Raw genomic sequence first — 288358 nt, 5'->3', positions numbered from 1 at the left:
AATGATCCACCATTGTTAGAGCATAGCAATAGCCAGATCGAGTGGGGGCCAGCTTCACATGGTCCAAGGCAACAATTTGATTCGGCCTCCCTGTACAGATGGGATGCAAAGGGGCTCTTGCATCCCTCCGGGGGTTCTTTATCACGTTGCACACGGAGCACTTGGCACACCATTTCTCGATGTCTCCCCACATCCCAATCCAGTAAAATCTCCTTCTTACGGTGATCTCTGTCTTATGGACCCCGAAGTGTCCGGACTGATCATTATAGGCATTCAGAACCATGGCTGCATCCCTCCTGGGAACCACAATCTGGTGTATGCGGTCTCCTGAGACGGGGTCCAGAGAATTTTGCTAGACCAACCCCTTGTGCAGGAACAGACGATTTCTCTGTCGCCACAGCCGCTTCAATTCAAAGTCTCCGTGGGCCTTGCGCACCCGAGTAGGCACTTTCTTGTGGAGGCAATAGTCGAGGAGGTCCCCGATAACTCTGCTTTCATCCTGAAGTGTCTTCCAGGTGGACAGATCTTCAGAGACTTTGGGAGATTCAGGTCCGTCACCCGCCTCGGCAGTTAGAGCATTCTGGCTCATGTACCTTCGGTAGAAGAGAAGCATTTCTACATCTTCCCACACATCTTCAGTAGGAGGTGCTTCTCCCCCCGGGCCATGCGAGAAAGTACATCCGCATTAACATTGGTTTTTCCGCTGCGGTACTTAATGTTAAAATCATAGTTGGCCAACCGAGAGGCCCAACGCTGTTCAAGAGCTCCCAACTTAGCATTGTTCAAATGGGCCAAGGGGTTGTTATCAGTGTAGACCGTGAAGGGAGTAGCAGCCAGATAGTCTTTAAACTTCTCAGTAATAGCCCAAGCCAGGGCCAGGAGCTCCAGCTTGAAGGAGCTATAGTTAGCATCATTCTTCTCAGCAACTCGAAGATGCCGGCTGGCATAGGCAATCACCCTCTCCTTGCCATCTTGCACTTGAGATAAGACCGCCCCCAGACCTTCAAATCTAGCGTCTGTGTATAAACGGAATGGCAGGCTGTAGTCAGGATACGCCAATATGGGGGGGTTCCGTGAGGAGATACTTCAGGGCTCGAAAGGCATCTTCTTGTTCTTCGGCCCACTGGATGGGAAGCCTCCCATTATAGGTATCCCGGGCAGTCCCTCTCAGTAATTCAGTCAAGGGTCCAGCAATTTGAGCAAAATAGGGGATGAAACGCCGGTAATATCCAGCAAACCCCAGGAAACTTCGGACGTCTCGCACCGTCCTGGGTGTAGGCCACTCTTTCACAGCACTCACTTTGTCTGGATCAGGCTGGACTCCTTGAGCACTGACGACATGTCCTAAGTAGTGCACTTGTGGCTTTAGCAAGTGACATTTGGAAGGTTTAACCTTGAGTCCATGTCGGATAAGGACTTGGTGATCCAGGTGTTCCTGATATGTTCGAGAGTAGACTATTATGTCATCTAAATACAGCAAAACACTCTGGAAGTTAAGGGGCCCCAAGCATCACTCCATTAGGCGTTGGAAAGTAGCTGGTGCATTGCACAGTCCAAAGGGCATACTTTTAAACTCGAAGAGACCCATGGGGGTCACAAATGCGGTCTTCTCTCTGTCCTCTTCTGCCATTGGCACCTGCCAGTAGCCGTTCGTCAGATCCAGTGTGGAAAAGTAGGCAGCAGACCCCAACGCAGTCAAGAATTCTTCAATACGTGGGAGAGGATAGTCATCCTTATGAGTCATGTTGTTCAATTTCTGGTAATCCACGCAAAAGCGGATAGTTCCATCTTTTTTCTTCACCAGGACCAAAGGTGCAGCCCACTGACTCTGGCTTTCCTGGATGACATCGGCCTCTTTCATCTCCACGAGCATTTTCTTTATGGTCTGATACATCCCAGGAGCCACAGGATGATGCCTCTCTTTAATAGGTGGATTGTCTCCGGTGAGAATCCTATGTTTGATCATGGTGGTCCTGCCAAAGTCTGTGGGGAATATGCTGAAAGCTTCCTGATGTTTCTTAGCCACCTGGATGACTCCTTCCACCTGTTCCTTGGGAGTATCTTCGTCTCCTATCTGTAGTTGGTTCCACCAAGGTTCCACAGGATTCTGGTCAGGTCCTCGTTGGACCATCTGTGACTTCAAGGCTACATCTCGGACGTCTAGATGGTGTAGAGTAGCCACTGGGGTATACTTGGGTAGTTGGACCGCAACTTGAGAGAGATTAATAAGTCTCACTGGGACCTGTCACGATGCCGGCTGGCAGGTAGTGGATCCTCTGTGCCAGAGAGGGATTGGCGAGGACCGCGCTAGTGGACCGGTTCTAAGTCACTACTGGTTTTCACCAGAGCCCGCCGCAAAGCGGGATGGTCTTGCTGCGGCGGTAGTGACCAGGTCGTATCCACTAGCAACGGCTCACCTCTCTGACTGCTGATGATGGGCGAGGTACAAGGGAGTAGACAGAAGCAAGGTCGGACGTAGCAGAAGGTCGGGGGCAGGCGGCAAGGTTCGTAGTCAGGGTGGATAGCAGAAGTACTGGTACACAGGCTTTAGACACACAAAACGCTTTCACTAGGCACAAGGGCAACAAGATCCGGCAAGGAAGTGCATGGGAGGAGGTTAGATATAGTCAGGGACCAGGTGGAAGCTAATTAAGCAAATTGGGCCAGGCACCAATCATTGGTGCACTGGCCCTTTAAGTCTCAGGGAGCTGGCGCGCGCGCGCCCTAGAGAGCGGAGCCGCGCGCGCCAGCACATGACAGCAGGGGACGGGAACGGGTAAGTGACCTGGGACGCGATTCGCGAGCGGGCGCGTCCCGCTGTGCGAATCGCGTCCCCAACGGCCATGACAGTGCAGCGCTCCCGGTCAGCGGGACTGACCGGGGAGCTGCAGGGAGAAAGACGCCGTGAGCGCTCCGGGGAGGAGCGGGGACCCGGAGCGCTAGGCGTAACAGGACCTTTTTATTCCGTACGGTTACCAGGCTTCTAGCAGCTCACACCAAGGGACAATCTTCCAGTAGAAAGGGTTCCAAGAGCGCTTGGTAATCTTGATTTTTCCCCCCGGGTCGGGCACGGCACCAAATAACTGTCTCTGTCTGTGGCTGTAGACTAACGGCTCGGATATCTTGAATCCTTACTCGACAGATTTCTCCTTGATGATTTACGAACTTCTGTTCTGCTTGGAGGATTTTGAGGTGGTGTTGTGCAGCTCGCCGGCCTGGGGGTGACAAGTGAGGGAGAGATGTATGCAGTGCACAGACAATATCGTCAAAACAGTGCCTCATAATATTCATGCCTAAAATGAAATCAACTGCCCCCTCATCCCTAACATTTGTGAAAATCACCCCCACTCTTCCTAACACATGTTTTCCCACCTGCACCGTGGGCTCCCAGTAACCATGCCTGGGTACTGGTTTCCCGTTCCCTGCAATTACTCTGAACTCCGCTTCATTTCCGCTTCCACAACCTTTCTGGGCCCCAGTACTTATAGAAAACCCCCTGTGGAATAGGGGATACCTGAGACCCCGTATCTATCAGAGCCTGTAACCGGACAGCTTCAATCATCACCTGTACATGAGGACGAGCAGCTACATACATAGACAGTCCCTTCTTGTCGCTGGTCAATTCTGGACCTTCAACCTCTACTCCTGGGGTGCAGTCCTCGACCCCAGGGGACACCCGTTTAAAGCCCATCTTTGGCTTTTCCAGTGTCCATTCTTGTTACAATAGCTACAGACGGGTCTCTGACTCCCAGATGGTCTCACAGGAGGGATACTAGATGGAGTAACAGGGCGAGGGTCAGCCTTCTTAGGTGGTGGTGTTGCAGATCTAGAAGGACTTGGCCGTACCGCCATTTCTTGAAAGGCCTTGGCTAACGGTTCAATGTCCTGTTTAATGTCTTGTAAGTCAGCTGTCCAAGGACTAGAAGAAGGTGTTGGTGGGGCAGATTGAGAAGTGTCACGATGCCGGCTGGCAGGTAGTGGATCCTCTGTGCCAGAGAGGGATTGGCGTGGACCGTGCTAGAGGATCGGTTCTAAGTCACTACTGGTTTTCACCAGAGCCCGCCGCAAAGCGGGATGGTCTTGCTGCGGCGGTAGTGACCAGGTCGTATCCCCTAGCAACGGCTCAACCTCTCTGGCTGCTGAAGATAGGCGCGGTACAAGGGAGTAGACAGAAGCAAGGTCGGACGTAGCAGAAGGTCGGGGCAGGCAGCAAGGATCGTAGTCAGGGGCAACGGCAGGAGGTCTGGAACACAGGCTAGGAACACACAAGGGAACGCTTTCACTGGCACTAAGGCAACAAGATCCGGCGAGGGAGTGAAGGGGAAGTGAGGTGATATAGGGAAGTGCACAGGTGTAAACACTAATTGGAACCACTGCGCCAATCAGCGGCGCAGTGGCCCTTTAAATCGCAAAGACCCGGCGCGCGCGCGCCCTAGGGAGCGGGGCCGCGCGCGCCGGGACAGAACTGACGGAGAGCGAGTCAGGTACGGGAGCCGGGGTGCGCATCGCGAGCGGGCGCTACCCGCATCGCGAATCGCATCCCGGCCAGAGGCGGTATCGCAGCGCCCCGGGTCCGTGGAACCGACCGGAGCGCTGCAGTGAGAGGAGTGTAGCGAGCGCTCCGGGGAGGAGCGGGGACCCGGAGCGCTCGGCGTAACAGTACCCCCCCCCTTGGGTCTCCCCCTCTTCTTGGAGCCTGAGAACCTGAGGACCAGACTTTTGTCCAGGATATTGTCCTCAGGTTCCCAGGACCTCTCTTCTGGACCACAACCCTCCCAATCCACTAAAAAGAAGGTTTTCCCTCTGACCTTTTTAGATGCTAAAATTTCTTTGACGGAGAAGATGTCCGAGGAGCCGGAGACAGGAGTGGGGGGAACAGATTTGGGAGAGAAACGGTTAATGATAAGTGGTTTAAGAAGAGAAACATGAAAGGCATTAGGAATACGAAGAGAAGGAGGAAGAAGAAGTTTGTAAGAGACAGGATTAATCTGGCGCAAAATCTTGAAAGGACCAAGATAGCGTGGTCCCAACTTATAGCTAGGGACACGGAAGCGGACATATTTGGCGGAGAGCCATACCTTGTCTCCAGGGGAAAAAATGGGAGGAGCTCTTCTTTTCTTATCCGCGAATCTCTTCATGCGTGAAGAAGCCTGTAAGAGAGAATTTTGGGTCTCTCTCCATATGATGGAAAGATCACGAGAAATTTCATCCACAGCGGGCAGACCAGAGGGCAAGGGGGTAGGGAGGGGGGGAAGAGGGTGACGGCCGTACACCACGAAAAACGGGGATTTGGAGGAAGATTCAGAGATTCTGAAATTATACGAGAATTCGGCCCAAGGTAGAAGATCTGCCCAGTCATCCTGGCGGGAGGAAACAAAATGTCGTAAATAGTCACCCAAGATCTGGTTAATTCTTTCTACTTGTCCATTGGATTGAGGATGGTATGCAGAAGAAAAATTTAATTTAATCTTGAGTTGTTTACAGAGGGCCCTCCAGAATTTAGACACAAATTGGACGCCTCTATCCGAGACGATCTGCGTAGGCAACCCGTGAAGACGAAAAATGTGTACAAAAAATTGTTTAGCCAACTGAGGCGCTGAAGGAAGACCAGGAAGAGGGATGAAATGTGCCATTTTGGAGAATCGATCAACGACCACCCAAATAACAGTGTTGCCATGGGATGGGGGTAAGTCAGTAATAAAATCCATACCAATCAGAGACCAAGGTTGTTCGGGAACAGGCAGAGGAAGAAGAAAACCAGCGGGCTTCTGGCGAGGAGTCTTATCCCGGGCACAGATAGTGCAGGCTCGCACAAAGTCCACCACATCAGTCTCTAGAGTCGGCCACCAATAGAAGCGAGAGATGAGTTGCACAGATTTCTTGATGCCCGCATGACCTGCGAGATGGGAGGAGTGACCCCATTTGAGGATTCCGAGGCGTTGGCGTGGAGAAACAAAGGTCTTTCCTGGAGGAGTTTGCCTGATGGAGGCTGGAGAAGTGGAAATCAGGCAGTCAGGAGGAATGATGTGTTGAGGAGAGAGTTCAATTTCAGAAGCATCTGAGGAACGAGAGAGAGCATCGGCCCTAATGTTCTTATCAGCAGGCCGAAAGTGAATTTCAAAATTAAATCGGGCAAAGAACAGAGACCACCTGGCCTGACGAGGATTCAGCCGTTGGGCAGACTCGAGGTATGAGAGGTTCTTGTGATCGGTGTAAATAATAACTGGAAATCTTGATCCCTCCAGCAGATGCCTCCATTCCTCAAGTGCTAATTTAATGGCTAGAAGCTCTCGATCCCCGATGGAGTAGTTCCTCTCCGCCGGAGAGAAGGTCCTAGAAAAAAAACCACAAGTAACAGCATGCCCGGAAGAGTTTTTTTGTAGAAGGACAGCTCCAGCTCCCACTGAGGAGGCATCAACCTCCAATAGGAAGGGTTTAGATGGGTCAGGTCTGGAGAGCACGGGAGCCGAAGAGAAGGCAGACTTGAGTCGTTTAAAGGCGTCTTCCGCTTGAGGAGGCCAAGACTTGGGATCGGCATTTTTTTTGGTTAAAGCCACAATAGGAGCCACAATGGTAGAAAAATGTGGAATAAATTGCCTGTAATAATTGGCGAACCCCAAAAAACGTTGGATGGCACGGAGTCCGGAGGGGCGTGGCCAATCTAAGACGGCAGAGAGTTTATCTGGATCCATTTGTAGTCCCTGGCCAGAGACCAAGTATCCTAGAAAAGGAAGAGATTGGCATTCAAACAGACATTTCTCAATTTTAGCATAGAGTTGATTGTCACGAAGTCTCTGAAGAACCATACGGACATGCTGGCGGTGTTCTTCTAGATTGGCCGAAAAAATTAGGATATCATCAAGATATACAACAACACAGGAGTATAACAGATCACGAAAAATTTCATTAACAAAGTCTTGGAAGACAGCAGGGGCGTTGCACAGGCCAAAGGGCATGACCAGATACTCAAAGTGTCCATCTCTGGTGTTAAATGCTGTTTTCCACTCATCCCCCTCTCTGATGCGGATGAGGTTATAGGCGCCTCTTAAGTCCAATTTAGTAAAGATGTGGGCACCTTGGAGGCGATCAAAGAGTTCAGAGATGAGGGGTAAGGGGTAGCGGTTCTTAACCGTGATTTTATTAAGTCCGCGGTAGTCAATGCAAGGACGTAGAGAGCCATCTTTTTTGGACACAAAGAAAAATCCGGCTCCGGCAGGAGAGGAGGATTTACGGATAAAGCCCTTTTTTAGATTCTCCTGGACGTATTCAGACATGGCAAGAGTCTCTGGGGCAGAGAGAGGATAAATTCTGCCCCGGGGTGGAGTAGTGCCCGGGAGGAGGTCGATAGGACAATCATAAGGCCTGTGAGGAGGTAGAGTCTCCGCTTGTTTTTTGCAGAAAACATCCGCGAAGTCCATATAGGCCTTAGGGAGACCGGTTACTGGAGGAAGCATAGAGTTACGGCAAGGGTTACTGGGAACCGGTTTTAGACAGTCCTTGGAACAAGAGGGCCCCCAACTCTTGATCTCCCCAGTGGACCAATCCAGGGTTGGGGAATGAAGTTGAAGCCAGGGAAGTCCAAGGAGAATTTCCGAGGTGCAATTGGGGAGGACCAAAAGTTCAATCCTCTCGTGATGAGATCCGATGCTCATTAGAAGGGGCTCCGTGCGGAAACGTATGGAACAGTCCAATCTTTCATTGTTTATACAATTGATGTAAAGGGGTCTGGTGAGACTGGTCACTGGGATGTTGAACCTGTTGACGAGAGAGGCCAAAATAAAATTTCCTGCAGATCCAGAGTCCAAGAAGGCCACAGAAGAGAAGGAGAAGGCAGAGGCAGACATCCGCACAGGCACAGTAAGACGTGGAGAAGCAGAGTGGACATCAAGGATTGTCTCACCTTTGTGCGGAGTCAGGGTACGTCTTTCCAGGCGGGGAGGGCGGATAGGACAATCCCTCAGGAAGTGTTCGGTACTAGCACAGTACAGGCAGAGGTTCTCCATGCGGCGTCGTGTCCTCTCTTGAGATGTCAGGCGAGACCGGTCGACCTGCATAGCCTCCACGGCGGGAGGCACAGGAACAGATTGCAGGGAACCAGAGGAGAGAGGAGCCGAGGAGAAGAAACGCCTCGTGCGAACAGAGTCCATATCTTGGCGGAGCTCCTGACGCCTTTCGGAAAAACGCATGTCAATGCGAGTGGCTAGGTGAATAAGTTCATGAAGATTAGCAGGCATTTCTCGTGCGGCCAGAACATCTTTAATGTTGCTGGATAGGCCTTTTTTAAAGGTCGCGCAGAGGACCTCATTGTTCCAGGATAATTCAGAAGCAAGAGTACGGAATTGTACGGCATACTCGCCAACGGAAGAATTACCCTGGACCAGGTTCAACAGGGCAGTCTCAGCAGAAGAGGCTCGGGCAGGTTCCTCAAAGACACTTCGAATTTCCGAGAAGAAGGAGTGTACAGAGGCAGTGACGGGGTCATTGCGGTCCCAGAGCGGTGTGGCCCAAGCCAGGGCTTTTCCAGACAGCAGGCTGACTACGAAAGCCACCTTAGACCTTTCAGTGGGGAACTGGTCCGACATCATCTCCAAGTGTAATGAACATTGGGAAAGGAAGCCACGGCAAAACTTAGAGTCCCCATCAAATTTATCCGGCAAGGATAGTCGTAGTCCAGAAGCGGCCACTCGCTGCGGAGGAGGTACAGGAGCTGGCGGAGGAGATGGTTGCTGGAGCTGTGGTAGTAACTGTTGTAGCATAACAGTCAGTTGAGACAGCTGTTGGCCTTGTTGCGCAATCTGTTGTGACTGCTGGGCGACCACCGTGGTGAGGTCAGCGACAACTGGCAGAGGAACTTCAGCGGGATCCATGGCCGGATCTACTGTCACGATGCCGGCTGGCAGGTAGTGGATCCTCTGTGCCAGAGAGGGATTGGCGTGGACCGTGCTAGAGGATCGGTTCTAAGTCACTACTGGTTTTCACCAGAGCCCGCCGCAAAGCGGGATGGTCTTGCTGCGGCGGTAGTGACCAGGTCGTATCCCCTAGCAACGGCTCAACCTCTCTGGCTGCTGAAGATAGGCGCGGTACAAGGGAGTAGACAGAAGCAAGGTCGGACGTAGCAGAAGGTCGGGGCAGGCAGCAAGGATCGTAGTCAGGGGCAACGGCAGGAGGTCTGGAACACAGGCTAGGAACACACAAGGGAACGCTTTCACTGGCACTAAGGCAACAAGATCCGGCGAGGGAGTGAAGGGGAAGTGAGGTGATATAGGGAAGTGCACAGGTGTAAACACTAATTGGAACCACTGCGCCAATCAGCGGCGCAGTGGCCCTTTAAATCGCAAAGACCCGGCGCGCGCGCGCCCTAGGGAGCGGGGCCGCGCGCGCCGGGACAGAACTGACGGAGAGCGAGTCAGGTACGGGAGCCGGGGTGCGCATCGCGAGCGGGCGCTACCCGCATCGCGAATCGCATCCCGGCCAGAGGCGGTATCGCAGCGCCCCGGGTCCGTGGAACCGACCGGAGCGCTGCAGTGAGAGGAGTGTAGCGAGCGCTCCGGGGAGGAGCGGGGACCCGGAGCGCTCGGCGTAACAAGAAGGGACAGGCGGCTGGGGCACGGGTCCCGGAGATTCAGCAGTCCCGACTCTATTACTTTAACCGCAAGTCTCTTAAAAGCTGGGAAAGCCATGTCGGGATTTTGCACGGCCAGCATCCTATGTTGGGCCTTGTCCCATTTGTTTAGCGCCCCTTCTATAAAGCGGTCCATCAGTACTCGATTGCCTTGATCGGGCGTGATGCCGTCCAACTTCTGTACCGCCTCTAATGCGCTCTGCAAAGCCACTGCATATGCTCGGAGGGTCTCATCTGGCTTCTGGTGTCGTTCATAGAGTAGGAGACTTACCTCCGAGGGAGAATGAGATTTAAACACTTGAGAAAGTCCTTAAAAAATCTGTCCCACTGTGGCCTTATCAGCCGCTGGCCAGGTGCGAAGTTCTTTCAAGGCGGGTCCCTGGAGTTGTCCCAGAAGCAGCTGTACCTGTTGATGAGGGGGAAGTGCATAAAATGCAAAGAGGCTGTAGAATTTTTCTTGAAAGTCTCTTAATGTAAAAGGGTCACCATTGTAGGTGGGAAGCACAGGATTCCCCCAGAAGACAGGTGCAGCGACTGGGGCTCCCAACACAAAGGGAGAGACTGAAGGTGGACTGGTTGGGTCCTGTTCCACCTGTGCTGGAGGTCTTGCTGACATCACAGGCACAGCACGTCCTTGTGAGGTCGAGAGCGTTGGTGAAGACGGCAACATTCTTCTGGCTTGGGGTGGAGACCCCATTGGTGGGGCCACTGGAGCATCGCCCCCTTGCTGTTCAAGCGGGGACTGTGGGGCTGCAGGTTCTGACATCTCTGTATTTAGTATGCTGGCACTTTAAATAGATCTTGGATTTCCTAGGTCCCAAAGAAATACGCAGTTGTTCTTTAATCTGGAACTTGAGAGCGTAGATTTCAAATTTGAGAGCGGTGACCTAAAACTCAACAGCCTTTAATTGAAATTTGAGTGCGTTGATCGGCAGCTGAAGAGACTCTAAGCGGGACTTCAATTCGGCAATCTGATGTCTCAGAATCCCGTACTGTTCCGGTTCCTCACAGCTTCCAGCCCGTTGTTGCACTCTGCGCCTTTTCCAGCACTGAGCTGTCTCTCTTTGTTGGTTTCTGGCACTAGGCTCCGACGAAATGGCCGCGGCGGCACCAAGAGCTTCGGTGGGTGGGGTTTCTGGATCACGTGCGCCGGGATGTCCCGCGCTAACTTGCAGCTCCGCTATACTGTTCGCCTCCCCCCTTACTTTACATGCGCACTTCCTCCACACAGCACCGTGTGCGCAACCCCTTACTCCGGAGCATAAAACATTAATAAAGTTCACTTCTTTGGGGGGAGTCCACTTTCACTAGTGGCAATAGTAGGCACACACCCGAATCCTGTTCGTGATGCCAAAAAGGCTTTGTGGTAGCCCTTGGGGGGTGTATGGTAGTGGTGGTATGGTATCAGTATATGAGGGGTTAATATTAACCCTATAGTTAGTGACGCCAGGCTGAGGGCTGGTATGCTGAGGCTATGCTCCGGCCTATCGCTGCCCCTCCCAGTAACGATAGGTGCATGAAATGACTGAAGGTCAACAAGGAGATTGAACTTGAACTTGAACAACTTTACTTAAGTGCTTGCGATACATCCAAGACACAGTAACAGTCTTGTACAAACAGTCCTTATATTGCTCAGTGACTGACAGTTGTTGCGGACCTTGAGCTATTTAGAAAGTCTCTGAATTTAGGGTAGATATTTGCAGATCCTTCCGGATATAGGGGTTATATTAGGTCCGGTGATGCTGCAGAGTATCTGGAAATTGACACACTCTATATTCTGAATTGCTCAGTCGTCGCCGCAAGGCTTGGGCCTAACTCACTGCGATAGCTGCTGCGCAGATCCTTCTCGTTTGACAGCCCAGGAACAAGAGAGCAATCCTTACTGTTTGGCTGCGCAGGAACAAGAGAGAGCAAAGATGGCCGCCGCTTCCTTATATGGGCAGGGGGCGGGGTGAATCCGATTGGTCTGAACATCTGTCACTCACCATTACAGAGAATAATGGGATTGCTTATGTCACAGGGCCTCCAAAGGTCCTTAAGCAAAATAACATAGTGTTTACCTAGTCACGTGACCCGCAGGTCCTGCAACGCTATGGAACCGGTAATTAACCATTTATTTACATCTATACAACCATATTTACATTAACCTTGAATAAATTATTGGTCTATTAGTTGGAATAGAGGCGACAAGGGGTAGGCTACACAACAGGGATCCCTACGTCCTAGGGACTCTGGCTATGGGGACCCACACATACATAGGTACCGTATAAGATGCAGTACCGGGACACCACAGAGGCACAAACCCGTATCCTGTTTGTGACGCCAAAAAGCTATGTGGTAGCTTGGGGGTGTAGGGTATATGGGGTGTAGCTGTGCGGTACTTTAAGGGTGTCTGTTTTACCCTTTCTACTTGTGGCGCCAGGGTGAGGGCTCCTCTGTAATGCTTGTCCTACTAACACCCGTCCCAAGAGCGATAGGGAGGTATGAAATAAGTGAATGTCCACAACCGGAGAGTTTGCTGAAAACTGTTGGAACTTTTACTGAAGATTTTATGCAGGCTTAATAACTGGAACAGTCTCTTTACAGGCAAAGCCTCTTAGATATTGACAGTGGTTGGGACCTTAAGCTGTTTAGAGTTTAGCTTTAGCGGGGATTTAGTTTATTACTCACGGTTTGATTCAGGCTGAGGGTTGTCTTTGCAACTTGCACAGATATCGCCTTTCCGATGATCCGACACCCAAGAGAGCGATCATTGGCAGCAGCTCCCTTATATGGGCAGTGGCTGGCCTTAAGCTCATTGGTCCAAAACTTCTGTCAATTATCTGTACAAAGGATCATGATCTGACATGTGACCATACCAGGTGACCTCTGAAAGGTCCTAAAGCATAACCCAAAGGAATTAACATAGTCCCTGCGACGCTACCAAGGTAATGATATTGATATACATTATATTAAATATATACATTTAAACATTACAAAATTAGAGAAAGAGGAGGCGACTAGGGGCTGTCCCACCTGGAGGACCCTACCTGAACGTAGTAACTCTGACTTTGGGGACCACCACCTAGGGTACAGTATGCAATACGGTACCGATACACCACACATTGCTAAAAATAAGTGAAAATAAATGTTACGCCTAGCGCTCCGGGTCCCCGCTCCTCCCCGGAGCGCTCACGGCGTCTTTCTCCCTGCAGCTTCCCGGTCAGTCCCGCTGACCGGGAGCGCTGCTCTGCCATGGCCGTTGGGGATGCGATTCGCACAGCGGGACGCGCCCGCTCGCGAATCGCATCCCAGGTCACTTACCCGTTCCCGTCTCCTGCGGTCATGTGCTGGCGCGCGCGGCTCCGCTCTCTAGGGCGCGCGCGCGCCAGCTCCCTGAGACTTAAAGGGCCAGTGCACCAATGATTGGTGCCTGGCCCAATTAGCTTAATTGGTTCCCACCTGTTCCCTGGCTATATCTAGTCTCCTCCCTTGCACTCCCTTGCCGGATCTTGTTGCCCTTGTGCCTAGAGAAAGCGTTTTGTGTGTTTATACCCTGTGTACCAGAACTTCTGCTATTTCCCCTGACTACGAACCTTGCCGCCTGCCCCCGACCTTCTGCTACGTCCGACTTTGCTTCTGCCTACTCCCTTGTACCTCGCCTATCTTCAGCAGCCAGAGAGGTGAGCCGTTGCTAGTGGATACGACCTGGTCACTACCGCCGCAGCAAGACCATCCCGCTTTGCGGCGGGCTCTGGTGAAAACCAGTAGTGTCTTAGAACCGGTCCACTAGCACGGTCCTCGCTATCCCTCTCTGGCACAGAGGATCCACCTCCTGCCAGCCGGCATCGTGACAGTAGATCCGGCCATGGATCCCGCTGAAGTTCCTCTGCCAGCTGCCGCCGACCTCCCTACATTGGTCGCCCGACAAGAGCACCAGCTGTCGTACTTGACCACCATGACACAGCAACTCCAGTCGCAGCTACAGCAGCTCCAGTCACAGCAACAGCAGCAACAGTCACAGCTACAGCAAGTTCAGTCTCAGCTACAGCAGCAACAACCATCTCCTCCGCCAGCTCCTGCACCCCTTCTGCAGCGAGTGGCCACTCCTAGCCTCCGCCTGTCTTTGCCGGACAAATTTAATGGGGACTCTAAGTTTTGCCGTGGCTTTCTTTCCCAATGTTCCCTGCATCTGGAGATGATGTCGGACCTGTTTCCCACTGAAAGGTCTAAGGTGGCTTTCGTAGTCAGCCTTCTGTCCGGAAAAGCCCTGTCATGGGCCACACCGCTCTGGGACCGCAATGACCCCGTCACTGCCTCTGTACACTCCTTCTTCTCGGAAATCCGAAGTGTCTTTGAGGAACCTGCCCGAGCCTCTTCTGCTGAGACTGCCCTGTTGAACCTGGTCCAGGGTAATTCTTCCGTTGGCGAGTATGCCGTACAATTCCGTACTCTTGCTTCAGAATTGTCCTGGAATAATGAGGCTCTCTGCGCGACCTTTAAAAAAGGCCTATCCAGCAACATTAAAGATGTTCTGGCCGCACGAGAGACTCCTGCTAGCCTGCATGAACTCATTCATCTAGCCACTCGCATTGACATGCGTTTTTCTGAGAGGCATCAAGAGCTCCGCCAGGAAAAAGACTTAGATCTCTGGACACCACTCCCACAGTCTCCACTGCAATCTGCGCCTAGGCCTCCCGCCGAGGAGGCCATGCAAGTGGATCGGTCTCGCCTGACCCTGGAAGAGAGGAATCGCCGTAAGGAGGAGAATCTTTGTCTGTACTGTGCCAGTACTGAACATTTTTTGGTGGATTGCCCAATCCGTCCTCCACGCCTGGGAAACGCACGCTCGCACTCAGCTCTCGTGGGTGTGGCGTCTCTTGATGCTAAGTCGGCTTCTCCACGTCTCACGGTGCCTGTTCGGATTTCTACTTCAGCCAGCTCTCCCCTCTCAGCCGTGGCCTGCCTGGACTCTGGAGCTTCTGGGAATTTTGTTCGGGAGTCCTTAGTGAATAAATTCCGCATTCCGGTGACCCGTCTTGTCAAGCCACTCCACATTTCCGCGGTCAACGGAGCCAGGTTGGATTGCACCGTGCGTTACCGCACGGAGCCCCTCCTAATGTGCATCGGACCTCATCACGAGGAAATTAAATTTTTTGTCCTTCCTAATTGCACTTCCGAAATTCTCCTTGGACTACCCTGGCTTCAACACCATTCCCCAACCCTGGATTGGTCCACTGGGGAGATCAAGAGTTGGGGTCCCTCTTGTCCCAAGGACTGCCTTCAACCGGTTCCCAGTAATCCCTGCCGTGACCCTGTGGTTCCTCCTGTATCCGCTCCCCCTAAGGTCATTAAGGACTCTGCCTGCCTCAGGAAATGCCTCTCCCCCCCTCCCAGTCCCATCAGGCAAACCTCTGTGTCCCCTCTTGGCCCTCGTCCTGGTGTCACACTGCCCCGTGCCAGGTCTCGCCCTCTGCCCTCCCTCCCCATTCCTACTCCTGCTGTACTGCCTGCCATTGAGGAAACCATCCATTCCTTCCCGGTGTCCTCATCCCAGGGGAGGCAGTCACCCGACAAAAAAAAGGGGAGACCTAAGGGGGGGGGTACTGTTACGCCTAGCGCTCCGGGTCCCCGCTCCTCCCCGGAGCGCTCACGGCGTCTTTCTCCCTGCAGCTTCCCGGTCAGTCCCGCTGACCGGGAGCGCTGCTCTGCCATGGCCGTTGGGGATGCGATTCGCACAGCGGGACGCGCCCGCTCGCGAATCGCATCCCAGGTCACTTACCCGTTCCCGTCTCCTGCGGTCATGTGCTGGCGCGCGCGGCTCCGCTCTCTAGGGCGCGCGCGCGCCAGCTCCCTGAGACTTAAAGGGCCAGTGCACCAATGATTGGTGCCTGGCCCAATTAGCTTAATTGGTTCCCACCTGTTCCCTGGCTATATCTAGTCTCCTCCCTTGCACTCCCTTGCCGGATCTTGTTGCCCTTGTGCCTAGAGAAAGCGTTTTGTGTGTTTATACCCTGTGTACCAGAACTTCTGCTATTTCCCCTGACTACGAACCTTGCCGCCTGCCCCCGACCTTCTGCTACGTCCGACTTTGCTTCTGCCTACTCCCTTGTACCTCGCCTATCTTCAGCAGCCAGAGAGGTGAGCCGTTGCTAGTGGATACGACCTGGTCACTACCGCCGCAGCAAGACCATCCCGCTTTGCGGCGGGCTCTGGTGAAAACCAGTAGTGTCTTAGAACCGGTCCACTAGCACGGTCCTCGCTATCCCTCTCTGGCACAGAGGATCCACCTCCTGCCAGCCGGCATCGTGACAATAAAAAGTGAATAAAGATCATTCAACCCCTCCCCTAATAAAAGTTTGAATCACCCCCCTTTTCCCATAAAAGAAAAAACTGTGTAAATAAAAATAAACATATGTGGTATTGCCACGTGCGGAAATGTCTGAATTATAAAAATATATAATTAATCAAACTGCACGGTCAATGGCGTACGCGCAAAAAAATTCCAAAATAATCCAAAATAGTGTATTTTTGGTCACTTTTTAAATCATGAAAAAATGAATTAAAAGCGATCAAAAAGTCTGATGAATACAAAGATGGTACCGTTAAGAACTTCAGATCACGGCGCAAAAAATGAGCCCTCATACCGCCCCATTGCAGAAAAATAAAAAAGTTATAGGGGTCAGAAGATGACAATTTTAAACGTATACATTTTCATGCATGTAGTTATGATTTTTTTTAGAAGTACGAAAAAATCCAACCTATATATGTAGGGTATCATTTTAATCATTTGGACCTACAAAATAAAGAGAATGTGTAATTGTTACCGAAAAATGTACTGCGTAGAAAGAGAAGCCCCCAAAATTTATAAAATGGCGTTTTTTTTTTCAATTTTGTCTCACAATGATTTTTTTTCCGTTTCGCCGTAGATTTTTGGGTAAAATGACTGATGTTATTACAAAGTAGAATTGGTGGCGCAAAATATACGGTGTGTAACGGTGGTGGTCGCCCATCATCTGGCACGGAGAAAAGTTTGGTGCCACGATCACGGGGGGTCACCGCAATGTATTCTTTGGATAGGGGATAACATGTCTAGGGGTGGAGTACCCCTTTAAGGGAATTCACTTACTCCCAGTGCTTCCTCCCATGAGGCTGCACTGCACAATAGAGCAACACAACAATGCCAGAGAGTGTGGAGACTACACTATACCAGGCCAGGCACATGCGGACAATGGACATGAAATTTGGGGGTTGGCTATATGAAATAAGGGGATTGGACATGAAATAAAGGGATTTCACCATTTTTTTTATATCACAATCGCATATCAAAATCGCAATATTTTCCTGCATAATCACAATCGCACATTTTTCCCATATCGTGCAACCCTACTCTGGAGTAACCCTTTAATCTTCATTTCAATTATTAACCTAGTGCTTTTCCATCATCACTAATGTTGGGTTTTTCGGGATTTGTTTTATTTGACTATGCTCCAGGGGCTGTAAAGTTAGTGCAGTTCATAATATAGTGTCTCTACCTGTGTTTGATGGTTGATCTCACAATTCTTATGAGATCTTTGTCCCAGTTTTCATTTTCAGCAGCATACAAAATAAGTGATGTCTCAACTTTTTCCAGGTTGCAGTGCGCCCCGAGACATCACATCACTAGTCAGGTGTTGAAAGCAGCCTGTCTGCTTCAATGCATGGAGGGACCGCTGGGTGGGAGGGAGATCATTCTCCACAGGGCTGCAGGGAATTGTAGCTCAGCTGTACTGCAACGGGAACTTCAATAACTGATGTGTAAGAGAAAAAAAGTAACCTCACATTTACATACAAGAAATCCTGGGATTCGTAGTTAGAGGGAAGGAACTCCAACAGGAAATAAAAACAGTTCACAAAAAGAAATCAGCAGCATCCTCGTGTGCTTAAAACACAGTAATTTAGCCCCAAGACAAACACAGATCCTTCCTAAGCATGTCCATTACGGTCTGGCTGGTTAATACTAGTATCACCCTATGGTGGATAACCCTTTTAACTGTTCGAGTCACAGCCCATTTCAAAGAACCTTGTTTTTTTTTGAGCAACCAATTGTACTTTGTAATGACACATTTTATTTTGTATGTATAGCAAGACAAAATTCAACATGATATATTTTTTATACATCCAAGTTGTTAGCTTGTTAGTGCAACTGGAAGTATGCATATGTCCTAGCGATCTCCTGCTCTGCGTGATGTGCTGCAGGAGTTTGACGGCGGGACCCAGCTGTCAATCACAGTCAAGGTCCCACCGCAGCTGCCGAGACCAGGATTTCGCTGAGCTCGGCAGCATTAACCCCATAGAGTCCTGATCACAGAATCTAAGGGTTTGACAGGAGGAAGGGGCTCCCCCTGTCAACCAACGGTGATCCCGCAATGCGATCGTGGGATCCCATTGGTTGCCGGCAACAGGAGGCCAGCTGATGCTGCAATAAAGAAGCACTGCGGCATAGTGTGGTATGCCTCGGGGAGTGTAGGGTAGTTGGGGTGTTGCTGTAGTATATGAGGGGTTAATTTAGCCCTTGTCACTCGTGACGCCAGGGTGGGGGTTAAAACTCTGAGGTAATGTTGGGCCTATCGCCACCCTTCCCAAGAGCGATAGGTGAGTGTAGAATAACGGATTGTCCACAACCGTTGCTGAACTGAAAAACTTGTAGAAACTTTACTGAAGATTTTCTGTACATGCAGTAACGTTAACAGTCCAGATACAGAGCAATGCAGCATGGCAATGACTGACAGTCAGTTGGGACTGGTAAGCTCTCTTTGGAGAAGGAGAATTGGATTGCATAGATCCGCTGGATTTAGAGGTTGGTTTAGGTCCAGTGATCTTGCGAAGATTTCGGGAAATTGTAATAACTCACAATTTGGATTATGGCTGAGGCCGCAAAGCTTTGGCCTAGTGGTTGCCGATGACAGCTGCGCAGATCCTACCTCATCAGCAGCCCACGAAGAAAGAAAAAAAATAATGGCAGCAGCTCCCTTATATGGGCAGGGGCTGAACCATTTTAGATTGGTCCATGTCAGCTGTCACTCACCGTTGCATAGGATTGTGGGTGATCACTTGACTAGAACCACCAAAGGTCCTTTAGCAAACCAAAGAGTTCTGTGAACCAAGTCACATGACCCGCAGATCCTGTGACGCTAACAAGGTAGGCATCTTAATTCTGTGCCTGCAGTGCTACAGGGTTTTTTGTGAATCTATTGCTAATGTTAAAACTAAGTGACACAGCCTCCCATACATGTTTCGTGACACCAGTCACGTCATCAGGGGTGAATGAAGCTTATAGCACGCGGGGGCCCACTATACAGTGTTTTATAATCCTGGCTGGGACCTCCCCCAGCCGTAACCGCCAATTATAGCTCCATATCATATCAAACACACTCAAACCACCTATGGGGCTCACCTTTGTAGACGGTGATTACCTACCTCACATGTGTGCAACGGCGTTCTCCCAGAGTGCACAGTCTCCTTGTGTTCTGTTCCCCAGAAGTCCTGGCGCTGCTGTGCTGTGTACTTCCTGGCATGTCACGTGATATGCAGTCACGTGACTGGTTGTGCCGTCTGCAATGACGTTCTACAATATAATTGGATAGAATATGCTATGACGACTGACATGTTCAAGATGCTTCCTATTGGCTTTAAAACCAGGCTATAGGCTCTAAATTCCTACATTTGCGCATGCGCCCGGACTTGAACATGAAACCAGATCAGCTCCATCAATATGGTCCAAAATTGGCAGCATCAATGTACACAGAGAAAACCAAAAACCGACAGTGCAATATAAAATTACACTATATATCTACATACCGATTCAGTTACAGCATACTTTGTTCATTTTGTTATTTGTTTGTTTTATGCTGTTTATTGTTTTTAGTTTTTTGTAAATTTTTATTATTTTTGGTTGTTTATTGTTTATTTGTTTTGTGTTCCCTTATTGTATTGTCAAGTATGATACTTGATTAAAATATATATTTCCTTTGTTTAGAATACTATATTGCAAAGAAGATTCTAATAACAAATAACCATTCCACAATTGTTATGCTGCTAGGCATATAACATGGAAGGACCAAAAAAGACTATATTATATATAGGACCTCTGTGTTGCACACTCTACTAGAGGCAATAGCTCCTCACTGTTGATATTCCTTAAACGCCCTTATGTTGGTTACTTACGCAGTATAAACTACAATTAGAATGACATAATCCAGGGAACTAGATAAATAACAATATCATATTATATATCTCTATCAAGAGGAGTAAATGTATATAATATAGCGGGTAATAAAGGGCCCCTCAATATGGTTCTCCATTTACCGTCTGTGGTACAATCTATATTTTATTATATCTATGAAAACAATGATTCATCAAGAACAGTTCATAGAAAAACAGAAAAGGAGAAATCTTTATTAAGTCCAAAAGGACTTTTACTCCCTAGATGGAAGATCCATCTCGATTCTTCCTGTAATAGTAGTTTATCGATATTACCCCTACATTGACCCAAAGTTTTTTGGCATATCCCCCAAAATTTTATGTTGAAATTCTGGTCTTTATGTGTGGACCTCATATGTCTCGCTAGAGGCGTGTCACTATTCATACAAACGGTACTAAGGTGCTTGGATATACATCTCTTAAATTCTTTAAGGGTCTTCCCAATATACAACTTTGGGCAGCTGCACTGGGCTGCATATATGATCTTTCTTGTGGAGCAATTGATGTATTGTCTTATTTGATAAATGCGCCCATAAAGTGGATTCTTGAATTCCTTTGCTGTAAGTATAAACTTACAAAATTCACAACGTCCACAGGGAAAGGAGCCTATCATTTTCTGTTAATCCCATGAGAGGAAAAATGTCTCCGAACCAATAAATCCCTGAGATTGGGCCCTCGTCTGAAAGTCACCATTGGTCTTTTGCCCACTACCTTTCGAAGGTCACTGTCAGCCTGGAGAATCGGCCAGAACCTCCGCATAATATTGGTCACCCTCGTGGCATAGCTGTCAAAAGTACCAATGCATCTAATTTCTTTTTGTAAAGACGGCTGTCTTTCAGAGGATAGAAGAGCGCTTCTATCACTCCTATTAGCTCTACAAAAATCCTTTTTGATATGTACCTTCGGGTAACCCCTAACCGTAAATCTCCTGTCCAGTTCTTTACATTCATCTCTAAATGTCATTTCCTCTGAGCAATTTCTTTTTGCTCTCAAAAATTGCCCAACAGGAATACTCTTTTTCAGGGCATTTGGGTGCCAGCTCTGCCAATGCAATAATCCGTTGGTAGAAGTTGGTTTATGAAAAACCTGTGTCTGAATTTTATTGTCCATGTCAATATAAATAGCTAAATCTAAAAAATTAATGTGTCTGCCCCCTATTTCATAAGTGAAGTGCATTCCTATTGTGTTATCATTGAGGGCCTCCATAAATGATGTGAATAAAGTGCTCACCCCATCCCACAAAATCAAAACATCGTCAATAAATCTACCCCAAAACAAAATGTGCTCAGTGAATTCGTGTAACTCCTCAGTGAGTTACTCCTCAGTGTATCCTCCCACCACCCTAAAAACAAATTAGCATAATTTGGTGCACATGTGGACCCCATTGCGGTGCCCTGTGTCTATAAATAAAAAGTGTCATTGAATAAAAAATAATTGTGCGTCAACACAAACAACAATAGATCAGTGACAAATTTAGTGTGCTCCTTAAAGTGAATGCTACTTGTGTCCAAAAACTTTTTGGCTGCTGTAATACCAAGTTCATGTTTTATATTCAGACTCTCGACATCAATGCTCATCAATAAGGGGGTATCAGTGACTGTAATATCTTGGAGTTTTTTAACTTTATCTTTTGTATCTTTGAGATACGAAGGTAATGATGAAACCAACGGTGCGAGAAACTGGTCTACATAGATGCTTGCACCCTGTGTAACATTGTCGTTTCCTGACACAATTGGCTGTCCCTTCAGAGGCCGAGTGTCTTTATGAGTTTTTGGGAGCGAATAAAAAGTCGCTATCGTTGGATGCTCATTGTACATGAACCGAAACTCATCATGAGATATCAAATTCTTATCTCTAGCATCCATTAGAACTTGTTTCAACTCATTCAGAAATTACATTGTAGGATCTGTTCTCAATCTTTGATATTTCTCCGTGTCCTCCAGAAGTGCCATAGTCATCCTGACATACTCCTCCCTGTCCATGATGACTATGTTACTCCCTTTGTCTGAGGGTTTAATTATATCGACCCTCAGACAAAGTTGCTGGATGGCTGCCTGTTCTCCTGATGTCAAATTAGAGTGGACTAAATCATGTCTAGGCCTGATTTTTTCTATTTCTTTAGTGACTAAACTGACAAAGGTGTCAATGTTTCCGTATTGTGAAATGGGCGGAAAGAACTTGGATCTTGGTCTAAGAGGGGTTAATGGACCCACACATCCACTCGCGCCCTGCTCATTTTCAAGCAGAAGATCATGCAGCGCTTCTGTAGCTACCAGTTCATTGGATCTAGATCTCATTATTGGGTCATCATGTTGCTTGTGCCACTTGTGTAATGCTAGCTTTCTGGCATACAAATTTATGTCTTTAACCCAATTGAAAGTATTGAAACTAGGGGTTGGGGGTAAATGACAGCCCCTTCTCAAGGAGCGATATCTCCTCTTCTGACAGATCATACCTGGAAAAATTAAATATACATGGGCCCGTATCCAAACTTGAATCTATATCTGAAAATCTGGCTATATCTTCACTCACATTCTCATAACAGGGTTCTGATTCCCTATAGCTGTTATATTCATATTCGACTGGGTTATTGGCTGTTGCTGTGGAAACTGATTCAGTTGGAGCCCTCCTGTCATTGACTTTCCCATTTGTTGATGTAAGGGCACTGGCACTGTGCCTTGGCCTAAAAAACGAGTCATCGTTGTTTGTGACATCCCACCATGGCCTCCAGGCTTCTGTAAGCTTGTGGCCATGTTTGACTGTTGTAAATTGCCTTGCTGGAGAATGCCAGGCTGTACACCCAACTGCGGCGGTGCAATCTGTGGTGCTGATTGAGAACAGGAGCTCAATTGCCCAGAGCCAGAGACACCAGGTCTCAAAGTATTGTCGCCCCATGATTGTGCTCCTTTGTTTTTAGATTGTGAATACAGTTGTTTTCTAGTTTGTTGGGTATAGTTTTTAGTCCTTCCTCCCTGGTATTTTCTGTTCGCATCCCCTCGGGAACTACCACTATCAGAGAGATATTCCTCTGCACCTGAGGCCTCTGAGCCAGACACTAGTCTGCTATTCTGCTTATTATATGTGGTAAAACTGCCTCTTTTCTTACCCCTGAATGTGTAAGCCTGGCCGTTAGCAAAATCAGTATAATCACGTATATATTTACTATGCTTCTTCTCTTTTATCTTGTTTTTGTATAATTCAATGTTCTTTTGCAATTTACTCTCTTGAACATGTCAGTCGTCATAGCATATTCTATCCAATTATATTGTAGAACGTCATTGCAGACGGCACAACCAGTCACGTGACTACATATAACGTGACAAGCAAGGAAGTACACAGCATAGCGGCGCCGGAACTTCTGAAGACCCGAACACAAGGAGAATCCGCACTCTGTGAGAACGCCGTCGCACACATGTGAGGTAGGTAATCACCTTCTACAAAGTTGAGCCCCATAGGTGCTTTGAGTGTGTTTGATATAATAGGGAGCTACAATTAGCGGTTACGGCTGGGGGAGGTCCCAGCCAGGATTATAAAACACTGTATAGTGGGCTCCCGCGTGCTATAAGCCTCATTCACCCCTGATGACGTGACTGGTGTCACAAAACATGTAGGGGAGGCTGTGTCACTTAGTTTTAACATCAGCAATAGATTCACAAAAATCCCTGTAGCACTGCAGGCACAGGATTATAATATATTCTCAAATGGGAGTTGGTGCACATTCACATTATTGTACTATTTCTGGGTTTTTAACTTGTATTGGTTCTCCATTTGTTTTTATGTTGTCAATATAAAATAATAAAAGTTAAGTTTTATAGGGAGGGTGCACTAATATTGGGGTCTTGCACCCCCACCTGGTATGCTTCCAGGTGTGGGGTTTGGTTGTTGTTTATGTCCTATGCATAGCACTGAACAGTATTAGCAATCAAATGATTGCTATAGATAGTCCCCTATGGGGACATAAAAAGTGTAAAAATAAAGTTGAAAAATGTAAAAAAAAAAAGTAAAAAAAAAGTCATGGGTATCATTTTAATCGTTTAGACCCACAGAATAAAGAACACGTCATTTTTACCGTAAATTGTACAGTGTGAAAACAAAACCCTCCAAGATGTGCAAAATTGAGGTTTTCATTAAAATTTCCTCCCTAAAAAATATTTTTTGAATTCGCTGTACATTTTATGGTAAAATGAGAGGTTTCATTACAATGTACAATTGGGCCCACAAAAATCAAGCCCTTATATGGGTCTGTAGATGGAAATATGAAAGAGTTACGGATTTTAGAAGCTGAGGAGGAAAAAACAAAAATGCAAAAATAAAATTGGCCTGGTCCTTAAGATGAATATGGGCTTGGTCTTTAACCCCTTAATTACGCAGGACGTATATTTACGTCCTGCGCCGGCTCCCGCAATATGAAGCGGGGTCGTGCTGCGACCCCGCATCACATCGCGTCGGTCCCGGCGCTCATCAAAGGCCGGGACCCGTGGCTAATACCACACATCGCCGATGTGTGCAATGTGCGGTATTAACCCTTTAGAAGCAGCAGTCAAAGCTGACCGCCGCTTCTAAAGTGAAAGTAAAACTATCCCGGCTAGTCAGTCGGGCTGTTCGGGACCGACGCGGTGAAATCGCGGCATCCCGAACAGCTTACAGGACACCGGGAGGGCCCTTACCTGCCTCTTCGGTGTCCGATCGACGAATGACTGCTCCGTGCCTGAGATCCAGGCAGGAGCAGTCAAGCGCCGATAACACTGATCACAGGCGTGTTAATACACGCCAGTGATCAGGATGAGAGATTAGTGTGTGCAGTGTTATAGGTCCCTATGGGACCTATAACACTGCAAAAAAAAAAAAAAGTCAAAAGAAAAGTGTTAATAAAGGCCATTTAACCCCTTCCCTAATAAAAGTTTGAATCACCCCTCTTTTCCCATAAAAAAATAAAACAGTGTAAATAAAAAAAAATTAAACATATGTGGTATCGCCGCGTGTGTAAATGTTCGAACTATAAAAATATATCATTAATTAAACCTCACGGTCAATGGCGTACGCGCAAAAAAATTCCAAAGTCCAAAAAAGTGTATTTTTGGTCACTTTTTATTCCATTAAAAAATGAATAAAAAGTGATCAAAAAGTCAGATCAAAACAAAAATCATACTGATAAATACTTCAGATCACGGCACAAAAAATGAGTCCCCATACCACCCTGTACGTGAAAAAATAAAAAAGTTATATGGGTCAGAAGATGACATTTTTAAACGTATAAATTTTCCTGCATGTAGTTATGATTTTTTCCAGAAGTACGACAAAATTAAACCTATATAAGTAGGGTATCATTTTAACCGTATGGACCTACAGAATAATGATAAGGTGTCATTTTTATTGAAATATGCACTGCGTAGAAACGGAAGCTCCGAAAAGTTACAAAATGGCGTTTTTTTTCTTCGATTTTGTCGCACAATGATTTTTTTTTCCGTTTTGCCATGAATTTTTGGGTAAAATGACCAATGTCACTGTAAATTAGAATTGGTGATGCAAAAAATAAGCCATAATATGGATTTTTAGGTGGAAAATTGAAAGGGTTATGATTTTTAAAAGGTAAGGAGGAAAAAACGAAAGCGCAAAAACTGAAAAACCCTGTGTCCTTAAGGGGTTAAGGCCAAAATAGGCTTACCCTTAAGGGGTTAAAATATGTACATAAATGTCAGGGGTGTAGTCACTTATAATTGATACTGTAATTCTAAGTATTGTTAATTAGGATGATATGTATGTATATATATATATATATATATATATATATATATATATATACACACGGTACAGACCAAAAGTTTGGACACACCTTCTCATTCAGAGTTTTCTTTATTTTCATGACTATGAAAATTGTAGATTCACACTGAAGGCATCAAAACTATGAATTAACACATGTGGAATTATATACATAACAAAAGTGTGAAAATATGTCTTATTCTAGGTTCTAGCCACCTTTTGCTTTGATTACTGCTTTGCGCACTCTTGGCATTCTCTTGATGAGCTTCAAGAGGTAGTCACCTGAAATGGTCTTCCAACAGTCTTGAAGGAGTTCCCAGAGATGCTTAGCATTTGTTGGCCCTTTTGCCTTTACTCTGTGGTCCAGCTCACCCCAAACCATCTCGATTGGGTTCAGGTCCCGTGACTGTGGAGGCCAGGTCATCTGGCGCAGCACCCCATCACTCTCCTTCTTGGTCAAATAGCCCTTACACAGCCTGGAGGTGTGTTTGGGGTCATTGTCCTGTTGAAAAAATAAATGATGGTCCAACTAAACGCAAACCGGATGGAATAGCATGCCGCTGCAAGATGCTGTGGTAGCCATGCTGGTTCAGTATGCATTCAATTTTGAATAAATCCCCAACAGTGTCACCAGCAAAGCACCCCCCACCATCACACCTCCTCCTCCACACCAGCACACCTGTGAAGTGAAAACCATTTCAGGTGACTACCCCTTGAAGCTCAACAAGAGAATGCCAAGAGTGTGCAAAGCAGTAATCAAAGCAAAAGGTGGCTACTTTGAAGAACCTAGAATAGGACATATTTTCAGTTGTTTCACACTTTTTTTGTTATGTCTATAATTCCACGTGTTAATTCATAGTTTTAATGCCTTCAATGTGAATCTACAATTTTCATAGTCATGAAAATAAAGTTAACTCTGAATGAGAAGGTGTGTCCAAACTTTTGGTCTGTACTGTGTATATATATATATATATATATATATATATATATATTCAAATATATATATATATATATATATAGAGAGAGAGAGAGAGAGAGAGAGAGAGAGAGAGAGAGAGAGAGAGAGAGAGAGAGAGATGCAAAATCCAACAAAAAATCCAAGTCCAATAAAAAAAAGATATTACAAGATACTGCAACATTTTAGATTTTGCATCTGCGTCACTGGACTAATAGGGCTACTCAAATTTACCATATATATATATATATATATATAGATAGATAGATAGATAGATAGATACCGTATATCCCGGCATATAAGATGACTTTTTAACCCCAAATTTTCTTCTGAAAAGTCAGGGGTCGTCTTATACGCCGGGTATTGAGGTCCGGGATAGGAAAACTTCTGATTATCTGCCCGGGCCGCCTCCTGTGTGTGGCTGCAGGCGGGGGCCGGCCAGAGCAAGTAAAAACTAATACTGTATACTAAAAACCAGGGTGCCTCCACTACAACTCCCAGCACGGCAAAGGCTGTCCAGGCATGCTGGGAGTTGTAGTTTTACAACAGCTGGAGGCCCCCTGGTTTTTAGTATACAGTATTAGTTTTTAGCTGCTCTGGCCGGCCCCCGCCTGCAGCCACACACGGGAGCCGGCCCGGGCAGATAATCATAGGTATTCCTATGTATTCCTTTTCGGGACATAAGGATGTCCGCCGGTCACTTACCATTCCCCGGCGTCCTCCTACGATCCTCCTTCGGTCCTCCTGCGGTCCGGTCCTCCGTCTCTATGGTTGTACGCATGGGACGTCAGTGATGTCACGTGCCTACAATCATAGAGGCAGAGGAGCGCAAGACCAGGAGGACCGCAGGAGGACCTGCGCCGACCGGGGCCTGGTGAGTGACCGGCCGTGCTATCTTAAGTGATCCGGTCACTGTTCCCCGGTCCCGGCACCTACTGCTATGGTCCATAGGCTATAGCAGTAGATGGTGACCCGGGCCGGAGGAGCGGTGATCGGAACACTGTGGGGGCAGACCAGTACAGACATACAGCCTGCAGTCATACACTGTATATGGCTGGAAGCTGTATGCCTGTTGGGGGGAGCTGCCGACCTAATGTGGGGGGGGGGAGCTGCCGACCTAATGTGGGGGGGGAGCTGCCGACCTAATGTGGGGGGGGAGCTGCCGACCTAATGTGGGGGGGGAGCTGCCGACCTAATGTGGGGGGGGGGAGCTGCCGACCTAATGTGGGGGGGAGCTGCCGACCTAATGTGGGGCGGAGCTGCCGACCTAATGTGGGGGGGAGCTGCCGACCTAATGTGGGGGGAGCTGCCGACCTAATGTGGGGGGAACTGACGACCTAATGTGGGGGGGAACTGCCGACCTAATGTGGGGGGGAACTGCCGACCTAATGTGGGGGGGGAACTGCCGACCTAATGTGGGGGGGAACTGCCGACCTAATGTGGGGGGGAACTGCCGACCTAAAGTGGGGGGAAACTGCCGACCTAATGTGGGGGGTGAACTGCCGACCTAATGTGGGGGGGAACTGCCGACCTAATGTGGGGGGGGGGGGGAGCTGCCTACCTAATGTGGGGGGGGGGAGCTGCCGACCTAATGTGGGGGGGAGCTGCCGACCTAATGTGGGGGGGGAGCTGCCGACCTAATGTGGGAGGGGGCTGCCGACCTAATGTGGGGGGAGCTGCCGACCTAATGTGGGGGGAGCTGCCGACCTAATGTGGGGGGGAGCTGCCGACCTAATGTGGGGGGGAGCTGCCGACCTAATGTGGGGGGGAACTGCCGACCTAATGTGGGGGGGAACTGCCGACCTAATGTGGGGGGGAACTGCCGACCTAATGTGGGGGGGAACTGCCGACCTAATGTGGGGGGGAACTGCCGACCTAATGTGGGGGGGAACTGCCGACCTAATGTGGGGGGGAACTGCCGACCTAATGTGGGGGGGAACTGCCGACCTAATGTGGGGGGGAACTGCCGACCTAATGTGGGGGGGAACTGCCGACCTAATGTGGGGGGGAACTGCCGACCTAATGTGGGGGGGGAACTGCCGACCTAATGGGGGGGGGAACTGCCGACCTAATGTGGGGGGGGGAACTGCCGACCTAATGTGAGGGGAACTATACTGCCTACCTAATGTGGGGGGAACTATACTGCCTATCTAATGTGGGGGAACATGATGCCTACCTAATGTGGGGGGGAACTACAAGGTACCATACATCGTGGTAGGAGGGGTAGTCTTATATGGCGATTATATCCCAAACTCTATATTTTAACTGTAAAAGTTGGGGGTCGTCTTATACGCCAAGTCGTCTTATACACAGGCATATATGGTATATAAAATTTCATACAAGCCATGCTATTTCCTATTTTTATAGTAGTTACAGTTATGGTCTTTACTGATTTAATCAGATTTCTTTTCTTTTAGTTATTGAAATGTGCTTTGATGACTAAACTTGGAAGTAAGTTGTTGTTAAAAGATTTGCCCTAAAAGTAGAGTGTTTGAAGATTAATAATTAACCCGACAATTTAGTATCGAACAGAAACTCTTGAAATTCTCAATACGTCAGACCATAGGAAATTAAAGCCTCTGTTTCTTTTAACATTACTCTTAGAGTAATGAATTTATATATCAAAAAATAATCTGCATGTGGATTTGTATCTTGAGCCGGTGTAATTAGCAGGTTATAAAACAGAATGAATATTTCTATAATAACTTTATCAGAATATTTTATTTGGATTAAATCATAGCCTGTATGTCTACGGTTACATTCAAGAATATTTTTTGCTAATTGTGGCACCTTTGGCATTATAAATTTTTTAAAGTCATGGCAACATTAATAATATATTACTATTAGTACAGTATTTAGAAGCCCAAGTCAGGAGAGGAATTTACACATAGAAAAAGTATGATAAAGATCTAAGCCTTCATATTGTTAATCCCAGCTGCTTCTGTGATGTCAATTGCAAACCCCTATTTTTTTAGATTTATAAGGCTGTGCAAACAAACAGTCCAGACAGGACTGTTTGTTTGCACAGCCTTATAAATCTAAAAAAATATATTTTAAAGGGAAACTGACAGGTTGTTTACCTGCACTAAACCCAATATACTGGGTTATAGTGCGGGTCAGCAGCATTAAAATGTGACATGACTTACTTGAATCAATGAAGTATAGCCAACGATAGAGCTCTTTATTCTTGTAGTTGCATTGCGCAGCTCTGCGCAATGAAGGCAGGGAGCCAGCTCACTGCACTCCCCTGCCTCCTCCATATTTCATGCTCTGGCCTGCTCCTGTAATGAATATTCAAAACTATTCTCTATGTTCTCATATCGCTAGGACATGAGAGCCTTCCGATGTCTACTCTCTGCTCAGAGCAGAGCGCATGCTCTCCTTTCCTAGCAACACGAGAGTGAATAGTTTTGAAAATTCATGAGAGGGGTAGAGCCGGTTCCCCGCCTTCATTGTGCAGAACTGAACAATGCAACTACAAGAATAAACACTTCTAACGCTGGCTATAAGCCATCAATACATGTAAGTGAGCCTGCATTTTTATGCCTTTTACCTGCACTATAACCCAGTATATTGGGTTTAGTGCAGGTGAACAGCCTGTCAGTTTCATTTTAAAAATAATTTGGATGACAGGTATACTTCATTTATTGTATGGTGCATGACATGAGGGTAAGGGGCACTTCACTGTTGAGCAAACTATTCCACGCTTTTCCAAAGCCTTATTTTTATTTATTTAACTCATGTCAGCTTTAAAGGGGTAGATTTGTAAATTAGTACAGAAAGAAGGGATGTGCAGCTCACAATTAACTAGCCGCGGTAAGGAGGTTGCACACCTACACCTGGTGTTAGAATTTAGAAAGATGTAATTTAAACAATAACCAACCCCTCAAGACTAGTATCAGTTGCCTGATACATAGATGAACAACAATATATATATATATATATATATATATATATATATATATATATATATATATATATGGTATTTGATGACTGAAGCGTGCTTCAATTATAAGATACAATTTTATTTAAAAATATATAAAAATATCACATATGCAAAGTATCCTCATAGCACAGGGCCCTTGTGCAGAGGGAAACAGATATAGGTAATTATAACATAGTAATATAATAAGACTCAACACCAATATCTAACATTAGTAAGTAAATATATAAAATTAATGTCTCTTTCGGTAATCCGACAACTGATAGTCCAGAAATGATCTAAAGTCCCGTAGATGATATGGGTTCCTGATATATGGATGCAAAATGGATAGATTATAGTTACCAGCCTGCTGCAAGTCCCAATGTATCGTCACTTAAGGATAGATGTGCAGGTCCGCAAATCTCGGGTGGTGAAAGACTCGGGCATGCGTCACCGCGGCGGTCTGCCTGCCACAGACCAGATTGAATGGAAGCCGCTCACGAGATCCTTGCTGTAGATGGAATCAAGCGATGAACAAATGCAGACCTCGTGGTATCCTGATGGCGTGTGACGTCACAGGCGCTCGGCAATGCTGCCTGGAAATTGGACTCAAATAGTGCTGCTGGTTAAGCACAAGGTATTCCAGATTGGACAGAATCCTCCTTACCGAAAAAAAACATTAATTTTCATATTTACTTATTAATGTTAGATATTGGTGTTAAGTCTTATTATATTACTATGTTATAATTACCTATATCTGTTTTCCTCGGCACAAGGGCCCTGTGCTATGAGGATACTTTGCATATGTGATATTTTTATATATTTTTTAATAAAATTGTATCTTATAATTGAAGCATGTTTCAGTCATCAAATACTATATATATATTATTGTTCATCTATGTATCAGGCAACTGATACTAGTCTTGAGGGGTTGGTTATTGTTTAAATTACAGATTTGTAAATGACTTCTATTAAAAAAATCTTTATCCTTCCAGTACTTATAGCTGGTATATATTACATAGTTCTTTTGTTTATGGATTTTTTATTTTTTCTGTCCACAGTGCTCTCTGCTGACACCTCTCTCTGTGTCAGGAACTGTCCAGAACAGGAGCAAATCCCCATAGCAAACATATGATGCTCTGGACAGTTCCTGATACAGACAGAGGTGTCAGCAGAGAGCACTGTGGACAGAAAAAAAAAAGAAATCCAAAAACAAAAGAACTTTCTCTGTAATACACAGCCACTAATAAGTACTGGAAGGATAAAGATTTTTTAAGAGAAGTAATGTACAAATCTAATAGGAAAGAGTTTATCAGCTCACCTGAGCCTCCAGTGCCCGGAAATCCTCAAGGTAAATTGCATGAACAGGTGAAAAAGCCAGCACCGTAAAAGCAAGAATTTTATTGGATTCTTTAAAATTTCATTGGGAAAGGCAAGTAGAGGGAGTACATCAAGCGATATCACAAATGTGATATTCAGGGCCGCCATCAGGGGGGTACAACCCATGCACCTGTATGGGGCCCAGAGCTGCAGGGGGGCCCGGCCGTCCTTGGACCCTTTTTTATTTTTTTTGTCAGTCACAGTCATTACAGTCATAAGTGCAGGGACTGCATGCTAAGTTCAGTGCGTGCAGTCCCTGCAGCAAGGGGTACCTTCGGGACCGGCTGTCTCTTTAAATTTCCACACCGGCAGGAGGTACTACTTGCTTGCTCCGTGCACTGCCGGGGCCGCTGCATAGTAGCGCTGTGGCGGAGGCAGGAGAGTCTCTTTGCTGCCTGCTTGTGACTAAGGAGGTCAAGCGCGCCGCAGCTCCGCTCCGCTAGCGCTAAGGTGAGTGGTGGCAGCGGTGGGAAATGAGCGCACAGTCACTAGAGCCATAATGATAATGTATATTAAGAAATATATATATAATGTGATTTGGTGCTGGGGGGGGCAGGGGAGCAGCAAGAAGACTATATAGTGCGGTGGCACTGTGGCAGGCAGATGAGTTGGGGCCTGCTGCCTGGGAAAAAGATATGACTGAGGCATTAAGGCATAAACTAAATGGGGGCAACAATTAGCAGCAAAAAGGAGCCTACGACAACTATATAGTGGCAAATTGTGCCCCGGCCCATATAGTTGTTGTAAGCCCCTCTTTGCTAATAGTTTTCCCCCCATATAGTTGTAGGCCTCTCTGAGAGGGGCCCAGGCCTACCACAACTATGGGGGCAACTATTAACAGAGGGGCCTACCCAAACTATATGGAGCCCCCTACATAGTTTGGGTAGGCCCCTCTGTTAAAGGAGTAGTCTGTTGAAAAATCACTTATTCCCTATCCAAGCAATCTCCTGCACAGGGCCCTGGCAGTTTGCCTGAAGCGTACGTTTGTACCCCTACGTTTGTACCCCGCATGAAGACGCTGCCGGCACACCCGCTCCATGTATCTCTATGGGGTAAATGGAGGGGGGTGTCGGCCGGTGCATTGCCATAGAATGAAATTTGCCATAGAAGGAAATACTCTGCCTCCATCACATCCTATTGGCTCACACTTGTCACGTGACATATTTAACCGTCACGCATTGACGCGCACAGCAGTCTCAGTTTGGATCTCCTCTCCCTGTGATAGCTAAATCTGCACGGAGCTCACATGGGCTCTGTGGCCTGATTCAATCGGGCCACAGAAGCTCATACATTTACTCAGCTCATACGGCTCATAAATTTACTATTTTATTACATTTACTGTTTTATAGATCTACAGCGCTATTGGGATCGCTATGCCCAGATGTGCTGTCATCAGCGTGCCTCCCCGCGAGCGCTTACTACACCTCACGCTTGCAGCTCTACTCCCCGTCCCCGTTAACTCTTAGGGAGTGGGGAACATACAGTAGAGCATCGGGCACAGGTAAAGTAGTACTGCGCAGGCGCAGCACTACGCAAATAGCATAGGGCTAAAGTTAGTATTGCGCGTGCTCAGTTGTCCTTCCCTACGCAATTTGAATAGGGAGGCCAGCTGGCCATGCGCAGTCTGTATGCATTGCAATAGAATGAGATTTGCCTTCGGATGGCTCCGTGCAGCTTCAGCTATCACAGGGAGAGGAGATCCTCTCCCTGTGATAGCCAAACTGAGACTGCTCTGCGCGTCAATGCGTGACGGTTAAATATGTCACGTGACAAGTGTGAGCCAATAGGATGTGATGGAGGCGGAGCATTTCATTCTATGGCTAATTTCATTCTATGGCAATGCACCGGCGCTCCGTGCAGGGTACGGCATGCCCCCCTTCCTGACAACTGCCGGGACCCCATGCAGGAGATAGTGAGGGGCCCCAGTGCTCGGACCCCCCACAATCTATAACTTTTCCAATATCCTTGGATAGGGCATAAGTTATTTTTTACCAGACAACTCCTTTAAAAGTTGGGAGTAAAACTATTAACAAAGGGACCTACCCCAACTATATAAAGCACATATCCTTAAACCCCTCTACATAGCTTTTATTGCATAACCCCTTAAAGGAGTTGTCCAGTGCTGAAAAACTTATGCCCTATTCTAAGGATAGGTGATAAGTTCCAGATCACAAGGGGTCCAACCGCTGGGGTCACCAGCTATCTCTTGTATGGGGCCCCGGCAGCCCGAGGGAAGGCTCAGCCATAGAGTTGTATTGAGGGGGCATGTCACCCACCTCTTCGTGTGGTGGTCGACACACTCCCTTCCCTCGGGCTGCCGGGGCCCCGTACAGGAGATCGCGGGGGCCCCAGCGGTCGGACCCCGCCCCCCCCCCCCCGCGATCTGAAACTTATCCCCTATCCTAAGGATAGGGGATACGTTTTTCAGCACTGGACTACTCTTTTAACCCCTTAGGGACTCAGCATCTTTTCACCTTAAGGACTCATCAAATTTTCATTTTTGCATTTTACCTTTTTCCTCCTTCCTTTCTAAAAATCATAACTCTTTCAATTTTGCCTTTAGCTGTGTAAGGGGCCCTAAAATTCCTGATGGCAGCCCTGGTGATATTACTACTTGCCTTTCCCAATGAAATTTTAAAGAATACAATGAAATTCTTGCTTTTACGGTGCTGGCTTTTTCACCTATTCATGTAATTTACAAATCTGTTTAACTTTCTGGCACCAGTTGATTAAAAAAAATGTTTTCCACCGGTGTACCCCTTTAAATTCCTGGGTAATATTTATTTTTTCCTGATTAAAGATAGATACTGAAACATGTTCTGTTTTTCTACTCTATATCTGTCTTCTGATTGTACTTTTTGTGATTTTAGTACATTATTATGGGGCTGCCATCTTGCTTGAGTTGTTCTTTATATCATTTAGTAAGATTCTTTACACCTTTTGGAGATAAAATAAACATCTCCAGACCTTTATATTGGACAGGTTTGTAAGCGTGCTCTGTATCCTTTGCAGAGATCATTCTTCGGGGAGGGGGCTAAGCTGCAATTGTCTTCTCAATCTACTTGTGTTTGCCTTCACTGCAATATTGTAGTCATCACTTTTCTTTTTTTTTTATAATAACAATTTTTATTGATTTTTTAAGAGAGAAAACACTACATGTTCTCAGCAAAGGCATACAACATGTAAACGATGATACCTCAAAATATCATACACTAGTCATTTAAATTTCACTCAAGAGGAAACTAAGTAAATAAATAAAAAAAAAGAAAACATTTTGACATCGCTTTCAGCAGCTTCCTCCTTATGATCACAGACAGAACAAGATGTATCAGCTTAGTTGTAGGCATAGTGGTGAGCAGAAAACTGCAAAATTCTGAGATTATTTTTGAGATTATATTATTTTATGTACATAGTAACATTAACAGCTTAAGGACTCAGGGTTTTTCCGTTTTTGAACTTTTGTTTTTTCCTCCTTACATTTAAAAATCAGAACCCTTTCAATTTTGCACCTAAAATTCCATATTACGGCTTATGTTTTGCACCACCAATTCTACTTTGCAGTGACATTAGTCATTTTACCAAAAGATCCACTGGGAAATGGGAAAAAAATCATTGTGCGCCAAAATTTAACAAAAACTGCCATTTTGTAAATTTGGCGGCTTCTGTTTCTACGCTGCGCATTTTCTGTAAAAATTACACCTTTACTTTATTTTATAGGTCCATATGATTAAAATGATACCCTACTTATATAGGTTTGATGTTGTCATACTTCTGGAAAAAATCATAACTACATGCACTGAAATTAATATGTTTAAAATTGTCATCTTTTGACCTCTATAACTATTTTATTTTTCCACGTATGGGGCGGTATGGAGGCTCATTTTTTGCGCCATGATCTGAAGTTTTTAGCGGTACCATTTTTGTATTGATCGTCTTTTTATTTATTTTTTCATGATATAAAAAGTGATCAAAAATACGCTATTTTGGACCTAATATTTTTTTTGCGCATATGCCATTGACCGTGCGGTTTAATTATCGATATTTTTTTTATAGTTCGGACAGTTCCGCACATTTATTTTTATTTACACATTTTTTTTTAAATGGGAACAGGGGAGGGGGTTGATTCTTACTTTTATTGTGGAAGGGGTTGAATGATCTTTATTAACTTTTTTTTTCACACTTTTTTTTTTTGCAATGTTATAGCCCCCTCTAGGGGCTATAACACTGCACACACTGATTTTCTACATAGATCACTGCCATGCATTAGCATGGCAATGATCATTGTTATCAGCGGTCGATTGCTCAAGCCTGGATTTCAGGCTTGGAGCAATCAATCGCCGATCAGACGCACCAAAGGCAGGTAACGGACCCCCTGCTCGCGTTCTAGCTGATCGCGACATCGCGATTTCACCGCGATGGTCCCGATTAGCCCGACTGAGCTGCCGGGAGTGTATTTTTGTTACTTTAGATGTGGTGATCAACTTTGAATGCCGCGTCTAAAGGGTTAATAGTGCGGCACAACGATCGGTGCTGCATGCTATTAGCCCATGGTCCCGGCTTTCATTAGCCACCGGGACCAACCTGTTATAGACTGGGACCGGCCTCAGGGCATACAGGTACGCCCTACGTCCTTAAAAGGTAAAAATTTGAAAACATCACCAAAAACTCTTTTGACATTCCTTTTAAATGGTTAATGCAGCAGTACCTTTTACCACCCCTGCTAATGGTGTTGCGATGCCAGGATGAGCAACAGTAAATTCTGCAGAGTCTTTTGTATTTGCACTAGTATCTTGCCCCATTTAAACAGCTGCTCGGCATGGCTGTCAAGATTCAGATGCTCACTGATCTAACATTGTTGGCTTTATATGAAAATCTTTATAAGGCTGGATAACTTCTTTAAAATAGTTGTTCAGTGGGATAAAATAAACACTGAAGTGTCCTTATGTCAACACACAGGAGATGCCTGTTTAGCCAATTGTTCATCACAATGGTGATCTGCCTCAAATAGTGAGAGCTGAGGGGGCATTCCCTTGTTGTAAAACAGGGACCAGATAGTGCAGATCTGCTGGGATTTAGACACTGTAAGAATGGCAGCAACAAGGGATTGAAAAGTTAAATATTGCTCTTTTTAGTTTTTTCTAATAACACCATCTGCCCCTTTATTTTTATTTATCCCACTAGACAGCCTCATTAAAGGTTATTGAGGGCTTTTTTTCCTCATTTGGGCACAACTGTTCAATCACCAGCCCCTCATGTGTTCTCCTAAATGATCATCTATGCTCAGTTATAATCACATCAATATTTTTATTTTTGCCCAAAATACATTAATTGTAGTATAGAAATACCCCAAAGATGTACATAGCATTTAAGGGGTATTCCAGGAAAAACCTTTTTTTTATATATCAACTGGCTCCAGAAAGTTAAACAGATTTGTAAATTACTTCTATTTAAAAAATCTTAATCCTTTCAGTACTTATGAGCTTCTGAAGTTAAGGTTGTTATTTTCTGTCTAAGTGCTCTTTGATGACACGTGTCTCGGGAACCGCCCAGTTTAGAAGAAAATCCCCATAGCAAACCTCTTCTAAACTGGGCGGTTCCCGAGACACGTGTCATCAGAGAGCACTTAGACAGAAAAGAACAACCTTAACTTCAGAAGCTCATAAGTACTGAAAGGATTAAGATTTTTTAATAGAAGTAATTTACAAATCTGTTTAACTTTTTGGAGCCAGTTGATATATAATATAAAAAAAAGTTTTTTTTTCCTGGATAACCCCTTTAACCCCTTAAGGACTCAGGGTTTTTCCGTTTTTGCACTTTCGTTTTTTCCTCCTTAACTTTTAAAAATCATAACCCTTTCAAGTTTCCACCTAAAAATCCATATTATGGCTTATTTTTTGCGTCGCCAATTCTACTTTGCAGTGACATTAGTCATTTTACCCAAAAATGCACGGCGAAACGGAAAAAAAAATCTTTGTGTGACAAAATCGAAAAAAAAAAACCCATTTTGTAAATTTTGGGGACTTCCGTTTCTACGCAGTGCATATTTCGGTTAAAATTACACCTTATCATTATTCTGTAGGTCCATACGGTTAAAATGATACCCTACTTATATAGGTTTGATTTTTTCGCACTTCTGGAAAAAATCATAACTACATGCAGGAAAATTTATACGTTTAAAAATGTCATCTTCTGACCCCTATAACTTTTTTATTTTTCCACGTACAGGGCGGTATGAGGACTTATTTTTTGGGTCGTGATCTGAAGTTTTTATCGGTATGATTTTTGTTTTGATCGGACTTTTTGATCACTTTTCATTCATTTTTTTAATGGTATAAAAAGTGACCAAAATATGCTTTTTTGGACTTTGGAATTTTTTTGCGCGTACGCCATTGACCGTGCGGTTTAATTAATGATATATTTTTATAGTTCGGACATTTATGCACGTGGCGATACCACATATGTTTATTTATTTATTTTTTTACACTGTTTTATTTTTTTTTATGGGAAAAGGGGGGTGATTCAAACTTTTATTAGGGAAGGGGTTAAATGACCTTTATTAACACTTTTTTTTTGACATTTTTTTTGCAGTGTTATAGGTCCCATAGGGACCTATAACACTGTGCACACTGATCTCCTATGCTGATCACTAGCGTGTATTAACACGCCTGTGATCAGCATTATCGGCGCTTGACTGCTCCTGCCTGGATCTCAGGCACGGAGCAGTCATTCGTCGATCGGATACCGAGGAGGCAGATAAGGGCCCTCCCGGTGTCCGATCAGCTATTCAGGACGCTGCGATTTCACCGCGGCGGTCCCGAACAGCCCGACTGAGCAGCCGGGTCACTTTCAGCTTCACTTTAGAAGCGGCGGTCAGCTTTGACCGCCGCTTCTAAAGGGTTAATATCACACATCGCCGCGATCGGCGATGTGTGGTATTAGCCGCGGGTCCTGGCCGTTGATGAGTGCCGGGACCGAAGCGATATGATGCAGGATCGCGGCGCGATCCTGCTTCATATCGTGGGAGCCGGCGGTGGACGTAAATATACAGCAAAATATAACAGCAAAATTGTCATCTTTTAGATGCCATATTTAACCCCTTAAGGGGGTACTTCAGTGGAAATTATTTTTAATTTTTTTAAATCAATTGGTGCCAGAAATTTTGAGGGGCTTTTTATCCTTACCATTATAAAAAGGAAAAGTTGGGGTCTACACCAGTCTGTTAGTGTAAAAAAAATAAAAAAATGTTACACTAACATGCTGGTGTTGCCCCATACTTTTTATTTTCACAAGAGGTAAAAGGAAAAAAGACCCCCACAATTTGTAACACAATTTCTCCTGAGTACGGAAATACCCCATATGTGGGTGTAAAATGCTCTGCGGACGCACTGCGGATGCACAACAAGGCTCAGGAGTGAGAGCACACCTAAATTTGCAAATTTTCGTTAAAGTTGGATGGGAAAACAAAAAAAAATTTTAAACTAAAATACTGATGTTAACCTAAATGTTTTATTTTCACAAGGGAAATAGAAAAAAAAGCCTCACAAAATTCGTAACCCCATTTATTCTGAGTAAGAACATACCCCATATGTGGATGAAAAATGCTCTGCGGGCTAATTACAATGCTCAGAAGAGAGGGAGCGCCATTGGGCTTTTGGCGTGAAAATTTGTCCGGAATTGAAGGCCACGTGTGTTTACAAAGCTCCCTGTGGTTCCAGAACACTGGACCCCCCCATGTGACCTCATTTTGAAAACTACACCCCTCACGGAATGTTATAAGGGGTACAGTGAGCATTTATGCCCCACAGGTATCTGACAGATTTTTGGAACAGTGGTGGGTGAAAATGAAAAATTAAATTTTTCATTTTCTCAGCCCACTGTTCCAAGGAGCTGTGAAATGCCAGTTTGCTGTAAATGCTCTCACTTATTATATTCTGTGAGGGGTGTAGTTTCCAAAATGGGGTCACATGTGGGGGGTCCACTGTTCTGGCATCACGGGGGGGCTTTGTAAATGCACAAGGCCCCCGACTTCTATTCCAAACAAATTTTCTCTCAAAAAGTCAAATGTGACTCCTTCTCTACTGAGCATTCTAGTATGCCCGCAGTGCACTTGACTGCCACACATGGGGTATTTCCATACTCCGAAGAGATGGGGTTACATATTTTGGTGGACATTTTCACCTATTACCCCTTGTAAAATTTAAAATTTGGGGAAAAAACATCATTTTATTGAAAAAAAATTCATTTACACATCCAACTTGAACAAAAAGTTGTCAAACACCTGTGGGGTGTTAAGGCTCACTTACCCCTTGTTACGTTTCCTGAAGGGTGTAGTTTCCAAAATAGTATGCCATGTTTTTTTTTTTTTTTTTTTTTTTTTGCTGTTCTGGCACCATAGGGTCTTCCTAAATGTGACATGCCCCACAAAATCCATTTCAGAAAAACTCACTCTCCAAAATCTTATTGTCGCTCCTTCCCTTCTGAGCCCTCTAGTGCACCCACAGAACACTTCATATACACATATGAGATATTTCCTTACTGGAGAGAAATTGGGTTACAAATTTTAGGGGAATTTCTCTCCTTTTACCCCTTGTAAAAATTCAAAAACTGGGTCTACAAGAACATGCGAGTGTAAAAATTATTTTGAATTTTCTCCTTCACTTTGCTGCTATTCCTGTGAAACATCTAAAGGGTTAACACACTTCCTGAATGTCATTTTGAATACTTTGAGGGGTGCAATTTTTTTATAATAGAGTAATTTATGGGGTATTTCTAATATGAAGGCCCTTCAAATCCACTTCAAAACTGAACTGGTCCCTGAAAAATTCAGATTTTGAAAATTTTGAGAAAAATTGGAAAATTGCTGCTGAACTTTGAAGCCCTCTGATGTCTTCAAAAAGTAAAAACATGTCAACTTTATGATGCCAACATAAAGTAGACATATTGTACATGTGAATCAATGTATAATTTATTTGAGATGTCCATTTTCCTTATAAGCAGAGAGTTTCAAAGTAAAAAAAATGCTACATTTTAAAATTATTCATCACATTATGCAAGTATCGACAAAATGTTACCACTAACATAAAGTAGAATATGTCATAAAAAAACAATCTTGGAAACAGAATGAAAAGTAAAAGCATCCCAGAGTTATTGTCACGATCCCGGCTGGTAGAGCCGGGGAGAAAAAACGCCTCGTGCGAACAAAGTCCATATCCAGGCGGAGCTCCAGACGCCATCCGGAAAAACGCATGTCAATGCGAGTGGCAAGATGAATGAGTTCATGTAGGTTAGCAGGAGTTTCTCGTGCGGCCAGAACATCTTTAATGTTGCTGGATAGGCCTTTTTTAAAGGTCGCGCAGAGAGCCTCACTATTCCAGGACAACTCGGAAGCAAGAGCACGGAACTGAATGGCGTACTCGCCAACGGAAGAAACACCCTGGGCCAGGTTCAGCAGGGCAGTCTCGGCAGAAGAAGCTCGGCAGGCTCCTCGAAGACACCACGGACCTCAGCGAAGAAGGACTGGACTGTGGCTGTGGCAGGATCATTGCGGTCCCAGAGTGGTGTGGCCCCAGACAAGGCCTTTCCAGAAAGGAGACCACGGCAGAGTCTAGAGTCCTCATCAAATTTGTCCGGCAGGGACAAGCAGGGGTTAGGAGCGGCCGGTTGCTGCGGAGGAGTTGCAGGAGCCGGCGGAGGAGATGGTTGTTGCAGCTGCTGTGTCTGTGACTGAAGTTGCTGTATCTGCGGCAGCAGCTGCTGTATCTGTGACTGAAGTTGCAGTGTCACGGTGGTCAAGTATGCCAGCTGGTGATTTCGTTGGGCAATCTGTCGGGCTTGCTGGGCGACCAGTGTGGGGAGGTCGGCGACAAGTGGCAGAGGAACTTCAGCGGAATCCATGGCCGGATCTACTGTCACGATCCCGGCTGGTAGGAGGTGGATTCTCTGTGCCAGAGAGGGATTGGCGAGGACCGTGCTAGTGGACCGGTTCTAAGTCACTACTGGTTTTCACCAGAGCCCGCCGCAAAGCGGGATGGTCTTGCTGCGGCGGTAGTGACCAGGTCGTATCCACTAGCAACGGCTCAACCTCTCTGACTGCAGAAGATAGGCGCGGTACAAGGGAGTAGACAAAGGCAAGGTCGGACGTAGCAGAAGGTCGGGGCAGGCAGCAAGGATCGTAGTCAGGGGCAACGGCAGGAGGTCTGGAACACAGGCTAGGAACAAACAAGGGAACGCTTTCACTAGGCACAAGGGCAACAAGATCCGGCAAGGGAGTGCAGGGGAAGTGAGGTATAAGTAGGGAGTGCACAGGTGGAAACTAATCAAGGTAATTGGGAAGATTGGACCAGGCACCATCATTGGTGCACTGGCCCTTTAAATCGCAGAGACCCGGCGCGCGCGCGCCCTAGGGAGCGGGGCCGCGCGCGCTGGGACAGGACCGACGGAGAGCGAGTCAGGTACGGGAGCCGGGGTGCGCATCGCGAGCGGGCGCCACCCGCATCGCGAATCGCATCCCGGCTGGAGGCGGTACCGCAGCGCACCCGGTCAGTGGATCTGACCGGGGCGCTGCAGCAACGAGGATGAGGCGAGCGCTCCGGGGAGGAACGGGGACCCGGAGCGCTCGGCGTAACAGTTATTAATGCTTAAAGTGACAGTGGTCAGATGTGCAAAAAATGGCCGGGTCCTTAAAGGGGTACAACACAAAAAGAGAAACACAGCCGCACATCCACCATTTGTAATTTTATCTACTTGCTTCTCAGCATGATTTCAAAATCTAATAGGTTGTTAGTATACATTTTGATCAAAAAGTACAAGCCCACTCGTCACGTCAAGGCCACCTCGTTAGAGTGGGTCCCTAACCTGACACTGGTGTAGCGCCCGGTGGCGACCACTGCCTCCGAGACCCCATGCCCAATGGGGGGAGCAACACAGTGGCCAGGCAGCCCCACTACTGCCCGACCAAGCCCCTGGCTCTGGGCCACTCCACCCCACAGACAAAGCATCCCAGAAACAATGGCCGCCACAGAGAACAACACCAGTATGAAATCTACCAAGTGCTCACTGCTCAGAGGGCTGGGAGAATGGTAGGAGGAAACCCTTATGCAGTTTCCGGCTAATTAAAAATGCCTGGGCCAAATGGGTGGACTGGAGTGCTGGCTATGGAAGAAGTGAGAGACTACAAATGTGCAACAAAGAAGAGAAACACAGCCGCACATCCACCATTTGTATCTACTTGCTTCTCAGCATGATTTCAAAAACTAACAGGTTGTTAGTGTACATTTTGATCAAAAAGTACAAGCCCACTCGCCACGTCAAGGCCACCTCGTAAGAGTGGGTCCCTTACCTGACACTGGCGTAGCACCCGGCACTGAACAAAATGTATACTAACAACCTGTTAGTTTTTGAAATTATGCTGAGAAGCAAGTAGATCAAATTACAAATGGTGAATGAGTGGCTGTGTTTCTCTTTTTGTGTTGCACATTTGTAGTCTCTCCCTTCTTCCTCAGCCAGCACTCCACTCCACCCATTTGGCCCAGGCGTTTTTAATTAGCAGTAAACTGTATAAGGGTTTCCTCCTACCATTCTCTCAGCCCTCTGGCAGTGAGCACATGGTAGATTTCATACTGGTGTGGTTCTCTGTGGCGGCCATTGTTTCTGTGATGCTTTGTCTGTGGGGTGGAGTGGCCCAGAGCCAGGGGCTTGGTCGGGCAGTAGTGGGGCTGCCTGGCCACTGGGTCGCTACCCCCATTGGGCATGGGGTCTCGGAGGCAGTGGTCGCCACCGGGCGCTACATCAGTGTCAGGTTAGGGACCCACTCTAACGAGGTGGCCTTGACGTGGCGAGTGGGTTTGTACTTTTTGATCAAAATGTATACTAACAACCTGTTAGTTTTTAAAATTATGCTGAGAAGCAAGTAGATCAAATTACAAATGGTGGATATGCGGCTGTGTTTCTCTTTTTGTCTTGCACCTTAAAGGGGTACTCCGCTCCCCAGCGTCCGCAAAATTCCACCTCACACCGGAATATTGAGTTCCTGGACACTGTGTGCGGGCTTCCGTGTTAAGGCCCGCCCCCTCGTGACGTCACGGCTGGCCCCATCAATGAAAGTCTAAGGGAAGGGGGGCGTGACGGCCGTCACGCCCTCTCCCATAGACTTTCATTGAGGGGGCGGTACATGACGCCACATGACGGGGCGTGACGTAACGAGGGGGCGGCATGAACACGGAAGCCCGCACACAGCGTTCAGGAACTCAATGTTCCGGACGCTGGGGAGAGGAGTAACCCTTTAAGGTGAAAATGGGCTGGGTCCTTAAGGGGTAAAGCATGCATGGGATAGGCATAAGGATATGTAGAGAATACAGTACCACATGCTATATGCAAACAGTGTTATTGATTATCTTATTTTGGGTTGTGTGATTATTTTGTGTGGTTATTCTCATGCCAACTAACCCTAGCCTTCTTTTTCCATACATTTTTGTGAGAGGGGACTACCCCATAAAGTTCTATTTTACTGCACGTTTGGTGTTTTTTACTGTATACAGCACAATGCCTATATACAGTAAAATATAAAAGGGACATCGGTCTCTCTGGGATGCTGCAGCCCTTTTAGACCCAGTGGTCAGACCCTTATGCAAAGGATAGGCTATAACTATTAAAGTCCTGGAATACCTCTTTATTCTTCAGTGTCACTTTGTAGATTCTATCATGTGTAAAGTCTAAGCAGACTAAAGTAAGCTTTTATGTTTTCTTCACAAAGAACATCCATTATGAATATTAGGATTTGGATTTAACATTGAACCTGAAAGTTCTGAAAGGATTTATATTTGGTAAGTGACATATTCAGCTTTTATCTACCCCATGCTTTGTGGTATTTTGTTCTTTCACGTACCTATTTTACTGTCAACCATCATAAAGAGATTATTAGTAGGAGGATTTCATTATTGTACATTTCTGACATCTTCCCACCTCAAGATTTTTTTAAAGTTGTTTTGTCTATTCTTGTCATTTTCTGATGACAGGAGACATTTAATACATTACTACATCATATGATTTCACAAACAATTCCTTTGAAATACATACTGCATTACTCTACATTGCTCTGTGGGGGTGACGTTCGAGCATTTGAATATTTTTGTTGAGATATTTTTGGACTTTAATATCAATTGCAAGGGATAAACAATTCTATAAAGAAAAAAAATGTATGGACTCTTATTTGGGGGAAAGTTAACAAAACGTGCACCGGTTGTCAACTTTTCCTCTACACAGGTTCTGATATGTAATGTCCCAATACAGAACATGGTCCTGTACTATCCTTAAGCCCTATCAGGTTGAAACCCTCAGTGACCTGGGGGCTCCCATGCAGGGGCTCCCCCTGTTATTTCCAGAATGTTTTGTATACTGCTTAAATGTATAGACAGGATCCTAATGTATAGATGGAGCAGAGGATTTTGAGAGGTTGTCTGTTATGTTATGCAGTCACATGATTTGCTGTCACATGTTCTCCCAGAGAGCACCAGCTTAACCTATCACCTGCAGCTTGACCAATGGGCTTTAGTCCAGCCCCCCCCCCCCACTATGTAAAGGGGCAGCCATTGCAATTGACTCTCTTATGATCTTTGCTGAGGAACAGTTAACACCAGAGATCTCAGTGCAAGTGACCAGCTACCTGGAAGACCACAAAGCTACAGTCATTCCAGTAAGTCTATGTTTGCTGTCACTGCAAGTATTCAAGTCCTGCATATAGTCAAGCCTCAAGATAATTGTCTTAAGTCTACTACAAGTATATTTGGTCCCAGCAAGCTGCAAGGTCTTCTGAGTTCCTGGCCACCTTTCTGGGAATCTGGTCTAGCTGTGAAGATAATACCATCTGTCTTAAACTCAGTAAAGCCTCCGTTAAACCATAACTGGTTGTAGACTCTCCTTTCCTTAACTAGCCATTGGAGATACCATTCGTATGGTTCCGGTACCAAAAACCACTCTGGCATCACGAACACTAGGGGTTAATAACAACTTGCCCCTGGGGTTAATGTCATCTGACCCCACCAACTACACCGTTACACCCGGGGTCCTGCCATACACCAATGGTCCACCACAGATAAATCTATTAACCCTTTAGATCCCATGATCAACACTGATCACAGAACTTATAGCAGTTGTGGTATATCTCAAGACTCATTAGATCCCCTGCAACAGGGGTGCAATCAGCTGTGATGGCACCCGAAGCTCCACTCACCAGCTCTACGGCAGGCTTTGGCTATCTTCTGGCAGCTTTAAAAGCCGATTGCAGATAGTACTGATCATTGCTATGACTATGCATAGTACTAATAACACAATATGGCACTCTTGATCCAGATGGTGGGTGCACGAGTAGGGTCCCAACCCTTACTTAAATGCTACAAATGACTCGGCACTCGAGATAATGCTTAAGTGGGATTTATTTCATACGGAATCCAAGTAGATTTATTTCATACGCAATCCAAGTAGATAACGTTTCGGTCAGGTATTGACCTTCATCAGATCTGAAGGATATACAATCAATGTACTCATGTAAGTGATACAGTAACATAAATCAGAAGGACATATCTAATAGCTGGAACCGAGAAAAATATCTAGAATGTATGATAAGGAAAAGCAATACATTTGTTTATAATGCATAATGAGAACATATAATAATCAAGAAAAGGAGGATACAATATCATGTGACAGATAACGATGTTTACAAAACTAGTACTGAAAATGTGGCAAACAATTGCCAATAGGGTCTGATCTAGTTAAGAGACTCATCATGTCATTCAATCGGATATGACGGAAAAATGGATTTTGGATATGTAGTCCAATCACAGTACATAGCATATGGGAATTGTTAATGCTCATTATGGGGGGGGGGGGGAACCTAAGTATAGGTATCCTGCACAAAATTCATAGGTGGCAGTAGAATAGCTAGTCTAGTGTAGGTGCCATCAATAAAACACATTGAAGCCTCAGTGGTCTGAGTGAGAGAATAAATGGAATACTGAGATACATAAGAATAGACGTAAACATAAACATGATCAGGGGAGGCACCTGAGGCATCATCGGTGGAATAACATATCATCTGAACGAAAATAGAAAAGGCGCAACTACATAAAGCAGTGTAATATATATAACACATGTCAGGGATCAGTGGCAATGTGGAGGACTCACATGGATTGCTGCGGAGTATAGTGCTAGAAGGTGCGGCTAGAACCGCCGTGATATGTGTCCTGTGTAGAGCTATGCATAGTACTGAAGAGTAAAAGCAATCAAAAGATTGCAATAAATAGTCCCCATTAGTGGACTTAAAGAATATAATAACAATGTGATAAAAATGTAATTTAAATAAGCCCCCAAAAAATGAAATCAATCCCTTTTGCCATTTTACAAACAAAGTTTAAATAAATAAATAAAAATTCGGTATCACCGCAGGCAGAAACTATTCAAATATAAGGTAATGATACAGTACAGTGAACTGCATAAACATAAAAAGTGTATTATTTTATTTGCATGAAAGTGCACTGTGTAATAACAAAAGTTGCAAAATTGCTTTTTTTTCAGTTTACCCATAAATAATAGTTTTTTCATTGTGAATGACACAAGAAGATTGTCCAGCACAGCAGCTCACACTTGCTTTATTGTGACGAAAACACAGAATTACATGGCACAGGCGATGCGTTTTGACCAGCAGACCGTTCTTAGTGCCATACATTTTATGGTAAAATGAAAGGTGTCATTACGAAGTACATTGGTTGCACAAAAAACAAGCCCGGCCTGGGGGCAGGGGGTTGAGGGATCCCAGCGGCCGGACCACCCCATCTTCTTCTGCAGTTAGGTATAATCTATACCAAGAGTTTATGTCTTGGGGTAGTAGGAGTCACTATGTACCTGAATACTGAACAAACTCTAAAACTGTTGACACATGCAAGAAGCAATAGAGACGAGTAGCTTGCACTGAGATTTCGGCCACTGGGTAAAGAGGCCGAAAGAAGTGCCTGCCAGAACAAAACGGCCAAAGCCTTGTTACGCCACTGACATCTTGCCTGATGTTCTGTCATGCATCTGCTTGAATCTTTTCTCTTGCTATTATGTTTAAAACTGTTGAGCTTATTGTTTAATATCTGAAGGCTAAACACTGAATGCTGGTTAGGTATGGTAGCTCTGGAGTTAAAAGCAAATATATCCATATGGCATTTATATTTGTGTTTTTTTCCGTTGTATCTACAGGGATGGAAACCCCTAGGGGACCCATGGCGTAATAGTACATCATGGTGCCCTTGGACATTAAAGGGGTATTCCGGGATTTTTTTTTATTTGACTATGCTCAAGGGGAAGCGGAGTTAGTGTAGTTCATAAAATAGTGTCTGTACCTATGTTTCATGGACTGGACTTGTAATTCATGTGTGATTTTTGCCCCAAGGTTTATTTTTAACTGCATACAAAATTACTGTTGTCTCAGGTTTTCTTAGGTTGCAGTGCAGCTTGAAACATTACATCACTAGTCAGGTGATCAGAGAGAGCCTGTCTTTGCTTAAATGGGTGGAGCGAATGTTGGGTGGGAGGAAGATCATTCTGTTTTTGCCACAGCTGGAGACACCCTGGTCAGAATACACTGGCCTATTGCTTTGAAGGCAGCACACCTGTGCTTCAATGGATTGGGTGGCTGATGTGTGGGAGGAAGAAAAGTGACCTCACACTTACAAACAGGAAATCATGGAATTTGTAGTTTAACCCTTTAAGGACTAAGTCCATTTTCACCTTAAGGACCCGGGCATTTTTGCACAGAAATACCCCATAAATGACCTCATTATAAAAACTGCACCCCTCAAAGTATTCAAAATGACATTCAGGAAGTGCCTTAACCCTTAATGTGTTTCCCAGGAATAGCAGCAAAGTAAAGGAGAAAATTCAAAATCTTCATGTTCTTGTAAAAAGGAGAGAAATCACCTTAAAATTTGTAACCCAATTTCTCTCGACTAAAGAAATACCTCATATGTGTATGTCAAGTGCTCTGTGGGTGCACTAGAAGCTCAGAAGGAAGGAGCGACAATGGGATTTTGGAGAGTGAGTGTTTCTAAAATGGTTTTTGGGGGGCATGTCACATTTTGGAAGCCCCTATGATGCCAGAATAGCAAAAAACAAAACATAAGAAAAACCCACATGGCATACTATTTTGGAGACTACACCCCTCAAAGAACGTAACAGGGGGTCCAGTGAGCCTTTATCCCCCACAGGTGTTTGACGATTTTTTGTTAAAGTTGGATGTGTATATGAATTTTTTTTGTTCACTAAAATGCAGTTTTTTTCCCCAAATTTTTAATTTTTACAAGGGGTAATAAGAGAAAATGCCCCCCCCCCCCAAATTTGTAACCCCATCTCTTCTGAGTATGGAAATACCCCTTGTTACGTTCCATGAGGGGTGTAGTTTCCAAAATGGGGTCACATGTGGGTATTTATTGTTTTGCGTTTATGTCAGAACTGCTGTAAAATCAGCCACCCCTGTGCAAATCACCAATTTAGACCTTAAATGTACATAGTGCGCTCTCACTTCTGAGCCATGTTGTGCGCCCGCAGAGCACTTTGCGTCCACATATGGGGTGTTTCCGTACTCAGTAGAAATTGCGTTACAAATTTTGGGGGTCTCTTTTTCCTTTTACCGCTTGTGAAAATTAAAAGTATTGGAGTAACACAATGTAAAACAATGTTAGTGTAAAAAAAAAAATGTTTACACTAACATGCTGGTGTAAACCCCAACTTTTTATTAGGGGTGAAAGGAGAAAAATACCCCCAAAATTTCTAACGCAATTCCTCCCGAGTACAGAAATAACCCATATGTGGCCCTAAACTGTTGCCTTGAAATATGACAGGGCTCTGAAGTGAGAGAGCACCATGTGCATATGGGGTCTAAATTGGGGATTTGCATCCGCCACCAAAATACCCCATACGGCAGTGTTTCCCAAACAGGGTGTCTCCAGCTGTTGCAAAACTCCCAGCATGCCTTGACAGTCAGTGGCTGTCCGGCAATACTGGGAGTTGTTGATTTTCTAAAGCTGGAGGCTCCGTTTTAGAAACAGTGCCGTACGAGACATTTTTTTTTTTATTGGGGGGGGGGGGGGGAGAGGAGGGGTATCTTTGTAGGGGTATGTGTATATGTAGTCTTTTTATTTTGTGTAGGTGTAGTGTAGTGTAGTTGTTTTAAAGTTCATTCACTGGGGCGCGGGTTTACATCGAGTTTCCTGCTGCAAGTTTGAGCTGTGGCAAATTTTCCGCCGCAGCTCAAACTTGCAGCAGGAAAATCACTGCAAACCCCTGCCCATGTGAATGTAGCCTGTACATTCACATAGGGGGGGGGGGGCAGGGGCAAACCTCCATCTCTTGAAAAAGTACAACTCTCAGCATGCCCTTTGGCTGTCCCTGCATTCTGGGAGTTGCAGTTATAGTTGGAGGCCCACTGGTTGTAAAACACAGTTTGTTACTTAACTCAGTATTTTGCAACCAGTGTGCCTACAGCTGTAGCAAAACTACAACTCACAACATGCTGGGAGTTTTGCAACAGCTGGAGGCACGCTGGTTGCGAAACACTGAGTTAGGTAACAAAAACTACAACTCTCAGCATGCATTGACAGCCGAAGGGCATGCTGAGAGCTGTAGTTATGCAACAGCTGGAGGCACACTACTACATTGCCCAGCATGCCCTTTGGCTGTTTGTGCATGCTGGTTGTTGCAGTTATGCAACAACTGGAGGCACACTTTTTCATAGAAAAAAAGTGCCTCCAGCTGTTGCATAACTACAAGCCCCAGCATGCACAAACAGCCAAAGGGCATGCTGGGAGTTGTAGTTTTGCCACCAGCTGTTGCAAAACCACAACTCCCAACATGCCCTTTGGGTGTGCATGCTGAGAGTTGTTGCTTAGCAACAGCAGGAGGCGAACAACTCACCTCCTGCTGTATCCTGCCAACGTCAATGATGACGCTGCTACCGCCGCTTTCTGGAGACCAACGCCGCCGACTCCAGGGACCCTTATGACAGAAAAGAAATTCAAAAAGAAAAGAATTTCCTCTGTTGTATACAGCTAATACAGTTAATAAGTACTGGAAGGATTAAGAATTTTTAATAGAAGTAATTTACAAATCTGTGTACCCCTTTAAGGGAACAAAATCTAACAGGAAATAACTGCAAAAAATAAAAACATTTAAAGGCAAGTAAAAACATTGTTGGTGAAATGTATCCACAGGGACACAACTCAAACAGAACAGAGAAAAAGCATGGGGGGTCCATAAAGCTCCAAAAATTTTGAAAATAAATAAATGCAAAGTGCAAAATGATGTAAAGTGTACATAGTAGATATTCAAACAAAGAAGAATCATGAACCAAAAGGTCCATAGTAAATAACAATTATAGTATACCTAAAAGAGCCAAAAAACAATGTCACAGCGCTGTGGCAGAATTAAGCAGCAGCTGCGCACACTTCATACACACCTGTTCCAGAAGCCAAGACCTTGCGGCTAAGGGCAGACATCAGTGATCTTAGTGATGTCCCTCAATAATCGCCGATCATGGCATCTATAGGCAAGATTTATGTGCCGGTGGGTTTGAGTGTGTTCATCAGATTCCCCCTCAATGGGGAGGGTGCAGCTGTGCTTGGGGAGAAGATGGCTAGAAGAGTGGAGGAGTGTTTAAACAAGGGACTGGAGGGAGGGAACCTACAACATAGAGGCGGAAGATAGTGTAGATAGAGAGGGGGGACTTATTAATGTACCTGAGGGTGGAGGAGAGGGAGGGGTTAGGGAAAAAAACATACACCTTTAAATTGCATGTTGACTAATGCCAGAAGTCTGTCCAATAAAACTGACGAACTGGAGTTAATAATGTCTGAGGAGTATTATGACATAGTGGGTATAGGATGATAGCTGTGACTGGGCGGTCAACATACAGGGTTATAGTCTATTCAGGAAGGATTGGCCAAAACGTAAAGGGGGGAGAATTTGTCTTTATGTGAAATCGAGTCTGAAGGCCGCACTGTGGGAGGATATAAGGAAGGGAAACGATAATGTGGAGTCATTATGGGTAGAAATATATGGAGATTAAAAAAAAATTCTGATAGGGGTTTGCTATAAGCCACCAAACATAATGGAAGAGGCAGAAGATCAATTACTGAGGCAAATAAACAATGCAGCAAATCAGAATGATGTGATAATTATGGGGGACTTTAACTATCCTGATATAAACTGGGAGACTGAGACTTGTGAATCTCATAAAGGAAACAGGTTTCTGACTATAGCTAAAGACAATTATCTGTCCCAAATAGTGCAGGGCCCGACCAGAGGGGGCACTCCACTAGACTTAATATTAATCAACAGACCTGACTGAGTAACTAATGTGCAAGTAGAAGGACACCTAGGAAATAGTGATCAAAATATAATACATTATAACTTGTTCTACAATAAGGGAATCTCTCGAGGGGCCACAAAAACAATGAACTTTAGGAAGGCAAAGTTTGATCAACTCAGAGAAGCCCATAACAATATAAAATGGGATAATGTCCTCAAAAACAAGAATAGTTTCAAGCAGGCAGAAGAAAAGGCGATCCTCCGGGCGCTCACCCGGTAAGGAATAAAGAAACCGATACGGACAGGAAAATAATAAAATATAATCTTTTATTAGGCGCTGTGGACTGCGCGTTTCAAGGGGTGGGACCCCCTCTTCCTCAGGTCCTCTGATTGGTTTAGTGTTAAACACGTCATATTTATAAAGAAAAAAAAAGGCAAAACATATTCGTGGGTACACAGATATCGTAAAAGTTACAAAGAAATAAATAGTAACTTCTGTGATAAACAATAAGATAAAATAAAATAAAGAGATGCATAATCAGATATTGGTAAAATCACAAAATTCTTAAGTTAAAAACAGCTCAGAAGTGTGTGTGTAGCTGGGATGTAAGTGAAGCGAATGACGTTCGCATTCACAGTGTTAATATGCAATCATAGAACAAACGGTGCACTAGGTATTCCTAGGGAGTCTGCGGCAAAGCAAAAAGGCGTACATCCCACATAGCGGCACAGGTGGAGATGAGAGACGGCCGCAAAAGGAATCGCTCATCCTGGATATGAACAAATGGTATGTATCAGATAGTACTTATTAGGAACATTGCTATTCTTGTTAGTAAAGTGGAGTGCCATACCTAATCTGCTCACACGGAAAATATTAATAATAATACCATACAATAAAGAACAGTAAATATCCATAAATAATTAATAGAAAAAAGACAATAATGGTTAATAATTTTAGAAAACTAAATTAAATAAAAATAGAAAATAGATGATACATGATTTGGAAGTACCTGGATCGGAGGGGTGCATTACTGACTTTTTAACAGATCAATTCCTTGGTTTCATTTAGGCCAAACGGTTCCAGTGAGTGCAGAGTATAGATCCAGCACTTTTCCTTCCGGCAAAGGACCTCAAAGCGATTCGATACTGATGCGGGAATGTGTTCCATCGGCATAATTGAAATTATATTTTGTTCTTCATTCTTATGTGATTGAACAATATGCCGGGAGAGCCCATGTTGTAGGAATCCTTTTTTATTATTATTCCGGTGCTGATTTAGGCGTAGATGTAGTTGCTGGGTTGTACGTCCAATGCATTGTTTGCCGCATTTACAGGTTAGCAGGTAGATGATAAATGATGTTTGGTAATTCATGTAAGATTTAATCAAGTATTGTTCTCCAGTATGGGTGCTTGAAAAACTGTAGCTTTGATGTTTAATGGATAGACAGCAAAGACATCTCGGTTTCCCACATTTAAAGACACCCTTCTTTTTTTGAAAGACCGGGGGTGTTTTTTATGTTTTTTTGTACGACTTGGGGCAATGATATTGTGCAGGGATGGAGCTCTGCGGAATGTAATGCCGGGTTTAGAGGGTAGAGACTTCCTTAAATATGGATCAGATTTTAAAATTGTCCAATGTTTGTTTAGAATACTTCAAATAAGTTTATGCCCCCCTGAGTAGGTTGTGACAAAATTGTTTCTATGTTTCTGTTCTTCCCATGGGATGGGTAGTTGATTCTTTTTCCTTGTTTTAATTGGTTCTTCATTAGTCTCTTTTCTTTCCTCTCTCCTCTGTTTCAATAGCTGGTTTATCACACTTATGATGTTCCTCAGTATTACTTGTTTTACTTTCAGGTTGATTATGGGTATCCACTGGGGTGGGTAGACAGTCTTCTTGGGTGAGGGTTTTAACTTGAGAATATGATAAGCATTATTGATAAGTTCTTTGGGGTAGCCTTTTTCCAAAAAATGATTCCTGAGGATTTTGGCCTGCTGTATGAAAATGGATTGTTTGGTACAATTTTTTTTTATTTGTGGGAAGTGGCTATAGGGGATATTAATTTTCCATTTATGGTAGTGACCGCTTAGGAAGGGGATGTAACTATTAGAGTCCACCGGTTTAAATTAAATAGCTGTAACTATTTTAGTGCCAATGTGAGATATGGCCAAATCTAAAAACTCGATGGTGCTGGTGACATTATTAGGGGTTAAAGTTAGACCCCAATCATTTTTATTTGTTTGATGAATTCATCTATTTGTGTAGTAGTCCCATTCCATAAGATAAATAAATTGTCGATATATCTGTGGTAGACAATGGCATGGTCTTTAAAAAGGGGGTTTGAGATAATATATTTATTCTCAAAACACCCCATAAACAGGTTGGCGTATGAGGGGGCCACCCGAGTCCCCATCGGGGATATGTTGTCCCATTAAAAGTAAAAAAAAAAATTTCTAAAATTTATTTAAAACACTGGGGTAAAAAGGATATTTGCTCTGGGGGGATTTTTGGGTCATTTTCTAGGAATGAACGTGCACTAGAAATCCCTAGGTCATGGTCTATATTTGTATAAAGTGCAGTAACATCCATAGTTAATAGTACAATGCGTCTTGCCATAGATGATTTGGGAAGCAAAATCAAATCATCCGAGTTCTTCAAATAGCTAGGGAGTTCTTGTACATAGGGTTGTAGTATTAGGTCAAGATATTGTGAGATATTGCTGGTGGGGCTGATGATCCCCGAAATAATGGGGTGTCCGGGGGTATGAGTTTCGTTCTTATGAACTTTTGGCAAATGGTAATAAAATGGTTTATTTGGATTAGGGATAATTAAAAACTTTTTCTCTTTTAGGGAGATCAGTTTATTTTCGCAGCCGTCCTTGATTGGATCAAAAATAATTTTTTGGAGCTTGGGAAAAGGGTCACCTTGTGTTTTTTCATAATAGATCGGATCGCCCAGGATATTGAACGCTTCTTTTTCATAATCCTGGAAAGATTGAATTAAAATTCCGCCACCCTTGTAAGCGGGTCGAATAATGATTTCTGTGTTATCTTTAAGAGTCTTTAGGGCTTTCTTTTCCTCTTTCATCAGATATCCTTCTTTGGAATGATGTGGTATAGTCTCTGGAAATTCACAGATATCATTACCTACAAGTTCGTGGAATGTTTTAATGTAGTGACCCTGACTCATAGTGGGATAGAAACGAGATTTAGATTTGACATTTGAATGAATACCTGGCAGGGGGTCATCGGTGTACGTAATCTCAGATTTATTATTGAGTAGTAGAAAATGACATTGTAATCCAATCAGAGGACCTGAGGAAGAGGGGGTCCCACCCCTTGAAACGCGTAATCCACAGCGCCTAATAAAGGATTATATTTTATTATTTTCCTGTCCATATTGTTTTCTTTATTCCTTACCGGTTGAGCGCCAGGAGGATCGCCTTTTCTTCTGCCAGCTGCAGTTCCTACTTGAAACTTCTCCGACCGCTCTGAATTACATCAGTGATGGGAACGATCCAGGCTGCACTCCAACCTGACACCCAGGAATTGGGTAATCAAGCTACAATAGATGTTCTGCTCTTAGCATAACTTCCCAAGGCGAGCACCTTTTCTCCTGTTGCTAGTGGCAACCACTGTTCCACCAGAGTAACGGCACATGATTTGCACATTTGTCTGCTTTTCTTTTTCATATATTGCAAGTTTCCATAAACAAGAATACTGACACTAAATGGGAGACTTTTAAAAATATCTTAAAATTCTCACTGTAAGATGTATATACCTTATGGGAAAAAAACAGTCAGGAATAAAAGAAAACCAATATGGATAAATAAAAATGTTAAGGGGGCAATAAATGACAAAAATAAAGCATTTACACTACTAAAACAGGATGGCAGTGAAGAAGCATTAAAAAGCTATAGAGAAAAAAGTAAAATATGGGAAAAACAGATAAAAGCTGCAAAAATAGAGACAGAAAGACTCATTGTCAAAGAGAGTAAAACTAACCCCAAAATGTTCTTTAACTATATAAATAGCAAAAAGGTCAAAAATGAAAGTGTTAGCCCTTTAAAAAATGATGAAGAAGAAATTATAGACGGATATCAGGAAAAAGCAAATATATAAAAAATTCTTCTCCACTGTATTCACCGAGGAAAATGAAATGCCAGGTGAAATACAGTGAGATAAGGTAAATTCCCCAGTACAGGTCACCTGTCTAACCCAGGAAGAAGTACAGTGCCGCCTACAAAAAATCAAAATAGACAGATCACCAGATCCAGTTGCATTCACCCCCGTTCTAAAGGAATTAAGTAATGTACTAGACAGTCCTTTATTTTTAATATTCAGGGGCTCTATAGTAACAGGGACTGTTCCCCAGGACTAGTGCATGGCAAATGTGGTGCCATTATTTAAAAATGGGTCAAAAGGTGACCCAGGGAATTATAGGCCTGTTAGTTTAACCTCCGTTGTATGTAAATTGTTTGAGTGTTTTCTAAGAGATGCAATTTTGGAGTATGTTGATAAAAGAAAAAAAAATTATGAATCCATATCAGCATGGCTTTTTGAGGGATCGGTCCTGTCAAACTAACCTGATCAGCTTTTATGAGGAGGTGAGCTCCAGACTGGACCAGGGGCAGTCGCTGGATGTCACATATCTGGATTTTTCCAAAGTATTTGATACAGTGCCACATAAAAGGTGTGTGCATAAAATGAGAATGCTTGGACTGGGGGAAAATGTGGGCAAGTGAGTAAGTAACTGGCTCAGTGATAGGAAACAGAGGATGGTTGTCACGATGCCGGCTGGCAGGAGGTGGATCCTCTGTGCCAGAGAGGGATTGGCGTGGACCGTGCTAGTGGACCGGTTCTAAGTCACTACTGGTGTTCACCAGAGCCCGCCGCAAAGCGGGATGGACATGCTGCGGCGGTAGTGACCAGGTCGTATCCACTAGCAACGGCTCAACCTCTCTGACTGCTGAAGATAGGCGCGGTACAAGGGAGTAGACAGAAGCAAGGTGGGACGTAGCAGAAGGTCGGGGCAGGCAGCAAGGATCGTAGTCAGGGCCAACGGCAGGAGGTCTGGAACACAGGCTAGGAACACACAAGGGAACGCTTTCACTGGCACAATGGCAACAAGATCCGGCGAGGGAGTGCAGGGGAAGTGAGGTATACATAGGGAGTGCACAGGTGAACACACTGATTAGAACCACTGCGCCAATCAGCGGCGCAGTGGCCCTTTAAATCGCAGAGCCCCGGCGCGCGCGCGCCCTAGGGAGCGGGGCCGCGCGCGCCGGGACAGGACCGACGGAGAGCGAGTCAGGTACGGGAGCCGGGGTGCGCATCGCGAGCGGGCGCCACCCGCATCGCGAATCGCATCCCGGCTGGAGGCGGTATCGCAGCGCACCCGGTCAGTGGATCTGACCGGGGCGCTGCGGGAGCGAGAGTGTAGCGAGCGCTCCGGGGAGGAGCGGGGACCCGGAGCACTAGGCGTAACAGTACCCCCCCCCTTGGGTCTCCCCCTCTTCTTGGAGCCTGAGAACCTGAGGACCAGACTTTTATCTAGGATATTGTCCTCAGGTTCCCAGGATCTCTCTTCAGGACCACAGCCCTCCCAGTCAACCAAAAAGAAGGTTTTTCCTCTGACCTTTTTGGAGGCCAGTATCTCCTTTACAGGAAAGATGTCTGAAGAACCGGAGACAGGAGTGGGAGAGATAAGTTTAGGAGAGAAACGGTTGATGATGAGTGGTTTAAGAAGAGAAACGTGAAAGGCATTAGGAATACGAAGAGAAGGAGGGAGAAGAAGTTTATAAGAGACAGGATTAATCTGGCACAAAATTTTGAAAGGACCAAGATAGCATGGTCCCAATTTGTAGCTGGGAACACGGAAGCGGACATATTTAGCGGAGAGCCATACCTTGTCTCCGGGAGAAAAAATGGGGGGAGCTCTTCTTTTCTTATCAGCAAACTTCTTCATGCGTGATGAAGCCTGTAAGAGAGAATTTTGGGTCTCTTTCCATATGGTGGAAAGATCACGAGTTATTTCATCCACAGCGGGCAAACCAGAGGGCAAGGGAGTAGGGAGGGGGGGAAGAGGGTGACGGCCGTACACCACGAAAAATGGGGATTTGGAAGAAGATTCAGAAACTCTGAAGTTATACGAGAATTCGGCCCATGGTAGAAGATCTGCCCAGTCATCCTGGCGGGAGGAAACAAAATGCCGTAAATAATCACCCAGGACCTGGTTAATTCTTTCTACTTGCCCATTGGATTGAGGATGATAAGCAGAAGAAAAGTTTAATTTAATCTTCAGTTGTTTACAGAGAGCCCTCCAGAATTTTGACACGAATTGGACGCCTCTATCCGAGACGATCTGCGTGGGCAACCCGTGAAGACGAAAAATGTGTACAAAAAAGGAAGACCAGGAAGAGGGATGAAATGTGCCATCTTGGAGAATCGATCAACGACCACCCAAACAACAGTGTTGCCACGGGATGAGGGTAAGTCTGTAATAAAGTCCATACCAATCAGAGACCAAGGTTGTTCGGGAACAGGCAGAGGATGAAGAAGACCAGCGGGCTTCTGGCGAGGAGTCTTATCCCGGGCACAGACAGTGCAGGCCCGCACAAAATCAACAACATCCGTCTCCAGAGTCGGCCACCAATAGAAACGAGAGATGAGTTGCACGGATTTCTTGATGCCCGCATGGCCTGCGAGATGGGAGGAGTGACCCCATTTGAGGATTCCGAGGCGTTGGCGTGGAGTGACGAAGGTCTTCCCTGGAGGAGTTTGCCTGATGGAGGCTGGAGAAGTGGAGATCAGGCAGTCAGGAGGAATGATGTGTTGCGGAGAGAGCTCTACTTCCGAGGCATCCGAGGAACGAGAGAGAGCATCGGCCCTGATGTTCTTATCGGCAGGCCGAAAGTGAATTTCAAAATTAAATCGGGCAAAGAACAGAGACCACCTGGCCTGGCGAGGATTCAGCCGTTGGGCAGACTGGAGATAGGAGAGATTTTTGTGATCGGTGTAAATAATAACTGGAAATCTTGATCCCTCCAGCAGATGCCTCCATTCCTCAAGTGCTAATTTAATGGCTAGTAGCTCTCGATCCCCGATGGAGTAGTTCCTCTCCGCCGGAGAGAAGGTCCTAGAAAAAAAACCACAAGTAACAGCATGCCCGGAAGAATTTTTTTGTAGAAGGACCGCTCCCGCTCCTACTGAGGAGGCATCTACCTCCAATAGGAAGGGTTTAGATGGGTCAGGTCTGGAGAGCACGGGAGCAGAAGAAAAGGCAGACTTGAGCTGTTTAAAGGCGTCTTCCGCTTGAGGAGGCCATGACTTAGGATTGGCATTCTTTTTGGTTAAAGCCACGATAGGAGCCACAATGGTAGAAAAATGTGGAATAAATTGTCTGTAATAATTGGCGAACCCCAAAAAACGTTGGATAGCACGGAGTCCGGAGGGGCGTGGCCAATCTAAGACGGCAGAGAGTTTGTCTGGATCCATTTGTAGTCCCTGGCCAGAGACCAAGTATCCTAGGAAAGGAAGAGATTGACATTCAAACAGACATTTCTCCATTTTGGCATAAAGTTGATTGTCACGAAGTCTCTGAAGAACCATGCGGACATGCTGGCGGTGTTCTTCTAGGTTGGCAGAAAAAATCAGGATATCGTCCAGATACACAACAACACAGGAATATAAGAGATCACGAAAAATTTCATTAACAAAGTCTTGGAAGACGGCAGGGGCGTTGCACAGGCCAAAGGGCATGACCAGATACTCAAAGTGTCCATCTCTAGTGTTAAATGCCGTTTTCCATTCATCCCCCTCTCTGATGCGGATGAGATTATAAGCACCTCTTAAGTCCAGTTTGGTAAAGATGTGGGCACCTTGGAGGCGATCAAAGAGTTCAGAGATAAGAGGTAGAGGGTAGCGGTTCTTTACCGTGATTTTGTTAAGACCGCGGTAGTCAATGCAAGGGCGTAGGGAGCCATCTTTTTTGGACACAAAGAAAATTCCGGCTCCGGCAGGAGAGGAGGATTTGCGGATAAAGCCCATTTTTAAATTTTCCTGGATGTACTCAGACATAGCAAGAGTCTCTGGGGCGGACAGAGGATAAATTCTGCCCCGGGGTGGAGTAGTGCCCGGGAGGAGGTCAATAGGACAGTCATAAGGCCTGTGAGGAGGAAGAGTCTCAGCTTGTTTTTTGCAAAACACATCAGCAAAGTCCATATAGGCCTTAGGGAGACCGGTTACAGGGGGAACCACAGGATCACGGCAGGGAGTACTTGTAACCGGTTTAAGGCAGTCCTTGAAACAATAGGTACCACAACTCTTGATCTCCCCTGTGGACCAATCCAGGGATGGGGAATGGTGTTGTAGCCAGGGTAGTCCGAGGAGAATTTCGGAAGTGCAATTGGAGAGGACCAAAAACTCAATTCTTTCGTGATGAGGTCCGATGCACATTAGGAGGGGTTCCGTGCGGTAACGCACGGCACATTCCAATCTTTCATTGTTAACGCAATTGATGTAAAGGGGTCTGGCGAGACTGGTCACTGGGATGTTGAACCTGTTGATGAGAGAGGCCAAAATAAAGTTTCCTGCAGATCCGGAATCCAAGAAGGCCTTAGTGGAGAAGGAGAAGGTAGAGGCAGATATCCGCACAGGCACAGTAAGACGTGGAGAAGCAGAGTTGACATCAAGGACTGTTTCACCTTTGTGCGGAGTCAGCGTACGTCTTTCCAGGCGGGGAGGACGGATAGGACAATCCTTCAGGAAGTGTTCGGTACCGGCACAGTACAGGCAGAGATTCTCCATGCAGCGGCGCAGTGGCCCTTTAAATCGCAGAGACCCGGCGCGCGCGCGCCCGAGGGAGCGGGGCCGCGCGCGCCGGGACAGGACCGACGGAGAGCGAGTCAGGTACGGGAGCCGGGGTACGCATCGCGAGCGGGCGCCACCCGCATCGCGAATCGCATCCCGGCTGGAGGCGGTATCGCAGCGCACCCGGTCAGTGGATCTGACCGGGGCGCTGCGGGAGAGAGAGTGTAGCGAGCGCTCCGGGGAGGAGCGGGGACCTGGAGCGCTCGGCGTAACAATGGTTATGAATGGTACTTATTCTGATTGGGTGACTGTTACTAGTGGGGTACCACAGGGGTCAGTCTTGGGTCCTGTCCTATTTAATATATCTATTAATGACCTTGTAGAGGGGTTGAATAGTAAAGTAGCAATCAATCTTTGCAGATGATACTAAACTCTGTAAAGTGGTAAACACTAAAGAGGACAGTGCACTGTTACAAATTGATCTGGATAGGTTGGAGGTTTGGGCTGAGAAGTGGCAGATGAGGTTCAACACTGATAAATGTAAGGTAATGCACATGGGGAAGAAAAATCCGGGCTGGTATTATGTATTAAATGGGAGAACACTTGGGACGACTGACGTGGAAAAGGACTTAGGAGTCTTAGTTAATAGTAAATTTATCTATAGTGACCAGTGTCGGGCTGCTGCTGCAAAAGCAAATAAAATCATGGGGTGCATCAATAGGGGCATAGATGCCCACAACAAGGAAATAATTCTACTGCTGTACAAATCCCTAGTCAGACCAGGCAGGGAATACTGTGTACAGTACTGGGCCCCAGTGTACGAGAAAGATATAGTGGAGCTGGAGAGGGTTCAAAGATGGGCAACCAGAGTAATACGGAGAATGGAAGGACTACAGTACCCAGAACGATTATCAGAATTAGGGTTATTTAGTTTAGAAAAAAGAAGGCATTACGGGAGACCTAATAACTATGTATAAATATATCAGGGGGCAGTACAGAGATCTCTCCCATGATCTATTTATACCCAGGACTTACATAGTTACATAGTTAGTATGGTTGAAAAAAGACATACGTCCATCAAGTCCAACCAGGGAACTGAAGGGAAGGGTGTAAGGGGATATGGGAAAGGGATATAGTTTTATAATTCTGCATAAGCATTAATGTTATTTTGTTCCAGGAATGTATCTAACCCTGTTTTAAAGCTGTTAATTGTTCCTGCTATGACCAGTTCCTGAGGTAGACCGTTCCATAAATTCACAGTCCTCACGGTAAAGAAGGCGTGTCGCCCCTTTAGACTAAACCTTTTCTTCTCCAGACGGAGGGAGTGCCCCCTCGTCCTTTGGGGGGGTTAAACCTGGAACAGTTTTTCTCCATATTTTTTGTATGGGCCATTTATATACTTATATACGTTTATCATATCCCCCCTTAAACGTCTCTTCTCAAGACTAAACAATTGTAACTCCTTTAATCGCTCCTCATAGCTAAGATGTTCCATGCCCCATATTAGTTTAGTCGCGCGTCTCTGCACCCTTTCCAACTCCGCAGTGTCCCTTTTATGAACAGGCGACCAAAACTGAACAGCATATTCCAGGTGAGGCCGTACCAATGCTTTATAAAGGGGGAGTATTATGTCCCTGTCCCTTGAGTCCATGCCTCTTTTTATACATGACAATATCCTGCCGGCTTTGGATGCAGCAGCCTGACATTGCATGCTATTCTGTAGTCTGTGATCTACAAGTACACCCAGGTCCTTCTCTACCAGTGACTCTGACAGTTTAATCCCCCCTAAGACATACGATGCATGCAGGTTATTAGTACCCAGATGCATAACTTTACATTTATCCACATTGAACCTCATTTGCCAAGTGGATGCCCAGACACTTAGTCTATCCAAGTCATCCTGTAACTTATGCACATCCTCTATAGACTGTACCGTGCTACAAAGCTTGGTGTCATCTGCAAAGATAGAAACAGAGCTGTTAATACCATCCTCTATATCATTGATAAATAAATTAAACAGCAGCGGGCCCAGTACTGAACCTTGGGGTACACCACTAATAACCGGGGACCAATCAGAGTACGAATCATTGACCACCACTCTCTGGGTACGATCCATGAGCCAGTGTTCAATCCAGTTACAAACTAAAGTTTCCAAACCCAAAGACCTTAACTTACCTGTCAGACGTCTATGAGGGACAGTATCAAGCGCTTTAGCAAAATCCAGAAACACTATATCCACAGCCATTCCTCTGTCAAGGCTTCTACTTACCTCTTCATAAAAGCAAATTAGATTGGTTTGACAACTTCTATTCTTAGTAAACCCATGCTGGCTATCACTTATAATACTATTATCCCCTATGTATTCCTGTATGTAATCCCTTATAAGTCCTTCATACAATTTACCCACAATGCACGTTAGACTTACCGGTCTATAATTGCCAGAGAATCTCTAAATATCATGAACAAGGGTACAGATATTACTGAACTTGCCTCTCTAAGAACTCTTGGGTGTAGTCCATCCGGCCCTGGAGATTTGCTTACATTTACTTTACTTAACTTACCTTGTACCATCTCTACATTAAGCCAGTTCAATACATTATATGATGTGTTACCAGCACTGACCTGGCCAATGTCAGCTCCTTCTTCCATAGTATATACAGAACTAAAGAACCCATTCAGTAGCTCCGCCTTCTCTTGATCGCCCGTGACAACCTCCCCATTATCATTATTAAGGGGTCCTACATGCTCTGTCCTTGGTTTTTTTGTATTTATATATCTAAAAAAATATTAAGGATTAGTTTTGCTTTCTTTGGCCACCTGTCTCTCATTTTGAATTTTTGCTGTTTTTATTACATTTTTACAGATTTTATTAAGCTCCTTGTACTGTTTAAATGTTATAGCTGACCCATCAGATTTGTATTTTTTGAAGGCTATTTTTTTGTTGTTTATTGCTCTTTTAACCTCATTTGTCAGCCATGTAGGATTTAGTTTTAATCGTTTATATATGTATCTATAACAAGGGGGCATCCTCTACATTTAGAGGAAAGATGGTTTCTACACCAGCACAGATGGGGGTTCTTTACTGTAAGAGCAGTGAGACTGGGGAATTCTTTCCCGGAGGAGGTGGTCATGATAAACTCTGTAAAAGAGGTCAGGATGCATTTTTGGAGAATAATAACATCGCTGGTTATGTATGCTAGATTTATAGGGACAGAACGTTGATCCAGGGATTTATTCTTACTGCCATATTTGGAGTCGGGAAGGAATTTTATCTCTAGTATGAGGTGTTTTTTTTTTGCCTTCCTCTGGATCAACTCAGTAGGGACTCATTAGGTATATAGGTTGAACTTTATGGACTCTGGTCTTTTTTCAACCATATGAATTATGTAACTATGTAACTAATCGCAGGGGTCCAATGAGAACACATAGCCGCCAGAGGTCTCTTACCCTCCTCTAGCATGCAGGATGGCTGATCTTCCTGTGCAGCCTGCAGAGTTTCACACATGCAGCCCCCTATACAGAAAAATATAGTAGTTATAGGGGTCAGAATAAGGCAATTTTTAACATACTTATGTTGTAAAAAATTATGTGAACATGGGTATTGTTGTAATCATATTGACATTTTGAACAAAAATTTTTTAAGGCAGAATTGTGGATTTTTTTTTTTTAGGAGGTGGGTGGTTTTTAAAAATTATTTCCTTTTTTCCTTTAGTCCCACAACGGACTTTCACCAATGAACTTCTGATTGCTCATATAACACAGAAATAGGGCACTGTATTATGTACATCAGCATTATGCTGACAGGCAATGTAGTACAGGAATCCAGCTGGAATCCGGCGGTCATGTTGAAAGCCAAATTCCTCTGATCCTGGCTTGGGGTCAGCTAGGCGGCTGCTTCTGTTAAAAGCATCAGTCTGACCTTAGGCCTATTAGTGACTGCTGCAAAAACATGTATGGGCGGTCACTAAGGGGATTTATCTTTTCTCAGGAGAATTGAATATGACAGTAATATCTGACTACAAATACTACCGCTGCTGTGATTTCTATGAGACTTTGGGATGTGAGCCCAATTTCTGCAATGAACAAACATGGATTTTAAATTTAGTTAAGGTCATGTATACACTCTATAAGATTCTTCCACACTTTTATATTCTCAAGATGTTGTATAAGAAGATGAAGAAAGAAGTCAATCTACTTTATTCATAACACATTCCACTGTACCCATTATCCACTTAACTCATATGTAGATTGTTCATAACAGGATTATATGACAGTTAAATGGATAGATTGAACCCAGCAGGTTCTTATCCTCATTACTAAGAATCTGCCGCAGGCAAGCTATGTTATCTATTTCCTAGGACCCTTAGAATAGGTACTCCCCCCTCCCGCTTTTGTCATTCCTGAAAATAGAGCAAGTCCTGTGTGTTCCTTACTATTGTTCCTTAGTAATGCGTTATGGTCACCAGTGCCGGACTGGCCTATCGGGATACCGGGATAATTTCCGGTAGGCCGCTCGTCCTGTCGGCTGGCTGGGCTGGCAGTGCGAGTCAGAGAAGCGGCGTTATACTAGAAGCAAGAGACGGGAGGTAGAGACTAAGGCCTCTCATCTCGGCCGCTCGCTCCCAATTAACGTGCATTGATGGTTCTGGCTCACCTCCACGCTGATGTGCAGTGCGAGCGGCCTCCCCCAGGTCACTAATTGATGTGCTGATAGGGCCGGCCGCCGGCCGCGTAGTGTCGTCACGCTCCGAGACTTTCAGGGAGGACGCTACTACGTTCAGACGCCAGCCTTGTGATTCTCGGAGTGTGACGTCATTACGCGGACGTCCCTGCAGCCTTCAGCTACCTCCTTGGCGGGCTGACTCTGGAGGGCTGAAAAAAAGGTGCAGCAGTGCAGTACTACTGTCACAGAGTAGCGAGTGAGCTGCTGTGAACAGTGACAGTCGGCTGGGAAAAAGCAATACAGGGTAAGTGGGTGGTTATACTAATATAAAATGAAAGAGGGATGGGGTTAATAAAAATGCAATTATTAATAAGGGGTACTCTTGAAATTTTGCAATCTGATGGAGGAGGTTAAAAAAAATCAAGGGGGTACTCTGGAAATAATAAAGGGCAGTTATTTTATACCTGCAGTCTTCTAAGGGAGGGGTTAAAAAAAATAAAACACTACCCTATCTTACCATCCTTCCTCCCTCACCCTCAGTTCAAAATTACAGAACTCCAGTTCCTGCTTTCTGGTTTGGTGAAGTCACACAGCTGGCCATGCATTCAGGGGCCTGGACAGGACATCACTGCGGCCTCTGATTGAATAAACAGCTGTGCCATGTCGCCTCACCAAACCAGAAAGTGCCAGACAACAGGGTTTTACTTTATTCTAACCCTCCCCTGTACATTGTAAATATAAAAAAAAATCACCAGATTACCCCTCACGGCTCTGTTCAGACATAACCAAACCCAATGTGAGTTTCCCACAGCTGTGTATCCCTGTGTGAATGAAAGTGCAAAAATGAAAGCGGAAAAAAAAAACCTGCGTCCTTAGGCTAGGTTTCCACTTATGTACATCTAAAAAAAAAACGCCAGAAAAAACGCCACAGGTTTTTCCTGAGTTTTGGCAGTTTTTCTGGTGTTTTTTCTGGCGTTTTCCCTGGTATGTGAAAACAGCCAAATTTGTCCCCTGTGGCAATTTTTTTCACTGCCTTCTGGGTACCACTCTGTGGGTCGGATGCTGAGTGCCCGGTCCACAGAGTGTAAGGAGGTGAGGAGGGATGTTAAGTATACAGGGGGGCATAGTGTACCCGGGTATACTATACAGGAGCCGGGAATCCCCTCACCAGACTGACAGGACTCCCTGCTCCTATAGCCCCTTTGGGCGGTAAACAGAATATACAACTATCTATAGATAGCTGTATATAGTGTATACCGCCCAAAGGGTTAACCTACACTGACCAGCAGTGTAAGTTAACTCTTTCCTTGCTGGGCTTGCGCATAGCGCACAGCTCAGCAAGGGGTTAAGTGAGCCAGTAATGTGTATACTGTATATACACACTGCAGGCTCACTGTAAGTTCTTGCTGGGCAGTAGATATAAGATGTATACCTACGGCTAAGCGTCCGCTGATCTCCCAGCTCTGTAGCCTTGAGAACAGCTGATCCCGACATTCACATCAGGAGGATCGCAGCGTTGTCAGGAGGAGTGACATCCGCTGGGATCTGTCCCTTACTGCAGGTACTAATACTCCCAACATGGGGATACTTGAGAAAGGGGGCATGTCCTCTGAAATGTCGTAAGGTATCGACGCAAGCTCCAGCCTGTTATCCTTTGTGAGAGGAAGGTCTATGCGCTGAAGGAAGCCCGGACAAGGGCTGAAAATAACCTACAGCCTGGAGAGTGTTGAGCGTGTCCGAAGAAGGTGCACTTTGGGTGATTTGAAATTTTGTAATTTCTATTTCTTTACAAGGATTCAATTTTTCTATACTGTGAAAGTTTTATACAATTTTTCACTAAAGCAAGTTATAAAGCAATCAAGTTGTTGGTGGCGTTTTTTTCATTATTGCTACTTGGATTCCCAGTGAGTTTGAGCCCTCACTATTGAAAAAACGCAGGACACCCGCCCAAGTGTGAATAGGTGACATATCTATGATATATTTGCTGGACTCCCAACATGGAGAACACTCTGCTCCATGCTGGGAGCTGTAGTACCTGCATTAATAGACAGATCACATTGAGTGTTACTCCTCCTGACACCCGTTGCGATCCTCCTGTATAATGTATGGATGAGGGCGGCCGCTCTTCTATGGTCCCCTGCACGCTGTATATATACACATATTCCTATTTCCCAACCATGGAACCATCTGACCAATCACAGCTCTCAGCGGGAAATATGAATATGTGTATATATACGTCAGGGCAGGGGACCATAGAAGAGCTGCCGCCGCATCTATACATTATACAAGAGGATCGCAACGGACCCCGGCGATCTTTCAATTAGTACAGGTAACTACTACTCCTATCATGGAACAGAGTGTTCCATGCTGGGAGTAGTAGTACTACCTAAAAAATTTAGAAAAAATAAAAAGTGAAATATATACACACACTACATTTTTATTATTGTCGGCTACATTTTTAGTGCCCTACCCGCGCACATAAATTGATCCCTGTTTAAAAATTAATTAAAATTTTGTTATAAAAAAGATACATTTTGTTAAATACAATTTTTCCCATCACTACTGTATCTTTTTTATTATTATTTTTTAATGGTACCCTACAAAATTTTCATAAAAAAGGTATCTTCATCACTTTTTGGGATCGCTAAAGTCCAAAAGAGAATAAAAAAACGCCTGAAAAAACACCAAATTTAAAACCCACATGGCGTTTTTCTTGGTGTTTTTTCACTCCCATAGACTTCTATGGGAGAAAAACGCCAAGATTTTCCCGAAAAAACGCCAAAGTCTCGGCAAGAGGTCGTTTTTTAAAAACTGCCAAGGAGCCCAAAAACGCCAAAAGGATAAAAAAAAACGCCAAACTGAAAAACGGCAAGTGGATTTGGCATTTTGCAGTTTACTATTGTCTTGCAGCTAACATCTGGCCGCAGCGTTTTTTCACAAAAAAAACGCCATGCGGCAGAATGGATGTTTTTATTGGCGTTTTTGTCAAAAAAAAAATAATAATAAAAACAAGTGGAAACCTAGCCTTAAGGGGGTTAAAAGGTTTATTTGCACTTTTCATCAACTACTGGTTTATGTTGAGTAACATATATAAAGTAATAGTTTAAAACCATGTCTTCTATTCTTTTAAGTAAAAGTTTTTGGATTATTTTTATTCTGACCCAATTGCATGGGATAATGGTCTACTGTAGTGTTACACAACCACGGTGCCTCCAGCTGTTGTAACTTTTTGCAACAACTGGAGGCACCCTGGTTAGAAAAAAAATGGTCTTCTGAGATATTATGAACAATAGGGGTTCTAAAATAGAGCTATTGTAGGCAAAGTTAATATTCGTGTTTACATACATGTTTTAAAATTAGTATTTGCTGCTTTTATAAACAAGTACATAATTCTGATATGCTGGGCTGGTACGCAATGTGGGGCTGGTATGAAACTTTTTCCAGGGCTGGTTTTTATCCTCAGTCCAGCCCTGATGGTCACATTTTGCTTCACCTAAATTATTAATATGCCGTTTGCACAGTTTTGCGTAGACAATGTTTGCCATAACACAAAGTATTTAAAGGGGTTGTCTAACTCTTTCCCTTGTGCTTTCAGTTAGATGGTATAAAATCTTTCACCTTTTGGGGTTACTGAGGTCATCACGGTTGTTGGATTTGGAAGGTTGGTTTCTGTCTCCTTTCTAAGCAAGGGTGAGGTTCACACAATGGGGTCATCGGTATACAGACCCAAACCGAACATTATCACTTCTAGGGAATATGCAGATAAGACCTTGTGTTTAGTTAAAAGACAGAAGGTGGACTTCCGAATGGAGTGGCCTGGATTAACCAGTCTGTCTAAAGATAGAAACTATTTTGCCCATAGCAACCAATCACAGCTCAGCTTTCATTACTTAACCCCCTAGGGACTCAGCCCATTTTCACCTTAAGGACTCAGCCCTTTTTTTGCAAATCTGACCTCTGTCACTTTATGCATTAATAACTCTGGGATGCTTTTACTTTTCATTCTGATTACGAGAATGTTTTTTCGTGACATATCCTACTTTAACATATTGTTACATTTTCGGCGTTACTTGCATCCTTTCTTGGTGAAAAATCTAAAAATTTCTAACTTTGAAACTCTCTGCTAGTAAGGAAAAGGGACATACCAAATAAATGATATATTGATTCACATATACAATGGGGGGGATTTATCATTGGTTTTACCCTGGTTCTGTGGTGTACATTTGTCTCACAGTTTGTCTCAGATGCTGTTTTGAGACTTTTCATTGCGACTTTTGCTTTAGAAGGTTTTTCTAAAAGAACATACCAAGTCATGACTTCAGTTGAAATCATGCAGTGGTCAGGAATTTATGAAATGCGACTTTTCAGTTTGTCGCATCTTCTGTCGCAACTGCGCTCAGTTAGCCGCAAATCTACACCAGTCTGACTTGGCTTACAAAACTGACTGTTGACAGCATTATTAAAAAGTCACACATTTTGTCGCATGGGATAAAAAGTCACACAAAAAGTCGCAGAGGAATCACCATAAAAATGGTGTACTGAAGTAAGAAATGTGATCAGCACCAGATTTATCACATGCTCTGCACCATGTAGTATATTTATTGCAGGCACACAGTATCCTCCACATGAATTAATGGGGTAAAAAGACGTTCACCTACACCATTCTTGATGAATAACCCCCAACGTGTCTACTTTATGTTGATGTCATACAGTTCAAAACTACAGGAAAACCCTAGCATAAACACATTATAAGGCGCACACCAGATTAAAACAAGTTTTTTTAGTCTTTATTGGTACAAAACATACATAAAGCATACAGTATATCATATAACTGCACATATTTTAAAAACAATTAAAATACAGGGTGGGCAAGACTAACTTTATACCCCTACCCCAACCACGGAGGGGATCCCAAACCAATGGTAATATCCCTCAGGGACACCCAGTACTCCTACAATACAATTATCTCACAATGCCCCTATGCACACAAGGTATAGCCACCGTACATATATACAGTGCAACATGGATTAGATCCACCTAGTAAAGCAAGAAAAAAACACCAAATATGCAAAATTACAAGCCTAAATAGCAAGAGGTATACATCACAATAACCGGAGCGGGTGTCCCCCCAAATAGTCTGCATGCGTTCCGTCACACTTATGTGACTTCCATGTGCCCCTAAGGATGTGACATAAGTGTGAAGCAATTCGTTCCAAACGACCCATCGTTTGTCGAATCCATCGTTTGTTGAGGAATTCCTGCAATGTAAAAAGTGCATTTAATACTCACCTGTCCCCGCTGCTCCGGACAGCGTCCTCACCGCTCCCGATGCTGTCCCGCTGCTCCGGCGTCTTCTTCGGGATCCTCCGGCTTCTTCCGCATCTTCTCTGGTGTCCGGGCCTCGCTTTCTGGTGACGTTATTACATCAGCGACGTAATAACGACGCCGGAAGCCGAGGTCCGGACCCCGGAGAAGATGCAGAAGACGCCGGAGGATCGTGAAGTGGACCCGGAGCAGCGGGGATAGGTAAGTGAACCTGTCCGGGATGCTTAAACTGCTATCCGACAGCAGCTTAAGCATTTTGCGCTGTTGGATAGCAGTTAATGCGATGGCCCCGACATATAAAAGCATTGTATGTCGATGCTGACATCGACATGCGATGGCCTCTGAGAAGCCATCGTATGTCAATTTGATCATATGTCGGGGCCATCGCATGTCGGGGGGTTACTGTACTTGGTGTTTTTTTCTTGACTTTATATAGTTTGTATATAGTTTGGGGAAAATAAAAATTGCAATTTTACTACTGATATGGCAATTATGTTCCCAGAATGATTACCCAGAGCATAGCCAAAAGTAAAAATCATGTCCGCCCCAAACCCTATGCTCTGAATCATCATTCTGGGAATGTGATGTCTGTGGCAGTCCTATTCTGTTACCTCAAATGGTGGGGAGGTGGGGAGAGAGCATTGCGCATTTGAGGCAACTTGCAAACCCCCAATGCTATTGACTCTGTGACCCATTTTTTGGAAAAAAAAAAAAGATATTATCAAGGGTATTGGGAAAGAGGTGATAATTGGGTTTAAAATTTGGAAGACAATGTACTCTGGACTGGTACATTGGAGTAGAATTCTGGGAAATTAAAATGAGGGAAAAGGATGATAAATTTAGTACTCCATGGAAGTGTGATACCCCCTGAAGCAATCCTTAATGCAGAGGCCCGGATGACTGGGGCAAGTGTCACATTGAGTAGTGGTGTCCTTCAGTTTCCCCCTCCTGGGACACACTCTGCATTTTCCTGGGATTGTCCGTTCTTTCCAGTGTGGCGGACCACCTCTGTGCTGCCAGCATACTGGGACAGTACAAAAGAGTTGTACATGGCAAACTGCACGATGTAGACCGCAACTTTTTTTTTACCATACTCGTGTTTTCACTCATGGCAATATATGACTTGAGGACATGATCAGAGAGATCAATTCCCCCTATATACCAATTGTAGTCCAGAATACAATGGGGCTTGAGAATTGGTCCCGTGGTACCTCGCACAGGGACAGGGTTGCTGCCGTTACCACGAATTGTGGTCAGCATAAGGACATCCCTCTTATCCTTATACCTGACCAGCAACAAGTTTTCATGGGTAAGGGCACGGGACTCACCCCGGGGTATAGGTGGAGGGGATGGGTTGGGAGGCCTCTTTGATTCTTCTGCACTGTCCCACAAGCGGACATGGATATCGCGGCGAGGCATGTGAACAGAGGGATACTAGTATAAAAGTTATCCACGTAAAGGTGTAAACCCTTATCTAGCAATGGGTGCATAAGGTCCCAAACGATTTTCCCACTAACAGCCAGAGTGGGGGGACATTCTGGGGGTTAAAGACAGGAATCTCATTCCTCGTACACTGTAAACTTGCAAGTGTAACCTGAGGTACGCAAAGTTTATACATCTTCACATCATACCTCACTTAGTGGGAATATATTGTCAGAAGCTGAGTCTCCCCTTAAAACTGATGAGAGACTCATCAATAGAGACCTTCCTCCCAGGGACATAGGCCTCCAAAAATTTGGTCCCGAAGTGATTGATGAGATGCCTAGTTTTATACATTTATACAGCATCATGCAAACATTTCCGAATTGCATCGAACCGGGGACGGGTCATGGCCATACTGTAGAGTGGGGTCTGGTAGAGGACATCCCCACTCCAGTATTTCCTGACCTTGGGTTTTTTAACTAGGCCCATATGCAGCACGAGGCCCCAAAATGTCCTCATTTCAGCTGCATTGACGGCACACCATCCATTGGGTCTAGCTAAAGAGAATCCTGGGTTTGCGGCAATTAACTTTTGGGCGTACAGGTTTGTCTGGTCAACCATTAGATTGACAAAGTCGTCACGGAAAAAAAACTAAAATAGTCCATTTCAGTGAAACCGACGTTGTCAATCTTGATTCCTGAGTTGCAAACAAACTCAGGAATCACGGGCTCATGGTAGGGGGCACCAGTAAACTTGGCTTGGGGGAATGACTAGTATGAGCGCCAGGGGGACTTGTACTAGCATGGGGCACAGGGTCAGGAGCAGAGCCGCTTTGGTTGCCCATCATCACTAGATGATGAGGAGGGTGAGGATGATAAAAAAAAAAATGTGGCATCTTTTTCGCCCTCACTGGTGCTTTCAGTGTCGGAGGCAAGTAAGGCATATGCCTCCTCCGCTGAAAACACCCTGCGGGCCATTTCCCTACTCTAATGGGGTGTGTGTATGTGTAGGGAAAACTTTATTGGTGTATGTGCTGCCTGTGGTGTGGTGCTTGGCTACCTGCCCGACCCTAACCTGCCCTAACCCTTCTTAACCCACCACCTAACAGAACAAAAATAAAAAAATACTAAATAATACTAAAAACTAAAAAAAGAAAAAGACAGTTTTTTGTTTTTTTTATAAAAGGGACTTCCTGTGCAAAAAAAAAATGTTGTTTACCTAATCAGTGGTGTGCGCAATTAGCGCTTGGTGGCAGCAGGGGGTGCATAAGTCAGTGTGGGGTCTGGCCACTCAGCCCAGAACAGTGGCTGGTGGCACGTACTCAGACCAAGACTCAAAAAACACAAAAAATAAATAAAAAAACACTAAAACTCACCTAAATCACTGTCAGCGGTGAGGGCAGGCCGCACATAGAGGAAGCCTGCTGCTGGTAGCACGGACCACCTAACTGGTGCAAAAAATAAAATAAAAAAGACGGTTATAATGCCTGAAAAAGCACCTGCACCACAAAAAACGGTGGCCGGCCACTCTTTTATACGGAAGAGGGTCGACCACACAGTTAGCAAAAAAAAAAAGGACTGTGCCCCAAAAAAGGCTCTGTAAGGCCCGGGTCACGCAGCTAAAGGTGCTGTGCACACCTGAGGTGAATGCTGCGGAAAGAAAAAAAAATCTTTTTTTTTTTTTTTTTTTTTTTAACCTCCTAAAGCTTTCCCTACCTAACCTGAAGCTGTCCCTACACACTAAAGTGCCTGCTGCCACAGGATGGCAAAGAATGGCACTGGATTGGTTTTTTTTCACTCTGAGGGAGGGAGATGGTAGCACAGGGCTCCGTCCTGCTCCCCAGCATACAAAATGTGGTGGGCAGAGCAAGGCAGCTTGCGTTAATCCCCTCCTCCCCGCCCCTCACTGCCGTGATTGGTGCGGTCGTTCCGACCGCCCAATCACACTGCCACCTCCCAGTACAGTACCCTTGGTGATGTGCCGGGATGCCTCCAGAATGATTTCAGCAGGCATTCCATTTAAATCCCCACCCAGCGAGCATCGGGGACCGGAAAACTGTGGGGTGTACCTGTAAAACCGCAGGATGCCCTTAGTCGTCAAGGGCTCGGGAACAGGGCCGTATGCATACTCCCTGCATCCTCAAGAGGTTAAGGTGCTCTGGTAAAAGAAAGCTGTAACTGGTTGTTATAGGAAAACCAGACAGGGTACATCATTTAAATACCCTACTCCTAGATATATGTACAAAGCACTAAATATAGATGAACACTAGCTATAAACTCAAAGGACCACCCAGCTAAAATAACAGTATAAGATATAAATCCAAGATACCAGGTAAAGATCCAGAGCTCTAGACAGTGGTGTACCTACCAAGGCAGGGTACATCATTGCTGTAGGACCTGGTGGAAGGGGATCCCTACTAAAGGGCTGCTTTCAACTGTGTGTGCGTTTTGAAGCTCACACAGTTGAATGTAAGCTATGCCGACGATAGGATGGAGCTACTGGCAATATGACAAAGCTGGCATCAACAGGACAGGGCTGGCAGCTCAATCCCTTCACTTCAGCCAGGAGCTTCTGATGTGGGCAGCATCTCTGTATGATGCTGCCTGCACAAGGAGCACAGAAAGGAGCTGATGGAGATGGAGAGTGTAAGGGGTGTCTATTACTTTATAAGGGGCACAGAGAGGGCCTAACTACTATATTGGGGGCACAGAGGAGGCCTATTTACTATATAGGGACACATAGGGGGCCTATCTCCTAGATACAAGCACAATGGGGCCTAACTACTATAAAGTGGCACAGATGGGGGCTACTACTATAGTGGGCACAGGGGGTAATTGTGTAATATTGTGTAATCATGTAATATTACACCAGAATCAGCAGGAGGACAGCAGCATGTTTGTAGAAAGAGGAACTGGAGGAAAGGGGAGGGGGTGATTGTTAAAGGAGAAGAGCACCCTCCCAGAGCTTCTGCTAACAACAATAAGCTGCAGCAAGGCTCACTCAATGCTGCAGGCTGCTGTCATATGATCCTTCCCCTGACCATCTGGCAGCTTAGCAGATGTTAGGAGCCCTTTGGGGGAATGGCGGCCCTGGGCAATTTCCCAGTTTGGCCCCATATAGCTCCAGCCCTGCTAACAGAACCACCATGCCTTGAATATAGTGTGTAAATAGGTTGGTGTATAAATATTTTTTCTTGACAGAGCTGGTGGGAAATGGTTGCTGGCAATGCCACATGTGTAAGCCGGCATTCTGTAAGTCCCTTGGAATGCATAAGGCATGCCTTCCTCCAAATCAACGAAGAAAGAGCATGTCATCGCTGCTTAGACCCATTCCTTCAAGGTAACAGTATAGTAAAATCTGAACAGATTTTAGCAGCAAATACAGCTGACAGATTACCTTTAAGAATGGGATTCTTTCCTAAGATAAGGGAGATTGGCTTCTTCCTCATAGGGGTTGTATTAAATCAATACTACAGGATAACAGGTTATAGAGAGTTTTCAACCTTTCTATGTTACTACTATATCTGTACTTTAGTAATTATTTATCTTTTCTCTTCTACACTGTTTCTTTGGGATAAAAGATATTACATTCTGGTCACATGATCTTCCTGGTCAAGCGCCAGCCTATGTCTGGTATTATGTTCTTTACTATTACAAAAATAAGCAGTTCTTATCTCATTGTAGGTTCTTGCTATGTAGTCCTTGTGCTTTCTACCCATGAGCCAGGTCTTTTTATTATATTCTCATCCATGGCCAATGACTTTATTTCATAAAATCCAAAAAGAAAGTATTAGTAGCAATGTTTACCCCCCTTTGGGGGGAATATTAGAAGACTTATGATATTAGATCTTTTTATTTTGTGCTGCAAAGAGTGTTAATTTGGGGCAAATAGCACATCATTTAATACCAGGTATACTTGGTGTTAACTGGAAAACTTTGTGCACCAGAAAGTGGTGCAAAACCTTTAAAAATAGGATGTTAATAGCACATGAAAACCCTAACAAAGCTATACTTGGGCCCCTTTTAAAAAAATTGTCTAACAGGGCACTAAATTGGGGGCTAAATATATGAATATGTGGCGCTAATAGTGTGCGCCACATTTGCTTGAAAAAAATTAGTGCTGAATTCTTTAACTATCCCCCCTTTGTGAATAACAGATTGTAAACCATGCCATGTCCACAAGATAACTTACTACTGTTTTCTCATTTATGTTATTTGTGCACAACAAGTCCCAATGAGTTATGTGAATAGTTGGCTTTCAATTGTTCTACTAGGCCAGCGGTACTCAACTGGCGGACCGCGGCCACCAGTCATCCGGACCTCCGGCCGCTTCAGTGAACCAGCCAGAGGTGGCAGCCTCTGTCCTGGCATTCATATGTATCAGTGTCTTTAAGACTGAGCGCTGCCAGAGTGTGGAAACACTCTGCTCCCTACCCGGCCAATGCTTCTCTTATGATGCAGGCGGTGTGATTAGCACCGCCTGCATCATCTGCTCTGGCCAGGCCTGACAAGAAGAGGCCAGAGCAGCGGAGCAGTGCGGGACCTGAGAAGCAGCAGGACCATCTGTGTCTGGCGTCATAAAAGTGAAAGTAAGGATTTAGGGGTCTTAGGGTTGGGGGGTGGTGGTGTTTGGGCAGAAGGGAATAAATGAGTCTGGGGGAGGGGGGGTTAAAAGTGAAAATATGAATGATGCACTTGTAATTTCTGTAGTAATGATGGGTGACACTGTTCCCCAATCTGTGTAACAAAACTACAACTCCCATAATGCCTGAAGCTTTGCAGGCATGATGGGAGTTGTAGCTTTGCAACAGCTGGAGAGCAACTTAAACCGAGGTGATTTTAGAGTATGCAGCCTATTTTATTTTAATGGGTGTCTGACTTCTGCGACACCCACTGTAAAAAAAAATGGTCTGCATAGTTCAATATGCCTGGGCCTATTTTTGTTCTCAGTCCAACCCTGGAAGTATATGTATTACAGAAATTTCCCAACCTTTATCTCTACAGTGATGGCAGTTGTAGTTTTGCAACAGCTGAAGAGTTCATATGAAGGGGGTGGGCACCTCATTCATTGTTTTAAGGGACACAGAGGTATAATTCGCTTCAGGGAAAGTGGCAGTATAATATTTGGGGCCCCGCATGTGGTAGTTTTATATTCAGAGGCACAGTGTGAGTCAGCATTATAATCAGGGGCACAGTGTATGGCAGTGTTATACCAGGGGCACAGTGTATGGCAGTTAGAGAACATTTAAGACTTATTAAGTACTAATTATGTTCTACAATAGACAGTGCCTATTTCTGGCATGGCACCGTGGCCGCCAGGTGTGAACCAGGTTGTTACGCTATACGCTCCGGGTTCACACGCTGGCCATGAGCGCATGGTCCCCTTACCTTCTCCTGCCGACAGGGCTGGGACTCACATTGCGGGACGCACCCGCATGCGAGCCCCAGTCCATCACTCTTTGGGTGTTTCCCCTGCCTCTGCTTTCACCTCTCTGCTCCGGCGCACGTGTCCCCATCCCTTAGGGTGTGCGCGCGCCGGAGCTTTAAGATTTAAAGGGCCATTAGTGTAATCACCTGTATCTTGTTGATAAATTCCTCCACCCTCCTCAGTTCTCTGCCGGATCTTTGTTGCCTTGTGCCTAGTGAAGGCATTCCATAGTATTGCCTTGCCATGTACCAGATCTCCTGCTCTTGTGACCTTGCTTCTCTGCCGCCTGCCTACTGAACTTCTGCTATGTCTCGACTACGCTACTGTGCCGCCTGCCCTGACCTACAGCTATCCTGACTACGAGTTGTCTCCTCCCTTCTGTGCTTCGCATCTCCTCAGTAGTGTTGCTCGCGAATATTCGCAATGCGAATATTATTCGCGAATATCGCATATTCACGAATTTGCGAATATTCGCAAATATAGCACTATATATTCGTAATTACCAATATTCGTTGTTTTATTTTTTTTTTTACAGTACACATAACAGTGATGATCACTCTCTGCTTGTGTGGTGTAAAGAAGGCTCTAATACTACTGTGAGAAGAGAGTGCGGCAAAAAGAACCCTTAGGACCGGCGCTGCGACTAATAGGAGTGATAATGCTGTAATCCAGGTGATGGAGGAAGCAATGATGAAGTCCAGGTAGTGATAAAGATCCTCAGCAGGATCATTTATTGACAAGAGATAAAAGATTACCAGTTTCGGGAGGAGCCCTCCCTTCCTCAGATCAGGGTACATGATGACATGCAGGGTTTATATAGGGCACAAGATGGTTGCCAGGGTCAATGGGAGTGGTTTACAGGTAAAAGACAATTTTCATATTAATACAAAAAATACTGTTAGGACCTTATAATATCATAAACATATTATATTACATATTCACACATCAGTTATCATATGGAAATAAACAATTAAACATGCAGCAGGACATCCTAGACACTACTGTAGGGTAAGTGACGTTCAACAAACACCACTGAGGCCCCGGAAATGGACACCAGCGGTGTTTGTAAACATCACCACATGTAACAAGATGCGTGTAAACAGAAAGAGATGCAAGCGCGCCTGCCAGGATAACTGACAGAGCGCGATCGCACACAGCGCATTCAGCGAAGTGGCCGGCTGTGTAACCAAGGACGTGTAACCATATACACTGGTCACGTGTGCTAGGAGCGGGGAGCGAGTCACAAAAGCGATCCGCTCACCGCTCGAGCAAGAAGACTCCAGGAGCATCGGAGCTGCTGTACTACAAGGGGAAAGCCATCTGTAAACGTAGGATAGTGCAGGAGTATATGAACGGCATACATATACCAAGAGGCTGACATACAAAACATTAGGATGATAAGGGACATAATTAAGAGCTCATATATAATTATAGGAATAATAAGCATGTCCAATGATATAAGATACAGACGGGGCTTATAAAAAAGGGAGGCATATAAAAAAGGGGGGGGCATATATTAAAAAACCAGGGGGGCACATAAAAGACTATTAAAGGGAACCATGAACCCATGGAGTTGTATATAAAGGGCAAAAAAACATTAAGGTAGTACTATAAAATAATTTATATAGTATACCAGCATATATCTAAAAAATAAATATATGATAAATAAATAAATATGTATAAACCAGAGTTTTTAGCTGCTGAAACCTACATAAACACTAGTACCATAATAAAAAAATAAAATTACACTGAAAATTGTACATAGAATCACCAACCATGCCGAGGTCGCATATTAGGTATCACCAAGCAAACCATGACACTCCAAGTGAGTTAAAGGGAGCTTTCAATAATTTCGTTCAGACCAGGGGGAACTAATGTATGCAATTTATAAATCCAATAATTTTCGCGTCTGCGAAGGGTACTGAACCTTTGTGGATTTTCTCTTGATATGCTTTCAATTGGAGTAATTGAGATGCATCCAAAATTATTATTGTGGCGTTGGGTAACATGTCGGGACACACTATGTAGTAAAAATCCATTAGTAGAGTTATTTCTGTGTTTAGTAATTCTTTCACGGAGACATCTAATAGTTCTACCTACATATTGGATCCCACATTGACACTCTAATAGGTAGACTACATACTGAGTAGAGCAATTTAAAAGTGTTTTGATGGGAAAAATTTCACCAGTATGTTTTGATGTAAAGGTTTTGGCACGATGATTCATGTTAGCACAACACTTACACCTTGGGAGTCCACATTTAAAGGACCCAGTCATAGATAAGAAATTCTCAGTAACAGATTTCTTAGGGATTTTAAGCTGGCTCGGAGCTACAATATTTCGGAGGGTTTTGCCCCTTCTAAAAGTGACACCTGGAATCTTAGGTAGGGTATCACATAAAAACGGGTCATTCATAAGAATGGGCCAATGTCTGCGCAAAATATTCTTGATGTGCCTGTGTTCCTTAGTATAGGTCGTAATAAAATTCGTTGTCCAGTCCTTTTTAGTGTCACTTTTGTCCACATGTTTAGTCAGGCATTCAGCCTGTGACAGGGTACTTGCCCTCTTAAAAGATTATTCCACAATGGCCTTAGGATATTTCTTGGCTTTAAAACGTTTCTTTAAAATAGAGCTTTGTTCCTTAAATCGTTAAAAGTGGAACAGTTGCGTCTGATGCGCTTAAATTGCCCATATGGCACATTTGTAAGCCACTTTTTGTAATGGGAGCTGGTAAAATCAAGGTAGCTATTACTGTCTACCTTTTTAAAAAAACGTTTTGGTGTTAAGTCTACCATGGTCATTGTGGAATACAATCACATCTAAAAATTCAGCTTCATCTTTACATGTTACAACTACTATCAGAAAAAAGAGACTCTATGGTGGAATGTATATCTGACAGGATTGACGCTTGTATTTTTGCACTGTCTAAATTTCAGCACTTACCTGAATACGCTAGGTGGCAGGCAGCACATACTGAAAAAATACAAAAAACTGAAAAAGATATATTACAAAAGAAAATCAATAAACTCAAAAGAGACAGGGATGATTATCGCCTGAATAATGTTAAATACTGGCTCAAACCTGATAAACCCCCGTATAATGGTCATACTCACAATAAAACCACTACTAAACATGTTAGACCCACCAGTACCAGAATTTTCAAACAGTCATATAAACCCAATTCCAGGCCTAATAACAATTTTACTCCAGCTAACCGTAGTAGTCTCTCCGGTCAGACCATTTCTCGTTCTCAACCCAGAAAATACAATACCCATTCCACCCGTGCCTGGTTAGAATCACACCAACATCAATACCCTGTCATTAATAAATCTCCAGCTAGACAAACCACTTCCAACACTGTATCGACTGTCTGTTCTACCCGAACTGTACCATCCGCCATTGTACCCAGCTCACCTCCATCTATACGTCCACCCCAAGAACTCATGGATTTCATTAACACCAGTACCAATCCACTTCATCCACCCACCTCTCACATAGCTAGTCAACCATTACCCCCAGGCCGTTTCTCAGAATCGGAAGAATGCTCCATCCTGGATGATTCTCTTCTTACTATACATGTGAATACTCCACCTTTAGATACTAATCCTGTACTGGTTCATCAATACTATACCCCTCTTGAATATCCCACTACAAATCATGGTCATACGTCCATTCCGCCTGCCCCAATTCTTGACCTATCTGTCCCCTATGGCAATCACAACACCACGTTTTTTTTAGATCTACCCCAGAGGGTACACAAAACACCACCACCACTGCAACCTCATACCACCTTAGAGACAGTGGAGATTGCCCCCCACTAGGAGGAAAAAGAAAAGAGCGAGACGACGGGGGTGCAGGGGAGGTCGAAAAAGAAAGGAAGGAAGACAAACGAAAGAGAAAACACAGGACTCACAAGGACACACAGATTTAGAGACTGTGAAAATTTTCAATCTATCTACATATGTATTGAATGAGACTGATCCCAATATTCTAAAAAGAGGCCTCTCTTTCTGCCCGACTGGTAGCTCCGATAGTTTCAACTTATTTTTGGATCTCAACAATTTTATTAGAAAATTGACGGTTAAGAGGTTTTTTAATATTAAAGGGGAACAGGATGAAGAGGGTATGCTTGTTCCTACTACCAGCATATCCCCGCCCCTCATACCTAGTGGCCCACCACCTATACATACTGATCTTAAACCTAGATCCATGTTTTACCCCCTGCAATCTAGAAAGAACTACCTAGACACGTTTCAGAGTATGGTTTCCAAAGATTTGGAGACATTAACAAAGACTCATACCAGATATACTAATAACGTCTTCAGCTGAGCATCAGCTGGCAAATAATACAGATATTGTTATTCGACCAGCAGATAAGGGAGGTGGGATAGTGGTTTTAGACACTAATGATTATATCAAGGAGGCTATTTGACTACTCTCTGACTCTAAATACTACTCTGTCTTATCCATTGACCCTACTAAGAAATATGCAGACAAATTTAAAACATTGGTAAATGAGGGTTTCGCATCGGGTGTCCTCAACAAACAGGAAAATAACTTTTTGGTGATAGATGAACCAGCTACACCAATATTTTATTACCTACCCAAGGTACATAAAAACATCACCAACCCGCCAGGTCGCCCAATAGTGTCCGGTATAGGTTCAGTCACCTCTAATCTATCGCACTATTTAGATTTGCTGCTACATAAATATGTTTTTAACCTTACATCATATCTTAAAGACACCACTGATTTTATCTCCTCAATTCTACAAGCAGATTGGAAACAAGAATATTTTTTGGTCACGATGGACATTACATCGCTATACACGGTCATAGACCATGACCTAGGGATTGATGCTATCTCAAAATTCCTTAATAACGATCCGGACACTCCCCCCATTCAGCGCGATTTTATTCTGAAAGGTCTTAGATTTGTCTTAACTCATAACTATTTTAAATTTTTAGACCGTTTTTATGCCCAGCATACAGGCACCGCTATTGGGTCTCGAGTTTCGGTCTTAGATTTGTCTTAGCTCATAACTATTTTAAATTTTTAGACCGTTTTTATGCCCAGCATACAGGCACCGCTATGGGGTCTCGAGTTTCTCTAGTTTCGCCAACCTGTTTGTAGGTTTATTTGAGGGGAAAGTTATTTACCCACACCACCTCTTTGAGAACTGTGTTTTCTATAAGCGCTTTATAGACGACATATTTTTTATTTGGAAGGGGACACCTACTGTTTTGGAGGAATTTCTATTAGATCTTAGTAATAATAATTGGGGCCTGAGTTTTACGCATAGTGTTTATAAAGATGAAGCTGAATTTTTAGATGTGATTGTATTCCACAATGACCATGGTAGACTTAACACCAAAACGTTTTTTTAAAAGGTAGACAGTAAAGCTACCTTGATTTTACCAGCTCCCATTACAAAAAGTGGTTTACAAATGTGCCATATGGGCAATTTAAGCGCATCAGACGCAACTGTTCCACTTTTATCGATTGTAACCCCTTAAGGACCGGGGGGTTTTCCGTTTTTGCATTTTCGTTTTTTGCTCCTTGCCTTTAAAAAATCATAACTCTTTCAATTTTGCACCTAAAAATCCATATGATGGCTTATTTTTTGCGCCACCAATTCTACTTTGTAATGACATCAGTCATTTTGCCCAAAAATCTACGGTGAAATGGAAAAAAAATCATTGTGCGACAAAATTGAAAAAAAAAACGCAGTTTTGTAACTTTTGGGGGCTTCCGTTTCTACGTAGTACATTTTTCGGTAAAAATGACACCTTATCTTTATTCTGTAGGTCCATACGATTAAAATTATACCCTACTTATATAGGTTTGATTTTGTCGGACTTCTGGAAAAAATCATAACAACATGCAGGAAAATTAATACGTTTAAAATTGTCATCTTCTGACCCCTATAACTTTTTTATTTTTCCGTGTATGGGGCGGGATGAGGGCTCATTTTTTGCGCAGTGATCTGAAGTTTTTAACAGTACCATGTTTGCATTGATAGGACTTATTGATCGTTTTTAAATGATAGAAAAAGTGACCAAAAATGCACTATTTTGGACTTTGGAATTTTTTTGCGCGCACGCCATTGACCGAGCGGTTTAAGTAATGATATATTTTTATAATTCGGACATTTACGCACGCGGTGATACCACATATGTTTATTTTTATTTACACTGTGTTTTTTTTTATTGGAAAAGGGGGGTGATTCAAACTTTTAATAGGGGAGGAGTTAAATGATCTTTATTCACTTTTTTTTCACTTTTTTTTTGCAGTGTTATAGGTCCCATAGGGACCAATAACACTGCACACACTGATCTTCTATGCTGATCACTGGTTTCTCATAAGAAACCAGTGATCAACGATTCTGCCGCATGACTGCTCAGGCCTGGATCTCAGGCACTGAGCAGTCATTCGGCGATCGGACAGCGAGGAGGCAGGAAGGGGCCCTCCCGCTGTCCTGTCAGCTGTTCAGGATGCCGCGATTAGCCGCGGCTATCCCGAACAGCCCGACTGAGCTAGCCGGCCACTTTCGGTTTCACTTTTAGCTGCGCGGCTCAGCTCTGAGCGCGCGGCTAAAGGGTTAATAGCGTGCGGCGCCGCGATCGGCGCTGCGCGCTATTAGAGGCGGGTCCCGGCTTCACTATGACGCTGGGCCCGCCATGATATGACGCGGGGTTACTGTGTAACCCCGCGTTATATCAGGAGAGCAGGACCAAGGGCGTACCTGTACACCCTTGGTCCTTAAGAGGTTAAGGAACAAAGCTCTATTTTAAAGAAACGTTTTAAAGCCAAGAAATATCCTACAGTACCACCTACTCAGGATATCATGACACAAGATCTCCTGGAACTCATGAACCATATCTCTGAACAGAAGCCACCTCTTCCATCAGGCCGCTTTAACTCAGAAGCTGACACCATCCTGGAGGATTCTCTCCAAGATAATCCAGGGCCTACCTCTCCCTATAGACGCCTGTCAGTCCACCAATTCTTCACTCCTGTCAGCACACCACATTCTAGTGAACATATGAGACTCACTACATCACCAGTATCAGATACATCATTTACCGAAAATACTACGTTTTTTTTTAGGGCTCCCTGCCGTGGTCAAGAACCCTCCACCTCTAATGAAGTACCCCGAACACCCTCCCCTGGAAAAGATCCATCTAGCCCCTCCATTAGGCACAAAAAGAAAACAGGGAGAAAGAGGGGAAGCAGGGGCGGAAGGGCCTCAAGGGAAAGGAAAGAAGCCAAGGTCCAACTACATAAAAAAGAAAACGAACTAAATACGGTTAAGATATTTAACCTGAGCTGCTATGTCTTGGAAGAGGTAGAAGAGAGAGTCCTCAAAAAGGGTCTCTCCTTCTGCCCCACGGCTACTACCAGTGCCTTTGACCTCTTCCTAGATCTTAACCGCTTCATACGCAAACTTACTATTAAAAGGTTCTTTGCCATTAAGGATCTGGGAGGAACTAACACATCACAACCATCTGAGACCCATATTTCCTCCCTAGACCCTCCACCCATTCACACTGAATTACGTCCCCGCTCCAATTTTTACCCTCAGCATGCTAAGGGGAGCTTTATTGACACGTTCTCAGCACTAGTCCAATCTGATTTTGATTTACTCACTTCTGACAAATGTTCATCCAAGTATCCTACTAACCTCACATCCAGGGAGAGGGCAGCCATCAAATCCCTCTCCAGTAATGATTCCATCACTATCCGACCAGCGGATAAGGGAGGGGGCATAGTCATCCTCAACAAACATGACTACATCTTAGAATCACATAGGCTGCTATCTGACCTGAAATACTATAGACCTATTCATTACAACCCCACTAAGGAGTTCCAGACTAAATTCATGGATCTCATAAACGACGGATATACCCAGGGTGTTCTTTCTAAAGCCGAAAAAGATTACATCATTATTAAGGAACCTGCCACACCGTTGTTCTATTATCTGCCCAAAATTCATAAAAATTCCACACATCCCCCTGGTCGCCCCATCATTTCCGGTATCAACTCTATCTCCTCCAATCTTTCCCACTATATTGATCTTCATTTGCAGCCACATGTTGCCAACTTAGCATCCCATCTCAAAGACACTACCAATTTCATCAATACTTTTCTTGAGGTTGAATGGTCCCCTGAATACTTATTTGTCACCATGGACATCACCTCCCTGTATACGGTGATAGAACATGACTTGGGCACTATGGCCGTTGCACATTTCTTACATAACTACTCCAATATGCCATCTGCTCAAATTGACTTCATTCTCAAAGGTCTTCGGTACATATTACAGCACAACTATTTTGAATTTTTGGGCAAGATTTACCTGCAACACACTGGTACAGCCATGGGGTCCCGGGTGGCCCCGAGTTTTGCAAATCTGTTTGTAGGATTGTTTGAAACTAAATTCATCTACCCACATCCGCTTTTCTCCAATTGTATATATTATCGTTGATTCATTGACGATATCTTCCTTGTTTGGAAGGGTAACAAGGATGATCTAAATACTTTTCTTACTGACATTAACAGTAATGACTGGTCACTACAATTTACCCAGTCGATTTATAACAACCATGCTGAATTCCTCGACGTCACTGTCTCCCACAATGAGGGCAAAAAACTATACACCAAAACATATTTCAAACAGGTGGATAGTAATAGTTTTCTTAATTTTAGTAGCTCGCACTACAAAAAATGGCTTTGCAATATCCCCTATGGCCAATTTAAGAGGATACGCAGAAATTGCACTAGGGAGGAGGACTACAACGCCCAGAGCGCTATCCTGAAAGCCCGGTTCAAGGGAAAGGGTTTTCCTGCCCCCCTGATACATTCCTCTTATAAGAAAGTGTCGGCCCTTTCACAAAAAGACTGCTTGGCCCCGAGAAGTGACTCTACTACACCTTCTCAAGATCTGTCCACTAATTTCATCACCACTTATACTCGGGAACATGGAAGCATTAGGAAAGTGCTGATGAAACATTGGGCTATCTTACTCAAAGACCCCTACCTGAACACTCTTCTCCCTCCTAAACCTCCACTTACTTTTCGTAGAAGCCGCACCCTTCAGAGTCTGGTGGCCCCCAGCAAACTCAAGCCGAAACGTATTAACGATACATCACTCAATTTTCTGACCACCACAGGTAACTACAGGTGTGGTCTCCCGAGGTGTAAATGCTGCTCCCATATTACACACAGACGTAAAGAATTCAGTTCCCATTTGACCAAGACTGTATTTCCTGTTAAGACCAGACTGGACTGTGGATCACAGTATGTCATCTATCTACTCCAGTGTCCATGTGGCCTACAGTACGTAGGGAGGACTATTCGCTGCTTCCGTGAGAGACTTAATAAACATCGCAGCAATACAGTGCATGGGTTTGCTCTACACAGTGTGTCTCGACACATGAACGAACACCACTCTGTCAATTTTAATCTGATACAGGCCACTCTTATCGAGCAGATAGCCAAGGATATCTCACAACGATTTGAGACACTTAGAAGGCGAGAGAACTTTTGGCTACATACCCTGAACACTCTCGTCCCGCATGGTCTCAATGAGATGATAGAATGTAATTTTTAATTTTTAATCCCTTATCAGTGTTTTGTACACAATTTAGTAGTTACTTTATCCATGTATATGTACATGTATGTGATATATATATATATGTGCATGTATAGGTTAGTATGTATGTATATATATTGTTCTATTTATGTTCTATTTTTACTACATATGGCCATGCATCCACTTTGCCCCCGCCCCCCCCCCTCCCCCCCCCATATGCTACTGATGGATGGCCATATTTCCCATGTGCCTCTCATGGTTATACATATATATCTATTAGCATTTCAGCACATTATACTGGGGATGTGTATATATATATATATATATGTATATCCCCTGTTTATATCCCCCTTTTTTTGATGAATAATTTTTATATTTTTTTCAATTATATTTATATATTTTTATAATTCTATTCATTCCAATATATTTTCATGGCTCCTACATCCAGCACACTTGTTATATACATTCATACTCTGCCCTTTACATCTAGGGGTCCAGTGATTTATTGGGTTAATTTCCCCACTGGTCCCTACTTTTAATTTAATTTTTATTTAAATTTTAATTTTTATTCCATCTTATTCTCTCTTTTTTTCCCTTGATTTTACTATATTGTATTATTATAATATTATTATATTACATCCCCACCATATCACTACAGTAATAATGCTTCTCCCCACTCTATACTGATACCTGTTGTCAGGGCTGTCCACACTATCATGTATTTTCCCACTGCACCGACCCTATTTGCGCAGGGATGCAGGTTCACACTATGTGCACTTAGCGCTGACCTGACATAGATGCCGGCATCCTTCTCCACACTTACACTGATAGTACCGGGGCACGATCGCTCACTTACCCTGTGTACATTCAGCGCTCGGCACGTCAGTGCTACCATCCTCGGGGTCCTATTGGTTAGCCACTACCATATGCCTCCGCCCCTTGGCAACACGTCCTTCACGCCGGCTCCCTTATTGTCAGTATTCTCCGCTGCGCAGCAGCAGGATGTTGACATCTGGAGACCGGATGTCAACAGTACCATCGCCGTTTTTTTCTTTAATACATTAACTTCATCTTTCACATTTTGTAGTAGTTCTGAGCTCACATATACCATGTACCCTATATGAATATGTTTATTATTATACTTTTATTATTTTATACATCGTTTCTATGTATCTGATGTGATGTCATTGTTTGGCCCCGCCTCCTTTTTGCTTTTTGCCGCCATTTGTTAGTGTATTTAAACTCTATCTGTACCTGTATCATGTACACTGATCTGAGGAAGGGGGTTGCTCCCCCGAAACGCGTCATCTGTGTACTTCATTGTCTTCTTATGCTCTAATAAACCACTCCGGTGTTTTACCAATACCTCTGGTTGGCTTCTACATTACTCTGGAACTAGCAGCGCCTCTGTAAGGGTCATATTTTCCTTCTCTGCCTCCACTTCCATCAGGATCGGATCTTTTCCTTTCCTGGGACCCAGGCTCAGCAGCAGTTCCGATCTTTCCGTCACCCACGGTGTGGGTTATATGCGAATACCTTATTTGCTCAAGGTGAGCGGCCATTACCTAAGGGGCAATTCCTGCCCGTTCACTGTGTTTGTTTTTATCTGTTATTCCTGTCTAGTGGTAACGCACAAGGCGCCTGTGTCGGTCTCTCCGTTTTTCTCTCCCACACTCAAGAAATATCCTAAGGCCATTGTGAAATCATCTTTTAAGAGGGCAAGTACCCTGTCACAGGCTGAATGCCTGACTAAACATGTGGACAAAAGTGACACTAAAAAGGACTGGACAACGAATTTTATTACGACCTATACTAAGGAACACAGGCACATCAAGAATATTTTGCGCAGACATTGGCCCATTCTTATGAATGACCCGTTTTTATGTGATACCCTACCTAAGATTCCAGGTGTCACTTTTAGAAGGGGCAAAACCCTCCGAAATATTGTAGCTCCCAGCCAGCTTAAAATCCCTAAGAAATCTGTTACTGAGAATTTCTTATCTATGACTGGGTCCTTTAAATGTGGACTCCCTAGGTGTAAGTGTTGTGCTAACATGAATCATCGTGCCAAAACCTTTACATCAAAACATACTGGTGAAATTTTTCCCATCAAAACACTTTTAAATTGCTCTACTCAGTATGTAGTCTACCTATTAGAGTGTCAATGTGGGATCCAATATGTAGGTAGAACTATTAGATGTCTCCGTGAAAGAATTACTAAACACAGAAATAACTCTACTAATGGATTTTTACTACATAGTGTGTCCCGACATGTTACCCAACGCCGCAATAATAATTTTGGATGCATCTCAATTACTCCAATTGAAAGCATATCAAGAGAAAATCCACAAAGGTTCAGTACCCTTCGCAGACGTGAAAATTATTGGATTTATAAATTGCATACATTAGTTCCCTCTGGTCTGAACGAAATTATTGAAAGCTCTCTTTAACTCACTTGGAGAGTCATGGTTTGCTTGGTGATACCTAATATGCGACCTCGGCATGGTTGGTGATTCTATGTACAATTTTCAGTGTAATTTTATTGTTTTATTATGGTACTAGTGTTTATGTAGGTTTCAGCAGCTAAAAACTCTGGTTTATACATATTTATTTATTTATCATATATTTATTTTTTAGATATATGCTGGTATACTATTTAAATTATTTTATAGTACTAACTTAATGTTTTTTTGCCCTTTATATACAACTCCATGGGTTCATGGTACCCTTTAATAGTCTTTTATGGGCCCCCCATGCCGCACTCTCTTCTCACCTTTCTACAGGACGACCTGGGTCGATTCCTGCAACCCACTGGCTTGACAGCGTCTCTAGGATTGATGGTACCTTATGTTGCTGGGGTTATATGCCTATTACTACTGTCTTGAGGTGAGCGGCCATCTATAAGCCCCGTGGGGTCATCCCCTTATTCCCCCCACCTCTTACGCACATATATTGGGGTAATACACGAGGCGCCGCCGTTGGTCTTTCTCTTTTCTCTTTTATACAGATTCTAATACTACTGTGTGAGACTGGCGTGCGAATTTTCGCATATGCAAATTTTTATATGCTAATTTTCCCATATGCAAATTTTCGCATATGCGAAAATCAAACGCGAATATTAGGAATATGCTAATTTAGCGAATATATGTGTTACGCCGAGTGCTCGGGGTCCCTGCTCATCCCCGGAGCGCTCGTGGTGTTCTCCTCTCTGCAGTGCCCCGGTCAGACCCACTGACCGGGAACGCTGCACTGACACTGCCGACGGGATGCGATTCGCATAGCGGGACGCGCCCGCTCGCGGATCGCATCCCAATCCACTTACCTGTACCGGTCCCCGGCTGTCACATCCTGGCTCTCTAATATTTAAAGGGCCAGTGCACCACTAATTGGTGCCTGGCCCATTCAGTGTAATTAGCTCCCACCTGCTCCACGCCTTTATAACCTCACTTCCCCTTCCCAGCATTGCCGGATCTTGTTGCCTTGTGCCTAGTGAAAGCATTCCTGTGATTACCTTACCAGTGTTTCCAGACCTTCTGCCGTTTCTTTTGACTACGAACCTTGCCACCTGCCCTGACCTTCTGCTACGTCTGACCTCGCCTCTGTCTAGTCCTTCTGTCCCACGCCTTCTCAGCTGTCAGCGAGGTTGAGCCGTTACCGGTGGATACGACCTGGTTGCTACCGCCGCAGCAAGACCATCCCGCTTTGCGGCGGGCTCTGGTGAATACCAGTAGCAACTTAGACCCGTTCGACGGCAATCCCTCGCTGACACAGAGGATCCACATCCAGCCTGCTGAATCCTAACAATATGATGAATATTCGTCCATATATTCGCGAAATATCGCGCATTCGAATATGGCCTATGCCGCCTGTGTGGTCGAGCCGTGTTGGGGCTAGCGACCTGGGTGTTGCGTGCAGCACCAAGACCATCCTGCTTTCGGCAGGCTCTGGTGAAGACCAGCGGCACCTTAGACTCCGCTCCCTGGCATGGTCCAAGTCATCTGCCACACAGGTCCAGTGGATCCACATACACTGGAGTTCCTGTCTTCAGAAACGTGAGTGTTACAGTAAGATCCGGCCGAGAACTGGAGAAATAATTTGCTGAGGACAATCCTGTCAAAATTTTTGCCTCCAACCTGTTCTGCGTAAAGTTGTTTCTCGTCTTCCACCTTTACCTGGCCTGCCGCCACCTTACCAAGATTTCTTGGATGTCTTCTGCAAGAAACAGGCTGAATCTCTGCCTCCAAATCGTCCTTACGACTGCCCTATTGATCTTCTGCCTGGTACCACTCCTCCTCGTGGGAGGATATATCCTCTTTCAGTTCCTGAGACCAAAGCCATGGCTGAGTATATCCAGGAGAATCTCCAAAAGGGATTTATCTGTAAGTCCTTTTCTCCTGCTGGAGCAGGTTTCTTCTTTGTAGGGAAGAAGGATGGCTCACTCCCTCAATGCATTGACTACAGGGGACTTAACAAAATCACAGTCAAGAACCGTTACCCTCTACTTCTTATCTCAGAACTTTTTGACCGTTTACGTGGTGCCAAGGTCTTCTCCAAGCTGGACTTACGCGGTGCATATAACCTCATTCGTATCCGCAAGGGAGATGAATGGAAAACGGCCTTCAATGCTCGTGACGGACATTTTGAGTATCTTGTTATGCCTTTTGGTCTCTGCAATGATCCAGCCGTTTTCCATTAGTTTGTTAATGATATCTTCCGTGATCTTCTTTACACCTGTGTTGTTGTATACCTTGATGACATCCTGATCTTCTCTTCCAACTTAGAGGAGCACCGTGCTCATGTTCGTCTGGTTCTTCAGAGACTACGGAAGAATCATCTCTACGCCAAATTGGAGAAATGCTTGTTCGAAAAGTCTATTCTTTTTGTCTCTCATCAGGGCTTGCAGATGGATCCAGATAAGTTATCTGCAGTTTTGGATTGGCCTCGTGCCTTGGGCCTACGTGCAATTCAACGCTTTCTGGGATTCACTAAATATTATCGTCAGTTTATCCCACATTTTTCATCCTTGGTTGCTCCTATTGTAGCTCTCACTAAAAAAGCATCCAATCCTAGGTCTTGGCCTCAAGAGGCTGAAGAGGCCTTCTCCCGTTTAAAGTCTGCGTGTGCCTCTGCTCCCGTGCTTACAAGACCTAATCCAGAGAGGCCCTTTGCGTTGGAGGTTGATGCCTCATTTATTGGAGCGGGTGCCGTCCTCACACAGAAAAATGCCAAGGGCAAGACTGTAACTTGTGGGTTCTTCTCCAAGACTTTCTCTCCTGCTGAGAGGAATTACTCCATTGAAGATCATGAACTCCTCGCTATTAAGCTAGCTTTGGAGGAATGGCGATATTTACCGCAAGGTTCTTCTCATCCGGTCAGCATCTACTCCGATCATAAGAATCTTCTAAACCTTCAGTCTGCTCAGCGTTTGAACCCCCGCCAGGCAAGATGGTCGCTGTTCTTTTCCCGTTTCAACTTCTTCATTCACTTCCGTTCTGCAGACAAGAACATCAGGGCTGATGCACTCTCCAGGTCCTCTGACGTAATTGGTTTGGACTCCACGCCTAGGCACATTATTACTCCTGACCGTTTGATTCCTGCCGCTCCTGCCGAGATTCAGCAAGTTCCTCCAGGAAAATCCTTTGTGCCCACCAGATTGAGACGCAAGGTCTTGAAATGGGGTCATTCTTCCTTGACAGCAGGACATCCTGGAATAAGCAAGACCCTACTTCTTATTTCCCGGCACTACTGGTGGCCCCATCTTGAACGTGATGTTTCTGATTTTGTTCGCTCCTGTGTAACTTGTGCCTGTGACAAAACTCCTCAGCAAAGACCTGCAGGACTCTTACAGCCTTTACCCATTCCAGAGACTCCCTGGTCTCATATCGCCATGGATTTCATCACTGATCTGCCACCTTCTCATAATAACACTGTCCTCTGGGTCGTGGTAGATCGGTTTTCAAGGATGGCTCATTTCATTTCTCTACCAGGTCTTCCTTCTGCTCCGCAGCTGGCGAAGTACTTCTTGTTGCATGTCTTTCGTTTACATGGTGTTCCACAACATATAGTTTTGGATCGAGGTGTGCAGTTTGTCTCTAAGTTCTGGGAGCCCTTTGTAACCGTCTGGACATTAATCTGGACTTCTCCTCGGCCTACCACCCTCAGTCCAACGGTCAGGTGGAAAGGGTAAATCAAATCCTTGAGACTTATCTTCGGCATTTTGTTTCAGCTCGCAAAGATGATTGCGTTGACCTTCTCCCCATGGCTGAATTATCATATAATCTTAAGGATTCCGAGTCCACGAGGTCGTCTCCCTATTTTGTTGTCTACGGACTCCATCTCCATCCTTCTCTTTCTCTCCCAGTCTCCTCCGGTGTGCCTGCTGTTGATGAGCTGGTCCGTGACTTCTCCACCATCTGGCAACAGACCTGACAGTCATTGTACCAGGCTTCTTCACGCATGAAGGCGCAAGCGGATAAAGGTAGAAGACCTCCTCCGTCCTTCTCTCCTGGTGACATGGTGTGGCTTTCTTCCAAATACATCTGCTTCAAAATCCCCTGTTACAAGCTCGGTCCCCGCTACCTTGGTCCCTTCCAGATTCTACTAGACTTGTGCACTGGAAAAATTTTCGTTTCGTTTCATTTTTTCTTTTTGGAAATTTTTTTCCGTTCAGTAATATTTTCGGTTTAGATTTTTCGGATACATTCGGTATTCGGTTTTATTTTTCGGATATAGTCGGTATTCGGGTACATTCGGTAAATCTTTTTATTCTTTTTTGGACTTTAGCGAGCCTAAAAAATTATGGAGATTCCTTTTTTATTAAAAATTTTGTAGGGTACCATAAAAAAATAATAATAAAAAAGATACAGTAGTGATGGAAAAAATTGTATCTAAGGAAATGTATCTTTTTTTATTATGAAATGTTTATAAATTTTTAAACAGGGATCATTTTATGTGAGCGGGTAAAGCACTAAAAATGTAGCCGACAATGATAAAAATGTAGTGTGTGCGTGTTTTTCACTTAAATTTTTTTTTTAGGTAGTACTACTACTCCCAGCATGGAACACACTGTTCCATGATGGGAGTAGTAGTTACCTGTACTAATTGACAGATCACCGGGGTCCCTTGCGATCCTCTTGTATAATGTATAGATGCGGCGGCCGCTCTTCTATGGTCCCCTGCACTCACGTATATATGCACATATTCATATTTCCCGCAGAGCTGTGATTGGCCAGATGGTTCCAGCCAATCACAGCTCTCTGTGAGAAATAGGAATATGTGTATCTATACGGCAGTGCAGGGGACCATAGGAGAGCGGCCGCCGCATCCATACATTATACAGGAGGATCACAGAGGGTGTCAGGAGTGATACTCGCGGTGATCTTTCCTTTACTACAAGTACTACTACTCCCAACATGGAGTACACTCTGCTCCAAACTGGGAGCTGTAGTACCTGCATTAATAGACAGATCGCAGCGGGTGTCAGAAGTTACACTCGCTGCGATAAGTCTATTAATGCAGGTACTACAGCTTCCAGCATGGAGCAGAGTTTGCTCCATGTTGGGAGTATTAGTATCTGCAGTAAGGGACAGATCCCAGCGGATGTCACTCCTCCTGACATCCTCTGCGATTGTCCTTATGTGAATGTCGGCATCAGCTGTTCTCAGGGCTACAGAGCCGGGAGAACAGCTGACGCTGAGGCGTAGGTATACATCGTATGTCTACTGCCCAGCAAGAATTTACAGTGAGCCTGCAATGTGTATACAGTATACACATTGCTGGCTCACTTAACCCCTTGCTGAGCTGTGCGCTATGCGCAAGCCCAGCAAGGAAAGAGTTAACTTACACTGCTGGACAGTGTAGGTTAACCCTTTGGGCGATATACACTATATACAGCTATCTTTAGATAGCTGTATATAGTGTATACAGAAAGACGAAGTCCGCTTACTTCCCTCGAGTACCGGGCAGGTCTGTGTAGCTCCGCCCCCTCGTGGGACGTCATTAGGGGGCGGAGCTACAGAAGGGAACAAGACTAGTTAATCTGAAGCTCTGTTCACATTGTCCGTTTTGTATAATGTGAACAGACCCTTCTGGCATTGTCTACCCAGACAGGGAGACTCCAGCTGTTACTAAACTACAACTCCCAGCATGCCCAGATAGCCAAAGGCTGTCTGGGCATGCTGGGAGTTGTAGTTTTGTACCAATTGGTGGCTCCCTGTTTCGGTAGACATTGCATCATGAGTGCTCTCCCCAGCGGACAGAGCCAATAATGTCATAACCAATTTTTTGTGTTTTTTTTCTTCTCGTTTCAGATCCGTGTATGCAGAGGATTACTGCAGATTCAATGGATTACGGGGGATTTTTGTTTTTTCCTTTTAATAAAATGGTTAACCAGGGCTGTGGGGGAGTGTTTTTTTAAATAAAATAATTTTTCCAATGTGTTGTGTTTTTTTTAATTGAATTTTCAGGCTTAGTAGTGGAAGCCGGTCATATTGACTGAATCCATTACTAAGCCAGGGCTTAGCGCTAGCCCCCAAAAACCGCTAGCACTAACCCCCAATTATCACCCCGGTACCCACCACCACAGGGGTGCCGGGAAGAGCTGGTACCAACGGGCCCGGAGCGTCATAAATGGCACTCCTGGGCCTAGGCGGTAACAGGCTGGCATTATTTAGGCTGGGGAGGGCCAGTAACAATGGTCCTTGCCCACCCTGGTAACGTCAGGCTTTTGCTGTTTGGTTGGTATTGTGCTGAGAATGAAAATACGGGGAACCCTATACATTTTTTATTTAAATAAATAAATAAAAAACGCATAGGGTTCCCCGTATTTTCATTCTCTGCACAATACCAACCAAACAGCAACAGCCTGACGTTACCAGGGTTGGCGAGGACCAATGTTACTGGCCCTCCCCAGCCTAAATAATGCCAGCCTGTTACCGCCTAGGCCCAGGAGCGCCATTTTTGACGCACCGGGCCTGTTGGTACCGACTCTTCCCGGCACCCCTGTGGGGGTGGGTACCGGGGTAATAATTGGGGGTTAGCGCTAGCTGTTTTTGGGGCTAACACTAAGCCCTGGCTTAGTAATGGATTCAGTCAATAAGACCAGCTTCCACTACTAAGCCTGAAAATTCAATAAAAAAACACAACACATTGGAAAAATTATTTTATTTAAAAAAACACTCCCCCACAGCCCTCGTTAACCATTTTATTAAAAGAAAAAAAATAATAATCCGCCGTAATCCATCGAATCCACATTAATTCTCTGCATACACGGATCTGAAACGAGAAGAAAAAAAACACCAAAAATTGGTTATGACATTTTTGGCGCTGTCCGCTGGGGAGAGCACCCATGATGCAATGTCTACCGAAACAGGGAGCCACCAATTGGTGCAAAACTACAACTCCCAGCATGCCCAGACAGCCTTTGGCTGTCTGGGCATGCTGGGAGTTGTAGTTTAGCAACAGCTGGAGTCTCCCTGTCTGGGTAGACACTGCCAGAGGGGTCTGTTCACATTTTACAAAACGGACAATGTAAACAGAGCTTCAGATTAACTAGCCTTGTTCCCTTCTGTAGCTCCGCCCCCTACTTACGTCATCACTAGGGGACGGAGCTACACGGACCTGCCCGATACTCAAGGGAAGTAAGCGGACTTCATCTTCTGTATACACTATATACAGCTATCTATAGATAGCTGTATATAGTGTATACCGCCCAAAGGGTTAACCTACACTGTCCAGCAGTGCAAGTTAACTCTTTCCTTGCTGGGCTTGTGCATAGCGCACAGCTCAGCAAGGGGTTAATTGAGCCAGCAATGTGTATACTGTATACACAGTGCAGGCTCACTGTAAGTTCTTGCTGGGCAGTAGATATACGATGTATACCTACAGCTCAGCGTCAGCTGTTCTCCCGGCTCTGTAGCCCTGAGAACAGCTGATCCCGACATTCACATAAGGACGATCGCAGAGAGTGTCAGGAGGAGTGACATCCGTTGGGATCTGTCCCTTATTGCAGGTACTAATACTCCCAACATGGAGCACACTCTGCTCCATGCTGGAAGCTGTAGTACCTGCATTAATAGACATATCGCAGCGAGTGTAACTTCTGACACCCGCTGCGAACTTTCTATTAATGCAGGTACTACAGCTCCCAGCATGCAGCAGAGTGTACTCCATGTTGGGAGTAGTAGTACTTGTAGTAAAGGAAAGATCACTGCAGGTATAACTCCTGACACCCTCTGTGATGCTCCTGTATAATGTATAGATGAAGCGGCCGCTCTCCTATGGTCCCCTGCACGGCCATATATATACACATATTCCTATTTCTCACAGAGAGCTGTGATTGGCTGGAACCATCTGGCCAATCACAGCTCTGCGGGAAAAATGAATATGTGTATATATACGTGAGTGCAGGGGACCATAGAAGAGCATCTATACATTATACAAGAGGATCGCAAGGGACCCCGGTGATCTGTCAATTAGTACAGGTAACTACTACTCCCATCATGGAACAGTGTGTTCCATGCTGGGAGTAGTAGTACTACCTAAAAAATAAAAATAAAGTGAAAAACACGCACACACTACATTTTTATTATTGTCGGCTACATTTTTAGTGCTTTACCCGCTCACATAAATTGATCCCTGTTTAAAAATTAATAAACATTTCATAATAAAAAAAGATTAATTTAGTTAGATACAATTTTTTCCATCACTACTGTATCTTTTTTACTATTTTTTTGTTATTAGAATGAATTCTTTACGTTCGTTTAAGGATAACGAATGCATTCGTTATTTACCGCATGCAATCGGTAAATAACGAATGCATTCGTTATTTTGCTTTTCGTATTATCGTGGCTATTCGGGAATGTTCAAATTATGTTTTTGTGCATTAGGATCGGTCGGAATGCCCGAAAACGGTAAAGTTCGGTAAATTAGACATTCGTGCCGAACCGAATTGCACATGTCTAGATTCTACAAAAGATTAATCCTGTCTCCTACAAACTCCGTCTACCTGCTACCTTACATATTTCCAATTCCTTCCACGTCTCTCTCCTCAAGCCTCTTGTTGTAAACCGGTTTTCTCAGAAGAATCCTCTCCCAAAACCTGTCTCCGGCTCATCTGATGTCTACAAAGTTAAACAGATTCTTTGTGCAAAAACTGTGAGAGGTAAACAATTTTTTTTGGTCGACTGGGAGGGTTACGGTCCTGAGGAGAGATCTTAGGAACCTGAGGAGAATATCCTGGACCGTGACCTTCTCAGGAGTTTCCTCTCTCGTAAAAGGAGGGGGAGACCAAAGGGGGGGGGGGTACTGTTATGCTATGCACTCCGGCCTCACACGCTGGCCATGAGCGCATGGTCTCCTTACCTTCTGCTGCCGACGGGGCTGGGACTCGCATTGCAGGACGCACCCGCATGCGAGCCCCAGTCCGTCACTCTCCGGGTGTTTCCCCTGCCTCTGCTTCCGCCTCTCTGCTCCGGCACGCCTGTCCCTGTCCCTTAGGGCGCGCACTCCGGAACTTTAAGATTTAAAGGGTCATTATGCTCATTAGTGTAACCACCTGTGTCTTGTTGATAAATTCCTCCACCCTCCTCAGTTCTCTGCTGGATCTTTGTTGCCTTGTGCCTAGTGAAAGCGTTCCATAGTATTGCCTTGCCATGTACCAGATCTCCTGCTCTTGTGACATTGACCTTGCTTCTCTGCCGCCTGCCTACTGAACTTCTGCTATGTCCCGACTACGCTACTGTGCCGCCTGCCCTGACCTACAGCTATCCTGACTACGAGTTGTCTCATCCCTTCTGTGCTTCGCATCTCCTCAGCCGTTTGTGTGGTCGAGCCGTGCTGGGGGTGTCGCCTGCAGTTGCAAGACCATCCTGCTTTGCGACAGGCTCTGGAGAAGACTAGCGGCACCTTAGACTCCGCTCCCTGGCACGGTCCGAGTCATCTGCCACACAGGTCCAGCGGATCCACATACACTGTAGTTCCTGTCTTCAGAAACGTCAGTGTTACACAGGTCTTAGGGTTTCGCTCGGACCTTCACCGGATGGCAGACCTGGAAAAGCGGACCCCTACTTAAAATAGTTGAGTACCCCTGTACTAGGCTATTCTCTATAGAGCAAGAGGTGATAGAAAAGTATGCATGCAAGAAACTTAAAAACTTTAATAAAATAAAACTTTATTTTATCACCACATAAAACTAACATTTTTGTACAGTAATTGGATTCTAAAATACATTCCAGTTCTGTCTTGGGAACAATGGGTCACCTTCTATTGTTTCTGTCCTAAGTAAAAAAAAAAAATGTCTAACCCAGTATGACACAATACCCCAAAATGTTATGTGTATTATTCTCAATGTATACCATTGCATCAAAGTACAACTGAGGATTTAAATGATCTGTCTGAAAACTGTCTTGTTACTGACTTTCAAAATATATGTTTTGAGTATACAATGTTCCTTATGAAATTGACAACACAATGTTGGATGTCATTTTAACCTTGTGGAAAGAGTGTTACCATATATGCAACCAGAAGGAGTTTCCTTAAGTTTTAATAGTATGTTAAGAATTCGATCATTAGTCTACAAAAAATAAAAGTGCTGTTTTAAATGGAAGTTGGCGCTCATGACATAATGATGAGTTAAATGGACACAATACCAGGAAAAAATCTTTCCACACAACTTGTGGTTCTTTAAGTGTAGTAAGGAACAGTATAAAAGGCTTAGTTTAGTTTGCCCATTATAACTTTTGGATAGAAAAAACTTTAGGATATAAAGCCCTACTTTTACAGATTTGTTACGCTGTTCTTACCTGTTATAATACACTGCTCAAAACACTTTGCATACACTTTGGCATAACAATATGACATCATGTTTTTATGGGTAGCGCTCCGGTCACTCATTCTGACCGTGAGCACTCCCCTCCTCCTTTCCCCGGCAGCTCCGGGACTCTCTGTGCGGGACGCGCCCGCATGCGGGTCCCAGGCATCTCCTTACCCCACGCTGTCTCCGGCTCCTCTCTGCATGCACCTTAGGGAGCGCGTACGCCGGCGCTATGCGATTTAAAGGGCCAGTGCGCCCTTAATTATCAGTTGCACCTGTACCTCTATTATAAGTATCTGCACCTCCCCCCACTCCTTGCCAGATCTTTGTTTGCCTAGAGCCTCAGAGAAAGCGTTACTGTGTTTGTTCTGCTGTGTTCTGACCCTCTGTTCCGTGACCTGACCTTGCTCCTGTGCCACCTGCCTATTGACCTCCTGCTACGTTCCTGACCACGCACCTGTGCCACCTGCTCTGACCTTCTGCTATCCTGACATCGAGTTGCAATATCCCTTCTGTGCTATGTTACATATCAGCAATCTGTGTGGACGAGTTGTACTAGAGGTAGCGACCTGGGTGCCAGCTGCCACAGTAAGTCCATCCCACTTTGTGGAGGGCTCTGGTTAGACTCCGCTCCCTGGTACGGCTCACGTCATCTTCCACACTGGTACAGCGGATCAACTACTACCGTGAGTGTTACAGTATCCACTACTACCATGAATGTTACACAAGTCAGTTAAACATCAGGGATATCAATCTGTCCAATAAGGAATTATTAGGGTCTGTAAAATAATTTCACCTGCTTTAATGCAATTGAAAGCAATAGCCGGTGCATTGAAGACAACCCCAACAAAGTAAGAGAACCCCCAAAAAGTAAATGGTTTTGAAGGTGGTCACAGTTTCTCTCTGAATAATTCCTGACTAATCATTATCTAGTTATGCATTTTATTGCATTTATGGTTAGCCCATATGCCTGTTTTTATAAAGTTGCAAAATTTTGCGCTCAACAGATGGGCATACTATAAAGTGCTGGGGCATAACATAAAGTCGGCATGGTCTCCCACATCCACCATAGTTACTAAAATTTACAAAACATGTAAAAAAAAGAAAATGGCAGCAGCACACTTGGTCAACAAAATGGAGGCTCTTAGTGCACTTTTTGTTCAAAACGTGTCCCCCCATCCACCACACGGAGGTGGCCTCATATAGGATGGGACCCTAACACAAATATTGAACCTAACACTCATAACACTCACCTTTGCTGGGCATATAGCCTCTGACTGGGTGACATGTTGGATCCACTATCAATCCAAACCATCTCCTGTGAGATGGGGGAGGGGATGCACGGCTACAGAGGAAGCCACTCCCCCCAAATTGCACAGCAAAAACAAAAAAAACAAAAATGTAGCCACCTTAAAACAGACATGAATGTAACAGATATCTACGCCAGCTCCTAGCTGCCATGGATTTTAGTGTGAGGTGCAGAGTGTGCCTCTTAATAAACAAGTTGAGTCATCTTTATGATGAAAACATATAATGTTTAAAAAAAAAAAGATCATGCATGTACATTGTAATTATCTTCAACATCTAACTTATTACATTCAATAACAAATACATGCTGCTTGTTGGTGCATTGCTAACATTCATTTAACCCTTTATTTACTAAGTTAGCATAGCAAAGTATAAAGGAGAAATAAAGTATTTTTGTGTTGCATTTTGAACAATGTATCACTGTAATGGAGCTGGTTGTGGATCCTCTTATCTGTGTGGCTGATGACTCGGACCGTATCGGGGAGTGGAGTCTAAGGTGCAGCTGGTCTTCACCAGAGCCCGCCGCAAGGCAGGATGGGCTTGCTGCGGCAGGCGACACCCAGGTCGCTACCCCTGACACGGCTCAACCACACAGGTAGCTGGGCAAGGCGAGGTACCGAAGGATAAGGCAGTAGCGTAGTCAAACGTAGCAGAAGGTCAAGGCAGGCAGCAAAGTTGCTGAGGCAAATAACTTAGCGAAAGGTCTGGATACACGGGTAAGGCAAACAGGCAATATGGAATGCTTAATCTCAGGCTGGAGGCACTGAAGATCCGGCAGGAAATTGTGGGAGGTGCATGGACTTATAGGATAGTGTCAGGTGTACACAAAAATTATGGGCATACTGGCCCTTTAAATTTTTGAGCTCTGGCGTGCACGCGCCCTAACGGAATTAAGAGAGAGCAGAGACAGCAGGGGAGAGAGGTGAGTGACTGTCAAGATTCGGCAGGCTGGAGGTGGATCCTCTGTGTCAGAGAGGGATTGGCGTGGACCGTGTCGGTGGACCGATTCTAAGTTGCTACTGGTTTCACCAGAGCCCGCTGCAAAGCGGGATGGACTTGCAGCGGCAGTAGCAACCAGGTTGTATCCACCGGCAACGGCTCAACCTCTCTGACTGCTGAGATAGGCGCGGTACAAGGGATTAGAAAAGAGCAGGGTCGGACGTAGCAGAAGGTCAGGGCAGGCAGCAAGGATCGTAGTCAGGGGCAACGGCAAGAGGTCTGGAACACAGGCTAGGAACACTCAAGGAACGCATTCACTGGCACAATGGCAACAAGATCCGGCAAGGAAGTGCAGGAGAAGTGAGGTAATAAAGGGAAGTGCACAGGTGAACACACTAATTAAAACCCATGCGCCAATCAGTGGCGCACTGGCCCTTTAAATCGCAAAGACCCGGCGCGTGCGCACCCTACGGAGCGGGGCAGCGCACGCCAGGGCAGCACAGACGGGGAGCGAGTCTGGTAAGCGGGTCGGGATGCGCACCGCGAGCGGGCGCGTCCCGCATCGCGAATCGCATCCCGGCTGGGGACATTATCGCAGCGCATCCGATCAGTGGGTCTGACCGGGGCGCTGCGAACAGGAGAACGCTGTGAGCGCTCCGGGGAGGAGGGGGGACCCGGAGCGCTCGGCGTAACAGTGACGGTCTGGAATTCGCATGCGGGCATGTCCCGAGATGCGAATCCCAGCCCCACCGGCAGCCGGGGACAATGCGCTCGCGGCCGAAGCAGGTGGCCAGAGCGCGGGACATGACAATCACCATAGACTATGGTCTTACATGAATCATTCTGCTTTGGCAAACATTGTTGGTCAAGTTTTTTTATGACATCTAAATTCTCTTCCTTACATCTCCTATACTTCAGTGCTCATGGAAAACATTTTACATATACAAAAAAAAAATAAATATATATATATATATATATATATATTCATATAAATCCATCGATATGACAGTGTATTATTATAGCTTCATATTCAACTACTCCATTCTTTTATTTTTCTAATAATTCTATACTATTTTTTTTACTTCTACTGTAGTTAAAGACACATATAATTTTAACATTCAAAAGCTTTTTTTTCTTTTCTTTTTTATTAGGAAAAACTACTCTGTACTAAGTAACTAAAGTTTGCAACAAAAGACATTGTATGTTCTCTTTTTAAAAAAAAAAATCCTTTAAGAAGGAGACAATAGGGCTTATTTACTAGTACTCCAACTATGTAAAGAACCAAAAAACTGCATTGGCACTACTATACACATGGAGTCCCACCCAGTCCCAGCTCTTGACCCTCCATATCTCAAAGAATGGTGATGCTCAGCATACATAAGTAGTGAGAGGATAACAATGCATAATTTTCATCCACAAAAAAAAACTAAGTGGGTGGTATTTTTCCACATAGAACCAAACTACTATTTTATTAAAATGGGATCAGCAGTACTGAGTGGTCAATAGCTGTATTGTATTCATTCATGCTTCCTCTTCGCCTCACATCATATTCTCCTGCCACTTCTTAAAGCCTGTATAGGGGGAGATTTATCAGAACCTGTGCAGAGGAAAAGTTGACCAGTTGCCAATAGCAACCAATCAGATCGCTTCTTTTATTTTTTAATAATCAAACCATGAAGCTTTATTGTTGCTCGAGGTCAAAGTACAAATATATCAGTTTAGTATAACCAGTAACAAAGGCCACAACAGCCTTAACTCAAAACAATAATAATAAAGGAAAACAACAAAGAAAGAAAAAAGGAAAAAGGGAAGGGAATGACAAAAATAAATCCATAGGTACTTTTACAGCATAAGGTAGATAATAATGACATAGGGTAATATTGAACTGTTATGTATGAGCAATATAAGACAGAGCTCAAGTAAAACATTTCTGCATATTTAAATGAACATACATATACACAGCCAGACTCCTATAGCATAAGGCCATTCTTTTATTTTTTAAACCAAGGACATATATTTACATCCTTGGCCGGCACCCGCGATATAACGTGGGGTCACGCGGTGACCCCGTGTCATATTGGGTCGGTCCCGGCATGTATCTGAAGCCAGGACCCGGGGCTAATAGCGCGTGGCAGTGATGATGGTACTGTGCGCTATTAACCCTTTAGACACAGTTGAACGCCACGTCTAAAACAAAAGTAAAAGCTTCCTGGCTGCTCAGTGGGGCTGATCAGGACCACCACAGTGAAAATGCGGTGTCCCAATCAGCTAGGAACGCGAGCTGAGGTCCTCTTACCTTCCTCTGGCGCGTCCCTTTGGCGATTGATTGCTCCAAGCCTGAGATGCAGGCTTGAGCAATCGACCGCCGATTACACTGATCAATGCAAAGCTATGGCTTTGCAGTGAATAGTGTAAAAGACCAGTGTGTGCAGTGTTATAGCCCCCTATGGAGCTATATCACTGCAAAAAAAAAAGTGTAAAAAAAAGTTAATGAATGTCATTTAACCCTTTCCCTAATCAAAGTCCAAATCATCCCCCTTTTCCCATAAAAAAACATGTAAATAAAAATAAATATAAACATATGTGGTATCGCCGCATGCATAATTGTCCGAACTATGAAAACATATAATTAATTAAACCGCACAGTCAATGGCTTATGCGCAAAGAATTCCAAAGTCCAAAATAGCGTATTTTTTGTCACTTTTTATACCATGAAAAAATTAATAAAAAGCGATCAAAAAGTCTCATCAATACTGCTAAAATCAATACTGCTAAAAACTTCAGATCACGGTGCAAAAAATTAGCCCTCATACCGCCCCATACGCAGTAAAATAAAAACTTTATAGGGGTCAGAAGATGACAATTTTAAATGTATACATTTTCCTGCATGTAATTAAGATTTTTTCCAGAAGTGCGACAAAATAAAACCTATATAAGTAGGGTATCATTTTAATCGTATGGACCTACAGAATAAAGATAATGTGTCATTTTTACTGAAAAATGTACTGCATAGAAACGGAAGCCCCCAAAATTTACAAAATGGCGTTTTTCTTCAATTTTGTCGCACATTGAATTTTTTTTCCGTTTCGTCGTAGATTTTTAGCTAAAATGACTGATGTCACTGCAAAGTAAAATTGGTGGCACAAAAAATAAGCCATCATATGGATTTTTAGGTGCAAAATTGAAAGGGTTATAATTTTTAAAATGTGAGGAGGAAAAAACGAAAGTGCAAAAATGGAAAAACCCGTAGTCCTTAAGGGGTGAAATCAAAGTGCTCTGATTGGTTGCTATGGACAACTGGTCATTTTTTCTTCTGCAGTTTTTATAAAGCTTCCCTTTAATACTTCATATGCCATAATAAGTATTTAACATGGCATCTCGACGGTTAATAACAGGCATCAGTGTGATTGTTGCTGTCCGCCATTACCGGCGGGACCCACAGCCTATGCAGTAGGTGCAGCTCCTGCGTTCCCTATGTAGTCTGGACTGGACTAAGGGTGTATCTATATGTCCTGGTGCACTTATTTTTGGTGGGATGAGCTGTACTTTTTATTGCTATCATTCATGCTACCTTTTGATATTTTTTATTCCGCTATTTGTACCAAAAATGGCGAATGTTGCACTTTTTTGTATTTTTTTTTTTATGGCGTTCACCATGCGGGATAATTTACATTATAGTCTTATAGTACACGTCATTACAGACGTGGCAATACCTATTATATACATAATTTGTGTTTTTGGTCTTTTTTGGTGATAAAACAGGGCTTTTATTGGGAAAGGGGCATTTTTATAAACATTTTTTACACTTTTTACAGGTTATACTATGCTGCAATACATTTGTACTGCAGCACAGTATGACCCGATCGGCTGCACACAGTACAGCCTGTGTGATCCAGCCTGTGGCTGGATCTCACAGGCTTCTATAGCTGGCATACAGGAGGACCTCCTGCTGCCATAGCAATCATTGGTGACCCGCGATCGTATCGCGGCACCACCATTGGTGAACAGGGGGAGCGGGCTCACGATTGATCACGGCATATATGGGGTTAATGCTGCCGGGACCGGTGCAATCGCGGCCCCGGCAGATGCGGCGGGACTCCGGCTGTGATTGACAGCTGGGCTCCACCGCTGATCTCCTGCACTGCCCGCGACCGTGCAGGAGATCACTGGGACTTATGCATACGTCCCAGCACGTGAACATGTTGGGTGCTGGGACATATGCATACATCCTATAGCGGGAAGGGGTTAACAGAAAAACTTGTCACCTGAATTTAATATTTAGTTGCACAACCTTTTGAGGCAGTGACTGCAAGCCAGCAATTTTTGCACTTGTCCGTATCTTCTGCACTTGTATGCAGGTATCTTGGCCCACTCCTCATAAGATACTGCTCCAGCTATCTCAGGTATGAAGGGTGTCTTCTCCAGTCTTCAGCTCCTTCCACAGATCTTCAATATGATTCAGATCAGGGCTCATAGAAAGTCACTTGTTTGGCCCTTAGCTATTCTTTGGGGCTTTTAGTTGTTTGTTTTGGGTCACTATCCTGTTGGAGAACCCATGACCTGTGACTAAGACCAAGCTTCCTGACACTGGGCAGCACATTTCGCTCCTTGATAATCTTGAGATTTCATTGTACCCTGTACAGATTCAAGACACCCTGTGCCAAATGCAGCAAAGCAGCCTCGAAACATAACCAAGCCTCCTCTATGCCTCTAAGTAAGTACAGTATTCTTTTCTTTGTATGCTTTACTTTTGCATCTTCAACTATAGAGCTGATGTGACTTGATAAAAATGGCCAGTTTTGTCTTATTTGTCCAAAGGACAAGTCACAAAACTTCGGGGAGAATGTCCTTTGGACAGATGAGACACAGCTGAAGCACATTATATGTCAGGGATACAAAATAGGAGCACATTTGAGCTTTTATAAACTTTGAAAGGCAATGTCTTTCAACCATTTTCCCATAGATCCCTAAGAACATAAGAGTGCTAGCAAAACATGTTGAAAGGTTATGTGTATAAATCATTTTAAGCTAAATTATATTTAGTACTGACTATGGCACATGTATAATGACAGTGTGAACTGCGGTTACACATAGAGAACATAACCATAACATAATATATTAAAGCATACCTCTGTGGTTACAGAAGCAGAAAAAAGGATTACATTTTGCAGCCACTTTTAATCCTGTGACCTGCTCTGAAACTATCGCGATCTGGAGACACATTTGCCAGAAGTCTATGTGACTTCTTGCAAATCCATCTCCAAATCGACATTTGTCCAGTTAAATGCTGGTCATTTTTAGCCTCATGCTATGAGAAATGCAGCAATATATTTCCTGGACAACATAGCTATAGGACAATTTTCTTGTATTATAGTACCGTAAACCACCAAATAATAGCCTTACCGTATAAAAATAATACTACAATAAGACGAGCAAATATTATCACCATACATATTTACATCATATTGCTACTGACTAACCAGTATACTTAGGCCAATATTAATACTATACAGCAGATAATAATATATTTAAGGCTCTGCACTTTTTTACCACCCATCACACCTCTATACAATCTCCCCATCTATAATCCCCCAAACGGCAATAATGCCTCCATTGGTAGTTAATAGGTAAGTAGGTTCCCCATTGGGAAGACAGGTTCCCTATTAAGTATGTTTCCCACAGCAGTTAGAAAGCCCCCCGATTAGTCAGGTAGTCCTCCTATTAGGCAGGTATGCCCCCCATTGGGCAGGTAGTTCACCAGGAAGAAGGTAGTCAATTTTTAAGCCAGGTAGTCATTCCATTAGTAGAATAAAAAAGTTTAGCATTCATTGGTTCAGAGTAAAATTCTTCGCTTATTTAGTACAAAAATATAAAAATCCATAATTCCAGCAGTGAAGTGCACAAACGGCTCTTAATCATCTTCTGTTAGTAGGCAGAGGTAGGTGATTTAAATACCTATGGTTAACACCCTCCCTCACCTGCAGCCTCAACCACTTAGGGACCCAGGGCGTACAGATACGCCCTCGCTCCCTGGTACTAAAGGACTCAGGACATACCTGTAAGCCCGGGTGAATTTCGGACCCTGCCGCGCACCGGGCGGGGATGCCTGCTGAAAGCATTCAGCAGGAATCCTGTGACAATTTCCAGGGGGGTACTAGACCCCCCCATGTTGGTGATCGCAGCAAATCGCTGGTGAATTCACACCGGCGATTTGCGGCAATTCCGGTAATACGGGTCATGTGTGACCTGATAACCCAGAGTTAGATGGTGATGGGCGGTGTAGTTTACACCGCCAATAACCTCCTGTAGCTAGGGGGAGGTGGCGATCCTGTCCCCCCCCCCCCCCCCAGGAGCTCTGCTATTGGTTGGATGATCTTCGGACTAATAGCAGCCGGCAGAGGAGGGGCTCTGTCAGCTCTGCTCGCCCACTAAGTTCATTCAGCGGGCAGAGCTGTGAGAAGGTGCCAGGGACCCCCCTCTGTGAAGATCTAAGCCCCTCAGGGCTGGAGAAGTGTCCATTAGTTCAGGGTGAGTTTTTTCTGCAGGGAAAGGTAGGGACAGGTTCATAATAAAATCCCCCCCCCCTGACCCCCTAATAGGTCCACAAGGGTCTGCTGCAGTTTTTTCACCGTGACCCAGGCCTTATTAGGGGTTCAGGGCACTGCATTTGCATTTTTTTCCATATAACGGTGTGTGATTTCTAATCACACACAGTTATATATATAGTTTACACCAATCACACACTACACACTTCAGCGCCTCTTCAGAGTCTCATATCAGTTTTAAGGGGAGACTCATCTTCCACCAGTATATTCCCTTGAAGCGGGCAGGGTATGGCGTGAAACTCTACAAACTTTGTGAGAGTACCTCCGTGTACACTTACAAGTTTAGGGTGTATGAGGGACGAGATTCCCGTATTGAACCCCCAGATTGTTCTCCCACTCTGGGTGTTAGCGGGAAAATCGTTTGGGACCTTGTGTACCCATTGCTGGATAAGGGTTACCACCTTTACGTGGACAACTTTTATACCAGCATCCCTCTGTTCACATCCCTTGCTGCCAGATCCATGTCTGCTCGTGGGACCGTGCGGAAGAACCAGAGAGGCCTCTCTCTAAAGACACCTATGCCCTTACCCATGAAAATCTGTTGCTGGTCAGGTATAAGGATAAGAGGAATGTCCTTATGCTGACCACAATTCATGGTAATGGCAGCTCATCTGTCCCTGTGCGAGGTACCACAACAAAGGTCCTCAAGCCTGATAGTATTCTGGGCTACAATCAGTATATGGGGGGGAATTTATCTCTCTGATCAAATCTTCAAGCCATACGATGCCACGCACAAAACAAGGGTATGGTACAAAAAAGTTGCGGTCTATTTGGTACAGGTTGCCATGCGCAACTCTTTTGTACTGTCCCAGCACACTGGCAACACAGGGACATACTTCCAGTTCCAAGAAGAAGTCCTAAAGGTCCTGATCTTTGCTGACCGGGAAAGAGCAGGCCGGACTTCCCAAGGAACTTAAGTTATAGGTGCCAAGATCCCAGAAAAAATGCTGAGTGTGTAACAAGAGGGGGATACGGAAGGACACCACTACTCAATGTGACACTTGCCCCGATCATTAAAAACTGCTTCAGGGAGAATCACACTTCCATGCAGTACAAAATTTTCCCTTTTCATTTAAATTTCCCATAATTTGACCCCAATGTACCAAGTCCAGAGTACATTCCAAGTTTAAGTTTTAACCCCATAAACCACTAAATTGCCCAAAAAAATGTTTAATAAAACAAAAAATGATAAGACCTCTGGGGGTATTTTTCCAAAAATGGGTCATGGGTCACTGAGTCTCTATACACATATGAGGTATTTCCTTACTCGAGAGAAATTGGGTTACAAATTTTAGGAAGATTTCTCTCCTTTTACCCCTTGTAAAAATTCAAAAACTGGGTCTACAAGAACATGCGATGTGTAAAAAATGAAGATTTTGAATTCTCTGTCATTTTGAATACTTTGAGGGGTGCAGTTTTTATAATGGGGTCATTTATGGGGTATTTCTAATATGAAGGCCCTTCAAATACACTTCAAAACTGAACTGGTCCCTGAAAAATTTCAATTTTGAAAGTTCTGTGAAAAATTGGAAAATTGCTGCTGAACTTTGAAGCCCTCTGATGTCTTCCAAAAGTAAAAACTTGGCAACTTTATGATGCAAATGTAAAGTAGACATATTATATATGTGAATCAATATATAATTTAATTGGAATATCCACTTTTCCTTATAAGCAGAGAGTTTTAAAGTAAAAAAAAAATGCCAAATTTTCTACTTTTTAATCAAATTTTGTAATTTTTCACCAAGAAATTATGCAAGTATCGACGAAAATTAACGACTAACATCAAGTAGAATATGTCATCAAAAAAGCAATCTAGGAATCAGATTGAAAGGTGAAAGCATCCCAGAGTTATTAATGCTTAAAGTGGCAGTGGTCAGCTGTGCAAAAAATGCCCGGGTCCTTAGGTGAAAATGGGCTGGGTCCTTAAGGGATTAAAGGGGTACTCCCCTGGAAATTTTTTTTTTTTTTAAATCAACTAGTGCCCGAAAGATAAACAGATTTGTAAATTACAAAAGTTTCAAAAAGGTGCAGCTCACAACAAAAACTGTGAGGTAATTAAAGCTATAACCGGTCCCCACCGGCGTCAAAGGAAAAATAAAAGTCAAATTTATAGCTTTTACCTCAAGGACCTCATCATCCAAGGTGCATAATGATATATGTGGAAACGTTAATAAATTATATAGAGAACATCATCACTGGCATAAAAAAATTTTGTTCGATAAAATGAGTAAACTACACATACAGAGGCACTAATAGATACCCCACTGGGCCCTAGTGGAGTATGAAATTGTTGAATATATAAATATAGAATGCTAATTGAGCATATATATATATATATATATATATATATATATATATATATACAGTCCGATAGTCCGGCACCTATTTTGGGAGTCCCGTTATGGAGCAGATGATTAAAGTGCACTTAATAAGAATATTGCAGAATCAGACTCCAGGTAGTTGATAGAATATATTATATAAACAATATTGGTTGCATTTCTCACCACCTGCAGCCGCTTGGTTCTCACTGGTGTGGACCGATGTGTTGCGGCTGTTGTGTGCTCTCCCATATGTCCACAGAAAGGTAAGTAGCGATCTCACACTGGGTTCGTAACCCCGATGGCAATTGGGTACGATGCGGTGTTCTCCTCAAATGCCGGGACTTCCACAGTTTGGTGCGGACACCCTTTAACGCGTCTAGGACTTGGCACTATTCATACCATCTGCTGGTACGCATCCAACTACCAGTGTCCGCACCAAACTGTGTAAGTCCCGGCATTTGAGGAGTTAACCCAGGCTTCAGTCTTCCGCCTTGTCTGGCGGCCTCTCACCTCCCACATCTCCCGGATCCCAGATCTCCACGTGGGACGCCGCTCCCATGTATGCTGACACCCCTGCCGGAGTGTTGGCTTTGTTACCATCAGCTACCAGCCGTAGAGTGGTCGCAGGCTATTGCACAGAACACCGCATCGTACCCTACTGCCATCAGGGTTACGAACCCAGTGTGAGATCGCTACTTACCATTCTGTGGACATACAGGAGAGCACACAACAGCCGCAACACATCGGTCCACACCAGTGAGAACCAGGCGGCTGCAGGAGGTGAGAAATGCAACCAATATTGTTTATATAATATATTCTATCAACTACCTGGAGTCTGATTCTGCAATATTCTTATTAAGTGCACTTTAATCATCTGCTCCATAACGGGACTCCCAAAATAGGTGCTGGAGTATTGGACTGTATATATATATATGCTCAATTAGCATTCTATATTTATATATTCAACAATGTGATACTCCACTAGGGCCCAGTGGGGTATCTATTGGTGCCTCTGTATGTGTAGTTTACTCATTTTATCGAATTACATTTTTTTATACCAGTGATGCTGTTTTCTATATAATTTATTAATGTTTCCACATGTATCATTATGCACCTTAGATGGTGAGGTCCTTGATGGTAAAAGCTATAAATTTGACTTAGATTTGTAAAGGACTTCTATTTAAAAATCTTAACCCTTCCAGTATTTGCTCCACAGGAAGTTCTTTTCTTTTTGAATTTCTTTTCTGTCTGACCACAGTGCTCTCTGCTGACACCTCTGTCAATTTTAGGAACTGTCTGGAGCAGGAGCAAATCCTCATAGCAAACCTCTCTACTCTGGACAGTTCCTGACATGGACAGAGGTGTCAGCATAGAGCACTCTGTGAGACAGAAAGAAAATTCAAAAAAGAAAAGAACTTCCTCTGGAACATACAGCAGCTGTACTGGAGGAGTTAAGATTTTTAAATAGAAGTAATTTACAAATTTTTAAACTTTCTGACACCAGCTGATTACATTTTTTTTCCAGTGGAGTACCCCTTCAAGATATTGTTCACAGGTGACCTTAAAAACAACATCCAAGAAAATACAATTCTTTTTATGAATTATATAGAGGACACTATGGGTTGCAGATTAAAAAGTGATACTGTGACACCCCAACATGTTTTGCCACTATGGGGGCTGTCAGTTGTCCTCCTTGATAAAGCCACATAGTCGGGTGTGACAGTATCACTTTTTAATCTGCAACCCCATAGTGTCCTCTATATAATTCATAAAAAGAAAGGTTGATCTACATACTGGTTCTATACCTGCAGTGCACAGCAGGCAAAGGGCATAACATCTAGAGCCATATGAGAGCACTATGATTGGAAGACAATTAATGTCTCATGTATTGGAAATAACAATGGTGTAAACATTAACACCTAATAGGTATTATATTGAGGCCACCAGTGGTTGTTCTAAACCCTTGGAATTTTTAAGAGACACATAGGGGGTTGTGTTTTTAAATGTGTGTTTCTCACCATTTGTCATATATTATTTAGTCTAATCAATAAAAGCTACGTTTTATTTTGGCCACATATGATATAGAGGTCTTGTTAACCCCGGTGGGGTAAAATTGTTGTTATGTTCCGATACCACTAAGCGCTGCGGAATCTGTAAGCGCTATATAAATAAATAATTATTATAATTATTATTATATGTGTTCTGAGGCCAGAATAGAGTAGTCTGTTAAGAGTCCATACTCGATATTGTCGTCTACTGAGCCTGTCAAAAATGCCCTGTTTTTCTGTTTCAAAAACATGTTCAGTTGTGCAAGTGCATTTAGCACGTATTAACTCTCCCACAGAAATGCCTCGCACCGTGTGAATAGGATGATATGATTCAGTACATAAAATGGCATTACCAGCAGTGGATTTACGGTATTGTACATGTAACAACGGAATGAGAGAGGGAATCTCCTTTTAAAGTCAGATGCAAAAAAGATACCTGTAAAGGATGATGTAGATTGGTACAGCCTCTACATGTTACTAGGTTACCTGCAAATAATATTGAGAATTGAAAAGGAAAAAATTCCAGGGACAAAAATGTAATCTGCCTCTTTTCTGGTCAATATTTAAGTGAACACCTTCTTCTATAAGATTCCATAATTTCTCCTTGACAATTTCGGTAGGATCAGACTAAGCAGTGTGAATAAATCAGTATTACCGAGCATGATTTCATTTAAAGAGACATACAGGTGAAACTCTAAAAATTATAATATCCTGCAAAGTTCATTTATTTCAGTAATGCAACTTAAAAGGTGAAACTAATATATGAGAGACTCATTACATGCAAAGCAAGATAGTTCAAGCCGTGATTTGTCATAATTGTGATGATTATGGCTCACAGCTCCTGAAAACCAAAGCCCCCCAAATTACTATGATTTTGGGAGCCATATCATCTGCTGGTGTTGGTCCACTGTGCTTCATTAAGACCAGGGTCAACGCATCCATCTAGTAGGAAATTTTGGAGCACTTCATGCTTCCTTTCCTTTTAAGTTGCATTACTGAAATACAATGGACTTATTGCACGATATTGAAATTTTTTGAGTTTCACTTGAAATTTTTTGTTTCACCTGTATAATGAAGTGTCCAGCAGAACAACAGACCCACCATTGTTTATCACCCTAATCCTGAGGTTTTAATTAGACCTGAGAAAAATAATAGCATCACCTTGGACCTTGGTCAGATTAGGGCGGTGGACTGAGGAATTATCTGGTGCAAGGCAATAAGGTCCTGAGGAACGAAATCTTGAAATTCATCCAGAATCACTGGTTTAGATTGAAATGGATAAAGATACAGATTTTTTTATTTTAATTGACAAATGATCTATATTTTCATCAACATCTTTCAAAGCTTGAACATGTAAACACATTAAATTATAATTCACAATTGGATCCTGTACTGTCAGATATAAGTTATTATTGTCTTGTCTAAATTCCAACAATTGTTCTGATTTGTCTGGTTTATATTCACACTTATCCACATGCAAAAAATGTTTTTAAACCGTTAGTGATCTGGCAAAACGATTTACATATTTCACAGTCTCAAAAACATTAAATCTGTTAGTAGGAACAAAAGATAATCCCTGCGGCAACACTTCAATTTCATCTGCAGTTATATAATAAAAAGAGAGATTAATGACATTATGATCACCTGAGTCCATTACTGTTTCAGGAGCTTGCGGTTCCAGTGGGAATATCTTTTTCCTGTGGCAGGCAGTCCCCCCATTAGCCAGATAGTTCCCCCCCCCCCCCCATTAGCCAGGTATCCCCTCCGTTACACAGATAGTCCCCTCGTTCTGCTGAAATAAGAAAATCAATCTCCCCTCCTCTTCTGCGCAGATCAGCCAGGGAAGAAGTCACGCTTTGCTCCTGGTGTAGGTTGCAGCCTGAAGCTGTCTACAGCCAACACCAACAGGAATAAGCAAGCAAAAAAAGCATTTAATAAAGTGGGAGGTTTGGGTTGCTATGGGCCCCCTGGGATTCTTTGGCCCTGGGCAGCCACCTAAACTATCAACATTAAAATCCACTAGGTGGTTTGGGGCAGGTCCATTTGGCCTGTTACTGGGTCCTTTTGTCTGCCAGGTCCCATATCAATTGCAAACCTTGCTTCAATATTAGGTACCCCACTGTGCGACAGTCCTATTCATCTGCTGAACATTACTACTGGTGTTGCATCACAGTACAGCTGTGCCAGTTTCCATTCACTAGAGAACTGTTGGGTGGCTGAGAGTAGGAGGCTTCCTTTATGTGTAATATGTATATCAGCTACTGGAGAGTTTTGGAAAATGTATTTTTCTGTATTGAAAAATGTAAAGAGTTAATATTTACTGTTTTAAATGTGCAGCTGAATAGTCATTTGATCACATGATCCTTCTAACCAGTTATTTCAGGAGAAAGTGTCCAGTCCAACCTTCCTCTCCTGGGGCATGGGAGGACCTAAACCTGTTACAACTAACTAGCTTTGGCCTGGGTTTTACCAGAGCTCTATATGTGCCCCTTGGCTCTGTTCTTACTTTGGAGACAAAATGGCTTATGTTTGTTACTGCTAAACATTCCTCACACAATACATCCCTGTCTAAATCTACAATCAAGTCGCTATTCCTGAACCCAGTTCTTATCTCTGCTGTAAGGATACATTTTGCTGTATTCCAGTAACTGAGATTGAGAACTTGTTGAACAAGGGCCTCTCTGTTACACTGATATATTTTGGGCCTAAGGGTCAAGTGCTACCTGTCTGCTCTGTTAGGAACACTTCCCTAGATGCTCTTTTCTCAGAGTCAGGTAACAGATTATGACCAAAGAGTGAGTAAAGTGAAGTCTACACTTGGCGCCTTTCACCTAGGTGAACCATCTTGTAATGATCTTCATCTAGTTATTCTGGACAGAGAACTAGAGTGCATATATACCTGCATATACATCTGCGGTATTGTACAATGTACAATGCTAAAAGCACCTAAAAATTCCTAAATTTAGCAAAGCTGCTATAATGTAAAGTATTGAGTGCACAGCCTGTTTAACTGTTTAATGTTGCTGTTCCCTCAAAATGACTCAACCCACAGCAAAAGTGAATAGATCCTTAAAGGGGTACTTCGCTCCTGGACATCTTATCCCCTATCCAAAGGATAGGGGATAAGATGTCAGATCGCCGGGGTCCCGCTGCTGGGGACCCCGGGGATCGCTGCTGCAGCACCCCGCTATCATTACTGCGCAGAGAGAGTTCGCTCTGCACGTAAGGACGGGCAATACAGGGGCCGGAGCATCGTTACGTCCCGGCTCCGCCCCTCATGACATCACGGCCCGCCCCCGTCAATGCAAGTCTATGGGAGGGGGCGTGGTGGTCGTCACGCCCCCCTGCCATAGACTTGCATTAAGGGGACGGGCCGTGATGTCATGAGGGGCGGTGCCATGACATCACGCTGCTCCGGCCCCTGTATCGCCCGTCATTACGCACAGAGCGAACTCTCTCTGTGCAGTAATGATGGCGGGGTGCCGCAGCGGCGATCCCCTGGGTCCCCAGCAGCGGGACCGCGGCGATCTAACATCTTATCCCCTATCCTTTGGATAGGGGATAAGATGCCAGGGGCGGAGTACCCCTTTAAGTGAAAATGTCTAAATTAGCCATTTTCTCTCCCCGTAGTCACGTAGCTCATTATTGTTACAAGGTCTCAGGTGTGAATTGGGAACAGGTGTCTTAAATTTGGTGTAGTCACTCTCACACTGTCTAATACCAGTCACTGGAAGTTCGAAAGGGCACCTCATCGCATAAAACTCTGAAGAGAATTTTTGCTCTATAAAGATGGCTAGGCTATAAGAAGATTGCCAACACCCTGAAACCGAGCTTCAGCACACTTGGACAAGATTATACAGTGGTTTTATAGCACAAGTTCCCCTCAGAACAAGGCTAACCATGATGGACCAAAGAAGTTAGGAAAGCCCGCGAACAGTTTGCTGAAGATAAGCAGACTAAAGACTTGGATTACTGGTACTGTAGTCCGATGAGACCAGGATGAACTTATTTGGGATGCCCCCAATCTATTTCTTTCCCCTGAGAAGGAGAACATATCAAGTCACTTTAGAAAGCCACCCTATACCCTTCCACCTCATCCTCCCCCAGGTTTTCTTCATGTTTCTCCTCACTTGGTCACCATTGGCATTCTGACTGACTATAATGTTTACTTCACCTTACTAGCGAACATATTTATTTGGTTGGTTTCTTTTTTCTTTGCTCAGAAACAAATAAAAAATTGATGTCAGTAAATACCTAATATTAGACATCAATATAGCTTTACTATGTAACTTAGACAAGACAGCTTTTTTAATTCTACTCTGTTATTGTTCTAATTTGTGAAAGAACATAATTTACCTTCTTGAATTAATTTGTTTTAAAAACTAATAAAAACATTTTAAAACAAAACTTATTTGGTTCAGATGGTGTGTGGCGGCAACCAGGTGAGGAGTACAAAGACAAGTGTGTCTTGCCTCCAATAGCTGTGCTGGCATTGGGGAGCTACAGTTCTTTCAGAAAACCATCAATGCCAACATGTACTATGACATACTGAAGGGGAGCATGATACCCTCCCTTGGCTGCAGGCCAGTATTCCAAAATGATAATGAAACCAAACACTCCTCCAAGACGACCACTGCCTTGCTAAAGAAGCTGAGGATAAAGGCGATGGTCTGGCCAAGCAAGTCTCCAGACCTAAACCCTATTGAGCATCTGTGGGGCATCCTTAAATGGAAGATGGGGGAGCGCACGGTCTCTAACATCCACCAGCTCTGTGATGTCATCATGAAGGCCACACAAAATATTGTCACTTTGGGCTCTACTCGGACATTTCCACTTTGGATTGTACTCACTTTGATGGATAAGGTTTAGATATTAATGGCTGTGTGTTGAGTTACTTTGAGGGGACACAACATTAAACAATGTAGCCGAGTGTTATTTTTCAGTCTTGTCTCAAAAAAACTAATAAAATATTTACAAAAACAGTGCTTGTCTATCTCTATCAGTTCCATAGAGTTGAATAGTGCAGCAGGGTGCATACCTATCTGCTGCTCCATTCAATCTGGTTACACGGGACCACCATTTTCATGTTTAGTGGTGGTCCCAATAGTGGAGCCTCTAGAGATGACATTGTAAGGCAACCTCTTTAAGCACTCTTCCTATAGTTACAGACCGGTCCTGAAATATAGATGGCGGAATCAGGTGAGCACAATTTTCTAGAATATCTTTACAGGGCAGCTTTTCTAATTTCACTATTTTTTATGTTTGGTGTCTCTTTAAAGGAGTACTCCGGCGCGCACTTTTTTCCTTTTATCCCGTCCGGGCTGCAAAATAAAAGAAAACACACTTTCTCTTACCTTCCAACGAGTGCCCAAATCTCTGGTACACTCCGGTACAGGTGTTCGGTCCCCGGGCTGTATTCTTCTTACTTCCTGTTAGCCCGGCACGTCACACGGAGCTTCAGCCTATCACCGGCCGCAGCGATGTCCCGCCTCGGCCGGTGATAGGATGAAGCTCCGTGTGACGTGCCGGGCTAACAGGAAGTAAGAAGAATACAGCCCGGGGACCGAACACCTGTACCGGAGTGTACCGGAGCTCCGGGGGCTCGTTGGCAGGTTAGAGAAAGTGTGTTTTCTTTTATTTTGCAGCTCGGATTGGATAAAAGGAAAAAAGTGCGCGCTGGAGTACTCCTTTAATAGCTGAACATTTCTTTCAATGTTAAGGAAAGTCATGAATCATCATCACTGCTGGGGAATAATGAAGAAAACTTTAGAGAATGAAACAGTGTTCTCTTCCTTTAGCATACAGTGTTATTAACTGCAGCACTTAACAGCAAAACCTTAGAAAGCCAAAGAGACAGGGATAACAAATATATGTTTATTTCATTTCTATGTGTAGAAATTGTGTCCTATGAATGTTTTAGCAGCGTGCAATTTGTAGAAAAGGCCATAAATAATATATACATATCTTATTATATAAATGCTAAATATGGGAGACCATTAAAGTGATTTACGTATCTGTAAAAACATAAATCACCTAATACAAAGTTTTACCCATATAGCATTAATGGCTTATCTTGATCACGCAAATGTGTACTACTCATGTTAAAGGATCTTTTTAAGTCATTTTGCAAATAAACATATTAGAATTGCTGCATGAGAGTTTACGCGAGAAGCAAGTCAAGCCATTGCCTTCATCATACTCATTAAATCACATGGGGCTTAGAATCAAAACTGATTTTAAGTCAGCTGCCAGCATTTTTGTGCATGACTTAAAGGGGTTCTGCAAAGGAAAATAAATGTTCTGAAATCAACTGGTGCCAGAAAGTTATACATATTTGTAAATTACTTCTATTTAAAAATCTTCAGCCTTTCTATACTTATCAGCTGCTGTATACTACAGAGGAAGTTCAGTAGTTCTTTCCTTTCTGACCACAGAGCTCAGGAACTGTCCAGAACAGGAGCAAATCCCAATAACGAACCTCTCCTGCTTTGGACAGTTCCTGACACAGACAGAGATTGCAACAGAGAGCACTGTGATCAGACTGGAAAAAACTACACAACTTCCTCTGGAGCATACAGCAGCTGATAAGTACAGGAAGGATTATGGTTTTTTAAATCGACATAATTCACAAATCTGTATAGATTTTTTGCATCAGCTGAATAAATAAAAAAAATGTCTTTCCCCCAGAGTACCCGCCGTTAAATCTAGTTTTGTGCAGAGAGGTTTGTTTTAGTAAATTGCTGTAAAACATTGTTTAGATAAAATTAACCCCTTACCCCATACATGTACATTGCACAGTTCCGCGATCACAGTATCAGCAGCCGGGACCTCACGGATAATGGCCATGAACTCTTCAGATGCCATGATCAATACTGTTCATGGCATCTCTTCAGCGCTTCCATAGAACTGAACGGAGTCCATGCTGTCTCTTGCACGGGCCATCTCTGCTCCTTTCAAAAAGCCAGGGTGCTGTTCAGATAATTGTGGGGGGGGGGGGGGTAACAGCGTCCAGACCCCCCCCCCCCCTCCGATTAGACGCTTATTCCTTATTCTATGGATAGGGGATAAGTTGTCTTAAACTGGATAACCCTTTTAAAAATGCAGCTGTGATGTAGTCCCAGGTGTCAGTATACCCAGCAACTGGAACTGGTATAAAAACATTTTTACTTTATCCATACTAATATGCCTCTTGAATATACAGTGGGGACAAAAACTATTTAGTAAGCCACCAATTGTGCAAGAGAGAGGCCTGTAATTTTTATCATAGGTATATCTCAACTATGAGAGACCTAATGAGAAAAAAAATCCATAAAATCACATTGACTGATTTTTAAAGAATTTATTTGCAAATGATGCTGGAAAATAAGTATTTGGTCAATAACAAAAGTTTATCTCAATAATTTGTTACTTACCCTTTGTTAGCAAAGACAGAGGTAAAACGTTTCTGTAAGTCTTCACAAGGTTTTCACTGTTGCTGGTATTTTGGCCCATTCCTCCATGCAGTTCTCCTCTAGAGCAGTGATGTTTTGGGGCTGTCGCTGGGCAACACAGACTTTCAACTCCCTCCAAAGGTTTTCTATGGGGTTAAGATCTGGAGACTGGCTAGGCCACTCCAGGATTTTGAAATGCTTCTTACGAAGTCACTCCTTCATTGCCCAGGCAGTGTGTTTGGGATCATTGTCATGCTGAAAGACCCAGCATTGTTTCATCTTCAATGCCCTTGCTGATGGAAGGAGGTTTTCACTTAAAATCTCACGATACATGGCCCCAATAATTATTTCCTTTACATGGATCAGTCGTCCTGGTCCCTTTGCTGAAAAACAACCCAAAGCATGATGTTTCCACCCCCATAATTCAAAGTAGGTATGGAGTTCTTTGAATGCCACTCAGCATTCTCCTCCAAACACGACGAGTTGCGTTTTTACCAAAAAGTTCTACTTTTTACCATATGACATTCACCCAATCCTCTTCTGGATCATCCAAATGCTCTCTAGCAAACTTCAGATGGGACCGGACATGTACTGGCTTAAGCAGCAGACCACGTCTGGCACCGCATGATTTGAGTTCCTGGCGGCGTAGTGTGTTACTGATGGTTGCCTTTGTTAATTTGGTCCCAGCTCTCTGCAGGTTATTCACTAGGTCCTGTGGTTCTGGGATTTTTGCTCACCGTTCCTGTGATCATTTTGACACCATGGGGTGAGATCTTGCATTGAGCCCAACATCGAGGGAGATTATCAGTGATCTTGTATGTCTTCTATTTTCTAATAGTTGCTCCCACAGTTTATTTCTTCACACCAAGCTGTTCACCTATTACAGATTTAGTCTTCCCAGCCTGGTGCAGGTCTACAATTTTGTTACTTGTGTCCTTCGACAGCTCTTTGGTCTTGGCCATAGTGGAGTTTGCAGTGTGACTGTTTGAGGTTGTGGACAGGTGTCTTTTATACTGATAACAAGTTCAAACAGGTGCCATTAATACAGGTAGCGAGTGGAGGACAGAGGAGACTCTTAACCCCTTAAGGACCAGGCCATTTTACACCTCAGGACCAGAGCGTTTTTTGCACATCTGACCACTGTCACTTTAAACATTAATAACTCTGGGATGCTTTTAGTTATCATTCTGATTCCGAGATTGTTTTTTCGTGACATATTCTACTTTAACATAGCGGTAAAATTTTATGGTAACTTGCATCCTTTCTTGGTGAAAAATCCCAAAATTTGATGAAAAATTAGAAAAATTTGCATTTTTCTAACTTTGAAGCTCTCTGCTTGTAAGGAAAATGGATATTCCAAATAAAAAAAATTTTGATTCACATATACAATATGTATACTTTATGTTTGCATCATAAAATTTATGAGTTTTTACTTTTGGAAGACACCAGAGGGCTTCAAAGTTCAGCAGCAATTTTCCAATTTTTCACAAAATTTTCAAACTCACTATTTTTCAGGGACCAGTTCAGGTTTGAAGTGGATTTGAAGGGTCTTCCCATTAGAAATACCCCACAAATGACCCCATTATAAAAACTTCACCCCCCAAAGTATTCAAAATGACATTCAGTCAGCGTTTTAACCCTTTAGGTGTTTCACAGGAATAGCAACAAAGTGAAGGAGAAAATTCACAATCTTCATTTTTTACACTCGCATGTTCTTGTAGACCCAATTTTTTTATTTTTACAAGGGGTAAAAGGAGAAAATGTATACTTGTATTTGTAGCCCAATTTCTCTCGAGTAAGCACATACCTCATATGTCTATGTAAAGTGTTCGGCGGGCGCAGTAGAGGGCTCAGAAGCGAAGGAACGACAAGGGGATTTTGGAGAGTACGTTTTTCTGAAATGGTTTTTGGGGGGCATGTTGCATTTAGGAAGCCCCTATGGTGCCAGAACAGCAAAAAACCCTCACATGGCATACCATTTTGGAAACTAGACCCCTTAAGGAACGTAACAAGAAATTAAGTGAGCCTTAATACCCCACAGGTGTTTCACGACTTTTGCATATGTAAAAAAAAAATTTTTTTTTTCACTAAAATGTGTGTTTCCCCCCAAATTTCACATTTTTGCAAGGGTTAATAGCAGAAAAGACCCCCCAAAATTTGTAACCCCATCTCTTCTGAGTATGGAAATACCCCATGTGTGGACGTCAAGTGCTCTGCTGGCGCACTACAATGCTCAGAAGAGAAGGAGCGCCGTTGAGCTTTTGGGAAAAAAAATTGTTTGGAATGGAAGTCAGGGGCCATGTGCGTTTACAAAGCCCCCCGTGGTGCCAGAACAGTGGAACCCCCCACATGTGACCCTATTTTGGAAACTACACCCCTCACAGAATTTAATAAGGGGTGCAGTGAGTATTTACACCCCACTGGCGTTTGACAGATCTTTGGAACAGTGGGCTGTGCAAATGAAAAATAAAATTTTTCATTTTCACGGACCACTGTTCCAAAAATCTGTCAAACACCTGTGGGGCGTAAATGCTCACTGTACCCCTTATTACATTCCATGAGGGGTGTAGTTTCCAAAATGGGGTCACATGTGGGTATTTTTTTGGGGGGGTTTATGTCAGAACCGCTGTAAATTCAGCCACCCCTGTGCAAATCACCAATTTAGACCTCAAATGTACATGGTGCGCTCTCACTCCTGAGCCTTGTTATGTGCCCGCAGAGCATTTTACACCCACATATGGGGTATGTCCGTACTCAGGAGAAATTGCGTTACAAATTTTGGGTGTCTTTTTTTTCCTTTTAACGCTTGTGAAAATAAAAAGTAAATGGCAACACCGGCATGTTAGTGTAATTTTTTTTATTTTTTTACACTAACAAGCTGGTGTAGCCCCAACTTTTCCTTTTCCTAAGGGGTAAAAGGAGAAAAAGCCCCCCAAAATTAGTAGTGCAATTTCTCCCGAATACGGAGATACCCCATATGTGGCCCTAAACTGTTGCCTTGAAATACGACAGGGCTCCAAAGTGAGAGAGCGCCATGCGCATTTGAGGACTAAATTAGGGATTGCACAGGGGTGGACATAGGGGTATTATACGCCAGTGATTCCCAAACAGGGTGCCTCCAGCTGTTGCTAAATTCCCAGCATGCCTGGACAGTCAGTGGCTGTCCGGAAATGCTGGGAGTTGTTGTTTTGCAACAGCTGGAGGCTCCGTTTTGGAAACACTGCCATACAATACGTTTTTCATTTTTATTGGGGGGACAGTGTAAGGGGGTGTATATGTAGTGTTTTACTCTTTATTAGGTGTTAGTGTAGTGTAGTGTTTTTAGGGTACATTCACACTGGCGGGTTACGGTGAGTTTCTCGCTAGAAGTTTGAGCTACGGCGAAAAATTTGCCGCAGCCCAAACTTGAAGCAGGAAACTTACTGTAAGCCTGCCCGTGTGAATGTACCCTGTACGTTCACATGGGGGGGGGGGGGCAAACCTCCAGCTGTTTCAAAACTACAACTCCCAGCATGTACTGACAGACCGTGCATGCTGGGAGTTGTACTTTTGCAACAGCTGGAGGCACACTGGTTGGAAAACCTTCAGTTAGGTTCTGTTACCTAACTCAGTATTTTCTAACCAGTGTGCCTCCAGCTGTTGCAAAACTACAACTCCCAGCATGTACTGATCGCCGAAGGGCATGCTGGGAGATGTAGTTATGCAATAGCTGGAGGTACGCAACTACAACTCCCAGCATGCCGAGACAGCTGATTGCTGTTTGGACATGCTGGGATTTGCAGTTTTGCATCTGGAGGGCTACAGTTTTAGAGACCACTGCAAAGTGATCTCCAAACTGTGGACCTCCAGCTGTTGCAAAACTACAATTCCCAGCATGCCCTGACAGCAAACAGTTGTTTGAGCATGCTAGGAGTTGTAGTTTTGCAAGATCTGGAGGGCTACAGTTTAGGGACCACTATATAGTGGTCTCAAACTGTAGCCCTCCAGCTGTTGCAAAACTACATATTCCAGCATGCCCAAACAGCAGTCTGGGCATGCTGGGAGTTGTAGTTTTACAACATCTGGAGGGCTACAGTTAGAGACCACTGTATAATGGTCTCAAACTGTACCCTCCAGATGTTGCTAGGCAACTCACCGGCTTCCGTCGGATCCAGCCGCACGTCATCGCCGCCCGCCGATCTCCGTCGCCTGCAGCCTCCGACGCCCGCCCGGATCGGTAAGTGGATCTTCGGCGCCGGTCCCCGTCGTTTCCCCGTCCTGCCCCGCCTATTGTGGGAGGGCAGGACGGGGAAAACGAAAGTAAACCCCCCCGCCCCCGATCTGCTATTGGTGGTCGCGTCTAGACCACCAATAGCAGGGATAGGAGGGGTGGCACCCGTGCCACCTCACTCCTATCGCTTCAGGGGGATCGTGGGTGTCTTAGACACCCGCGATCCCCCTTACATTCCGGGTCACCGGGTCACTATAGACCCGTAATGACCCGGAATCGCGCAAATCGCAAGTGTGAATTCACTTGCGATTTGCCGCGATCGCCGACATGGGGGGGTCTGATGACCCCCCTGGGCATTTGCACGGGATGCCTGCTGAATGATTTCAGCAGCCATCCCGCTCCGATCCCCGCCCGGCGCACGGCGGGGACTAAAACTGCCCATGACGTAAATGTACGTCCCTGGTCCTTAAGACCCAGGGTGACGGGACGTACCGTTACGTCATGGGTCCTGTAGGGGTTAAAGAAGACGTTACAGGTCTGTGAGAGCCAGAAATCTTGTTTGTTTGGTTGTAGGTGAACAAATACTTATTTTCCACCATCATTTTTGCAAATAAATTTTTAAAAAATGTGATTTTGTGGATTTTTTTTTCTCAATATGTCTCTCATAGTTGAGGTATACCTATGATGAGAATTACAGGCCTTTCTTATCTTTTTAAGTGGGAGAACTTGCACAATTGGTGGCTGACTAAGTACTTTTTTGCCCCACTGTATAAAGACACACTGAATATTTCCTTACATGCTTCAGAAACTTCAGGAACTTATATGATATAGCGTTTTTATATTCCTGTTCACAAACGTTATTACATTGCCATCCTACCAGATACTCATATTAAGAAGCCTTCATCCTGAAACCTACATATGCCAAGTCCATCACATGACTTTGTGCAATTGTAAAGTAAAAAACTTTCTAGATGGAAGAGCATGTGGTATTACATATTTGGACAGTGAAAACTGAGGTGTATGTAAACATAGGGAGCATAAAAAAAAAAAAAAGCCACGAGAGCAGATATGTTTTTATGGCATTGCACGTTTAAATGCGACAACAGTATTCAATTATACAATGTTCTATATGATTTAAAAACTTGAATACATATCTGCAGTGCAAAGTTTAATGCAAGTATTTGTATCATTAAACTGAACAGTTCTTGGAAATCGATTTCTAAAGACCTGATGCAAAAACAAGCAGAACACCCTGACTTGTAAAATATGAATTTTCAATGTATGACATGGTCATTTGTTGTCTGTACCCCGAAGGATTCAATACGTTATTGATATCTTGGTGTTTTGTTTCCAAGAGCACACAGTGGTCGCATTGATTTCTGGGTAATAAACTGCACAATTACGATTTTTTTACATGGATAAAGAAACATTGTGTGCCAGAAACTGATGAGGTTATCATACCCACTTGTAAGGTATAAAGCTTCTACTCTAAATGTAATCTAGAACAGATTGGATGCAACAGCTGAGTATGGTATTTTCCAGGTTATTAAATCTATGCAATATAATATCAACAATACATAACAGTTGATGACTACAGCAGCAGATAAGAACCATGCAAATAACTAAAATTGATTTAAAACAGACATTACATTATAAGGATTCTTCAATGGAGTGTCATGGACAGGTCATTTTCTGTTAAAAGGACCCGGGATGATAAAAATAAAATAAAAACATGTGCTTACCTGACTCCAATCCCCATTCAATGCCATTTCAAAGATTCTTGCTGCCCTTTCTTTTTTCTTTGAACACTTAAGAAATGTCAAAGAACAGGAAGCACTTGGCTGCAAAGAGCGGCGCAGTTAGAGTGGCAATAAAACCCCTGTCTTTTAGCTGTTATCTCCCTGGCCTGTAAGTGACCGCAGATTTCAGGTCTGGGTAAAATCCAAATTACATTGTAACCATGCTAAGTCCTTCAGAGGGTAAGCTGATATGTTATACAGCTGACACCTACCTAATAGAGCCGGACTTCAGAGACACAACTAATGAAGTTGAAAAAACAACAAACTTTCCCATTATCACATACCAAAATTAAACACTTACAGTATCTTTATCAATCAAAGTCGACAAAGAATTCACACTGGCAGAATGTCATATGTCAAAAGTCGTATGTGCCCCAAAATGGTAAAAATAAAAACTACAGCTAACCCCACAGGAAAAAAAATCCTCACATTGGTCCAGTGACTCAATGTTAGAGATGAGCGAATCAAAGCTGACGAACCCGAATTCCTTACGAATTTCATGAAATATTTGATTCACAGCGAATGTGAATGTCTTCATGATTCTATTGCGTGAATCACTTCATTCTACTCCATTTACTGCGGTCCAGGCTACAGGGCATCTAAAATGGCGGATCCACATGTCAGTACATGGGGCAAGGAATGCTGGGAAGGCGGGAAGGCAAGGCGGGAAGGGAAGTAGGCGGGATGACCCTGAATCACATGCAGGAAGCAGCCTATCAGCAGTCAGTCACCCCTGTGAGGTCACAGCCCTATATATTCGGCTCGTCATATAATTCATTACACTGCATAGAGATAGGACGGACATCGCTGTGTGTGTGTTACACAGAAAAGCTTGTTGCAGCATCGTTTCACCTCTTAGTCACCTCAGCCTTCTGCTGGTTATACTAGTCTGTAGACGGTATAATCCATACCCAGCCGTCCATTCCTAATAGTATTTGAGAGAGAGTCTTTTTGCAATTTTGTGTTCAGTACACAGTAACTGTGTGCTCCAGCATTGTTGTGCATTGCTGGTGCTGTGGGCAAATAGCTATTTTTTTTTTAGCTGTGTCAAGGGCTAGGGTATTCTGTGAAAGTCCAGGCAAAAGTAATCACCAGTTGGTGTTTTACTAAAATACGTTTTTTTAAGCGGACTGTTGTGCATTTTTCTGCCTACCACAAGTGCATACCACATACCTACATCTAAGTGGTGTACTATTTTGTACCTGTTAATCTGTCAAGGGCCTAGATACTGTGAAAGTCCAGGCAAAAGTACTCACTGGCTGGTGTTTATACTCAGATACTTTTTTAAGTGTACTGTAGCAAATTTTTCTGCCCTCATAAGTGCATACCACATACCTACATCTAAGTAGTGTACTATTTTGTACCTGTTAATCTGTCAAGGGCCTAGATACTGTGAAAGTCCAGACAAAAGTAATCACCAGCTGGTGTTTTACTAAAATAAGTTTTTTTAAGCGTACTGTAGCGCATTTTTCTGCCCTCATAAGTGCATACCACATTAGTACATCTAAGTAGTGTACTATTTTGTACCTGTTAATATGTCAAGGGCCTAGATACTGTGGAAGTCCAGGTAAAAGTAATCACCGGCTGGTGTTTTACTCCAATACGTTTTTTAAGCGTACTGAAGCGTACTGCATTTTTCTGCCCTCTTTGTTCCACAACAAATAGTCTGCTGGTTATACTAGTCTGTAGATGGTATAATAAATACCCAGCAGTCCATTCCTAATAGTCTGTGAGAGAGTGCAATTTTGGGTTTATTACATAGCAACTGTGTGCTGCAGCACAGTTGTGTACTGCTGGTGTGCAAAAATCCGTATTTTTTGTTGTTGTTGGGGGCTAGCTAATGTCATTGTTTACATTAACCACAGTTGTGAAACCACATTGTGATCCATAGGTGCAGGTCCTCCACTCCAATGGAGGTGCACAACTGCACTTGGAGTTGAGCACCTTGTATCACCTTAGATCACATCAATGTAAGTGTTTGTTTAAAGTCAGTCATGTTTAACGCATCCACATACACATTTATCTGGTGTCAGGATGCCACCGTGGTACTTGCGACCATTTGCAGGCATCCTCCATTGTATGCAATTTTTGCTGGGGATCGCCCTTAGCAACAGTTTACAAGTGCAGGACCTCCGCCCCAGCAAAGGGGCACAACTGCACTTGGGGTTGAGTTTTCCTTCTATAACCATGTTCATGCAAATATAAGCCGCTATGTCTTTGCTTAAGGCTTATACTAATGCACTCTTTTATCTTGCTGGGTAGCATTAGAGTTTCACCTGTGAGGCCTGCTATAAATGAACCAACCAGGGTGGGGCTTGTAGCTTGTCTACTCCCTCCCATTGTATGTGTGCTTAGATTCACACTGGAGGTGACTGAGGAACAATCTGCAAGTCGGGTCTATGGCTGCCGTATATCGGTTCCTGGTTTTATTTATCTGGCCAGGTAGGTTAGTTGACAGGACCCGCACCATCTGAGAAACCTTGGCATGGTGTGCGGGCTCAAGTGTGTCCTTCATATAAGGATATACTGGCTAATGTCTCAGTTTTACATCAGTTTTGAGGGTTAGCTAATGTCATTGTTTACATTAACCACAGTTGTGAAACCCCATTGTGATCCATAGGTGCAGGTCCTCCACTCCAACGTAGGTGCACAACTGCACTTGGAGTTGAGCACCTTGTATCACCTTAGATCACATCAATGTAAGTGTTTGAACACAAAACCCCCCAAACTTTTTCAAAGTGCATGTCTTCTTAAACTAACTATTTCACTTTTTAATCGCTGCTCAACAGATGACAAGGGTGCTGACTTAATTTTTTGCTAAAGAGCTGAAAAGTGTCAATTCAGTTTTCTAATACAAGACAGCAAACACATAACAATTATTTAAATCACAAAATCTTTCAATTATAAATAACAATTACATAACAACACAATCATATATTATGACTCCTAGCAAACAAATATATAAAAGAGTTATAAACACTTTAAACAAGTGCCCTGAGAAAACTCTTGTATAATAAATATACTTTAGATATTATAATGCAAAAGCATACAAAAAAGTTAGCACAGTTAAGAAATATGACAAAAACTACAAATGTCAATGGCATAAATAGTACTACTGCAAGTAGTCAATTGCACATTTTTTTCAAAAATTCAGATATTGAATCAAGAGATCATTGCCTTGTTTCATCTTTTCATCTTGTTTCATCTTTCATCATGTTTTCTTCATTATTATTACCAAGAACTCCATGGCCAGCCTCTATAAGAGTATGGATTTGGCCCTGGATTCTAATTTGAAGAGGATGGCTCTGCATAATTGTATGGCAAATTGGCACCAAAGGGGCCAGAAACTGAATACATCTGTGCTTGAATCTGTCCATTGAAATCAGAGTAAGGCTGGTTTGTATTATAGGAATTTGGCACTGCAAATACAGATGACTGATTATAAGGATTGGTTGACTGTGTATTGTAGGGAACATGTGGGTATCCTTGAGTTACTTTCCCAGCATTATTGCCATGTTGATACCAGTAATAAAAAGAACATTGCCAAGGACTAGCAGAAACTGTGGATACCGACCACCGGCTGTTGGAATTGACTGACTATTCCAGGTGGTAGATTTACCATTTTGAAATTCCTCAGTTTCAGTAGGCTTTAAGTCGTTCATTCTTTGTTGTGGTTCTTTAGTTGTAGAATTAAGTTGTATAATGTTTTCCTGTTCCTCCGATGAGCTAATGTCACTGGAACACACAATACTCATATTATCATCTAATGAAGGATCCTTTTCTTCAGAGAACGTATGTATCATTTTCCTATTTGTGGTATTCTGACATTTTCTTATTCTAAAGGAATTTTGGAATCTGGCACAGGTAAAAATAAGTATTTTTAAGCATACTGTAGCACATTTTTCAGCCCTCATAAGTGCATACCTACATCTAAGTAGTGTTCTATTTTGTACCTGTTAATCTGTCAAGGGCCTATATACTGTGAAATGACAGCCAACATTACACACCTACTGCTGTTCTAGACAAAAACTGTTTTAAGCGTAGTGAAGCGTATTGTACTCCCCTCATATACTCAATAAGTATGTCAGGCAGAGTAGTGAAATATCAATTTCCAAATCCTCAATTTCAATTTCAAAATCCTCAATTTCAATTTCAAAATCTTAAATTTAAAAATCTTAAATTTCAATGGTCTCCTCATGTTTCAGCCACCTCCAGGCTGTGCCATTCTGCCACAAAATAGTCTCCTCATACTTCAGCCACCTCTAGGCTGTGCCATTCAGCCACTATATGGTCTCCTCATGATTCAGCCACCTCCAGTTTGTGTCTTTCAGCCAATATATGGTTTACTGATGCTGCTGGGCCTGGGCCTAAACATTTTTTATGGTAGCACTAACTACCATAAATATTCAATTTAAATTTCAAAATTCATCTTGTAATCTTAGGGATTGTGAAGCCCTAGTGTCTACTCATGCTGCTGCAAACTCCAGGCTGTGCCATTCAGACACTCTATGGTCCCCTCATGCGTCTGCCAACTCCAGGCTGTGCCATTCAGACACTATATGGTCTCTGCATACTGATGCCACTTCCAGGCTCTGTCATTGTGCCGCCATGTGACATGTGACTCCTTGTTAAATTTAGCCCTTTGTACCCACACACCAGGGCCAGGGGCACTAAAACATAGGAGTTAAAATTTTAATTTCAAAATCCTCAATTTCAATTTTAAAAAATCCTACATTTTAATTTAAAAATCTTAAATTTCAATGGTTTCCTTGCGTTTCTGCCAACTCCAGGCTGTGCCATTCAGACAGTATATGGTTTCCTCATTCTTCAGCCACCGCTAGGCTGTGCCATTTAGTCACTATAGGGTATCTTCATGCTTCAGCCAACTCCAGGCTGTGCCATTCAGACATTATATGGTCTCCTCATTCTTCAGCCAACTCCAGGCTGTGCCATTCAGACATTTTATGGTCTCCCCATGTTGCCACAAACTCCAGGCAGTCATTCAGCCACTATATAGTCTCCTCATACTGATGCCACCTCCAGGCTTTGTCATTGTGTCGCCATGTGACATGTGAATCCTTGTTCGATTTGGTCCTTTGTACAAACACGCCAGGGCCCGGGACACTAAAGCTTGGGAGTTAAAATCTCAATGTCAAAATCCTCAATTTCAATTTCAAAATCTCAAATTTCAGTTTAAAAATCTTAAATTTCAAAGGTCTGCTCACGCCTCTGCCAACTTCAGTCTGTGCCATTCAGACAGAGTATGGTCTCCTCATGTTTCAGCCACCTCTAGGCTGTGCCATTTAGCCACTATAGGGTCTTCTCATGATTCAGCCACCTCCAGGCTGTGTCATTCCGCCAATATATGGTTTACTGATGCTGCTGGGCCTGGGCCTAAGAATCTTTATGGTAGAACTAGCTACTCATGCTGCTGCCAGCTCCAGGCTGTGTCATTCAGCAACTATATGGTTTAGTGATGCTGCTGGGACATTACCTTAAGAGATTTATGGTAGTACTAGATACCATACATCTTCAATTTAAATTTCAAAATTCATCTTTTAATCTTAGAGATTGTGAGGCCCTATTGCCTTCTCATGCTGCCAACACCTCCACACTGTGTCATTCAGCCACTATATGGTCTCCTAATGCTCCCAACACCTCCACGCTATATCATTCAGCCACTATATGGTCTCCTCATGCTGCCAACACCACCACGCTGTGTCATTCAGCCACTATATGGTCTCCTCATGCTGCCACCACCTCCATGCTGTGTCATTCAGCCACTATATGGTCTCCTCATACTGATGCCACCTCTAGGCTCCGTCATTGTGCCGCTCTGCGGCAGTGATTCTAATAGTGATGCCTGTAATCTGCATGTCATACTGAATAACAGTATTATCTCACTACCCCAGCACACTCCAGTTGCGTGTTAGAACAAAGCAAAGTATTCTACACCCCTACTGAGGCTCTCTGTGGGCCAGAAGTAGCCATTTTTAATATAAATTCACCACAAATAAATTCTGATCGAACCAAATTTTTTCAGAAAATTCGTCGAATCAGCCGAATGGAATTTTTCAAAAGTTCACTCATCTCTACTCAATATATATGTTGAAGTTTTCTTAATAACCTGCTTTATTACTGATAGTTTTAATGCTCTTATTTATATTTTTTTATTATTATTATTCCTAGTGGCCCTTTACTTATACACAGCAGCCATTCTATACAAGGGGAACAGTATTGTGTGCAGAAGGGGCAATTTTGAAGGTACATTTTAATTCCCATTGAACAATGCAGTAACCTGGACTTAATGATCATAGCTGTGCCCTGATGAAATAGAGCTGAAATGCTTTCTGGGTCTCCTGCCTATTTCTACTTCCTGATCACCCTAAACACAGACATGACTGACTGCTACGGGCACTAAACAGTGACTAAATGGGTTATCCAGGATTAGACAAGCAGAGCTGATTTCAACAGCACCACAAATCAAGATAAATTCAGCTTCCTGTGTAGCAAATACTTCCTGTCCTACTCCCTCCCTGCCTGCTATCCTCATTGAAACAAGAGTGTAAGCTGGACTGGCAAACTTTTAAGCTGTTGTACATGGCATTCATTTAAAGCAGTAGTCCAGCAGGGATAGGGGGATCCCCTTTGGATAGGGGATAAGATGTCTAGACGCGGGGTACCGCTTAAAGGATTTCTCTGGCTTTGCAAAGAGAGGAGGCGATTTTGGTCCCGATTTATCAAACTATGTGAGAGAAAAAATAGAGTGATTTTCCCACAGCAACCAATCACAGCTCAGCTTTCACTTTACCAGAGCTCGTTAGCCGAGCTGTGTGATAAATCTGGTTCTTAATCCCTAATGAGGCTGAACTATTCTTTTGCTAGGCTGCAGCAACAAGAAGCTTAAACAGCTGAGACTCATAAATTCACACTGTCAGTTCACACTGCATGCAGTTTCAGTGTATGTTCTTATTGCAATGAGGCGAAAGCAATTAGTCCAATAATACAATTGAGATGTTTTTATGTAGAATTTTCTCTGTATTTTAAACGTTTTACTCCAATTTAACAGCTTCTGCTGCAATTTTCAAAACATGTGGTTAAAATGACACGTTCTTTAAGTTATTTTGCAGAATTGTAGTAAAATAACACCTTTTTGCCAAAATTCTGTGAAAAATCATGTCAAAAACATTAAAAATGCAGCAAAATGTGCAGTATGTGAACACATTGGGAGAGGGGGTTATATTCAAAACTCTTTACTTTTTTTTTCATGGTCACTGCACCTGAACTCACATTTCAGCCCTAGAAATGTTTCAATTCTACAGTTATCGCGTGTCTGGGCACTAGTAATCATGGAATATTACATAAGATGCTTCTGTCAGAATTCTCCAGGATGTAAAATTTGTCGCCAAAATCACCAATTTTGGTGCCAAATTTTACATCCTGGAAAGCTCTGCAATTTTGGCACAAAAAAAAATATGACGGCAGCAAAAAACAATTGGAGGCAAATGTGTAAATTTTTGGTGCAAAAAAAAAAATTGCCACGAAAATAAACTCACATATTTTCATATTTTTAAAGCAGCACAAGAGACCTTTGAAAATGTGAGGAGAAAAAAAAATTTGATTATTTTAGCTGAAACAGAAATTACAGTAGTTTTTGAATATCTCTACCAATCTAAGGGAAAGTGTATATGTACTCTATATCCTAATCCTATAGATATAGCAGATGGAGCTGAGAGGGGAGAAATCTGAGAGCTAGCATGAGGGATCAGGTAGGTGATGATGCCATCCTATAGTTCACAGGAAGTCATACCCAGAACTGACATCTTTCTCTGACACATTAAGCACTGGAATGTTTGTTAAGTCAGACTGGTGATCACATGACCAAGTTACAGTAATGAAACACATGGATGCAGCTGCACTGGAATAGAACAAATGGTGCTGTAGGTCTAGTATTCTAAACTATACTTATGAAATGTGCAGTGCATCTGCAGACATCTATGTAGAGGTCTGCACACTTCGGTGAGGTTGTGGAAAAAATTACACATTTCTGGCCTTTTCTGGGTTAGGAGACGGAATGAAATGATGTAAAAACTCCAGGTAGTGATGAACAGCGTTCTTTTATTGCAGTAAATAAGTGGTTGACAATGCGTTTCAAGGGGGTCTGCACCCCTCTTCCTCAGGTCACACACACGGGTAGTTATATACATGTCAAATTTGCAAAAAGCCTGCAAGTGCACCTGGTTTGTGGGCAAGTCGGGTGTTGTCACGGTAGGCTTGTGCTTCAGTAGAAAGTAAACAAAGAGCATGTGCATTTTACATAAACATACAGTAAGTTTGCATTGTATCTGTGCTGACAGTGTTCGTCATACGGGACAGCTGCCGGCATAGTAGTGTGTGGCAGTGGGTCAGGAGTAATCCCGTGCCGTGCGCTGACATAGAGTACTCTGGTCCGGGGACTGCTGTTAGTGCGTGCTTGCGCTGAGCACTGACAGCTACTGTGTCACATATAGTTGCTGTTACACCGAAACCCCCAGAGGGATTCGAAAAGTCAGAAGACCAGGGACCACCAGCCGCACAGTAGCCAGTACATCATGGATTTTTTCGCCACTAGAATTTCTGATCATGACAGACTCATCGCTGAGCTCACCGATCACCAAACATAGCCACATGAGATTGAATAACAGGTGGCTAGGACTCAGGACAGTACTATGATATGATGAAAAAACTGTTTAATGAACTAGAAGATTTGCTCCACGACGAAGTAAGACACAGTATTGATAGAGACTTTCTAAACATCTATATAAATTAAGATATTGCCCCAAAGGGCCTAAGGCTAACTATGGACCCCATCTTTCAAATTGACGACACATATGTACAGGAGTGGGACCTTTTGCTGAACAAATGCTCCAATCTGCTTATGGAGCCTATCAAGGCAAAACGCACCCTCCTGCATAAACAACTGCTTGACAAAATACAATGCTAGAACTAGAAGGGTTTAACACGTCCAAAGACTTCCATATCCTGAATCGCAACATCTCCACCAGGGTAGCTAAAACAAAAAAATTCTCAAAAAAGCAGGGAAACTCAACCTGGACAGGGATGATAGGAACGGGGGGGAACTACAGGTGCTGGAATAAAAAAAAAACATCTAGAGTGGGACACACCCAAGACGGCACCCCATTCCCAGCCCCACATTCCCCCAAACCCAAAACAACCAGAACACCAGCCTTCCATATTCCCCCCAAACATCACAATCATCACCCTAAGCCATCATATAATGGCACTAGAGTATGGCAGAACACCAACAATTATATACCCAGAAGTCAAAGAAGGAACCACCCGACCACACCAAAGAAAGCCACAAAAGCCTACAAGAAAGCTCCAGCCACCCCTGCATACCAACCCAAGGACAAGGCTGAAGCGACTGGAGTAAACTACACAACACCAAGCAACAACAAACCAAGCACTGGAACGGACCATGACATTGGTATGTGTATAAAAGACATACGTAACACAATTGATTGCATAAAAAAAACAAATACAGGCTAAAAGATAAAACCTTATCTGATATAGAATCACTAACACCAGCAGCACTGCACCTATCGCCATCACCAACAAGAGTGGAACCCAGGCCGCCAGGAGCACAGAGTCATACCCATTGGGATATGCATGAATCTATCCTCACCGTGCACAGTGCAATTGATGATTCTCCAGAAAACCACCATGGAGAAACAGTAAAGGGGGATTTAATTATCTTTGATAATTCCATGTAAGGCAACATAGCATCAGTACCATTCCTTAAACACTTGATTCCTGGTAGCACATGGGCAGCTCACCTAACTGAAACCACTAGAGACAAAGAACCACACACAAGTGAGCCTTTTTTAGACAAAGGTACTCACCAACAAATAAAGACGATTACGGACTATTTCCCACCAAATGATCACAAAAAAGAAAACACGAAGGGGAAAAAGAGGGGGAGACCCCGAAAAAAGATATTAAAAAAGAATACATCACAAAAAAGAAACAACATGGACTCCACTATCAAAATATTTAATTTATCCACCCACATCTTGAACACAAATGAACGTTCATTCCTACAGAAGGACCTATCTTTTTGCCCACACTACAATCCAGCCAAGTTTGATCTTATTTTAGATCTACATAATTTTACTCGTTGCCTGACCCTACAGTGCCATTTCTCACTGCCAAACAACCAGAAAAAATGGCATGAAAATGTGGAATTTACAACATCAGGGAAACACCCTAGCATCACTAGCAAATCCAAATTCTATCCCACTAAGAGCCAAGGGCACAAACTCAAGACTTTTCATGAGCTTGTAGCAGATGAACTAAAAATGCTACCTGACAGGTTTCCCCAGAAACCCCACAAAGGACATCTTACGACTGGAGAGAAACAGGCTCTGAAAGAACTGAAGGACAACGGAGAAATTGTTATCAGACCAGCCAGCAAAGGTGGAAGCCTGGTCATTCAAAATTATGAGGACTACCACCATGAAGCCTGCAAAATCCTGGAGGACAAAAACTACTACACAGTAGTGAAAGACGACACATTCCCAGCATTACAAAAAGAAATCCAGTCCACACTAAACAATGGTCTCAGCAAAAACATTATTACCAAACAAGAAAAGAAATTTATGTTGATCCCTAATCTGTCAATACCCTACTACTACCACCTCCCGAAGATACATAAAGATTCCACTTGCCTGCCAGGGAGACCCATCATCTCTGGAATCAACAGCAGCTCCTGTAATCTATCACAATACCTCCACTTCCTATTACAGGAATATGTTTGTATGTACAAAATCTCCACAGTTACCTCAAAAACTCAGACCAACTTATATAGTTTCTGAGATCCATACCATGGGAAGAAGGTATGACCCTCGTCACGATGGATGTAACGGCACTGTACACCAACATACACCATGATCTTGGGATTCAGTGCACCAGGGATTACTTGGAAAAAGACCTGGACATACCTCCAGAGCAAGCGGTTTTCCTCATAACATGCTTAGAACTAGTGCTCAAGAATAACTTCTTCCCCTACAATGAACAAATGTTCCACCAGATACGCAGGACCTCTATGGGGACGAAGGTAGCTCCGGCATATGCTTATCTTTTTATGGAGCGATTCGAGGACACCCACTTTACAAACAACCCCCTGTTCAGAAATCATGCCATGCTCTACAAGAGGTACATAGATGACCTGTTCATCCTATGGCGGGGCCCCAAGGGGACGATAGACCAGCTGGTGGAAAAAATGAATGCATATAATTGGGGGATCACACTGACCTCAAATTTCTCCTCTGAAAAAATTGAATTCCTCGACCTTAAAATCACCCACAAAAAAGGAGCAATAATCACATCCACATACTTCAAATCTGTAGATTCCAACAGCTATATCTCCTTTCAGAGTGGCCACTATAAAATGTGGCAATAAAACACCCCATTTGGACAGTATAAAAGAGGGAGGAAAAATTGCACTAAAGATGAAACTTTTTTCATTCAAGCCAAAACCCTGGAAGAGTGGTTCCATGCCAAAGGATACCCCAAACCCCTGATGAAGAATGCATATTGCAGAGTAAAGGACCTGGCCCAAGACGACTGCCTGGACAAAAACTATGCTTCGTCCCATATCAATAACATAAATTAAACCACAACCCCCCCCCCCTCACCCCACCCCCCCAAAAAAAAACCTTCGGCTCAAATTTTGTGACAATATATTAGACAGGACAACACGCCATAAGAAACATCTTGCAAAAACATTGGAATATCCTTCTATCGGACCCATACTTGAAAGACACCATCCCCAAAATGCCAGGAATCACATTCCGGAGAGTTCACACTTTAAGGGGGATGATTGCCCAAAGCAGACTAAAACAACACTCCAGGATACATGACCTTGAATCCACTGCGAAGAAAGGGTCCTATAAATGCAATGCATCAAGGTGCATGTGCTGCCAGACGATCCAGCACAGTGAAACATCATTCAAGAGCACTAGCACAGGCAAATCTTTGCCTATAAAAAAAACATCTGGCATGCCAATCAAGATATATCATATACCTGATCGAGTGCGAGTGCAAAAAACAGTATGTGGGAAGAACCACACAACCTTTGCATATAAGGCTTAACCAACACCGGGCAAATATCAGAAATGCAATCAATTACATGGCCTCTCACGCCACTGTAGTAGGCTTCACCCTGGGAACCTCAATCCTATTTCCATCATCCCAATTGATCAGATACCCAGACATCTCACAAATAGATTTGAAGCATTGACAAAGAAAGAAATGTTTTGGAGCTACAACCTGGGAACTCTGCAACCACAAGGTCTTAATGAAATGACGGAACTCATCCATTGATCCCATGCCACCTCACACCAAGAATACAACCGCCCTGGTCACCCCCCCCCCGCTCTGCCACCCACCTTGTGCACGACCCCATTTGTCTCTCACACTGGCACCACACCAGATCCTTCTCCTCCCAGGGATTACCACCCCATCACCCATCCACATTTTCACATAGACAGTATGTACCCTGTCTCCCACCATAGGGTGCCTGCGAATTTTGTGTCTTTGCGAAATAATTATTGCCTAAATATTGACTGTGGAGACTGCTGTCATCTGCTAAAACCTTTTTATGCACTACCAATTTCTGGTTTATTGTGGTACAGCACTTTGATTGATGGGCTGTTGCAGAAGCCTGCAAGTATTATTGCTGCTGCCATATGCCGCTTTTTGCAGCTCATGAGAAAGAACTATTGCCTAAATATTGACTGTGGACACTGCTACTATCTGCTAAATACCATTTTGCTTTCAATGTACTGTTGTACACCCATTTCTGGTTTATAATGGTGCAGCACTGTGATTGATGGGCTGCTACAGCAGCCTGCAAGTACTATCACCACTACCATATGCTGCACCACTGTTACCAGCGTGCGCTATACCCATTAGAACGTAGTAGATCCACCACGATCCACCCGTTATAATTTTAGCCCCCTTCAGCATCTCACCTTTGCCCCCGCACGGAGCATTCACCCAGTGGACCTTAGCCAAGCCATTTAAATCCATAAAGACTCCCAGATTTCTCCACTATGTGACCGCATCCACCCAGGGCACTGGAGTAGTCGCATATGTACAGTGGTCCCGAGCCGGGACACTGCAGATGCTGCGTACGCACGAGGACTCACCCTCTGCGCAAGCGCAGCATGTCAGTGGTCCCAGGCCGAATCAACACTGAAGCTGTCAGCGCTCCGCTTTGTGCAAGCGCACACTGACAGCGGTCCCGAACCAGGGGACTGCAGATGCTGCCAGCGCACGGCATGGGGTTACTCCCGATCCCCATGACAGTTGTCCCAAGCCTAATCAGCACAGTAGGTAGCTGTCAGAACTTAGTGCTTAGTGCAAGCACACACTAACAGCGGTCCCCGAAACCAGGGCACTGCATGTCAGCGCACGGCACGTGATTACTCCTGATGCCCTGCGCTCACTGCCATACACTTCTATGCCGGCAGCTGTCCCCTATGATGGACACTGCAAACTTACTGTATGTTTATGTAAAATGCACATGCTCTTTGTTTACCTTCTACCGACGCACACGCCTACCGTAACGTCACCCAATCTGCCCACAAACCGGGTGCACTCGCGGGCTTTTTGCTAATTTGACATGTATATAACTACCCGTGTGTGCATGTGTCCCCCTCCCTGACCTGAGGAAGAGGGGTGCAGACCCCCTCGAAACGCGTTGTCAACTACTTATTTGCTGCAATAAAAGAATGCTGTTCATCACTACCTGGAGTTTTGGCATCATTTCAGCAAGCGCCAGAAAAGTGTAATTTTTTTACAACCTCACCGAAGTGTGCAGACCTCTACATTGCAAGACCGCCCCAGGACGCTTGGCACGGACAGACACAGGCTGCTGCTTCCTTCCTACTTAAGGCTGACTACGTTGTTGCACCTGGGGCCCAACACATCAAGGTGAGCAGTTATATTACACACACCTTTTTATACCTGCCGCTATGAAATAAAGGCACAGGGTGCACTGGTGCATGTCCCATTTCTATTTCCACATATAGTTTCTGCAGACATGTAGGAGCAGTCGGACAGATAGATAAGCATGGCTGCTACATTGAGGATAGATTAAAGAGATCCCTTGAAGAGAAGACTGATCAGTAATGTTACAGTAATGAAGATAAATAAGAGTAACAAGGAGAGTTTGGGCTGTTTCCACAATGAGCTCCTTCTGCTTCGAATGTACATTAAATACTTTGCGTGATTTCCAAATTGTAAAGCTATCCGTAGGGGTACAGATATAAAAAAAGACACAAAGGATTTTTAGATTCTTCGTTCTATAGCACATGTGTTCTGCAAATTCTGTATCCGCAAGCATATACCACATTAAGGTTATAAATTATATAATGCTGTATTATTTATGTACTTATACACAGTGGCATCCCTCTTTTTGGGGGTGACCCAAAATTCATTGCAGTTTTCATATTCTGGCCATATTGGCATAAAATGGTATAAAATATGCACACTTAATAACTAATTTTCTGGCGTAAATCCAGGATGAAAACACTGCACCAGATGTATCATCACAGAAGAAATCACATGGAAAGCTCCAGGATATATATTTTCTTACATCTGATGCCTATGTTTGCGCACTGGGGAATTTTAGATTTTCTGCCCATACACATCACCACTATAACATCATGACTGAATAAATATTACTGTGGTAGTCTAAATGTAAATTCATGAATTAAAAGCATTATGGGTCTAATATGCAGCATATTCTATATATAGTATAGTGCAAAAGTAGCGTTTATATGACCATGTACACTTACACAACCACTATGGTCAGTGTTTAGAGGGCATATGGTGATACAAAACAATGACAGCAAAGTAAACAGAGATCAAATGTGTACAGCAGCATGGAAGTGTAAAATGTAAGTATAGAATTTTTTTTTAATAATACCTATTTGGAGAATTTTTTCCAAGCTTGGAAATGTCTTCCTTTTTCCTCTTTGATTCTTCCTCTTTAAAATCAGAAACAAAAAATCAGAATAAAAGGAGTGGACAGACCACTTTTCTTAGACAATGACGCAATAAGTAGCAGTATAATGCTTCAAATTACTTACTTCACCGAGGGGAGCTCGGTCCTTATGCTCCCCCCATGCCAGCTTGCATTTTATAGGAGGGAGGGATGTTCAATCTATCGGACTATGAAATTTCCTGGGAGGAATTTAGAGTGTTACAAAATGGGCTAACTTTTTGCCCTTCTGAGAAAATGAATTTATATGAGGAATATGTGGACCTCAATGAATTCATAAGAAAGTTGACCCTCAAAAGGTTTTTTGAAATCAAACAAAAGAAAGAGTGTCCCAACATTTTCCATAGTGGAGGAAGAAAAAGACATAAAAAAAACCATCCAATTTTTACCCCGTGCACAGTCGGGGCAACTTCATAGAGACTTTTTAGGAGTTGGTACTGAATTATCTTAAAAATTTGGATAATAGTAATATGAATAAAAATAGTAAGGACTCGAGTAATCTCACCAAAGAAGAATGGACAGCCATTAAAAATCGAAGGATAATAAAAATGTGGTAATAAAGAAAGCAGATAAGGGGGGTTGGGGGGTCACCGTTATTATGAATAGAGAACATTATATGCAAGAATGTTGGAAAATTCTTAATGATGAGAAATAATACCAAATCTGTCTGAAGTTTTTAAAAAACAAGCAGACAAATGCATTCAAAGGAGATTTGAAATGGGAGTTCTAAGCAAGGTAGAAAAATAATATTTAACAGTAAGTAATCCAGTGATCTCATATTTTTACATATAACCGAAATTGCAGAAAAGTCCATTGGCACATCCCGGAAGACCCATCACAGCAGGGATGACTCTATTACAAGCAATTTAGGGGAGTATGTGGATCGGATCCTGCAATGGTATGTTATATCCTTGCCCTCCTATCTAAGAGATTCGGACAACTTTTAATGGAACTGGGAAATTTTTATTTTATGGAAGATATGTGGTCAATTACACTAGATGTAGCATCTCTATATTCTAATATTCCTCAAGAAAAAGGGGTGAATACTATAGCTACCATATTAGGGGAGGATGTTTTAATGCCCATAGCACAAAAAGGAGTTATTAATTGAAAGTCTAGAATTTATTTATTTATTTTAAACAATTTTTTTTTTATATTTGATGGAAAAGTTTTTTATTCAATATCGGGGTACAGCGATGGGCGCTAAATGCGTCCTGGTTTTTTGCTATGTATATGGGAGCATTTGAGAGACTGTACATAGAAGAAAGTAATTTTAATCGGTATATTACATTTTACTGCAGGTATATAGATGTCCTGATCATAAATTTGGCAGGAAACAAAGGACATTTTTAAGAATTTTTAAAAGTTTTAAATTATAGTGAATGGGGCTCAAATGTTACTGTTAATATGAGTAAGGAAAATATTACCTTTTTGGACCTTGAACTTTACACTAAAAACAATACCATGAACACAAAAACACAATTTAATACAGTGGATGCAAATGGATATCTTCATTTTTCTATTAATCATTAAAAAAATTGGAAAATTATTATTCCATTTGGGCAACTGACACATATTAAAAGAAACTGTTCAGAGAAAGAAAATGATGAAGTGCAAGCAACAGTCATAGAAGATAGATTTAAAGCAAAAAACTATCTGCTAGAAATGATAAGGTGAAGGAAGAAAGCTGATAGTTTGATTAGGAAGGACCAAATAGAAAATCAAGCATTTCCAGTGGATAAGAAGAATAAGTAGAAAAATGAAACATAACAAAGAAGATCAATACGGAACTACCTTTGTAACTAGATACTCTAAAAATGCAATTGAGATAGAAAAAATAATTAACAAACATTGGTCTGTATTGGAAGGAGATACCTTCTTACAAGAGGCTTTGAATAAGTGTAAAAGACCGAGGTTTATATACAGAAGAGCAAAAACGAAAAAGTAGGCCCATCTTATCCCTGTATAGAAGATAGTTAAAAATTAAAAAAGATAGGTGATAAACATAAAAGAGCCTATAAATGTGGGGTAAAAGAGTGTGGGACATGTAAATATATTCAACAAGGAACCACATCATTGGTTATTAGAAGCACAGGAGAAAAAATAGAAATTAATTGTGGTAGTGATTTTGTGATATATGTATTGGAATGTCCTTGTGGCATCCAATACGTAAGAAGGACGTCCCAAACATTAAGAAAGTGAATTAATTCGCATAGATTCAATATAAAACATAGATTCCCTAAACATAGTGTTTCGAGACCCTGAGTTGTTGAAAGTAATCCCGCTAGAGCAAGTGGAGGAGGGCTTGAGGAGGTTTTCTTTACTGTGTAAAAGAGAAGGCTTTTATATTTTAAAATTAAACACGCTCTCCCCAAAAGGTTTTAATGAAACCCTGGAGCGAGTATAATGTACATTGTAGCACTGATGTCATGTGGATGAGTATGTATGTAACAATGTCACTCCATGGTTTAGAGTGTTGTTGTTACGTGATGCGCTTCGGCCGCACACGTTGGCCGTAAGCGCATGCTGCCGGCGGGGTTGGGATTTGAATCGCGGGACGCTCATGCATGCGGATCCCAGCCCGTTAGTCACCTGGTGCTTCTCCTGTTCCCGCCTCTGCCTCTCTGCTCCTGTGCGCATGTCCCCGTCCCTTAGGGCGCACGTGCGCCCGAGCTTTAAGATTTAAAGGGCCAGTGCACCCATTAGTGAAGAAACACCTGTGGCTCATTGATAAATACCTTGCTCCTCTGCCACCTGCCTACTGACTATTTGCTACATTCCTGACTACGCTACTGTGCCTCCTGTCCTGACCTCCAGCTATCCAGACCACCAGTTGCCTTATCCCACCTTTGCCTCCAATCTCCTCAGCCGCCTGTGTGGTCGAGACATGCCAGGGGTAGCGACCTGCGTGCCGCCTGCAGCAGCAAGTCCATCCTGCTTTACAGCGGGCTCTGGTTAATACCAGAGGCACCTTAGACTCTGCTCCCTGGTACGTCCGAGTCATATACCAAACAGGTCCAGCGAATTCACTATCATCAGTGTTCCAGTCTACTGAAATGTGAGTGTTACAGTTGCGAGTATATGTAGACCTTTTCATGAATGAAAATGCTAGTAGTGAAGTAATTTCCTGCTATAAGTACTGTGGGTATATGTAGCCTTTTTTATGAATGAAAATGGTAGTATTGATGTAATTTCCTGAAGTGATGGATTGTGGGTATATAGTTGGTGGATGTGTAGCTTGTAACATTAACCCCTGAGGAAGGAGGAAGTTCTACAATGCAACAGGTCCTTTTATTGTTTTAAAGTTGTATGTATATTTAATTGTTCCATGTGCAATAAATTGTCTTTTGGACAGCTGTGGCCATGAGTGTAAGGTCTTTACACTAAAGAACCTTCCATCTAACAGAGAGGACGTGAATATCGGCAAGAGGAAAGAAACAGCTGGAGACCACTAGTAGGACGAGGCTGTGAGTGTGACTTGGGAAGCAAGCCAGCATGGGGAGAGCATAAGAGCCGAGCTCCCCTCGGTGAGGTAAGTCATTTGAATCATCATACTGCTACTAATTGTGGCATTGTTTATCACTGAAAAAACACTAAAACGCAGCTTTTAATGAATAATTTATATAAAAATGTCAAGAAAAACCACCACAAGTGTAACTCAAATAGTACTGAGAATAAAATCGTACTTAATCTCAGGATCTATGGATATCGATCATGTATATTGTTATATGATGCATGAAAATGCCACAATTTATGCTCCTCCCAAAAGGAGACTTACTTATATTAGATCCAGATAATGCTAAAGGATAGAGGGGGTGCAGGTAGAGCGAGGGGGGATGGGGAGGGAGGACCTAGGGAGAGATATGGCCAATTGATGAAGTGGCCACTACCCATACATCCCTAATACTGATGCCCTATGCTATCCCTGTGCCTAGGCGGGGTAGTCTGTCCTAAAAATGAGGGGCCCACACTGGAACCTACCCCTACGTTCCTATATGTACCATAAAATATTAGACAGGAGGGAGGCTAACTGTCTCACTGTTGTGTGATGTCTAAATAGGTGAGGGTAGGAGTAGGAAAAAAAAATGGCCTGTTGCCAATAACAACTATACAGACACTTAGACACCTCTGGTGGAGTGTTTGATTTTAAAGGCAGATAGAATGTCTAAATAGTCTTCAGATGTGACTAGTCTAGTGCTTTGTGGACTCAAATATAGCTATGTCACACAGTAGAAATGCTACCTGAGATAGTATGATGTGACATATAACATTTGCCTACAAACCAAAAAGATGTAGAAAGATGAAACAGTAGTAGTATAGCAATAAATATCCCCAGGGTTTTGTCAGGCAGATTCGCAAAAATAGATACAAGTACAATGTTGGAGATAATTAATGCCAACACATAATTATCAGAACATAATAATTAATGCCAACACATCAAAGAGACCACAGCAAAAAATAAACATGGCAACATAGGTACAGATGAAACAGACTTATCTGGATCTTAGGACTATGTTTGTGGTGAATTATAATGTCTCAATGCGTTAGGGGCATAAGAGATATCCTACCGATATAGATAATGGTTGGTCCGGGTAACTGATGCACGCCAGAGATGGCGAGTTCCTATTTATATAATAAGTATACCTATCCCCACCAATCCCAGAGTGTTTACCTTCTATTTAGAGCGGGTGGTTCTATCAGCGGCATTGATTGGAGAAACGTAGCGCACAACCGGAAGTCCCGGTCGGCAGTACGTCACCTCCGGTAGCTAGTGGTATAGGAAGATGAAGCTGGAATGCATCGCGATATCTAAGATGCTAGTCACGTGGGTACTCACGTGATTGCTCCCATGTCTGTATGTTTTTGGAGCCGTAACTGCAATTGACAGGTCACATGACCAGTTACGTCACCTAGTCATGTGACAACCCTCGTCATCATCAAAGATTGACTAAATTGCGACATTGTCAAAGAAAAGTGGGCTGTCCTCTCCTTTTATTCTGTTTTTTGGTTTCTGATTCCATATTTATGTATCGGAAGAGAGCGACTCCCATTCCAAAAGAAGTGTAGCGAACAGACCGGTTATTTACTGTTGATACGCATTGTGAAGTTGGTGAGTGGTCAGTTCGGGGACCACTCACTAAGTGTAAGTTACACTATTAAATATATGTGAGTCATACGGAATATGTTGAAAGATTGGAGGCCTCTTCCTTGATTTTTTCTCTATCTCCATTCCTCTTTAACCCCTTAAGGACTCAGCCCATTTGGCCTTAAGGACTCAGACCATTTAATTTTTACGTTTTCATTTTTTCCTCCTCGCCTTCTAAAAATCATAACTCTTTTATATTTTCATCCACAGACTAGTATGGGGCTTGCTTTTTGCGCGACCAGTTGTCCTTTGTAATGACATAACTCATTATATCATAAAATGTATGGCGCAACCAAAAAACACTATTTTTGTGGGGAAATTAAAAAGAAAAACGCAATTTTGCTAATTTTGGAAGGTTTCGTTTTCACGCCGTACAATTTACGGTAAAAATGACGTGTGCTCTTTATTCTGAGGGTCAATACGATTAAAATGATACCCATGATTATACACTTTTCTATTATTGTTGTGCTTAAAAAAAATCACAAACTTTTTAACCAAATTAGTACGTTTATAATCCCTTTATTTTGATGACCTCTAACTTTTTTATTTTTCCGTATAAGCGGCGGTATGAGGGCTAATTTTTTGCGCCATGATCTGTCCTTTTTTTTGATACCACATTTGCATATAAAACACTTTTAATACATTTTTTTATAATTTTTTTTAAATAAAATGTATTAAAAAAGTAGCAATTTTGGACTTTTTTTTTTTTACGTTCACGCTGTTCACCGTACGGTATCATTAACATTTTATTTTAATAGTTCGGACATTTACGCACGCGGCGATACCAAATATGTCTATTAAATTTATTTTTTACGCTTTTTGGGGGTAAAATAGGAAAAACTGACGTTTTACTTTTTTATTGGGGGAGGGGATTTTTCACTTTTTTTTTACTTTTACTTTTACATTTTTTTACATTTTTTTTTACACTTGAATAGTCCCCATAGGGGACTATTCATAGCAATACCATGATTGCTAATACTGATCTGTTCTATGTATAGGACATAGAACAGATCAGTGTTATCGGCTATCTTCTGTTCTGCTCGATCTCAGACCAGAGCAGAAGACGCTGGGAGCCGGAAGGAGGAAGGTGAGGGGACCTCCGTGCAGCGTTCTGAATGATCGGATCCCCGCAGCAGCGCTGCGGGCGATCCGATCGTTCATTGAAATCGCGCACTGCCGCATATGCCGGGATATGTATTGATCCCGGCACCTGAGGGGTTAATGGCGATCTCACGGGCGTCGGCCATTGCCGGCGGGTCCCTGGCTGCGATCAGCAGCTGGGATCAGTCGCGCATGACACGGGCATCACTCTGATGCCCGCGGTTATGCACAGGACTTAAATGTACTTCCTGGTGCGTTAAGTACCACCGCACCAGGACGTACATTTACGTCCTGAGTCCTTAAGGGGTTAAAATGTCACTTGCGATTCCAAGTAGTAATTTGACCATGCTTTGCCTTGTTCATCCTACAGTGCTTACATAAGGGACATTGGATGGGGTCCTACAGCATCCTAAATAGTAAAGGGAATTGATGCCTTGGGCCAAAGAAACAAAAACTATTTATAATGGACAATAAATTTGGTGTGTTACACGACAGCAATCAAGATAAGAACAGGAGGGTGAAAGTGGAAAACTACAATAAATTCAAATGATTCACTATAATATCATGTTTAATATAAAGTAGTAAAAGTAGTGAAAACGGCAAGTAATCGATCAGTTATTGCACAAGCTCAAGCTGCGACTGTTTGCCATTTTATCTGTCACATGAGACAAGAGATACCTATCACGTCAGACAGGGATAAGTCCCTGAGCTTGCCCAAACCTCTGTCCCTGCTTTTTGGGGTACCCACCTCCTTCATAGGGGGGCCCCAACCACAATGTCAGTAGTTACGCTACTGAAGTGCTGGGCTACTGAAATCAAAGTTATGTACAACACAGCACAGAATTCAGAAAAAAGGTCAGAAAACTAAAAGGGTTAAGTAGAAAAAGCACAGCAAATAGACAGGGAATGTATCAACAAACGTAAAATCAGAGTCAAAACAGGCCTAGTCAGTACCGGTAAATGTGTTACAGTACAGATATAGTACCCCGAGGACAAAAGTTATTGGCTCGACTTTTAAGTCCCCTGATTGGCCTGGGCATCATTACAGCAACAAAGGATTCATCAGCTGAACATAGGAAGAATTACCTTTTGCCAGAACCAGATGCATCCATTACAAAACCCTTTTGCTCTGGTATGGTTACTAACATAGTCAACATAATCAAGGAGCCTCTGCATGGAGAGAAAGAAAACATTACAGTCAAGGGCAAAAGTTTTCAAACAGACACAAATTTTGGTTTTAACAAAGATGTTTCAGATGTTTCTATAGTATACTAAAGAACCATTAGAAGCATTTGAAAAGTTTTTAAACTTTTATTGGAAAGACTCAATATTTACAGTGTTGACACTTCTTTTTCAAGACTTCTGCTATCCATCCGGGCATGCTGAATATCAGCTTCTAGACCAAATCCTGACTGATAAGAACCCATTCAGATTTAGATACCATCCCTTATTCATGGCAGTGTTCTTCATGAGCCCACTCCCTTGGATTAGGCTGGCATCACGTTTTGTCCCATACAGGACCGCATACGGCAGGGGGAGCTGAAAACTTGCGCTCCCGTATACGGTCCCGTATGTAATTCATTTCAATGAGCTGACCGGAGTGAAATGCTGACTCCGGTCAGCTCATTTTTGCCCCGTATGCGGTTTTCCACTGGACCTAAAATCGTAATCGACTACGAGTCAGTGTTTCACTCCGGTCAGCTCATTGAAATGAATTACATACGGGACCGCATACGAAGGCATATGGGAGCGCAAGTTTTCAGCTGCCCCTGCCGTATGCGGTCCCGTATGGGACAAAACGTGATGTGAAACCAGCCTTATGCAGATTTTACCCACTCAATGGAGATGTAGACTTAACTGCAGTAAAACCGGCAAACAGAAAAGCCTGGGTAGTTAGGATTGAGATAAGAGACAAAGTGTTGTCAATAAGCAAAGTTCAGTAATGTAAAGTCAACAGAGAATTCAGGGAAGTGTGACCAAGTTCAGTAAAAAGCCAAAGGCCAAGATCATAGAACTAAAAGTCCAATAAACATGTCAGCGAGCTGCAATAGCAAGGAAACAGGATTCAAAATCACACAAGCAAAGCCTAGTAGTACAGGAAATGTTTTAAAGACTGCAGCCAATGACATCACTAAGAGGCACAATATACATTGTATGCACTGTATACAATTCTATATACATGACGGCCAAGTATATTAGTTAACTATTCAGCAGATTATGTAACTACAGAGATCCATGTTTGAGCACCAAGCTCAACATGAACTGGGTTTCCACACCTAATAAAGAATAAATACATGCAATCTGAACACTAGTTCGCAGTTTTGGAGAATAAATGTAAAATAAGTATAATAAATACCATGTTAATACCTTTTTAACCTCATGTTTACATAATGTACCATAAGAAAATGATGAAAAGCAACACAGTAAGGCTCATGATGTTAGACAAATAATATTATTGTGCAATACCATCCTGCTAGCACAATGTTAAAACTGAAGGAATTTCTGCCAATCACTTGCCACAACCTAAGAAGAAAATCTGAACACAGCAAAACAAGCTTCATTCAGAATCTGTCTTCCATGGGAATTCTGACAAATATAAATATTTCAGAATGGATGAACTGTCAAGGCCTGTAATATATAATACACTGTGACAGCAAAAAAATTGAAAAGTATTTATTGAGCTGAGATATTTTCATGAAATATAAAGCATTGAAATGACAGCCATGGACATCTCCTCAATAGTATTTGCCCAGTAAGTAACACAATCTAGTCAATTTAATCTATCATGAGCACATTTACCTTCTGGCATGCAAAAACTACAAAGTAACTACGCAGTGTTGACAGAATAGATAGATAGATAGATGGATAGATAGTAGAGATGGGCGAACTTTTCAAAAATTCAATTCGGACGATTCGCCAAATTTTCCGAAAAAATGAGGTTCAATCCAAAAATACAGTGGGGTTCAAAAGTTTGTGCACCCCAGGTAAAAATTTGTATTAACGTGCATAAAGAAGCCAAGGAAAGATGGAAAAATCTCCAAAAGGAATCAAATTACAGATTAGACATTCTTATAATATGTCAAAAAAAAGTTTGATTTTATTTCCATCATTTACACTTTCAAAATAACAGAAAACAAAAAAATGGCATCTGCAAAAGTTTGGACACCCTGCAGAATTTATAGCATGCACTGCCCCCTTTGCAAAGCTGAGACCTGCCAGTGTCATGGATTGTTCTCAATTATCATCTGGGAAGACCAGGTGATGTCAATCTCAAAGGTTTTAAATGCCCAGACTCATCTGACATTGCCCCAACAATCAGCACCATGGGTTCTTCTAAGCAGTTGTCTAGAAATCTGAAACTGAAAATAGTTGACGTTCACAAAGCTGGAGAAGGCTATAAGAAGATAGCAAAACGTTTTCAGATGTCAATATCATCTGTTCGGAATGTAATTAAGAAATGGCAGTCATCAGGAACAGTGGAAGTTAAAGCAAGATCTGGAAGACCAAGAAAAAAATCAGACAGAACAACTCGCAGGATTGTGAGAAAAACAATTCAAAACCCACCTTTGTCTGTACAATCCCTCCAAAAAGATCTGGTAGACACTGGAGTTGTGGTACACTATTCCACTATAAAGAGATACTTCATGGTCTTCATGGAAGAGTCATCAGAAGAAAACCTCTTCTACGTCCTCACCACAAAAATCAGCATTTGAACTTTGCAAATGAAGATATAGACAAGACTGATGCATTTTGGAAACAAGTTCTGTGGACCGATGAGGTTAAAATGTAACTTTTGGGCCGGAATGAGCAAAGGTACATTTGGAGGAAAGGGAACAGAATTTAATGAAAAGAACCTCTGTCCAACGGTTAAGCATGGGGGTGGATCAATCATGCTTTGGGGTTGTATTGCAGCCAGTGGCACAGGGAACATCTCACGAGTAGAAGAAAAAATGGATTCAATAAAATTTCAGCAAATTTTGGATGCTAACTTGATGCCATCTGTGAAAAAGCTGAAGATAAAGAGAGGATGGCTTCTACAAATGGATAATGATCCTAAACATACCTCGAAATCCACGGGGGATTACATCAAGAGGCGTAAACTGAAGGTTTTGCCATGGCCTTCACAATGTCCTGATCTCAACATAATTGAAAATCAATGGATAGACCTTAAAAGAGCAGTGCGTGACAGACAGCCAAGAAATCTCAAAGAACTGGAAGACTTTTGTAAGGAAGAATGGGCAAAGATACCTCAAACAAGAATTGAAAGACTCTTGGCTGGCTACAAAAAGCGTTTACAAGCTGTGATACTTGCCAAAGGGGGAAGTACAAGATATTAACTCTGCAGGGTGCCCAAACTTTTGCAGACGCCATTTTTTTGTTTTCTGTTATTTTGAAAGTGTCTTGTCTCTGCAGTAATGCCTGTGTATCTCTGTGCAGAGACAAAATACAGAAAGTATGTGCAGGACAAGCAGGGCTCTGTGCAGTGAGGACAATCGTCTCTGTGCAGTAAGGACAAGCGGGCTCTGTGCAGTGAGGACAAGCAGTGCTCTGTGCAGTGCTGATTGACAAACCAGGAGCCTGCACAGAGCCCTGCTTGTCCCGCCCATACTTCCTGTATTTTGTCTCTTCACAGAGACACACAGGCATTAGCTACAGGGACAAATCGGCATTTTTGTACCCACAAATATACACATTATATTACATATACTTATAATGTTATTATCTACCTTATGTAAAAATTGTTTGCAAATGACAGGTACACTTTAAAATTAAAGCAGTGACCACAGGATATGCCATTTATGTCTGATAGGAGGGGGTATTATCCTTGTGACCTAACCAATATTGAGATTAAGGATCCCTCAACGTTCTCCAGCCTGCTTGCAGGGACTAGATGCGGTTTAAAGTATTTAAACAAAATAATTTTCACTTTTGATGGGTACGTTTAGGATGTATTAGCCTATTGAGCTCCCCCCTCCTTTGTTTGCAGCTAAAATAAAGCTAATATTGATTTCTTATGGTGTCTGATGTCATTTTCGGCTCCATGGGTGGGGAATTAGAATCCCGATTTCCCTGCCCCTAAACCCTTTAGTTAAGATATTTTGCCACTGTGTGACAGCTATGTGGTTGTTCTTAGAGTTTGCATTGTGCTAAGTTGTATTCTTGTTGTGATTTTTTTCCATATTAAGCTACGGTAAGTCCTACTCCTCCATATTCTTTATAATAATATTGTTATGATTAGCCACAGTTCACATTCAGGTAACCCTCAATGTGGTAGCGGATCACCTAACTCAAAGTCTCCCTGTGCCAGACATTTGGTCTTTGAATCAACAAGATTTCCATCAAATTATGCAGCACTGGGGCATGCCAGAGATAGATCTGATGGCAACCAGGTTCAACACCAAGGTGGAAAGATATCGTTCTCTATACAAGGAGGACAACTCTTGGGCAATAGATGCTCTCTTTATACCATTGAGGTTCAGGGTCTCTCCAGTTCCCATGATACAGAGGGTACTGGTAAAAATGACAATTACCATTCTGATCTAAAAGGTCTTGGTTTACCAAACTCATACAGATAAGTCAAGGGCAATAATGGAATATTTCACTGAGGCAGGACCTAATACATTCAGCAGATCTGAGGAGTCTCAACTTGACATCCTGGAGGTTGATCAAACCCTACTGGAATCAAGAGGGTTTTCTTCGGGGCTCTTGAGAACATTGTCACATTCTAGAATCAACAAATAAGGCATATGCCATGATTAAAAGGATAATTTGTTCAATGCTGTGGTAAAAAAGGAGGTGGTTGCCTCAAATCCCCTTCCACCTTTTATCTTACAATTTTTACAAGATAGCCTGGACAAAGGCCTGAAGCATTTAATATTAAGAGTCCACATCTCTGCCTCATCTCCAGTCCTCTGGAAACTGTTGTCTCAAGACCTATTAATCAGGAGGTTTCTTAAATGGGTACTCCACCTCAAGACATCTTATCCCCTATCCAAAAGTGTCTGATTTTGGGGGTCCCACCACTGGGGACTCCTGCAATCTCTCCTGCAGCACCCACTTGTCCTCAGCTGATGACAAGTGGGTGCTGCAGGAGAGATTGCGGGGGTCTCCAGCGGTGGGACCCTTGCGATCAAACATCTTAACCCCTATTCTTTGGATGGGGGTTAAGATGTCTTGGGGTGGAGTACCCCTTTAAGGGAACTGAAAGGTTACAACCTAGAAACCTATCCCCCAGTGGGATCTTTCAGTAGTGCTTAGGGGGTTATGCTCTCCCCCTTTAAGCCTCTACATAGCATGTACCAGAAGTTTGTATCCTTGTAAACCATTTTTCTATTGGCTGTTACTTCAGCTAAAAGAAAAAGGTGAGCTGCAGGCTTTTTCTTCCTTCGAGACTCTACACCCTATTCTTACCAGACAGATTACTTACTTCGTAGAAAAAATACATAAATTATATATGGACTATATAAATTATATCAATACCAGTCCTCAAAGGTGCATGGAGAATAAAGGAAAATTTTGATCCAGCGATTAAAATGCAATGTAATAAATTATGATGATTATTTCTTGTGCATAAATAAAATGAACCTACTGTACTATCATCTTAGCAGGGCCCTTGCATCTGATGAAGTGGTTAAAAGATGTATAAGAATAAAATAATGGCATAAATATTTATATATATATATATATATATATATATATACATGTGTGTATATATATATATATATATATATATATATATATATATATACACGCACAGATATACCAACTGAGTTACTCAATAAAGTTTACTGTATTCTGTGGCTTCAGACTGTTATTAGCAACAACTGGTGCATTAATAATCCATAAGTTCATCCGCAATATGCAGAGAAAGTCATTAGTGATAAAGTAAGATGTATATAGAATGTTCCCTTTATGAAATAAGTTCCTTAGCGGTATAATAGGAGCAGTAATTCTCCTAAAGACAAGTTATGTGAAAGAGGTTGGTGCTCGGCACCACTCACCGACCAGGATGAATAACTCGGCTGCGTCAGGCACAAGAAGATGCATGATACCAGCCTGGTTAGTAGTTGGTATACTGAGTGTATACCTGTTGGGGTATAGTTGTATATTAGCTAGACATGTTTTAAGGCCACGGGTCTTTTCTTCAGTAGTGGTATACAAGGATAGAGTGATGTGATTTGTATAGTCTCAACATGGTGATGTAACAAAAAATGGGAGAGAAAAAGGTGAATTGAAAACATGGGATGGAATAAAATGGAACACATAGTTATATAAGTTAATCATACTTGATCTAATAAGAAAGAAAAGGGCAGAATGCATAGAAAAAAAAGAGTAGATGAGATAAAAATCCATAGAATACAGTAAATGCAGTATGGAAATAAAAAGATACTAACAAATAAATAAAAAATAAAAATATGATGTAAGAGAGTAAAAGATGAAAACAAAGAATAAAAATAAAATAGTAATGATAATAATGTAGGAGTAGATATATATATAGATGTAGATGAAAATAATGTTAAAATAACACAAAATAAAACTAATACATACAATGCTGATTAAGATATGACCATAATTATACTAAAATCTCAAACGTATCTCATGGATTAGAGTTAAATAGATCTAAATGTCGAAGTAAAAGATAAAATAACATAACATGAATAGAATTAAATAAATACAATTATACAAATAAAACTGGATATATAAAATAAAATACACAACCCAAGAAATAATTGATGATGGACTTGGGCAGGATCAGACACAGGGACCATCACTGCGTCAATATGCGACCAGCCAGTGAAGGGCCATGGGGGAGAGCCCAACCTCAAGTAACACTAAAGGAAGCCAAACATTTCGAGTTCGGCTTTGAGCCCTCTGGGTATCAATGAGTCGAATTTGAAGATCTTTCTGGATTCGGCTTCTAATATGTGTGTGATTAAATCTCCACTTCTACAACATCTTCTAACACTCTGAAGGGCCTCAAAGAAAAGGTCAGATGGGTTTTGGTTGGGATGTTCAGCAAAATGAAGTGATAATGGATGTGTTTTAACTTCCTTTTTTATGATATACCGTATTTATCGGCGTATAACACGCACTTTTTAGGCTAAAATTTTTAGCCTAAAGTCTGTGTGCGTGTTATACGCCGATACACCCCCAGGAAAGGCAGGGGGAGAGAGGCCGTCGCTGCCCGCTTCTCTCCCCCTGCCTTTCCTGGGGTCTAGAGCGCTGCTGTCGGCCCTTTTCACCCCCTGGTTATCGGCGCCGCTGCCCGTTCTGCCCCCTGACTATCGGTGCCGGCGCCGATAGCCAGGGAGAGAGAAGCGGCGCCGACAGCCAGGGGGAGAGAAGGGGCAGCGGCACCCATTGCCGGCGCCGCTGCCCCGTTGCCTCCCCCCATCCCCGGTGGCATAATTACCTGAGTCCGGTCCGCGCTGCTCCGCTGCTCCAGGCCTCCGTCGTGCGTCCCCGGCGTCATTGCTATGCGCTGAACGGCGCGGCGCATGACGTCAGAGCGCCGCGCCGTGCATAGCAACGACGCTGGGGACGCACGACGGAGGCCTGGAGCAGCGCGGACCGGACTCAGGTAATTATGCCACCGGGGATGGGGGGAGGCAACGGGGCAGCGGCGCCGGCAATGGGTGCCGCTGCCCCTTCTCTCCCCCTGGCTGTCGGCGCCGCTTCTCTCCCCCTGGCTATCGGCGCCGGCACCGATAGTCAGGGGGACAGAACGGGCAGCGGCGCCGATAACCAGGGGGTGAGAAGGGCCGACAGCAGCGCTCTAGACCCCAGGAAAGGCAGGGGGAGAGAAGCGGGCAGCGACGGCCTCTCTCCCCCTGCCTTTCCTGGGGGTATATCGGGGTATACACGCGCACACACGCACCCTCATTTTTTCATGGATATTTGGGTAAAAAACTTTTTTTACCCAAATATCCGTGGTAAAATGAGGGTGCGTGTTATAGGCCGGTGCGTGGTATACCCCGATAAATACGGTATATATATATGACCCCTTTACTGTGGCAAGTGAGTCATTCTGATACATTGCGTATGAATTTCTTGGAAGTGGATGAGATCTCTGTAGTTTTTCTACGGAAATCTGTGGTTTTGCAAGCAAGGCAAGATCCACATCTGTGGAACCTTTTCGTTTGTAACCATGTGGAGGATGGATGTACGGAAGGTGGATGTCTTATTGTGGGGGCAACCTGAAGACCCAAATTAGGCGCCTTGGTGTAAATAATTGGTGGATTAACCCCTTAAGGATGCAGGGCGTACGGGTACACCCCCGATCCTGAGTCCTTAAGGATTCAGGGCGTACCTGTACGTCCTGTGTCCCGCTAACGGGGTTTAAACCATTCTCACAAGTGGAGAATGGGTTAAACCCTGTGGGTCCCGGTTGCTACAGGCAGCCAAGACCCACAGCTAATGCCGGGCACCGCCAATCGGGCCGAGGCCCAGCATTAACCCTTTGCATTAACCCTTTAGATGCCACAATAAAAGTTCATTGTGGCATCTAAACTGAAAGTGAAGCTATGACGGCAGCTCAGCAGAGCTGATCAAGACTATTGGGACAGAATGGTGATGTCCCGATCAGCTTACTGGACGACAGGGAGGTCCTCATCTGCCTCCTCATCGTCCGATTGGCGAACTGCTGCTCCATGACTGCGCAGCAGGCTAGAGCAGCAGAGTGCAGGTAACACTGATCAATGCTGTGCAATGGCATAGCATTGAACAGTGTATGCAATCAGAAGATTGCATAGTATAGCCCCCTTAGGGCTGTGTGCGTAAATGTCCGAACTATTAAAATATAAGGTTAACTAAACAGCACGGTCAATGACGTAAAAGTAAAAAAGTACCAAAGCCCAAAATAGTGATTTTTTTGGTCACTTTATATTCCATAAAAATATAAATAAAAAGCGATCGAAAAGTCCCATCAAAACAAAAATTACAGACCATGGCGCAAAACATAAGCCCTCATATAGCCTCATACGCGCAAAAATAAAAAAAGTTATCGGAATCAGAAGATGACAATTTTAAACATTCAAATTTTGGTGCATGCAGTTATAATTTTAAAATAAATAAAACGTACATAAAATTAGTATCCCTGTAACTGTATGGACCTACAGAATAAAGATAGTGTGTAATTTTTACCGAAAAGTGCACTGCGTAGAACTGGAAGCCCTAAAAATTTGCAAAATGGCGTTTTTTTTCTTCATTTCACCCCACAAATAATTTTATTTGTTTCGCCACAGATTGTTATAATATAAGTAATGTAATTACAAAGTACAATTGGAGATGCAAAAAACAAGCCCTTATATGGGTCTGTAGGTGCAAAATTGAACGAATTATGATTTTTAGAAGATGAGGAGGAAAAAATGAAAATGCAAGAACGAAGATTGTTTTGAGTCCTTAAGCTGAAATAGGCTGAGTCCTTAAGTGGTTAAAGGGGATATTTTGTCCAATGGTTTTATCATTTTTCAAAAATCCCAGTTTTTCTTCATAATTTTTCAATTTTTCTATATTTTTTTATTGAATGGTAAAATCAGTTTAGAATCATCATTGTGTGTTGATGAATCGACGGATTTGGGAACAAAAAAAGAGGATCTGTCTAGTATGCGTATTTTGTTGATTGATTGGTACAAGATGGTCTGTGGAGATTTTTTATCCAGGAACTTTTCAGTGAGGAAATGTGCTTCTTCCTAAAATTTTCTAAAGTGCAATTTCTTTTTAGTCTGCGATACTGTCCCATTGGGATGTTTAAAAGCCATCTTGGTAAGTGGCAACTATTAAAAAGAATAAAACAATAAAATGAATGGTTTGTAAGATAAAATTAAATGTTTCTGGCAAAATATCTCCTTTTGTTTAAAAATGTCTAACAGCATTCAATCCATCTTCATGTTTAATAATCGTATAAATAGAGCTTACATCTAAAGAAACAAGTATGTAATCAGGTTCTCATTTAACATTTTCAGGAATTTTTATCACTTGGGTGGTATCGTTCAGATAAAAGTTTGTAGTCTGTTTTTTTTTAAATAAAACCTTCTCAGGTACATTGGTATAGAAAAATATGTGTCGAATTTATTCAATGGTTGGCTCAGTGCAAATTTTAGACCTTTGTTGAGTAGAAGAACTTAGATTAAATACAATGTCAGATCCTTCTAATTGATATTTCCTTTTTTGTGGGGGCTGTTTTGTGGGCCCCCACAAAAATTATAAAAAATCAATTAGAAGGATCTGACATTGTATTTAATCTAAGTACTATTACCCTAACTAATTCCCAAAAAACATTACTTAACCTCCCTGGCGGTATGATTACCGTATTTATCGGGGTATACCACGCACCGGCCTATAACACGCACCCTCGTTTTACCAAGGATATTTGGGTAAAAAAAGTTTTTTACCCAAATATCCATGGTAAAATGAGGGTGCGTGTGTGCGCGTGTATACCCCGATAAACCCCCAAGAAAGGCAGGGGGAGAGAGGCCGTCGCTGCCTGCTTCTCTCCCCCTGCCTTTCCTGGGGTCTAGAGCGCTGCTGCCGGCCCTTCTCTCCCCCTGGCTATCGGCGCCGCTGCCCGTTCTGTCCCCCTGACTATCGGTGCCGGCGCCGACAGCCAGGGGGAGAGAAGGGGCAGCGGTACCCATTGCCGGCGCCACTGCCCCGCTGCCTCCCCCCATCCCCGGTGGCATAATTACCTGGGTCGGGTCCGCACTGCTGCAGGCCTCCGGCGCGCGTCCCCTGCGTCATTGCTATGCACGGCGCGGCGCATGACGTCAGTGCGCCGCACCGTGCAGCACATAGCAACGACACCGGGGACGCACGCCGGAGGCCTGCAGCAGCGCGGACCCAACCCAGGTAATTATGCCACCGGGGATGGGGGGAGGCAACGGGGCAGCGGCGCCGGCAATGGGTGCCGCTGCCCTTTCTCTCCCCCTGGCTGTCGGCGCTGCTTCTCTCCCCCTGGCTATTGGCGCCCCATTGCAATGGGGCGCCGGTACCGATAGTCAGGGGGACAGAACGGGCAGCGGCGCCGATAGCCAGGGGGAGAGAAGCAGCGCTCTAGACCCCAGGAAAGGCAGGGGGAGAGAAGCGGGCAGCGACGGCCTCTCTCCCCCTGCCTTTCCTGGGGGTGTATAGGCGTATAACTAAATTTTAGCCTAAAAAGTGCGTGTTATACGCCGATAAATACGGTATGTCTGGAAATTTTTACCAAAAGTGGTACAATTTTTTGCATTGAAATTTCACATCTCCCCCCGCCCATTTCACATCTCCCCCCGTCACATTCCCCCTCTCTTGACACATTCTTCCAGCCCCCCCCCCCTCCATGTCACATTCCCCTTCCCCCCTTGTAGAATCACCCCTTGTCACATTCTTGCCCCTTGTCACATTCCCCCCCTTGTAGCATCCCCCCCTTGTCACACTCCCCCCTTTGTCACATTCTTCCTCCCTCCATGTCACATTCCCCCTCCATGTCACATTCCCCCCATTATCACATTCCCCCCCTTATCACATTTCCCCCCCTCCTTATCACATACCCCCCTATCACATTCACCCCCCCCCCTTATCACATTCCCCCTCCCCCCCTTTGTCACATTCTCCCCCTCCCCCCCCCTTTGTCACATTTACCCCTTTGTCACATTCATCCCCCCTTCTCACATTCTTGTCCTGCAGCAGTATACACTGGGTTTGCTGGGCAGATTTCAAACCTAGTGTATTTGCTGCAGAACAAGTCCTTTCCCCTTCAGCCAATCACTGGCTTGACACGTGACACCACTGCAGCTGGTGATTGGCTGAAAAGGGAAAGGTCCTACAAGGTGAATAATGAAGAGAGGACACCCCGGACCGCACGGAGGGGAACGACATCTGCAGGGACCGGGACTAGGTGAGCAGAAGGTTTTTTGTGTTTTTCTACCAGGGTGCCTCCAGCTGTTGTGAAACTACTACTCCCAGCATGCCCTGACAGCCTTTGGCTGTGCGGGCATGCTGAGAGTTGTAGTTTTGCAACAGCTGGAGGCCCCCTGGTAGGGAAACACTGACTTTTAGTATTTTGTCTTTACCTGCTCGGGCCGGCCCCCGCCACGGGAGCCGACCCGAGCAAATAATCGCATGTTTTCCTGAGGGCTGTATCGCTATATCGCAGAAAGCAAAAATCGCAATTCCATTGCTTTTGCGATATATCGTGCAGCCCGGCTGGCAACTCTGCAATTCTACCCCAAGTGTGACTCGGGATTATCGCTTCTGGCAGGGAAAATGAACCCCGAGTCACGCTTGGGATAACCGCTAAGAAGGTTAACAAAGGTTTAAAATTTGCACTGAGCCAACCTCGGAATATCCCTCGGTGATGCCCTGTATTAACCCTTCAGATGCGGCGATCAAAGCTGACCGCCGCGTCTGAAGTGAAAGTATCCCGGCTGCTCAGTCGGGCTGTTCGGGACCGCTGCGGTGAAATCGCGGCGTCCTGAACAGCTTACAGGACACCGGGAGGGCCCTTACCTGCCTCCTCGGTGTCCGATCGACGAATGACTGCTCCGTGCCTGAGATCCAGGCAGGAGCAGTCAAGTGCCGATAACACTGATCACAGACGTGTTAATACACGCCAGTGATCAGCATAGGAGATCAGTGTGTGCAGTGTTATAGGTCCCTATGGGACCTATAACACTGCAAAAAAAAAAGTAAAAAACTAAGTGTTAAGAAAGGTCATTTAACCCCTTCCCTAATAAAAGTTTGAATCACCCCCCTTTTCCCATAAAAAAATAAAACTGTAAATAAAAAAAATAAATAAACATATGTGGTATCGCCGCGTGCATAAATGTACAAACTATAAAAATATATCATTAATTAAATCGCATGGTCAATGGCGTACGTGCAAAAAAATTCCAAAGTACAAAAAGCTTATTTTTCATCACTTTTTATACCATTACAAAATGAATAAAAAGTGATCAAAAAGTCCGATCAAAACAAAAATTGTACCGATAAAAACTTCAGATCACGTCGCAAAAAATGAGCCCTCATACCGCCCTGTACGTGGAAAAGTAAAAAAGTTATAGGGGTCAGAAGATGACATTGTTAAACGTATACATTTTCGTGCATGTAGTTATGATTTTTTCCAGAAGTACGACAAAATCAAACCTATATAAGTAGGGGATCATTTTAACTGTATGGACCTACAGAATAATGATAAGGTGTAATTTTTACTGAAATATGCACTGCGTAGAAACGGAAGCCCCCAAAAGTTACAAAATGGCGTTTTGTCTTCGACTTTGTCGCACAATAATTTTTTTCCATTTCGCCGTGAATTTTGGGGTAAAATTACTAATGTCACTGCAAAGTAGAATTGGTGATGAAAAAAATAAGCCATAATATGGATTTTTAGGTGGAAAATTGAAAGGGTTATGATTTTTAAAAGGTAAGGAGGAAAAAGCGAAAGTGGGTTAAATACAATGTCAGAGCCTTCTAATTGATTTTTCCTATTTTTTGTTGGGAATGTGTTTTGTGGGCCCCCACAAAAAAATGGGAAAAATCAATTAGAAGGATCTAACATTGTATTTAATCTATGTTCTATTACCCCAACCGATTCCCAAAAAAACTTACTGAACAAAGGTTTAAAATTTCTACCGAGCCAACCTCTGAAGAAGTTTGACACATACATTGGTATAGAAAAATATGTGAGAAGGCCTTGCTTAAAAAATACTTTTTGAAACAACCAGTTACAACACCTATTGCACAATCTAGCAAGTATACACATACAACATGTACATTGAAATCCAAATTTTTTCCAAAACAAGAAGCTGGCCCAGATATTCTTGCTTTTAAAAAAGCTGTGGAGGCTGATATCAGAAAATTAAAACCTACTATAAAAAAAATAACAACATCACTTATAAATAAAAAATGGCCATCTCAGAATTACAGAAAAACAACGATATCACAAGTCGCCCCGTGGACGATATTGTGATCCTTGATACAGACAAATATAATCTAGAATGTGCTAGACAATTGTCAGATGTGAACACTTTCACTAAACTGAGATCAGACCCTGCAGCCGATTTCAGGAAAGAACTCAAAGCCTTATGCGACAATGCACTTTCTTCTGACATTCTTTCTGCCAAAAAACATGACTTTATGTTGGAAATGCAGGAAAGACTTCCAGTCTTTTACTGCCTTCCCAAGATACATAAAGATTCCACCAACCCTCTTGCCGCCCAATGGTATTGGGTATTAATTTATTAACCTATAACCTTTCACAACTGATTTTCTCCAACCATTTGTGCAGACTACAACCTTTTATCTTTTATTTACCCAAGCGATACAAATTCTTGAAAATGTTAAATGGGAAACTGATAACATATTTGTTTCTTTAGATGTAAGCTCTCTTTAACCCCTTAAGGACGCAGGACGTAAATGTACGTCCTGGTGAGGTGGTACTTAACGCACCAGGACATACATTTACGTCCTAAGCATAACCGCGGGCATCGGAGCGATGCCCGTGTCATGCGCGGCTGATCCCGGCTGCTGATCGCAGCCAGGGACCCGCCGGCAATGGCCGACGCCCGCGATCTCGCGGGCGTCCGCCATTAACCCCTCAGGTGCCGGGATCAATACAGATCCCGGCATATGCGGCAGTTCGCGATTTAAATGAACGATCGGATCGCCCGCAGCGCTGCTGCGGGGATCCGATCATTCAGAACGCCGGACGGAGGTCCCCTCTCCTTCCTCCGTCCGGCTCCCGGCGTCTCCTGCTCTGGTCTGTGATCGAGCAGACCAGAGCAGGAGATGACCGATAACACTGATCTGTTCTATGTCCTATACATAGAACAGATCAGTATTAGCAATCATGGTATTGCTATGAACAATCCCCTATGGGGACTATTCAAGTGTAAAAAAAATGTAAAAAAAAGTAAAAGTGAAAAAAAAGTGAAAAATCCCCTCCCCCAATAAAAAAGTAAAACGTCCGTTTTTTCCTATTTTACCCCCAAAAAGCGTAAAAACCATTTTTTATAGACATATTTGGTATCGCCGCGTGCGTAAATGTCCGAACTATTAAAATAAAATGTTAATGATCCCGTACGGTGAACGGCGTGAACGAAAAAAAAAAAAAGTCAAAAATTCCTACTTTTTTAATACATTTTATTAAAAAAAATTATAAAAAATGTATTAAAAGTTTTTTATATGCAAATGTGGTATCAAAAAAAAGTACAGATCATGGCGCAAAAAATGAGCCCCCATACCGCCACTTATATGGAAAAATAAAAAAGTTAGAGGTCATCAAAATAAAGGGATTATAAACGTACTAATTTGGTTAAAAAGTTTGTGATTTTTTTTAAGCGCAACAATAATATAAAAGTATATAATAATGGGTATCATTTTAATCGAATTGACCCTCAGAATAAAGAACACATGTCATTTTTACCATAAATTGTACGGCGTGAAAACAAAACCTTCCAAAATTAGCAAAATTGCGTTTTTCGTTTTCATTTCCTCACAAAAATAGTGTTTTTTGGTTGCACCATACATTTTATGATATAATGAGTTATGTAATTACAAAGGACAACTGGTCGCGCAAAAAACAAGCCCTCATACTAGTCTGTGGATGAAAATATAAAAGAGTTATGATTTTTAGAAGGCGAGGAGGAAAAAATGAAAACGTAAAAATTAAATTGTCTGAGTCCTTAAGGCCAAAATGGGCTGAGTCCTTAAGGGGTTAAACGATTATTAAACATGAAGATGGATTGAATGCTGTTAGACATTTTTTAACAAAAGGAGATAAAAAATGATTTTATCTTACACGCCTTTAATTTTATTTTAACCCATAATTATTTTAACTTTGAAAACTATTTTTATTTACAGCTAACCTGTACCGCCATGGACACGAGATTCGTGCCTAGCTATGCCAATCTGTTTATGGCAGCCTGGGAGGAACAATTCTATGATGTGAAGATACGAGATGTGCAGCACCTGAAACTACGGATACTGGAAGCCTGTGCTAGCATTTCTCCTGCGGTGTTGCTATCAGTGTGTGAAGAGTGGGAGAAGAGGGTTGCATTGACAATCCAACACAATGGGCAGCACATTGAACACATTTTATAAGTGGTCAGAAACTTGTAAATAACTCATGAAAGAATAAAGTTACGTTAAAACCATCATTGTTTTTCTTGTGAAATTACCAATAAGTTTGATGTGTCACATGACCCTCTTCTTATTGAAAAAACAAAAGTTGGATTCAAAATGGCCGACTTCAAAATGGCCACCATGGTCACCACCCATCTTGAAAAGTTTCCCCCCTCACATATACTAATGTGCCACAAACAGGAAGTTAATATCACCCACCATTCCCATTTTATTAAGGTGTATCCATATACATTGCCCACCCTGTATTAGCTATCCCCCTTGGATGGCAATATTTTTAAAATATTTAAATACCACTGTCTAGTTCAGATTTTGTCCGTTTATACCAAAAGAAAAGAAATGTAAGGTGACTTTATAATCACCAGAAAATAATGAGCCTAACAAAAGGAAAATATGAATTGTTCATGATTTTAAAAAGATGTTTTAATCTTGCTGTCACATTTGCTTCATCATGTAAAAGTATTTTTAATAACCGCACTGAAGTAAAATAAGCAAATCTAGAAATGGAAGGACTAAAAGTCTATTCCTGTAGGGAACAGACTTTTTAGTGAATACAGGCCTTTTAGATGGATGAACCATTTAGAGCTATATTCACGCAATGGAATTCCAATGCGGAATTCCGCACAGAGATTCTGCAGCATCAGAGTTCCATAGCTTTCAATGGGATTCTACTGCGCTGTTCACATAGCAGAATTTCTGCGCCGGAAATATCTTGAACAGAAATTCAGACTCTGTGGACTCCATATGGAAATGCATTGCTGTCTATGAGACGGTGCATTTCCGAGCGGTCCTAGTGCTGGCATGTTCCCCGCTGTCAGGGGAATGTCCGCAAGGAGATTTTACATACGGATATTTCCCTGTGTGAACATAGCCTAACCGTTTACAGATTTTTTTTTATCATAGGACAATTACATAAATGCTCTCTACCTAAAACCACAAGCCCTATCTATATCAAAGCATTTTTAGACAGTCTTGGATGAAAGGAATCCAGCTTAAACCTTCATAAGCAGAAACATTTCTAATAAAGTAAAACAAAAACACTGGTAGAACATGTAATTACTGACTTTGACCACTTTTAAACTTAGGACCATAAAGGGGTACTCAGGTGAAAAACTTTTTTTTTTTAATCAACTGGTGCCAGAATGTTAAACAGATTTGTAAATTACTTCTATTTAAAAATCTTAATCCTTTAGGTACTTATCAGTGGCTGTATCCTCCACAGAAAGTTATTTTCTTTTTAAATTTCCTTTTTGTCTGACCATAGTGCTCTCTTCTGATACCTCTGTCTGTCTCAGGAACTGTCAAAAACAGGAGCAAATTGCCAAAGCAAACCTATCCTGCTCTGGACATTTCCTGACATGGACAGATGTGTAAGCAGAGAGGACTGTGGTCAGACAGAAAAGAAATTTAAAAAGAAAATAACTTTCTGTGGAGCATAGAGCAGCTGATAAGTACTGGAATGATTACGATTTTTATATAGAAGTAATTTACAAATCTGTTTAACTTTCTGGCACCAGTTGATTTAAAAAAAATAGTTTTTCACCGGAGTACCCCTTAAGGACCAAGGACGTACTGGGACGTCCTTGGTCCTGCTCTCCTGATATAACGCGGGGTTACACAGTAACCCCGCGTCATATCACGACGGGCCCGTCGTCATAGTGAAGCCGGGACCCGCCTCTAATAGCGCGCAGCGCCGATCGCGGCACCGCGCGCTATTAAACCTTTAGCCACGCGCTCAGAGCTTAGCCGCGAGGCTAAAAGTGAAAGTGAAAGTTGCCGGCTAGCTCAGTCGGGCTGTTCGGGATAGCCGCTGGCAAAATTGCGGCATCCCGAACAGCTTACAGGACAGCGGGAGGGCCCCTACCTGCCTCCTCGCTGTCCGATCGCCGAATGACTGCTCAGTGCCGGAGATCCAGGCATGAGCAGTCATGCGGCAGAATCGTTGATCACTGGTTTCTTATGAGAAACCAGTGATCAACATAGAAGATCAGTGTGTGCAGTGTTATAGGTCCCTATGGGAGCTATAACACTGCAAAAAAAAAGTGGGAAAAAAAGTGAATAAAGATCATTTAACTCCTCCCCTATTAAAAGTTTGAATCACCCCCCTTTTCCAATAAAAAAAAACACAGTGTAAATAAAAATAAACATATATGGTATCACCGCGTGCGGAAATGTCCGAATTATAAAAATATATCATTAATTAAACCGCTCGGTCAATGGCGTGCGCGCAAAAAAATTCCAACGTCCAAAATAGTGCATTTTTGGTCACTTTTTATATCATTTAAAAATGAATAAAAAGCGATCAATAAGTCCTATCAATGCAAAAATGGTACCGTTAAAAACTTCAGATCACAGCGCAAAAAATGAGCCCACATACCGCCCCATACACGGAAAAATAAAAAAGTTATAGGGGTCAGAAGATGACAATTTTAAACGTATTAATTTTCCTGCATGTAGTTATAATTTTTTCCAGAAGTCCGACAAAATCAAACCTATATAAGTAGGGTATCATTTTAATCGTATGAACCTACAGAATAAAAATAAGGTGTCATTTTTACCGAAAAATGTACTACATAGAAACGGAAGCCCCCAAAATTTACAAAACAGCGTTTTTGTTTTCAATTTTGTCGCACAATGATTTTTTTTCTGTTTCACCGTAGATTTTTGGGCAAAATGACTGACATCATTACAAAGTAGAATTGGTGGCGCAAAAAATAAGCCATCATATGGATTTTTAGGTGCAAAATTGAAAGAGTTATGATTTTTTAAAGGCAAGGAGCAAAAAACGAAAATGCAAAAACGGAAAAAACCCCGGTCCTTAAGGGGTTAAGCCAACAGCACTAACATCTATGTCCCTGTACTACATGTTTGTTGTCACTATAGTGCCCTCTACATAAACTCCACGGGCAGATTTACTATTGCAAATGTCTCACCTGAGAAAGGGCTTAGGCTTAGGTATAAAAAAGGTATTGTATTGTGTAAAGGCAGTGTGAGTTTTTAGATGAATTTATTATTCCAGTTTTGGGAATTTCTTTTCTAATTCTCCATTTCACCATCTATATTATAAAATGATCCAGAAATCTTGCAGTTTTACCACTAAGCGTAAAACTAAGCTGATATTCCTGATCTGCATGTGATGTCTGAAATGGAGGAGGCTGCTAGAGAGTGACCAGTACAGCAGTGCAAAATGACTAGAACACAGCGAAGTTGTTATTTTTGGTGTAAAATGAGGCTCACATAAAAATTGGGATTTTCTTTATGTCACAAAACTGCTATACAAGATTTGATAAATTTCCTTAGTGTTTTCAGTCAAGCATCGTACAAGTGCAGAATCCGACAGTCTTCATAGATTATTTTGCCTTTAACATAAAACTCATGGGGTTATGAAATCCTTCAGTTACCTTCTTTGAATTATTCCATTAATACTCTTACATATAAAGATTATATATATATATATATATATATATATATATATATTTTTTTTTTTTTTTTATGGGTTCTAAACCCAATTAGTTGCAAATAATTTATATACACTTCTATTCACAATTTGGCATATTAGCATAAAATGGAAGTGAAGCATAATATTCAAAAGTGTGATCTTGTTTCTCAGTCTATTACTACTGCATAATTTATGGCAGGGCTGTATTAAAAGCACAATGTGCAGAGAGGCATGCCTGCTGAGAAGACAGCATTGGGGCTATTGTGGATGTAGAATAGTTGTAAGCATACTGTATACTTGACTAGCATGAACAAATTACAGTATCTGCAGTTTCAGTGCAGGATGATGTCAATTCCTTCAAAATCTTTTGTATGTTTATCTTTATGGATTTGCTTTCTCACGAAGAGCATTAAAATGAGTCCCCTAAAATTTGACTCCAGTTAAAAATGAAAACAATGTTCTTAGTCTTTATGAACAGTACATTAGCAAACACTTTCACTTTCTTTAAAGCTAGGTTGTTTCTTCTGCGCACTAAACCTTCTTTTAGTTTATGTCTGCTATGCAACATATACAGTGCAGCTATGGCGCTCTTCTTGGTCACTGTTTCTACAAGCCTGCCAGCCAGCATAAGACCTGTCATCACTCCTCACAGAGAGATAAAGAAACTGCTTGTTCGAATGGTGCCAATGCTGCTGTGATCACAGGACTTTGTTACTACACATAAAGACAACTTGTTAAAGAGTAACTCTCATTAAAACAAATTTTTCCTATCGCATTCCTTATGGTTAATAAAAAATATTTCTAATATACTTTGTTTAAAAAAAGGAAGTTTTCCATGTTTTATTTGTGCTTAAAAAGCTCAAGAGCACATTTTCCCCCATCTCATACACAGACTTTGGATCGAAGTCCAAACACAGAAAGTTCAGCCTGGAGTCCTGAGGGAGGGGTGTCCAGCCTCATCCAATCATAGCTCCTCTCACACTTAACTGCCATATGCTGTTGGTTGGACACCCCCCCCCCCCCCCAGCACTCCAGCACTTCCTGTGTTTGGACTTCGGTCCAAAGTCTGTGTATGAGATGGGGGAAATGTTCTTTTGAGCTTTTTTTAAGCACAAATAAAACATAGAAAACTTCATTTTTTAAACAAAGTATATTAGAAACGTTTTTTTTTAATTTATCATAAGGAGTGCAATAGCAAAAATTAGTTTTAATGAGAGTGACCATTTAATCCTGATTTTCAGATATCTATTTTCTTCTCAGTTCAGAAATACAGGGCTACAGTAGGTTTCCTCCTACATTGCTTCTACATGAATATTGTATGCATGCTGCAGGCGACTTAAGAAGCTTATCTTAACTGAGATATACTTTAAAGGGGTTCTTTGGGTAGTGTAATAAATAATGTTAGTATATGTAAAAATAAAAATGTTACTAAATACTATTTCTGCTCATATTGTGTAAGGTTTTAATACATATTTTATCAAAGATGGGCATAACATGTCCTAGCACACAGCAGGACAGGATGCATCATAACAGAGCATAGGACTGACACAAGGTGTCTTCAGTAATTACCTCTGCTGCCTCCATTTATCCTTAAATGATGCCATTTACTATTTGAAATAAATATTTCTTCCGCTCTGTCTGTGCACCTCTGACATTATCCAGGGGCAGAGCGGACAGAGACAGAGCTAAATCACGGGAGCTCTCTGCAACATGCTGACATTACTGCTCCCTTTTGATCTCTAGTTGGTGCCTTGCCACTCTCACAGATCAGGCTGTGATCTTATAACCTGTACAGAGCTAATTATTAACAGAGCTGGTCAGATTGCATATCCCGGCTGTGGAATAATTTTATTGCACATAAAAAAACAGTCTGATGATCGGTGCGTTACGCATTGGTTGCAATTTGTTGGGCATGAAATGCAGCAGTGTTATAAAGACTCGCCAGCGTCCACACAAAGAGGTATTGGTGGGATAACCTTATGCAGTAGGTAGATACACTGAAGGATGTTTTTCTGCACTGCTGGAAAGGAACAGTGGACCATTGGCCTATGTTACTGTAAAAGTAAATGTCATTTTCACTAGTGTCTCATACACTTTGTAAGGGTCTCATATTTGTATGTTCACCAATATTAGTTCATCCCTTCTTCATATGTAACTTCATTTGCAATATTTCATGTTGACATCATTTGAATTACAAATATAAAATATTATTCAAATTTAGCAATTGAGTTTTACACGTCAATTACTGTACTGAGCTATGTGTTTCCACCAAAGGTTTCATTATCTTTGAGTGATCATTTTTAATCATAGACTTTGCTAAATTTCACGGTACATGTGAAATAGAAATGAAGACTTGTTTAATAACAACAGAATCCAATATTTACCCCTGAAAGATCAGGCCAATCAGTTCTGTATGCATTCAAAGGGAAACTAATAGCAGGGTAGGGCAGCCTAACTTGCTGATAGAAGCTAATAGTAGCCGTTGCCATAGGCATTATCTTGCCTTAAATATGGCACTCTGGTTTTATAGATGAGCAAATTGGGTCTTTTGGAGCACTGGGGGCATTCCATTACCCCTAGGTGCCCGCTCCACTAACTATGCCTCTTAAAGGGGTATTCCAGGATTTTTTTTATTTTTATTTGACTATGCTACAGGGGCTGTAAAGTAAGTGTAGTTCATAATATAGTGTCTGTACCCGTGTGTGATGGTTTTCTCACAATTCTTCTGTGATTTTCACCCCAATATTTATTTTTAACAGCATACAAAATTACTGTTGAAAACCACAGGTCTTTTGAATGGATGCAGCTCATTTATGTTTCAATGGGTGGGGTGGCTGATGTGTGGGAGGGAGGAAAATGGAATTATGGGATTTGTAGTCAAAAAAAGAAAAATCTAATCAAATACCAGTTCACAAAAAGCTAGCCACAGTGTTATGGTAATCTCACAACATAGCCATTTAGCCCCAAGACAAGCGCAGATCCTTCCTAAGCATGTCCATTACTGTCTGCCAGGTACGTACTAAAATCACCTTATGGTGGATAACCCCTTTAATGAATACTGAGCAACCGCTTCAGTGGCCTTAAGTTATGTCACTGATCAGTGTTCATAAGGGGGCGTTGGTACTATATCAAAAGGGTTATCCAGCATGTAGGATTTTTTTCACAACTTTGCCCACTTAAAAGTCTATAAAAAACCAAACCCTTACCTCCAGCATTCCAGTTGTGCCTCCAGTGTCCCACTTTGGTCCCCAGCTGCGATCCTCTTCTGCTCAAAAATTGTGATGCCTGGACCCAAAGTGATGTCAGGGTCAAACTTCCCCACTGATGTCAGGGTCACACTGACCCAAAGTGGGACATCGCTAAAATATCTACCAGCTCTGAGCTGGATCAGAGTTTTGAGCTTTTTACAGTTTTTGTTTGCTAGCAAGCATAAACTGTAGTGTATTTGTCGCACGGGGCGACCATGCCACCTTTGTGTGAAGCCACACACTCTTTCTCCGCTGCACTCTTCAAGTGGTCAGTACTTTCAGTTGAGAAAGTTCAAAAATTCCATAATTTTTCGGCAGAGCGGGTGCTTGTGAACAACTTGTGTGACTCTAACATTTTTTGCCAAGCACAGGCATGATTAATAACCCCCACAAGTCTATTGCCAAGAAATAACCTCAGTGCTTAGAACACAGGAGAAGACAATACAGCAGGATGTTTCCGGGTCGGGCTGAGCTGGGCCTGGCCAGGCTGTCCGTATGAACAAGCAGGACCAGGACTTATTTTATTATAAGCATGTCCTAAAGCAAAAGTGACAGCTGGTTCACCTGCACTAAACCCAATACACAGGGTTATAGTGCGGGTAAACTGGATAAAAATGTGGTTTAATTTACCTGGTCCCTAAGTCCAGTTCTGGAGATAGACATGTTATTAGACGGAATTGCTAAAAAAAAAACAACGCCTTCGTAAGTAGAACCAAAAATACATGCATATACACCCAACAAAGCAAAGAATATCAAGATATAACTCCTAAATACTGTAACCCTGCTAGAAATATAAAACAACACAATATATATATATCAAAATCAAAGTTTATTGAGTCATGACAAATAACATTACCATATATATGACAACAACCCACTGCTAGTAACATAGACACATAGTACACGTTAACACCTTAAGGACTCAGCTCATTTTCACCTTAAGGACTTAGCCAATTTTCATCTATGCACTTTTGTTTTTCCTCCTCACTTTCTAAAAATCATAACATGTTCAATTTTCCACCTGCAGACCACATAAGGGCTTGTTTTTTGCATCACCAATTGTACTTTGTAATGACATCACTTATTTTATAACATGATCTGTGGTGAAACAAAAAAAAAAATATATATACTTGTGGGGTGAAATGCAACATAAAGTGCATAGCAAAAGACCACATGTAAACAATAACACCCTAGGGTAATGTCCAATGGGCACTGAAGGTGACCAGCCCCCCCCCAACCCTCCCCCCCCCCAACCCTCGCCTCTCCCTCCAATGCATATAGCTTTGCTTCTTCTGGGAGTGGTGTCCCCCATGCAAAACACAGAGGTGGCCTCACTTCGGATGGGACCCTAACACTCTCTAAGAGCCTCCATTTTGTGACCAAGAGTACTGCGGCAACCTTTTTTTTTTTTTGTGTACTTTGAATTTCCCACAGCAGCATGCACCTGTGTATTAGGTAGTTGTGCTGGTTATTTTTCTTTCTTTTTTTTTGCTGTGCAAGTTAGGGGGAGTGGCACCCTCTGTAGCCGTACACCCCTCCCTGTTCACAGGAGGTTTTTAAATTGATAGTGGATCCTGCATGTCACCCAGTCAAAGGCTATATATCCAGTAGAGGTGAGTGGAATGAACTTGTTAGGTTTCCATCTGAAGTGAGGCCAGCTCCGCGTGGTGAATTGGGGACACGATTTGATGAAAAAGTCTGCTAAGAACCTTTTTTGACCAAGAGTGTTGCTGCAACCTTCTTTTTTGTATACTTTGTATTTCCCACAGCGGCATGCACCGGTGTATTAGGTAGTTGTGCTTGCTATTTTTTTTTTTTTTTGTATGATGGTAATATGTATTGTGATAATAATTCTCCTTGTGAATTGGTATTACTGGTAATATTGGTCTCAATATACAGGATTTGGTTAGTGACAGTATGATGGTAATTTGTCCTTCTTATAAATTGTTGTTATTTGGTTATACTATATGATACATGTATAAAGTTACATAGTTAGTATGGTTGAAAAAAAGACCAACCAGGGTGGTAAAGGGAAGGGGTATGGGTGAATGAAGGGGGAGGGATGTGATTATTTATTTCTGCATATGCATTAATGTTATTTTGCTCTTAACTTTTCTGCTGTGACCAGTTCCTCAGGTAGGCTGTTCCATAAATTCACACTTCTTATGGTAAAGAAGACTTCTCGCCTCTGAAGACTAAACCTTTTATTCTCCAGACGGAGGGAGTGCCCCATTGTCTATAATTAACATTAAAATCTTCCCCCACATAACCACACCCATGACCAAAATGGGCTGCTTAGTCTAAAATGGCCTATTTTTGGTCCCAGTCTGGCCTTGATGCAGTCAAAACTGTCCGTTAATATTATATCTGTGTTTTCAGATGGTAGTGGCGAAGGAAGCCATAGGGAAGCAGGATTAAAAAACAGCTGGATGGAAAATTTTGTCTTTCAAATAAACATGAGAGTGGCACTCACCAGATCTTCAGAAATATAGAATACTTTATTTAGTCCCTGGTCCTATAACTCTGGCCCACATACTCTCATAATACTTCCTCCACCTATCACAATTCAGCTACGCTTATACGGTATAAGGCAGTTTCACCTGCTACCTGTTTTTGTGATTTCACTGTATCCATTGTGAAGGTGTGCTGTCTCAGAACCTGATATCCATATATTGACCCGTGCCTGTCTTCTGCATTCTGTCTCTGTCTGATCCCTCCTGTACCATACTATCTCTCCTGTGACGGGCCCACTTTGTTAACTTAGAATCTTTGCCACCTACTTCAGTCCCCTGTTTGTTCCTGATTCTGCCCCTGCCTGACCCCTGCGTATCGTTCTGCCTCTCTTGTGCTTCACCCAGACTGCTGACTATGCCTTCTTGCCTTTATGTGGTCTGCTTGGCCAGCCACTATCCACACCAGAACCACACTTGGTAAGCAACCTGCTACCCTACAACGGAAATCCCACTTCTGCATCCTGGAACAGGATAAAGGGTGAAGACTATGAGGGTACTTATACTCCGCTTCTGAGAATGTCCAGCAGCACAGCTACTTCACACTTGTTGCCCATTACAATTGCCAAAAGTAGTAATAGTTAGGAGTATGAGAGAAAGTGCAGTGTGCGCTCCTATACTAGTCATAGCGTTATCATTTTTTCTAATAGTCCATTGAGAAAATCCTGTGTATGTCTCGAGAAGGCACATGTTTAAACTTTTAATGAATTATTTAATTTCTGCATTGAACCAGCAGATATTACCATGAGCAAAATGACAATATACCGCATTGATGTCCAAGGGCACATTGCATACATGCACTTCTAATCAATAAATGAAGAAGTGTTTGTATTTCAAAAAAATCAATGACTTATCTCCATCACAATTTAATAAAACAAAAGGCAGAGAAAGAAACCTTGGTCTTTAATACAATTCTTACTACCTTATGTAACTAAAAATAAAAATGGACTCTGGTGTGGAACTTTTTTTTTTTTTAAACATCATCACCAGACTGTTGGCATATAAAAAAAAAAATAATCTGGACTAACTTGCCACTGCTCCCTTGTCACCCTGGTATCTCTGCTCCGGTCCTCCAGTGCGGTCTTCTGTCCTGGATACTGTTGGTGAACATGTGACACTGTCGCACAGCTAATCAGTCATTCCAAATATACCAGATGTTGTGATGTTTTGTTGTTTTTTTTATTTCTATACTGGGCAATTCTCTTGCATATATTTACATACATACAGCCTAAACATCCTAAACAAGCATGGAGGTTACTTTGGAGCAATTTGTTTAACCCCTTAAGGAAAGTGGACATAAATGTACATCCTTATGCCCTGGTACTTCGCACACCAAGACATACATTAACGTTATGTACATGAAGAAAGTGCCGAAACTGCATGGCAGGCCACCGGTTGCTATCAGCATTAACCCTTCAGATGACGTGATCAATACTAATCACAGCATCTGAAGCATTAGGGGGGCTTGTACAGCTCATCAGACCACCCGCAGCACAACCAAGATATGGACGCAAAATTTACACGATTTTACAGATGCATTTTATACAATGTGCCTGAAAATATGCCTCCCTCAAATTTTTATGTAGATTGTTTCTATACAACACTCATGCTTGACAAATGTAAACATCCTTTATCTCTAAACAAATATTTTATGTATCTTTATTTATCACAATCTAGCACATCAAAAGGTAAATGTGTTGGACATGCATATTCATCTTCAGTAAACATTTCAGGGAAAGCTTCATTTGCTTGCTCTTCAGGTGCATTTAGCTTCTTACTCCAAAATTCTATAGAAGATTTATGTCATCAAAATTTTTTTTTGTATTTTCCCACTTTCCGTCTTATCTCACGATTAGGTATTATCCCCACAAGATGAATCCTGCTTCATTGTCTACTTACAGTGCATTCAGAAAGTTTTCAGACCCTTTCACTATTTTTGACATTTTGTTATGTTACGGCGCTGTGCTAAAACAAAAATCTATTTCCCCATTCATTCTGTTAATTCTCTTAACACCCCATAATGAGAATGTGAAAATAGCATTACAGAAAATGTAGCAAATTTATTAAAAGGGGAAGTATTCTCCTTAGGGAGGAGCACCCCTTCCGGTGTAGAACAGAGATTCAAAAAGTCCATTAGCACTCCAAGGAATATGCAAAGCAGCTCATCACACCACCTTCTCAGGTAGCGTGCCCTAAGATCAGCTCTGTCTCCAGTTACGAAGTCTCAGAAACTGATTGGGATTTATGCCAAGCCAGAATTCTCCCCAGACGGGAAGAAGACCCATCTGCAGACAGCTGTTTCGGGGTGCTTTCCCCTCATCAGTACAGAGCAGGGTGTTCTGGCTTGGCTGTGGGAAGAGGCTTGTGACTAGGTAAAAGGAGAATACTTGGCCATAAAAGCCCACCTGGAGTCTGAAAAAAAAAAAAAAAACTATGGACTTTATGATGTAAGAAACACGTTTCTCTGATCTGATGAAAGCAAGATTAAAGTTTTTTGCCTCCCGCTAAGCATCATGTCTGGAGGAAAGCAGGGGCTGCTCATCACCTGCCCATTACAGTGAAGCATGGTGGTGCGAGCATCATTTTTGTGGATGTGTTTTAAAGTGGATAACACCGGTCAGGGTTGAGGAAAGACACTGGAGCAAAGTACAGAGATATTTTTAATGAAAATATAATCCAGTGTTATGGATCTCAAGCTCAGCAGAAGATTGACCTTCGAAACCCAATCTTACATCTCTAGAAAGACCTGTAAATTGCTTCCAACAATGGTCCCTATCAAACCTGACATAGCTTGAGAAGATCTGCAAAGAATGACAGAAAATCCCCAAATCCAGATGTGCAAACCTTGTGGTGTCATACCCAAGAGGACTGGAGGCTGTTATCACTGCCAGGGGTGCTTCACCGAAGTGCTGAGTAAAGGGTCTGAATGTTTATGTCAATACAATATTATAGTTTTTCTTTTCAATAAATCAGCAAAAATGTGTAACATTCTGTGTTCACTTATTTGTCATTAAGGAGCATTGCGTGTAGATAAGGGAAAAGCTTTATATTTTTTTATTTTGGCTTAAGGCCACAACAAAACAAAATTTAAAAAAGTGAAAGGGTCTGAAAACTTTCTGATCCCATTTGGGATATAGTGATTACCAGTTAGTGTGGTTTAATATAAGAACAGTGAATGAGTCACACCAAACAAAAACAGACTTTTCAAAAATTATATTATAAGTAAATGAGTCTCTATCAGACTGGAAGACTTTAAATGGAGTCCAGAAGAAATGGGACTACTTAATAGTGTCATTATTGAAGGCAATATATAATTGCATTAGGTTTGTCAGTAAAAGCAAAAAAAAGGAAAAGACCACGGTGAAAAGACCACCACGGCAGACGTGGCTAAAATCATTGAAAAAACAAAAAGCAAGCATTTATTAGTTTAAAAAAAAAAAAAAAAAACAATGCAGATTGGGAAATCTATAAGAGTGGGCAAAAAAAAAGGCTAAACAAGTTATGAGTCTCTAAAGCAAATACAGAAGAGAGAGTCAGTGAAAAAGAGGATACAACATTTTTCAGATATATAAATCAAAAAAGAAGATTAAAACAAGCAATAACAAAATTAAAAACAAAAGGAATGTATGTTAATGAGGATAAAGGACAAGCTGACTGCCTCAATGAATATGTCTGTTCAGTTTTTACAGAAGAAAATGAAGGGAAAGGACCTCAGTTAGAAAGGAAGACTAATGAATCTGTTGATACATGTGTCTTTACAGAGGAAGAGGTTCTACATTTCCTGTCTAAAGTTAAGACAAATAAGTCACAGGGGCCTGAGGGGATACAACCAACATTATTAAAAGAGCTTAGTGGTGTACTAGCATAACTGGTAACATATTTATTTAACCAAACACTGGTAACAGAAGTTATCCCAGAAGATTGGAAATTAGCAAATGTTGTGCCCATCACAAAAAAGGTAGAGAGGAATCAGGCAACTACAGGCCCGTAAGCCTGACATCAATAGTTGGAAAATTAGTGAAAACCCTACTAAAGGATAGAATTGTGGAACATCTAAAGGCTCATGGATTGCAAGATGAAAAACAACATGGGTTTACATCAGGGAGATCATGTCAAACTAATCTTACTGATTTTTTTAATTGGGTGACTAAAAAAATAGATGGCGGCGGTGCAGTAGACATCTAGATTTTAGTAAGGCTTTTGACATTGTCTCACAAAGAAGACTTATCAATAAACTGCGTATTGTTGAATGGATTAGGCAATGGCTGAGGGACAGACAACAGAGGGTTGTAGTTAATGGAGAATATTCAGAGCAAGGTTGTCACGATGCCGGCTGGCAGGTAGTGGATCCTCTGTGCCAGAGAGGGATTGGCGTGGACCGTGCTAGTGGATCGGTTCTAAGTCACTACTGGTTTTCACCAGAGCCCGCCGCAAAGCGGGATGGTCTTGCTGCGGCGGTAGTGACCAGGTCGTATCCACTAGCAACGGCTCAACCTCTCTGGCTGCTGAAGATAGGCGCGGTACAAGGGAGTAGACAGAAGCAAGGTCGGACGTAGCAGAAGGTCGGGGCAGGCAGCAAGGATCGTAGTCAGGGGCAACGGCAGGAGGTCTGAAACACAGGCTAGGAACACACAAGGAACGCTTTCACTGGCACTAAGGCAACAAGATCCGGCAAGGAAGTGCAGGGGAAGTGAGGTGATATAGGGAAGTGCACAGGTGAAGACACTAATTGGAATCACTGCGCCAATCAGCGGCGCAGTGGCCCTTTAAATCGCAAAGACCCGGCGCGCGCGCGCCCTAGGGAGCGGGGCCGCGCGCGCCGGGACAGGACCGAGGGAGAGCGAGTCAGGTACGGGAGCCGGGGTGCGCATCGCGAGCGGGCGTTACCCGCATCGCGAATCGCATCCCGGCTGGAAGCGGAATCGCAGCGCCCCGGGTCAGTGGATCTGACCGGAGCGCTGCAGCGGGGAGAGTGTAGCGAGCGCTCCGGGGAGGAGCGGGGACCCGGAGCGCTCGGCGTAACAGTACCCCCCCCCCTTGGGTCTCCCCCTCTTCTTAGAGCCTGAGAACCTGAGGAGCAGACTTTTGTCTAGGATGTTGTCCTCAGGTTCCCAGGATCTCTCTTCAGGACCACAACCCTCCCAGTCCACTAAAAAAAAAGTTTTCCCTCTGACCTTTTTAGAGGCTAAGATCTCTTTGACAGAGAAGATGTCCGAGGAGCCGGAAACAGGAGTGGGAGGAACAGATTTGGGAGAAAAACGGTTGAGGATGAGTGGTTTAAGAAGAGAGACGTGAAAGGCATTAGGGATACGAAGAGAAGGAGGAAGAAGAAGTTTGTAAGAGACAGGATTAATTTGACACAAAACTTTGAAAGGACCAAGATAGCGTGGTCCCAACTTGTAGCTAGGGACACGGAAGCGGACATATTTAGCGGAGAGCCATACCTTGTCTCCAGGGGAAAAAACGGGAGGAGCTCTTCTTTTCTTATCTGCGAACTTCTTCATGCGTGATGAAGCCTGTAAGAGAGAATTTTGGGTCTCTCTCCATATGATGGAAAGGTCACGAGAAATTTCATCCACAGCGGGTAGACCAGAGGGCAAGGGGGTAGGGAGGGGGGGAAGAGGGTGACGGCCGTACACCACGAAAAATGGGGATTTGGAGGAAGATTCAGAGACTCTGAAGTTATACGAGAATTCGGCCCATGGAAGGAGATCTGCCCAGTCATCCTGGCGGGAGGAAACAAAATGTCGCAAATAATCACCCAAGACCTGGTTAATTCTTTCTACTTGTCCATTGGACTGGGGATGATATGCAGAAGAAAAATTTAATTTAATCTTGAGTTGTTTACAGAGAGCCCTCCAGAATTTAGACACGAATTGGACACCTCTATCCGAGACGATCTGCGTAGGCAAGCCGTGAAGACGAAAAATGTGTACAAAAAATTGTTTAGCCAACTGAGGCGCTGAAGGAAGACCAGGAAGAGGGATGAAATGTGCCATTTTGGAGAATCGATCAACGACCACCCAAATAACAGTGTTGCCACAGGAAGGGGGTAAATCAGTAATAAAATCCATACCAATCAGAGACCAAGGCTGTTCGGGGACAGGCAGGGGATGAAGAAAACCAGCGGGCTTCTGGCGAGGAGTCTTATCCCGGGCACAGATAGTGCAGGCTCGGACAAAGTCCACAACATCCGTCTCCAGAGTCGGCCACCAATAGAAGCGGGAGATGAGTTGCAGAGATTTCTTGATGCCCACATGACCTGCGAGATGGGAGGAGTGACCCCATTTGAGGATTCCGAGGCGTTGGCGTGGAGAAACAAAGGTCTTTCCTGGAGGAGTTTGCCTGATGAAGGCAGGAGAAGTGGAGATCAGGCAGTCAGGTGGAATGATGTGTTGCGGAGAGAGTTCAACTTCTGAGGCATCCGAGGAACGAGAGAGAGCATCGGCCCTAATGTTCTTATCGGCAGGACGAAAGTGAATCTCAAAATTAAACCGGGCAAAGAACAGAGACCACCGGGCCTGGCGAGGATTCAGCCGTTGGGCAGACTGGAGGTAGGAGAGGTTCTTGTGGTCGGTGTAAATAATAACTGGAAATCTTGATCCCTCCAGCAGATGCCTCCATTCCTCAAGTGCTAATTTAATGGCTAGAAGCTCTCGATCCCCGATGGAGTAGTTCCTCTCCGCCGGAGAGAAGGTCCTAGAAAAAAAAAAACACAAGTGACGGCATGCCCGGAAGAATTTTTCTGTAGAAGAACAGCTCCAGCTCCCACTGAGGAGGCATCAACCTCCAGTAGGAAGGGTTTGGAAGGGTCAGGTCTGGAGAGCACGGGAGCCGAAGAAAAGGCAGACTTGAGTCGTTTAAAGGCGTCTTCCGCTTGAGGAGGCCAAGACTTGGGATCGGCATTTTTTTTGGTTAAAGCCACGATAGGGGCCACAAGGGTAGAAAAATGTGGAATAAATTGCCTGTAATAATTGGCGAAGCCCAAAAAGCGTTGGATAGCACGGAGTCCGGAGGGGCGTGGCCAATCTAAGACGGCAGAGAGTTTGTCTGGATCCATTTGTAGTCCCTGGCCAGAGACCAAATATCCTAGAAAAGGAAGAGATTGGCATTCAAACAGACATTTCTCAATTTTAGCATAGAGTTGATTGTCACGAAGTCTCTGAAGAACCATACGGACATGCTGGCGGTGTTCTTCTAGATTGGCCGAAAAAATTAGGATATCATCTAGATATACAACAACACAGGAGTATAACAGATCACGAAAAATTTCATTAACAAAGTCTTGGAAGACAGCAGGGGCGTTGCACAGGCCAAAGGGCATGACCAGATACTCAAAGTGTCCATCTCTGGTGTTAAATGCTGTTTTCCACTCATCCCCCTCTCTGATGCGGATGAGGTTATAGGCGCCTCTTAAGTCCAATTTAGTAAAGATGTGGGCACCTTGGAGGCGATCAAAGAGTTCAGAGATGAGGGGTAAGGGGTAGCGGTTCTTAACCGTGATTTTATTAAGACCGCGGTAGTCAATGCAAGGATGTAGGGAGCCATCTTTTTTGGACACAAAGAAAAATCCGGCTCCGGCAGGAGAGGAGGATTTACGGATAAAGCCCTTTTTTAGATTCTCCTGGACGTATTCAGACATGGCAAGAGTCTCTGGGGCAGAGAGAGGATAAATTCTGCCCCGGAGTGGAGTAGTGCCCGGGAGGAGGTCGATAGGACAATCATAAGGCCTGTGAGGAGGTAGAGTCTCCGCTTGTTTTTTGCAGAAAACATCCGCGAAGTCCATATAGGCCTTAGGGAGACCGGTTACTGGAGGAACCACAGAGTCACGGCAAGGGTTACTGGGAACCGGTTTTAGACAGTCCTTGGAACAAGAGGGCCCCCAACTCTTGATCTCCCCAGTGGACCAATCCAGGGTTGGGGAATGAAGTTGAAGCCAGGGAAGTCCAAGGAGAATTTCCGAGGTGCAATTGGGGAGGACCAAAAGTTCAATCCTCTCGTGATGAGATCCGATGCTCATTAGAAGGGGCTCCGTGCGGAAACGTATGGAACAGTCCAATCTTTCATTGTTTATACAATTGATGTAAAGGGGTCTGGCGAGACTGGTCACTGGGATGTTGAACCTGTTGACGAGAGAGGCCAAAATAAAATTTCCTGCAGATCCAGAGTCCAAGAAGGCCACAGAAGAGAAGGAGAAGGCAGAGGCAGACATCCGCACAGGCACAGTAAGACGTGGAGAAGCAGAGTAGACATCAAGGATTGTCTCACTTTTGTGCGGAGTCAGCGTACGTCTTTCCAGGCGGGGAGGGCGGATAGGACAATCCCTCAGGAAGTGTTCGGTACTAGCACAGTACAGGCAGAGGTTCTCCATGCGGCGTCGTGTCCTCTCTTGAGGTGTCAGGCGAGACCGGTCGACCTGCATAGCCTCCACGGCGGGAGGCACAGGAACAGATTGCAGGGAACCAGAGGAGAGAGGAGCCGAGGAGAAGAAACGCCTCGTGCGAACAGAGTCCATATCTTGGCGGAGCTCCTGACGCCTTTCGGAAAAACGCATGTCAATGCGAGTGGCTAGGTGAATAAGTTCATGAAGATTAGCAGGCATTTCTCGTGCGGCCAGAACATCTTTAATGTTGCTGGATAGGCCTTTTTTAAAGGTCGCGCAGAGGGCCTCATTGTTCCAGGATAATTCTGAAGCAAGAGTACGGAATTGTACGGCATACTCGCCAACGGAAGAATTACCCTGGACCAGGTTCAACAGGGCAGTCTCAGCAGAAGAGGCTCGGGCAGGTTCCTCAAAGACACTTCGGATTTCCGAGAAGAAGGAGTGTACGGAGGCAGTGACGGGGTCATTGCGGTCCCAGAGCGGTGTGGCCCAAGACAGGGCTTTTCCAGACAGAAGGCTGACTACGAAAGCCACCTTAGACCTTTCAGTGGGAAACAGGTCCGACATCATCTCCAGATGCAGAGAACATTGGGAAAGAAAGCTACGGCAAAACTTAGAGTCCCCATCAAATTTATCCGGCAAGGATAGGCGTAGACCAGGAGCGGCCACTCGCTGCGGAGGAGGTGCAGGAGCTGGCGGAGGAGATGACTGCTGAAGCTGAGGTAGTAACTGCTGTAGCATAACGGTCAGTTGAGACAGCTGTTGGCCTTGTTGCGCTATCTGTTGTGACTGCTGGGCGATCACCGTGGTGAGGTCAGCGACAACTGGCAGAGGAACTTCAGCGGGATCCATGGCCGGATCTACTGTCACGATGCCGGCTGGCAGGTAGTGGATCCTCTGTGCCAGAGAGGGATTGGCGTGGACCGTGCTAGTGGATCGGTTCTAAGTCACTACTGGTTTTCACCAGAGCCCGCCGCAAAGCGGGATGGTCTTGCTGCGGCGGTAGTGACCAGGTCGTATCCACTAGCAACGGCTCAACCTCTCTGGCTGCTGAAGATAGGCGCGGTACAAGGGAGTAGACAGAAGCAAGGTCGGACGTAGCAGAAGGTCGGGGCAGGCAGCAAGGATCGTAGTCAGGGGCAACGGCAGGAGGTCTGAAACACAGGCTAGGAACACACAAGGAACGCTTTCACTGGCACTAAGGCAACAAGATCCGGCAAGGAAGTGCAGGGGAAGTGAGGTGATATAGGGAAGTGCACAGGTGAAGACACTAATTGGAATCACTGCGCCAATCAGCGGCGCAGTGGCCCTTTAAATCGCAAAGACCCGGCGCGCGCGCGCCCTAGGGAGCGGGGCCGCGCGCGCCGGGACAGGACCGAGGGAGAGCGAGTCAGGTACGGGAGCCGGGGTGCGCATCGCGAGCGGGCGTTACCCGCATCGCGAATCGCATCCCGGCTGGAAGCGGAATCGCAGCGCCCCGGGTCAGTGGATCTGACCGGAGCGCTGCAGCGGGGAGAGTGTAGCGAGCGCTCCGGGGAGGAGCGGGGACCCGGAGCGCTCGGCGTAACAAAGGTCTTGTTACCAGTGGGTACCTCAGGGATCTATACTGGGACCCATTTTGTTTAATATCTTCATTAATGATATTGCAGAAGGCTTTGATGGTAAGGTATGTCTTTTTGCTGATGACACAAATATTTGTAACAGGGTTTATGTTCCTGCAGGGATATGCCAAATGGAAAAGGATTTAGGTAAAATAGAGGGATGGTCAGAACTCTGGCAACTAAAATTAAATGTGGACAAGTGCAAGATAATGCACCTTAGGTGTAAAAACCTAAGAGCAAAGTATAGAATATGTGATAAAGTGCTAGCCTCAGTATCTGAGGAAAGGGATTTAGAAGTAATTATTTCAGAAGACTTAAAGGTAGGTGGACAATGTAATAGAGCAGCAGGAAATGCTAGTAGTGTTACTCGTGAATATTCGCAATGCGAATTTTATTCGCGAATATCGCATATTCGCGAATTCACGAATATTCGCGAATATAGCACTATATATTCGTAATCACGAATATTTTTTTTCACAGTACACATCACAGTGATCATCCCTCTCTGCTTCCAGCTTAAAGAAGGCTCTAATACTACTGTGTGAGACTGGTGTGCGAATTTTCTCTTGTGCTAATTTTTGTATATGCTGATTTTCGCATATGTTCATTTTCGCATATGCAAATTTTTGCATATGCGAAAATAAATCGAGAATATTCCGAATATGCGAATATTCGCGAATATATGATGAATATTCGTCCATATATTCACGAATATTCGCGAATTCGAATATGGCCTATGCCGCTCAACACTAAATACTAGCATAATGCTTGGGTGTATAGAGAGATAGAGAGAGGTAATAGCAGCAGAAAGGGGGAAGTGCTCATGGGTGTATAAGGAGAGGTATTAGCAGTAGAAAGAGTGAAGTATTGTCCAGAGCATTGGTGAGACCTCAGTTGGAGTATTGTGCGCAGTACTGGAGGTCGTATCTCCTGAAGGATATAGATATTTTGGTGAGAGTTCAGAAAAGAGCTACTAAACTAGTATATGACAAACTACCAAGATAAGGCATATAGCAACCAAATAGTAATGCAAAAAATAGATTTTATTAGACATATATGCACAGCAATACAGACATCACCTAAAAACACCTAAAAAAGGACAAGAAGGTAACCGGTAGCAAAGTGCAGGAGGACAGACAAGGAGGAGGCTACACACTTGGCATGATACAACTAAGTAGCTGAGGTAAGTATAATTCAGAGTATATCATAAAAAATAAGGTACATGTAATATTAAAGTGCAAGTAGTACAATACACATAAGAGGTCAATGGTTGCCATACAAGGTGCAAGTAAGGTGCAAAGATGCAAAGATATAAATACAAGAGATACTCTAAATACACAAAAAGTAAATTACCACAGTGGGACTAGATCTGAGCGTGTGCCTCCACCACCCGACGTTTTGCTGAGGAGCTTCTTCCGGGGTGTTAAACTAGTATATGGACTATAGAACAAAACTTACCAGGAAAGGTAAAAGGACCTTAACATGTATAGCTTGGAAGAAAGACGAGACAGAATGAATATGATAAAAACTTTTAAATACATAAAGGGCACCAACACGGTAAAGGCGGAGAGGATATTTAAAAGAAATAAAACTACCATAAGAGGACATAGCATTAAATTAGAAAGGCAAAGGTTTATGCAGTAATATGAGGAAGTCTAACTTTACTGAGGGAGTAGTGGATGCATGGAATAGCCTTCCTGAAGAAGTGGTCGCTGCAGATACTGTAAATGAGTTAAAGCATGCATGGGATAGGCATAAGCCTAGCCTTTATATAAGATAAAGACAGTAACTATTGCTAATATTCAGAATATTGGGCAGACGATGGGCCAAATGGTTCTCATCTGGCGACACATCCTGGGGGAGATATTCACAAACTACTGTAATTTCTGTTACAGCAATATTACTCACACTTTTTTTCTCCTCTGCTTTGCTGTGCTGCTTTGAAAATATGTGAGAGTTCATTTTTGTGCCTCTTTTGTTTTTCACAACAAAATAGTCAAATTTGGCACCAATGTTTTTTTGTTGCCGCCGTATTAGATTTTTTGTGACAAAATTGCTGATTTTGCAACAAAATCAGGATTTTTTTCACCAAATAGCAGATTTTGGTGCCAAATTTTACAACCTGTAAAATTCTGGTGGAAGCATCTCACGTAATATTCCATGATTACTAGTGCCCAGACAAGCGATAACTGTATAAATAAAACATTTCTAGGGCTTAAATGTGAGTGCAGGTGCAGTGACCATGAAAAAAAAAAATATAAATCTCTCTCTCTCTCTCTCTCTCTCTCTCTCTCTCTATATATATATATATATATGTATATAACATTTTCCAATAATAATTATTTATTTTTCAATAATTGATTAAATAACATCTTTCCCCCCCCCCAAAAAAAAAAAAGCAAAAGCAAAAAAAAATACAACCATTTCTGTGATTTCTACACTAGCAAAAAGCTGGTGTAAACATTTTTATGTAAAATGGACTCTCACCCCTTTGAAAGTATCATGTAAAACATGAAATTTACATAGCCATCAAATATCTGATGTAAACTTTATCGTGCCAACATTTTGGAGCAAAACACAAAATTTTTTAAGTGAAGAGTTTTGACTATGACCCAGGGGCGGACACAGACAGCAGAGGGCCCCTGTGCAAAAAATGTGTCTGGCCCCCCCCCCCCCCCCAAACAGATGAATATATAAGTGCAAATAAAATATATCTTGTTAATAAAAATACTCCAAGGATGAATCTATATTACACACTTTATTGCTAGGTTGTAACACAAGTAAGGGTCCATTCACATATAAACTTGGCGCTCTTCAGCAAACCCTCCAGTCATTAGGTGAGTTATCCCTCAGGCATTTTTCCTCAAGGTTGGAGGGGTCGCTAGATGTGCAACAATAAAGAGAACCTTTCCAGCTCCAGACCTGCCTGTTTTAATAGCTTCATGCATTCCCCATGGAATAACAATAACAATGATGCTATGTTGTGCCATTCCTTTATTATTTCTACTACAAGTTATGAATGAATTGCTGACAGTCTGCAGTAAGGATACAGAGGGGTGTTACCAGCTGAGGATGTGTCCTTGCACAGTCTGACAATGACAGCACTGACTGGACAAAGTGAGACTGTGCAGGTAAATACCCCCAATTGGATACCCCCCACTCTGTATTGTTACTGCAGACTGCTAGCAATTCATTTATAACTTCTGTTGGAAATAATAAAGGAATGGCACAACATAGAGTCATAAGAAGATGCTCCAGAATTGTTATAACATGGAGAATGCATGAAGCTATTAACACGGGCAGGTCAGGAGCAAGGAAAGGTTCCTTCCCCCCTAACAAACAAAGCATTGTGCTGCTCAGCTGCTGGCTAATGATTTTTGGTGCCAATAAACAATGTTGTAGGTAAACACATAGAACAAAATACTATTAACCAAGGTAATAAACCAAAATCAAGGGAACTGAAATTTAGTTATCAATTCAATGTAAGTTTTTTTTCTGTTGACAGAAAACATATGAGAAAAAGTGCAAATAATAAAGCAAAAACTAATTGTTTGATTCTGCAATTTGCTGGCATGTTTGACAGATGGTTGATCTACTTGAATCTCATTTTTCTGGCCTTCATTTCTGCAAATTCATCAATGACTTTATTTAAGTCGATCATCCTAGCACGTTCATTTTCTATGGATAACATAGCCAGTCCACTCAGTCTGTTTTGCCCCATGGTAGACCTCAGGTAGTTTTTGATCAATTTTAGTTTGGAGAATGAACGCTCAGCACTTGCCACTGTCACTGGCAGGGTCAAAAACAAAATGAATGCTGTGTATACTTCAGGAAAACTTGAGGTTATTACATTGTTTTCAACAATTAATAGCTTGGCTATTTCTTCTACAGTTGTCAATTGTGCGATCTGTGGTTTTAAACAAGCTCTGAAAGAAATTAGCTGGTGAGGGGGAGCTGATGAAAAGTCATTTTTGAAGTGCATTGCAAGTTTTTCCCCATCCTTATGTAGTTCCTCATCAGATGATGATAAAAGTGAGCTGGGAAGGATAGCTTTAAATTTTTTCACAGTCTCATGAAGACTTTGGAATCTTTGTTTTAGTTGTATTATAATTGTGTCTAAACAGGTGTTATAGATATTTACCTGGAAGTACCTCTCAGCATCATGAAGTCGCTCATCTTCACACAACTCATCATACTGTCGCTTCACACGTCTTAGTCTTCTTTGCTGAAATGTAACTTCTATGCCCCATTTTTCTGACAATTGTATTGCGCTGTTTTTTGCTCCGTCATAATCACTTCTGAAGGATTTCAACTGCGTTTTTAAGTAATTGTGTTGCTTTCTCTATATTTGTTTCTTTAGCTTGCAGACACTTTGAAATTGGCCCCACAACATCCAGAATCTTTGCTTGAAGAACAACTATCATCACAAACTCAAAAGAGCTGATGTTTTTCTTTAAGCTAGAGGCATCATTGCTGTCATTAGAATTTTTGTCTGATTTTAGAATGATTTTTGTCAGTGCTTTCTGTAGATCAGTGTAACGATACCGCAGTGCTGTTATGGAATCATTCCTGGAAGACCATCTAGTTGGGCACAATCTCTTCAGAGTAATACTTTCAGCTTCAGAAGTAGAAGATATTTCTGATAATAATGCCCACCTTTTTATACTGTTGGCAAAAAACTGATATAATTTTTCTATTATATCATAAAATTTTGTTACTTCTGGGATGAATCTGACAGAATCGTTAACAGCAAGGTTTAAATTGTGAGCTGCACAATGTATATACTGGGCCCTAGGCTCTCTTTTTGAAATTCTTGCTTGCACTCCTGTGTATATGCCGCTCATGTTGGCTGCACCATCATATCCTTGACCACGGCATCTATTTATGTCAAGACCCCTTTTTTCAATACTTTGTACAATTTCTTTTTCAAGGTTTGCAGCTGTTTGATCACAGATGGCATGAAATCCCAGGAAAACTTCATTTATCTTTAATTTTGTAACAGCATTCTGTTGATTAGTTTCAACTGTCACATAACGAATAATCTGACTAAGCTGATCAGTTTTTGAAATGTCTTGCGTTGTGTCCATGATTATCGCAAAAAATGGAGTGCTTTTGATCTCATTAACAATTTCTTGCTCTATCTTTTTTGATAATAAAGCAATTATATCATCCTGTACCCTGTGGCTCAAATATCGGACAGATCCCCTTGGCATCTCTAACAACTGCTGCAGAGTAGGGTCATACTTTGCTAGTAACTGTATAATGGACAAAAAAAACTTCACTGTTTGCTTGATTTATTACTTCTGTGTGACCTCTAAAAGGAAGATTACACATTGCCAGTGTCAATGTAACACTGATCACTCTATCAAGCACTTGCCTCCAGAAGTTTTTTTGTTTTCTAATTTCTCTATCATTTTCTTCATCTATCGTCCCATGTCTGCGCCACTGCTGCATCAACATGCAAGCATGAATGTGCTGCATGGAGCTTTCATGATAATGTACTGCCTGTGTTAGATGAGACCAGTTTCTTACACCATTCACCCATGCTGAATTATAAGCACCAGAGCTACGATCAGCAAAAAGCCAGCAAGGTTCACAGTAGGTACAATCTAGTTTTGGAGAATAACACAACCATGAACGTTGGAGCAATACTCCAGCTTGTGTTCTCTTTGTGTAAAAATTGGGGGAAAAACAACGTCCTCCCTGTTTTTTATCTCTTGGAAATGTTATGAGTGGCCTACAAGACCCCTGAGAAAGGATGAATCTCTTGGTTTCACTGTCAGTAATATCTGATGGGAAATTACCACGGTCAGTTGGATATTTACTATTAATTGAAACATTGTCTTCAGCAGCAATGATCAGGTCCTCCAGATATTCTCTGGAAGGTTCCTCACTCTCTATAGTAACAGTTACACAGGGTTCATTATTTGAAGCTGTCTCAGGACATTCTTTGTTTTTTGAAGCAGTGTGAGAAACCGCCTCACATGTAACTTCAGCATTTAAATTTGGAGAGTTTTCATTCTCTCCACCCTGGACACTTGCTTGTGAACTACTGTCATCTTCTATAAGGCTAATCTGCCCACTGACATCAGAAATGCTGCTACAGGGGGCTGGTATCTCACTGTGTTCTTTCTCAGCTTGTTTAAGAAATGAGCTAATTTTTGGTAGTTTAGCTGTCTGTGCTAACTCTTCCTTTCTTTGTCTGCGCTTCTGAGCACCATTTTTTGGTTTTGGGCCAGGTGCCATTCTGAAAAAGTAGATAATAATTCATGCTTACTACAGAATGTTACCAGTACGATATACCATATATACTCGAGTATAAGCCGAGTTTTTCAGCACAATTTTTCGTGCTGAAAACACCCCCCTCGGCGTATACTTGAGTGAACTCTCCGCCCTCAGTGGTCTTCAACCTGCGGACCTCCAAATGTTTCAAAACGACAACTCCCAGCAAGTCCGGACAGCCATCGGCCGGGCATTTTGGGAGTTGTAGTTTTGAGACATCTGGAGGTCCGCAGGTTGAAGACCACTGCCCGGGCCTTCGTCATCATCCAGACCCCTCCCCCCCTCCCCCCTTTAGTTTTGTACTAACCTCCGCTCAACGGGACGTTAGGGTGAGCTGGTCCGGGCCATCTGTGGGCCCCGGAATAATGACGTTGCCTTGACGGCGACACACAGGGACGTTGCTCATGACGTTGCCCCAAACCAGCTCACCCTAACGTCCCGCCAAGCGGAGGGGAGTACAAAACTAAAGGGGGGAGGGGGGGTTTGAGGGAGGGGGTCTGGATGATGACGAAGGCCCGGGCAGTGGTCTTCAACCTGCGGACCTCAGATGTTTCAAAACTACAACTCCCAAAATGCCCGGACAGCCGATGGCTGTAGTTTTGGAACATCTGGAGGTCCGCAGGTTGAAAACCACTGTTAAATCAGACATTGACAAACGGTGATGATGAAGGGGGTGGTGTGGGATGATGACAGGGTAATGATGACAGGGGGATGATGAAGGGGGGGGGATCATGACAGGCAGTGATGATGAAGGGGGGATGATGACATGGTGATGATGAGGATGTTAATGACGGGGGTCTGGATGATAACAGGGGGGATGATGTATTTCCCACCCTAGGCTTATAGTCGAGTCAATAACTTTTCCTGGGTTTTTGGGGTGAAATTAGGGGCCTCGGCTTATATTCGGGTCGGCTTATACTCGAGTATATACGGTAACATATATAATATTATTAAAATTATTAAATAATAATAATGTGATACTGTTGTACTGGGAAAGGCTCAAAGGGTGCAACATGCTGTTGAATACCAATCAACACCACAGGTAGGTGTCAGATACATTTATGGGGCAGCTCGTTTCAGTGGTTACCACTGGTGCCTTGCAGCGCTGGGTTTGAATCTGACCAAACACAACAGCTGAATGGAGTTTCTATATTCTCCCTGTGTTTGCATGGGTTTCCTCCAGGTTCTCCAGTTTCCTCCCACATTTCAAAGACATACTGACAGAGAACTTAGATTGTGAGCCCCATTGGGGACAGCATGAGGCTAATGTCTGTAAAGCCCTGCGAAATATGTCAGCGCTATACAAGTGAGTATAATAATATTAAATACGGTATATTAATCAAAGAAATTGCTGCAATATAAGTAATTAGTTTTGAAAATGTATAGGCTGCATTTACGAAATATCATGGCTGTATACCTGTCCATAATTATTATTATTATTTTTTTTTTAATCTTTTCGAAAGATCTGCCCCCTGATAGTTTATATATGAATTAGATCTTATTTCCCAAGTGGTTAGTAACCTTGCATTTTCATACAGAAAAGAAGGTTACCACCCACTTGGCTACCCTGTCTATATGTTTTGTACAGGTAAAAGGGCTAAAGAAAAAAAGCCATATTGATCAGGAAACTGACCTAGTCATTTTACATTTTGTACATAGCCACAGGTCCTCTTCAATGGCAATAATATAAATACCAAAATATAAATTCACTATACCCACAACAAAGCTTCAAGTAACATAAAACGTCAGTGTACAAAAGTATAAGGCTACTGGGGGAGCAAAATGTTGTCGTGTTCTCTGTCATAAAAGAAAGCCACAGTACATTGCCAAATTAATCACTCAATTTATACTAGCATCAGCTGATGGACCTCATTTACTGTCAGATTCTGCTGTCAGATTCTGCCAGAAAAAAGTTGAAAAATAATGCATATGATATTTCTTTCCTATCAAAAAATACAAAATCTGCAATAGATCCACCAACAAGGATATCCAAGTTACTTACTAGCAAACTCAGTTGCCAAAAGGCTTTTTCAGGGTTTCAATAGTGATGGCTTAGGAAAGGTCGCCAATCATAGGCTAGGCGTTTTCCTCTCTGATATTGAGATCCGTAATAGGATCTCAATATTGGAGCGGAAAACGCTTCAGTTCTGTCCCCATTCATTGCCGATTGGGACAAAACTGAACTGAAGGTAGAAGACTGCACCAGAATGCATTCAATTCTGTTTGGTGACATCCCCATGACGCACACAAAAGCGCTGCAAGCAATATTTGACTTGCCACTTGTTGACTTGGTTTTAGTGCCAAATCCATCTTGGCTATTTTAGAGATAATATAACCGGATCCAACGGATGCAGCCAGGTGTATTATCATGACGGAAGCGTTTTTGCTGATCACTGCTGGATCTAGCAAAACGCTGATGTGAAAGTAGCCATAGACTGGCAAAGGAAGAGGTGGGTTCTTATCTGGCACACATTGAAAATATCTGGAAGTTCATAGGTCAACACAATGTGTAATGGATGCCCATGGCTAGTGTAGCCCAGATACCATTCTGTTACATAGGAACTAAGAACTTCTAGTTCTACTTCTGAACAGCTTATTTTTAGACACAGGCCCTCATTTACTAGTAGTGGAGTGTCGGTTTGTGTTTTATTTTTGCTCCAACCTTTTTTTCCATGGTATTTACTAATTTACTTGGCTTTTTGAAACTTTATACAAGCTTTAAAGTGTAGGGTTTTCTTTCCAGAAAATTCACATAATTTTCAGAGTGGTTTTCAGAAAAGACAAGTGATTTTGGATGAAATGTAGGGAACACGCCCCTTTTCCCGAAACCATACCCATTTTGTATTTTTTTGTATTTTTTAGTGATTCTGATTCTGTCGTTTTTCTGCCTCAGACAGAAAGAGTAGGAATCCTATTAGTAAATGAGGGCCATAGACTCCCACTGATATACGGTTGATGAACCACTCTACAGATTAATCACTAGTATGTCATACGGAAATAGCCCTTGAATTAAATGAAATCTGTCATCAGTGTCACTTGCACTAACCTGTTGCTACTGACAGGTGCAGGTGACACTGGTGACAACGGTACTTACCTTTCCCTGTCCGGCAGAGGGATCTCCTGTAATCCTCTTCGGTAGCTTAATTCCAGGAACCAGCTTGGGCTCGGGCGGAGCTTAATGACGTCACTATGCTTAGCCTGTGGCCCAAGCTGCCGCTGTTTCTACAGTGGCTTGGGTGGAGCATAGTGACATCATTAAGCTCTGCCCGAGCCCCAAGACAGTTCCCGGAGCGAAGACTCTGAAGAGGATTACAGGAGAACCCTCGGCCGGACCGGGACAAGGTGAGTACCATCGTCATCAGTGTCACCTGCACTACCTGTCGGTACCCACAGGTTAGTGCAGGTGACACTGATGACAGTTTTCCTTGAAAAAGCCAAGATGCAATGTTATCACTCACTGGTCTGTTATCACTGGCTGTATTCCAGAGGGGCAGAGCTGGCTTGATCAATAGTCTACAAATAAAAGGAAAAGAATGCATAGTTTGTAAAAAGAGATGCTTGTTGTAATTATTATTCAGTGTGTACCTTGTCACTTAGTAGCCCCAGCTCTATGAAATGATAGCAAAGGGTGCTGACACAAATCATAGTGAAGTTAACATAAAAGAGAAGTAAGACCTGTGTTTAGCAATTTTATAGTGGTATTTCAGGCTCATTCAGGCCCCACATATCACTGTCCTGAGACAGTGACAGACAGTCCTATCAGACCTCATATCAGACTGCACAGTCACATGACCTGACTGCGTACAGCTTCAGGTCATAGCGCGCGCTTTACACAGTCAGTCTGGAGGAGACCAGGGAGGAGGCGGACGCAGGAGGGGTAAGTAGAGCTTCTCTCCACTGCCTCTCTTGCATATTTGTGAGCGCTTCCAGAAGGGGACAGGGCTGGCCAAAAACATTGTGCTGCCTGGGTCCAAGAGTGAAATTCTGCCCCCCCCCCCCCCAAAAAAAAAATGTCATAAATACATTTAAAAAATTACCATAAAATTGCACTGCAACTCACATTAATCTGCCAAAGGAACAAATAGTTCAATCAAGAAACAGCAATCTGGCTAATGGGTATGCGGCTACACTGATCCAAGCGGTGCCACATGATATGCAGAGTTCATATAACCGTGGATAGAAGAAATAGAAAATTGGTGCACTCACCCTTCAGGATAAAACCTGTAGCTTTATTGTAGACAAAGTAAAATCCACAGGCTCAAGGACCAGAGTGAGGCAGGCAGGATAGTTTCACCAGGCGGGTGACTGCAGCCGTTTCACGTACAGCGGTGAATCTTCATGCCCCTTAGTCAAATTAATCTGCATTAGGTAGGCAGCAGTTTCCCCACATTAGGTAGCAGTTACCCCACATTATGTAGCATAGTTACTCCATATTAGGCAGCATAGATTTGGAGCCCCCTTTAGGCAGCATATATTTAGATCCCCCTTAGGCAGCATAGATTTGGATCCCCCCTTTGCGCAGCATAGATTTAGAGCCCCTCTTTATGGCAGCATAGATTTAGATCCCCTTTAGGCAGCATAGATTTAGAGCCCCCTTTAAGGCAGCATAGATTTAGAGCCCCCCTTTAGGCAGCATAGATTTAGAGCCCCCCTTTAGGAAGCATAGTTTTAGAGCCCCCTTTTAGGCAGCATAGATTTAGAGCCCCCTTTAGGCAGCATAGATTTAGAGCCCTCCTTTAGGCAGCATAGATTTAGAGCCCCCTTTAGGCAGCATAGATTTAGATCCCCATTAGGTAGCATAGATTTAGAGCCCCCCTTTAGGCAGCATAGATTTAGATCCCCCAGATAGATTTGGAGCCCCCCCCCCCCTTTAGGCAGCATAGATTTAGATCCCCATTTAGGCTCTGCTGCCTAAAGGGGGGTCTAAATCTATGCTGCCTAAAGGGGGGATCTAAATCTATGCTGCCTAAAGGGGGGCCCTATATCTACTGCATAGATTTAGAGCCCCCCTTCAGGCAGCATAGTTTTAGAGCCCCCCCTTTAGGCAGCATAGATTTAGAGCCCCCCCCTTTAGGCAGCATAGATATAGAGACCCCCTTTAAGCTATGCTTCCTAAAGGGTGCTCTAAATCTATGCTGCCTAAAGGGGGGCTCTAAATCTATGCTGCCTAAAGGGGGGCCCTATATCTACAGCATAGATTTGGAGCCCCCCTTTAGGCAGCATATATTTAGATCCCCTTTAGGCAGCATAGATTTAGATCCCCATTAGGTAGCATAGATTTAAAGCCCCCCTTTAGGCAGCATAGCTTTAGATCCCCCATTAGGTAGCATAGATTTAGAGCCCCCCTTTAGGCAGCATAGATTTAGATCCCCCAGATAGATTTGGAGCCCCCCCCCCCTTTAGGCAGCATAGATTTAGATCCCCCCTTTAGACTCTGCTGCCTAAAGGGGATCTAAATCTATGCTGCCTAAAGGGGGGATCTAAATCTATGCTGCCTAAAGGGGGGCCCTATATCTACTGCATAGATTTAGAGCCCCCCTTCAGGCAGCATAGTTTTAGAGCCCCCCTTTAGGCAGCATAGATTTAGAGCCCCCCCCCTTTAGGCAGCATAGATTTAGAGCCCCCCTTTAAGCTATGCTTCCTAAAGGGTGCTCTAAATCTATGCTGCCTAAAGGGGGGCTCTAAATCTATGCTGCCTAAAGGGGGGCCCTATATCTACAGCATAGATTTGGAGCCCCCCTTTAGGCAGCATATATTTAGATCCCCTTTAGGCAGCATAGATTTAGATCCCCCATTAGGTAGCATAGATTTAAAGCCCCCCTTTAGGCAGCATAGCTTTAGATCCCCCATTAGGTAGCATAGATTTAGAGCCCCCCTTTAGGCAGCATAGATTTAAATCTATGCTGCCTAAAGGGGGGGGGCTCCAAATCTATCTGGGGGACCTAAATCTATGCTGCCTAAAGGGGGTCCCTATATCTACTGCATAGATTTAGAGCCCCCCTTCAGGCAGCATAGTTTTAGAGCCCCCCTTTAGGCAGCATATATTTAGAGCCCCCCTTTAGGCAGCATAGATTTAGAGCCCCCCCCCTTTAGGCAGCATAGTTTTAGAGCCCCCCTTTAGGCGGCATAGATTTAGAGCCCCCCTTTAGGCAGCATAGATTTAGAGCCCCGTTTTAGGCAGCATAGATTTAGAGCCCCCCTTTAGGCAGCATAGATTTAGAGCCCCCTTTAGGCAGCATAGATTTAGATCCCCCTTTAAGAAGCATAGATTTAGACCCCCCCCCCTTTAGGCAGCATAGATTTAGATCCCCCCTTTAGGCTCTGCTGCCTAAAGGGGGATCTAAATCTTTGCTGCCTAAATGGGGGATCTAAATCTATGCTGCCTTAAGGGGGGCCCTATATCTACTGCATAGATTTAGAGCCCCCCTTCAGGCAGCATAGTTTTAGAGCCCCCCTTTAGGCAGCATATATTTAGAGCCCCCCTTTAGGCAGCATAGATTTAGAGCCCCCCCCCCCCCTTTAGGCAGCATAGTTTTAGATACCCCCTTTAGGCGGCATAGATTTAGAGCCCCCCTTTAGGCAGCATAGATTTAGAGCCCCGTTTTAGGCAGCATAGATTTAGAGCCCCCCTTTAGGCAGCATAGATTTAGAGCCCCCTTTAGGCAGCATAGATTTAGATCCCCCTTTAAGAAGCATAGATTTAGACCCCCCCCCTTTAGGCAGCATAGATTTAGATCCCCCCTTTAGGCTCTGCTGCCTAAAGGGGGATCTAAATCTTTGCTGCCTAAATGGGGGATCTAAATCTATGCTGCCTTAAGGGGGGCCATATATCTACTGCATAGATTTAGAGCCCCCCTTTAGGCAGCATAGATTTAGAGCCCCCCTTTAGGCAGCATAGATTTAGAGCCCCCCCCTTTAGGCAGCATAGATTTAGAGCCCCCTTTAAGCTATGCTGCCTAAAGGGGGGCTCTAAATCTATGCTTCCTAAAGGGGGATCTAAATCTATGCAGCCTAAAGGGGGGCTCTAAATCTATGCTGCCTAAAGGGGAGATCTAAATCTATGCTGCCTAAAGGGGGGCCCTATATCTACAGCATAGATTTAGAGCCCCCCTTTAGGCAGCATAGTATTAGAGCCCCCCTTTAGGCAGCATAGATTTAGAGCCCCCCTTTAGGCAGCATAGTATTAGAGCCCCCCTTTAGGCAGCATAGATTTAGAGCCCCCCTTTAGGCAGCATAGATTTAGAGCCCCCCTTTAGGCAGCATAGATTTAGATCCCCCTTTAGGCAGCATATATTTAGAGCCCCCATTTAGGCAGCATATATTTAGAGCCCCCCTTTAGGCAACATAGTTTTAGAGCCCCCCTTTAGGCAGCATAGATTTAGAGCCCCCTTTAGACAGCATAGATTTAGAACCCCCCCTTTAAGCAGCATAGATTTATAGCCCCCCTTTAGGCAGCATAGATTTAGATCCCCCCTTTAGGCTATGCTGCCTAAAGGGGGATCTAAATCTATGCTGCCTAAAGGGGGGACCTATATCTACAGCATAGATTTAGAGCCACCCTTTAGGCAGCATAGCTTTAGATCCCCTTTAGGCAGCAGATATTTAGAGCAGCATACTTACATCTGCAGGCGGGTCGGGATGCGAGGACTTCATGGAGGTGCGCGCAATAAGTGATATGTACACGTCACCGCATGTGCCGCGCAGGAAGTCGGCGTAGCGCTGCGCTTGCAATGATGTCACTGCGTGCACCTCCGCCAGGAAGTACCTGCATCCCGTGACCCGCAGGCAGATGTAAGTAGCTATTAGCGTCGGGACACAAGAGATACAAATGCCGCGGCGCCTGCATCATTCAGGTACCATGGTATGGCCGGCCCAGCATGAGAGGGGGCCTGCCGCCGACGGGGCCCCTCTCACGCTGGGCCCCTGTGCAGTTGAACATGTTGCACATGTGATATGTCCGCCCCTGCTATGACCCCCTCTATGTTTCTAAGTTGCAGAATGGGAGATAATGTAGTGGATCTTCAAACTGCTTTTATGATAAAAAATGGATCTTATGCAAGCACCAAAGATCCCATTAGATTCCATAAATCACACAGTCATTTCCAGTTATTTAGACAAACAAAATATTTATAGATTTGAATTGCAGGGGCCATGCTGTTTACTTTGCCAGCAATATTTTCTTCCCTCATTCATACATAAGTAATGGCATTCTTTCTTTTATCAATATTGGATGTAAACAAGGGTCTCAAGTGCACTTTTTTTGTATTCTTGGTATAGAAACGGTAATCCTCTTATATTACATTTGAGTGGCTGTATTTCCAGTATTTTATTCTAATTTAATTGTATACAACTAAAATTGGCCTATTTTTATCAGCTTAAATATATGTGACATTCAGGTAAATCCATAGTAACATAAAGATTGATTTGAAAACAGACATACAGTATCTCTCATAAGTGAGTCCACCCCTCACATTTTTTAAATAATGAAGAAGAAATTACACTCTATGTAAAGTAGTCAGTGCACATCCTGTATAACAGTGTTTAGTGTTACTGTCCCCTTATAATAACTCAACACACAGCCATTAAAGGGGTACTCCACTGCTCAGCATTTGGAACAAACTGTTCCGAACGCTGGAGCCAGCGCTGGGAGCTTGTGATGTCATAGCCCTGACCCCTCATGACGCCCTACCCCCTCAATGCAAGTCTATGGGAGGGGGAGTGACGGATGTCACGCCCCCTCCCATGGACTTGCATTGAGGGTGAGGGGCTTGACGGCATGAGAGGGCAGGGCTCTGAAGTCACAAGCTCCCGGCTCCAGTGTTCGGAACAGTTTGTTCCATACACTGAGCAGCAGAGTACCCCTTTAATGTCTGAACCTTGGCAACAAAAGTGTGTACACCCCCTAAGTGGAAATGTCCAAATTGTGCCCAGTTAGCCATTTTCATTCCCCGGTGTCATGTGACTCGTTAGTGTTACAAGGTCTCAGGTGCAAATGGAGAGCAGGTGAACTGTAGCGCCACAGTGCCAGCAGCACTCATGCAGGCTCAGACAATGTCACTCCCACCACCATGCGGCACTGTAGGCACATTTGTCTTTGTACTCCTCCCCTGGTTGTCACCATACACATTTGACACCATTTGAGCCAAACAAGTTTATCTTGGTCTTATTGGACCACAGCACATGGTCCCAGTAATGTCCTTACTTCTTAGACTGCTTCCTATAGTGTATCTTAAGGCCAATTCACTTAACCCCTTAAGGACCCGGGTTTTTTCCGTTTTTTGCATTTAGATTTTTTCCTCCTTACCTTTAAAAAATCATAACTCTTTCAATTTTTCACCTAAAAATCCATATGATGGCTAATTCTTTGCGCCACCAATTCTACTTTGTAATGACGTCAGTCATTTTTCCCAAAAATCTACAGCAAAATGGAAAAAAAATCATTGTGAGACAAAATTGAAAAAAAACGCCATTTTGTAACTTTTGGGGGCTTTCGTTTCTACACAGTAAATTTTTCGGTAAAAATGACACCTTTTCTTTATTCTGTAGGTCCATACAGTTAAAATGATACCCTACTTATGTAGGTTTGATTTTGTCGTACTTCTGTAAAAAATCAAAACTACATGCAGGAAAATGTATACGTTTAAAATTGTCATCTTCTGACCCCTATAACTTTTTTATTTTTCCGCATATGGGGCAGTATGTGGGCTAATTTTTTGCGCCGTGATCTGAAGTTTTTAGCGGTACCATTTTTGCATTAATAGGACTTATTTATCGCACTATTTTGGACTTTGGAATTGTTTTGCTTGTACGCCAAACCGTGCAGTTTAATTAACAATATATTTTTATAATTCGGACATTTCCGCACGCGGCGATACCACATATGTTTATTTTTATTTTTATTTACACAGTTTTTTTATGGGAAAAGGGGGGCTGATTCAAACTTTTATTAGGGGAGGGGTTAAATGATCTTTATTCATTTTTATTTTTTTTGCAGTGTTATAGCTCCCATAGGGACTTATAACACTGCACACACTGATCTTTTACATTGATCAGTGGTTTCTCATAAGAAACCATTGATCGATGATTCTGCCGCTTGACTGCTCATGCCTGGATCTCAGGCACTGAGCATTCATTCGGCGATCGGACAGCGAGGAGGCACGTAGGGATCCTCCGGCTGTCATGTAAGCTGTTCGGGATGTCGCAATTTCGCAGCGGCGATCCCGAACAGCTCCCTGAGCTAACCGGCATGGTTTCACTTTCATTTTAGACGCGGCGTTCAAAGTTGAACGTCGCGCCTAAAATGAAAGTGAAACCATGCCGGTTAATAGCGCTCGGCACCGCGACCGCTATTAGCCACAGGTCCCAGCCGTTGTTAGAGGCTGGGCCCGACCCGCTATGAAGCGGGGCCACGCCGTGGCCCCCCGTTATAGAACGGGAGCAGATTCAGGACATACAGGTACACCCTGGGTCCTTAACAGGTTAATATCGGCCTGAAAAAAGGACCACTCGGAAACTGTGCCATCTTCAAAGATGGCAATGCATTTTTGAAAGGATATGGCTGAAAAAATAAATATGTTTATTCTTTCTGCGGAGTCCTCCATGAAAATAAGATACATTTTTATGCTAGATTGTGCTTGGAATTTGTGTCAAAATACAGCAGGTCCATCTGCTACCAACTCATGCAAAGAATAGGAGTGAGACTACACTTTCCAGTGGCCACCACATTATCACAGTGAAAAGTGATACAAGGAGCTAACAGCAACATGCTCTACCGGTCTGGAAGTCATAATCCATTGCTAGCGATGCCCATGACTTAAGAAATTCTCTAAACTGATTATCCTTTTTACTGTGACATTATGGTATGCATTATTCCTTTATGATGTCACATTATTCTCGCACTGTGCCATCACAGCTACAGGCTTAATCTGACTGCTCAGTCTACCTTCCTCACTGACCTCCATAACCATTGTTGAAGATCTGGACAATCGGGGGAAACGTAATATCATTAGGGTGCGTCGTCTCCCAGAGGCGACGAGGGATGAGGACCTTCAGGTGACCCTGGAGACTATCTTTAACACCATACTAAGGGAGCCCACTACACATAGAATAAAGCTGGATCATGCCCATTGGGCCCTCCAGCCTAAGTCTTCTACTGGTGTGCCGCGGGATGTTGTGTGTTGCGTCCATGACTTCCAGCTGAAAGAGGCTATCATGGCAAAAGCTCGCAACCTGAGGAACTTTGACTTTGATGGTGCCCCTATACAGCTCTTTCAAGACCTCTCCTGAATTACTCTCAGGAAGAGACGGATGCTTCAGCCTCTTCTTGCAACCCTATGAAGCAACCAAGTAGCCTACAGATAGAACTTTCTGTTCGCCCCCTCTCTGCTCGAAAGGATGGACCCTCTGCTATGCTGCAGTCCTATTCGGACCTCCCTGCTTTTTGCTTGACCTTGGAAGTTCCTGTACCTCAGATGTGGACTGAGGCCTGTCTCCCCCTCCTCCCCCTCTTCCCCCGGTGTGGCAGCCGGTCCGCAATCGGCGGTCAGGCTCAAAGCGCTCCCCTGTTCCCCCTGGCCGACCGGGCCTACCCTCTTTACCGCCATGATGGGACTCTCTTTACTGCTGTTTTCATTGCCGTACCCAGAGACCGTCGTGTCTCGCTGTTCTGGTGGAACTTATGAAAATGGTTCTCCCATGAGCTGCCTTGATTACAGGACTTATCTCTAATTTACCATTTTTCTCCTTGATGACTATTTTTCAGATGTATCATGTATTCTATATTGGCATGCCTCATTTCTTTGAGAAAGCCATTCAGAATGGCGAAAACGTTTAGAAGAGAGGATTAATGTTTTAATCACAGACTGTACCAGAGACCTTTTCTAGTTAGTACACCGAGTGCCCAAGCTACAGCACGGCACCGTGGTACACTAGATAGTAACGATAAACTAATAGTCTGCATGGCAGACATTTTCATGATATTATAGGATTTAACTGGATACAGCACTGATAATTTTAAACACCACTGCTAATTAGAAGCAATAGATGTGCAACATACTAGTTTGGACACTATTTTAATGAGCGTAATTAAAAGTTATTTTTTATGGGGGATTTCTAGTCAGGGTTTATCCTGAGGGGATTCATTCCCCAAGTAGGTTTTGTGGAACAGTTGTTTCTCGGCCTACGGGCTTTGAGCAACTGTGCCGCCAGGGGCCACAGGTAAAGGGCCTCCTTTCAGCTATTTACTCCATTCTTAATTCTCCTTTGGGTGGCACTGACCCCACGCATCATTATATGGGCCGCTGGGAGGAGGATTTGAATACTAGTATTACTATTCCACAGTGGCGGGTGATTTGGGAGTGGGCCTATAAGGAAACCCAGTACAAAATGCTCATGGGGTGGTACCATACACCTGAACTACTTATCAGGTGGAATCCTTCTATCCCCCCGCAATGCTGGTTCTGCGGGGTGGGGATTGGGTCTATATTTCATATTTTTTGGTCTTGCCCACTCATAGCGGGATGTTGGAGGAAGGTGGCTCATCTTTTGACATCAGTGCTGGGGATCTCTGTTCATCAGTGCTGGGGGTCTCTGCTGGGCTGCCATTAGGGATCCGACTTTCATCTACAGGCTACTCTGCTACTAATCTATGCGAAGGACTTCACCATTGGGTCTGAGTGAGTGGTCCTTATTGGACCGTGCATCTAATTTGTTAGCTGGCAGCCACTATTTACCAGCTATATCTGTTTATATTATATTAATTTCTCACACATTCTATATCCCCTGAGGAATCCCATATTTTTCCACATCATTAGCATTGGAGGGGGGGGGGGAAACGCGTCGGGATTGATACACCCCTGCTGTTTATTGCACGGGCTGTGTTTTGTAGGATACATATATTTTTGATAGGTTAGGGTATTTGAGCTCTTATCTGTTTACCAGAGCTCTCTTTTCCCTTGCACCTACATCTGTTTATATTTTCTCTATTATCATTTTGAGGACAATTTATCTTATCTCTTATTATATTAAAAGTTAAGTTTTTACATGAGCTAACTTGTCCACTTCTGTGAATTCTTGTCCTAATAGCTCTAACTACTATCATTTATCCTTTCCAATTTCAGTGAATTTGGGTCTCTGTTCCCCTTGATCCCCTGGTATACCTTCTTCACTTGTCTCCTAGAGTCCTCACCAAAAAAACTTTTAGACTTTTTATGCACATAGTTTTGGCGGCCAAGACGCTGATTGCTAAACACTGGAAGCAGACGCTTCCACCGACAGAGAATGAGCTTTTGGCCAGAGTCCGGGGGATCAGATCCCTTGAGTCCCTGACTGCTTCCATGAATAATACTATACCACTCTTTCTCTCTGTTTGGGAACTGTGGGATCGTTATACTGATCGTCAGCCTCCATGAGTCTGTAACCCTCTTCCCCTGTCTGTGGGGACTCTGGTATTCTTATTCTTGTGTCTACCGGAAGTTTTTCTAGGGTATTAAGCTCATTCCTGTTTTGTGCTGGAGTATGTTCAGACTTATCTGTTTTCCTCTCTGGTGTGTTGAACTCTATCAGGGACATTTATCATCGTTGCTTTGGTAAGCAAGTTCTGTAGTCATTTTTTTCTTGCTATTTTTTTGCTTATGTATGACATATTTATCATACTATCACAGGGGGTTGATAAATTTGGCTTACATGAGCAAAAACCAAGAAATCACTTTTAAATACAATTTTTTTGCACACATAAGCAAAAACCAAATAATGACTACAGAACGCCACTTTGCAGCTTTGAAAAAAAATGTATATATATATATATATATATATATATATATATATATATATGTGTTTGTGTGTGTGTGTGTCTGTGCGTTTATACATTTTTTTAAACAGTTTTTTCTCCCTAAATGTACTTACTCACTTTTTTTTTGTTACTTCTTCTACAGATCCGTGTATCCTGTGGACTCCTTCGGATTCGGTGGACTACTTCGACGACCAGGGTTTTTCTTTACTTGATGTTAATAAAATGGTTAACGAGGGCTTGTGGGGGAGTGTTTTTTTGCAATACATTTTTTTTTAAACCTGTTGTGTTTTTTTTTTTTACTTACTGGACAGGCTTAGTAGTGGAAGCTGTCTTACAGACAGAGTCCATTACTAAGCCGGGCTTAGCGTTAGCCACAAAAACAGCTAGCGCTAACCCCCAATTATTACCCCGGTAACCAACACCACTGGGGTGCCGGAAAGAGCCGGTGCCAACAGGCCCAGAGCGTCAAAAATGGCGCTTCTGGGCCTAGGCGGTAACAGGCTGGTACATTATTTAGGCTGGGGAGGGCCAGTAACAATGGTCCTAAACATCCTGATAACATCAGACTGTTACTGTTTGGTTGGTATTTGGCTGAGAATAAAATAGGGGGGACCCTATGTGTTTTTTTTTTAAATATTTAATTACCCTATTTATCGGGGTATACCACGCACCAGCCTATAACACGCACCCTCATTTTACCAAGGATATTTGGGTAAAAAAAGTTTTTTACCCAAATATCCATGGTAAAATGAGGGTGCGTGTGTGCGCGTGTATACCCCGATACACCCCCAGGAAAGGCAGGGGGAGAGAGGCCGTCGCTGCCCGCTTCTCTCCCCCTGCCTTTCCTGGGGTCTAGAGCCCTGCTGCCGGCCCTTCTTTCCCCCTGGCTATCGGCGCTGCTGCAGGCCTCCGGCACGCGTCCGCTGCGTCGTTGCTATGCGCGGCGCGGCGCACTGACGTCATGCGCCGCGCCGTGCAGCTCATAGCAACGACGCCGGAGACGCACGCCGTAGGCCTGCAGCAGCGCGGACCCAGGTAATTATGCCACCGGGGATGGGGGGAGGCAACGGGGCAGCGGCGCTGGCAATGGGTGCCACTGCCCTTTCTCTCCCCCTGGCTGTCGGCGCCGCTTCTCTCCCCCTGGCTATCGGCAATGGGGCGCCGGCACGATAGTCAGGGGGACAGAACGGGCAGCGGTGCCGATAGCCAACGGGAGAGAAGGGCCAGCAGCAGCGCTCTAGACCCCAGGAAAGGCAGAGGGAGAGAAGCGGGCAGCGACGGCCTCTCTCCCCCTGCCTTTCCTGGGGGTGTATCGACGTATAACACGCACATAGACTTTAGGCTAAAAATTTTAGCCTAAAAAGTGCGTGTTGTACGCCAATAAATACGGTAAATATAAAAAAAAACGCATAGGGTCCCCCCTATTTTTATTCTCAGTCAAATACCAACCAAACAGTAACAGCCTGACGTTACCAGGGTGGGCAAGGACCATTGTTACTGGCCCTCCCAAGCCTAAATAATGCCAGCCTGTTACCGCCTAGGCCCAGGAGCGCCATTTTTGACACTCCGGGCCTGTTGGTACCGGCTCTTTCAGGCACCCCTGTGGCGTTGGGTACCGGGGTAAAAATTGGGGGTTAGCGCTAGCTGTTTTTGTGGCTAACGCTAAGCCCGGCTTAGTAATGGACTCTGTCTATAAGACAGACACACAGTAATTTGGACTTGTTTTTTATATCCCAAAAATGGCCCCAAAACCAGACATTTCTTCCTATCGGATTATATTGAATTTGTTCACGCAAGTTTTATTTTACAGCTGTGATTCTTATTGCGACAAAAATAAATTGGAATGCCCTTTTATTCATTCCCTTACATATTTAGATATATAATTACACAAGAGATGCGGAGACAACACGGCCAGAGTAGTCACACAGCAAGTGGGTGCAAGCCAAGTTTCTAAAAGTCCCAGTCGCAGACTGTACAGGTAGGTATCCAATGCAGGTATAAGGCAGCACACCGAGTAGTGTTCAAATAAAGTGCAGTTTAATGTCCCATATCCAGATACAACGTTTCGGCAGTATCACACTGCCTTTCTCAAGCATAACATTGTGGGTATCCGACTGACTATATATCAGGTCAGCAATCAAAGTGCTCAGCAATTACAATTAACACAAAATTATCAAACATAAGTTAAAATTACTCCAAAATATAAAAAAATCAAATACAGAAATATACATAATAAAGTGCCATACATAGTATAGATATAATAAAACCATTTCAGTGCATGTACATACTGCAAAGTGCCATATTTCATTAATTAGTGCAGGTGCATACATTAAAAACATGATTGAGGGGGCGGACTGTCATGACTCACCATGGTGTAGTAGCGACATTCAATAGAAGATACATGAATCTATGCCGCCGTAGCGACTTCCGGACGCCAAAAACACATCACTCGCGCGCGGCATTAGTGTCATGTGATCGGCGTGTCGGTATCTGTAGATCATGTGATGACAACTCGTATACCGTTCTGCGCATGCGTTAGCAACACGCAAGTCCCGGCAGTATGTCCGGGACGCGCGCGTGCGCAATGACAGTACAGGCCACGAGCGGACATCTTGAATAAGGGAATGAACTGTAGCTAAGGTGTTATAGCATAATTAAGTATACTTATGTGTGTGAATTATATAGAATTAATATAGAATAAAGGTGAATGTAAGAAAGTGTTGAAAGGAGGATATAAAGAGTGAATGGAAAATAAGAGAAAAATTTGTGAATGTGGAAAAAGTGTTAAATGTAATAAAAATGTATGAAAGAATATATACATATGTAAAATCGTGATATATGTAAAAAATTTGAACAAATGTGTTATATAAGGAGATGCATATACATGTATCCATGTTCGCATCACCCAAAAATAAAAATAAATGTAAAAATAATGTGTGAGTGCAAGAAATGAGTGAAATAATGAGAAAAAAGAAAAAAAGAATGTGTGAAAATGTGTAAGTTAAGGAAATTGTAGTATATGTGGAAAAAAGGATGAAGACATGTGCTACATAATGAAATATATAACATATATCCCTGCATGCAACACATCAAAAATGTGGTGCACGTATATGTGTTCACATAAGTAGAATCCTATGTTGATATATCATATCAATATGTGTGCTGTGCTGTGTAGCACAGACACACATATATATCAGACGCATACTGTACAAGTCTGATATACAACCAGACATGTAACAAAATGTCAAAAATAAACGTAATTGCAATATAAATGCAACAGTATTTATTATAAGTAATCTCAATAACAATAATACATTATCAAAAAACGTAAATTAGTAATATAATTCGGTGAGTCATCACAGCCGTCCTCAAGATGGTATTGTCAATCTAAAAGGCAAGAGAAACACAAGTTACCAATGAAGATATATAAAAAAAAAATGTTACAAGCAAAAATAGCTGATATCCACTATCTGGGAGGACACTCACGCATTATAGATGGCTGGGGTGACCGTAAAGTCAATGTTAAGACCCAATGGTCGCAGGGTACCTAACTCATATATCCAATAAAGTTCTCGCTTTTTAAGGCGACTTTCCCTGTCACCGCCTTTCTTGGTACTCGGAACATGGTCAATTAATGTGTACCTCAAATCAGATTCCGTATGACCCGCCTCTGTGAAATGTTTCGGCACCGGCAAATCCACACGTTTTTTACGTATGGAGTACCGGTGCTGATTGAGGCGGGTCCGGAAGTCCAATGTCGTCTCTCCGACGTACAATAATTTGCATGGGCATGTTAATACGTATACCACATAATTAGATTTGCACGTTAAGGAATATTTTAGTTTGTACTTTTTTGTTTTTGGGTTAATTGTAACCCAAACCCATTTTGTGTTAATTGTAATTGCTGAGCACTTTGATTGCTGACCTGATATATAGTCAGTCTGATACCCACAATGTTATGCTTGAGAAAGGCAGTGTGATACTGCCAGAACGTTGTATCTGGATATGGGACATTAAACTGCACTTTATTTGAACACTACTCGGTGTGCTGCCTTATACCTGCATTAGATATATAATTAGATATTTGTTTTGGCGTACAAATGGCCTAAATTAGATCTCAACTGAAAATAGACATTTTTGCTACAACTTTTGCTAAAGCCCCAAAAAAGTTGAAAAATACCAAAAATCGTCATATTTTAAGGCTCAAAAAACTTTTCAAAAGCAAAAAAAACATTTTAAAGATAAAAAAAAAATATGTCACTCAGTACCTTATCCTGTACATCTAATTTGTATGGCCCTATCACCTATATTTTTATAATAAATTCCTCTTTTCATTAGCTCACAATTGTTACTACCTTTGCTCCAGCCGCATATGTCGGCCACGAGCGCACTGTCTGTGCTCCCGGCGGGGCAGGGATTCGCATCGCAGGACGCACCCGCATGCGAGTCCCGGCCTGTCACTTACCTCGATCCTCTGCTGCCTCCTTCACTGTGTCTCAGCTCCAGCGAGCGTGTCCCAGTCTCCTAGGGTGCGTGCACGCTGGTGCTCTGAGATTTAAAGGGCCAGTACTCCCATAATTAGTAATGCACCTGAACAGCACATTATAAAGTTGTTGCACCTCCCACACCCCCCTGCCAGATCTTCAGTGCCATTTGCCTGAGAGAAAGCGTACTGTATTGCCTGTTTGCCATACCCGTGTACCCAGACCTTTCCGCTACATTTATTGACTACGAACCTTTGCCGCCTGCCTTGACCTTCTGCTACATTGACTACGCCTCTGTCTCATTGTCCTCAACCTCGCCTTGCCCAGTTACCTGTGTGGTCGAGCCGTATTGGGGGTAGCGACCTGGGTGCCGACTGCCACAGCAAATCCATCCTGCTTTGCGACAGGCTCTGGTGAAGACCAGCGGCACCCTAGACTCCGCTCCCCGTTACGGTCCGAGTCATCAGCCACACAGGTAGAGGATCCATATCCTGTTCCAGACCACCCGCATCCAGGTGCGTGACAACAATGTTAGAAATCCTCTCATCCCAGGATGTATGGGGACCTCTAGTGGTGGGATTTTCAGGAGCATATTTCTTTCTTTATTCAAACATTTTTAACTCAAAACAATCTTTGTTTTTGCACTTTTATTTTTTCCTCTTCATCTTCTACAAATCATAATGCGTTCATTTTTGCACCTACAGACCCATATAAGGGCTTGTTTTTTGCATCACCAATTGTACTTTGTAATGACATTACTTATTTTATAACATAATCTGCGGCGAAACAAAAAAAATATATTTGCGGGGGGAAAAAATGCCATTTTGCAACTTTTTAGGGCTTCCGTTTTTACACAGTGCACTTTTGAGTAAAAATGATACCTCATGTTCATTCTGTAGGTCAATACGGTTACAGGGATACCCAATGTATGTAGGTTTTATTTATTTTACTACTTAAAAAAAATATATAACTACATTAACCAAAATTTGTGTTTTTAAAATTGTCATCTTCTGACCCCTGTAACTTTTTTAGGGCTTATTTTTTGTGCCGTGGTCTGTAGTTTTTATCGGTACCATTTTTGTTTTGATGGGGCTTTTTGATTGATTTTTATTAATACTTTTATGGTATATGAAGTGACCAAAAATTCACAATTTTGGACTTTGGTATTTTTTACGTGTACTCCATCGGCCATGTGGTTTAGCTAACCTTATATTTTAATAGTTTGGACATTTACACAAGAGGCGGCACCACATGTGATTATTTTTTATTACATTATTTTATTTAACAAATAGGAAAAGGGGGGTGATTTAAACTTATTTATTGGGGGGGCTTATTCACATTTATCATTGATCAGTGTTACCGGCACTCTGCTGCTCTAGCCTGCTGCGCAGGCATGGAGCAGTAGGTCACCGATCAGATGACGAGGAGGCAGGTGAGGACCCTCCCGTCGTCCAGTAAGCTGATCGGGACATCGCGGTTCTGTTGCAATAGTCCCGATCAGCTCTGCTGAGCTGCCAGGATAGTTTTTCTTTAAGTTTAGATGCCTCAATCAATTTTGATTGTGGCGTCTAAAGGGTTAATGCCGAGCCAATCGGCAGTGCCCGGTATTAGCCCTGGGACTTGGCTGCCCGTAGCAACCGGGATCCACGGGGTTTAACCCGTTCTGCGCTCTTGAGAACGGTTTAAACCCCATTGGCGGGACTCAGGACGTACAGGCATGCCCTGAGTCCTTAAGGACTCGGGAATGTGGGCATACCTTCACGCCCTGCGTCCTTAAGTCGTTAAACAACCATATTACAAAAGGTCTTTAATTTTCATCTGTAACAACATATAAAAAGTACTCATTTAAAGACTGACTAAAGCTTTCATCTTATTTTTTCATGTTCACTTAGGATACTTCCACTGACATTCTGACATGTACTGTGTTGCCTTTGTATTTATATTTCATGTTGATGCCACATGTAAGGATTTGTAGATTCAGTGATCCTTACCCATGTCTTCCTTCCCTTAGTTCAATAAAAAAATAAAACAAAAATGCAATTTAACTAGGTAATAAATATATTAAGATATATTTGATCTCTGTGTATTATTCAGTTAAAAGGTTTCACATATGAGGGACTTCTTTAAATCTTGGCTATACTATTTACAAATCAGACTAAGAATCATCTATATATTCACATATTGCTGTGTCTCCTTTCTATCCATTCATTTTATCTGATTATACTTATGCCATTTCATATTAAAGCTTCCTTGTTCTATTTTGAAATGTATCCCTCAGATGAAGGGTTAGCTTCTTATGTAATCGCTTAGGGGGTCTTGAGATGTTAGAAGTAAACAGCTTCCAGGCAAGTACTGTTAGCACACCAAGTGATATTTTATTCACAAACACCATCTTTTATAATTTCCCACCTCAGCTACAAGGCACGAGTTGTTTTGTAATCAATAACTTACTATATAAAATGTGATGTTGCTGAAATAGTAAATGATTTTCAAATATTGCAATTTTCATTAAGGTTTATTCCGTTATATTTTATTTTCTTAGTTATGACATTACTGAAGCAGGTAAAGGGGTTACTCAGGTGTTTAAACTTAAAAGGGCCCCAAAAGCAATAAAACAACAGAGCAAAATCATTACTCACCTCTCTGATACCTTGCTGATCCATCGTACAAGCTCCAGGCAGCGCCTTGTTCTTTCTTTACAAGCAGGTATCCACCACAAACAATCAGTGGATCAATCATATAGTCCTGGCAACACCGCTTAGTGATTGGAGCCATTATGCTAGAAGTACGACACATGACCGTTGAGGTCACTGATTGGTTGTCATGTGTTGTCTTTTAAGAAAGACTGGGAAGCTGCCCAATGCTTTGTATAGGGGGTTAGTGTGGGATCAGAAAGGTAAGTAAGGATTGTATTCTTGTTTTAAATCCTGAATAATGCTTATAAGACATTGAAAAAATAATAACAATGTTTAGGCTTTGTGAAAGATCTATTGTTGCTTGTACACTATCACAAAGCCTTGTTGTATATAAATGATCTTTTCAGCTCACCATTCTAATGCTAGAGCTTATGAATTAAGATGTCATGACTTTATGCTTGATATTATGCACTATTTATAAATAGGCATGGGGGACATGGCTAAACCCTCTGATTAGAAGACACTCAGGGCTTTTATGTACAAAGAAACACTATATAATATAGTGCTTAGTGGATGAAAATGCACTCACCTACTCTCAAAGTAGCTGTAGAATGCAATATTCTATTTCTTTAATAAACTTTATTGACAGTGAAATAAATTGTACATTAACAAACAATGTTGTGTACATACAGAACAATATCACATCTCAAAATTTCACAATATCACAGAAGCTGACTGCATTGTTTGCATAGGACTGCAGCTGCTTGACCATTCCCACTACTCCACATGAAGCCGATAATTAAATAGCCTGCCAGATGTCCAGGCAGTATTACGCTGCACGCATTCACTTACTTATTATTTATGCTTTTGTCACTGTGTCTACATTTCTGTTCTTTTCATATACACTAGGATTGGTCAGGGTGTGGTAGCCCTTCTGGGTGTCCCTCCTGCCGGTCTAGATGAGCTTTGTGTGGACATTAGGTTCCTCAACTACCTGCCATGCCACGGGTATCCCTGCTTCGGCAGTGATGCCAAACTGGTTTTAACTTGCTCCTTAGTGACAACCCGGCTAACACCTAGTTGTTCGCCAGGAGCACTTTTGGTCCCAGAGTAGCTTAAGCTACAGGGGGCATTGCAGGTGCCTTTTGGCCCGGAGGATAAGAGTTTGATTTATTGGGGCCTCTCTCCTTTCGGAGAAGGACTTGCGATAGACTGCATCCTTGCACACGGTTTTTGTGTGAACACACTTTGCACTTTTTGCTTGCACTTGGATGACTTGAGAGCACGTACCTTGGCCCTTAAAAAATAAGACACACTGGGAATTTTTGCCTGGCATTGTCCTATTTGGGATTCAAAAACCAAAGCCTCAAGTTAAGTTGGTTCAAGAAGATATTTATTCAACAATGAAAGACAGGTTATGAGACATTACTGAGCACTTGATCAGGTTCCTTAGGTGTCAAATTAATAAAGTGTGCAGGACCGGTAATAAAGTGCCCAGGTAAAGTGGACCAACTAAACTTGAGTCTATGGTCCTGAAGCCCGAATAGGACAGTGTCAAAGTGATTTAGCTTATCCAAGAAACACCTAGTTTCCTTATCTTCTATAATTACATTTAACCATGGAATTTGACACATCATTTGAGAATAAGCTGTGAGAGCTCTGACCTTTCCAGTGTTCTCTGACATCTATGTTTACATGCACTTGAAAAACCTCAGATAATCATTTGCTAAAATCCAAATACAATATTTAAATATAATGTTACACTAGTGAAATATTTACAACATTTGGGCTCTGAATTTTTACAACATAGTGACCTATATAAATATGGAACAAAGGGCTATAACCTGAAGCTGAATATTGACAGGTATGAGGCTAAAACTTAATATTCAAGTGGGAAAGCTCATAGGACAAGAAGTACGAAAACTCAAGAAAAGTTGGATCAAATGATTTACTGTTATTTAGTTTACTTTTTTTTTTTGTAGTGTTAGTGTAGGGACACGCAAGAGACCAAGAACACTATCACATATTTGATCCTGGGAAACCCAACGGATCAAATAATATGGGCATCACTAATAGGTTGTAAGCCAGTATGGTGCACTACACACTATCATGTAACTGGCACCCTGTGTATGCCTTATCTGCGTGCAACTATAATGCTATGCAGCTACCCCCCTCATGAATAGTAGGCATGTGAGTGGTTGTTTAGTAGTATTTTGCACCTGTGTGACCTCCTCTATATAGCTTTGTGGCTGACCAGCATCATAATGGGAATAGGTGACAGTGGATGCCTGAAATGGCCACCTCTTTTGGTTTTCTAATCTCTGCTAATGGTACTATTATGTTTCCTTTTAAAACAACTGTATAATTATATTAGTTGAAACCAGGACCATCCAGTGGGCCGTCTGCCTCAACGCAATGTTTAAAAACTTTTTTTCTTAGTTTGTGGCTCCAGACGCTCTTACCCTTTCTCTGGCCACAGGCGCATTGGCTGCTGGAAGCAGATGTGCCCAGCGTAGGCATGCATGTCTGTTTACCCTGGCGCCGAGGAAAAATTTGAGGCTGGCAAGCAGATGGAAGCACTAAAGCTTCCATGCGGCAGTATTTTGTATTACAGGTACAGTGTGTGGCTGTATTTAGTATTACAGGTACAGTGTGTGGCTGCATTTAGTATTACAGGTACAGTGTGTGGCAATATAAGTATTATTGGTATTATGGGTACAGTGTGTGACATTATTATTATAATGGGTACAATGTGTGTCAGGGTTCTTTTCCGGGGGCACAGTGTTTGGAAGTGTTATATTTATTATTATTTTCATATAGAGGATGAGGATCCACTTAGAAAGTGAGGAGCCAATGATGTCTGGACGTCACATTCTGCAGAGAAGATGTAGCTGGATGAAGTCCTGGCATCTGGACCAATAGATAAGACATCACTCAGGTCACTGATATCGTTCTGTATTCTCCTTACTGTCCCATCAGAACTGTAGTCAATTGTAAATTCCGCAGTGATGATGGATTAAACTGTTCCCCAATCTGTGGCTCTCCAGCTGTAGCAAAACTACAACTCCGATAATGCCTGAGGCTGGAGAGCCACCTGAACTGAGGGGATCAGTTAGGGGTCTTAGCAGTCGAACCTCCACCAAAAAATGGGCTGCTTATTCTAAAATGCCTGGGCCTATTTTTGGTCCCAGTCGGGCCCTGGTTGAAACTCTGTTCTACATGAAATTTTTTAATGTAAGGGCAGCTAGTTTTTCAGTATGGAATACACAACCTTTTTGTGCCCATATCTTATCCTTACACACAAGATGTCAGGACATGCATGCAGGAAATATAGATAACATTTTCTACCTGAATCCCATTAAAGCTGTGAATGCAGATACACTGCTCTGGGTAAAAAATGATAGAAAACCATAAATATTCACATTTTATAAAATGCAATCAGCAGCAAACAAGCAACAACAAGCCTAGCAGGGGTAGATCTAGGAGATGTTACTCTAGCAAAAAACAGACTTGACTGGATGTTCACAGTTTGCTGGACTGGGTCAGACTGGAAATATCTTTTATTGGTCTACCTCTCTAGGGAGTGGAGGCTGAACTTTAGACTTCTTGAAGTTCCTGTATATAAATCGCCTGGAAAGCATCATGTGATACATAGCATATGCAAATATTTAACACTTACACTCTTGTTATGCCTGGTATGCTTTTAATGGTAGGTTTTGCCCTAACCATTTTTGCAAGTTAACTCACAGTACTCCCACATACAGATCTATGCAGGTAGAAAGGGTTTTCCAGCCACCAACTACTTCATGGTAGCTGGAACACAGGCACCAGGACACTGTTATACACGGTAGCTGAAACACACTTACCAGGATACTACATGTGAACATTAGTTGGCAACCTCTTTGGGATATTTCTTGTAGATTTTTTTCATTTTTGGAATTTTAAATGTTTTCTGCTTCCTATGATTATAAGGAATACACGCACATTATTTGAATACAGCTTATTATGATTGTGTAGCGATTTTAACTCCTTAACGACCACGGACGTAAATGTACATCCTGATGCGTAGGTACTTCACACACCAGGACATACATTTACATCCTGTAAATGACTGCAAGCATCAGAGTGGTGCTTGCATCATGCATGACAGGTCCCGGCTGCTATAACGCTGGTGTCCACCATTAACCTCTCAGATGCCAATATCAATACAGATCACTTCATCTGCAGCATTGCACGTCTTTAAATGGATGATCGGATCGTCCTCGGCGCTGCTGCGGGGATCTGATCATCTAAAATGGCTGTCAGAGGTCCCTTCACCTGCCTCCGGCTGTCTCTAGGGGTCCTCTGCTCTCGTCGGAGATCGAGAAGACCAGAGCATAAGATCGCCGGTAATACTGATCAGTGCTATGCCCTATGCATAGCACTGAACTGTATTAGCAATCAAATGATTGCTATAGATAGTCCCCTATGGGGACATAAAAAGTGTTAAAAAAAAAAAGTTTAAAAAAAGTGTGAAAAATCCCCTCCCTTGATAAAAATATAAATTGTCACTTTTCCCATTTTACCGCCAAAATGTGATAAAAAAAATTTGCTGCTTTTTGTCACATTTTATTAAAAAAAAAAAAAAAAAAGATAATAAAAAGTGATTTAAAAGTTTTATATACGAAAATGTGGTATCAATAAAAAGTACAGATCACGGCGCAAAAGATGAGCCCTCACACATGCCATATATGGAAAAATTGGTGGTCAAAATAGGGCAATTTTAAACATACTGATTTTGTACAAAAAGTTTGATATTTTTTTAAAAGCAGTACAATAATAGAAAAGTACTGTATATGAAGATGGGTATCATTTTAATTGTATTATCCCACAGAATAAAGAAAACATGTCATTTTCATCGTAAAGTTTGCAGTGTGAAGACGAAATCTTCAAAAATCTGGAAAATTGCGGGTTTTAATTTAAATTCCCACCCCCCCCCCCCAAAAAAAAATTTTTTTGGGATTTGCCATACATTTTATGGAAAAATGAAAGGTTTCATTACAAAGTACAATTGGTCACATAAAAAACAAGCCCCGATATGTGCCTGTGGATGAAAATATAAAAGAGTTATGGTTTTTAGTAGGCGAGGAGAGAAAAACGAAAACACGAAAAAATAAAATTGGTCTGGTCCTTAACCCTTTAGGGACTCTAAACCTTTAGGACTCAGCAAATTTTGGTTTTTGCATTTTCTCTTTTTCCTCCTTCCTTTCTAAAAATCAAAACTCTTTAAATTTTGCACCTACAGACCTATATAAGGGCTTGTTTTTTGCGTCGCCAATTGTAATTTACAATGACATCACTTATGTTAGAATATAACCTGTAGCGAAACCAAAAAATTTTTAATTTTTGGGGTGAAAAAAAAAAAGCCATTTTGTAAATTTTGGGGGCTCACGTTTCTACACAGTGCAATATTTGGTAAGAATTACAGCTTATTTTTATTCTGTAGGTCTATACGGTTACAAGGATACCCAATTTATGTAGGTTTTATTTTATTTTAATACTTAAAAAAATTATAAACTACATGCACCAAAATTTGTATGTTTAAAATTGGCATCTTATGACCCCTATAACTTTTTTATTTTTTCGTGTACAGGGCGAAATGAGGGCTCATTTTTTGCACCGTCATCTGTAGTTTTTATAGGTACCATTTTTGTTTTGATGGGACTTTTTGATTGCTTTTTATTAATATTTGTATGGTATATGAAGTGACCAAAAATGCACAATTTTGGACTTTGGTATTTTTTTACGTGTACACCAATCGACCGTGTGGTTTAGCTAACATTATATTTTAATAGTTCGGACATTTACGCACCCGGCGATACCACATATGATTAATTTTATTCTTTATTACATTATTTTATTTAAAAATGGGAAAAGGGGGGTGATTTAAACTTTTAATAGGGAAGGGTTTAATGAACCTTTATTACATTTTTTTTTTACACTTTACCCATAGGGGGCTACAACATGCAATCTTCGGATTGCATACACTGTTTAGTGCTTTGCCATTACAAAGCACTGATCAGTGTAACCGGCGCTCTATTGCTCTAGCCTGCTGCGCAGGCATGGAGCAATAGATCGCTGATCGGACAAAGGAGAGGCAGGTGAGGTCCCTCCCGTCGTCCGGTAAGCTGATCGGGAGATCGCGATTTTATCGCGATAGTCCCGATCAGCTCCGCTGAGCTGCCGGGATTCTTTTACTTTCGTTTTAGTGCCCTGCGTTAGCTGTGGGTCCCAGCTGCCCGTAGCAACAGGGATCCACTGGGTTTAACCCGTTCTCTGCTGGTGAGAACGGTTTAAACCCGATAAACGGGACCAGGGCGTACAGGTACGCCCTGAGTCATTAAGGCCTGGGGATGCAGGGTGTATGCATACGCCCTGCGTCCCCAAGAGGGGAAAATGGGCTTGGTCCTTAAAGGGGCTTGGTCCTTAATGGGCTTGGTCCTTAAAGGGGTACTCTGGTGGAAAACTTTTTTTATTTAATCAACTGGTGCCAGAAAGTTAAACAGATTTGTAAATTACTTCTCTCAAAAAATCGTAATCCTTCCAGTACTTATTATCGTAAACCTTCCAGTACTACTTATCCTACCAATATTATTGCTGCTGAATACTACAGAGGAAATTGAAATTCTTTTATTTTTGGAACACAGAGCTCTCTGCTGACATCATTACCACAGTGCTCTCTGCTGACATCTCTGTCCATTTTAAGAACTATCCAGAGTAGGAGAAAATCCCCATAGCAAACATAAGCTGTTCTGGACAGTTTCTAAAATGGACAGAGTTGTCAGCAGAGAGCACTGTGCTCGTGATGTCAGCAGAGAGCTCTGTGTTCCAAAAAGAAAATAATTTCCTCTCTAGTATTCAGCAGCTAAAAAGTACAGGAAAGATTAAGATTTTTTAATAGAAGTAATTTACAAATCTGTTTATCTTTCTGGCACCAATTGATTTAAAAAAAAGTTTTCCCTCGGAGTACCCCTTTAAGTGGTGAACTGCCAATAAATACTTCAATGTTATAATGCTTTCACTCGAGTTTGAAAAAAAAGAACATGACTATGTAAAGAGAAGAGTTGTAAATGAAAAATAAAGACTGTAAATATCTATGAATCACAAACAGAGCTTTATTTTCATCTGTTTTTCAAGGCACTGAAATCCTAGTGTATGACTGTAAATATGGTTGAAGCATGAGAAAAGTGTTTATTTGGCAATAATCTGAAATGTGTCTCTTTGGTGTGTAGGTGCTTCTTTATTGTTCTCCATGTATCATCATTGTTCTATGAAGATTAAGAAGCTGACACTGAGTGAGTACCATTAAATAAGCATTAAAATTATAAATAACATTGCTACAATTGAATGTATATTGCTATAGTACAGCAATAATGATAAAGAAATGTAAATGTGACTAGCTGAAGGTAATGCTTATCCGACCATATTTTGCTTATATAAGACTTTATACAAATTATAAAATATGAAGAGTTCCATTCTATTTATTTATAAGGTATGTTTAATTCCACTTTGAAAATGGGATTGTATTGGTGCGTTGTTACATAGTTACATAGTTACATAGTTAGTACGGTCGAAAAAAGACATATGTCCATCAAGTTCAACCAGGGAATTAAGGGGTAGGGGTGTGGCGCGATATTGGGGAAGGGATGAGATTTTATATTTCTTCATAAGCATTAATCTTATTTTGTTCCAGGAATGTATCTAATCCTGTTTTAAAGCTGTTAATTGTTCCTGCTGTGACCAGTTCCTGAGGTAGACCGTTCCATAAATTCACAGTCCTCACGGTAAAGAAGGCGTGTCGCCCCTTGAGACTAAACTTTTTTTTCTCCAGACGGAGGGAGTGCCCCCTCGTCCTTTGGGGGGGTTTAACCTGGAACAGTTTTTCTCCATATTTTTTGTATGGGCCATTAATATACTTATATACGTTTATCATATCCCCCCTTAAACGTCTCTTCTCAAGACTAAACAATTGTAACTCCTTTAATCGCTCCTCATAGCTAAGATGTTCCAAGCCCCATATTAGTTTAGTCGCGCGTCTCTGCACCCTTTCCAACTCCGCAGTGTCCCTTTTATGGACAGGTGACCAAAACTGAACAGCATATTCCAGGTGAGGCCGTACCAATGCTTTATAAAGGGGGAGTATTATGTCCCTGTCCCTTGAGTCCATGCCTCTTTTGATACATGACAATATCCTGCCGGCTTTGGAAGCAGCAGCCTGACATTGCATGCTATTCTGTAGTCTGTGATCTACAAGTACACCCAGATCCTTCTCTACCAGTGACTCTGCCAGTTTAATCCCCCCTAAGACATACGATGCATTCAGGTTATTAGTACCCAGATGCATAACTTTACATTTATCCACATTGAACCTCATTTGCCAAGTGGATGCCCAGACACTTAGTCTATCCAAGTCATCTTGTAACTTATGCACATCCTCTATAGACTGTACCGTGCTACAAAGCTTGGTGTCATCTGCAAAGATAGAAACAGAGCTGTTAATACCATCCTCTATATCATTGATAAATAAATTAAACAACAGCGGTCCCAGTACTGAACCTTGGGGTACACCACTAATAACCGGGGACCAATCAGAGTACGAATCATTGACCACCACTCTCTGGGTACGATCCATGAGTCAGTGTTCAATCCAGTTACAAACTAAAATTTCCAAACCCAAAGACCTTAACTTACCTGTCAGACGTCTATGAGGGACAGTATCAAACGCTTTAGCAAAATCCAGAAACACTATATCCACAGCCATTCCTCTGTCAAGGCTTCTACTCACCTCTTCATAAAAGCAAATTAGATTGGTTTGACAACTTCTATCCTTAGTAAACCCATGCTGGCTATCACTTATAATACAATTATCCCCTATGTATTCCTGTATGTAATCCCTTATAAGTCCTTCAAACAATTTACCCACAATACACGTTGTGTTTTCCTAGAATATCATTTTTTATAATAACCTATTTTCTTTGTATAAACAATAATTTAATACCATTTTTAGGAGTTTAGCTATATTTTAGTAAAAACTAAACAAAAAAAAAACACTATTCTCTTGGTAAGAAATTCATTTCTCACCCCACAGGGCAGTCGGATAAATATTCTAATTATATTAATGGTAACTCTCAGGGTATGTTTACACAGCATAAGTAAAAAATGGATCCATATTTTATTTACAGCCATATTTCCAGGTGTTGGTCCATAAAAAAAAAATAAAAAAACAGCCGATTTCTTATTTACAACCAATATATGGTTGAAAATAAGGACATTAATGTTTTATGGTCATATTTTTTTACGCACTAAGACAATACCCTCATTTATCATTTATTGGTGTCCTGGCCAGTGATTGGCTGAGTAGGCATGCCCCGCTATGACCTCTCATCATGGAAGCAGACAGAAGACAGGAGCAATAGGAAACCAGAAGAGGCCAAAATGGAAGCTGCATCGGTAACTGCAGGGGAACAAGTGGGTAACTACTATCATTTTTTTTCTCCAGCCCCAGCATGCCCAAACCTCAGACACCATAAAACAGTGCAGACAGCACACTCTGAACTACTCTGATAACATCAGCGTTTCAGAGTAATCATAGTTTAAAAATGCTGCCAGGACCCGGGTAACTAGTCATAGGGGCTGTGGTTCCCTGTGGTCGCCTGCAATCGCTGAGTGATGCATTTCTCCCTATGCACAGATAAGGAGAGATGCATCAGGGATTCAGTGTTGGAAGCAGCTACCAGGATTCACTGACCTCCCCCCCCCCTCCCCCGACAAGTTACCTGTGTCCTAGTAGCATTTTTTAACTATGATTAATCTGTAAGCCCATATGTATTGGACTCACAGTGTTCTCACATGCACTGCATGTATGTGTTCTTGGCTGCCCGTGGTTTGGGCAACATAAAAACTGATGTCAGGTTCCTTTTAATAAACAGTTGTCCATGTTTTTGTAGTAATCATGAATTGATAATACAACTACAAATTTAGACCTGAAAACAGATGTGTTTTTTCAATGGAATTTAGCCCCATAGCTGATAAAGTCCATGTTTCTATTAGACAGAATTGGCACATATTAGGGACAGATAACCTGTTTGGTTATGTTGACACGACAGAATTTCCAAGCGGAATTTCACGAAAATATTCTGCTTGGAAATTCCGCAAAATTGACTGCACATTGGCCCTGATGTACTAAGAGTCGAGTATAGTTTTCTAGATTTTAGTCTGTTACATTTGTTTAGGATCAGTATGTCCTTTCTGCTTAGTCTATGTTCACACTGTGTTAGTCTAGTCTAGTTTTACGTGTGCTCTGTATGTAATAATTCCTGTTTGGTATCCTGGAGTCTATTTAGACTCATCTGGTTCTGATGTTTCATGTATTATATTTCTGTTTCCTACTGGGTCAGCATCCTGATCACATGGTGGTGTGTGCTTGCTGGCCAGTAGTCTATTTAGCTTTATTATAATGGCTACTCCTCTTGTGGAGTGGGGTGTCCAGTTTGTTTGTTCTGTTTTCCAGTGTGAACAGTGTCCTATGTTACCTGATCTATGTAGTGTTTTAGCTTTCAGTTCCTCTGTTTAGTAAAAGCAGAAATCTATGTGAAGAACTTGTAAGGAGAAGATTTCAGGAAAAATAGATCTACCACTTAGTAAATGGTATTGCACCACAAGTCAATCAAAAGTACGGACATTGCTCTACTGTCATCTCCTGTCCACAGATGGTAATATTTATTTAGAATCTGTCTGTCATTCCTCTAAATAATTTACGACTTGTTGTCCCAACTTTATTGTCTAATGTGCCCAATTTTTCTATATCTGCGAGCATCTACATTCCGTACAAACAGGGAAACAAGCACTGAGACTAATAAAACATCTGAATGAGGTTCATGATAGTAATATGTCAGCTTTGAAATTCATGGGATTACAATGTTTCATTCCTCCTGACAATGGTATAAATAGTATCTTTTACATACAGAGTCAGGATGGATCCTAAATTTAAACGAACTGGGTGCTCTTGGTCCGAATGATAAAAGTGATCTGTCCTCTTTCTATTGATCAGTATATCTACAGTATTTAATAAGACTTTCATGATTTGACCTATGTATTTTACTAAATGGCGTATCTGCCTTTTGATTGCCATGGGGGGAGTATATTATATGTGCACTTGCATAAACTTCCTTTAGGCACTGATGAAGCATCAGATCACTGAAGTTGCTTTTAATGTGTACACATGCAATTTGATATGTGTGCTATGAAGCACTAATAAAAGCTACAAAAGATCATCGGTGAGTGCCATAAAATATTTCTTTCTTGTGGATTATCTATTTGCACATTATTGCTATGCTGAGCACCAACAGACTGCCTCCCGATGCTGTGGATATTGAACTGCCGTGGAAAATTAACAGGGTGAATGACGGATCTTCACTAATCCAGAGCTAAACACAAACTTAGACGTAAAATTATGTTCATAAACAGTGTTTCTTGCCATTTATTGAGTCATAAAATTATGTTTTATTACTCAAAATTGGCTGAAAATTTTGACAAAAAATAGATCAAAAGCAACAAAGAAAACATGACTGAGCCTTAAGAGCCCTTAAGGCCTGAAACTAGTTTGCACCTGTATCTGCTTGTGTATTTTATCCTGGGATTTAATAAAGAAGCACCTGCACCCTACACACTGTTGCTGGTCATTCCTTTTTGTTTCTACTGGCTTGTTGCACCGACAGCCTGGCTGTGCAGGGGAAATTGGATGAGGATTTGCGCTGGACACTTGCTTTTCTTTGCAAGCAAAATAAAAAAAACTGCTAAAAAAAAACAGACCAACATAGCCCCAGGCTGCGTGCAAGTATATAAAATATTGAAAATCCTACAGAGACCATAATAAGCACCTTGAATAATTATTTTGACAAAATTGTTGGGTCAGCAGCATTATGTACTATGTTATGTTTATGGTTTTAATATTATTTTGCTATCATTATGGGTCAGCTACTGTGGTGCTATTATTTAGGCACTGTATGTAGGTCTTAATTTGGGCAGTTATTTACTATGGCATGCAGCTGGAGCTGACACCACCACTGTGTCACCCTATTTATACCTCTCTTCCAGGTTTAGCTAATTGCATGAAACAATTATGACGCTTTTGGAATCACCCCAATGTCACACATTCAGTTTGAGTGCCTAGGGCAGCACAAGTTGTAAATACTGCCCTGCTCTGTGACACTCTGTATCTAGTTTCTGTGTATGCACTTTTTTTTAGAAGCTAAATGCTCCATTGGCAACATTTGTTTGTTGTGTGCCCTTATTGTTTGATTGGTCTATGTGCCACTGGCCAAAGAATAAAATTCAAAAATTTGAAAGTTTTTTTCCGAAGAGGTACTCACACTTTCCAAACAGCCCAGAGACCACAGTACCCCAAGTCTTATGGTCTATGAGGGAAATTTATCAAAACCTGTCCAGAGGAAAAGTTGCTGAGTTGCCCATAGCAACCAATCAGATTGCTTCTTTCATTTTTCAGAGGCCCTTTTGAAAATGAAAGAAGCGATCTGATTGGTTGCTATGGGCAACTCAGCAACTTTTCCTCTGGGCAGGTTTTGATAAATCTCCCCCTATGTGTATTATTTTGTCTAGTAACATATATATATATATAACCAAAATAGTCTGCAGCACTACTTCTACATACGGTGTATGGTGCCAGCACCCCAAACTTGATCACAGTCCATCCAACATAGAAAACAATGGTGCAGCACTCCAAGGTTGCAAAGAAAAAAATTGATTTTTTTGTCTCACAAGCTGCTATGATGTGAGACAAAAATTCCACTTTTTTCTTTGTAATCTTGGAGTGCTGTATCATTGTTATATATATATATATATATATATATATATATATATATATACATATATATATATATATATATACAGTATATATATATATATATATATATATATATATATATATATATTTATTTATTTAACTTCCTTGGTAAAATGTAAAACGCTATAGTAAATAACTTCTTATAAAGGGGAAATATTCATATGGTTAGTATTGATGCTTTGTTCTACAGTATGCTTAGATAAAATCTATACTGGACAACGTACAAATAACCGAGGACTCTGTACATCTTTCATCAAAGCCAATGGTACCTGAGGCTACAGAAAAAATAAGCCCATACTTTCAATCATGTGGTACATGTATGCATTGATCTATACAGATAAAATAACTTGTAACTTGTATCATAAGACATATTACAATGTGAATACTAAAAAACTAACATTTCTAGCTGAAAGTGAGCCAGATCAGGTCAGTGCAGTTTTGTTTTATAATGTTATACACTTAATTGGCTTGCTTATTTTAATGAACATTTAAATAAGTACCGTAAATAGTTGATAATGGTACACAAGGTACACTAAACAAGGCAATACCCCTTCTGGTTATGGGGACCTTTTAAGTTGTTAAAACATGCAGATATTATTCTATGCTATTATCAGTGACAATGAAAGCAATTAGGAGTAGGTATTCAGTGATAGTTCATCATGTACACAATGACCCAGCTTAGGGCAGATCATTGCTCTCACAATTCTCAATGATGAAATGTAGAGCGGAGACAATTACTGAAATATTTATACCATGTCAGAATGCCCCCTGATGCCTAAATGAACTAAAGCCCAAGTTATGCCTTGCACAGTAAAAAAAAACGTTTAAAGTAAAAAAAACTTTTAAAGTGAATTGTATACTTTTAAACTTTGCTGCCAACCTTAGCTAAAGGGTTTTCCAAGGCAAAAGATCAAGAGGTACATCAAAAGGAGCATACATGCACAAAAATATATTTCTACTACCTTACAAATCACTATTCAGATCACGCGTGATACATTGTGTACAGTTTGGGGAACCAGTGCACAAGTAAGCCATTGTACAGCGTAAGCAGGTTCAAGGGTGGGCAATCGAAGTAATAAATGTATTCAGTGGACTTCAGAAAGATTATCTAAATTAGGGTACCGTATTTATCGGCGTATAACACGCACTTTTTAGGCTAAAATTTTTAGCCTAAAGTCTATGTGCGTGTTATACGCCGATACCGCCCCAGGAAAGGCAGGGGGAGAGAGGCCGTCGCTGCCCGCTTCTCTCCCCCTGCCTTCCCTGGGGTCTAGAGCCCTACTGCCGGCCCTTCTCACCCCCTGGCTATCGGCGCCGCTGCCCGTTCTGTCCCCCTGACTATCGGTACCGGCGCCGATAGCCAGGGGGAGAGAAGGGGCAGTGGCACCCATTGCCGGCGCTGCTGCCCCGTTTCCTCCCCCCATCCCCGGTGGCATAATTACCTGAGTCGGGTCCGCGCTGCTGCAGGCCTCCGGCGTGCGTCCTCGGCGTCGTTGCTATGCGCTGAACGGCGCGGCGCATGACGTCAGTGCGCCGCGCCATGCATAGCAACTACGCAGGGGACGCACGCCGGAGGCCTGCAGCAGCGCGGACCCGACTCAGGTAATTATGCCACCGGGGATGGGGGGAGGCAACGGGGCAGCGGCGCCGGCAATGGGTGCCGCTGCCCCTTCTCTCCCCCTGGCTGTCGGCGCCGCTTCTCTCCCCCTGGCTATCGGCGCCGGCACCGATAGTCAGGGGGACAGAACGGGCAGCGGTGCCGATAGCCAGGGGGTGAGAAGGGCCGACAGCAGCGCTCTAGACCCCAGGAAAGGCAGGGGGAGAGAAGCGGGCAGCGACGGCCTCTCTCCCCCTGCCTTTCCTGGGGGTATATTGGGGTATACACGAGCGCAAAAAACTTTTTTTACCCAAATATCCTTGGTAAAATGAGGGTGCATGTTTTAGGCCGGTGCGTGGTATACACCGATAAATACGGTAATTTACTTTATAAATAATTCGGCTAAGGGGTGACCTTAATTGTCTTGTAACTTTTTTAATTAAGTATATGAGAGGCAATACAAAGATCTCTTTTATGGTCTTTTCATACCCAAGACTGAAACTACCCCTGTTAGCATTGGCCAATAATAATACAATGCTGCAGATAATTCTAGCAACATTGCACGGCCATTGGCCTACTCATACAGGGGAGGTTTTAGATACATTCATTTGGTAGGCCATGTGAATTCAACCATGCGGAATCAGGAGAAGAAAGAAATTCATCTCGGAAATTTTGCTACATGAAGTTAACATTATGGAGAATGAAATTTTCGCTGTCCCATTCACACAGCAGATTTATCGCTGAGGAAATTCTGCATTCCAAATTGCCCTAAAAGAATGTACATATCAATTATTTATGCGGAATTCTGCAGCAGAGTCCCATTGAAGTCAACTGTCCCATGACTGACTAATTCTATGCTCAGATCTTTATTATTTTTCTTATAAAGTCTCCTGGCTCCAAGTAGATTGTGCTTCATTTCAAGTAAGAAAGATCTGAGCATAGTTAGTGAGTAATGATGAGTCATGTGACAACTTTGTAGGCACTTCTCGTTGTGCCTGGACTTCCGATCCAGAGAATGCTATACTCCGTTCCACTTCAACAGGTGAGGAGTTTCCTGTCAGGGGCTCTTTTTCTTGTGTTTCACAATATAGGGTGTATCTACTAACATGCAGTTGCAGTGTTCAGCATATTGGATGCAATGTGCAGACAGTGCGTTCAGGAATGAAGTAACACCGCTCCAATATTTAAAATTAATATAATGAATCACAGTATTTCCAGTAGTACCATAGTATCACCAAGCATGTGTGTTTGACACATGGTGGTGATAAGGAAGTTTTGCAGCTCTCCATTATTGAAAGTATACCTGCATGTTTCTCCAATAGATTCCAACGATTGATTAATCAGGAATCTTATTTGATTTTTAGATTTAATACTTTGGTGTCATAGGGGTTAAATTTGGTCACTAAATGAACTTCAGTGTGAGTTATATATCATTCAAATTTTTTTTTATTGTGTATACCCTTTGTGAGCTGTCTTTTTTTAATGTCATTTCCTGTTATGTAATGGGATTGTGAGTAGTTTAGTTAGTTTTTGTGATCATATTATTGTTCCTAAGGAAGAAGCTGGAATGGCTTTGAAATGTGTTATACATGGCAATAAGTTGGGCTTTTTAGTTCACTATTGATGCCTAGTGTTGAGTGTCCATTTGTAGCCTTAGAGGAGTGGTTATAGAGCGAATTAGCACAGGAAGCGGACGACCAGATGTTACTACAAGGGACTTCTCCAGACGGGTAGAGACAAAGGGGGAAATGTTGACCAGTTGCCCATAGCAACCATTCTGATCGCTTCTTTTATTTTTCAGAGTTCTTTTCAAAAATGAAAGAAGCTAGCTGATTGGTTGCTATGGGCAACTGGTCGACTTTTCCTCTATACAAGTTTTGATGAATCTGCCCCATCCAGGAAGGCAGGTACAGAGATGAAGGTTTTGCCTTAGTGAGGTTTACATGAATACAGAGCTTGAGAGAGTCATTTTTGATTACCTAGGGTAATTTTTCCTATAGACCCTTGGGACAGAGCTTTTTTAACCTTGGAATGACAACTGCGCACAACGTGACATTTTCTGCCACTGTAGAGGGATACATGGAGGTAGACGGCACTGATGCTACAGATCAGTGAGCTTCAGTTGTTCAACCTGCAAGGGTTCTTCAGGAAAAAGCAGCTTGTACAGGGCTCTGGAACAGTTTGAACCGGGCTCTGGAAGACAGGAGTAAGTATAGAAATACAGTTTGATTGAACAGTCTGGGAGAAATGTTGGGGCCAGAGTGACCAGAGCATCCAAGGAGACAGGGAGATCCTATTCAGCCAGTTAATTTTTTTATATGTTCATGAAGGCCTTCTCAGAATACAACACGCGGGTCCTCATTGTTACAGGACAGTTCTGCAGCCAGGGTATGGAACTTAATAGCATATTGTCCCACAGTCATGTCATTTTGTACTAAGCGAAGGAGAGCAGAAGCTGGCAAAAATATCTGTAAATTAGCAGTCTCTGGACCGCATTGCTTCCATAGGGGGTTAGCCCAGGCTAGGGCTTCTCCGTATAGCAGGGAGATTATGAAGGCAACGTTTGCTCTTTCAGAAAGAAACTTGTTACCATATAGCTCAAAATGGATCTGGTACTGATTCAGGAATCTTCTGCAGCACTTCGGATCACCTCCATAGCGGGGAGGCAGAGGCAGCTGGACTCTGAAAACAGGAAGTTGTAAACATGGTACAAAAGGAATTGCAGGAGTTGCTGGGACCTGTGGTCAGGGCCAGGCTGGGGATAAAAACTAGACCTGGAAATCACAACTGCATACAAGAGAAAACCCGGCACTGCTAGTGAGTTGCGCTGCCCCTAGGAGTAACTTCACCACTCCTGACAGCTCACCTGCCAGGTAAAACTCACTGCTCCAGCAATAGACTGATCCAACATATAAAGTGTAGGAAAGAATTGCAGAGCACTCACCATCAGGGCTGTGGAGTCAGCAGATAAATGTTCCGACTCCGACTGCACCGTTTTTTGTACTTCCGACTCCCCGACTCCTCTGTATTAATATGCAAATGTATTTATAAACACTTACAGTTGAATCCAAGAAGCTGTTCCATCAAGTTCTTCTAAGCTCTTCTAGCAGAGAGAGGTAGTTGGGCAGAAGCTGCTGCATTCTCCTTTTTGTGTGCTGATCTGCTGCTAAAGATAGGGCAGTGGGAGGATCCGGGAAGGGGCATTTATTATAAAACATGATTTCCCTAGTAGGATCCCATAGTCATGTTTAAAGTTTAAAGGGGTACTCCACCCCTAGACATCTTATCCCCTATCCAAAGGATAGGGGATAAGATGTCAGATCGCCGGGGTCCCGCTGCTGGGGACCCCCGGGATCGCCGCTGCGGCACCCCGCTATCATTACTGCACAGAGCGAGTTCGCTCTGTGCATAATGACGGGTGATACAGGGGACGGAGCAGCGTGACGTCATGGCTCCACCCCTCGTGACACAGCCGCCCCGTAATGCAAGTCTATGGCAGGGGACGTGATGAGCGCCATGCCCCCTCCCATAGACTTGTATTGAGGGGGCGGGCCATGACATCACGAGGGGCGGAGCCGTGATGTAACTATGCTCCGGACCCTGTGCCCGTCATTATGCACAGAGCGAACTTGCTCTGTGCAGTAATGATAGCGTGGTGCCGCAGCGGCAATCCCGAGGGTCTCCAGCAGGGAGACCCCGGCGATCTGAAATCTTATCCCCTTTCCTCTGGATAGGGGATAAGATGTCTAGGGACAGAGTACCCCTTTAAGCTAACAATCGGAGTTTACAAGTTTTTATAGCCTTAGCTGAATGGCAGCAGTTTTTCCAATGGTTTACAGCTTCAGTCTTTAACTATTGACCCTCCATTCCCTTCACTTATACAAGTTTCTCTAGTCCTGCAAAAAACATACTTAATCCCTTATCAGTGAGAGGCTAGGTTACCCATGGTTCCCTGTAACAGCAGAACACAACACTATGGAAAGTATAAGTATTGCCGCTCCTAATTGTGCATTGAGTGCCATATAGTAAAGCACATGAAAAGCATGCTTCTTCACCGTCACTTAACATGTTCGTTTTGCGGTTATGTGAGGCACTGCATGCATTGGTCTTTATTCTTACAGTAGAGAAATCATTCATTATAACTTTTTGTGAATTGGGACATTTAAACTTTTTTTTTTTTATTCCAATGTAAATTTAGTAGGAGTCGGTGCATTGTTTGCCGACTCCGACTCCAGGTACCCAAAATTTAGTCCGATTCCTCGACTCCGACTCTGACTCCACAGTCCTGCTCACCATAGGCATGTAACTTCTTCTTTATTCCATATTCAAGAAAAGGTGCATACAGACTCAGGGACAGAAGGACAAAGGTGCAGGGATGACTCCACGGGCTAGCCATGTATGCTAGTCTGTATGCACCTTTTCTTAACCCCTTGAACCCCTTAAGGACTCAGGGTTTTTCAGTTTTTGCATTTTCATTTTTCCTCATCACCTTCTAAAAATCATACCGCTTTCAATTTCGCACATAAAATTCTATATGATGGCTTATTTTTTACGTGACCAATTCTACTTTGCAGTGACATTAGTCATTTTACCAAAAAATCCACAGCGAAACGGAAAAAATGTATTGTGCGACAAAATTGAAGAAAAATTTCATTTTGTAAATTTGGGGGGCTTCTGTTTCTATGCAGTGCATTTTTAGGTAAAAATTACACCTTATCTTTATTCTGTAGGTCCATGCGGTTAAAATTATACCCTACTTATATAGGTTGGATATTGTCGTACTTCGGAAAAAAATTATAACTACATGCAGGAAAATTTATACGTTGAAAATTCTCATCTAACTCCTATAACTTTTTTATTTTTCCATATACGGGCCGGTAGTTTGTATCCGTACCATTTTTGTATTGATCAGACTTTTTGATCGCTTTTTATTCATTTTTTCATGACATAAAAAGTGACCATAAATACACTACGTTGGACTTTGGAATTTATTTGCGCGTACACATTTGACCGTGCGGTTTAATTAACGATATATATTTTAATAGTTTGGACATTTCCACACGCGGCGATACCACATATGTCTATTTTTTTTTTATTTACACAGGTTTTTTATGGGAAAAGGGGGGACCTTTGTTAAGTTTTTTTTCCCTTTTTTTTTGCAGTGCTATAGCTCGGGAGCTATAGCACTGCACACACTGATCTTTTACTCTGAGCCCTGCAAAGCCATAGCTTTGCATGGATCAGTGAGATAGGAGCTCGATTGCTCAAGCCTGTAGCTCAGGCTTGGAGCAATCAAACGCCGATCGGACGCGACGGAGCAAGGTAAGGGGTTCTCCGCTCGCATCCTAGCTGATTGGGACATCGCAATTTTATCGCGATTTCCCGATCAGCCCGACTGAGCTGCCGGGAAGCGTTTATTTTCACTTTCAGATGCGGCGGTCAACTTTCAATGCCGTGTCTGAAGGGTTGATAGCGCAACGCACAACGATCGGTGCCGCACGCTATTAGCAGGGTCCCGGCTATCATTAGCAGCCAGGACCGACCCGGTGTGATGCGGGGTCACAGTGTGACCCCGTTTTAAACACCGGGACCGGGCATAGGGCGTACAGGTACGCCCTACGTCCTTAACAGGTTAAGACCGAGGTCATTTTGGCCTTAAGGACCATGCCATTTTTTTGCAAATGAGACCTGTGTCACTTTATGCATTAATAACTCTGGGATGCTTTTACGTATCAAACTGATTTAGAGATTGTTTTTTGTGACATACTTTATTTTATGTTGGTGGTAAATTTTCATCGATACTTGCATAAATTATTTGCAAAAAATTCCATAATTTCATGAAAAATTTGAAAATAAAGCATTTTTCTCACTTTGAAACTCTCTGCTTCTAAGGAAAATGGATATGCCAAATAAATGATATATTGATTCACATATACAATATGTCTTCTTTATGCAGGCATCATAAAGTTGACATGTTTTTACTTCTTGAAGACATTAGATGGTTTTGAAGATTAGCAGCAATTTTCAAGATTTTCAAGAGAATTTCAAAATCTGAAGTTTTCAGGGACCAGTTCAGTTTTGAAGTGAATTTGAGGACCTTTAAGTTAAAAATCCCCCATAGATTAACCCATTATGAAAACTTTACACCTCAAAGTGTTCAAAATGACATTCAGTAAGTTTTTTTAACCCTTTAAGTGTTTCACAGGAATAGCTGCAAAGTAAAGGAGAAAACTCAAATTATAACACTAACATGTTATTGTAGCCCAATTTTTTTCATTTTTACAAGGGGTAACAAAAGAAAAATCCCCACAAAATTTGTAACCCCATTTCTTGTAAGTTTGGAAATACCTCATATGTGGTCTGCAGGTGAACTACACAGTTCAAAAGGGAAGGAGCAACATTAGGCTGAAATGGTTTTTGGGGGACATGTCGCATTTAGGAAACCCCTATGGTGCCTGAACAGCGGGAATTTTTACAAGGGGTAATAGGAGAAAAATCACTCCAAAATTTGTAGCCCCAGTTCTCGAGTAAGGAAATACCCCATATGCAGATGTAAAATGCTCTGCTGGCAAACTACAGGGCTCAGTAAAATTTGGCTTTTGGAGAGAGAATTTAGCAGAAATGGTTTTTGGGGGGCATGTCGCATTTAGGAAGCCCCCATTTTGCCAGAACAGTGGGAACCTCCAACACGGCACTACATTTTGAAAACTACACCCCTCAAGGAATGTAAAAAGGGGTACAGTGGGCCATAACTCCCCACAGGTGTTTCACAACATTTAGTTAAATTTTGAGGTTTAAATGAAAAAATTATTTTTTTACACTAAATTGCTGGTGTTACCCCAAATTTTGCATTTCTACAAGGGTTAATAGGAAAAAATCACTCCAAAATTTGTAGCCTCATTTCTCTCAAGTAAGGAAATACCCCATATTCGGACATCAAATGCTCTGCTGGCGAACTACCAGAGATGGTTCTAGGACCTTGGTCAGTAGTGGTACTAGGATCTGGCTCAGTACTATGCTTAAGTCGGTGGCGAGGAGGTTCCTCATCAGAATCAGTAGAGGACGTGGAAGAAGAAGAGGGCAAATGCAGTCATGGCTGTGAATGTTGGCACGCCTGAAATATTTCTAGAAACTTAACCCCTTAAGGACCGGAGGTTTTTCCGTTTTTGCATTTTCGTTTTTTGCTCCTTGCCTTTAAAAAATCATAACTCTTTCAAATTTACACCTAAAAATCCATATGATGGCTTATTTTTTGCGCCACCAATTCTACTTTGTAATGACGTCAGTCATTTTGCCCAAAAATCTATGGTGAAGCGGGAAAAAAAATCATTGTGCGACAAAATTTTAAAAAAAACGCTGTTTTGTAACTTTTGGGGGCTTCCGTTTCTACGTAGTACATTTTTCGGTAAAAATGACACCTGATATGTATTCTGTAGGTCCATACGATTAAAATGATACCCTACTTATATAGGTTTGATTTTGTCGGACTTCTGGAAAAAATCATAACTACATGCAGGAAAATTAATACGTTTAAAATTGTCATCTTCTGACCCCTATAACTTTTTTATTTTTCCGTGTATGGGGCGGTATGAGGGCTCATTTTTTGCGCCGTGATCTGAAGTTTTTAACGGTACCATTTTTGCATTGATAGGACTTATTGATCGCTTTTTATTCATTTTTTCATGATATAAAAAGTGACCAAAAATGCACTATTTTGGACTTTGGAATTTTTTTGCGCGCACGCCATTGACCGTGCGGTTTAATTAACGATATATTTTTATAATTCGGACATTTCCGCACGCGGCGATCCCATTTATGTTTATTTTTATTTTTATTTACACTGTGTTTTTTCTTTTATGGGAAAAGGGGGGTGATTCAAACTTTTAATAGGGAAGGGGTTAAATGATGTTTATTCACTTTTTTTTTGCACTTTTTTTTTGCAGTGTTATAGGTCCCATAGGGACCTATAACACTGCACACACTGATCTTTTACATTGATCACTGGTTTCTCATAAGAAACCAGTGATCGATGATTCTGCCGCATGACTGCTCATGCCTGGATCTCAGGCACTGAGCTGTCATTCGGCGATCGGACAACGAGGAGGCAGGTAGGGGCCCTCCCGCTGTCCTGTCAGCTGTTCGGGATGCCGCGATTTCACCGCGGCTATCCCGAACAGCCCACTGAGCTAGCCGGCATGCTTTCGGTTTCACTTTAGACGCGGCGTTCAACTTTGAACGCCGCGTCTAAAGGGTTAATAGCGCGCGGCACAGCGATCAATGCCGCGCGCTATTAGCCACGGGTCCCGGCCGTGACCCCGCGTTATAGATCGGGAGTGGACACATGACGTTCCAGTACGTCATGTGTCCTTAAGGGGTTAAGTATTTCTCACAGAAAAGGATTGCAGTAACATGTTTTGCTATACGCATGTTTATTCCCTTCATGTGTTTGGGAACTAAACCAAAAAAGGGAGGAAAAAAAGCAAATTGAACATAATGTCACACCAAACTCCAAGAATGGTCTGGACAAAATTATAGGCACCCTTTCAAAATTGTGGAAAAATAAGATTGTTTCAAGCATGTGATGCTCCTTTAAACTCACCTGGGAAAAGTAACAGGTGTGGGCAATATAAAAATCACACCTGAAGATAAAAAGGAGAGAAGTTCAATTAGTCTTTGTATTGTGTGTATGTGTGTGCCACACTAAGCATGGACAACAGAAAGAGGAGAACTGTCAGAGGACATGAGAACACTAATTGTGAAAAAATATCAACAATCTCAAGCTTACAAGTCCATCTCCAGAGATCTAGATTTGCCCTTGTCCACAGTGTGCAATGTTATCAAGAAGTTTGCAACCCATGGCAGACAAAAATTGATGAAAGGTTTCAATGCAGGATAGTCCGGATGGTGGATAAGCAGCCCCAAACAAGTTCCAAAGATATTCAAGCTGTCCTGCAGGCTCAGGGAGCATCAGTGTCAGTGTGAACTATCCGTTGACATTTAAATGAAATGAAACACTATGGCAGCAGGCCCATGAGGACCCCACTGCTGACACAGAGACATAAAAAAAGCAAGACTACATTTTGCCAAAATGAACTTGAGTAAGCCAAAATCCTTCTGGGAAAACATCTTGTGGACAGATGAGACCAAGATAGAGATTTTTGGTAAAGCACATCATTCTACTGTTTACCAAAAATGGAATGAGGCCTACAAAGAAAAGAACACAGTACCTACAGTGAAATATGGTAGAGGTTCAATGATATTTCGGGGTTGTATTGTTGCCTCTGGCACTGGGTGCCTTTAATGTGTGAAAGGATTCATGAAATCTGAGGATTACCAACGGATTTTGGGTCGCACTATACAGCCTAGTGTCAGAAAGTTGAGTTTGTGTCCGAGATCTTGGGTCTTCCAGCAGGACAATGACCCCAAACATACATCAAAAAGCACCCAGAAATGGATGGCAACAAAGCGCTGGAGAGTTCTGAAGTGGCCAGCAATGAGTCCCGATCTAAATCCCATTGAATACCTGTGGAGAGGTCTTAAAATTGCTGTTGGGAAAAGGCGCCCTTCCAATAAGAGAGGCCTGGAGCAGTTTGCAAAGGAATAGTGGTCCAACATTCCAGCTGAGAGGTGTAAGAAGCTTATTGATGGTTTTAGGAAGCGACTGATATCAGTTATTTTTTACTTAAAGGGTGTGCAACTAAATATTAAGTTAAGAGTACCAATAATTTTGTCCAGCCCATTTTTGGAGTTTGGTGTGACATTATGTCCAATTTGATTTTTTCCTTCCCTTTTTTGGTTTAGTTCCAAAACACACAGAGGGAATAAACATGTTTATAGCAAAACATGTGTTACTGCAATCCTTTTCTGTGAGAAATACTTTATTTCAAGGGTGTCAACATTTACGGCCATGACTATCTTTTTTTTATTTTTTTTAAACTTTTTTTTATATTTTTTTGTAACTAGCGGAAAAACTGAAACAAAAAGGAGGAGGACAGCAGCAGGGGTAAAGGACACCACAGCTCTTTTTTTATAACTTTTTCTTTAGATTTTATAAAAGCTTTTATAAACTGTATCTTCTGCTACACTAACTCCAGCTCCGATCGCTACTCAGACAGAAGTGAGAGCACCGGAGCCAGAGTTACTGCAGCAAAGCAGCTGAGACACTGTGATTGGTCCACAAGGACCAATCACCGAGCTCACTGACCAGTATCAATCACAGATGGTCCTGGGATGCCTGTTAACCTGTGCGATGCCACGTATTGCCGGATTAACGGAATGCCTTATATAAACGGCGGGATGCGCGAACTAGCTGCATTACCCGCCGTTTATATAAGGCATTCTACGGGAAGGGGTTAAATATGGAATAAGTTACACGCCTATGTTGGGTCCCCTGCAGTTCTTTTCTACACTATATATGTTAGCCCTGGAAATAATTGCATACAAGCCCCACAGCACTGTGTCATTGTGCCAGCCAACGGCCGCCACAAGCAGGTATAGCGCTAAATATGTACATATACACACACACATATATATATATATATGTTATCGATATACAGCACTACTTCATCAAATGTTTCAATGAAATGGTCCACAGATTAAAAAATGGTGCAACACTCCATTATAGTGAAAAATCGTGGCAATGCTTGAAAAAGGTTCTATGGAGGAACTGATGCAATGCATGTAAAAATCCAGTATACTGAGACTAATATTACCAATAATACCAGTATACAAGGAGCAAATATTCTCCCATGCCTTTTACTACCATATTGTTACTGAACAAATCTTGTATACTGGAATCAATGTTACTAATAATACCAGTAAACAAGGAGGAATATTATCACCATACATATTACCATCATACTGTTACTGACCAAATCCTGTATACTGAGACCAATTTTACCAATAATACCAGCATACAAGGAGGAATATTATCACCATACATATTACCATTATATTGTTACTGACCAAATCCTGTATACTGAGACCAATGCTACCAATAATACCAGTATACAAGGAGGAAATATTCCCCCCGTAAATAGTATCATTATAATGTAACTGACTCCCTCCTTTACCATACAGTTAAACAAAGTAACTCACAATCAAAATTTTTTTCAGATCAGGAGCATCCTCTTTCCTTTTCTCCTTTTCTTTTTAATCTGGCTCGACGCCATGACGACTTCTTCCAGCAAAAACGTCATCTTTTCTGCATCTGCAAGACTCCAGATTTTTCCAGTGCCCTCCTCTTCTCTACCCAACCTTCCATCTCTAAGCCCCGAACTGTAATAATGCCCCCCTTGGTGTACCGCATAGTAAAAGTGGGTAGGATAGTAGGTCCCACATTAACCCCTTAAGGACGCAGGACGTAAATGTACGTCCTGGTGCGGTGGTACTTAACGCACCAGGACGTACATTTACGTCCTAAGCATAACCGCGGGCATCGGAGCGATGCCAGTGTCATGCGCGGCTGATCCCGGCTGCTGATCGCAGCCAGGGACCCGCCGGCAATGGCTGACGCCCGCGATCTCGCGGGCGTCCGCCATTAACCCCTCAGGTGCCGGGATCAATACAGATCCCGGCATCTGCGGCAGTGCGCGATTTGAATGAATGATCGGATCGCCCGCAGCGCTGCTGCGGGGATCCGATCATTCATAACGCCGCACGGAGGTCCCCTCTCCTTCCTCCGTGCGGCTCCCGGCGTCTCCTGCTCTGGTCTGTGATCGAGCAGACCAGAGCAGGAGATGACCGACAATACTGATCTGTTCTATGTCCTATACATAGAACAGATCAGTATTAGCAATCATGGTATTGCTATGAATAGTCCCCTATGGGGACTATTCAAGTGTAAAAAAAAAAGTAAAAAAATGTAAAAGTAAAAAAAAAGTGAAAAATCCCCTCCCCCAATGAAAAAGTAAAACGTCAGTTTTTTCCTATTTTACCCCCAAAAAGCGCAAAAAATTTTTTATAGACATATTTGGTATCGCCGGGTGCGTAAATGTCCGAACTATTAAAATAAAATGTTAATGATCCCGTACGGTTAACGGCGTGAACGAAAAAAAAAAAAAGTCCAAAATTCCTACTTTTTTAATACATTTTATTTAAAAAAAAATTATAAAAAATGTATTAAAAGTTTTTTATATGCAAATGTGGTATCAAAAAAAAGTACAGATCATGGCGCAAAAAATGAGCCCCCATACCGCCGCTTATATGGAAAAATAAAAAAGTTATAGGTCATCAAAATAAAGGGATTATAAACGTACTGATTTGGTTAAAAAGTTTGTGATTTTTTTAAAGCGCAACAATAATATAAAAGTATGTAATAATGGGTATCATTTTAATTGTATTGACCCTCAGAATAAAGAACACTTGTCATTTTTACCATAAATTGTACGGCGTGAAAACGAAACCTTCCAAAATTAGCAAAATTGCGTTTTTCGTTTTAATTTCCCCACAAAAATAGTGTTTTTTGGTTGCGCCATACATTTTATGATATAATGAGTTATGTCACTACAAAGGACAACTGGTCGCGCAAAAAACAAGCCCTCATACTAGTCTGTGGATGAAAATATAAAAGAGTTATGATTTTTAGAAGGCGAGGAGGAAAAAATGAAAACATAAAAATTAAATTGTCTGAGTCCTTAAGGCCAAAATGGGCTGAGTCCTTAAGGGGTTAAGTAGGTATATCCCCCAAAGTAGAAAGGTTAGTATGTCCCACAGCAGTTAGTTGCCTTATTAGGTAGTTCCCTAAATAGGCAGATATATAGGCAAGTAGGTAAATGCATCCCTTCCTAGTGGGCAAATATGTTGGAATATAGGAAGCTAGCTAGCTAGGTAGGTAGCTAGCTAGCTAGCTAGCTAGCTAGCTTTGTAGATAAGTAGCGTATTTAGCTAGCTAGGTAGGTAAGTAAATATGTAGCCAGGTAGATAAGTAGCAAGATAGGTAATTAAGTAGGTAGCAAGGTAGATAGCTATGTTGGTAGGTAGCTCTATAGGTAGGTTGGTGGCCAGGTAGATACATTAGGTATATAGGTAGATTGGTAGCTAGGTAGATATGTTGGTAGCAAGGAAGGTAGCCAGGTAGGTGGGTAGCCAGATAGCTAGGCAAGTAGCTATGTAGGTAAATAGGAAGCAAGCTAGCTAGGTATGGAGGTAGGTAGCCAACTGACTAGGTAGATAAGTAGGATGTTATGTAGGTAGGTAGCCAGAAAGCTAGGAAAGTAGCCATGTAGATGGGTAGGTAGGTACATAAGTAGGTGGGTAGGTATGTAAGTAGGTAGGTAATAATGTGGGTAGGTAGGTTGGTCGCCATGTTGTGAGGTAGGTAGCCATGAAGCTAGGTAAGTAGGTAGTCAGATAGGTATCAGTGTAGTGAGGTAGGTAACCATGAAGTCAAGTAGGTAGCCATGTAGTAAAGTAGGTAGTTATGAAGCCAGGTAGGTAGTCATGTAGTGAGGTAGGTAGCCATGTTGGTAGCCATAAAGCCAGGTATGTAGCCATGTAGTGAGGTGGGTATCCATTAAGCCAGGTAGGTAGCCATGTAGTGAGGTAGGTAGCCATCAAACCAGGTAGGTAGCCATGTAGTAAAGTAGAAAAATGCAAAAAATAAATAAATAAATAAAGATACAGATCTCCACAACGGCCTTGGCAGCAGGGTTCATGGCCTTAGCAAACTGTAACGCCCCATGGGTGTGGATCAACTGTGCCAGCTGGCCAGGCAGGCAAAATTGGGCAAACAGACACTATGGAAGCTGTCAGACTCACCTAGACAGGTGTTTATAGCAAAAGCTGTGAGAACAGCTCGCCAAGATGGCTAAAAGTCAAGCTAGGTGGAACAAGCTTGTGAGAAAACAGATGCATAGTCAACAGTCCAATATCAAGCACAGGAGAGACAAGACAGGATCCAATGGATTAGGCAGGATCCAAGTTCAGTAGTCAGGCAGTGGTGAAGAAAACTTGATCAGCAGAAACCTTAGAGCCCTAAACAGTGCTAAAGCATCAGGGAACAGGTGAAGCTTATTTAAATAGGGAGTGCCTAGCATGGACTGGAGGGGAAACTATTAGGGAGTGCATGTTGTCTCTATAAATTCCAGGTGGTGCTCATGTGCAGCCCCTAGTGGACAAGGAGGAAACTGCAGCAAAAGATGAAGCAGCATGAGAGAATTCAGAGTATGCCGGTGGGTTTCAACCAGCGTCATTACATTTAACCCCAATAGTTAATAGTGGTCGCAGCATTTAGGAGGTTTTCAATCAACATCCCCACAATGCAATCTTATCATGTCAGTTGGTTACCATGATAGTTGGAGATCTTCCGAAGGCCTTTGTGGCTGCCAGGTCAGATCTTTTGTTACAGCCTGCTAAAAGCAATTGGCATATAAGTAAAAAGGCCAATTGTTACGCCGAGCGCTCCGGGTCCCTGCTCCTCCCCGGAGCACTCGCGGCGTTCTCCCTTCTGCAGTGCCCCGGTCAGACCCGCTGACCGGGAGCGCTGCACTGACATTCGCGATGGGGATGCGATTCGCATAGCGGGACGCGCCCGCTCGCGAATCGCATCCCAAGCCACTTACCCGTCCCGGTCCCCGGCTGTCATGTTCTGGCGCACGCGGCTCCGCTCTCTAGGGCGCGCGCGCGCCAGCGCTCTAAAATTTAAAGGGCCAGTGCACCAGTGATTGGTGCCTGGCCCAATCAGTCTAATTAGCTTCCACCTGCTCCCTGTGTATATTACCTCACTTCCCCTGCACTTCCTTGCCAGATCTTGTTGCCTTGTGCCAGAGAAAGCGTTTAGTGTTGTCCAAAGCCTGTGTTCCAGATCTCCTGCTATCCTCATTGACTACGAACCTTGCCGCCTGCCCCGACCTTCTGCTACGCCTGACCTTGCCTCTGCCTAGTCCTTCTGTCCCACGCCTTCTCAGCAGTCAGCGCGGTTGAGCCGTTGCCGGTGGATACGACCTGGTTGCTACCGCCGCAGCAAGACCATCCCGCTTTGCGGCGGGCTCTGGTGAAAACCAGTAGCAACCCTAGAACCGGTCCACCAACACGGTCCACGCCAATCCCTCGCTGACACAGAGGATCCACATCCAGCTAGCCGAATCCTAACAGTAGATCCGGCCATGGATCCCGCTGAGGTGCCGCTGCCAAGTCTCGCTGACCTACCCACAGTGGTTGCCAAGCAATCGCAGCAAATTGCCCAACAAGGACAGCAGCTGTCGCAGTTGACCGCCACGTTACAGCAACTTCTGCCACTGCTACAGCAGCAACCATCTCCTCCGCCAGCTCCTGCACCTCCTCCGCAGCGAGTGGCTGCTCCTAGCCTCCGCTTGTCCCTGCCGGACAAATTTGATGGAGACTCTAGACTCTGCCGTGGCTTCTTGTCTCAATGTTCCCTACATTGGGAGATGTTGTCGGACCAATTTCCTTCAGAACGGTCTAAGGTGGCGTTCGTAGTGAGTCTTCTGTCTGGAAAGGCCTTGTCTTGGGCCACACCGCTCTGGGACCGCAATGATCCTGCCACAGTCCAGTCCTTCTTCGCTGAAGTCCGTAGTGTCTTCGAGGAACCAGTCCGAGCTTCTTCTGCCGAGACTGCCCTGCTGAACCTGGTCCAGGGTAATTCTTCAGTAGGCGAGTACGCCATCCAATTTCGTACTCTCGCCTCCGAATTATCTTGGAATAACGAGGCTCTCTGCGCGACCTTTAAAAAAGGCCTATCCAGTAACATCAAGGATGTGCTGGCCACACGAGAGATTCCTGCCAACCTGCAAGAACTTATCCATTTGACCACCTGCATTGACATGCGTTTTTCTGAAAGACACCAGGAGCTCCGCCAGGAAAAAGACCTTGATCTCTGGGCACCTCTCTCCCAGTATCCTTTGCAATCTACCCCTGTGCCTCCCGCCGAGGAGGCTATGCAAGTGGATCGGTCTCGCCTCACCCATGAAGAGAGGACTCGCCGCAGGGATAAAAATTTATGTCTGTACTGCGCCAGTACCGAACATTTCTTGGTGGATTGCCCTATTCGTCCTCCACGTCTGGGAAACGCACGCACGCACCCAGCTCACGTGGGTGTGGCGTCTCTTGGTACAAAGTCTGCTTCTCCACGTCTCACTGTGCCCGTGCGGATTTCTCCTTCTGCCAACTCCTCCTTCTCAGCCGTGGCCTGCTTGGACTCTGGTGCTTCTGGAAATTTTATTCTGGCCTCTTTGGTGAATAGGTTCTGCATCCCGGTGACCCGTCTCGTCAAGCCGCTCTACATTTCTTCGGTCAACAGAGTGAAGTTGGACTGCACTGTGCGTTACCGCACAGAGCCCTTGCTTATGAGCATTGGACTGCATCACGAGAAAATTGAATGTTTCATCCTTCCCAACTGCACCTCTGAAGTCCTCCTCGGTCTGCCATGGCTCCAGCATCATTCTCCCACCCTTGATTGGACCACCGGGGAGATCAGGAATTGGGGCCCTGCTTGCCGCAAGAAATGCCTCACGTCTGCTCCCAGTCCTGTCTGTCGGGCCTCAGTGTCTCCTCCTGTGCCTGGTCTCCCCAAGGCCTATCAGGACTGTGCAGTGCCTCCTCATAGCCCCCGTCCTGTTGACACTCTGCCCCGTGACAAGCTTCACCCTCTGCCCCCCTCCCCTTTCCCACTTCTTCCGGATTACCGGCCGCTGATGTAGCTACCCAGGACTGTTTTTTGTTCCGGAAGGAAACTCAAGAGACGCCCCCTATGTTCTCTTCTCAGTTAAAGGGACCAGGAGACAAAGAGAGGGGGAGACCTAAGGGGGGGGTACTGTTACGCCGAGCGCTCCGGGTCCCTGCTCCTCCCCGGAGCGCTCGCGGCATTCTCCCTTCTGCAGCGCCCCGGTCAGACCCGCTGATCAGGAGCTCTGCACTGACATTCGCGATGGGGATGCGATTCGCATAGCGGGACGCGCCCGCTCGCGAATCGCATCCCAAGCCACTTACCCGTCCCGGTCCCCGGCTGTCATGTTCTGGCACGCGCGGCTCCGCTCTCTAGGGCGCGCGCGCGCCAGCGCTCTAAGATTTAAAGGGCCAGTGCACCAGTGGTTGGTGCCTGGCCCAATCAGTCTAATTAGCTTCCACCTGCTCCTGGACTGGAGGTAAGACAAATTCTTGTGGTCAGTGTAAATGACAATGGGGTGTTTGGAACCCTCCAATAAATGTCTCCACTCCTCGAGTGCTAACTTGATGGCCAGAAGTTCATGATCTCCAATAGAGTAGTTCTTTTCTGCCCGAGAGAAAGTCTTTGAGAAAAAACCACAAGTAATGTTACGTCTGGTAGCGTTTTTTTGCAGAAGTATGGCTCCGGGTCCGACTGAGGAAGCGTCTACTTCCAGGAAGAAGGGTTTCAACGGATCAAGTCTGGACAGAACTGGTGCAGAGACGAAGGCAGCTTTGAGACGATTGAAGGCCTCATCCGCTTGTGGAGGCCACGACTTAGGATTAGCATTCTTCCTAGTCAGATCCACAATAGGGGCCACAATGGTGGAGAAGTGGGGAATAAACTGTCGATAATAGTCGGCGAATCCAAGGAAGCACTGGATAGCACGGAGTCCAGAAGGGCGTGGCCAATCCAAAACCGCCGACAGTTTATCTGGATCCATTTGAAGCCCTTGGCCAGAGACTAGGTAACCTAGGAAAGGAAGGCTGTTGCATTCAAAGAGACATTTTTCAAATTTAGCGTACAGGTGGTTTTCACGGAGTCTTTGGAGCACTTGACGGACATGACGACGGTGTTCCTCTAAGTTAGAGGAAAAAATCAAGATGTCATCCAAGTAGACCACAACACACACAGGTATACAATAAGTCCCAAAAGATCTCATTAACAAAGTCCTGGAAGACTGCAGGGGCGTTGCAGAGCCCAAAGGGCATAACTAGATATTCAAAATGTCCATCTCTGGTATTGAAAGCGGTTTTCCACTCATCACTTTTACGGATGCGAATAAGATTATACGCACCCCTTAAGTCCAGTTTGGTGAAGATTCTTGCTCCGCATAGACGGTCAAAGAGTTTGGAGATCAAAGGCAGGGGATAGCAGTTTTTGATGGTAATCTTGTTTAACCCCTTCCCGCTATTGGACGTATGCATACGTCCAGGCGAACTAGACGTTCGCGCAAATGGACGTATGCATACGTCCAAGCGATCTCCTGCTCTGCCGCGGGCAGCGCAGGAGATCGTGGGTGGGACTCAGCTGTCAATCCCAGGCGGAGTCCCACCGCAGCTGCCTGGGCCGCGATCGATCCCCCTTGAAGAGATAGGAGTGAGGTGGCAGGGTTGCCACCCCTCCTATCCCTGCTATTGATCGGCCGAGCGACCGACCAATAGCAGACTGGGGGCGGGGGGGTTAAAGTTCGGTTTCCTCCCCACCCCCCACCCCCCCCCCCCCCGCTATGCCCACCCATCGGTGTCCGGGCACAGCGGGGGGAACCGTGTAGTAGCGGCGGCGGCGGCAGCGGTGGTCACTTACCCGGCGGAGGCTGTGATCATGGCGGCGGTGGAGGTGAGTATGGCGCCGCGTGTCCGGGAATCTGTTGCCTAGCAACATCTGCAGGGCGACAGTTTGGAGAGTGGTCTCTAAACTGTGGCCCTCCAGATGTTGAAAAACTACAACTCCCACCATGCCTTGACAGCTGTTTGCTGTGTTGGCATGCTGGGAGTTGTAGTTTTGCAAGATTTAGAGAGGTTCAGGCTAGAGATCACTGACAGTGGTCTCTAAACTGTAGCCCTCCAGATGTTACAAAACTACAACTCCCAGCATGCCCAGACAGCAGTTTGCTGTCTTAGCATGCTGAGATTTGTAGTTTTGCAACATCTGGAGGGCCACAGTTTAGAGACCACTGTCAGTGATCTCCATACTGAACCCCTCTAAATCTTGCAAAACTACAACTCCCAGCATTCAGGAACAGCAAATGGCTGTCTCGGCATGCTGGGAGTTGTACTTGCGTGCCTCCAGCTGTTGCATAACTACATCTCCCAGCATTCCCTTTGGCAATCAGTACATGCTGAGAGTTGTAGTTCTGCAACAGCTGGAGGCACACTGGTTGGGAAATACCGAGTTAGGTAATAGGTTCTATTACCTAACTCAGTATTTTCCAACCAGTGTGCCTCCAGCTGTTGCAAAACTACAACTCCCAGCATGCACGTTCTGTCAGTGCATGCTGGGAGTTGTAGTTTTGCCCCCCCCCCCCCTCCCATGTAAATGTACAGGTTTCATTCACACTGGCGGCGGATTACAGTGAGTTCCCTGCTTCAAGTTTGATCGGAGAAGGAAGGCCTGGAAGCGGGAGACTCAGTGTAATCCGCCGTCAGTGTGAATGTAACCTAAAAACACTACACTACACTAACATAAAATAAAGAGTAAAACACTACATATACACACGTACACTGCCCCCCCTACCACCCCCACTTCCCCCCCCCCAATAAAAATGAAAAACGTATCCTACAGCAGTGTTTCCAAAACGGAGCCTCCAGCTGTAGCAAAAAAAAAAACTCCCAGCATTTCCGGACAGCCATTGACTGTCCAAGCATGCTGGGAGTTTAGCAACAGCTGGAGGCACCCTGTTTGGGAATCACTGGTGTAGAATACCCCTATGTCCACCCCTATGCAAATACCTAATGTAGGCCTCAAATGCGCATTGCGCTCTCACTTTGGAGCCCTGTCGTATTTCAAGGCAACAGTTTAGGGCCACATATGGGGTATCGCCGTACTCGGGAGAAATTGCCTAACAAATTTTTGGGGGCTTTTTCTCCTTTTACCCCTTATGAAAAGGTGAAGTTGGGGTCTACACCAGCATGTTAGTGTAAAAAAAAAAACATTTTTGTACACTAACATACTGGTGTTGCCCCATACTTTAAAATTTCACAAGCGGTAAAAGAAAAAAATCCTCCAAAATTTGTAACGCAATTTCTCCTGAGTACGGAGATACCCCATATGTGGGCGCAAAGTGTTCTGGGGACGCACAACAAGGCTCAGAAGGGAGAGTGCACCATGTAAATTTGAGGTTTAAATTGGTGATTTGCACAGGGGTGGCTGATTTTACAGCGGTTCTGACATAAGTGCAAAACAATAAATACCCACATGTGACCCCATTTTGGAAACTACACCCCTCACGGAATGTAATAAGGGGTACAGTGAGCATTTACACCCCACAGGTGTCTGACAGATCTTTGAAACAGGGGTCTGTGAAAATGAAAAATAAAATTTTTAATTTGCACAGCCCACTGTTCCAAAGATCCATCAAATGCCAGTGGGGTGTAAATTCTCCCTGCACCCCTTATTACCTTCCGTGAGGGGTGTAGTTTTAAAAATGGGGTCACATGTGGGGTGGTCCACTGTTCTGGCACCACGGGGGGCTTAGGAAATGCACATGGCCAAATTCTCTCTCCAAAAGCTCAATGATGCTCCTTCTCTTCTGAGCATTGTAGTTCGCCCCCAGTGCACTTCACGTCCACTTATGGGGTATTTCCATACTCAGAAGAGATGGGGTTACAAATTTTGGGGGGTATTTTCTGCTATTATCCCTTGTAAAAATGTAAAATTTGGGGGAAAACAAGCATTTTAGTGTAAAAAAAATACTTTTTTTTTTACATATGCAAAAGTCGTGAAACACCTGTGGGGTATTAAGGTTCACTTTACCCCTTGTTACATTCCCCAAGGGGTCTAGTTTCCAAAATGGTATGCCATGTGTTTTTTTTTTCTGTCCTGGCACCATAGGGGCTTCCTAAATGCGGCATGCCCCCAGAGCAAAATTTGCTTCCAAAAAGCCAAATGTGACTCCTTCTCTTCTGAGACCTGTAGTGCGCCAGCAGAGCACTTTTCATCCCCATATTGGGTGTTTTCTGAATCGGGAGAAATTGGGCTTCAAATTTTGGGGGGTATTTTTTGCTATTACCTTTTTTAAAAATGAAAAATTTTTGCTAAACCAAGCATTGTAGTTCGCCCGTAGTACACTTCAGGTCAACTTATGGGGTACCTCCATACTCAGAAGAGATGAGGTTACAAATTTTGGGGGGTATTTTCTGCTTTTAACCCTTGCAAAAATGTGAAATTGGGGGGGAAACACACATTTTAGTGAAATTTTTTTTAGTTTTTTTTACATATGCAAAAGTCATGAAACACCTGTGGGGTATTAAGGCTCACTTAATTCCTTGTTACGTTCCTCAAGGGGTCTAGTTTCCAAAATGGTATGCCATGTGTTTTTTTTTTTTTTTTTTTTTTGCTGTTTTGGCACCATAGGGGCTTCCTAAATGCAACATGCCCCCCAAAAACCATTTCAGAAAAACGTACTCTCCAAAATCCCCTTGTCGCTCCTTCGCTTCTGAGCCCTCTACTGCGCCCGCCGAACAATTTACATAGACATATGAGGTATGTGCTTACTCGAGAGAAATTGGGCTACAAAGTCAAGTATAAATTTTATCCTTTTACCCCTTGTAAAAATTCTAAAATTGGGTCTACAAGAACATGCAAGTGTAAAAAATGAAGATTTTGAATTTTCTCCTTCACTTTGCTGCTTTTCCTGAAACACCTAAAGGGTTAAAACACTTACTGAATGTCATTTTGAATACTTTGGGGGGTGTAGTTTTTAAAATGGGGTCATTTATGGGGTATTTATAATATGAAGACCCTCCAAATCCACTTCAAACCTGAACTGGTCCATGAAAAATAGCGAGTTTGAAAATTTTGTGAAAAATTGTAAAATTGCTGCTGAACTTTGAAGCCCTCTGGTGTCTTCCAAAAGTAAAAACACGTCAATTTTATGATGCAATCATAAAAAAGACATATTGTATATGTGTATTAAAAAAAATGTATTTTGAATATCCATTTTCCTTACAAGCAGAGAGCTTCAAAGTTAGAAAAATGCAAAATTTTCAATTTTTTCATCAAATTTGGGGATTTTTCACCAAGAAAGGATGCAAGTTACCACAAAAATTTACCACTATGTTAAAGTAGAATATGTCACGAAAAAACAATCTCGGAATCAGAATGATAAGTAAAAGCATTCCAGAGTTATTAATGTTTAAAGTGACAGTGGTCAGATGTGCAAAAAATGGCTGCGTTCTAGAGGTGAAAATGGGCTGTGTCCTTAAGGGGTTAAACCGCGGTAGTCAATACATGGGCGTAAGGATCCATCCTTTTTAGAAACAAAGAAGAACCCCGCTCCAGCAGGGGATGAGGATTTCCGAATCAAACCTCTCTTTAGGTTCTCCTGGATATACTCATGGCTTGGCTTGAGTCTCTGGGGCTGAGAGAGGGTAAATCCTGCCACGGGGCGGAGTGGCACCAGGAAGAAGGTCAATGGGACAATCATAAGGTCTATGTGGAGGTAAGACCTCTGCTTGCTTTTTGCAGAATACATCAGAATAGTCCCGGTAAGCCTTGGGAAGGCCTGGTAAAGAAGAAGCCTCAGGGGTTTGACTAGTGGAAGCAGAAGTGAGACATCGCTTGTGACAAGAAGGACCCCAACTTTTGATCTCCCCGGTGGTCCAGTCGAGGGTAGGAGCGTGACGCTGGAGCCATGGCAAGCCGAGAAGAACTTCAGAGGTACAGTTAGGCAGAACGAAAAATAAAAAATTTTCATGGTGAAGTCCAATTTCTCACCGTTTACTGAAGAGGGGCTTGACGAGACGGGTTACTGGAATACTGAACCTATTAACAAAAGAAGCCAAGATAAAGTTTCCTGCAGAACCTGAGTCCAAGAAGGCCACTGCTGAGAAGGAGGAGTTGGCAGAATCCGCACAGGAACAGTCAGACGTGGAGAGGCAGAATTCACACCAAGTGTGGTTTCACCCTTGTGAACTAGGTGCGTGCGTCTCTCCTGACGCGGAGGGCGGATAGGACAGTCCTTTAGGAAATGTTCTGTACTAGCACAGTACAGGCACAAATTCTCGTTTCGGCGGCGAGTCCTCTCTTGTAGGGTTAGGCGAGACCGATCCACTTGCATAGCCTCCTCGGCGGAAAGCACAGGAACAGATTGCAAAGGACGTTGGAAGAGAGGAGCCTGGGAGAAAAAACGCCTGGTATGAACAAGATCCTTTTCCTGACGAAGTTCCTGGCGTCTTTCCGAGAAACGCATGTTGATGCGGGTGGCCAAATGGATTAGTTCTGACAGATTAGCAGGAATTTCTCGTGCGGCCAGGACATCTTTGATGTTACTGGATAAGCCTTTCTTGAAGGTCACGCAGAGGGCCTCATTATTCCAGGATAGCTCAGAGGCGAGGGTGCGGAACTGTATGGCGTATTCACCCACAGAAGAACTCCCTTGGACGAGGTTCAGCAAAGCAGTCTCGGCTAAGGAAGCCCGGGCTGGCTCCTCAAAAACACTACGAACTTCAGAGAAGAAGGACTGGATAGTAGCGGTGGCGGGATCGTTGCGGTCCCAGAGCGGTGTTGCCCATGACAAGGCCTTTCCAGACAGGAGACTGACCACGAAAGCCACCTTAGACCGTTCAGTAGGGAATTGGTCCGACATCATCTCCAGGTGTAGGGAACACTGGGACAGGAATCCACAGCACTGTTTAGAGTCCCCATCAAACTTGTCCGGAAGAGACAGGCGGAAGCTGGGAGCAGCCACTCGCTGCGGAGGAGAGGCAGGAGCTGCCGGAGGAGATGGTTGCTGTAGTTGCGGCAGAAGCTGTTGCAGCATAACGGTCAGTTAAGTCATCTGCTGTCCTTGTTGCGCGATCTGCTGTGATTGCTGGGCGACCACGGTGGTTAGGTCAGCGGCACTAGGCAGCGGGACCTCAGCGGGATCCATGGCCGGATCTACTGTCAGGATCCGGCTGGTATGCAGAGAGGACACTGGAGGTGGATCCTCTGTGTCAGTGAGGTGATGGCGTGGGCCGTACCTCGGGAACGGAATCTAAGGGGTTACTGGTTTTGGAATACACAAAACGCTTTCTCAGGGCACTAGGGCAACAAGATCCGGCAAGGACAGGAAAGGGAAGTGGGTTTAAATAGGAATGGGAGTGATTGACAACTGATTGGGCCAGGCACCAATTAGTGGTGCACTGGCCCTTTAAATTTCAGAGAGCCGGCGCACGCGCCCTAGAGAGCGGGGCGGGGCCGCGCGCGCCGGCACATGACAGCCGGGGAAAGGGACAGGTGAGAGGATTGGGATGCGACCCGCGGGCGGGTCCCGCTACACGGATCGCATCCCCGCCGGCAGTAACAGTGCAGCGCTCCCGGTCAGCTGGTCTGACTGGGGTGCTGCAGACAGGAGAACGCCGCCAGCGCTCCGAGGAGGAGCAGGGACCCGGAGCTCTCGGCGTAACAGATGCTTTTACCTTTCATTCTGATTCCGAGATTGTTTTTTCGTAACATATTCTACTTTATGTTAGTGGTAAAATTTTGTCGATACATCGTTTCTTGGTGAAAAATTCCAAAATTTGATGAAAAAATGGAAAATTTCGCATTTTTTTTTAACTTTGAAGCTCTCTGCTTATAAGGAAAATGAATATTCCAAATAAATTATATATTGATTCACATATACAACATGTCTACTTTATGATTGCATCATAACGTTGACATGTTTATACTTTTGGAAGAGATCAGAGGGCTTAAAAGTATAGCAGCAATTTTCCAATTTTTCACAAAATTTTCAAAATCAAAATTTTTCAGGGGCCAGTTCTGTTTTGAAGTGGATTTGAAGGGCCTTCATATTAGAAATGCCCCACAAATGACCCCATTATAAAAACTTCACCCCTCAAAGTATTCAAAATTACATTCAAAAGGTTTGTTAACCCTTTAGGTGTTTCACAGGAATAGCAGCAAATTGAAGGAGAAAATTCTAAATCTTAATTTTTTTACACTGGCATGTTCTTGTAGACCCAGTTTTTGAATTTTTACAAGGGGTAAAAGGAGAGAAATCTTCCTAAAATGTGTAACCCAATTTCTCTTGAGTAAGAAAATACCTCATATGTGTATGTCAAGTGTACGGCGGGCGCAGTAGAGGGCTCAGAAGGGAAGGAGCGACAATGGGATTTTGGAGAGTGAGTTTTTCTGAAATGGTTTTTGTGGGGCATGTCGCATTTAGGAAGCCCCTATGGTGCCAGAACAGCAAAAAAAAAACACATGGCATACTATTTTGGAAACTACACCCCTCAAGGCACGTAACAAGGGGTCCAGTGAGCCTTAACACCCCACAGGTGCTTCACGACTTTTTTGTTAAAGTTGGATGTGTAAATGAAAAAAAAATATTTCACTAAAATGCTGGTTTTCCCCCACATTTTATATTTTTACAAGGTGGTAATAGTAGAAAATGACCCCCAAAATTTGTAACCCCATTTCTTCTGAGTTTGGAAATACCCAATGTGTGGATGTGAAGTGCTCTGCTGGCGCACTAAAATGCTCAGAAGAGAAGGAGCACCATTGAGCTTTTGAAGACAGAATTTGGTTGGAATAGAAGTCGGGGGCCATGTGCGTTTACAAAGCCCCCCCCCTCCCCCCCGTGCTGCCAGAACAGTGGACCCCCCCCACGTGACCCCATTTTGGAAACTACACCCCTCACAGAATTTAATAAGGGGTGCAGTGAGCATTTACACCCCACTGGCGTTTGACAGATCTTTGGAACAGTGGGCTGTGCAAATGAAAAATTACATTTTTCATTTTCACAGACCACTGTTCCAAAAATCTGTCAGACACCTGTGGGGCGTAAATGCTCACTGTACCCCTTATTACATTACGTGAGGGGTGTATTTTCCAAAATGGGGTCATATGTGGGGGGTGTCCATTGTTCTGGCTCTATGGGGGCTTTGTAAACACACGTAGCCTTCAATTCCGGACAAATTTTATCTTTAAAATCCCAATGGCGCTCCTTCTCTTCTGAGCATTGTAGTGCACCAGCAGAGCACTTTACATCCACATATGGGGTATGTTCTTACTCAGAAAAAATGGGGTTACAAATTTTGGGGGGCTTTTTTCCTATTTTTCCTTGTGAAAATGAAAAATTTTGGGTAACACTAGCATTTTAGTGACATTTTTTTTTTCATTTTTCCATCCAACTTTAATGAAAATTCGTCAAACACCTGTGGGGTGTTAAGGCTCACTATACCCCTTGTTACTTTCCGTGAGGGGTGTAGTTTCCAAAATGGGGTCACATGTGGGTATTTCTTTTTTTGCGTTTATGGCAGAACCGCTGTAAAATCAGCCACCCCTGTGCAAATCACCAATTTAGGCTTCAAATGTACATGGTGCGCTCTCACTCCTGAGCACTGTTGTGCGCCCACAGTGCATTTTACGCCCACATATGGGGTATTTCCGTACTCAGGAGAAATTGCGTTACAAATTTTGGGGGTCTGTTTTTCCTTTTAACACTTGTGAAAATAAAAAGTAAAGGACAACATCAGCATGTTAGTGTAAAATGTTTAATTTTTTTACACTGACAGGCTGGTGTAGCCCCCAACTTTTCCTTTTCATAAGGGGTAAAAGGAGAAAAAGCCCCCCAAAATTTGTAACGCAATTTCTCCCGAGTACGGAGATACCCTATATGTGGCCCTAAACTGTTTCCTTGGAATACGACAGGGCTCTGAAGTGAGAGAGCGCCATGCGCATTTGAGGACTAAATTAGGGATTGCATAGGGGTGGATATAGGGGTATTCTACACCAGTGATTCCCAAACAGGGTATCTCCAGCTGTTGCTAAACTCCCAGCATGCCTGGACAGTCAGTGGCTGTCCGGAAATGCTAGGAGTTGTTGTTTTGCAACAGCTGGAGGCTCCGTTTTTGAAACACTGCTGTACAATACGTTTTTCATTTTTATTGGGGGGGGGGGAACAGTGTAAGGGGGTGTTCATGTAGTGTTTTACCCTTTATTATGTATTAGTGTATTGTAGTGTTTTTAGGGTACATTCACATGGGCGCAGGTTCACAGTGAGCTTCCTGCTAGAAATTTGCGCTGCGGCGAAAAATTTGCCGCAGCTCATACTTGAAGCAGGAAACTTACTGTAAACCTGCCCGTGTGAATGTACCCTGTACGTTCACATGGGGGGCAAACCTCCAGCTGTTTCAAAACTACGACTCCCAGCATGTACTGACAGACCGTGCATGCTGGGAGTTGTACTTTTGCAACAGCTGGAGGCACACTGGTTGGAAAACCTTTAGTTAGGTTCTGTTACCTAACTCAGTATTTTCCAACCAGTGTGCCTATAGCTGTTGCAAAACTACAACTCCCAGCATGTACTGATCGCCGAAGGGCATGCTGGGAGATCTGTTATACAACAGCTGGAGGTACGCAACTACAACTCCCAGCATGCCGAGACAGCTGTTTTGGCATGCTGGGATTTGCAGTTTTGCAACATCTGGAGGGCTACAGATAGAGACCACTGCACTGTGATCTCCAAACTGTGGACCTCCAGATGTTGCAAAACTACAAATCCCAGCATGCACAGACAGCAAACTGCTGTGTGGGCATGCTAGGAGTTGTAGTTTTGCAAGATCTAGAGTGCTACAGTATAGAGATCACTGTGCAGTGGTCTCTAAACTGTAGACCTCCAGCTGTTGCAAAACTGCAAATCCCAGCATGCCCAGCAGCTGTCTGGGCATGCTGGGAGTTGTAGTTTTGCAACATCTGGAGGGCTACAGTCTCAGACTGTAGCCCTCTAGATGTTGCTAGGCAACTTACCGGCTTCCGTCGGATCCAGGGAGCCATCCTCTTCTGCCGCACGACATCTCCGCCCGCGCCGATCACCGCCGCTGATCCCGTCCCGCAGCTTCCACCGACGGGTAAGTGGATCTTCGGTGTTCGGTCCCCGTCGTTTCCCTGTTCTGCCCAGCCTATTGTGGGAGGGCAGAACGGTGAAAACAAAAGTAAACCCCCCCGCCTCTGATCTGCTATTGGTGGTCGCGTCTAGACCACCAATAGCAGAGATAGGAGGGGTGGCACCCCTGCCACCTCACTCCTATCGCTACAGGGGGATCGTGGGTGTCTTAGACAACCGTAATCCCCCTTATATTCCGGGTCACCGGGTCACCATAGACCCGTATGACCTGGAATCAGCGCAAATCGCAAGTGTGAATTCACTTGCGATTTGTGCCGATCACCGACATGGGGGGGTCTGATGACCCCCCTGGGCATTTGCACGGGGTTCCTGCTGATCAATATCAGCAGTCACCCCAGTCCGGTCCCCGCCCGGCGCGCGGCGGGGACCAAAATTCCCACGGGCGTACAGGTGTACAGGCGTAAGACCCAGGTACAGAAGGCGTATCCATATGCCCTAGGTCCTGTACGGGTTAATGTGCATAAAGAAGCCAAGGAAAGATGGAAACATTTCCAAAAGGCATCAAATTACAGATTAGACATTCTTATAATATGTCAACAAAAGTTAGATTTTATTTCCATCATTTACACTTTCAAAATAACAGAAAAAAAAATGGTGTCTGCAAAAGTTTGAGCACCCTGCAGAGTTAATATCTTGTACTGCCCCCTTTGGCAAGTATTACAGCTTGTAAACACTTTTTGTAGCCAGCCAAGAGTCTTTCAATTCTTGTTTGAGGTTTCTTTGCCCATTCTTCCTTACAAAAGTCTTCCAGTTCTTTGAGATTTCTGGGCTGTCTGTCACGCACTGCTCTTTTAAGGTCTATCCATAGATTTTCAATTATGTTCAGGTCAGGAGATTGTGAAGGCCATGGATAAACCTTCAGTTTATGCCTCTTGATGTAATCCCCCGTGGATTTCGAGGTTTGTTTAGGATCATTATCCATTTGTAGACGCCATCCTCTCTTTAACCCCTTAAGGACTCAGGGTTTTTCCGTTTTTGCACTTTCGTTTTTTCCTCCTTACCTTTTAAAAATCATAACCCTTTCAATTTTCCACCTAAAAATCCATATTATGGCTTATTTTTTGCGTCGCCAATTCTACTTTGCAGTGACATTAGTCATTTTACCCAAAAATGCACGGCGAAACGGAAAAAAAAATCATTGTGCGACAAAATCGAAAAAAAAACGCCATTTTGTAACTTTTGGGGGCTTTCGTTTCTACGCAGTACATATTTCGGTAAAAATTACACCTTATCATTATTCTGTAGGTCCATACGGTTAAAATGATACCCTACTTATATAGGTTTGATTTTGTCGCACTTCTGGAAAAAATCATAACTACATGCAGGAAAATTTATACGTTTAAAAATGTCATCTTCTGACCCCTATAACTTTTTTATTTTTCCACGTATGGGGTGGTATGAGGACTCATTTTTTGCGCCGTGATCTGAAGTTTTTATCGGTATGATTTTTGTTTTGATTGGACTTTTTGATCACTTTTTATTCATTTTTTAATGATATAAAAAGTGACCAAAATACGCTTTTTTGGACTTTGGAATTTTTTTGCGCGTACGCCATTGACCGTACGGCTTAATTAATGATATGTTTTTATAGTTCGGACATTTACGCACGCGGCGATACCACATATATTTATTTTTTATTTTTTTTACACTGTTTTATTTTTTTTATGGGAAAAGGGGGGTGATTCAAACTTTTATTAGGGAAGGGGTTAAATGACCTTTATTAACACTTTTTTTTTACATTTTTTTTGCAGTGTTATAGGTCCCATAGGGACCTATAACACTGCACACACTGATCTCTAATGCTGATCACTGGCGTGCATTAACACGCCTGTGATCAGCATTATCGGCGCTTGACTGCTCCTGCCTGGATCTCAGGCACGGAGCAGTCATTCGTCGATCGGACACCGGGGAGGCAGGTAAGAGCCCTCCCGGTGTCCGATCAGCTGTTCGGGACGCCGCGATTTCACCGCGGCGGTCCCGAACAGCCCGACTGAGCAGCCGGGTCACTTTCACTTTCACTTTAGAAGCGGCGGTCAGCTTTGACCGCCGCTTCTAAAGGGTTAATACCGCACATCGCCGCGATCGGCGATGTGTGGTATTAGCCGCGGGTCCCGGCCGTTGATTACCGCCGGGACCGACGCGATATGATGCGGGATCGCGGCGCGATCCCGCTTCATATCGCGGGAGCCGGCGCAGGACGTAAATATACGTCCTGCGTCGTTAAGGGGTTAAAGGGGTATTCCAGGCCAAAACTTTTTTTTATATATCAACTGGCTCCGGAAAGTTAAACAGATTTGTAAATTACTTCTATTAAAAAATCTTAATCCTTCCAATAGTTATTAGCTTCTGAAGTTGAGTTGCTGTTTTCTGTCTAACTGCTTTCTGATGACTCACGTCCCAGGAGCTGTGCAGCTCCTATGGGGATATTTTCCCATCATGCACAGCTCCCAGGATGTGACATCATCATTGAGCAGTTAGACAGAAAACTTCAGAAGCTAATAACTATTGGAAGGATTAAGATTTTTTAATAGAAGTAATTTACAAATCTGTTTAACTTTCCGGAGCCAGTTGATATATAAAAAAAAGTTTTTGCCTGGAATACCCCTTTAACTTCAGCTTTTTCACAGATGGCATCAAGTTAGCATCCAAAATTTGCTGAAATTTTATTGAATCTATTTTTCCTTCTACTCGTGAGATGTTCACTGTCTCACTAGCTGCAATACAACCCCAGGGCATGATTGATCCACCCCCGAGGCTTAACAGTTGGACAGAGGTTCTTTTCATTAAATTCTGTTCCCCTTCTTCTCCAAACGTACCTTTGCTCATTCCGGCCAAAAAGTTCAATTTTAACCTCATCGGTCCACAGAACTTGTTTCCAAAACGCATCAGGCTTGTCTATATGTTCATTTGCAACGTTGCATTTTGTGGTGATGACGTAGAAGAGGTTTTCTTCTGATGACTCTTCCATGAAGACTATATTTGTACAATTATCTCTTTATAGTGGAATAGTGTACCACAACTCCATTGTCTGCCAGATCTTTCTGGAGGGATTGTGCAGTCAAACGTGGGTTTTGAATAGTTTTTCTCATAATCCTGTGAGCTGTTCTGTATGATATTTTTCTTGGTCTTCCAGATCTTGCTTTAGCTTCCACTTTTCCTGATGACTGCCATTTCTTAATTACATTCCAAACAGAGGATATTGACATCTGAAAACGTTTTGCTATCTTCTTATAGCCTTCTCCAGCTTTGTGAGCGTCAACTATTTTCAGTTTCAGATTTCTAGACAACTGCTTAGAAGAACCCATGGTGCTGATTGTTGGGGCAAGGTCAGATGAGTCTGGGCATTTAAAACCTTTGAGATTGACATCACCTGGTCTGCCCAGATGATGATTGAGAGCAATCCATGACACTGGCAGGTCCCAGCTTTGCAAAGGGGGCAGTGCATGCTATAAATTCTGCAGGGTTCCCAAACTTTTGCAGACGCCATTTTTTTGTTTTCTGTTATTTTGAAAGTGTAAATGATGGAAATAAAATCTAACTTTTGTTGACATATTATAAGAATGTCTAATCTGTAATTTAATGCCTTTTGGAGATTTTTCCATCTTTCCTTGGCTTATTTATGCACATTGAGGCTAGAATTCCACTGAGGTTTTTTCCCCCCTCAGTCACCAGACTGACAGGACTCCCTGCTTCTATTGCCCTTAGTGCGGTATACAGTATATACAGCTATCTATAGATAGCTGTATATAGTGTATACAGAACACGAGGTCCACTTACCTTCCTCGCTCCCTGTCCCCGTCGGATCGGTGTAGCCCCACCCCTAGTGATGACGTCATTGGGGGCGGAGCTACAGACGGGAGTCAGGCTAGTAAGGGTCTGAAGCTCTGTTCACATTGTCCACTTTGTATAATGTGAACAAACCCTTCTGGCAGTGTCTACCCAGATAGGGAGACACCAGCTGTTGCTAAACCACAACTCCCAGCATACCCAGACAGCCAAAGGCTGTCTGGGCATGCTGGGAGTTGTAGTTTTGCACCAATTGGAGGCTCCCTGTTTGGGTAGACATTGCATTATGGGCACTCTCCCCAGCAGAGAGTGCCAAAAATGTACTAACTAATTTTTTGTGGTTTTTTTTCTTTCTTCTCGTTTCAGATCCGTTTATGCAGAGGTTTACTGCGAATTCGATGGATTACGGTGGATGAACTGGATTTTTCTCTATCGACTCCATTGGGGGACACAGACCTATGCTGTTGTTGCTAGGAGACTTGACACTAAGGAAACCGAAAAGTCGGCTCCTCCCAGCAGGATATACCCGCCTACAGAGCCTGAGGTAATCAGTTTTAGCTTAGTGTCGCAGGAAATGGACACTAGTCTGGGTTTCCCCCCAGACTTGGTCTAACATTTTTTAATTTTTACAGAATAGGGACGTTTAGTTTTTCTTATTCCCCTTTATTTTTCTTTTTTCAGGTGGGGACCATTTGCGATTAAGGGGGCACAAGCATCGTGGATGTACTGTTAACCTCCTCTAGCCAACGGTCAGCGCTTGGGATTGTACCTTATGGGTCCGGGTCCCCCACTTTTCCCTGCTCATCTCACTTTTCAAGCCCGGCATGACGCAGGTGACAAAAAAGCTGGCTGAAGACTTCATGACTGAAGACTTCATGAGGTGAGTTCTTCAGATTGAGGTGAGTATTCTCCCCCCCCCCCCCCCCCTTTTTTTTCTTTCAGGTGCGGGGGCTTGCAACTGCTGGAGACCCCCTGTTTTGGTCCCACTCCTTTTTATTCTATTTAGTGGGAATCCCTATTGGGCAAGGGTTCCCTAACTTCTATTGGGGGCACTGTGGAATGCAGGGGCCAACGGAGTCAGTGGTGAAGGATTGTGTATGGATTTCTTTTAACAGTTATCAGCAGCCGCGGCTGCCTTTTTTACTTTAGTTACTTCTGTGCTCTGGCCGCGTCCTATGAGACGCGGCCGGGGCGCAGTTTACTTTCACTTTCGCAGCGGCCGCTGCACCGGCATTCTTGCTCGCTCCTGTTCCTCTTCACTCACATAGGCTTCAGGGACAGGAGCGGGCGCCATTATTTACCGGCCTCCTTCTTTCTCTCAGAGTTCGCACCCTTGGAAGAGCGCGAATCTCGCCCCTCTTTTCTTATTGGTCCGGCTGTCCCTGCTAGTGTTCTCTCCCTTTTCGTTCTCTTCTTCACAGCGGCTGCCTGAGGGGACACGGACACTGGTGAGGCGTCTTATTCATGTCCGAGCCCAGAACTGTTCCTCCCTCTAAACAGGTACCTGAAGTCCTGGTCACCTACTACTCTTGTAAGGGCTGTAACTCCAAAATGCCTGGGTCTGCTGTACCCACTTGTTCTGCCTGCACCACTGCACCTCCTGACCCCCCTGGTATTCCTATTCAGGATGCTCCCCCAGACCCAGTGGGTTCTGCTGCCCCTCCAATATGGGTGTCTTCCCTATCTCAGTCTATTTCTGACTTGGCGAAGGTCTCCCACTCCGTGGTGACTGCCTTAGAGAGGTCTTCCTTACGCCGTTCCCCTAGAGAGCCTCGCTCTCCCTCACCCTATTTTAAATGCTCTCACAAGCGTAATAGGGGTCAGTCCTCTGACTCCTCTCCGGAGTCTTGGTACAGGCGTAGGCGCTCCTCTCATGGACACCATCCCTCTGCTACATCTCCGAACAAGTGTCTTTCTTCTAGAAGACGCTCCCCGAGTCGCCGTTCTGAATCTCCAGAACGACGCACCAGGTCAGTGTCTCCCCCCTCTAAGGCTGCCTCCAATCGTTCCCACTCCCCTGGTGAACTAGTTGATGAGGCTGCTTCTGTCTCTGACTCAGAAGACCATGCAGACATGACCGGTACGGTGGATTCATTGGTTTCGGCCATAAGAGACACCTTTCATCTAGAGGACCCAGGAATTTCGGACGCTGTCCCAGAAGTTTCCTTTTATCGTGCCTGTCCGGTACCCAAAACGTTCAGCTCCCATGCTGAATTTGAAGCCTTGCTAGAGTCTGCCTGGAGGCACCCTGACAAGAGGTTTCAAGAAATAAAGAAGGTTCAAGCACGTTATCCCTTTGCTAAGGACCTTATGACCCGGTGGACCTCACCTCCTACGGTGGACCCACCAGTCTCCCGTCTATCAAAGACCACTACCCTACCCTTGTCATATGCTGCTTCCTTTAAGGATCCAGTGGAAAAGAAGGTGGAAACCTTGGCTAAATTTGCCTTTGAGGCTACGGGTTCATCTCTTCTCCCTACCTTTCCAGAGCCCTTGCGATTTGGGTTTCCCGAGTCCGCCAGGGCATTTCTTCTGGGGCTTCCTCGGAAGAACTGGCCGAATTAATTCTCCTGCTTTCTAAAGCGGGAGACTTTCTATGTTCTTCTTCATGTAGTCGGCCCGCTGTGCTGCCTTTGCCATGGGTAACCTTGTGGCTCTCCATAGATCCACGTGGCTTAAAGCCTGGGCTTCCTTTTACTGGCTCTCGGCTTTTTGGTAAGCGCCTAGACGAGATCATCTCGGAAGCCACAGGAGGGAAGAGATCCTTATTATCTCAAAATAAGGCCCATACTACTACCTCTCGCCGTAAATCTACCTTTTTTCGGTCCTTTCGGACCTTCGGGGTCAAGAAGGGGAATAGGCAGGCGCCTTCTCGGGACAAGAAGGCTCCCTTTTTCCAGGCTCGCCCACCCTGAAAATCGGATAACTGTTCGGGCCGCTCTGCGCCCAAGGCGGGTACCCGCAAATCCACCTCTGCCTGAAGGGACGCCCCCACCCGTGCATTTTTCTCAGGTGGGAGGTCGTTTGTTACTCTTCCGGGACGTCTGGACCACACAGGTGCAGGACTCCTGGGTCAGAGACGTGGTGTCCAACTGTTACCAGATTGAGTTTGCCTCTCTTCCAAAGGATAATTTTTTCCTTTCCCGAGCTCCGCGGTCTCCCTCCTTGGCAAAGGCCCTTCGGGGTGCACTTCAGTCCCTCCTCATTCAGAGGGTAATTGTCCCGGTTCCTCCCAGAGAACGCTTTCAAGGTTTTTATTCCAACCTCTTTATACTTCCCAAGAAAGGGGGTTCCGTACGCCCAATCTTGGATCTAAAGCTTCTCAACAGGCATCTCCTACTGCGCCACTTCCGCATGGAGTCTCTCTGTTCGGTTGTGGCGATCATGGATCAGGGGAGTTTCTTTACTTGGTGGACATCAGGGACGCCTACCTCCATGTTCCGATTTTTCCGGGGCACCAGCGATTCCTCCGATTTTCTGTCCCGGAGGGACATTTCCAGTTCGTGGCTCTCCCCTTCGGCCTGGCCACAGCTCCGAGGGTATTCACCAAGGTCCTTGCACCGGTGATCGGCCTGCTTCGGACAAGGGGGGTCTCAGTGATCCCTTACTTGGATGACCTTCTGATCAAGGCTCCGTCCAGGGACCAGAATCTAGAGAGCCTCACCCTCACCCTTCAGGCCCTATCTCGCTTCGGTTGGTTGGTCAATCGGGACAAGTCCAATCTATCCCCCACTCAGTCCCTAGATTTTCTATGACTTTGGTTCCACACCCAGTCCACCCGGGTTCACCTCCCATCGGACAAGCCATTGACCCTTCTGTCAGGGGTTCGTATACTCAGGAACCCTTCCCCAGTGTCCATTCAATTTTGCATGGAAGTCCTGGGTCGGATGGTGGCGGCCATGAAGGCCATTCCCTTCGCTCAGTTTCATTTTCGTCCCCTTCAACTTGCGATTCTATCCCGGTGGGACAGGTCTCCATTGTCCCTCGATCGCAAGATTGTACTTCCTCGGGCATCTCGCTGCTCCCTTCTGTGGTGGCTCCGCTCCCCCCTGCTTCTTCAGGGACGCTCCTTCCTGCCCCTCCATTGGCTGGTTGTCACGACGGATGCCAGCCTTTCGGGTTGGGGGGGTGTCTTCCGAGACCGGACAGTCCAGGGCCTTTGGTCTCCCAGGGAGACACTCTTCTCGATCAACATCCTGGAACTGAGAGCAATCTACCTGTGTCTGTTACATTGGGAGAACCTTCTCCAGGGCTGCCCAGTTCGTGTCCAGACAGACAACTCCACTGCGGTGGCTTACATCAATCGCCAGGGCGGCACCCGCAGCTCGGTGGCGATGGCCTAAGTTTCCAAGATCCTTCTCTGGGCGGAACTCAGGGTTCCGACCATCTCGACTATCCATATTCCGGGCGTAAACAATTGGGAAGCGGACTTCCTAAGCCGTCCTCTCCCAATCCCGGAGAGTGGTCCCTTCATCCGAAGGTGTTTGCAGAGATATAAGGCCTCTGGGGAACTCCAGATGTGGACCTCTTTGCATCCCGCCACAACAAGAAGGTTTCCCTCTATGTGTCAAAGTCACGGGACCCCCGTGCTCTAGCAGCGGACGCACTGGTAATTCCTTGGTCGGGGTTCGCCCTTCCTTATCTGTTCCCTCCTTTTCCTCTCCTTCCCAGGGTACTGAGGAAGCTCAGAGCGGAGAACATTCCCGCCATTCTCGTGGCTCCAGATTGGCCTCGGAGGGCGTGGTACGCCGACGTCATCCAGCTTCTGGACGACGTTCCGCTGCGTCTAAAACTTCGTTCAGACCTTCTCTCTCAGGGTCCCCTGTGCCACCCCAATTTACCATCTCTGCATTTGACGGCGTGGCGGTTGAGACCACGGTACTAAGGGCCCGTGGCCTCTCAACACAGGTGATTCGCACTATGCCGAAGGCACCCAAGCCCTCTTCCGCAAGGATTTACCACCGTACCTGGCGGTCTTATTTTCGTTGGTGCGAATCTCAATCTCTTTCTCCAGTCGTGTTCTCCCTTCCTCGACTTCTTTAATTTTTGCAGTCAGGGCAGGATCAACAATTAGCTCTCAGCTCCTTAAAGGGTCAAGTGTCTGCCCTTTCCATTCTTTTCCAACACCCTCTCGCATCTGATTCTCATGTTCGGACCTTTCTTCAAGGAGTGGCCCACGCGGCTCCTCCTTACAGGTCTCCTACACCTCCTTTGGATCTGAATTTGGTCCTTGGCGCTCTACAGGGTGCGCCCTTCGTCTACTTTCCTGGAAAGTGGCGTTCCTTGTGGCAATTACCTCCATCAGACGGGTTTCGGAATTGGTGGCTCTTTCTTGCCGCTCTCCCTTTCTAATTGTCCATCAGGACAAAGTTGTTTTTTGTCTGGTTCTGTCTTTCTTGCCTAATGTGGTTTCTGCTTTCCACCTTAATGAGGATATCGTCCTCCCATCCTTTTGTCCCGCTCCAACTCATCCCGGGAAGCGTTTGCTTCATAAACTTGATGTGGTACGGGCGGTGCGTACCTACCTCTCAGTTACATCTTCTTTTCGTCAGTGTGATTCCTTTTTTGTTCTTACGGACGGCCACTGTAAGGGTCTACCTGCCTCTAAGGCGACCATTTCGCAGTGGATCAGGTCTGCCATTTCGGAGGCTTATCGTTGTAGGGGGAAGACCCCTCCTTTCAGGGTATCAGCTCATTCCATTCCCTTTCTTTGGTGTTCCGGTTTTGGTTACCTGTCCGAGGGTGCGTTCAGTTAATTTTTTTGTTCTGGTTCCTTGGATTGGTCTTGGTTTTTTGCCTCTCGGTCCTCTCCTACTGCTTGGGGACTAAACTGATTAACTCAGGCTCTGTAGGCTGGTATATCCTGCTGGGAGGAGCCGACTTTTTGGTTTCCTTAGTGTCAAGAATCCTAGCAACAACAGCATACACCCAAGGTGGTCTGTGTCCCCCAATGGATCCTCTGAGAAAAGGATTTTACGGTAAGACAAAAATCCCTCTTTTTCTTTAAATAAAAGGGTTAACGAGGGCTGAGGGGGAGTATTTTTTAAAATAAAATAATTTTTCCAATGTGTTGTGTTTTTTTTATTTTTTTATTGAACTTTCAGGCTTAGTAGTGGAAGACGGTCTTATTGACGGATCCATTACTAAGCCAGGGCTTAGTGTTAGCCCCCAAAACAGCTAGCACTAACCCCCAATTATATCCCCGGTACCCACCGCCACATGGATGACGGGAAGAGCCGGTACCAACAGGCCCAGAGCGTTAAAAATTACGCTCCTGGGCCTAGGCTGTAACAGGCTGGTGTTATTTAGGCTGGGGAGGTCCAATAACAATGGTCCTCGCCCACCCTGGTAATGTCAGGCTGTTGCTGCTTGGTTGGAATTGTGCCGGGAATGAAAATACGGGGAACCCTATGTGTTCCCCCAGCCTAAATAACGGCCCTCCCCAGCCTAAATAACGCCAGCCTGTTACCGCCTAGGCCCAGGAGCCCCATTTTTGATGCTCCAGGCCTGTTGGTACAGGCTCTTCCCGACACCCCTGTGGTGGTGGGTACCGGAGTAATAATTGGGGGTTAGTGAAGGGTGGCAAGGGAAGGGTTTATTTCCCTAGCTAACCCTGGAGAGAACGCCACCTGTGGCCTAATTAATGAGGTAGCAGAAAGGGGAAGTGTGTTTAAAAGGAAGTCAGACAGAATAGGTGGTGCTCTCCCCAGAAGACAGCAAGGTGGCTGTAGGGGGGAGGCAGGGGTCCTGGTGAGGAACACACAGCCCAAGCCGTGAGTGGCCCCAAATGTGGATGAGACACACAGCAAGAGGTTGCAAACATTGTGTGTGAACAGTGAGTAGAAGGTTGCAGGAGGCATAAGTTTAACTGGCCGGGAAAAGCCCACCAGTTAGTAGTCAGGGCATGCTGGATTGTTTAGTTAGTGACTAGACGGTCAAGAGTTTTTGTTTGTTCCTGTCTTATGTTTTTATTTATCCCACAAACTGTCTAATAAAGCGGGTGAGGGGCCGTACTTGTATAGAAAAACTGTTGTTTGCCTGCTGAAGTGGAAACGTGTCCTGTGGCGGTGTCAAGGACGATCCCAGAGCTATCCCCAGGGAGAAACTCTTTCAAGGTATATATATATATATATATATATATATATATATATATATATTTATTTATATACGTGTGTGTGTGTGGCATCCAATTGTGGGGTACTGTGTTCAGGGTGTTTGGATATGATCGTGACGCCAGGGCACCGTTAACCTACACGGTCCAAAGATAGGACAGCTTCTCCTGCACCAGGCGCAGGATAATAAACACACCAATGCCAGGTTACGGATAACTGTCTTTACTGAGGTAGGAGTAGATGTTACAATCCTCCCAGCGCAGATTAGAGTAGAAAAGTAGCCCTGTGTACTTGCTGTGACTTGTAGTATTATACAACCGCTTGGTTTTACTTGTTGCAGGCTTGGGACTTAGGCTTAATTATGAGGCCTCCCAGGCTGACTAGGGTTCTGATAGTGTCAAATTAATGCTACACCGCCAGGGTATGAACTAGCACTGTGTGGCCCATCGACTCACCAGTATTGTGCTCACAGTTAGGAATTTCCGACTCCTTCAGGGCAGGAAACACTTTCTGAATGGCATGGACATTTGCTTGAAGATTTTCTATAGGCTTTCCTTGAATCACCTCCCACTTCTGCTAACTCCTTTCCACACTGCAGCTCACACTGAGATCTGAACTCCACACACTCACTTAGAAAGGGCACTGACCCCCCACACACACTATATATGGTCTAGCTAGGGAGCCTCCCATTGGGCAATTAGGGTCACATAGGTACTCTGCATCATGTCACTTTACAGATATCCTGTACATTTCTTAAAGATACAGTGCAAAACAATATAAACTAGCAGGCAAAGAGTATAATGAATATTAAAGCATCACCTTTCACACCAAGATGCTTGCCAATTGCAGATTCAGTCTTCCCAGCCTGGTGCTGTTTCTAGTGTCCTTCGACAGCTCTTTGGTCTTGGCCACAGTGGAGTTTGGAGTGTGACTGTTTGAGGTTGTGGACAGGTGTCTTTTATACTGATAAGTTCAAACAGGTGCCATTAATACAGGTAACGAGTGGAGGATAGAGGAGACTCTTAAAGAAGAAGTTGCATGTCTGTGAGAGCCAGATATCTTGCTTGTTTGTAGGTGACCAAACGTTTATTTTCCAACATAATTTGCAAATAAATTCTTTAAAAATCAGACAATGTGATTTTATTGTTTTTTTTCTCATTATGTCTCTCATAGTTGAGGTATACCTATGATGAAAATTACAGGCCTCTTTCATCTTTTTAAGTGGGAGAACTTGCACAATTGATGGCTGACTAAATACTTTTTTGTCCCACTGTATTCATCTTTACTTAAAGGGGTTATTCAGGAAAAGAAAAACAAAGCTAATTTCTTCAAACTAAGGTTTCCCTACATTTTCCACTTTCCCTACACTTTGCTTTTTTTTTACACATGCTCTGATCTGTCTGGTTTTCCTCAGCTTAGAAACCTTAGTAAATATGTTGTTTTATTTTATTTTATTTTTTTTAAATGTCTGGAACACGCCCCTTTTCGGAAACACCCCCTTATGCCAGCAGCCACGCCCCTTTTTCGGTTTTTCTTAGCAAAATAGAGAGTTAGTCGGGTTTTTTTAAATTCTGGTGTAAATTCTGGTGCAAAATCTGGTGCAGACAGAATTTCTGGTGCAATGCACAGAATCTGGAGCACAACCCGACAAAACATGTTGGGTTTGCAATAGTAAATTAAGGCCTTTGTCACAATTAAGGGGGCAGGAAGAAGCGAGCCCTAAAACTGTCCCTATAAACCACTCTCCATGCCTACTTGCCCATCCGCCCTAAATGACGGATCGACAACTTGGAACTGGTCCCTTCCTTACGCTAAAGTGCATTGACGTTGAAGCCAACAAAACAAACAGAGCTGTACAAAGTCGAGAAACAAGTCCGGAACATAACAGAACCAACAAACAGATATATAAATACAAACAAGGCAGGATGTAGAATGCTAACATACAGTTCAGAAACCGGAATCAAGATTAACGGCAGATATGATAATATGAGCAAGACTAGATATGGGGATAAATATACAGCAGACAAAACCAGAGATGCAGGGGATGAACAGGTTAACTGAATGTCAGAACACTAAACGGGTCAGGAGATCAAGAGCACTGTTCACACTGGACTCAGAACAAGGAACACTTTAGACACCCCACTCCAAGCATGGAGGGACATCAATACCAAAGACAAAATAGGCTCCTAGTCAGCGGGCACTCTCCACCGAGTGATCAGGATACTGGCCTAGGAGGAAACAAAAATCCTAAATACAAGCAAACACGCGTACAGGCACAAAACTCACTCACTCCTAGATAGACGGATAGCACAAGGCTCAGGAATTCTATTGTATGAGATTCAGGATCAAACAAGTTCAAAACAGGGCAGCCAAAACGCACAGTGTGAATACGGAATAAGGAAACACAAAGCATATGCAGAACTAACCGTACAAGAATACTAAAACCAGAGAAAGTAATCAAACAAAGCAAGCTAATCTAGCTATCAAACAGGAATGATAACCATGGCTAAAAGGATTTGTGCAGTTTAGGACATGTGCTCAAACAGACATAGTGAACATATAGCAAACATGGTCAGAGTAACAGATCTAATAACCAGCAAAGAACAGCACCTGAAGAGGCCTTATATATCCTCCCAAAATCAGGAAGGTTAACTGTTCCCATCCCAGGGAAAATTAACACAGAAACTGTTCAGACACAAACCTAATGTCTGAACAGGACCTAAAGCAGAAAATACGAAATACAGCTAAATGAACATTACAGGTATTGTTGAGATTGTGATTTAGAAAATGAAATATAGGTTCAATGCACCATTAGTGATATCGCGAACATAACATTTTCAGTGAACGCGAATTTCCGCAAATGTTCGCGAACGTGCGAAACGAGCAAACTGCCATAGAATTCAATAGGCAGGCAAATTTTAAAACCCACAGGGACTCTTTCTGGCCACAATAGTGATGGAAAAGTTGTTTCAAGGGAACTGTCACCTGGACTGTGGCATGCCGGAGGGGGATCCATGGCAAAACTCCCATGAAAAATTACATAGTTGGTGCCGAGTCTGGTTTTAATCCATGAAGGGCATAAATCACCTAACATTCCTAACTTGTTTGGAATAACGTGCTTTAAATCATCAGGTATGATGTTGTATCGATCAGATAGTGTAGGTCTCCAGGGCAACCCCCACTCCTCCAGCTGCTGGGACGGTGGGGCTCTCGTGCTGACGAAGTGTCCTGGCTGCAGGACTTGCTGGAGCCTGAGTGGTGCTGACAGTTGATCCTGCTGCTGCCCTATTAACCCCCTCTCTGCTGGCCTGTGCTTAGAGTTCTGCTCAACATCTCCACAGTGGAGGAGAGTGTCTCCCCTGGTTACGTGGTCAGCCTGGATATCTTTGAGGCTTTTGATTCCGTTGAGAGGCACTATATTTGGTGCCTGATGAATATCCTCTGCTTCGGACCTGTTTTTCGGAAATGCCACCCCCCTTGCCACCGTTTGCAGGGCCATCACCCGGACCGTGCTTCGCTTCATCTGGGGCAAAATGGACAGAGTTAAATGGACTGTTATGTACAAGGAGCATAGCAAGGGTGGGAAGGGAGTCCCCGATATCCCCACTCTGCTGCGGGCTTCTTTTGCATGTGTCAGCATGCAGAGGACTTTGGTCAAAAAGAAAGGCTCCGCGGGCAGGTCCATGTCCCGCCTGTTTCTCCTGCCCCACTGGAAGAGGATCGGCTGGGACAAGTGGGACAGCTCCTGAATGCCCTGGAACCTGAATTTAGAGACTCAGTACCCAGGAACTACCTATCGTACCATTCGGTGCTTTACGCTTTGTGCCATGGCCATGTAGGAATGCCTGAAATGGTCACACACCTTCCGATACCCAAGTTGTAAATACAGAGTACTTCCAGTCAGCCTTGTTCGTGTATCACCGAATGGCGCTTACTGGGGGTTAGAAGTTACAATTGTACGGGACATCACTGAATGCTTAATATGGAGCTGCTAATTTAAATGATCATAACACATTAGAGTATATTGTGTATCCCTTATCTTGTTATGTGGTTATAGTAAGTTCTCATTTACTCTTGATTTATATAGGGGCATGAAATGCCAAATAGAGAAATACAGAGAGAGAAAACCACTACAACATGACTTAATAATTAGTCTCCTAAGTACATTGTGTATCCAGTGTATGAGCTCTGTCAAGAGAGTGCTTTCTGTAATTCTTGCATTGTCACTCACAGAGTAGCCATACAAAACAAAATGAACTCTTTACATCTAATCGACATTTGATATTCATACGGGAATTACTGTTCATTTTAACATAGACATCAGAAGTGCTCCCAGTACTGTTTACACATGTTCTTATTTAAAACAGTAGACTTTAAGCCAGGAATGAGCTTTGGTAGTTGTACTTCCATAACAATGACTTTGGATTTCTGGATACAAAGTAAGGTGTCCCCCATTTGTAACCATGAGTCCTGTACACCTTCTCTGACCCTTAGCATTTCCACCTTGGAAGAGTGTAGACAGCTGTACATTGTTTCTCTCATCAGTCTGTACATTTAGGCCAAATTGTATTTGCACTGTCACAGTATATATTAAAAAGGAAAGAGTAACAATGTTAATACACTATACTGTTTTGTTTGTTTTATTTCTTTAATCGGGTGAAAAGCCTAAGTTGTATTGGAATTGATGGGGATTTTTTAATTGTCTGCATTATTTCTAATAAACTATTAAGAGACTTAAAAAAAATAAAAAATAAAACTCCCAAGTGGGAAGTGAACTGACTGATTTTATTTCACAGCCAAAAAAGTTTTTTTTTTCTTTTAAATGTACACTACTGTTACATCAAATATGACTTGCACTAGGGTGACACAGAGCCCTGCAGGCCCAAAAACACACAAGTGTGAAGTGAGCTGACTGGTTTTATTTTTAAAAGGTTTTTTTTTGTTAAATGTACACTACTGTTACACCATATATGAGTAGCACTGGTGTAACACTATGCCCTTGCAGGCCCTGAAACGCACTTGTGTGATGGAAAGTGACTTATTATTTCACAGTCAAAAAAGTGTTGTTGTTTTTTTAAATGTACACTACTGTTACACCATATATGAGTAGCACTGGTGTAACCCTGTGCCCTTGCAGGCCCTGAAACGCACTTGTGTGATGGAAACTGACTGTTATTATTTCACATTCAAAAAAGTGTTTTTGGGGAAAAAAAATGCAGACTGATGTTTAAGCCCTAAAAAGGGCTTTTTGGGTTCTGTCCTTACAGCAGAGATCAGATGAGTCCTTCAGGACTTTTGTGAACACTGAATACTGTAGGTGCTTGAAAGAAAAAAGTTTTCTACCAGAGTACCCCTTTTAACCAGTGGTTCCCAACCAGGGTGCCTCCAGCTGTTGCAAAACACACGTGTAAAAGAAACTGACTGCTATATTACTGCTATTTTGCAAGCTATTGTGACAGCAGATATGAGTGGTGCCACTGGGCAAGTGGGCACAATATACTTTGGGAGTGAGCTTGTCACACACGCTGCCAGGCAGGCAAATGCTATTAGAGTACACAGGGGGAAAATAATAAAAAATGCAGACTGATGTTTGAGCCCTAAAAGGGGCTTTTTTGGGTGCTGTCCTTAAAGCAGAGATCAAATGAGTCCTTCCGGACTTTTGTGGACACTGAATACTGTAGTTGCTTGAAAGAAAAAAAGTTTTCTACCGGAGTACCCCTTTTAACCAGTGGTTCCCAACCAGGGTGCCCCCAGCTGTTGCAAAACACACGTGTGAAAGAAACTGACTGCTATAGTACTGCTATATTGCAAGCTATTGTGACAGCAGATATGAGTGGTGCCACTGGGTAAGTGGGCACAATATACTCTGTGAGCTTGCCAATCATGCTGCCAGGCAGGCAAATGCTATTAGAGTACACAGGGGGAAAACAAAAAAATGCAGACTGATGTTTGAGCCCTAAAAAGAGCTTTTTTGGGTGCTTTCCTTACAGCAGAGATTAGATTAGTGCTTCAGGAGTGTAGTGCTATTGCTTTCCCTATTAAATCAGGAGCAGGTTCACTATCCCTCCTCTCTCTAACCATGCAGCTTCAGAATGAAGCTAAAATGGAGTCCGTGCAGGAGGTGGGAGGGTCTGGAAGGGATGGTCTGCTACTGATTGGCTGTAATGTGTCTTCTGACTGGGACACACAGGGTCAAAGTTTACTGCAATGATGACGAATAGGGGGAGGATCGAACATCGCATATGTTCGCACGGCGCGGCGAACGCGAACAAGCTATGTTCGCAGGGAACCGTTCGCCGGCGAACAATTCGCGACATCTCTATGCACCATGTGGAGTGCTAATGTTCACATGTCTGCAGATTTTGGATTAGAATATACATTTTTATATATTCTGGCTTTGACATAGATGGGAAAAAGAAAGACATTATTAAGTAGACATTACAGAAAGTTCAGCTTTGGAATACTTACCTTTTTTTTTTTTTAGAGCAATAGTAAGAGGTTATTGTAAAAAAGTTAGTGAGTTGTTAATGGATTGCGGCCAATGACTCCATCTTTGAAGCAGTATGGCGTCCTTGGTTATCCTACCTTGAAAACTTGAATCTTAAGACCAACCAGCTGAGTGGAATGCCTATATGTAAATATCCCTTCCCCCTTCTTTCGTTATGTCTCTACCTTTCTGTATCTATACATTTTAATCATTAGTTTTATGACCTTTGAGTTAAAGGGGAATTTTTATGTTTTTATAATGAAAAACATAAAAAACTGTTAATTGCATAAATTATTGGTGTACCGTATGTATTGAGGTTATACCTATGTCTGTTAAACTGTAAGTATGATTACATTGGTTCTGGATTATTTCAAGATCTGTTTATTGGCTACAGTATATCTCTAAAATGCTTCATATACTTTTTAATAAAAGATTTTTGGACCTTTAGGTAGGATGTTGTTTTATCATCTCAGGAGTTCTGGATAGACATATGGAGAAAACATATTTAGAATTGATATACTATGACAAATAAGAAAGAATTAATATCAATGATATGTTCAGAACTGAATAATAGAAGTAGACATTTAATGCAAATAGTAGACAGACTGGGAAATTATCTACATATAGCGATTCCAGCAGAGAAAGGTTTTAGAATACGAATGAAATGGATTAAGAAGAGGGAATAGAAAAGTATCTGTACAGGAAATCCCTCTTAAGGTCATTCACAAGATATAGTTAACACTACCTAGGATCAGCAGAGTATATAGTAATGCAAGAGAGATGCTTTAAGGGGATTTGGTGTAATATGCAAAGTATGGAGTGTGTGGCGAGAATGTACAGTAGTTCAAGTGTATTTGGACTAGATAAGTATGGTAGAGGATATTATAACATTTACACTGGATATACTATTTGGCCTTTTTATTAGAAAACAAGTAAGAACTTGCAGTAAAGAGCATAATTTAATTTAAAATGATAAAAATGTTTATTTTGCTGCTAATAGGAATATTGCACAGAATTGGAGGCTAAATTATATTAGGTATCAATAGGGTAATACATAAAAAAATAATGTTCTCAAAAAAAATCTATTAAATAATGATTGATAATAGTACAAATTTTGAGAGTGGAAGCCATAAATGGTTTTCTTAGACATAAAACAAGTTATAGAAGCAATGAAGGTTTGAACTTCATAGGGGAAAGTTGGAAATAAGGAGAATGAAGATATGTATTATTTTTTTTGTTTGTTTTGCTTTTTGGTTCTTTTCTTCATGGTTATATGTTGTGTTTGTTATGTAGGATTCTGTACATTGCATATTTAAAGAGTGAATGTAAACTCGGGTTAAGGTATAGTACATTTTGAAGTCATAACAATAATGGGAAACAAAAACTGCAATGTTTCCTTTATCTTACACAAGCCTTATACAAAATATAATTGATATGAATCTTATAATCCTACATTCCATAAAAATTAGTATAAAATTATGTAATTTTTGTAAATTGGAGTACTTGTTTCACTTGATTTCTATTTAAAATGTAAATAAAAATCAGCATTTCCAGCAGCCAGTCTTTGCTTCTTTAACCTCTCCCCAATATCTATCATATATGTGTACAATATATAGCAGAAGTCCCAAGGGAACGTGTAGAATGCACTCAGAAGTTCAGTTCACTTCATATGCAGCAGATGTCAGTTGTATATTACAAATGGCACTCTGTTTTTAAGATAACTGTGATCCTGGCTATTTAACCACTTATATGCCACAGTCAGTAGCAACCATGACATCTAAGTTGTTAAAGGGAGACCACACCACAATCTAACAGGACTTAAAGGGGCTTTCCAGCCTTATTAAATTGATAGTCTATCCTCAGGATATGCAATTAATTTAAGATTGGTGGAGTCCAACTCCCTGCACCCCCACTGATTTGCTGTTTACAGGGGCTGAATCACTTGAATGGCTTCTTCAATGTTTACTGCTGCACATTTTGCATCACTGTACTATTACTTCTGGTGGTACAAGTTACTGAAGAATTGCCACATTCATTTGAATCGGACAGATAAATGTGACATATAGTAGTCAAGACATAGAGGAAGAGTTATCAAAGCTATCAAACAGAAAACTGCTCTTGTTAACCTATGGTGAACAATCTCAGTGCAGCTTTCAGTTTTGCAGTTTATGAATCAAAAGCAGAGACCTGCTTGGTTGCTGTGGGCAATGAGACCAGTTTTTTTTTGTTAGAGAGTATCAATAATTGTTGTCGTTATGAAGCTCTAATTTCTTATAAAGCATTTACAAAGTGACAGCTACACTGTGATCGGCTGCTATGGACAACAGGTTTTCAGAAATCTGCCCCAATGGGTTTTTATTGTCAGAATTCTAGTCACAAATTCTGTGCTCTGGTTCTCCCGTTCTCTTCTTCTGTATCTTCCGCATCCTGGGGAAGACTTGTAGCATGGGCGGAGCTTCATGACATCACTGCTCCTGCTTCTCTGCTGGATCCTGCTGCTAGCAAACAGCAGCGGTGATGTTACAAATCACTGCCCATGCTCCAAGTTGGCCCAGGAAAGGAAGATAAAGAAAAACATAGTAGAGAACCGGAGCACGAAATAGGACCAGGTAAATATGGTTGTCATCAATGCTGTGTACATGGCGCATCAGAATCCTATTGCAAACAATTAGTCTCTGTTGCAACTGAATTTTAGAGCAGATTTTTTTTTTCAGATTCTACTTGAAATATCAACGTATAAACAAAGCCTAAGCGAGGGTAAACCCAGCAGATATAGCTTGAGCCTCCCTCTAGCCTAAAACACTAGAGAGATTGGTATTTACATGTCTACTTCTCTAGATTACCATAAAAACAGGAATGAAACCCTTTACTAACCTAGAGTTTCAGAAAAGCGGCAATATATCACTATACTTTGCTAGACTTCTGCAAGAGCAGACAACAAAAAAGCTGGAATAAACCTTTAACTAGTACCCTAGACTAAAAGGGAAGCTAGAATTAACTCCTCCACCGCCATAGACCAATAGAGTATCAGGCATTAACCCTATACTGTCCAACGTTTAAATCTAAAATCCCAATACATATTAACTCCTCTCCACCCTACCTCACCCTGCATATATAATTATATAAGCCAAAACCATTTTCACATGAGTTTTTTATGTAAACAGAATTGTTGGCAGGAATGATTAACACTGTAACCCCTCAAAGACTTTACCAATCTAGTTCTATTGAACTGCACTGATCTATGTGCTCTGCGCTTGATTGATAGAGCCTGCTGTAGAGCCATGGAGAGCACCAAAGGTAAGGTAAGCCCTCCGGCTTCCTCAACAGTCATGGGTCATTATGGATTTAGTACCCTATACCATTCTAAAAGTTGATATTAACCCCTTCACTACCCTTAGCCACTGCAGCTGTTGCCATCATCTTATCCACCAAAAATGTAGCAGTGTGTCCTGAAGTGTATGGTGGTATCTGGGCACACAAATTTTAGGAAATCACATGTTGTAATTTTGATTTTGAAAGGTACAGGATATTTAAAATGTGTAGAGCATGCTTTAATTAATCACCATATGGCAATATTTATTGTATTTTTGGTCACTGAGGTTAAAGAGAACCAATCTTGATTGACAGGTCTCTTACACTATGTAATAGTGAGAGGCCTGTGAAACAGAGAGCAGAGAGAAGCCCAATGACTAAATACACCAGCAGATTTTAAACCTATGAAATGTTACAGCATAGTAGTTGCCTATGTACAGTAGTGTCCTGGAGCAGGATCACCTTTGGCTATTATGAACACTGTTTGTGTGACTGTTGCCTTTCAAGATCATCTGCTGTATCTCAGGTATATCTTTATATGTTTTCAGCATGCCCTGAGTCTGCTGTAAGTGTAAGGGGTAACTGTCTTTACCCAAAATCCTTAACTTTACGGTCTAAAGCTGGCAAGATGCCACATGTCCACCCTTCAGCCAATTAATGGCTATGGGCTATCCTGTCTCCACTCCAATCCCCAGGGGATAGGGGAGGGATCAAGAGCATATGTTTTTGAGTCCTAGCCTTACCAAGAAAGAGAGAACATCACATTGGAAGCTCTTACAACTTTAGTGGGAGTTCGCACAAAGCCACAATGTTACTTTTTGACAACACAATGTTATCCCAATACACTATATTTCAACAATGTTGGCATGTTTATTTATATAATTCAGCTTTACGCAGGCTCTGAAGACCATATAAGTGGTTACAGTGCAGTTACATCTGGTGATGTAATTTTTCCTTTTCTTTGTCATCCTTCCCAGACCTCCAAGAAAACTAGACTTCTCCTAAGGACAAATACTGTAGGATCCACGCTCCATCAACTCCTGACGTCTACACAAGTCCCCATCTGTATTTCCCCACACAGTAATAATGCCCACTTTTTATCCCTATATAGTAGTTGGCCCTTTAGTGCCCCCATAAAGCATTTAGGCCCACACATTTAGCTCACATACAGTAGTTAAGCTCCTCTGTACCCTCTGCCATATAGTAGTTAGGCACCCTCTATGACCCCATATAGTAGTTAGGCCCCATTCTCCCCAAATATAGTAGTTAGGCCACTATGTGCCCCAATATAGAAGATATATCCTCTTTGTTCCCACATATAGTTAATAGGCCCCTTTGTGCCCCCATACAGTAGTTGGGACTCCTGCCCCCCCCCCAATAGCAATTAGGCCCCTATATTTCCACATATAGTAGGTAGGCCTCTCCATGCCCCTATATAATCATTAAGCTCCTCTATGCCACCATAATGCCCTTCTGTGCCCCTATTGGTTCCTCTGTGCCACCGTTAAGCTATTTTGTGCCCCATAGTCTCCTCTGAACTCCAATAGGCCCCTATTTTCCATCATAAAACCCATTTGTGTCCCAATACGCCCCTCTGTGCCTCTATATGCCCCTATGTTCCACTTCTTTGACCTCATATTGTAATTAAACTTGCCTCTCTCTACTCCTCCACATGTCTACTGTGTGCTCTAGCTTCCCAGTGTAAAGGCAAGGTACAGTGATCTTGTGCTACCTACACCATGAGGAGAAAGTCCCATGCTGTCTCTATAATAACAAAACAGGGACTGATTCTCTCTGCTCCATGTAATTACTACCTGTATGTGCATCCTGAGGACACACATATAAAAGAAGGCTGCACATGCCTGGAGACCCGGAGCAGGTATGCCCCTGGCTGTAGATGTAAAATTGTACTTTTTTTTAAATGATAATCATTTGAAAAATTGCTAAGTTTTGGGAAAACATGATATACAGTATGCTTACATGCAAATAACATATTCATGTGCTTATTCTTTAAGGCATTTATACACAAACTGAATTAAAATGTATCTTGGCATAAAGTCACATATTACTGCTATCCTGTTTATTATTTTTTTTCTTTACTTAAATAAAACAGTTCTAGTTGCTGATGAGAGTGAAAGTTTAGAAAAAATACATGTCTGTAAACGTCAATTACTAATAAAATGCTTAGTTCTATTCTTATACACACTTAGGGAGACAGATCTGAGTCTTTTCTGATCTCCCCCTGTTCTCATTAGAGGTCCAGCTACGATTCTGATAAATACATTTCAGCTTCAAAGGTTTAAGCTCAAAGCGTAAACCTAGAAACAAGAAGGGATTTGATATACAGAGACCTTTTTGATTTGGAATGTATGTGAGCTTGTAATAGAGGAACTTGGGAAATGTTAGCGATTGGGAGCTTAGATAGCTTATCAATGTTGAGTAACTTGAACACTTTTGTTGTGTTCAAATATTACTGTTGTTGATGTGTTATAGGTAAAATTCAGTGGAGACTGGTTTTATATCCTCACTTTTAAATACAAAAAAATGAAAGGCTTAAAGTAGTTTGATTTTATGACATGATTAAGTCATATGGGCATAATTTGGTACGATGGTGTTAATAATGGAGCGTGCAATATTCATTGTATATCACTTTGCCAACTGTCTACCTTAATAACTGTCTGTTAGGAGCTTAATGTACCTACCCATGCTTCCACACTATGTCCAGTCCTTGCTCCTGCAATGGTCAGGGGAAGCAGGCCAATTGGGAGGCCGGGAGGCTGGACCAATAAGAGCTGGCATCAGTGTACCAGTATACTCAGCTTCCCCTCAATACTGACTATTTGCCTTGCTCCCTAGCTTTGATTTTGTCTTCCAATTTGGATCTGACATTACTCTCCTGGTTCAACCTCTGCCTGATGTTTGTTCCGCCTCTGATTCTGATTTTGTACCTTGTTGCTCTCCTGGTTTTCACCTTTTTGGCATGTTTTCTGGTTTTCCCTTTTAGCACTCTGATTCTGTCTTTTACATGCTTTTTTGGTGTTAACCTGGCATGTCTGACCTTTTCCAGATCCCTGAGCAGCTAATCAATTGCAGGGACCATTGTCCAGTTGGGGATGGCACAGTTTAGGGTTGGTCATCCAAGCAGGTAGGGATAGTGGCAGGGGCAGATCAGGGCTTCACTCTACCCATCCGGAAGTTACCCTGTGTGTTTACAGCCTATAACTTCTGGGAGAACCAAATGATTTAGAGGTTAATACCTAGTTCAGGTAAGCTAATTGATATGACACAGTTTGGCGATTTCAAACATTTATTTCAAGCGATTGGCTAAAAATGCTGGTCAGCATTTTACAGACAGCAAGCCTGGGAGGCATCCCCATTATATCTTGCAATCAGTCCTTCCTCTGTGACATCCAGCCTTGAAGGACAATAGGGCGAGTGACAGTCTCACAGTGAAGAAATAGAAAAGCAGAATTAGTGAGAGATGGTATCACAGCACAGCTAACAAGCTCTGGTAAAGTGAAAGCTGAGCTGTGATTGGTAGCTGTAGGGAAATCACACAGTTTGATAAATCTCCCCATTATTTCTTAAATCACAAATATTTTTCAATAATATATTGGTAGCTGATAGCATGCCAGTAAATAGAGCAGTGATTCCCAACCGGGGTGCCGCAGCAAACTGGTGTGCACTGCCCGGGGTGCCGCAGGATTTTGCTGTCAAATTATTATTTTTATTTCCCTCCCCGGCGCCACCCCCCTCTCACCCACGTCCATCCCCCCTCTCACCCAAATCCATCCCCCCTCTCACCCATGTCCATCCCCCCTCTCACCAGTGTCCACCCCCCCCCTCACCCATGTCCATCCCCCCTCTCACCCATGTCCATCCCCCCTCTCACCAGTGTCCACCCCCCTCACCCATGTCCATCTCCCCCTCTCACCAGTGTCCACCCCCCCTCACCCATGTCCATCCCCCTCTCACCCATGTCTATCCCCCCTCTCACCCATGTCCATCCCCCCTCTCACCCATGTCCATCCCCCCTCTCACCCATGACCATCCCCCCTCTCACCCATGACCATCCCCCCTTTACCCATGACCATCCCCTCCCTCTCACCTATGTCCATCCCCCCTCTCATCCATGTCCATATCCATCCCCCCTCTCACGCATGTCCATCCCCCCTCTCACCCATGTCCATCCTCCCCTCTCACCCATGTCCATCCTCCCCCCGTCACCCATGTCCATCCTCCCCCCGTCACCCATGTTTATCCTCCTGTCATCCATGTTTATCCTCCTGTCATCCATGTCCACCTTGTCCACCCCCCTGTCATCCATGTCCACCCCCCTATTCACCCCTCTGTCCCCCTTTTTATCCCCCTGGTCATCCTTGTCCACCCTCCAGTCATCCCTGTTTACCCCCATATCTCCCGTGTCCCCCCTCCTTTTATCCATGTCCACCTTGGCCACCCCTCTGTCACCCATGTTCACCCCCCTGTCCACCCCTCTGACCACCGCCCAGTCTACACCTGTCACCTGTCCTCCTCCCCTATTCACCCCTCTGTCATCTCAGTCCACACTTCTTTGTCACTCCTGTCCACCCCTCTTTTAACCACTTGTCATCCTTGTCCACCCCTCTGACCCCATCTCCCATGTCCACCCCTCTGTCATCCCTCTCCATCCCCTTGTCACCCATGTTCACCCCCCATTGTCCACCCCTCTGACCACATCCTTGTCACCCATGTTCACCCCTCTGTCCCTTTGTTACCCCTGTTAGCACCTTGCCACTCCTGTCACCCCTGACACCCCCTGTCACCCATGTACAGTCTTCTGCACCCCTCTGTCACCCTTGTACACCCCTTTGTCATCCATGTACACCCCTTTACACTCCTCTGCCCCCCATGTACACCCCTCTGTCCCTTTGTCACCCATGTCCACCCCTGTCACCCCTTTGCCACCCATGTACACTCCTCTACACCCCCTCTGTCACCTATGTATACCCCTCTACACCCCTCTGCCACCCATGTACACTCCTACACCCTTCTGTCACCCATGTACTCTCCTCTACACCCCTCTGTTACCCACGTACATTCCTCTACACCCCTCTGTCACCCATGTACACTCCTCTACACCCCTCTGTCACCCATGTACAGCCCTCTGTAACCCCCGTATACTCCTCTACACACCTGTCTCCCATGTACACCCCTCTGTTACCCCTTTAGACCTATACGCCCCTGTATTCCTCTTAACATGTAAAAGGGGAATCTGGAGGCTAATGCTGGTGAAGTGCGGAGCCTAATAGATTTTCTTTGCAGGTTTAACAATGAAGAGTTGTGGCTGGAAGAAATGGTCAGGACGGTCCGGACCATATGGAGAAGAACAGGGAATGACGCTGATCAGAGAAGACATCACACGTTAATTGCTGTATAAATCAGCACTTAAACTACATACATACCCACTGATAAATAGATATTGAAATTTGTGTGCATTGCAGCCTCTTTTTTTTTTTTTTTTTTTGCTCGTCAACTTCGGTTGGGGTGCCCTGCAAAAAACCTTTTATTCGGAGGGGTGCCCCGACCCAAAAAAGGTTGCTAAACACTGAAATAGAGTGTCCAGCAAGCATTTATATTGTACCTTTAGACTTCAGCCTGTATATAAGTGACAATTTAAATCCTGTTCCTGATAGTAACATGCAGTCACTGTAATGCAACTAATTGGTAATGTCACTAATAACTACAGTTTATTGTTCAGCATCAAGCAAGTACTTACAGACATGGCTGTAAATGTTGCCACCCCTGAACATTTTCTAGAAAGTGAAGTATTTCTCACAGAAAAGGATTGCAGTAACACATGTTTTGCTATACACATGTGTATTCCCTTTGTGTGTATTGGAACTAAACCAAAAAAGGGAGGGAAAAAAGCAAATTGGATAGAATGTCACACAAAATTCCAAAAATGGGTTGGACAAAATCATTGGCACCCTTTCAAAATTGTGGAAAAATAAGATTGTTTCAAGCATGTGATACTCCTTTAAACTCACCTGGGGCAAGTAACAGGTGTAAGCAATACAAAAATCACACCTGAAAGCAGATAAAAAGAAGAGAAGTTCACTTAATCTTTGCATTGTGTGTCTGTGTGTGCTACACTAAGCATGGACAACAGAAAGAGGAGAAGAGAACTGTCTGAGGACTTGAGAACCAAAATTGTGGAAAAATATCAACAATCTCAAGGTTATAAGTCCATCTCCAGAGATCTAGATTTGCCTTTGTACACAGTGCGCAACATTGTCAAGAAGTTTGCAACCCATGGCACTGTAGATAATCTCCCTGGGCATGGAGGGAAGAGAAAAATTGATGAAAGGTTTCAACGCAGGATAGTCTGGATGGTGGATAAGCAGCCCCAAACAAGTTCCAAAGATATTCAAGTTGTCCTGCAAGCTCAGGGTGCATCAGTGTCAGTGCCGAACTATCCATTGACATTTAAATGAAATGAAACGCTATGGCAGGAGACCCAGGAGGACCCCACTGCTGACACAGAGACAAAAAAACAAGACTACATTTTGCCAAAATCCTTCTGGGAAAACATCTTGTGGACAGATGAGACAAAGATAGAGCTTTTTGGTAAAGCACATCATTCTACGACTTACCGAAAACGGAATGTTGGGTCTTCCAGTAGGACATCTTGGTTCTTCCAGCAGGACAATGACCCCAAACATATGTCAAAAAGCACCCAGAAATGGACGGCAACAAAGTGCTGGAGAGTTCTGAAGTGGCCAGCAATGAGTCCAGATCTAAATCCCATTGAACACCTGTGGAGAGATCTTAAAATTGCTGTTCCAATAAGAGAGTGGTATGCAGGGATTGCTCAGGTAGTGGATCCTCTATGTCAGTGAGGTGATGGCGTGGGCCATACCAGGGGAACGGAATCTAAGGGGTTACTGGTTTTCACCAGAGCCCGCCGCAAGGCGGGATGGACTTGCTGCGGCAGGTAACCCCCAGGTCGTTCCACCCAATAGCGACTCAACCTCACTGACTGCTGAGTCAGGCGCGGTACTCAAGGACTAGGCAAAAGGCAAGGTCAGACATAGCAGAAGGTCAGGGCAGGCGGCAACGGTTCGTAGTCAAGGGCAACGGCAAGGGTCTGGATATACAGTCAATGGACACACGGGAACGCTTTCACTGGCACAAGCCAGCAAGATCCGGCAAGGACAGGAAGGGGAAGTGGGTTTTTACAATGTGGGAAGTGATTGGTATTGATTGGGCCAGGCACCAATTAATGGTGCACTGGCCCTTTAAATTTCAGAGAGCCAGCGCGTGCTCCCTAGAGAGCGGGGCCACGCGCGCCGGGACAGGAAAGCAGGCGGACAGGGCAGGTGAGAAGATTGGGATGCAACCCGTTGGCGGATCGCATCCCCGACCGGGGAGCTGCACGCTGAATAACGCCGCGAGAGCTCCGGGGAGGAGCAGGGACCCGGAGCGCTCGGCGTAACAGTACCCCTCCTTTGGTCTCCCCCTCTTTTTGGAGCTCAGGAATCTACGGACAAGCTCTTTGTCCAGAATGTTGGCCTCAGGTTCCCAGGAGCTCTCTTCTGGACCACAATTCTCCCAATCAATTAAAAAAAATCTTTTACCTCGGACGATCTTGGAGGCGAGGATCTCTTTGACAGAGAAGACATCAGAGGAGCCAGAAACAGGAGCAGGAACCGTGACCTTGGGAGAATAATGGTTAAGTATAAGAGGTTTGAGAAGAGATACATGGAAAGAGTTAGGAATACAAAGAGAAGAAGGAAGGTAGAGCTTGTAGGAGACAGAATTGATTTGGTTTTTGATTTTAAATGGCCCGAGGTAACGAGGACCCAACTTGTAGCTAGGGACACGAAACCGTATGTATTTGGCAGAGAGCCACACTTTGTCACCAGGGACAAAGACAGGAGGAGTTCTTCTCTTTTTATCCGCATGTCTCTTCATACGAGAAGAGGCCAGTAAGAGCGACTTTTGAGTCTCCTTCCAGACAGAGGAGAAGTCTCGGGTTAATTCATCCACGGCAGGAACTCCAGAAGAAGTGGGAATGGGGAGGGGGCAGCAGGTGACGGCCGTACACCACAAAAAAATGGAGATTTGGCGGAAGATTCAGAATTTTTGAAATTGTACGAGAATTCAGCCCAGGGCAGAAGGTCGACCCAATCATCTTGGCGGGAGGAGACAAAATGTTGCAAGTAGTCAACAAGAATCTGGTTCACTCTTTCCCCTTGTCCATTGGATTGGGGGTGATAGGAGAAAGAGAAATTTAATTTGATCTTTAATTGATTACAGAGAGCTCTCCAAAATTTTGACACAAATTGAACGCCTCTATCCGAGACGATATGCGTGGTAAGCCCGTGAAGACGAAAAATCTGCAGAAAAAAATTGCTTTGCCAACTGTGGCGCAGAAGGAAGGCCAGGAAGTGGAATAAAATGAGCCATTTTGGAAAAACGATCAACGACCACCCAGATGACAGTGTTGCTATGGGATAAAGGAAGGTCAGTGATGAAGTCCATGGCTATGTGGGATCAAGGTTGTTAAGGCATCGGCAGAGGAAGGAGAAGACCTGCAGGCTTCTGGTCTTGTCACGTGCACACACTGTACAGGCTCATACGAAATCGGTCACATCCTTTTCCAGGGAGGACCACCAATAGTGTCTGGCAATCAACTGCATAGATTTTTTTATTCCAGCGTGACCAGCCGGAAGGGAGGAATGGCCCCATTTGAGGATCCGGTGGCGAAGACGTGGAGGAACATACGTTTTTCCTGGAGGAATAGGCACCAGAGTAGCAGGAGCAGAAGAGATCAGACACTCAGGAGGGATGATGTGCTGAGGAAGGGTCTCGGCTTCTAAGGCATTGGTGGTACGTGATAGAGCATCAGCCCTGACATTCTTGTCTGTGGGACGAAAATGGATTTGAAAGTTGAAACGGGCAAAAAAACAACAACCATCTAGCCTGGCGAGGATTTAGCCGCTGGGCGGATTGAAGATAAGACAAATTTTTGTGATCTGTATAGATGGTGATGGGATGAAGGGATCCTTCCAGAAGATGTCTCCACTCCTCAAGTGCCAACTTAATAGCCAATAGTTCACGGTCTCCTATGGAATAGTTTTTTTCAGGAGGAGAAAAGGTTTTGGAGAAAAATCCGCAAATGATATTTTTTCCCTTAGCATATTTTTGTAGGAGAACAGCTCCGGCTCCAACTGAGGAGGCGTCAACCTCAAGGAAGAAAGGCTTCAGAGGATCTGGTCTGGACAAGACTGGAGCAGAGGAGAAGGCGGCTTTGAGGTGGTTAAAGGCTTCCTCCACCTGTGGCGGCCAGGATTTCGGATTAGCATTTTTCTTAGTCAGTGCTACGATAGGAGCAAGGATGGTGGAGAAGTGGGGAATAAAGTGACGATAATAATTAGCAAATCCGAGAAATCTTTGGATAGCTCATAGGCCAGTGGGACGAGGCCAATCTACTACTGCAGATAGCTTATCAGGGTCCATTTGAAGACCTTGACCGGACACAATGTATCCAAGGAAGGGAAGACTGCTGCGTTCAAATAAACATTTCTCAATTTTGGTGTAAAGATGATTTTGGCGTAGTCGCTGAAGCACTTGACGGACATGAAGGCGATGTTCCTCTAGGTTGGAGGAAAAAATGAGGATCAAGATAGACTACCACACAGGAATACAGCATGTCCTGAAAAATCTCATTCATAAGGTATTCAAAGTGACCATCTCTAGTATTGAAGGCGGTTTTCCATTCATCACCTGCTCGAATACGGATGAGGTTATATGCGCCCCTTAGATCAAGTTTGGTGAAAATCTTAGCTCCACGCAGTCGGTCAAAGAGTTCAGAGATGAGAGGCAGAGGATAGCGATTTTTTGGCAACGAAGAAAAATCCAGCTCCGGCTGGAGAAGAAGATTTCCGGATAAAATCTCTTTTGAGGTTTTCCTGAATGTACGCTGTCATTTCTTGTGTTTCCGGGGCAGAAAGTGGGTAAATCCTACCATGGGGCGGTGTGGTACCAGGGAGCAAGTCGATAGGGCAGTCATAGGGTCTATGAGGAGGTAAGACCTCTGCTTGCTTTATACAAAAGACGTCAAAATAGTCCTGATAGGCCTTAGGAAGACCTGGCATTGGAGTAGCAATGGAGACTTGACAGGAAGGAACTGGGTGGAGACATTGCTTGTGGCAAGAAGATCCCCAACTTTTAATGTCCCCGGTGGCCCAGTCGAGGCTAGGCAAGTGACGTTGGAGCCAGGGCAAGCCCAGAAGAATTTCTGAAGTACAGTTGGGCAGCACAAAAAATTCAATATGTTCATGATGGTGAACTCCAACACTCATTAGCAGCGGTTGAGTGCGGTAACGCGCGGTGCAGACAAGCCTCTTTCCATTGACGGATGAAATGAAGAGAGGTTTGACAAGACGGGTAACTGGAATATTGAATCTGTTGATTAGGGAGGCTTCAATGAAATTTCCTGCTGAACCAAAGTCCAAGAAGGCCACAGCGGAGAAGGAAGTATTAGTATTAGCGGGTATAGCAATCCGCACAGGTATAGTCAGTCATGGAGAGGAAGAATTCACACCTAGCAACGCCTCTCCTACGTTAACTAGGTGCGAGCGTTTCCCTGACGCGGAGGACGAATAGGACAGTCCTTTAGGAAATGTTAGGTACCAGCACAGTACAGGCACAGGTTTTTGTTCCTACGGCGAGTCCTCTCTTATTGGGTCAGGCGAGATCGATCCACTTGCATAGCCTCCTCGGCGGAAGGCACAGGAACAGATTGCAAAGGACGCTGGAAGAGAGGTGCCAGGGGAGGAAACCGCCTGGTGCGAACAAGATCCTTTTCCTGACGAAGCTCCTGGCGTCTTTCAGTGAAATGCATGTCGATGCGGGTGGCCAAATGGATGAGTTCAGACAGGGTAGCAGGAATTTCTTGTGTGGCCAGAACATCTTTAATGTGACTGGATAAGCCTTTCTTGAAGGTCACGCAGAGGGCCTCATTATTCCAGGATAGCTCAGAGGCGAGGGTGCGGAACTGAATGGCGTATTCGCCCACTGAAGAACTCCCTTGGACAAGATTCAATAGGGCTGTCTCGGCTGAGGAAGCCCGGGCAGGCTCCTCAAAGACACTGCGTACTTCTTAGAAGAATGACTGGGTAGTAGCAGTGGCAGGATCGTTGCGGTCCCAAAGCGGTGTGGCCCAGGACAAGGCCTTTCCAGACAGCAGGCTGACCACGAACGCCACCTTAGACCGTTCTGTAGGAAATTGGTCTGACATCATCTCCAGGTGTAGGGAACACTGGGACAGGAACCCACGGCACAGTTTAGAGTCCCCATCAAACTTGTCAGGTAGGGACAGGCGGAGTCAGGGAGCGGCCACTCGCTGCAGAGGTGATGCAGGAGCTGGCGGAGGAGATGGTTGCTGTTGTTGAGGCAGAAGCTGTTGTAGCATAGCAGTCAGCTGAGTCAGCTGTTGTCCTTGTAGCGCGATCTGCTGAGATTGCTGGGCGACCACAGAGGTTACGTCAGCGACACTGGGCAGCGGGACCTCAGCGGGATCCATGGCCGGATATACTGTCAGGGTCCGGAGTGGTATGCAGGGATGGCTCAGGTAGTGGATCCGTTATGTAAGTGAGGTGATGGCGTGGGCCGTACCAGGGGAACGGAATCTAAGGGGTTACTGGTTTTCACCAGAGCCCGTCGCAAGGCGGGATGGACTTGCTGCGGCAGGTAACCCCCAGGTCGTTCCACCCAATAGCGACTCAACCTCACTGACTGCTGAGTCAGGCGCGGTACACAAGGACTAGGCAAAAGGCAAGGTGAGACATAGCAGAAGGTCAGGGCAGGCGGCAACGGTTCGTAGTCAAGGGCAACAGCAAGTGTCTGGATACACAGGCAATGGACACACGGGAACGCTTTCACTGGCACAAGCCAACAAGATCCGGCAAGGACAGGAAGGGGAAGTGGGTTTTTATAATGTGGGAAGTGATTGGTACTGATTTGGCCAGGCACCAATTAATGGTGCACTGGCCCTTTAAATTTCAGAGAGCCGGCGCGCCCTAGAGAGCGGGTCCGCGCGCGCGCCGGGACAGGACAGCAGGAGGATGGGGCACGGGAGAAGATTGGGATGCGACCCGCGGGCGGGCACGTCCCGCTATGCGGATCGCATCCCCGCCGGTGATAACAGAGCAGCGCTCCCGGTCAGCGGGTCTGACCGGGGCGCTGCACGCTGAAGAACACCGCGAGCGCTCGGCGTAACACTGAGAGGTGTAAGAAGCTTATTGATGGTTATAGGAAGCAACTGATTTTAGTTATTTTTTCCAAAGGGTGTGCAACCAAATATTAAGTTAAGGGTGCCAAAATTTTGTCCAGCCCATTTTTGGAGTTTGGTGTGACATTATGTCCAATTAGCTTTTTTTCCTCCCTTTTTTGGTTTAGTTCTAATACACACGAAGGGAATAGACATGTGTATAGCAAAACGTGTAACTGCAATCCTTTTCTATGAGAAATACTTCATTTTCTTGAAAGATTTCAGGGGTGCCAATATGTACGGTCATGACTGTATACGCAAGTGTTTATATAGTACAAGTGGCAATTTAAAATAGCACCTCTAGCCAATAGCACAGTGCAGTCAGTGTTCTGCTGTTAATTGCTAGTGGAATAGAAAACAGTATTGTTCTGCATCAGGCATCAAGTAAAAGTTTAAACAAGCCCATTGTACTTAAAGGGGTACTCCCGTGGAAAACTTTTTCTTTTTTAATCAACTGGTGCCAGAAAGTTAAACACATTTGTAAATGACTTTTATTAAAAAATGTTAATCCTTCCAGTACTTTTTAGGGGCTGTATACTAAAGAGAAATCCAAAAAAGAAATGCATTTCCTCTGATGTCATGACCTCAGTGCTCTCTGCTGACCTCTGCTGTCCATTTTAGGAGCTGTCCAGAGCAGCATATGTTTGCTATGGGGATTTTTTCCTGCTCTGGACAGTTCCTAAAATGGACAGCAGAGGTCAGCAGAGAGCATCAGAGGAAATGCATTTATTTTTTGGATTTCTCTTTAGTATACAGCCCCTAAAAAGTACTGGAAGGATTAAGATTTTTTAATAGAAGTGATTTCCAAATCTGTTTAACTTTCTGGCACCAGTTGATTAAAAAAAAAAAAAGTTTTCCAAGGGAGTACCCCTGTGTCCAAGATAAAATTTACACTCTGCTTTCCATCTTATTTAGTGTTACCAAAAATTGTATTGTTCTTTAGTCTATGTCTAATGGATTTTTTTTTTTACATGTATTAATATTTGAAATTTAACGGCACTGTTCAGAAATTGTCATTGTCAACTTATTATCAATCTCATTTTCCAAATCAAAAATAAAAGAGGAGATTTATCAAAACCTGTGCAGAGGAAAAGCTGACCATTTGCCAATAGCAGTCAATCAGATCGCTTCTTTCATTTTTCAGAGTGAAAAAAGCAATTGATTGCTATAGGCAACTGGTCAGCTTTTCCTCTGCACAGGTTTTGATCTCCCTATTTATTTTTGAAAATGTTCACTTATTTGCAAATGGACATTAAATGTTATGACCAAAAAGCACTGAGGAAATATATGCCCTTTCTAAAACATAACTTTTGATAAATGATGTTTAAAATACATCTGTCACACAATGAACAATTA

The sequence above is a fragment of the Hyla sarda genome, chromosome 5, assembly GCF_029499605.1.
Source record: "Hyla sarda isolate aHylSar1 chromosome 5, aHylSar1.hap1, whole genome shotgun sequence".
In the NCBI taxonomy this organism is placed as follows: domain Eukaryota; kingdom Metazoa; phylum Chordata; class Amphibia; order Anura; family Hylidae; genus Hyla; species Hyla sarda.
Note: the sequence above shows the minus strand (reverse complement) of the source record.